Source organism: Melospiza melodia, chromosome 1 (genome assembly GCF_035770615.1).
Source record: "Melospiza melodia melodia isolate bMelMel2 chromosome 1, bMelMel2.pri, whole genome shotgun sequence".
Classification (NCBI taxonomy): Eukaryota; Metazoa; Chordata; class Aves; order Passeriformes; family Passerellidae; genus Melospiza; species Melospiza melodia.
Genome location: NC_086194.1, coordinates 91339942 through 91589418, shown reverse-complemented (window position 1 = coordinate 91589418; position 249477 = coordinate 91339942). Strand labels below are relative to the sequence as shown.

The 249477-nt window shown below is 42.5% G+C and overlaps 6 protein-coding genes and 1 long non-coding RNA gene across 13 annotated transcripts; 3 read left to right on the top strand and 4 right to left on the bottom strand.

Moving 5' to 3' along the window:
- Window positions 1–7663: 7663 nt before the first annotated feature.
- Window positions 7664–28585, bottom strand: LOC134421300 (MARVEL domain-containing protein 3-like). Of its 3 annotated transcripts, none has more exons than XM_063162049.1 (5): window positions 28537–28585; window positions 27257–27412; window positions 23748–23892; window positions 15257–15377; window positions 7664–10194 (listed from the first exon to the last, which is right to left on the bottom strand). In XM_063162049.1, the coding sequence occupies exons 2-5, from the start codon at window positions 27370–27372 to the stop codon at window positions 9494–9496; spliced, it is 1083 nt and encodes a 360-aa protein (XP_063018119.1). In that variant the 5' UTR covers window positions 27373–27412; window positions 28537–28585; the 3' UTR covers window positions 7664–9493. The 3 variants fall into 3 exon arrangements, with proteins under 3 accessions (XP_063018119.1, XP_063018110.1, XP_063018128.1); XM_063162040.1 differs by lacking the exon at window positions 28537–28585 and adding an exon at window positions 27589–27799; XM_063162058.1 differs by lacking the exons at window positions 15257–15377; window positions 28537–28585 and adding an exon at window positions 27589–27796 and having other exon boundaries at window positions 23732–23892.
- A 1311-nt stretch (window positions 28586–29896) lies between these two features.
- LOC134421297 (uncharacterized) lies at window positions 29897–75730 on the top strand. Its single transcript, XR_010028561.1, has 3 exons — window positions 29897–30028; window positions 72156–72255; window positions 75611–75730. It is a non-coding gene; the product is annotated as an uncharacterized LOC134421297 (long non-coding RNA).
- Window positions 49240–145892, bottom strand: BCL2 (BCL2 apoptosis regulator). Its single transcript, XM_063162018.1, has 2 exons — window positions 144096–145892; window positions 49240–53941 (listed from the first exon to the last, which is right to left on the bottom strand). Exons 1-2 carry the CDS (start codon window positions 144678–144680, stop codon window positions 53807–53809), a joined length of 720 nt encoding a protein of 239 aa, XP_063018088.1. The 5' UTR covers window positions 144681–145892; the 3' UTR covers window positions 49240–53806.
- Window positions 145893–153640: 7748 nt separating this feature from the next.
- On the bottom strand, window positions 153641–178258 carry KDSR (3-ketodihydrosphingosine reductase). The gene is made up of 10 exons (XM_063162003.1): window positions 178117–178258; window positions 171075–171164; window positions 169917–169973; window positions 165018–165083; window positions 164776–164871; window positions 163620–163811; window positions 161832–161915; window positions 159409–159492; window positions 157513–157614; window positions 153641–157151 (listed from the first exon to the last, which is right to left on the bottom strand). The coding sequence occupies exons 1-10, from the start codon at window positions 178222–178224 to the stop codon at window positions 157032–157034; spliced, it is 999 nt and encodes a 332-aa protein (XP_063018073.1). The 5' UTR covers window positions 178225–178258; the 3' UTR covers window positions 153641–157031.
- Window positions 178259–189836: 11578 nt separating this feature from the next.
- Window positions 189837–208489, bottom strand: VPS4B (vacuolar protein sorting 4 homolog B). 2 transcript variants are annotated; one of them, XM_063161993.1, is made up of 11 exons: window positions 208379–208489; window positions 205534–205645; window positions 204007–204157; window positions 202669–202736; window positions 200935–201054; window positions 200556–200712; window positions 199193–199341; window positions 198935–199016; window positions 196739–196958; window positions 193947–194084; window positions 189837–192155 (listed from the first exon to the last, which is right to left on the bottom strand). In XM_063161993.1, the coding sequence occupies exons 1-11, from the start codon at window positions 208403–208405 to the stop codon at window positions 192054–192056; spliced, it is 1326 nt and encodes a 441-aa protein (XP_063018063.1). In that variant the 5' UTR covers window positions 208406–208489; the 3' UTR covers window positions 189837–192053. The 2 variants fall into 2 exon arrangements, with proteins under 2 accessions (XP_063018063.1, XP_063018054.1); XM_063161984.1 differs by lacking the exon at window positions 208379–208489 and having other exon boundaries at window positions 205534–205720.
- A 165-nt stretch (window positions 208490–208654) lies between these two features.
- SERPINB5 (serpin family B member 5) lies at window positions 208655–234741 on the top strand. Of its 2 annotated transcripts, none has more exons than XM_063161970.1 (7): window positions 208655–208798; window positions 225150–225324; window positions 227839–227976; window positions 228968–229085; window positions 230354–230496; window positions 231867–232034; window positions 233245–234741. In XM_063161970.1, exons 2-7 carry the CDS (start codon window positions 225151–225153, stop codon window positions 233635–233637), a joined length of 1134 nt encoding a protein of 377 aa, XP_063018040.1. In that variant the 5' UTR covers window positions 208655–208798; window position 225150; the 3' UTR covers window positions 233638–234741. The 2 variants fall into 2 exon arrangements, with proteins under 2 accessions (XP_063018040.1, XP_063018032.1); XM_063161962.1 differs by lacking the exon at window positions 208655–208798 and adding an exon at window positions 219758–219911.
- A 3794-nt stretch (window positions 234742–238535) lies between these two features.
- On the top strand, window positions 238536–248663 carry LOC134421250 (serpin B12-like). Of its 3 annotated transcripts, none has more exons than XM_063161940.1 (9): window positions 238536–238725; window positions 243692–243869; window positions 245259–245372; window positions 245718–245849; window positions 246115–246219; window positions 246717–246834; window positions 247387–247529; window positions 247736–247906; window positions 248030–248663. In XM_063161940.1, the coding sequence occupies exons 2-9, from the start codon at window positions 243699–243701 to the stop codon at window positions 248432–248434; spliced, it is 1359 nt and encodes a 452-aa protein (XP_063018010.1). In that variant the 5' UTR covers window positions 238536–238725; window positions 243692–243698; the 3' UTR covers window positions 248435–248663. The 3 variants fall into 3 exon arrangements, with proteins under 3 accessions (XP_063018010.1, XP_063018002.1, XP_063018019.1); XM_063161932.1 differs by having other exon boundaries at window positions 238554–238725; window positions 243689–243869; XM_063161949.1 differs by lacking the exon at window positions 246115–246219 and having other exon boundaries at window positions 238554–238725; window positions 243689–243869.
- The last annotated feature ends 814 nt before the right edge of the window (window positions 248664–249477 follow it).

The following is a 249477-nucleotide window of genomic DNA, read 5'->3' as shown; positions in this document are numbered from 1 at the left end:
TGGTATCATCACCCCCTTGTTTTTGCTACTCATACAGGTAATTTTCCAGCAAATTGTACCTATTCTATTTTCTTTTTAAGCATAACTTTGCTACTTCAGAAATGTATCTGTGTGGGGCTGGGTGCTAATGAAATGTCACACTTGGCTCTGAAGGTAATTTCTGCATCTCTGCACCAGTCATGGATGGTGCCTCTTGGGTGCAGCCTTGCAGGTCTGGGCTTGCAAATGTGCACTTGAGTGGGTTGGGTGCGATAACCCCGTGAAGGGTGTTCTGGTCTGGGGGGCAGGAGGGCTTCAATCAATTCAAGCAGAGCAGTAGGATTCAAAGAAGTGAACAGGACAGTACCTTCAGCCTGATCTGCCCGATTTCCCTGCACACTGCCAGCCCCTTGGTGGAGAGGTGTGCTTTTCCTAAGAGGAGAAGGCACCCAAGCCAAACAGTTCTCAGCAGTGCTGTAGGGTCAGGTCCCTCAGCGCTTTGGCTGCAGGGGGGAGCTACACGGCCATAAGGTGGTAAAAATATCTTTTGGGCTTGGAACCAGGACAGTCTTAGCTCTTAAATGACTCTATGTTTACTTTTCTCTGTTAACCTGCTTTACTCTGCCCTGCTTTGTTAGTTCAATTGACTTGTTTGGGGCTCACGTGTGCTATTGTTGCCACAATTGCTTTGTCTTACAGATTTGTTACCTGCGTGCTTGCACTGAGGGTTTCACGGGGTGCTGCGTGAACCAGTCTGTTTCCTCTTGATTGCTTGCATTTTGCTGTGCCTTAGACTGATGCTCTAAGTGTTCAAATGCCCTGCCTAACAAGACTGCTGCTTCTATGGAAAGCTGAAAGTTAAAATTTGTCTGCTGCCTGAGAGCAAGTGACTCTGCAGCCATTTCAATCAAAAGGTGGGGGTGGAAAACCCCCAAATATTAAATAGATTAACTGCAGCCCCAGGGCAGAATCAGTATACCATTTATCTGGGACATCAGTGTGGGAAATGGTCCTGGTTTGCTCCAAGTCCTTGGTTTAAATGCTTGGTCCCTGCTTTTATCCAGACCATTTTATTTGTATTTCCATTCCTGTTGAGGTCAACAGTTCATCCTTTAGATCATCCTTTCTCCGGCTGACAAGTTTGGATTCACCTGTGGTTGACTTGGATACCTCATCCTATGTTTTATCTCATGCCATGAGCTAAGCTTGCCCTCTAGGCTGAGGTAGGATCTGAACAAGGCAGACGCTATCTCATCTTTTTCCATATTTTTTTAATATTGTAAGCTAAAGGGAGACACTTAAAACTGCAAGAGCTCATCAGAAGCATGACGGCATGAGGAAGCTGTTGTATAATAAGTGCAGTGTGACAGGGACCTGGGACAGGCAGGACTGGTCTGCTCCCTCATAGGGAGACCCAGGAGCCAGTGATCCCCTGAGGCTTTCTGCTGTAGGATATTCAGGGTGCCTGGTTTACAATCAGGTGTGGATTCCTGCACGTCAGACTTTGGGGGAGAGGATGAAGTATGTAGTCCCAAGGCTGGGAAGTAGTTCCTGCTGGTGGATGAAGTTCAGCTGGCTCTTCTTGCCCTGTTGCCCATTAGGCTCTCAGTGCCAGTGTCCTGCTGCTCATCACAGCCTCTGGTGCATTTGGTGGTTTTGTTTGAGCTTGTTCTTCTGTGTCTCTCATTAAAATTAAGGAAACAGACAGAAAAGGGATCTTTTACCAATGGTTCTGTAGAATTGTCTTTGGAGGTTTGTGTTAAGGGCATGTAGGTAACTTAGGGGCATCCCAGGGGCCATCAATGGGCAGGGATGGGGCGCTGGAGGTCTTCAGGATCTCCCAGTGCCATCAGCCCTGTGATGAGAGCTGGGCACCAGACACAATGCTCTGAGCACAGCAGGCTCTTCTCCCCTTGTCAGATTCAGCACAGCTGCACCAAGAGAAATAAATGTGTTTTAACCATAAAGTTGTCAGTATTGACTCGTGGAACAGATGGGATTGTTTTGCTAATTAAATGTATGCTGTTGAATGCTTTAAAGGAAATTGGGATGCAGAACTATGAAGAGAGACTGGTATAGCAGAAGTCTGTGACTTGTAAAATGCTTTTTCATTTTAATTCCTCTTAAGGAGAGACCAGCATTTTGTGGAAAAAAAATCTTGCAGTAGGTGCACTTGCACTTAGTACTTGGTCCTGAAATTACAGAATGTATAGTGACATACAGTGCACAGAATAGTGCATAGAATGCATAGTGAAGTTCTCTGCTCAAATGTATTTAAAATTGGATGGCAAGGAAGAGCAGATGCTGCTGTGTCTTTTTAAAGTGGCCAAAGCTGTCCTCCTGAAAGGAGCAAATCTCCCTGAAAGAAAGCTTTGCCAGGTCACCTATGGTAGTTTAACAAGGGGTTAAGGGATTTTTAACATTTAACAAGAGGTTAAGGGATTTTTCTGCTCTCTCATTTCAGTTGGGCAAAATTTGACCCTAAATTTTCAGAATTTGTTGCTTTGCTGTTCAGAATCAGCTCAAGTATCAGCAGAGTCATTCCCTGACATTTTTTCAATGCTTAGGAGATAAGAACATGGGAAAGGATGTCCCCAGACCATCCTGCACCTTCAGAAATAGGAATGTCTAGGAAGGGGGATCCATAGCAAGAGACCTTCCCCACGCCCAGTGGCCTGTCGCTTGCACGTGTTTGAACCAGGAGCATGTCGTTGCGAAGATGATCAGAGATGGCTTTCAGGCCTCCTGGCCTTTTCTGACGAGGAGCTGAGCTGTATATTTGGGGTGGGGAAAGGCGTATTCCCGCTGTCCGTGTTACTTGGGAGCTGCAAGGGCTCCCCCTCGTGTTCCCGCGGCACAGGACCAGCGCTGCTGCGTCTCCTCCTCGGCTGCCATGGCACGGCGGCATCCCGGCTCCCACCCATCCTGCGAGCCGTGCAGGAGCACCAGAGGCCCGGAAAAGCCTTTCTTCAGATCAGCAAGGGAGGCAGCAACACAGACATGGCAGGAGTCTGCTTTGCACCGACTGAGGGCTCTCAGAAGCCTCCTAAGTGTTCATTGGCTGTGAATCCAAACGAGGATGTGAGGGCTGAAGGAGCCAGGGAAGCTGCACCTGCAGTTTTGCCAGGTAAAACAGGATCTTAGCAAGATCTCCTGTAGTCTTAGCAAACGATGTGCAATGAGATCTTGATCCCAGCATGTCTTATTTATTTGGACCAATAAACTGCCTAATCTTCACCATCAGAGCCGATTCACAAGTCTAAAAATCTGAATCCCCTTTGAGTTGCACAAGTGCTGAAGCATTCCAGAGAAGGGCAGTGGAGCTGGTGAAGGTCTGGAGCACAAGCCTGATGAGGAGCAGCTGAGGGAGCTTCTTTGTTTAGGTTGTTTAGGAGAAAAGGAGGCTCAGGAGCTGTTTCCACTCTCTGCAACTGCATGAAAGGAGGGTGTAGCCAGGTGGAGGTCAGTCTCTCTTCCTAAGTAACAAAATGAGAGGTAATGGCCTCAGGTTGGACCAAGGGAGGTTTAGAAAAATTTCTTCACCGTTAAGGGTGTTCAGGCATTGAAACAGGCTGCCCAGGGAAGTGGTGGCATCACTGTCCCTGGAAGTTTTCAAAAGATGTGGCTGTGGGCACTTGAGGACATGGTTTAGTGGTGAACACAGCACTGCTGGGTTAACAGCTGGACTTGATGATCTCAGAAGTCTTTCACAACCTTAATGATTCTGTGATAGAGCCACCTTGTTGGGGAATTACTCTTGTACTCTGAAGCAAGGAAAGCAACCTGTTTGCACCTGTGTGCATCTGTCTCATGAGCCTTTCTACATCCTTCTGAAAAACAAATTACCTGTAAAACACATGCAGGCATTTCCCAGACTTGAGCCCTTCAGCAGGGCCTGAGAGTTTTGGGGAGCGCAGTAGCAGGTGCAGGTCTGTGTGTGAAAGGCATGCCTGGAAATCAATAGACCATTTGTAGTAATGAAGGGCATCCTGTGACTTGCCTGTTTTGCACTGTCACACGCCTGAACCAATTACATCAAACCCCTTGACAAGTGGTGGACCTTGCAGGGGTCTCATGTTTTATTTATGACGGGTGATGCTGAGCATCTGTGACAGTTTTTATGCTGTGCTGGCGTTAAGCTGCTGCAATACTCTGAGCGCCACCATTTCCGGGAGATGGATGATTTGAAGGAGAAGAGTAACAACGAATGTCACAGTGTCATAAACACTGCACTTCAGTGGTGCCCTTCAGTAACTTACCTGAGTCTTGAAAAAGAAAAGGAGGTGTCCAAGTTCAAGTGGGATTGAGGGATCTGAGTTACTGAAGGTCTGATGTGTATCTGTAGCTTTGCTCAATTCTATGGTGAATGTAAGCTGTGGTGGAAAACTACCAGAAGAGTAACTTTAATGAAGCCAAGTCTGCACTAGGAGTAAAACACATGGATTATGAAAGAAAAATTCCATTCAAACTGTTCTTTAGTGCTCTAATCCCTGTATGTATTCTCATCAATTTAAAGCACTTTCCCATGTAAATTGAGATGCAAACTTTTCTTAATGCTAAGCCTTGAATTCAGTTTCTGCTGTTGCACAACCTGTTTGTGTCCCTAGTTGCTTCTGCACACTGGATACACTCAAACTCTTCTCTGGAGGACTCATGGAGAAAGCTTAAATTGGGATAAAATCTATTATAGTCTGGGAAAGTTTTAATTTTCTTTTGTCATTAAGAAAATAGGAGAGCTTCTTGTTTCTGGTTACCTGAAAATTTCCTTTCTGTGGATGGGTACAAAGGTCTTTCCCCCTCACAGCTGCTCTGCAGCAGGATGGCAATACCCTAACACATGCAAATCTTCCAGCAGCACCAGATTTCCAATTCCAGATACATGAATTATTTGGGAAATGTAAAGGTTGTATTAAGCTTATTTGAAAGAGTAAACATCCTCTCTCCTCTTTGTCCTCCACCCCCCCAGTTTTGCCTTTCACACTGAAACAAGAGACCTGTGTCCTTGGATGTGATTTGCTCTCTTTTGGACAAGATTTACCCCAGACTAAACAGTTTTATCAATTTGTTTGAATAAAGGACACATCTAGGAAAATGGGTACTCAAAGGTGCACAGCCCAGCATGATGGAATTTTCATGGCAGTCTACTCAGTGTTGGGATGCAGGATCAGGGGAAAGGATTCCCTCCCCTCCTTCCTCCTCTCTACTTTTTTTTTTTTAATCTTTCTGTCCTTCTCAGCATAAATATCTTATGTCCTTTGTTTCCTCCTCAAGATTAGGGCATGGAGAGGCATTTTTTTCAGACAGATTGTTTTTCTCTGAGAATCTTCTGTGGGGAGAGGTGCCTCTGTGGGTAGCTAATGCTGGGGGGCTCAGCTGGAGGCTTTTCTCTCTGACTGACTAAAGCTGTTTGCTCACACATTGAAGCAGAGTGGTGCAAATTGATGGTTTAAGTCCAAAGGGGCTGGCCAGGAGTCTCACAGGTAACTCTGAGATGAATGAGGCGCTCAGCCCAGTTCCCTTCACTGGTGACCTGTCATTTGCAGTGGGGCTTTTCTCCTGCCAGGCAGCTCCAGTTCACCCTGCAACCTGCATCCATTTCCTCATGTCTCTAGGGATAGTTGCCATTTTAATCCTCTCTGTAAAGGTTCAGAAAAGGCTTGGTGTGCCAGAAGGCTTCGTGCTGTACCCAAGGCTTTGAGATTGAGAGATGCTGTGCTGTTTACCCCCAGCCTCTTGGAGAAGGGCAGGTTTGGCCCTTGCTATCCCTGCTTCCTTCACAGCAGGTGAGGAGCTGTGGTGGTCACAGAGGGCAGGCTGGATGCAGCCTGGGGATGCCCCTTACCAAAGAGGGACTGAGGGTGATGGCTGTGGGCATTCCTTTGGATGCAGGTGGATTAGGCTGTCAGGGGCTGTGCCAGAGAAACAGCTGAGCTTGTTTTCAGTGCTGCCCTTGAAGGCTGCAGAAAGGCAATGCAGACACATGTGTGCACAGGGCCAGCAGCAGGGAAAGCTCAAAGGAATGGCAGGGCTGACAGGAGCATTTGCCCTGCCTTTGTTTACTGGTCCAAATGTGGATTATTGTCCCATACTAACTGGCAGTCACTGCTCAGAGGTAATGGTCAGGCACAGCCATCTCCAGCAGAAAGTGGGAAGGCTCATCTGCCCTGGAAGAAGGACCACCTGCAATGGCAGCTGGGGACAGCAGCCTGTTGTGGCCTTAGTCACATGTGTCTGCCAGAAAACCTCTGCTCTTGTATTACACCTTCCCAGCTCACACAGTCGGGACTTTGATGACTTCTAGGGGACATCAAGCATGGTGTTATAGTTGGAAAGCAGGGGGATTTGGATTGTTCTGATGGCATTTGGCTTCTCCTTCACCCCAACAGGTAAGAAAGCTGCTTCTTTCCTGCCTTAGTCCCCTGAGAAGTATTTCTGGGATTTTCCCCTCTCCTCTCCACTTCCTTCAGTGAAGGTGAATGGAGGAAATGACACTGTTTATTACCTCTTCACAATTATTTCTTAACAATCTTTCTTCATGGTATCAAGGAAGGAAACAAATTTGAGGCAGAAAACTTTCAGGAAACTGTCAATCACTGGGTTGTGGCTTTCTTTGGGGTCCCTTTGCTTGCAGTGTTTCAGGACCTCAGTGTGTTTGTTGATGATGTCAGGCTGACAGCTGGAATGGCTGGGGGAAGGGATGCCATCCACAGCCACCTGTCAGGGTCTCCAGGCCTAAGGGCTGGGCCAAAGTGAACCTCACAAAGTTCAAATAAGGCCAAGTGCAAGGTCCTGCACCTGGGCTGGGACAATCACCAGGATCAGTACAGACTGAAGGGATCAAGAGCAGCCCTGTGGAGAAGGACAGGAGGGATAAAAAATAGTGCATAAAAATGGATTTGAACTGGCAGTGTGCATTTGCAGCCTGGAAAGCAAATCATATCCTGGGCTGCACCAAAAGCAGCATGGCCAGCAGGGTGAAGGGGAAGATTCTGTCCCTGGGCTCTGCTGTGGTGAGACCCCATCCAGAGTGCTGCATCCAGCTTGGGGGGTCACCGGCACAGAAGGGACATGGACCTTTTGGGGAGAGTCCATAGGAGGGCCAGGTCAATGATCAGAGGGCTGGCTGTGAAGACAGAGAGAGTTGGGGTAGTTCATCCTGAAGAAAAGAAGGCTCTGGGAAGATCCTTTTGTCTTTCAATATATAAAGGAGGGCTGAAAAATGTGGAGAGAGACTTTTTACTAGAGCCTGTAGTAACAGGGCAAGGGGAAACCATTTTAGATTAAAAGAGAATAGAATTAGTTTTGTTATAAAGAATAAACTTGAGGCTGTAAATGTTAGAAACAAGAGGGGATGATGAGGGTCCCTTCACCCAGGGAAGCAACTGGGTGAGGAGCTGAGAGGATGTGATTGGGACTGACCTGTATTCAGCACCTACTTTTTGACTCTCCATGTAAAACACATTAAAGCTGCTCCTGCTAACAGGAAAGGGACCCAAAATGTTTCGACTGTGAGGGACTCGGGTGTCCAAGGGAGGAACACCACAGAAACAGTCCACAGTGGAGCTCTGCACCATTTTCCAAAGACTGAAATACCTTGCAGCAAATGAGGCCTTTACAACAGACATGGGGAATAAAGAGACAAGCAAAAAAAAAAAAAAAAGAAAATAAAAAAAGAAATCGATGCTACGAAGAAGATTATTGCTTTTACACAGTGATGGCAGGCAAGCATCCCAAAATGAATGGGACAGAATAAGAAGCCCTGAGATTAAAATTCATATTGTGCATGTATTTAAGGACCAATTTAAATTCATGCATTCTTACCTGCAACATTTCCTAAGCTTTTGAATTTGTCACTTCAAGGTGCTGCTTTTGTGTTGTTTGTGTAAGTTAATAACAGTGTGTCATTGTGTAACCAAGCCTGCTTTCAAACTCCGCAAGATGTAGAGGTAGCACAGAACAGGAGTGCAGGCAGAGATGCCCAACAAGTGGTCAGCTGCAGCTTTAGCTGCATGCCAGACATCCCTGGAACAGACTTTGTAGCTGATTACAGCATACCAGAGAAGGTCTGGGCTTTGGCAAAGAGCTAGAAATCAAAGTCCTAATTTCCTGACTCCATGATGACTGTGAGTCATAGCCAGTTTGGAAAAACTCTATTCCTGTCTCTCCATAAGTACAATATTGCTTTGGAGCTTTTTGGTGTTCAAAGTGTTAAAGAGATGTTTCAGGAATTACATAAATGGTACTTATTGGAAAGGCTCATGTAATCACTTCTAATCAGAACCATAACACTTTCTTGTTTGGCCTCAAACATAATCCTTTGAGATCTCTGTGTGTGTGTATACATACGTGTATGTATGAAGTATGCAGTGAACAAGCTCTACTTTGGTTCAGAAAAGTCTCATCTGGGCAATGATTGTGAGCCAGACAAAACTGAAAAGAATGAAAACGGCCAGAGCTTTCCCTCCTCTCAAGCTGACAGATCTTATGCACTTGAAGAACAGCCTTTTCTTTCTCCCACTCCCTCCTCTTTGAGGACCAGTGATCTGTTTCATCTGCCTCAAACAAAGGACTCTTGAAAGATGTTCTCTTAAATTTATTTTCTCAGCCCTGGGGCATACAATTACTGCTGTTCACTCATGCTTTGCCTGTTTAGATATTGGAAGGATACATGTACTTTCTGTCATTGTTACAGCATTCCCAGGACAGGCAGCATGTTCCTGATTCAGGCTCTGCCCACTACTGGCTGTGGAGTCAGCAAGCCAAACCTCGTTTAGGTGCTTACAGAAACAAATGGTGTCTTTACTGAGCTGATACCTGACCAGCGTGATGCCTCTCAGGTTCTGGTCTGTGCTCAGTCAGATGGGAAAACCTAGTAGGAAACTGGATAAGGGCCCTGAATGCTGCCTTTGACATTGCAGCTAGTTCCCCCAGCGGCATTCCTCAGGGAGCACATGATCGGCCTGAGTAAACCCCCGTGACTCCAAAGATAAAACGCTTCACTAGCCCAGGCAAGAAAGGTTACAAGTGTAACTTCGGACAGGATTCAGAGAAGCACTCGGGTGCTCTTTGCTTTGTGAGCACTGTAGGATAAAGGAACAGGACACACAACAGACAGAGGATCTGTTGAAAGCTGCCCATCCTAGCTGTGTGTTCAATTCCCTATGTCAGGGGAGAGGGAAAGAAGTGGTTGTTAGCTCAAGTTTGGCAGCGACGCAGTTGTAACCTGTTAAAAGCCCACTGCTGTTTGGATTTGCTCTGTGCAGGATGAAAACATTACAATGAAAAACATTTTAAATGCAGGAGTCCAGCTTGAGAGACCGGTGCAGAAATCCTTGTTAAAACAGTCACTCAATGTCGATTTTATTACATCGTGTTGTAGCAGTATGGTTGCAATTGGTGATTCAATGCACACTTCAGCACCTTGCAGGAAAATATACTGTGGGCTGGCTGCCTGTTTGTGAGTGTCCATCCTTTGCTGAAGCCTCAGCTCTCTGGCACAGTCCCAGAGCTGATTTCACACTAACGTGGCGAGAGCCTGGACGTTGTGGGAGCTTTCAGAGTTCCTGTGTGCGGTGTGTTGGTTTCTGACGCTTCTGTCTCTAAGGCTGCCCTTGGGGCTGTGCTGAGCCTTGGCCACGTGGCTCCGGAAGGCCCGGACGGTGCGGATAGCGAGGATGCAGAGCACAAAGCTGGCAAAGTACAGGCAGGAAGCCACGACCCCGAAGAGGCCGACGGCCGCGTCGCCGCCCTGCACGTCGCAGTTCATGGAGGTGTAGCCACGGCGCGCGTAGAGCCGCTCGCGCCTCCTGCACACCTCGGTGGCGTTCACCTGCCTGACAAAGTGCAGGTACAGCCCCACGGCCGCCACGTACGCCAGGCCAGCCAGCAGGCTGAAGGCACATTCACCTAGCAGCAGCCCCGTCCGGAGCTGATGGATGGGTTTTGCCCCCACGACGAGGAAGACGAGGGTGAGCGTGGCCGCTGTCAAGCTGAAGGCCACTCCGCCGTACACGCAAGGGGCTCTCATCTGGGTGAACTGCGTGTCCAGCTCCCTCACCTCCCGCAGCTCCGTGCCCTCAAAGGGGCTGTAGGCTGAATTCAGGTTAAAGGATCCAAAACCTCCGAGGGACGTGAAGCCTGCAACGGAGGCTTGGGAAGCGCCCACGCAAATCAGCACCAGGAGGTTAACCGTGATTTCCACGAACTTCAAAATGCCTGGGAGGAGCAGAACGATGGGAATAGGTGTCAAAACCACATCTTGTGCAAACCGTGGGTGACAGAAGTACACCAAAATCATAGACAGAGAGTACTAATACTGAGATATTCCTCTTGGCTACAGCTACAGAAAAGTACTTGGGGAAAAAAAAAAAAGAGAAGCCTGAACTCTCGCGGGTACATTTTGGAGGCTGGGCAAATTACTTTTTTTAATTTGTCAGTGTGCTTGATAGATGGATCTTCATGCAGTGAAAAGAAATCCATAAAAATTTTACAGTGCTTGTGTTACTGCCAAGGCAAGCGCACAGTGATTATATTTTGGCCTGTAACTACTTGGCATAAACACACTGAGCAAGAAATATCCAGTATGAACAAAATGCTGAGGCTGATGCTGACAAAAACCTAGAAGCTTCTAACAGCTTGAAAAATCGTGCATGTTACTTCAGTCCTTCAAAACACATTTACTACTTGAACTTACACCTTTTTTTTTTTTTCTGTGAAGGTATTTGTTAATTTCAACTTACTATCTAACCAGATGCAACTTGCACTCTATCTCCTTAAGAGACAAAAATCACTCGTAACTCTGAAGGCGTTTCTGATTGCACAAAAAAAAAAAAAAGGCAAAAAAGAAGAGTAAGGGTAAGGAAGCAAAACTCACCTTGTATGCAGAAATAAATTAAGTGAATTTGATACTAGGTCATATGCACTCTTTCACACCCTGACCTTCAGAAGAAAGCCTTACAACTTCTGAGTTGGCTTTTCACTTTTTCTTATGTTAGGCTACTAGTAATAGTAACCAAGTATCTTTAAGGGAAAAAATACAAACAAAACTCAGAACTGAAAAGGGGAGAAATTACTTATTTTTGTGGTAGCAGCCTCTCAGGAAGCTGCCTCATGTTTGATAAATCTGATTATTCTGTGACAGCTCACTAGGGGTCAGACTAAGATTAGCAAACATGACGGATGTTGAAGCGTAGCACAGCTAGAGTTGCCTACAGGGGAAATGAAAACCCTTAGCGTGTCAGGCGTGTTGCTCCAAAGTTCTGAAGTTAATTACAGAATTGTAAATCTTATTATTCCATTGCTGTCTGACAGCCAAGTATGTAAGACGCTTGACGCAGTGGTCCTATATTTGTCTTTAAAGCAGAGCAGGATCTGTGGTTTGCACACAGACTTTCATTTTATGCTACTAGTGCTGATCCACATGGCATTTCCCTCTTGAGCAATGGCTCAGTTGTTGTCAAGGCCGTGTGGGCTTGAAAAGGAAGGGCTGAAGCAGGAACACAAGGGAAATAAACAAATTCCTCTCTTGTGTTGCCAGATGCTTCTAACCAAAGCAAGGCAGTGACAGCCAAAATGAAGGATTATCAGATATTCCCATTCTGCCCCTTCTTACTCCCCCCACAGAAGGCTAAGGTAATGAGTCCTTTCCTGCTGCCACTTGCTCTGCACAGGAAGGTAGCGTTAGTTAGAGCAGACAAAAATTTTCCCCTTGTTCAAGAGGAACCAAGTGAGCAGTTCTGTGTATGTGTTCTGTGTTCTTCAGAGGTGATGCTGATTTCTGCATGGCAGCGTGCCTTTTCTTTGACCCTTCTGCACAACCACTTCTGTGAAGCAGGGCAATATCTGTGCTGGTTACCAAATCTCTTCAGGAGGCTTCAAGCATTTTAAAGGACATGTTTGTGGAGCTAAATGCAGAGAGAAATTTAACTTTTGGCCCTGAAGTTAGGATTTGGAACTTGTACCAAATTCAAATAATTCAGCCAAAAGACGCATCATTTTTAATAGGTAAAGAGTCATCACTTTACTAGGACTGTTCATAGTATTTTGAAAGAGTAGTAGCTGTGCAGAACATTAATTGGAACTCAATCAGGTGGGGATTTTTTCTGCCTACTCAGTTGAGTTGTACATTATACCTTCCAAATACACGGAGTCAACTTATATCCTCAAGGCCCTTAGTGTGACAGTGTTGGATACAGGAGGGCACTTCCCTTTCTAAAGGCTGACTATTGATTTCATAGATGTTGCAGCAGGAAACAGTTCTTACAAGTCTACGTGGAGGAAAGACCATTTAATTAAGGGAAACATAAATTTTAAGTATGTTTGGCTACTTGGTATTTGGGAACTCATGATCAGTCAGCTGCTGACTTCAGAATTTCCTTTTCATCTGTGTGTACTGAGGCCCCCTGATCTGCCAAGCATCAACTTTTCCTCCACCTCACCTTGCTGAGCTTTGGAAAAGGCAATTTTCTGTTCTCAAAGTAGTCACCGCCTGCTGCTAACCTCCCCACATTTATAACTGACCCCAATCCTCAGTGATGCTGCTCTAAAACTTTCTGTGTGTTCACACACATTCTGTATGCCACCCCTTAACTTTGCTGAGCTGACTGATAACGGGATGACAAATGTGATCAGTGCAGGTCTACTGTATTTTTGACCACAGCAGTAGATGCTTTAAAGGCATTCCTGAAAAATTTCCTTAGACAGGGCTTTCAGGTTGGACAGGTTTTGTATGTACCCGCACAGTTGTGACACACGCCTGCTGTAGAATTGATTAGAGTGACTAAACAATGGAGAGAGGTTCAGCAGCAGCTGCTTCACCAATCACTTGTATCATCTGGATTAACTTGGATTTTTTTTAAAGAAAGTGCAAGAACAAAGCCTCCTGTATTAAAGACAATTTTAAAATGATAAGCAGTATGTAGAATGAATTACAGGTCTATGATGACAGCCAGCTGGGTTTATAAACGTAGTAGACAATTAGTGGAAATGCCTAAGACGTTGTATAATCACCAGGGCTTTGATGGAAATATTAAGCCTTACAGTATGTTCCAACCCTGTAACCCTAAAAGCCTCTTGCAGCCCTAATCTATGATAGTTACAAGCTCATACAAAATCCTACATTATAACAGGATAGGGTATAGAGAGTATACAGAGTATATATATATATATATATAGAGAGAGAGAGAGAGAGAGTATAGAGTATAACAGGATAGAGACCGATTTGAGAAGTAAGGAATAAAAGGACAGGTAAGTTTTGAATCTTAGCTCTGCCAAGGTATGGTCACACACATCCTAGCAGTGACCTGTGTCAAGCAGTGTGCTGCTGTTGGAAAGGATTGAGTTACTGGCCACGCTTCTGATTCTGCCCTGCCATTTCTGCTTTCACAGGCCAGTTAGCCATGTCGTCTTGGAGTTATATCTGCAGAAATCAAAAGGTCTTCCTTAGGGAAGTTGCTTATCTCTACAGTAATTCCCTAATCCCATGCAACACTGAATGCATTGCAAGATTTAAGTATAAAATAACCAAAGGGCTGAACAGCTCAGAATTCTATTGGTTTAGTTATTTTTTTCCTTTTTCAGGTTCAACATATTTGGATTTACCTAAAATGTTACTCATTAGTATTAAAATCAGCACATTTGTATTTGTATTAAAATCAGCACCATCAACACCTGGCTTTAGGAATGAGCACTCTCCTTACTGAATAAATTACAGGAGTCCTGTTAGGGCTCCTGGATTGCTATTTCCTTTCCAATGCCTCTTTCCTGCACTGTTTTTCAGCACTGAAGGTGAGGAGAAGGGCTGCAATCTAGAAGTGGGTGTTGCTAGAGATTTACAGAGAATTGTTTCATTAGTTCCATAAAATCTACAGTGGATAGTAACTACAATGTATCCTAGTTGTTAATTTTTATTGATTGCAGCTGTCTTTTGCTGTGTGTACACTTCCTGCTATAACCAATGATATGGCCTTCCAATTTATACTATTTATGTACTATTCACTTTTTCTTTCCCTTTATTCTCCTTGCTGGGATATTTCCATGGCATCAACTCATTGAAAAATGGTTTTATCTTCTGTCAAATGTGGGCCTGACCATCCAGCAAAGCTGACACGTGGGCTGGTTAAGGGTACAGACCCACAGGCAGCTGACTTTAACAGCTCCCACTCATGGCTGGGCAGTCACTACTTTTCTCCCTTACCTCCACATTAGGCCCTTCTAAGAGCTGTTCAAATAAATTAAAAATAGCAGGAAACTATTTAACTCTTTTCTTGGTTTTGTTCTGCAGCTTTAGCCTCTTGAGGTGACTCACAGCATATCTGATGAGCAATCGTGTTGGCATGAGTTTAGCAAGGGCAGTAACAGCCAGGACCAGAGAAGGACCAGAGAAGGACCAGAAACTCCCCTTCTCAGGTGAGGTGAACTGTTAAATCCATGTGCTCTGCCTCATAAGACCACACTGTGGCTGAATGTGTGGTACCCAGCAACTCAGCTGTGCACTCAAGTCTCATGTCAGAAGCCCTAAAGAGGAATTTCCACCCAGGCACTGTAGCAGGGCAGCTCTGATGTTCAGGTGAGGGGGTCATGGTGTGTGTACACACGTGTACATAAAGTAGAATGGTCAATTCTTGCTTGTCCCTTTGTTTCTGCAGTTGCCATAAATGAATTTGCAGTACAGACAGCTCTGGCTCTTTCATCTGAACTCCCCTGATCCCATGAGGGCCATACTAATGGAAAAGGCCTTCAAAGTGTCTCCCTCCACTGTACCTGGGACAGAAGTCACCTTCTTCCTCCACTGAATGCACATGGACTCCTCCTCCTCTCTCTTTTTGTATCATTCCCTCCTCTTCAGTGAACATCACTGTGTACTTCCAGAATATTCTATGTCTACCACCCTCCATTTTGGCTTGCCTTCTCCCTCTGCTTCCTTTGCAGACCACATACCACTGGGACCAGCAGGACCCAGGGCAGCCCTGGGGGTGTGTGGCTGCCATCCTTGGACACCTGGATCCCAGTGGCAGGGCTGGTGACACACAGGTCAGAGGTACCCATGTCGCATCCCATTAGGGGTCGCTCCAGGAGAAGGGAAGAGAGGAGTTAGAAGCTACAACACACATGAAAAATCTTTCTCCAAGCCTTTTTCACTGTAAGCTGTATTTTGTTTCTTTCCCCCCACCCCCTGTTTGAGTAAAAGCTTTCTGCTTTTCAGAGGTAATCTTTATGTTTTTTCTTTTACCCCTCAAAAAGGAGAAGACAAGTATTTTGAACATATACAGCAACTTACAAAAGCAGCAGTCACTCCTGAAAAGGATCCCAAAGGGAGAAATCTCTTGCCAGTGCAGCTTTGGCATTCCCCAGAGACTGAAGGCACAGTTCAATGCAGCTTCGGTCACCCCTCTGCTAAACTGAGTCAGTAGAAGGAGGAAAAAGATAAGGAGAAAGGGAAAAAAATTCAAAGTAAAGCAGGGTTTGGTTCTGCTTTTGGAAGGGGACAAAATGTGACAGAAATGGGGAGAAATCAAAACAGAGGAGGAGAACTGAACAAGGAAAAAGAAATGAAGACAAAAGTTGCAAGAGATCAAAAATATAAAATCTGGATGCAAAGATGTTTTAATACCTTTCTTTTAATACCATTATTCCATTTATGTCGAAAGCAAGATCTTACTGACACCAGTAACAAGAATTCAACCAGCTTCACTAAAGCAGAATAAGGGCAATACACAGATTTTTCATAAACAAAGAAATGCCCCCCAAGCCCCCATACCACTATTATTTTTGCAGGTCTCTGTGTTCTTCAGCCAGTGGTGGGAATTAGCTCTCACTTAGTCATGCTAAAATCAAAGGCAGAAAAAAAACAACCCAACCCTAAAACACAAGAATTAGGCAATGTAACACCAACAAAATCTTGGCTTTTCAGAGGACCCAAGGGATGCACATACTCAGAGCCAAATGCATTTAAATTGCATGGATGTGCCCAACACACTTATGCTCATTTGAGATATCCATCTTACTGGAAATCATTGAAAAAATAGTTTAAAACTGGGAAAATTAAATTATTTATGTGCTCTAGAAAAAAAACCTTTATAATAACCTTTTAATAATTTGTGTCTCTTTAGTCAAGATAATCACACTGTTAGGAAATCTCAAAGGATGACCAGCCTTGGTTTTAATGACTCAGAGAAGTCTTGCATTCACTGAGTGCTCAGATCCAAATGTATTATCCTGTTTTTTCTGTGTATCCTCTTCCCTTAAAGAACAACTATCCCACCTGCTCTATTCTTTCTGCTTAATAACTTCCCATCCTCTAAAAGTGCTGTCCAATTTTCACAGGAAAGGGTGGACTTAAATTGTAGAATTACTGCATCATCCTCTATCCCCATATTTTCCCACCACTGTAAGACAGTTTCAATACAACCCAGCCCTTGCCTGGGAAAAACAGCTATGGTTTACTTGTACCCAGTAGTTCTTTAAAGCATCACTTCTAGAATGTTCTTGATTTCTCTCCTGCTAATTGAGCATGAGTCATCTTTCCTAATTTTGGAGAGGGTGGGAAGCAAAAGATCTTGCATTAAACTGTAGTATTTGACACTACTGCTTAAATTTAACCACTGTAAAAGGATGCATTCTATTTGTAGCACTGGTAGGTCCCTGTATGGTCACCTCACAGTCTACATTTCAGGAAATGGCCTTTTTTCCCCTTTTTTTCTTAATGTACCAATAGTTCTTTCAAGTAGTAAACAAGTGTCTTGGTATTGAAACCAGCTTGCAGGAGTTTTTTTAAAAGGAGTTCAGAAAACAATGAAAGGTTCTTGTTCCGTAAGCCAACTTTCCATGGCCACTCCCTCTGTTTGAACTGAAACTGAGCCACCTTTAGAAAGTACAAAGATTGGGGTGTTATTGCTCTTTAAGTAATCATAGCCTGGCTGAAGGTGGGTCAGGTTGGAGGCACCTGTGAACCCGAGCTTCTCATTCACTTCACTAATTGTACGTTGTCACACTTGGTGAGCAACATTCCTGTCTGGGTGGATTTTTCCCCTTTAAGAGAGCTAGGATCACTTGCTCGAGAAATAGAGCTACATTCAATAGATAGTCTGTCTGCTGTATCAATTGGCTTTGTGAGCCACTTTTTAAAGAGAAGAGTTTCCCTTTGTTCCCATAATTTGGGTCAGATGTAGGGAAGACAAACCTGGTTCTCTCACAGGAAAGATGCTGTAACTCTTCTTCTGTAATGGCAGCGAGCAAACCTAACTAAGATTTGCCAGTATGGGAAGCATGGACTGGAGTCTAACACACACCTAACAGCTAACAGCAACTTTGCCAGCATCTTCCCCTGCCAACTCCAGTGAGTCTTCTCAGTTGCAGCTCTCCCTTCTCTAAAAACAACCGTGTACATGTTAGCACAATGCCAAAAGGTGGATGAAAATAATTTCATATGAAAACGTGGGCAGAGTGAAGTCCCGAGTGTTGGCAAGGCAACAGTTTGCTAAAGGTAGGATTTGGCATCTGCAAGTAGTGTAGCTCTCCTGAGTGTTTTTATAGAGCCAACTGCTCAAGGCTGTTTGTATTTCACAGTGAAGAGGACTGAGCTCCAAATGAAATACTTTAACATCAGAACAGGAAGGAAGGTTACCTGCAGCTCTGCTGCTGTATCTTGTTACTCTGCTGCTTTAAGTAAGCATTTTGAATAACTGGGATTATTTTAATCTGCACAGCTCCATCCAATTCCCACTATTAATATCATCTGTCTGCACAATTACAAGATTAAAAAACTTGATGGCAACTTCAGCCTGTTAGTCACACTGTATTTAAAATATACTTTGTAAAAGATAGAAGGGGAAGCTGTCTAATTACAATGAGACTACAGGGGACCTTAGTGCTCCCTTCTTAGGCAGAAATACATGGAAATTAACTGCCACAGGAACAGTGTTCAGCAGCTTTGGGCACAATTTAAAGGAACTAAGCACAGCACACTGCGGGGGCAAAATGTGAAGATGGTGACTACAAAACACAACAGTTTCTAATCCTGTTTGGTGCTCCCACAGGAATACAGGTGTCCTGCATTGCCAAAAGATGCAACGTGCTGCTGAATGTACTTGGCAAATGCTTGTTTTCACACACAGAGTTACCTGCACTATGCACATTTAATGACCCTTCAGTGTTTTTGGATGTGCATCCCTGAGGGTACAGGAGATTTCTTTACTTCAGTCCAATGCCTCTTGCAGACCACTATTCTCCCCCAACATCTCCAGGGCACTGAAAGCGATACGAGTCCTCCACAAAATGTTTTCCCCCTCCTGCTCCCACGTCTGACTCCAGGAGGAACAGTATCACAACATAGCACAAGAAACAACAGCAGCATTATGGCTGAGAACAATGGCATAACTCAAAGCGAGTTTTTATTTGTGTGAACCTTGTGTCTTGGCTAACTTTTCATCTCAGTATTTTTTTCTACTCTATGAGTATTTCCCAGCATGCATAGCTCTAGGGGAAAAAAACTGACTGTTTTGTAAAAACAAAAGCTTATAGATGTTTACATTTGAATTAACGCCGGCTTGTTAGTGCATGAATGTATCCTGGAGAAAGTCATTGTTACTCCCTAATTCTATTTCCTCCTCCAAAGAAATTCAGTTTGATATTTCCTCCTGGCTATGCTTGAAATTGGAGACTTTTCATGTTGTTACAAACCATAATGCTGTCTTTTTCTGAGAGGAAATTGGTCTGAAGGTTTTAACAATTGTGGATGTTAGAATGTAGGCTAAAGGCATGATTGTTTGGAAGTGCCTACAATATGCTTAAGAAATCTAACACTATTCAAGGAGCAAAGCTGTATTCATAGCAGCAAAGAACAGGGATTCAATTATACTTGCTCCCTCACAAACTGTTTCGTAACCTTTTCAGTGTTGTCTCCCTTAAAGGCCAAATGGGTGAAAAAAAAAGAAAAAAAGTTATTTGCTCAGGAATCATGACCAGCACAGTACAATTCTATAGAAAGCAAAAGCACAAGTAATTTTCTGAGTCACATACTGACCAAAGATGGCAGAAACTTAATTTTACGTTCGCTGTTTAAGAAAAACTACAGGAGGCATTATCCAAGAATTGCATTGCTCCACTTCTTTCACACCAATATAATAAATATAATAAAAAGAAAATTAAAAGTTTTGAAGGTCAAGTGACCAAATATCTGAGGCCAATTTATTATCAGCAATTCACTCCTGGGTTCAACTCAGCTTTTCCTTTCCCTGAGGTGAAGGAAGGCAGCCAACCTTGAACACTTTTTTCATTCCATCTGCTAAACAAAAGCACTGAATCTGGTTATATTTTAAGTATATCTAGGGGAGTTATTTGAAAGGCAAAATGGTTACTAATTTAGGTTTTCTACACAGAAGAGAGAACTACATAAATTTTACTTGCACTGTGAAAAGCAAATTGAATGCTTCCTTCTGACAGAATTTCAGCCTTAAGCATCCCCAGGTCAAAAAACTCTTGTTGTTTTTAAGAGGTGCTGCTTTAAATGACATATGTAATATATTGTGTGTAAGCAGTAAGAAATGGCTATTGCAAGCAGCAGTTCTTTACTTAATGAAAGGTTTGTCTTTATCACAGTTTATTTCAAATTCCCAGAAATTATACAGTGCATCTAGGCAGTTTGATAAGTCTATAAGCTGTCCCCTCAATCTGCTTCACTACTGCAGGAACAGAAGGTGGCACACTTCTGTTTCCACAGCCTTTTGATCTGTAACCTGCAGGCCCACAAGTGTAGCTTTTCTATGTAAAATTACCCAACATCTAGAAACTAGACATAAAGACAGCATAGTGGGGAATAGTCAAGAGTTTTACAGGCAAGTCCCTTAAAAGAATCAGCAGATATATGAAGAAATGACACAAGCTTAAAGGACCCAAGCTCCTGTGAGATAAACAATCATTTCACTGGTTAGCAGTGGTTAAAGGATAATAAAAAGGAAGCAGCCAGTTTTCAGGCAACTAGAGTTAAGGGAGAAATCTCTGGCTTGTGCTGCCTATCACCAGTGTGCCCATGTTGGCAGTGCAGTGGGAGGGGATTTGCAGAGTTGCAAATCTTGTTGAAGACACAGGGACTACAGGACAGGCATTTTCTGGGGAGAGAGAAGTATTTCTTTTTGGCTCTACTTTGTTCCAAAGGACAGAGTGCCTGCTAGTAGTTACAGCTCACCTTTCATTTAGTTCTATCCAAAGAAAATACTGTTTGTGCACCCTGGGTCTGCTCTGCAATATGGCCCAAAGATCTGCAAGTGGAAGTTCCAAGCATGTTCAGCTCAAAACTACATACCGAAATACTGTGGTGGATGCACAGACTAATGAACTGAAAAGATTGAAAACTGAGATGGTGAAGTCTGCTTTAATAAAAATAATCATAAAAATTTCTTCATACTTGCCAACAGTAAAATTGGTAGGCTGCTAAGAGCTCAAGCTTTGAATGAGCAATTAATGAAATCAGTGTTTAATAAGCAACCTCCACCTCATGGTTGTACAGAAACACCCACAAACACCAATGCCCCTGTGACAGAGCACACAGATGGGTTCTAAGCAAAGCATTTCCATTTCAGGTAGCTTTCTTTGAAGACATCAGCTCAGTGTTCACTGACAGTCAAACACCACACAAAAGGTAGGAAGCATTAGAATAGGATTACAGAACCAGAGCCTTTAGGCAGATGTCTGATTATTTCTGGAATTTATAGGGAATTTTTACTGCATTTCTGGTCAGCCTATTTCAAAAAGGTGTGGTAGACCTGGAAAAGGTATAAGACTGGAAAACTGACCAAAGCTGGCTATTGTTCAATCTGTGAAGAAGCAATAGGGGCACAGGGAAAAAGGGGAGACTTCATTCTAAAACCATAAATCTCATAGAGAAGCTGAATATATGAGATTATCACTACATATTTAGAATACCATCAGAATCAGAAACACCTTCTTTTAAACATTCTAAGGAATGAAACAGTAGTACTTCAAGTGAAGCTCTGGAACTCCTTATCTTAAGGCAATGTGAAGGTCAAACATTTAAAAAAGAGATTCTGCAGAGAATTAAACCAATTTCATAGGCCTGTAAAGAGGTATTAAACACAACAGATGTGAGTTCAGTCTTCCAGTTCAGGAAATTCCACCAATCCAAAGTCTGGAGTCTGTTCCAGAAGACAGCTTACTCTCTACTGGTCCAAACTTTGATGGTCCTCCTAAGTTTGTACTTTAGTCCATTTTTTGGGGGGAAGAGTGATGAAGTGCCTTGTATGATGCAGCACTGCTATCCCTGTGATCCCACTTGAATGGCTTTGAATAGGTATCCCTCATATAATATTTTAACAGACTTTTTTCTCCTTCTGTTTTCAAGATGGAAGGATTAAAAAAGAGCAGATTGTTTTGAAGTTTCTTAGATGGTATCAAATGTTCCTACCAGCAAAAGGGGTCAGTATCAGTTTTTTCTTCCACTATATTTGGGTTTATTGTCCTAATGTGGTTGTGGGGGGAAAAAAAGGGGACAGGGAATAGGGAGGGACAGGGGTAATAACAAAGGCAGGAGAATGAGGTTCTAAAGCATCCTAAGGTCCTAAGCTGTTTAAAGGATCCCTAAAAAATCCAGCTGCTTATTTCTCAAATTCAGCTTTGAGATTTTGGGATATAGCTGGTAAAACCATGGATGAAGGGGGAACTATCTGGGTGAAGCAAATACTATTCATAACTCTGGTTGTATAGAATTCCTCTCTAGTTTGCCAAACTGCTTTAGCAGTTTGCTGAACTGCTCAAAATGCATAAAGAACATAACCTAGGTGTTTGTCTGCTAGGCAAAAGATAAAAGCCCCAAAGCTCAACTACTTAGTGGACAGTCAAAAACTGAGGTTCACATTTCAGTTGTTGCTTTGGGAAAGACTGTGTTTCATCACTTGATTTCCCAGCCTTGTTTGAGTCTAGTTTATTTTAAAATTATGGTGATTGGGAAGGGGAAATTTCACCAGAGTGCTGATAAATCACTGGCAAAAGAAGGAGATGGTTAATAAGTATTTACAGGAACATTTCATGCTCTAAAGTGTTGCATCTCCAAAGTACTGACTTCTTAGTAAACAATCCATGTTGTTCATTTACAGCATCTACCATAACTGCAGGGAATACAGAATTCTGCAAAACAATTCTAGTAAAGTCTGCTAAATCTTGGTACTTCCAGAAACTAAACAGGAGAGTAACATTCTCACAATCTTATTAACCTTCAATATATTTTATTTTTTGAAATAAGGTTGCTAATAAAAGAGTTTATTTTCTGCATGATCTCTTTTCCCTCCTCCACTGCAAGCTCAGACATGAAATTTTTGGAAAACACTGAGCAATACCTGGGGGAGGGGTGGGAGTAAAATCATCATTATCAACTGATTCATCCAAAAACTAGGACGTTTAAAAAATCTTAATTATGTTTAATGCACTGAAATAATGAAAAGCAAATGCAGGGGGAAAACCCCCCAGATATTGATATTAAGCTATCCATAAGTCCAAGCTATCAGTGAAACTGGAAACTAAAACTAACTTGCCACTCCATTTTTCTAAAGCTCTGATAAAATAGGACATAGAGTTTTATGCAGCTTTTCAGACAAGTTAAAATAATTCAGTTTGTTTAAAGAAGAAAGTGATGATACAATTTTATAATAGATAAAATATCAGTATGGCTCCATGTCATTAAACTTTTACTAATGTTTGCAGTTACATCTGAAAATGAAAACCAAACTGCATACTAATACACATAACATATTTTTAAGACAAAATAGTTCATCTCACTCCTAAAATTATTCACAGATCCACATACAGAGAAATACTAAATTGATTGTGCTACTTAAGTTTCCTACATGGAGTGAAGAAAAAATCTAACATATGTGCTTTAATTTACTTCCAACAGCTAATCTCTTCACTTTTCTCTCTACTGGAGAACACTGAAAGTCTATTTATAGACATCAGCCAAAGATTTTGCACCTAGCTGCAAATTCAACTCAGACTGCAGTGGAGCTTTCCTACAGACAAGGTGAGAATGATCAGTGCCCTGAAAGAGGGAAAACTTTCAAGGGTAATGAATATTTTAACAACTTCTTTTTTTTTAGTTTACAGGAATGAGTTTACTAAGGCTGATTTCCTCCCACATTAAGGGTCATTTCTGTCCTTGTTGCAGTTGCTTTCTTCCTAAGACAAACCCAAGTTATTTCTCCAAAACTGTTTAATTGGATTCATGTCCAGAAAAAAAATTTGTTTCCCGCAATGACGCTTTATAAAGATGTATGAGTGATAACTGGAGTAAATCCAGAATTGATAAAAACTGTGAGAAGAATGATTGGGAAACAAACTATCATCAAACCTTCAAGAGCCATCTCTAAACTGCTCACAGATGTAAATGTCTATTTTATTCCTAAATCCCAAAGGCTAACTCTTGTTGCACAGCCGGCTGATTACACACATGACCTGCCCTGCGGCTCTGGATGCACATCCCAGAGATGTATTTTCAAGTATCTAAATATCTGTATAAATATTGCCTTTAGGTGTCTAAAATGGCATAACCCTCAGTTATGCCATTCATTAACTCTCTCAGTCCTTGTGGCCTTTTTTTTTTTGGTAGCTTTTTTTCCCCCCATTTGTTTTCTTTTGTTATAATATTCCTCTAGCTCTACTTTGGTGTGCTTCTAAACACAGAAACCAAATCCAAGAGAAGTCCTTGGAAGGAGAGGGGTGGATGGCAGGCAATAAGAGTCTCACATACCTCTTGTTGTGCATACCTTTGAACACTTCATTGAGAAGCTCTCCTTGGGAGGATAAAACTCTGGTGGTGGGCCAAAATACTCGTGTGCTGCTCCTGAGGTTTTAGAGTAAGGGTCTGAGCAAACAGGAGAAGTCCTTGAGTGCTGGCCACCTCGGATGTCTCTACAATGGAGTAAACAACTCATGGTTATACTTTAGGTCATAGTCTCTCCTGAACATGAGAAATGAATGTTCTAATGTCCTCCTGAACATTAGAACATGAGAAATTATCAGATGCTCGTCTCAGTGGAAGCAACTAGTTTGCTTCACAGGCCTCTGACCTTTTTTTGCTTGCTTGTTTTGAAAGCAAATATCCCAAAAACTTGCATAAATCCATGTTCACAAGGATATTTGCATTCAATGGTCCTTATTTTGGAAAACGGTGTACTCACTGGGTAGGCTGGCTGAACTGGCAAAAGGTAGAAGGAGGAAATAACAGCTTTTTCACAAAAACCAAACAATTTAGCTAGTCCATAGCAGGCCAGATAATAGAAATGAGAGAGATTTTGGCATAAGACACGTGCAAAGTAGCACAACTGTTTAATGGGTGTTTGTACTTCCAACTAGCGTCTCTCACAAAGATGTCTTTTAAAAGAATAAAAGCTATTAAAATAAACAGATAAAGATTTTAAACTAGGGAAAAAATAGCCTATTCAAATTTTTGAGGTCCTTGAAGATAATTGAAGAAGAATCTAAAATCAACCCTCCTCCCCAAAAAGATCCATTTCTCCTGTCTCCAGTTAGTCTCTTCATTGATACAATGGTCCAGTTTTCTGCAATGACATAAGCTCCATATCTGAAGCCTGATGATTTTTAAAGTTGGTGAGATTTAGGTTATTTTATAGGAAAAGTGCAATTTTCCCCTTAAAGTGAGCTAACACTCAAGTTAAAAGAAACATTGGCTGCAAATTTTTGTGTGGTCTAACAGGAATTTTCTCCCTCATTTGAAGAAGAATTGGAGCTTGCCTTTTTCAAGGTACAGCTGGATGAGTTTGTTATTAAAGGGTATTTTAAGTCTCATTCAGTATTATTAGTTTTAAAAGTCTTCTTTGTATTCCTTTTTATCTTGAATTTCTTATCCACAGATCAGCATTTTCAACTGTAGTTTTGTTTTCTAGTATCACTGCACTTCACTAAGGTTTATCTTCATCCAATTCCAGACCCAATATTATCTCGTTCATCCACATTAAATCATGTTCTTTGTAGTTCTTACATTTTAATTAAGACATTCAATAACAAGACCAATGCTAACGTCTCCGTGTTTAGCTGCCAACGGCTCTATTTGGCTGAAACATTTCTGATTTTTCTGACCTCTGTCCTGTGTCTTGTGCAACTACCAAAGCATCCTGTGCAGCTGTGTCACATAAATTAAATAAGCTGTGTGATTTATAAGACTTCCAGTAACTTGAAAGCAATCCCTTTGGTACTTCTGATGCAGCTGCTTCTCTCTATTGTTTCCTGTTACTTGCCAGAAAACAAAACAAGACAAAAAATCAAACCAACCCCCCCTCCTGCCTCAATGTTCAGCAGCAAAGCACATTTAGGGGGAAAAAAATCTTTTTTTTTAGATGCCTTTTTTTCTCACTATGGCCTGTTCTGGCCACCTTTGCTGTTGTTTTTCTTGAGGATTTTACCATTCTAGGTAATTCTCCTCAGCACTGGGAGGAAGGTTGCTGTAGGAGTTTCAGACAGAAATGCATTTGGAAAGAGAAATACTCTGGCTAGAAAGTCTAGTTCATCAGGGATGAAAGTATTAGGCACCCAAAGTACAGCTTCCACTAAATTCTTCCCATGTATTTCATTACAGGGTCTGCTGGTCTTCTGATCGATCAGCCAAAGTTTTCACCAAAACCCATGAGAACTCCATGAGAACCAAGCAGAGGAAATGCTGTTGGGTTAAGCCAAACTCCTTCAAAACAACTGACAGAAAAGTTTTTCAATCAGTTTTAGTGGGGTCTGATGGCCCCCAGATGCTTGACTTGACTCTAAGAATTATCTTCACGGCTGTTACAGATTTGCAACTGCAGCTTCCCTTCCTCTAATCCCTGGTGGATACAGGGATATCTGTGAACCTTTACAGTCCATCCATCAATTTTCGACGTACAAGTCCAAACACATAAAACTAACAGCAAAACCAAGAAATCCAGAGAAGTGCTTTATTAAAAAGTGGTGGTTTAATTTATTGCTAGCCTCTCACACATTGCTTATATTATGCTACACATGAAAGGGAAAAAAAGCCCACATCAAACCTCCAGCCCTTTTGTTTTTTTCTTTTTCTCTCCATTGTGCTATTAATGTGTTACTGGCATTAGCTACTCTCATTTCTAATATGTTCAAGATAATTCAACTATATTGCTTGCCAATCTCTGCTTTTGCTAAGGACAGGCATTCAGCCTCGGAGGATGATTCTTAGGCTGGTCATTTTTCCCATTTCTCTCCAATTTTCATGATTTAAGAGAGACAGAAAAAAAAATTCATTAGCTACATTCATGATGCAATAGTTTTAGTACTATTCAAGTGTTTTATACTTATCCATAAGTATTACTTGTAGTCCACACAGTGCTCTCCTCCGCTCCTTTTATTGTCATCCTGTTTTCCTTACTAAAATGCATATTATCAGGGAGTACTTCAGTATTTCAGCTTTTCAATAATCTCCATTATATTTATCTCCTCTCCCTGTTTGCCCTTTTCTTAAATTCTCCTACAGTCGTGTCCCCAGACACTAAATGGCAGAGATGAACACTCTGCTGCCATGGCCAATTTGCCAGTGGTGTTTGGATCTACAGAGCTCTCTCCTACAGTGCAGCCACGCACTGGCATGACCTAAAAGGAAAACAGCCTAAGCTCACGTCTAGCGTGCTGCAGCCAGGCCAGGCTGGAAGGAGAAGTGCAATAGCCTAAGAGTTTACTTGGCACTGGAAACTCATTAGTTGATCTGCTCATTGTGCTGGTAGGGGCTGACCCACTCTCAAGTGCCAACAGCCTTAGACACTTCAACAAGCACTCATCTATTGACAGTGACTACTGAAAGTAATTTTATTTCAGATTAACAGGAACGTGTTCACAGCAACTTGAGAGTTCACTAAGTCCCTGTGCTGGTCTCAGTCATGTAACATTCTTATTTAAGCAGTGCATATTTGGCAAGCCACAGCTTGCTGTCACCTGCTGACCAGTGTCTTCAGGAACTGTACAAAGACTCATAGCCACATTTCACCTACTTGTCACCCAACCTGACTGAGATCATCCCAGGAAATTAACATCTCTGCCTGTGTTACACAGCCTTTCTGTCCTGTCTCCAGCTCAAAACAAAGAAAAAAGGTTAAATTTCTAAGTGTAAAATAGCTCCCTTCCAAGTGCAGTATGCTCACGCTTTCACAGCTGAGTAAAAGCTTTCTTTACCATTGTAAATTAAGCCTATTTAGAAGCAGAGAGAAGGCAGACATTATAGACCTGCTGTGATCTATTTCTCTGAGAAGAAAAGACGTACCTTGCATTGTGTGGGTATGGTTTTCTTGCTCTTCTGTCTTCCTTGTATCTGTCAGATCTATGGTTCTCATGGTGCCGGTGTTGCTTATCTTGGTATCGACTCCCAGCATGAGACATCTTGTTTCTCAGATGTATTCTTTCCTTCTAAAATAACTTCCTGAGCCAGAGAAATAAAACCAGTTCATTTTATTGCTCCACTTAAAAGTTATTCATTGACCAGCAGTCACTTCCATTAAATGCTGATTCAAAATTAGTACAGACTTCTTTGGGTGAAGGAAGTAAAACCCTTTAAACTACAAAGTAACTTCATTAAAGCAGGAGTTTTTTCTTTACCTTTTCGTTTTCATCAAGCAAGAGCAATGTTTTTGTACCTGACACTTACTGCACTTAGCTTATTTACTAGGCCTGCTCTTATTCTCCTGCCTTTGCTGCCAGGGCAAAGGATCGTGTCCTCCAAGAACTGAGTCTCGTCATCTGCAATGTTGTGTCTCAGGTAAAGCATTAAGCCCAGCAAGTGCCAGTGCACTGCACGAGTGTGCACACAGCTGCCCCTGGCACAGGGAAGTCTGGAAGAGCAGGCTGTGACCTTTGTCCTGGGAGTTTCTAAGAGGAGGGCACCCGTGGGTGTAAGCAGAGTCACTACCAAACCTTGCCTACGATTTACATAAACATTAGGTACAGGCAAAGCTGTGCTGGGCTGAAAGCAAGCTGGCAAGAAGCTTCACCCTGATAATTCTGTATTAAATACCACCAGTTTGTTATCTGCTGAAAGTGTCTTTATCTTTCCAAGTGCGACACGATTAAGCCCAAACCTGTAAAATAGGGAAACAGACTTCAAACACCTGAGCAATCTTTAGGCTCATTTGCCTTCATCACAGCCCTTCATCATCCCTGCAGAAGTGTCAGCAGTCGGTTTAATTTGCACTGATCAAGGCTTGATAGCCTTCCTTCATCTCCTTTGGGCGCTATAAAGTCAACAAATATAAGCATACAAAAATATGGAATAAATTTGGATAAACATACAAAAATAAATTAATACATTCATTTCTGTTTACATCTAAGAGGGAAAGAGACAGCGCCTTCCCCCGAGGGCAGGAGCCATTCCGCAGGGAAAGGTTCCAGGTGCCGCCGCAGCGACCCGAGACCCCCGTGGGGCCCCGGGGGTGGCCCTGGCGTGGGCGCTGCCCCAGGACACACCGGGACACACACGGGACACACCGGGCACCCCCCGCGGGCACCTTCGCTCCCCCGGGGCCAAGGCCCGCGACCCCCGGCCCTCACCTGAGGGAGCGCCGAGCTCCGTCCCGCCCTCAGCAGCTCCCGCCGCCGCCGGCACCGCCCTCTCGGCCCGGCCGCCTCCCGCCTGCCCTGCCGGGCCCGGCCCCGCCGCTCCTGCCTCGGCAGCCGGGAAAGGTGAGCAGAGTTGCGAAATCACAGGGTCGGTTTGGTTGGAAATGAGCTGGAGATCTCTGCGATCATCACGTCCAGTCTGCGATCCAACACCGCCTTGTCAAGCAGACCATGGCACTGAGTGCCGCGTCCAGGCTTTCCTTAAATACCGCCAGGGATGGTGAGGCTGACATCTCCCTGGGCAGCTCACTCAAATGTCTAATCACTCTTCATGTGAAGAAATTCTTCCTGATGTCCTGAACCTCACCTGGCACGGCCTGAGGCTGTGTCCTTTTGTTCCGTCGCTGGTTCCCTGGGAGAAGAAGCCATCTCCCACCTGGCTACACCCTCCTTCCAGGCAGCTGCAGAGAGCGATAAGATCACCCCCGAGCCTCCTTTTCTCCAGGCTGAACACCCCCAGCTCCTTCAGGCGCTCCTCATGGGATCTGCACTCCAAACCTTTCACCAGCGTCCTTGCCCTTTCCTCCTCCCCAGTGAATAGGAACGAGGGCTCTGGGGATGGGCTGGTCTCTGGGAGCACACCACAACCCGGCCTTTCTTTAATTTAGTAAAATAATGTTCCTGTGCCCTACAGTGCTGAGGAAGAATTTGGTCACCAAGGATATAAAACCTGAGGGTTAATAAAGTTGAAATTCAAGGTCCCCGCAGATTGCCTTGTTGTTTTTCTAAAGTCACCTCCATTGACTGGCAGCGTTCAGGGCAGAAAGCCCACAGAATGGGGGGTTGGTGGGGGTGAAGGGAAGGAGGTAAAAGATGATGGTAAAACTTGTGCCCAGGAGCAGCTGTGTGGGAATGGCCTGTGTTACACTAGACAGGTTGCACAGGGAGGTAAGCAGATAAACTCTCCTCTGGTGCAGAGCCATGTTTTGGATAAACAGCCATTTGAATGCATGCAGTCTCCTTCCCTGGTCTCTGCTGAAAGCCCTCCCTTTGGTGCATCGGCAGGGGCTGTGTCGCCCTGCTGCCAGCCTGTGATGTTTCTCTTACAGAGGAACAATGTGCTGGTGTCCTCAGGATGCCTTCTGTTGGTGTTTATAATCTCTTTTTGGAGAGAGTCTGGACAGGCTCTTGAACCGGAATTGCAGCAAATGGCTTGTTGGTTTTGCAGTCCTGTACACAAAAGCAGCCTGTGCCTGGGAAACAGGACGATGGTGTTAACATGACACCGTGCCCAGCTAATACTGAGCTTTGGAAAGATTCCCTATGCTGTGGCACTGTCCTGCACAAAAGCTGGGAGCAGGAAATCCCTTTCCTTCCAAGGACTTTCACAGCAGCAAGCTCGGGGTACCAGTGCTTTGTGAGTTTGGGCTAAGATATGTAGCCTTTAGTACAGTCCCGTGGCAGAAGTAAATCCAAAATCAAAGTAAGTAACACACAGGTAACGGAGGAGCTGCTGTCCCTGAAATGAGGAGATAGCTACAGATATTGAAGGCTCAAAGTACATGTTTTGAAGTGTGGTAGGAGTGTGATTCCCTGCTCTGGTTGAGCTGTGTTAACAGCTTATTTTGCTGTTTACCATTTTCACCTTGCCTAGACCTCTTCTGCTTTTCCTGCCTTTAGCTGTACACTTCATCTTCTTCTTGCTGTCTTGCACCAACTCTACTGCTTGCTTGATCACATAATAATCCAGTTCTGCTTGCTTTCCAGCCAAAACCAATTTACTTTCTGCTGTTTTAGTGAGTTGAATTTGCTTTGTGCTGCAATCAAATGTGCACTAGAGCAAAGGCTTGGCAGAAGCACATGTCCCACAGGGAAGAAACTGGGGGAGGGATGGGGGAAGAGGGCTACCTCTCTTTGCAGCAGTGAGTGGTGACTGTAACTGAAGCCCTGATGAGAAGCTGCAGTTTGAGACACCACTACCATCAGTTGCTATGCCTTCTCAGTTTGGGGCTGTCATCTGGCTAGCAAAGGCAGCCTAACAGCAGGAGTGTTTTACTGTTTCGTAGCTTTGTTTGTTTCTAATTCCAACTGTTTCTATTTAAAAGTTGTTTAAGCTAGTTTGGCAGATTTTACCCCAAAGATTAGGGTGCCTGCATGAACTCTGTTCTCCTGTCTAGATAAGAAATATTTGGGAAATCGATTCACCATTTACATCCAGCAGAGGATATCTACTCTTGATGGAGAGTATGAAGAATTACATCTCTCTTCTGGTGGGCAGGTTTCATACAAAGTTGAAAAATCACAAGGAGTCATGGCTGGTAATAGATTTTTTTGTAGGGGCTGAAATATAAGAGTATCCTTGACAGCCACTGTTTGCAGTATAACTAGTAGTTCTGTTAAAGCATTTCTCCTTCTGGCCTGAAAGGTTTCAGGTGTGGCCCATTTTGGTTTGGAAGACTGGGTGGAACTGAAGGGATGCTATTATGGACTGGGTAAAATTCAGTGAAGCTGGTGGGCAAAGTAAGTGTTTAGAAGAGCTTAAAGTCATTATGGAACCAGGTAGTTGAAATAACAGGGTCACAACCAACACAGAATTACAAGGTGAGATCTACACTAAAAAACCCCTTAACTCTATGACATAAGAGTTTTTCCCCTGAAGACTCATAAAGAAAATACAAGATAGGTAATGACTGCTAGAGTTGCCTATATATGACATAAGAACCAGTGAAACAAGCCAGAGAAAATCATGCTGACTAGGGAGAAACATCCAAATGTAGGAGCAGGACTGTGTTTCTAAGGAGAAAATCATGAAGGGATTAGATATTGTACTGGCTAAATTTAAATGACAACCACCAAGGAAAAAGATCAGATCATTTGTTTTTACATTATAGCAGGTGAAAGGATGCTGTGTTGTATGTAAGCAGATGGGTGTGTATGAAAGATGCACTCAATTCTGTCATCAATTTCTCTTTGTAATAGAAATAACCTTTGGGACTGAATTTTGGCTAGCTGATGAAGTCCAGAGGGACTGATGTGCAGAAAATGAAGTGTGAACTGTTTTGATATTTTTTTTCCCCCGGTAATTTACTCGAGTAGGTCACATCTGTGTCCTGGATCAATGTAGTCCTGGATACATGCTCCCGCCTAACAAAACAAAACATAATGAAAAAAAAAACAAAACAAAAAACCTAAAACCCAATCTAGGTACAGGGTACAAGGTGCTATAAATAGATCTCCAGGGACAGATTTCTCCAGCCAGGCAGGCAGGGCATCACTGGAGTTTGTTCAGTCTGACAGGAACACTAAGCGCCTGAGATCAGCAGGACTAAAATTAGCTTTGGAACACTATTTTCTACCCTTATGCTGCTGCTTTTATATGAAATCTGTTGTTTATTGTTATAAACAACAAGAAAAGAATTTGGATTGAAGGCTTTTTATTTCCCCTTTCTTAAGGAGATTTTGAAATCCCTGGTCTTTGGAATGGGAGGTAAATTCAGTTTGGGAACGAAGTAATTGGTTATGTGCGGTCAAATTTTTTCTGTGCTAATGGCAAAAAGAATCACAACATAAAAAATTTCTTCAGCAAAAGAAATGTTAACAGTCATGACTGATTTAATATTATATCCTTGGTGTGTGCTGTTACAAATACTTAATTTTAAAAGCAGTGGAACCATGAGCTTCTTTTAGTTTTGTCTTTGGAAATGTGTGAACTGTTTGGTCGGTAGCTGTTTCTCTTACAAGGCTGAGTACTTCCCAGCACCTTCTGAGTAATTGTCTAGCTCTGATTTAGAGATTTTACAACATGGCTTTCTGAAGAGAGGGATTTTGTCTCACTGAATCTAGACCCTGACTGGGGAATAACCAGTTTCTGGGACACATCCAAAACAGGCTGGAGGTAGTGAGGATGTTTCTATTGAAGCCTTGAATCCTAAAAGGCTGTTATCTGTGGGCCCCTTCATATTTACATCAGCTTGAAGTACAGAGCTGTAACACCAGCCTTGGTAATGCTCTGCATCCCCACAGCTGTCAGGTTCATGCTGGCTTTCCTCACCTTCTTCTGTTGCTGGCCACCCAAGATGTATCTGAAACCTTATCATTAATTTTCTTTTTCTCTGTTCCTAATTGGAGATGTAGTAGGCTAAAGCCATTTTCCCCCTTCTTAAATGTTGAGCAAAACAAAAATGGCTTTTGAAATTTGAGAAACTGTTAGCATTAAAATTTCTCCCTCATTTCTTAACAACCCATTCTCACAAATTCCATCTGTGTTTTGCTGAACTTGGGGGAACCCTTGTCTGTGTAAATCTTGGAGACTGTCTGCAACCCCATACTTAGTTTTCTGTAATAATTTACCACTTCAATGTGAAAATACGTCAGGACTGAAATTTGCTTTCAGAGGATTTTTAGACCTTGTGTAGATCTCTGCAATCTGGACTGCTGTAAAATTCACACTGGTGGACCTTTGTGCAGTGCTTTTGTCTTGACCATCCCAGAGGTCTCAGTAGTCGTGGGTTTCTGATTCTGTGTGCCAGTTTGTAAATTGCAAAAAATTGCAGCAAGAGCAGCTATCTGGGAGCTCAGGCCACTTTCCTGTCTCTTGGCATGAACACATTGCATTCCATTTTATATTAGTAAAATATTTATGAAGTTTTATTAACATGGTAGGGGCTCTTGCTCTTTCACAAGAGGTAGCAATTATGAGCAGCCTGCCTTCTCTCTGATTTAATCTACTCTCCCATCTAGTGTTTTTCTTTTCTCATCTGGACACAGATAAAATCCAAAAACAGGGTATTTATTTTGTGGACAAAACCATCAGAGTTTGAGTCAACACTTGGGGCAGTCGTTGGAAAGATTTCTTGTGCATAGAAATTTATGAAGGTACAGAGGTGCTGGGTTCAGTTATCGAGCCTTAAAAGGTATTCAGACATTTGCTCCTGAAGAAAACACTTATTCCTTTGCAGCTCTGAGCTATTTACAGCTGGATGGTCTGTCTGGGGCTCTAAATATCAGCAATTGTATGTGTTAAGAAGGAAAAGAGGTATTAAATTTAGGTGTCATCTTCATGCAAACAATTTGTCATTCTTTCTTTCGACCTCCTGAAAAAGAAATGCAACAGTGGCATCCGGTGGCCCGAGCAGTTCATGGCAGGTGGGTTTGGTTTAGGGCAGAATCTGCCGCCAAGGTCTTTCTTCACTGAGCGGGAAATGGATCGAGTTGTTTCTAAGTTAATTTTCAGAAGAAGCCCACAATATTTCAACACAGTGCACATTTAAAACCTGAAGTAAAAAACTTCTATATGCTTTTCAACCAGGATTTTCCACCACTTTATCTTATTCTGCTTATTTTTCTACCAAACACCTTGGTGTTTGGGACAGAGAGGATGATTTCAGTTACTCACCGAGGAGACAGAACTTCTGCATTGCTGTCTTTCTGCCTGATGAACATTTCCTCCAAAAATAGGAATAGAGGAGAGACTCCTGTTTCTAATTAACCCACGGTTTAGTGCAGCATACTGAGTCTAAAAATGAATGCTTCAGGGAAGCCCAATGAAAACAAGATAAATAAGAGTTGTTTTCCCTTGCACCTACATCATACCCAAGTGCTCACTCCCGCACAGCTTATGTGGGTCACTTGAGTTTTTGGAAGTCCTGGCTTTAACTTGTTTAACTTGGACAGGCTGTGATTTGCTTACCTCTTCACCAGCAGATATTGGCAGCCGTGGCCACCAGGCTCTCTCCAAAAGCCTTCAGGCATGCCAGAAGGCGCCTTAATGAGGAACATACAGACTCACCTGCAGCCATGCGGGCAGCTGGCCAGCAAGCTGCTGATAGCCTCACTTTTGCTTCTTCTCCCCCTGGTTTTATGGTGGCTTCTCTTCTGCAAGAAAGGAGGTGTTAAGGTAGTTTCTTTTAAAGCGTCTTCCTTCCTACTTCTTACCTTTGCACACAGAGGTGTAAGTGCTGTTGAAAGCTCAGCATCAGGAAGGAGTGGGGGGAAAATGAAACAACTTTCTTTGGTTTAGTTTTTCATTTTCTTGTATCCAGGAGGCTCTGCACGTTTTGAGTCATGTGTCTTGAGAACTGGAAAAGCAGAGTAGGAGCAGCTGTCCTCTGCTGCCTGTGCATGGGAAAACCTGTGGACATTCAGTTTTCTGTTGTGCAGGAAGGTCACCATGTGATGGCTGAAACAGGAGGCAAGGGAACAAAACCAGCAGCAGGCAGGGGCTCAATTGTTGCCTTTAATGACGAGTAAGTACTCTGAAGATTTTTGTGGAATTGCCTAACTGAGCTTGCACCACACTTTCTGGACGGTATTAATCCCCGGGCTGCCTCTTAAAACACGGACATGCATGAAAACAAACAAATGTTGAGACTGGCAGTGGTTCCAGAGATGTTAACCCTGCTCCTTTTTGTCAGTTAAACTGACAAGCCAGATAAGAGGAGCCGGTGTTGGTATCGTCTCTTGCATAACAAACCGCTCTCGACAAAAGAAGCAGCCTCCTGTCAAACGAATTTCCTTTACAACTGCCGAGGGGACTATTTTTAGTTTCATCTGCCATTCTTTACTCCTTAATCATCGGCTTCGCTTTTTCTCAGTTTTTCTCCCTTTTCCCCCTGCACAGCTACCTCCGGCACCAGGTGCTGCTGGTAATTGGCAGAGGAGGAGGAGGGCGCTGGGCTCTCGGCTGCTCCCCGTTAATGTGTGTCTGTATGGGATGCTCCTGACCTTGCCATGCGGAGCTCAGCTCCGGGCTTTGTGTTTCCACATTCAGAGAAAGGCAAACAGACCACTCTGGACCTAAATGAGGGATGTCAAAGACCAGCAAGTGAATGGGATCAATTCCAGCCGGGAAAGGGTTGTTTAGCTAAGGCTATGTTCAGAAAACATGTTATAAGTTGCAGGAGTAGAGCTACAAATGTCCAATGTTGAAGTGACATCACAGACACACTGCACCAGGCAGCAAATTCTTCATATAGCATTGGCAAAGCAAAGCAGTGCCTGGCTTTTCCACTGGAGAGAAAATTCAAGTGCTTTGGGAATGATGGTGTTTGTTTTGTGGGTCTTTACTCACTGGTACTGGCTGCTTTTCCTATTGATCTGCTTGAGCCACTACATGTTTGTAGCCTTTTGAGCAGCAGAGTAATTCTTGTCTTCTGGCTGAGATTTAAAACAGCAGTCCTGCCTATCTGTAACCATTAGAGATTTTGTAGTGCTGTTTGCAAGCTTAAGAGCATCTTAAGGCTTTAGTTATTCAGGAAGCAACACTGCTTTGCTCAGTCGAGCATACTAATTCAGCAGGTCCATCATCCTCCCAGCATCTTTCTAAAGCCTAATTCAAGTGGGTTTTTATGCATTCTATACCTTCTTCCTCCACAGTATGCAAAAGCTTCAAGTAATAAGTGGTTTCATGCCCATGGTGTTTCTGTAGAGTACAAGTTTTATACCCATTTTATAGATGGATTTGAGAAACACAAAGTCAAAGTGAATAGTCCAAAGTCAAGAGGGAAATCTCTGGCAGCAGAGGAAATTATGGTTGTGTCACCTGAGGGAACTTAACAGTACTGAAGTTAGTGTACTAGCTAACGTTTTCCAGGGAAGTGCCACAATTCTCATAAACAAGGAATCACTAGAAATGGTCAAACATTTTTATCACCGCTATTTTCTTAACAAATATGAGTTTCCAAATGATACAAGGTGTTTGCAGAAAATATACTTATTTTGAGAAAGTGAAGTAAAATTTATTGGATTAGAACAAAAATGAGCTAGGTTTATAAGGTTTATAATGTAAATGTTCCAACTGGTCTTTTTCCCTAGTGTAAACAAAACAAAAAACCAAAAAAAATCCAAAACAAAACCCAAACCCAACAACAACAAAAACAAAACAAAACAAACAAAAAAAAAAAAACTCCCAACAAAAAAAACAAGCAAACAAAAAAAGCTGGAAAGAAAGCAAGAAAGAGACCTGGTTTCTTCAATGAAATGAGAATACTAATGTATAGTTTATGGAAAAATAAAACTACATTTTTCTTCAGGCTTCCCTCTATTCTTAGTCTTTTCTTTTTGTCCTTTAACTGACTAGTGCAAGTGTGAGCAATCTTCTTAACACTAATAAACATGCACCAGCACTTTGAAAACACTCATTAGTCAAGGAAAATGAGAGGGAGAGAGCTGGGCAGAGGTCTTATGGCTGATGACAGTGGCTGCTTGTGACTTTGGTTGCTTTACTGTCCAGTAGAATAGGGATCTCCTTAGCAATTCCTGCTGGCTCACCTCCTTCCATGGCCTGGCTTCCCATTGCGCAGTAGCCCCCAGATTCATGCACCTGTGCTGGGATCCACCTGGTATAATTTATGTATAGCAGAATTATCTGTGGGCTTCTCAAAGGCTGGTTACCCCTGGCTGGGGCATACACCACTGTGCAGCCTACAGCCCGACATAAAATTGTTCCTGCTTTTCTTTTACCAATATACCAATTAGTTGCAAATAATTGGTTTATTAATTATATTGCTATTATTTATAGATATATAATACAATATATTTGCTTCGGCAGTGTGACTCTTTACTTTCTTTATTGGGACATTTGTGAAAATCTGTTTCTGATTCTGCTCTTTTGAAATCTCTGAATTTGATTTTGGTTTAGGAGCTGGAAGTAGAGAAAACATTAAAGGCAAAATTAGTTTTGTATTTTTGAAGATGCTTGAAAGACTGCCAGAGAGCTGTCAGGTTAGTGATGACTTGTGACATGTAAAAGCAGACAAGCAAAGGTTCATAATAATTCAAGATCTGTTGAAAACCATATTGAAACATGGCTAGCAGTGAGGGGTTTTTTAAGAGAAAATTTCCATTGTGCATATTCAGACTCAGAATTTCAGCCCTTACTGTGGGAGAAAACTTGTGACTTTAGCTTTATGGGCATCCTTTGGATTTTGCCTCTCTTGCTCAGATTTTCAGTGCTTTCATCCCAGTTCATCTGTCACATCTGTCACCTGGCAGGAAGGTAAGAGGTATTCCTGCTTTAGGTGTCTGCACACGTGGAGTCCCCATTTCACTGCTGCCTGGGTATGTGAAGCCTTTCTTTCATGCATTTACCCACTTGTTCAGTAGTTCACTTCCCTGCCTCTCTAGGCTTTTGTTGCTCTACAAAAAGGAGCAGTTAGCTGAAACTTCTCCTGGATCAGTGGTGTGAGAAGTAGCAAGAAACTTCTTGATGAAGAGCCTAGAAAATAATCTTTTCGGTTCCACTGGGTGAAGAGGGCCTGACCTTCAAAATTTCACACAGCGTGTTAAGAGGATTTGGGCAAAGATCTCAGGAAAAATGAGAACTCTGCTTTCAGAATGGCCATGAAATGAGAAAGCCAAATTAAAAAACAAATTTTCCTCTCACGCTGTGTAAAGGGCTCTCTGCTGAACAATCACCAGCTGAATGCATATAAGAAGATGCCAGCAATCATTAAGCTCAATTAACCATATTCTTGTGCCCATGATACATCTGTAGATTATTTAAACAAAGTGATGGTGGGCAAGGAGGAGAGGAAAATGGAAGAAAAGAGATTCTGCTTTGAACACTTGTACCACCATCATCCAGCAATGCTGTAATACAGAAACTGGGTCAGAGACACCCTTCCCCCTCCATGCTGCTGTCAAAGTTATTTGAGTGTCTATTGAAACCCTCACAATAGAAGAGTTTGGCTCCTGCATTTGCTGAGCAAAACTGATTTGTATTTCTTCGTTCAGAAAGAACTGCTGGGTAATTTTCTGAGCAAGTACAATGCGGCGGTTCAGTAGATCCCTGAAAGCTGATTTCTTGGTGATTTGCTTTTTGTTTAATAAGACACCAATGCTTTTATTTAGCATTTCAGAATTGACATGCTGAATCTGTGCTTCAGAGCCTTAAACATCTCTCTTGCCTCTGTTCGTTTTAGGACTGGCACTGGTGGTCTTCCTCCAAAGTCCAAAAGACTGTGGAAAGTCTCTTGAGAAGTTATCTTACTGATGATTTAAATCTAAGTTAATTTCTTTATTTCCTTCTAGGATGATTGAAGTAAAAGATATTCATTTGGAAGTGTGGCTTGGCTAAATTTAAACACAGTGCTCTTCTGGACTCTTCCCGCTCACATTTTTAATCCTGAATTTGAATCTTTCATCCTTGTTTACAGCAGTTCCACTAGCAGTCTCAGCCTTCCAGTGCGCTCTGTCTGCTCTGGGATTTTTCTGTCTTGTTTTTCTGGTTTCTGTCAAGGAGTCCCAGTGGCTCTACCTTGTCCTGAAAAGAAACCAAGCTACATTTCATACTCATAAGGACAGTGTGCACAGATTGTCAATAAGCACGGAACCTGGGTGTTGGCTATAAGTAGTGACATTGTTTGGCAGTGGTTTTTAGCCCTTATTCCAAAAGAGACATGAGTGAAGTAAAATAGCAAGGTCCAGAGTTTGAACCTGTTTCCTGAGTTAATAAATTCTCTAATTTCACTTCCCCTCCGTGCTGCCCTTAGCATGCAGGTAGGAGCATGCACATATGCCCTCTCACACATTATTTCCCTTATATAAAATGTCATTTCTTTCCTGAAAATTGCCCAACTTGATGCACACTCTGGAGCTGGCTGGGGGACTTAATTGGCTGTGGAGCCCCAGAAGGTGTTTGGGCCATGGCTACTGGGAGTTGTACACTCTAAGTAGTTGTTGTACGCTGTAAGTGTTAAGGAGGCATGTTTGGGAGTGGCAAAGGAGGAGAAGATGGAGCATCATTTCCTTGTCTTCTCTGTATCTCAGTCTACTCTCTGAACAAGGTATTTAATTGTTATCAAGCAAAAGTGAGAACCTTTGTGCCCATTCATATCTAGCTTATTTCTGATTCTTCATATTATTGTGTGTTTAAAAGAAAAAGGAAAATAAAGGAAACAACACCCCAGGTCAGGTGTTAGCTCCAACAGTGAGCATCTCTTGAGCTACCTTTCTTAACGGGCACATAGTTACCTATGTCAGCCTCTCTTCCTTGCATCCTATGTGCCAAGAGGAAGAAATTTAAATTCTTGCCATTCCACGCGATTGCCCAAATTTTGGGAGAAACTCAAGAAAAGAAGCTGTTTGCACCCTGAGGTCTGATGGCAAAATGACTTCTCTTTTTATCAAGGCTAATCACTTTCCAGCCCTGTCTCTGGCAAATCCTCTATCTGTAATAATCAAGTCAGTATATATGACATAGTTTTTTGAAAGAACAGTATTTCTTAATAATTTAGTAGCATTGTACACACACAAAAACAGAGTTATAATTAGCTCTCATCCCTAAAGTTGGAAGAGCTTTTCAGTTCATTGGAGGCTGCTGGCCAATTCTCTTATCTAATTGGATGAAGTTCCTACTTTCTCCCATTTGTATAATGTCTGCTTTTACACAAACTCATTAAGTGCAGCTGTACTCCAAGTTTCTAACAACAGCCCCAGTGAAGACGAGGCAGAAGTTTAATAGCTGTTCTGTTCTCTCTTTTTCATCTGATCTTAATCCATTTTGGTGGTTGATGTGTGCCCAAACATCTTTCCCTAGCACCTAATTCTACCCCCTCCAGCTTTTTATTATGAATTATATTAATAATTAGAAACCAGACAAATTGCATAAGATTGATCTGTTTTAAAACTGGAGACTTTACAGCTTGCTTTCAAGGAAGATGGATTTAAAGCAATTATTTGTTTCTGTGAGGCATACAGAAGTGATTTTTTCCCCTTCATTTTGAAGCTGGCATTAAGATGAAATCACATAATCACTACACTATTCTTTAAATCTTCAGAGACATTAAACTGATTATACAGGTAGAATAGCAGCATCATAGTTAACATATTAAGGTTTTTCATTTAGATGGATTTTTTTTGCAAAATAAATACATTTTAAACCAAACAACACCCCCCCACACACTTTTGTCAGTCTGACTGCTTTTTTTCTCATGTTGCTGTAATTTTGAATTTCTACTTAACTGAGTATACAGAGTAATAGAAAGTCTTCATTTGCCAGAATTCAAATTTGTCTTACAGTACTGTCTACATACATTCAAATCACATTTGCAAAGAAATGTTTACCACACACTTCCAGCAATACAGATATGTCATTAGTATATCATTGGTATTAGAGTGATTTTATAACTCCTACAGATGTTTTTTTCCCACTGAAGAACTATTCCAAGGTTTACTGGGGAACTTCCAGCTATATAATTTCCTTTCCTTACTGTGTTCCATTTTCCCACCAAACAAGGGAGGCTGTAGGAGAGAGGGAAACTCAGAGAAGAAGTTTTCTCACAGCGTTGATTGTTTCACAAGGACACGTATCTGTGATGATAAATGCTCCTGCTCAGATGGCTGGTGATAGGGAGACATGGGTGGCAATAAGGATGACATTCTTTGGCACTGGGGTCTGAAGTTACAGATGTGTACGTGCACATGTCTGCAGTGCAAAAGAGGGGAGACAGCAAAGAAGCACAGTGAGACATCAGTGGAGGGACTCAAACTAAGCCCAAATTGAATAAGAAGGGAAATTTCCCTCTGTTGGTGCTCCAGCTCCTAGCATCAATATTCCCTTGGGTGTAGTGCTCTCCTGGCTCTGAAGGTCACCAAAGGCTTGACCCTTACAAGGTTCAGTACACCCTTAGCTCTGTCTAGTATTTAAAGGTGCAAACATCTGGCAAAATCCAAAGGCCAGTATGAATAGGGAGGACCTGCTGAACCCTGCTTCCTCTACCTTAGAGTCTTCCCTCAGTTCAAGTCCTCATAAAGAGGTACCAGAGTTGAACATTTTGTTTCTATTCCTGAGTGTATGAAGACTGAGCAGTGTTGTAACCAAGTCCTAGTCAAAAGACCTTTATGTCAAAGTTGGCAAAATTCAGGAGTGCAGGTTGAATATCAGTCTTCTCAATAATGACACCAAGAAGTAGTTTAATTCTTTGTTATAATATAAAACTAATCTTAGCATGAGTCATGAGTAGGTTTTTGACTTATGTCTCTAATCAAAAACTAAAATCTGTGAACATTTGTTTTCAGATAACTGGCTCCATCTGTAGACATGTTCCATCCTAGTCTCAATCCCTGTGTAGACAAACACAAAATATGGGCATTCTTGTTTAGAATCCCATTTGTTGTCTCCACTGGGCCTGCTACCCTATACATATGTAAGCTAAGCTTGTCTGACATTCAAAAGTCAGAACATTTAGGTCTTTTCTACCCAATAAAGACAATGTATTCTAAGTGTGCAAGCTTCTTTTTAGAGGAAATATTTATGTATTAAAAGGGCTCTTATAATGCTGGAACATTTGTTTTGTTAGCTACAGTCATCATAGGTACATCATTAAATTTACAACAGTAGCTGCTCTCTGCTAATTTTGTAATGTTTTGACAGAACTTAACGCATGAATGTATGTTTGTGCTACTAGTCATCGTTGAATCATACCACTTAACTGGATGGCTCAAGAAGATAAATAGATGTGGTCTTTGGGAAATGAAAATGGCTTCTTTCATTTGTGACTGAGTTTGTTTGTGCACTGCCTTTGTTGGAAGTAGCAATTTTTGATGGGTTTTATGGAAAAAGCGGTGACTTATTTTCCTAACACTTGAGTGAGTGGTGATAGTTGTTGGAGGATGTGATGACAGAAGAAAAGCGGGTTTTAATTGTGGTTTTGAAGTGGGTGGGGGTGGGCAAGTGGATACTCAAGACACATTAATGAAGTTATGTTGACAACTGCTAAGTGTGAAGTCTGTCATGTATTTCATTGCAATGAATGTGTCTTTATAAGCAAACTGCATTGGAGACATCTGTGCAATTGTCAGCTGTAATTAAAGGATGATTCAGCAGTGGACATACAGTTGAAAATGAAGGACAGAATGATTTTTTTTAATGTGGGTGTGTATACTTCTGTTTGCCAAAAGTGACATATCTTTTTGACTAGCTAATTCTTTCCAAGTATCTACTAAAACAAAAAATTATTTAACTTAATTTTTTTAAGTACAATTTCCACAGGAGGAGACAACTTGAATATTTTAAGGCAAGAAAATTGATGCTTTTTGGTCATATCCTTGTTGCTGGCATTCTGGAGATACATAGAGAAATTACTTCCAGGAAGACTTGGGAAAGCATGAGGTAAAACATCACTTGTCAAGCATGCTAAATAAGCAAAGCAAAGGATAGTGCTTAGTGCAGGGCACATCTCTGCTTGCATGTGCCATGCTCACTTGTTACACATGCTGCAGATGTGTCAGCTGTGTGTCATGGTCCATTTTCCTAATACCCTTCTGGCTGTACTATGGATTTTGATGTTGCTTTGAAAGGAGCATGCAAGGGACAGCTGGGGTTTCTCCTCATAAGGGATGAGCAATATTCAGGATGGCTGTCTGATTTTTTCCCCTGACACATAGCTTCCCATCACAATCAACCTGAACTTAAGAAAACTAAAGGTGTTTGAGGAAGGATCCAGGCTTTTCTCAGGGAGCTGAATAGCCTTGTGTATGAGTTAAAGCTGTTCTGAAACTATCAGTACTCCACTTCCAGCGCAAGCACTGAAATTTTCTTCCTAGCTCCAGCTGATATCAATGGGAGTTTCCCAGTAGATGATGATTGGAGTAGTTCTCAAGTGGGTAGCATGCTTTGAAAAGCGTGTGATGTGAAGAGGAGGTTAAGCCTATCTGAACCTTGGATGCTGTCTCATCTCTTCTTGGAGGTAGCTGTATAAATTTTTCTTTTTATGCTTCTTGAATATCTTTTATGACCTCTGGACTGCCCTGCCTTTCCCCCTCCATCTTGGCAGAAATGGAGAAAGCAGCTACAAAGTAACAGCACTGAGGTCTAATTCCAGAACTGGAAGTTGTTATTTGGATGTAACTTGGAAGGCATTGCTATTTGTCCTTGGTTAAAGATTGATTTCGTGTCCCTAATGAAAACACAGGCATAAGGAATCATGCTGATTTAGGTGGTAGGCAGCTGGAGTGAAAGGCTTATTAGGTACCTAGTCTGTGAGGTGAAGGAGTGAGGAGGAGCTGAAAATGAGCATCTTTGTTTAAAATACATCTGTTTCTTTTCCGTGGCCATGCTTTTTAAGTGCAAAAGGTATCAGCTTCTTTTAGAGTTGTGAGTTGGAGGAAGCTATTCCTGCCACTAGCAGTAAATGAGTTACTTAATGGGAAGAATGTTTGCAAAGCCTGGAGAGAAATAACAGCTGCTTTTTTAAGTAAAAAAAAAAAACCAAAACCAAACCAAATCAAACAAAAAAAAACCCATCAAAAGCTCAAAATCCCAACCCTATAACATTTCAAAACTGTAGCATGATCAGGGATTTTTTTTTCTAAAGGCCTGGATGAAAGGAAATTAGTAATGTGTAGGGGGTGCTGAGTGGCCCAGGCACCTCACCTGTTTTATTCCTAGCTGCAGAGGGAATTCAAAGTTTGACACCAGATGTAAAGCAAACCCAGAGCCACATGAACTACTAGCCAGCTTCCTTCAGCAACATTAATTTACAGTCTCATGAGAGAGCACTTTGGCTTGCTGCCAGTTTTGACTTCAAGCAGCGCTGTCGGAGGACAGAGCAGCGCAGGCAGTGGTCCCTTTCAGGCCACGGCATCTGGGCACTGGAGCAGACAGCCCCGGCTCCTGGCCGGGCTCCGGTGCAAACATTACAGAGCACGTCTGTGCCCCAGCTCCCCGCTGAAAGGCAGCATTAATTATCCTGCAGTAATGATCCTGCAGCTCCGTGGCTCTGCGCCGCCTGCCCGGTGCATTGCAGGCTGCTGGCATCCTTACGCCGCGGAAGGGGGCTTGCCAAAACTCCTGTCTGAGGTTGGCTGATGTGTTTGGCACTGCTGGGCCCTGCCAGTGGGTTCCTCCGCTGTTTGCTGGGAAAAGGGCAGTGCAGGCCGGGAAGAGGAGCTGTTTAGCCAAAGTCTCTTTGGTTTGCCATTGGCAGTGCTGTGGGATGACACAGTAAGAGGGAAGGAGGTGTGATGCCTCTCAGCTTTTTCCAGCGATCCTGTCTTTAAAGAAGTACATTTCCAAAGTTCCTTGATGCCTGCTAGGGTGTTTTATGTGACCCATGGATTCACTTTCCAATCTTTTGCTGTTTTCTTTTGCTTTCTTTTCAAACTATCCATCATATACGGATATCCCATCCCTTGAGGCCAGAGTCCATGTGAAATCTCATCTAGTGAATGGTGTCCCTGCCCGTGACAAGGGGATGGACTAGATGATCTTTGGTGATTCTGTGAAAGGCTGTGCACTTTGAATGCTAAACATTCATGCTCGGGCAACTGGAGGTATGTGTTGCCACTCTAGTGACTGGAGGGTTGAACCCAGAAGAGAGCAAGAGGCTTTTTGACAAGTGACTTGTTTTGAGGGGTTTTTTGAGTAAAATTTAAGTAAATCAGGGGTGATTACTTCCTCTGCAGCAGTATTGTCCAGTCTATTTTTTTTGACTGTTTTTTTTTCTGAACACAGCATTTTCTCCTTTCACAATTTCTGATGCAGTTGCCCCAACAAAGACAAAGGGTGTATCAAAGTTGTTGCCATGCTAATATGTAGACTGCATTCATTGACTTTTTACGTGTTTGCATCTGATATGCTCATCAGTTCATAAGATTATTGTGGGTCAGTGAAACAATAAATCCAATTTTGGGATTCATGATAATTGACTAAAAGTGTGTTTTTTGAAAGACTATGTAGTAGTTCTATGGCACGCATTCGTGTAATTTCATTACACAAAGTGCTTCTCCAGTGTAAGCTTTCCCCTGCAGGGTCAAGTTGACTAAACGTTTTCTCCACTACTGTAAGTAAACTTTCTGCAACAGGGCTTTTTGGGGAATGGATATGGTGGATTGACCCTGGCTGGATGCCAGGTGCCCACCAAAGCCAATCTACCACTCTCCTCAGCTAGGTGGCAGAGAGAAAATATCATGAAAGGTTCCTGGCTCGAGATTAAGGGCAGGTAGAGATCACTTACCAATTACCATCATGCAAAACAGACCTGACTTGGGGAAATTAGTTTAATTTATTGCCAATCAACTCCCATTAGTATAATGAGTAATAAAACCAAACCTTAAAAACATTTTCCCCCCAACCCCTCCCTTCTTCTTGGGCTCAACTTCATTCCTGATTTTCTCTACCTTCTTCTCCCTGAGCAGTGTAAAGGAACTGCTGTTAGGAGTTGTAGTCAATTCATCACGTGTTGTCTCTTTCACTTGCTGCTCCTCAGGTGGAGCTGTCCTCCCACTCTTCCCCTGCTCCAGTGTGGGGTCCCTCCAACAGGGGACAGTCCTCCACAAACTTCTGCAATGTGGGTTCCTTCCCAAGGGCTGGAGTTTTTCACAAACTTCCATGGGGTGCAGTCCTTCAGGAACAGGCTGCTCTAGCATGAGTTCTCCCAAAGGGTCACAAGTCTTTCCAGCAAACCTCATGGGCTCCTCTCTCCATGAGTCTGCAGGTTCTGCCAGGAGCCTGCTTCCCATGGGCTCACTGACTCCTTTGTGCATCCATCAGACCATCTGCTCTGACGGTCTATGGGTGAATCTCTTCTCCACCATGGACCTCCATGGGTTGGAGGGGCACATCAGCTTCACCATGGTCTGCACCACAGGCTGCAGGGATGCCTGGAGCAGCCCCTTCCCTTCATTCTTCATAGACCTTGGTGTCTACAGGGCTGTTTATCTCACATATTCTCACTTCTCTCTCCAGCTGCAATTGTGTGGTTTTCCTCCCTCACCTTCTTAAGTAAGTTATCCCATGGGTGGTGCCATCGTTGCTGATGGGCTCAGCCTTGGCCAGCAGTGGGTCCATCCTGGAGCCAGTGACATTGGCTGTAATGGACATGGGGGAAGCTTCTGGCACCCCTGTAGCCCCACAGCTACCAAAACCTTGCCATGCAAACATGATACAATGGGATAAAGCTGTGCTATTCTAACTAGATGGTGTTGGATCAGGTGTCATTCATCCCCCCCACTGCCCCTTAGCATGGTCTGTGGCTGCTTTGACAGAACTGTGCCTCTCCATGCTGGTGGTCTGCCAGTGCAGAGACCTCCATGGTGCTCATGCTCACTGTAGCACAGCCTGAAACACGCACTTTGGGCATTTTTGTTAATAATCCATGAGCAGCGTCATCCACATATATTGCACCCTACCTCTCAAAGGGTCTTTGTGTTGCCAGAGGGGTAAGAAGAGTAATAATCTAGAAGTCAAAGGTAGGAAAGGGAAAAGTTTGCTTACCGGGTACATAAAGGATCAGCAGATTTTTTGGAGTGCGAGCGTACAGGTGGGGAGAAATTTAAACAGGCACAAAACTCAAGAGTATGATTAACTAGGGCGTTGGACAGCGTCTCTGACCACATAGGCAGAGAAATGCCTGCAGCTTATCAGGAGGACAAAGAAAGGGAAGGAGGCTCTTTTTCCATCTCATCCCCAAATAAACAGATTTGGCTGACTTCTGTCTCTGTCACCTGTGGCTTTATAAAGGTTTGCATCAGTACTGTCTGCTCCATATGGACACATTCAGCTGTATGACCAGGGCCTTTTCTGAGTCCGAATTTTCACCACAACCAAGGCATTGAATCCTCACTATTGTGATTGTGCTTTTAGAAAGAGTTCTGGAGGACACATACAGAGGAGGGCAGGCTGATGTGTTTCTCCAGGATATCCAAGAGGCAATTCAGTACATTTAATATGAGTTGCATAGGTCAGTACCAGAATAGGTACTCCCATTGGAGAAGAAGAGGCAACTTCCAGGTGAACTAATCCAGAAACACTCTTCAGTGTTCTTGTTGCTTCAGGATAGCAAGGAGCGTGTCTGCACTACCTTTTAGAAGTGTTAAAAAATTAGATACACATGTTTTTAACTGACATGTATTTATCCCCATAAGATTTTAAAGATCCATTCTGGATATTTTCAGTACTTGTGCTCAATTGTAGTGGGGAGCAGTGAACTACAGCCTATGATGGGATGCTTCAAGAGCTGCCTTGTTGTTTGCCCATCTGAGCAAATCAGTTTCTTGCAGTGCACAAATCTTGACTCCATTGTCTTTTGCACAGGGTAACGTGTCCTCAGAGGAAGATCTGGATAGCAAAAAGTTAGTTCCAAGTAGAAAGCCAAGGTCAGTAGTTACGTGAAACTTAACATGCTCCTCCTCAGGTCAGTTGTTATGTGAAATTTAAATGCCATGCAGCTGGTACCCAGCCATTCATAGTGGAATGAACTTCACTTTCTACCACTTGTAGACTCCCATTAAATATTTAACAATTGAGGAGGACATAAGCAGGGGCTATAGGTATTATGGGATGGAGAGCCTGCTGCTGCAGAGGGACAACTGCACATTGCTGCTTGTGCAGCTTCAGTAGAGACTTACAGTGCTTGAAACCACTTGGGAATGTTTTGAGGAGGGAGCTTTCTGGTTCTGGCCCAGCAAAAATTTTTTTAGGGTGCTCCTACCTAATTTTCAGACAGCCAAAACCCACCTTAGTTATCAGGTCTAAGGGCTCATTTTGTCTTTATCTGGACCTCTTCTGTTCTCCCCATCTGCTCACAGTGCTTGGTCCCAGTGGTAAGGTAAGTATTTAATCCCAGGTGCTGATTTGTTAGCTTTTAAGAAAAATGTTATGCCCTGACTGGGCATAAAGAGAAGAATCCCTGAACTAATTTACCTGGTTTTGCTGAACTCCCTGTAGAAAGTTAATCCCATCTTCCTTTGTAAGGTTTTACCTAGAAAAAATGCAGTTCTGGGGCTGCTCTCCTCCAAGACCTTGTCTTCTTATTTCACAAAATAATGGCAGAGAGAAATGGTAGTACTTGTCCTACTGCCATGTGTTTTACCTTCTACCTTGCAAAGATTTACTAACCCAGCTCTCTGCTGGACAGTTAAATCCCAGAGCCCAGAGGACAGAGTCCAGCATTGCATTCTGTTGTGTTGCCTCTTCTTTCAGTTTCAGGCTGACTTCCTTCACCTTCTCTGTCTTCGTGGATGCAGACAGAGGATAGATGTTTTGCACAAGTGCCTGAGTTGTGCTTGAAAAGCATTAAATTATGAACTTCAGGCACTCATAAAAAGTTCATCCATGACGTCACAGTGCACACATTTGGGGCTGCAAAACCCACTCAAGAAGCTGGGTAAATTCTTAAAGAAGTTAAATACTCATTACATGAACACATTTAGCTATGTTCTACCTGAGTTATAGCCACAGAAGGTAAGAGGCAACCCCTGTGAATCAAGGGCCACTTAACAGGAGCCTGTAAGGAGCAAAATACCTAAACACTTTTTGGAAACACTTTTTGGTCATAACTGTAGGAAACCTTCAGCAGTAACAAAAATATTTCTCTTGCTCCTGTTGAAACTTGCTATGTGCCTTTCCAGCTTGTGGTTGCAAGAATGAAAACCAGTTTTAGCAAATCAACAGAAGAGCCATGCTGCATTTTCTGCAAGGCATCAAATGAATGGGAGGGCAGAAAGGGTGACACTGTCCTTGGGTCCCAAGCACAGACTGCACCTGGGGGCTGCATTTCACACAGCAGCAGCTGCTCAAACCTGGGACACTGCATCTTTGTGAGCAAGGCAAGCAAGTACTGGCCACTGCTGAGCAGAACAGGTGAACAGAACCATCAGGAAGGAAACATTATGTGTCATTTATGGGATTACACCCAAAATGTTTGAGTGGCTTTCTATCGACAAATTCTAAAAAATGCAAATGCAAAACAAGAATCTCACAGTGTGCTTTTATTATTTTTTCACAATATAAACTAGACAGACATGGAAAGTTTAATGGCAGCATGTTCTTATAACATTTTAAAGACAAAGAACAACATAATCATATTAAATGATGATAAACTGACAAACTACATTACCATACATACATCATCCAAAGGTACTGGATAAACAATATCTGCTTATGTACATTTATGCTGGTGATAATTAAAATTCAAATATTCAGAAGAAAAGGAAAAAAATTGCTATTTAAATTATAAAAATATATAGTTTTTGTGTGGAACTCTTAATGCTGTATTACTTTTTGAAGATAATTTCTTTGTGTGATGAAGCTGCATTAACTTAGTATAGAAGTGTAATTTAAACCAAATACAGATTAAATTAGCTCTTTTGTCTACCTTGCATTTAGCCTTATTGGAAAAAGAGATAGGAATGAAAAATAAAGCTGGACTTTTGCCATGAGAAAGAATTTTTATACCCATAAATTAAAATATGTATAATTTTTCATATAGTACTGAGCCATAACCTTGTAATAGAAATGAATCGTTTTGCTAGTTTGTTCAGAGATAGAGAAAGGAAAAAGAAGAAAGGCTTTAAACATGCTACTTCACGATACTTTAATCAATAGGTTTGTGAAGTGCAGGCGCACAGCTGAGCAGTGTCATGCTCCAGGGTCAAAGCATGCAGTCCAGACTCCTGCTGCCTCAGCTGGGGAGACTGTGTGGACTGGGGGGACTGGGACCGTGTTCTCTGAACTGCATCACCTTCATGTTACCTTTGCACATCTGGTTTCAGACTTCTTTTTTCATAATTGCTCCTTCTTAGTGCAAAACTACTCAGGCTATATAATCCCCAATCGTAACAGCAAACCGATGAACTTTTGAAGACTAGACAATTTTACAATAATTTATTGTAATTTTGTAATCGCAGATTTTTAGTAATCATAGCCATGTAGTGCACATATAGCTGCTTTTAGTTAACAGTTATTTTCAGACCATCTTGAGTGAACTCCTGCAACATGTGAAACTGAAGATTTTCTTACATACCAATGTCATTCTCCACATCTTCCAGCTCCCTTTCTCATCTCTCTATATATTTCCCTGTTACCTCAACAGCCCCATTAGTCCTTTGGTGGATCCAGTGCTTGTTCCATTCAGAAATGTTCTCTGTATCACCTCTAATTTCAGAATACTTTTACACAGTTTTTTCATCTGTTCCTAAGTAACTGATTTATGACAGATCTCAGGTGATCCTACAGATTATTTTTTCAGAAGCAAAATACTTTTCTTCATTATTTTCTTAAAAAATAGAGTGAAAAAGAATTAAGGACACCTAAGCTGAATATAGCAAAACCCAGTACTTCTCTTTGATGCCTACGCATTTGCTGTTTTTAAAAGGTATTAACAAAGTTCTATAGAGAAAAATAATTGTGGGGTCTCTGCAAGCTTTTTCTCTGCCCTTATATCATCCTTTTTCAATGGAAAGGATGAAAGATAAACAAATTCCAAGTAGCACTCATCTTTAACCAGGGAGATGGTTCAGTGATCTCTCTATTTCCCTCCACTTCTGACCTCTTCCTTCTTTCTGATCTCTGGTTCTCTACACCTAAACACTCCAGAAGTGTCCCTCTTTTTAATTGTTTTTCCCCCTTTCACAATTTGGATACGGTGGGAGTGGTCAGATGTCTGTGCATACACAGTGACAGAGGATGGGTTTTCACTGAAGCATAGTCTTTGAGCGTGGAAGTCTGTGAGGCATTTTGTGGAGGAAAAAAATCTTACATGGAAGTGTAATGAAGAGTAGGAAAGACAGGAATTATTGCAAAAGAAATACAGGAGTGAGAAGAGAGGATTTTATTTAAGAAGTTCAAGCTTTTATATACATTCAATGTTTCTAAATGTTTTCTTAATAAATGTATTATCAACTATCATTATACCTAATGCAGCCACAATACTGTACTATTCTGCAGTCAGGATGGGAAAACTCCATCAGCTCTTTAATAAAATAAAATCATCAACAGTCATCATGACTCTTCTCTTTGCCTGGTACTAAGAAATACACTGGGAAGTCCAGTGAGTAGACACAACAGAACACAAAATCTTCAGTATTCATTTAATTGTGTATCATGTGTCGTCTTCATATTATTTCTAAAGCAGCTTAAAAAAACTTTAGCCATTGGAAGGTATTAAAAACCAAAACCCCATTCAAATTATCCTGGTATTATAGCAGCACTGGAATTGATATTTTTTACTACTTTTGACAATGTAAACCTTTAATAAAACAATGTTGAAACAATTTGAGGTCTAATAGTTCATAAACTTTAATGGGCATATGGGCACAAATCGAAACGAAGACTAGATTGTGAAATGAAACATAAGCTTAATAGCAGCCAATTCCAGTTGTGCAATTGGCTGCAAACAAATTCAGTTTGTAAGCTGAGATAAAAAACAAAGCCCACACTCAATCCACAATACTCCTCAGTTCCTCTGATTTGAAATATTTTTCATAAAACCCCTACATGACCATGCCCACTTTTTAGAGAAGCACTCTGAAAGCACTGCAGGTACTAATAGTCTGATGATGGGATTTTTCCTTTTCCTTTAATCAAGCATAGTTCACATTTTTGTTCTCTTAGAAATATCTCCTTTCTACGTTCCTATAAGAAAGTAATTTCAAATCTGAAATGTAAGCTTGCCCCATCTTTGCTCATACAAAGTGTAGGTGCCACAACTAAATAGCAGTAAAAATGCTGAGATGTACAACTCTTAAAAAAAAACAACCAAACATAAAAGCAGCTTTGAAGACACAATATCAACTACAGCCTTAACATTGAACATATTACATTCCCGAGTTACTGGAGATATTTTGCATATAATGCCACAAAGTTATTCAGCTGAAATCTTGAGGTTGGAGCTACAGTTTATTCACTGTGTGTTTTTCACCCTTTGAGCACTTATGTATTGTACGGTACATTTTATCCACAGCTTTGCAAACTTTCCTTTTATATCTGGACATCCATTTACCCACAAATCCCACATTTCAAAAGTTTCATAGAAAAAATAGAAGCGCAGGATTTAAAACATTTGAAGCTGGACATTTCCACGCCTCAGAGCAGCCCCTGGGACTCGATGCTTCAGAGTCTTCGGTTTCCAGGGGACTCCTGGCCCCCATCGAGCTCAGGGCAAGCCGTGCTTTGAACACAGGTCTGTTTATAAAACTGTGTTATGTACTCTGTGTTAATTTCACATGCCTTGTGTTTTGTAACAGGAGCAGATGACTTCACGCCTCCCCCTCCCCCTTTTCCTTCACCCTATTTTCACTTGAGATGACAGTAGGCACCTGCACAAGAGAGGTGTCAAAGAGTCTCTGTCCAGAGAGAGGATTTTGAATTTCTTCATCGGCTTTTCTTCTGTAGAAAGTCTTAGGAGACTATTCGCATGAAAATATTTTGAGGGCGAGGGGCAGGATGATAAATCTCACTTTCCTTTCCTGTTATGAATATGAACTAGATTTTGGTGTCCAGTTTGATAAACAAGGATAGTCAGAGCTAATCTGTAACTTAGCTGAGGTCTGCTTTTTGCCAAATAAAATTAAGATCTTTTTCAACTTTCAGGGATTTAGAGACCACATCTAATTGGTTTCAAACCCCTGGAGGAACTCTGTAAGTAAGCAGGATTAGTTGCAGATATGAGCCCACTAAAGTGGGACACAGGTCAGGTCTTCAGACTCCAGCTCTGCTCTGTTGAAGCAGGCACTTAAGGTCTCCTGATGTTTCTGTGTCAGTAGCCACAAAAAACATTTTGCTGCTGAGAAAATCATTGGAACAGCAATTTCCTGCGAGCCCCAAAGATTTAACTTCACACTTCTATTAAAAAAAAAAGTTGACGTGTTATGTGGGTATTGTGATTATGATGTGATGGCACAGCTGGTAACTTGAAAACACGTGTTTAAAAGGCATAGGCAACCATATTTCCAACTGTTCTCCTGTAGGGATAGCAGAGTGTCCTTGAAGAAGTTTCTGTCTTGACTCCACATATGTACCATGTTGAATTGTTTACTACATCAGTTCTTGCCAGCAGGACAGGGTGAGAACTTTGTTCATGCTGACCTTGTCTCTCAGATCCCTCCCAGAAAATGCTAGGAAATTCAACACAATTTGGCAGCTTTTAGCAGCTCAAGTAACTGCCCTTGTAAGTGTAAGCAGGTAGGTCTTTGTCAGTATATTCGCTCTTCAGAGATAAAATAATCCAGCCAGCGGCATTAATTAAAAAAAAAAAGAACGTAAAATACTCTGGGGCTCATTAAAGTTAAGAATAACAACATGATGTGATGACAGATACAACTTGCTGAGGTTCTGAAAATAGCAGGTTAAAATGTAAATATCTTTTAATAAATAATTTTCCGGCAATGTAAAAATAAATGATATTTCCTTTGGCAGTAATAGCTGATTTAATCTTTCGCTGGGAAGTTGCTTTGCTCATAAAATATCATTGTGCTACAGAAAAAAAAAATATTATTTTGTTGTTTTGAAAGACTTTTGTAATCCACAATAAACTGGGTGACTCTACTTATGTCCGAGATAAGCGCCAAGAGTGATGCAAGCTCCCACCAGAACCAGACTCAGGATAGTCTTCAGAGAGATCCAGGAGAAATCGAACAAAGGCCTCATGCCGTTGCCATACAACTCCACAAAGGCATCCTAGAAGGGGAAATAGTGAGAAAGGGAATATCAGAATTGCAGTTACTGTTTTTTTGGGGAGACAAGGGGAATGGGGAAAGGGAGGCAACTTCTTCACCCTCAGGGGTGACCCAACAATCCCGCTGGCACAAGAAGACCACACAAACCTATTAAAATAGTGATTTGGGAGGAGTGATTTCTCTTTTGTGGGTTTAAAAAAAAGTTCTCCTGCCTATTTCTTTATAAATATTACTGAAATTACTTATGGTTGCGACTTCTGCTTTAGGCATGCCCAGTCTAATAGAAAAGACAGAACGAGCATTTTAAAATATAAGTTACCACTATTTTGGGTCCTAAATGTTGTCTATACAAACACACACAAATTAAGTAGATGAACCTTCATTCTCCAAATCTTTAATTTCCACTGGGTAAGGAGCATCTATATTGCAGGTCAGATTCATTGAAAATAAGGCAGTATTTGGTTCCCTGGGGATGGGCTCAGAAAACTTTGTGTAGTAGCCACAGATGTTTCTTGCATATGAACTGAAGGTGTTAGGGTTGTGTTATACCTATGATAATCTTTCACAACTGTCACCAAAGAGGGTGATGCCGTGGTCCAGTGCTGCAGGAAAATCTGGTCGTGCACGTAGGCACCAAATGGAAATGCTGTTCAAGAAGCACAGATAAAGTTTTTGTGACTCATAAATACAGTGGGATTTGACTGGGCAAATGACTGGATTGGTGATACTCTGCACGTAATGCCTTTCTTTCAGGCTGCAATTCCTAAGGAGCATGACGCTTGGGGGCATTTCTCAGAGACAGATAAATCATCCTGTACGGCACGAAAGCAGTAAATAGCCAAGCTGAATGACTTTAAAAATGTGACAAAACTGATAACATCATTTATGGCAACTCTTTTACTGTGCTGCCAATTAAGGTCTGCTCCCAAGCTATTGCAATAAGCCCATGAAACAGCTATCTAACGTGACAGTTTCTATCGCTACTTTTAATACCCCAGACTTCCCATTTTTGGTAGATCACATTCTCTATTAAAGTTATAGTGTCTTTAGCTGTTTTGCAATGTTATTATGCTAGGAGTTGACCGGTCTTCTAATAATGCATATCTGTCTTCTAATAATGCATATATTGTTATGGTTTACAGCAGAAACTGAGGAGAGAAAGGTGTCCATTATTAATGTAAACCTTCCAACTGAGTTAATGACAATCAAATCCTGTAGTAAAATTAGCTTCCTTCATCAGGCATCTCCAGCTATCGTCAGAAGAGGCACGTCTGTGGTTTTACCAGGAGAGGGCGTGTAAGGATTTTTAATTCTGACTTCTATTCACTAGACGCTGAGTGAGATTGAAATAAATAATAGATATTTGCTTCCAAAATGTGTTATTGCATTAAGTAATATTGGTGCATGTTGTAGGTCAGAGTGGATGTAAGTAGGTAAGACTTGATAGCAGAACAGCCACAGGCTCTGGCCAAGCGAGTGACGTGAAAACACATCTGCCTCTTGCTATTTCTCAATGCTTGTTCCTCTAGGCAATAATTTTCCAACTTGGGTTTCCAAAGGTATATTCTCAAGTGAAAACAGCTTAACCTTTTGTAGGGAGGATAGTATGTTTTAATGCAAACTCTTCATTTCAGAGAGAAATTGGCAACTTTTGCTTAGCTGCCTGTTTTTTGACATAGACATTTGCAAACTCTGGCCTTAATATTCTGCTGTGCTGTTGCAGAGCTGAAAAAGCACACTCAGTTTGCTGTGCAGCTCTTTGGAAAGCTGCTTTTATTTCTCCTTAAGGCTATGAAGTAACACAATATCCTAAAATGTTACAGACTGGGCTAAATCCTGTTGTCGCCAGTCCAGACTCAGTGACTTCCACGGGAGCCTTCTCTGTATAGGGAGTTCAAGATCGGCCTTATAAAAATACAACAAGGGTAAAGTTCAACACTTGGTGATATTATTATGGGTCAAAAAGAGAGGAAATGAAAAAAAAAAAAACTCATGGAAACACAAGTCATGTGAAAACATTTAAATGTTAAGGTTTTCATGGTTTCTTTCTGTGGGGAAGGTCTCACTTCTGTATATTCATGACAGTGTATGCACATACAGTATCAATATCAAAATGAGTGCATTTTGTGTTTCCCTTCTATCCCAGTTCAGGAACATTCCTCCCAGTTTTTCTGTGAGACCATTTCCAATGATTCCACAGAGCTTTCTGGTACTGGGTATGGAGATGGACGGAGGAGAACAGTAAAACTTGGACACCAGACAAAAATATGGCATAACCTATGGCTCAAAAGAGGAATGTTAACAAAAAATGTGCAGCATGCAGTACTTTTTTGTCTGAGATTATTACAACAATAACATGAACCCAACCTAATGGTGTCTGCACTATATATTACAAGTAGCTCTTTATGATCGTTCCCCCTCCCCTTCTCAAACATTCTGATTAGGCCTATTTCCGAAGCTTGTTTGAACAGCCTGTCACTATTTGTTTAAGTTTCAAACCTGTTTTAAATAAACACATGTCCATTTTATGTACTAAAACAAGGGGGGTGGGAGGAGGGAAGTATGACCCGTTGCTGAAAACTATTTTAGCACAAAGAGAACCCTAAACAGAATTTTAACCTTTCATAAGGTTTTGTCTTCTGTAAACCCATGTATTTGTCACTGGATTTTTGTCACCTAAACTGCTCTGTTTAAAATAAAAGAATCTCAGCTAAAATAAATAAGATTAAGAAAATTGTTTGAAACACTTGATGTCCTTTGAAAAGCACTCTTTATAATGCAAGCAAGGGTCCCCTTGGCAAATAGACCGAGGCAAGTTCTGGCTTGGTCAACCTTTCTGGAAGTCTTACACAATTGGAAAGAAAATCATTGCAGACCTTGCTTTTAAGATCATCAAAATTTAATGGGAACTTATATCCTGGATGTAAAATTATATCAGGGCTGTTAAAAATTATATGGAAAAGAACTCTTCATTCAGTTCTGTAACTTTTTAAAAAGCCATTTCTTAAGAAGCTTTTATTAAGTCAAATCAGTCTGTTGCTGGTTTACTGTGCAAATTTGTGTTGACTGTTTCTGTGAAGCAAGAAAGGTGGTGGTGGAGAAGGGGAAGATGCTCTGCCTGAGCTCCTCTTAGGCACCAAAGCCCCTGAGATGCCTGCTTCACCTTTGATTGGAAGCCATGAGGATTGCCCCAAGGGCACCCCTCACTGCCTTCTTGCCCATTGGACTATATGTAGGGAGGACAGAGCATGTTCCTGGCCAGAGTTCCAGGGATTTGCAGGGAGCCCGGGACAGAAGTAAAGTTCGTCACTCTGGGAGGATTAGGAGGTGTAATAGTGCATTGAGTCAGGGCAGTCTCCAAACAAAAGAGATCACACTATCCCACTCTTCTGCTGGCCCAAATTCGGCAGCTCTAATCCAAGAAACAAATGTCATTAATTACACGGGCATTCTTTGCTTGTGGAATGAGCCAATTTTGTTCAGCCTCGGTCCTTCCGCAGCTCAGCTTGCACCCCAGCCCGAGAGGCAAGGCTCAGCTCCTCGGCCACAGAGGAGGACGTGCTGCCCACAGGCTCAGTCCAGAGCAGCATTATGGATCTGACAGCTCCTCACCAAAAATGTGGAGGGAGAAGGCAATTTCTGCATTTCTGCATTTCTGCCTGGCATTTCTGCCCGAGGGGGCAGCAGGGAGAGCGAACATGAGGAAGTAAACGCTTCCTTTTTCTACCTGAATCAAACAGCTGGTGAGGAAGTGACTTTATTTCCCTCGTTATCATTGGTTTGGCAGGATATCCTCTTGAGCCACATTGTATTGAATGAAGAGCCAGAGAGACTTCCATTTTACTGTACGGGAATTGCCTCACAGCTATTTTACACTGCCCTCTCTGTGACTCCAAAATAAACAAACAAACAAACAAACACTCACTAGCCCCCAGATCTTGAAGAAACTTGCACAGGTCTGAACAAGGCCAGTTTGCCATCCACTACGGGGCAGGAGAGGGAATAGCACACACTCTGATGCCAAAGTTTGGCAGCTGAATGACTTTTACCTCACCCCTGCCTCCACACGAATGACATAAATTCTCATAAAAGCTTTTGTTCCCGCATGGTAACTCATTTCAGAAAGAGTTTGGGGAGGGAGGGAGGGAGGGAGGGAGGGAGGGGGTGGACAGAGCTGGTTAAATCGTCCCATGTTTTCTATGCCATGAAACCTCATTAAAATGTCATCTTGCAGCTAACAAGAAAAGTTCTTGGAACACAAATAGTAGACAAATGTGTGACTGTTCTTTTCCCAAAGAGTTTATGAGTCTTTCATGCAAGCCTAAGTAGTGAGTACAAATAAGGGCAGCTCAGCCCCTGGCTGTGCTGCACTGTGCTGAGGTGTGGTATTTCACAAGGCCCGTATCTTTAGAGAGGCCGATATCCTTTTACACCTGGGAGTGCCGAAATGCTGGTAGTCCTGCCAGGTGCACATTAACAAATTATAATGGGAAGGAAAAGAAGGTGTCACCACACAAACCCTGCTGATCATGGAAAAAGAACCTGCCTGGGGAGTGGCTTTGGCATGTGAACCCCTGAACCGATTTCCATCTGGGTTTTTTTTCTTTCACCTTTGCTCGTGGTAGGAATTGGGTCTATTTTGGAGACATGGTTCAGCGGTGAACAGAGCAGTGCTAGATTAATGGTTGGACTTGATGATGTTAGAGGTCTTGTCCAACCTACTATGATTCTATGATTCTGTTTTGAATTCTCTGTTCCTGCAAGACCTGACACAGTCTTAGGTCTGCAGCTGATGTATTAGATGCTGGCTGCACACAATTTTTTATTTTGTTTCTCCAGTGTCGTCTGAGGTTTCTGACTTTGAACAAAACTAGTTTTCATCACAGTAGTCTTGCCTAACTTTGTTCCTTGTCCTTACTATCTATTTGTATAAATTCCTGCATCAGTGAGCCTGTGATTTTGGGGCTCTCACTGTACGGCTCTGTCAGCTGGCATTAGTGGAAATAATGCATGACTGACTAAACATGTCGGTCAAATGGAGACATCTAAGGAGCAAGGACTGACTGTGGTTAGGTTTGCTCATGAAAAGTGAAGCATAGGCTTAGAAATATATAAATGTGACTAGTTACAGTAATGGTGATGACTAGTCCTCCTGTCTGTGCTCCTAAAGAGTGACCCTGCTGGCAGGTAGGTTTCCTCCAGACGCCTGTGGCATGAAGGGTAAATCCAGGCTTTGAGAAATAGTCAGGCCACATCTTTAAACACAGGATTTGTAAGGTGTTGATCATTCAGCTTGGATGGAAATCCATCTGGTGTTCAGACTAGGCCACATTCTTGTCAAACCAAGTCAGCATGAGAACTGTTTCAGTAATTTAGTCTTGGCATCTCTATTTAATTCATTTAGACGTGGTTCTGCAATATGCAAAAGCCCAGACCTAATGGAGGCTGCCTCGTTCTCTTATTCCTGGAAAGGCCCACACTATAAAATGAGGTATTTCTGGCATTAGGAAAACAGCTGTAATGTCAGTGCAGCAGCTAGCTGGTGGTATTTGATGGGTGCCACCTCTGAGGGAGCACTATTAGCAATTATGAGAAAAAGAAGGCAAAAAGGCCTTCTGGACAAAATAGTGTGTTCAAACAACACAGTCAAAGCTGCTCTATTTGATACTTCACAATTTTGAGATCTTTTGTAGGTTGATAGTCCTGCTCAAATAATTTGCTGCTTTATTTGATTTTATGAAGGTATCTTACTTAGAGTGCTAGAGATTGTTCTACTGAGAAAACAAATGTGTCCCCACACATGAATCTCAGTTGCACTAAAACCGAGTCATTAGTGGGCCATATTCTTCCCCAAATTATCAAACTCATTCTAAAGAGTTTACATTCCCATGCAATAGTAAATTTAGTGACATCCATTTGTGGATTTGTGAATCCCTCTGAAGGAGAGAGCAAGTGCCACAGAGCTGCTGGGGAGACTTATCTCATGCTGTAACGTCGCTCTTATACCTGCATCCTCTGAAAAGAGGCTGGATGCATTAAGACCCTTGTCAAATCTTCAAGAATGGCTTCAAAAAAAATAATGACAAAATGGACTTGAATGTCAATGCAGGCCTGTTTTTCCCTAAATCTTACTTAAATTCTCTGTTTTGTTTGTAACTGGCTTTTGATATGAGTGCCCTTATCCTGCAAATAGCCCAGCTAATTTAAAAGCGCAGCTCTGAAGATTTGTCTACTGTGGGTGCTGCACTGACAGCAGAGGGAAATGTGAACACATCCCCCAATACATTCCCTGCCTGCTCCAGCTGCCTGGGCTGATCTTGAGCACAGAAGAGTTAAATCACATAACTGCCTGGGAAATGGGAAATGAAAGTAGCTGCTGTACAAGTGCTCAGGGGGCTGTGGCACAGTGTCTGTCCTTCAGGCCACCAAGGCTTTCATTTAACCAGCACATCCAGCGGTGCCGGGCTCAAGGCACAGCTATGAGCAGAGGCAGAGAGAGGACAGCAAGGTGGCAAAGCTGTCAGCCTGGGGAGGGACCTGGCTCAGGGTGGCCTTGGCCAGAAAAGGCTGAGTGCACGTGTGAACCAGACGGGTGAAATCCAACTGGTCTGAGCAGGTTGTCCCATTGACTGCACCACGAGGGACCAGTCATGCATTTTTCTGCTGCCTGTTTTAACATCCCTCAGGGATATGCTCCATCTCATGTTTGTTGTTTCAACACTCAGTTCTGATCCAAACTCCTTCTGCTTGACAAACTCATGCTCAGCATTGAGCAAGAGTAGCACAGAGCTGGAGTGGTGGCCTGGCTCTTCCACGGGGCTCCCTGGTGCTCCAGCAGCAAGAGGCCATGCAGAAGCGCCACCCAATCCTCGTGTGACTTGAGGCAGGCACTTGTTTTTTTCATAAATCCTGTGACAAGCAACTGATTTACAGGGCCTGTGAGACAACACAGCTAACATTACGCTAAAGTAACCTCACGATAAATCCATAATTTAATGAGTAAGTGCAAAAAAAGGCCATGCTGCAGACTTCAATGGACAGTTACATTTCTACCACCAGCCACCTGGAAAATACGAATTTGCCCATGTGTTTTCTTTGGCAGCCTACACCTCATTAGCGGCTCAGACCATTTCTGCTCACCTGAAAAAGCCTTATTTGAGGCGGAGAAGAGGCAGCATTTTTTTGGTCATTTCTGTCTTTTGCCATTTCCTAAGTCAGGCCTCCCACCAGGAGCTGTGGGAGGCAGACAGGTCCTGGCAGTCTGATGGAACACTGAAAATCCTCCCCTTCCAATGTGGTGCATGTGAGAATGGGGCCTCTTGGTGTCTCGCTCCATGTGCTCATCAATTCACAGCTAAGTGATAATGGGAAATTAAAATAAGGGGAAGGTCTCTGCTCAGAAGAGATTGTTTTTAAATGGGTGCCTTCCCCCATCCCACTTTTCGTCCTTTCTGTCTTTTTCACCACTTGCACAAAAATGTTTCTCTGGTAGAGAAACTAAGGGTGAAGGAACAGGGAAAGGAATGAGCAGAGTCTGCATAGACTGAGGCAATTAGAAATTGGAACAAAATGAACTAAGGGGGACAGGTGAAAACTGTTGTCAAAAAAGCTGAAATTTTAAGCCAAGAAAGCTTTATGTGTTGCTTGCCTTATAGATGGGGGGGCCATAGGTTAAAGTGGGCTGGTAAATCTTCCATTTTTGGGTTCATCCAGAAAGTCCTTTGGTAAATGTTATCAGGTAAGAGCTAACAAGGACCACTTGAAAAAAAAGGACCAGTAAGAGTGTAAGAATACAAGCCAAGTCACAGAGTAAAGGGCTTTGTTTTGCTATTCAAAACAGCTCAAATTCATTTGCATACACAGTTGTAATTCATTAACTATGACCAATAGATTTATTTAAATGCCACCCAACAAAACCAAAATATGAAGACCTAATAAAAGGCAAGCCTCTCGACCTCCAAAACCAACACCAAAACATACAACAGGCATCCTGCAGGAGAACTGGGATCTTCTCCTATTCAAAGTACCTCCAGGATGTTGGAAGGCAACACGCCTCCTATCCATATCTATACTTTAATTCTTTTGTAACAAGAAATAATGTCTTGATGATATAAGAAAGGGCACAAATTCTGCATATTTCCTTTTAGCAAAAAGCTCTAAAACTGAAAAATATTGGATACCAGTAGCAGGAGAAAAAATGCTATTCTTTAAGTATTCCAGGGGCTTTGCTGGTGTCACTGTTCTGGCCATATTCCTTGATGGAAACATGGCTTATACCAGCTGCAGCAGTCTGCCAGCATGGTGGAAGTACCTCCCAAACAATGTGAGTTACACTGGCAGAAGGACTCCTCTCTGGTCTAAGTCTACGTAAGTCTACATAGTCGGGAAGGGAATCATGCCAAAATAGCTATCTTTGTAGGCTAGGGATGTGATTTTTTCCCCATGAGATAGTTGTGCTGGCCAGACTTTGTCATGTAGACCCTAGGAATTTTTATTTGCAAAATAAGACTGTAATTTATTTTAACCAGATGTTCAGCACTGATCTGTGTCTGTGCATTCACAGCACACTCCAAGTAATTTTTACTGTGAAAGACATATACCTTGGACACTGGTAAGATTTTAAAAACATAATGCTGAAGCTTTAAGACTGTGGTGGGCTTTCCTCTCTTTTTGTTGGTAATGGGTAGCTCCCAATGAAGTAAGCCGGTGTTCTGGGTGTTGAGTTTTGCTCCTATCAATCAGATTCCCCACAGGCCTTGTATGGCAACAGTCTCAGCTCTCCCAGGTATCAGAAATTCACATCAAATGCTGGAGGAAGTCATGCAGTTCCTTACAACCTAATGGCTGCTGGGAGAATAGAGTGAGAGCTGAAATGACCTAGGATCTCTCTTTTCTCAGTAAAAAGCAGGAGGTACAAGTGCCAGTCCTCTGAATAAACAGATCCCTCTTTGTTTTCTTTCATGCCTGGTGTTCTTGAGGGGAGGCAGGGGCTGGTTCTGCTACAGGACAGTGATCATCGGAGTGGTCACGTAGCTGTCACTGGAGCCTGATGTACCAACCACTATCAACAAGTTACACATACACATCCTTGGGAACAGCTGAAATACAGCTTAGCCTGCATTCCTATGGCCAGTCATTCAAAACAGAAACTAAAGGATTTAGCTAACTGCTGCTTTTTTTTTTCATAAGCCTGCATGTCCTTGCAGATCATTCACAAAGGGCTGCACATTTATATTTCCTGTTGACATCCTTTGAAAGGGAGAATGCCAATGGAAATTTGATCTTTTAATCAACAATTTTTGTGGACAGCAAGTCAGATGAAAATTCATGAAGGATTAAATTCTATCATTGTGACCTTGAACTAAGAGCACAAGGAAGGAGAATGCTGTTAACTTAGGCAGGAAAGATTGGTAATTACTCCATGTGTTGGCGTTTGCAAGTCAGTAGAAATTTCATGCAAAATTTCAGATACTCAAAGGAAAGAATATTAAACAAAATCAAGACTGTCAGCCAAGGAAACAAAAAAGAATCACCTAAGAAATCGGCCTTGAAAGCTTTCCCAATTTCTAAAATAAATAAGACCCCACAGATCAGAAATCACAGATTAAATTTGATATAAAGTCCTTCATAAATGTAATAATTTATTTTTTTAATACTTCTAAGAGCAGGTGGGAGCACACAGCAGAGCACAGTTCTACCGAGGGGAAAGAGGGAGCTCACCTTGCACTCATCGAGCTATCTCAGGGTCAGGGATAGGGGTGCAAACACTGAGGGTACATTAGAATAGCACTCCAGGCAGACTGAATATTCCTGCTGTGAAACTAGCACAACCACTGCTCAGAGGCAGCTCCAGAATCCCTGTGCAGCGCTGCCCTGTAGATGTGCCCCGAGGCACTGCCGGATTAAAAATGACGGATCCTGCTCCTGCTTAGGGCATTGCCTTCCCCGTAGAGCAGCGTGAGCTGTGACTCCTGTGCCAGCAGCTGCTGCTGAAAGCCTCGCCTCTCCTGCCCAGTCACTTCAACGTAGCCTCAAGAATTTCATTAACACATTAATCTGCAATTAAAGAGCTGCCCTTGCTTAAGAGCCAGAGGAAGTGATTACATGAGCAATTCATGTGTGGTGGAAGGAGAGGCACTAGATCTGGAAGGAGGTGCAGCAATCATCTAGAGGATGACCACAAGTAACTCCTGTGTGCAACCACCTCCCGCTTCTGTCCCTCTAAGGGTGATGTCCCTTGCACATCTCAATGCTCTTTTCCTTGGAGTTCTGCCGTTGCTGCCAAAAGGCTTCTTCTCCCCCTAGATCTTCCATCACCAGTATCTCCTGCTCCTAGCCTGAAGTGGGAAGGCCCAAAGATGGTTTCCATCAGTTTCACATCAACAGGGGCTTCCTGCCACAGTGGTAACTCTCAGCTGGCTCTTTATGGCTAGAATCCAATGTATAAGTGTCATAAACCCACCCAGAAGCTGCCTTCATAGCCTCCCCTATAATTAACTGTTGCTGCTATAAGTTTAGACAAACCCAGGAAATCACATGTAAAATTCTGTCTGATTTGCTATCTAATCATCTTCTATCTAGGTTCTTATACCACACACATTGCTGTGGTATCTGAGCATCTTGATGCCTGGATGCAAGTCAGATAAACCCTTTTCAAGCTAGCTAAAGCTACAGTCCTGACACTTCTACACTCTTTTTCAGCCCACACTTTTGCTACAAGCAAACTGCAAAGAAGCTTCTTCAAAGATTTGCTGAACGTACCAGCTTCTCCTGTCTTCCTTTCCCAGATAATGTAAGGTTGGGAAATTTGCCAAGCATCATGCTAAACTGAAAGAGACATTCAAATTGCAGTGAGTGCATGAGCCAAGGGAGCCCAGCCTGCCAGAATGTTATTGTAGTGCTCTCAAGAAGTTCTCAGCATTAAGACTTCATTTTGTTGTGTGCCTGTCTGTCTGGTTAGGAGATGCTCCACTGGAGAGCAGAAAGCCATTGCTTCCTCAATATTAAATACTAGTGTCTCAGCCAGCTACAAAACATTTGTTAGCTTCAAACTTTTGAGTCAGTTTTGTTTCTTTTTCTTTTAAGACTGGAAGTGTTTGATCCTGCGGTTACCATCACTTGAAACAAAACTTCTGCTTTCAAGAAGATTTTAGATATACCCTTTTCTGATGACCATAGGATCGAAGCAAGAACACAGACAGGGACCAGCAGTCATGAAAAAAAAGTGTATTTTTTCTGGATGAGAAATAATAGAGATGGGTTTGATTGATTTAAGAACAAGTAAGGGAAAAGTTCAGAACTTATCTATACTTTTAACAGTAAAGAAGCAATCCTCCCCCCAGGAGGAACCATTTACACTGATATCAAAGTGTATTCTGACTCATTAACTGAAATATGTTGTGCTGGTGGGACACAGTTGTATCAGCAAGATTTTGTCTGCAGAAGGGTTCACACCAGTGTAACTTATATCCCTAAAAAAGTCAGATACATCAGCAACAGGGGCACACAGTAGAGTGCAAACCAGGCATGAAACATAGGGAAAAACATGCAGATCAATGTTTTGGGCTATTTTTCGTATCTGTGTTGTAAAAGTTCCTGTATGTCCATAGTGAGAGCAGTTAAAATACAAAGACCCTCAACCTCCATCTATAAAAACACAAGCATAAAGAAACCAAAAGAAAAACAAAGCACCTTCCTTTTCTAGGCTATTTACTCCCACAGCTTTAGCCATAGAGTTGGGGGGATGGGGGTGAGGGAAAGAAGCTGAACTGAGCTGGTAATCACAGCATTAAGTTGATTTGACTATTAGAAAACTTTAATTTCAATGTTCCCCATGGCATTTCTGGTATTTATTTCCTTATTTACTTCTTGAGCCTATTTAACACTTTGACCTGAAGGAAGAAGAATTTGTACAAGCAAGAAGATTAAAGGTTTGAATTAGTTAAAGATGAAACAAATCTATTGATTCATTACAGGCCACTGTTCTCACTGTCACCAGTGATACTGTCATGTACTAATGACATAATGTACTGTCATGTACAATGCTTGAAGAAAAACGACATTTTCAAGAACAGGTTATAGATGACTTTTGATTGGAAAAAAATACACTGCTGCTTTGCATTCTTTTTGTCCTATCCAAATGGCCCTTCTACACATGTAAGAACCATGAAAGGGTCAGTGATTCTCTTCTCACACCGACCTGACCTTGTATGATGGTCTCAGTCTAATTTTGCCATCTGTATTCACTCCAAAATTGCACCTCTGAATTTGCATTCCTTTCACACATTTGAGGGCTTTTCATTTGCTTTGTGCATGTAGTCGCTTTCCTTATGGTGCATGTTTCTTCTGCCATTTCTTGTGTGATTCCTTCTTCCTCTGGCTGTTTAACCTTACTTCCTTCATCACTTCTCTTTTCACTATTCAAATTCAGGCATTCGGTGCTGCCTCACAGAATTTCCACAAAGCATTTGTCCATACCCAACTTATGCCTCTCCTTGATGGTATATTGCTTATTCCTGTCTATGGAGCCCAAGCTAGTGGAGACAAATACATGATTGTCATTGTGCCAGCTAATCGTGCTTGAGCCATGGTCCCAGCAGGTTTTAACTGCAGCTGGCTGCTACAATGCTGAGCGCAGCCTAGGTGGATGTAATAGCCAAGTCACCGCAGGCACTGTGCCAAAGGGACTCTTCAAGGTTGTGCTGTGACACAGCGTAGCCTGCAGTGAGACTGGCCCTGACTAGTACTCAATGATAGCTCAAAACCCAGCTTGTGACTCAAAGAAACCCAAGCTGAGGTGGTGTTCCTCTAGAAGCAACCAGGGGTTGGGTAGGAATGCTTAAAATAAGGCTTAGTCCAACACCAGTATGCCAGGTTTGCTGTGAAGCCAACACAAAACCATGCTCAGAAAGCAGGGATACCTGGGCACTGTATGGCTGGAGAGCTACATGCAAAAACCTCCTGTGAGGAAGGCATGGCACACCTGTATGATCTATCAAGGAGCTGGTAGGAGCTGAGCCATGTGAGAAGTTCTCTGAAGGCTTTCACACTCCTGGGAGGAGGAGCATCTCATAAAGCTGTGTTTATTACTTCCCCTCTGGTCAATTTTTAAGGGTAGATTTAGGAGCAGGAAGATGAAGGTGCTCTTTGCTGAATTTTTACATGTTAAAATACATCTTTATGTCACAGAGGTTAAAGAAAACAAAAAGAGCATCACCTCAAAGAGGTGAAAGTTCAGTCCCTGAACTGCCAGACCGAATTAGGTTTCAGGTACACCTAAGTGTTAGTACTCACTGAGTTAGCTACAATCAGTTTATGATTAATACCCAGGTTAAGAGTAGTTTCTTCCTTCTGTCTCTCACTTTTTCAAGATAGTGTTGTGTCAAGTGTTAAGAAAATTGCTCTTCTAATTTGTGTGCCTCCTGATTTATTTGGCCAGGCTTAGGGGAGTAGCACAAGTCCCCATTACCACAAATCTGTTAACAATTCTTTTGAGTTCAACAATGCTCATTCTGTTTCCTTTTCTTAAGCTGGATATTAGCAACAAAGACCTGCTAATGTCTTTACTTTTCAAAAGTTGTAAAAATGCTTTGGAATTTCTACTTTAGCATTTATTTATTTGTCTTCAGAGATTCAGTTGCACAGCCCTTCCCACTTACAGTTCAGCTAAATAATGTTCGTGTTATCCTTCTATACAGGAGTATTTCCTCTGCCTCCATGGCCCAGTCTTTCTTTCCTGAACAGTTTGTAGGTAGGTAATTATGTTTTTCCACTACATTTCCCTACCACCCATGGCTATTAAAATCATTCTCCATGGCAAAATACTCTGATTGTTCTTTTGCTTTTAAGCTTGTTACATTTGTCTAAATAGTTACGCTATTCAACTCCTTCTTCTGATACCTTCCCAGTTTTCCTGAATTCCCTTTTATACATTTACCAAAATTACGACTCTCCAATGGTCGTAATTGGCATCACGTTCTCTGAATTCACAAGACGCTGCCATATATACAGATGTCTTTAATAGACATATCTGACTAATATGTTCCCCAGACGCTCATAACTTCTGGCTTATTTGCAGGATCTACTTCTGTTCTGGTCCTCTCCATTTTCTAGGCCCTCCTTCACTCAGTTACTGTACTCTCTATCTAACAAACCAGAACATCTTGCACAGCCTGTTTGGCCACACTAAGAACTGGCACAGATCTCACTGCTTCATCAGACTTGCATATGGAACTGGGAACAGCTGAGTCAAAGCCATTTGCCCTTCTTGGACCAGAGTTTTCTGTCTAGCCAAATGATGTTACTTCCCAGACGATTTCTCTTACTTACTGGTAAGAAAAGTTCATCCACTGCCTCATGATATCCATTGTTTTGGCCGAAATTAAGAAGCTTGCTGAGCTTATGTTCGTCACGACCGTGTTCCTGAGGACAACTGGGGGCGCTTGCCTCACCAGTCTCATTCTGAGCAGTGGCAAAAGCCAGCTTTAGCTGCCAAGAGTCACGCTGTCTGCCAGAGAAGGATGATCTGACCCTCCACTCTGCAGCCATAGAGGGACTGGCTTCCTGAACAAAGCCTTGGCCAGCTCGTGCCTGAGAGCCACCCTTCCCCTTCCAAATGACCTTTCAGCTTCTGAGCTTCCTCAATTTGTCACAGACATTTGTGGGACTTCAGAACATTTGAAAGTAAAGAAGCAGAAGCTGTGTCAAATCAAGGGTTCTTAAGGTAAGATATTTTAACCAGCTCCATAGCCAAAATAAGAGTTACAGTCTTTTTATCTACTTGCTTGCAGTAATAAAATGTTTGGCTTTTGGCTGGGCAAACAGCTGTCAGTACTGTATAGCCCATGAGAGTCCCTTCTCCTTGTCACTGGAATGTATCCCACTCACCTAAATATTCAAAAAATATGCTTTCAAGTTAGATTCCTAAACACAGGAGAAGACACCTGAGTAGACTGAGCTTTGCAGTGGGCACCTCCTGCCTTGGTGGCCTGAAGTTAGGCACATGACAAGCACTGGAAGTTTTGGGCAGAGAAATGCACTACAAAGCTACAGTCTAGATGGGGATGGAGGAAATCAGTTAAATTCCTGATCCTATTTCTAAAACCTTAATAATATGCATTAATGATCATTGCACTGATAATAATTTATTAAAGCTGTTGGGATTTAAGAAATCTATTCTGAAGATGGTGTTTGAATTTTCTGCACTCTTTATTTGACAGGGATCAGAGTAGAGCAATAAGACTATAAGAACACAAAAAACTTTTTCATAGGGAGAGCACTGGAACAAGCCATTTGGGAATGTAGCCATCTAACTGAACAAGGAGTCAATGAATAACAGGGAGAGAGAATGTGCAGATGGAGATTCAGCACTCCCGGTCTTCATCATGCAAGCAAGAAATAGAGGGATTTCAATAACATAAGGAAGGACAGGAAATTCAAAGCTGGTAAGACAGCATACTTTTGCATGCCATCCTCAATTAGACCATCTTATTATATAAAGTATTTAAATTAGATAATTGCTACAGAATGCTGAGATGAGAGTTTAGTGATCTTCAAAGAATAAGTAAATATTTCTATAGTAAACAAAAGCCATTAACAGTCCAAAATAATAGGGATAGTAGTAGTAATAATAATGGTGGCAATAGCAATAATAGTAATAATAGTTGTTATTATTATAATAATTATAATGAAAGGCTTTTGTTTGAAGGATTAAATAAATCTCTGATTTTTGGGATTAGTGTGAAATCTTCAAAAGGACTATACAAGACAGTGGGAAGGGTGGGAGATGACATTATCCTAAATCCACCTCTTGGGGCATTTTTTTGCCTTCATTTGAAGCAGGTGGTGCCCAGTACAGGCACAGACACAGTCTGTGCTAGATTGAAAATAATTCCAATAAAGATGGACAATTTAAAATAATAATGTATTAGCTGAGCAGGGAATTTTTGTGTCCTTTTGTGTTGATAAAGACATCCTTCTAGCTTTTTTCACATTCATCAAACAAAAAGACTTTGATTGAGACAAAATCCATGGATTCCTAAAGTAAGAATTGTATAGAAATTTGAAAAAATTCTATACAAGCAACATAGTACCTTTAACTTAAGAAAAAAATGCCATAATATTTTTTATCTGCAAAACGAATGGTATTATTTAATATTTAAAAAATGCTGTAAGTTAAATGAAAGGCAAAATGAAGGATTGAGAAAAGAAGTTCAAATCCAAGTTTTAGAATGGGCAAATTCTTTAATCTTAGAAGGAACATTTTCATAAACTATTTAATGAAAACTAAAAAGCAAACAGAACAAAATTTAGATTTTGTTCACGTGCTTTATCCAAATGGAAGGAATAATAATTCAATATATAATGACTGCATCATAAATGGAAGGGGCTGTATTAAAAAAAAAAAAAAAAAGAAAAAAAAAAGATAATTCTGTCCTTACTTAGCTGAAAATAAAGCAAAAAAACCTGGTAACAATACAGAATTTAACCATGTGCCAGGGTATAAAATGCTACTGTTTATGTAGGGCTGCCTTCACTCCTTTGTCCAGCCACAGGCACTGTGACGGGTCAGTCATGGGTTTTTAACTGAATTAATCACAGCAGGGGAGGACGCTCTTCCCGGTTGCTCTGAGGACCACCCCTGCATTCCTGCTCTGTTTGAGGCTGGAGTGAATGCTGGAAGAGGCCACAGAAGTGTGGCTGATGGTGCTGGGGCAGAAAAGGATGCACCGTGCCATAGATGGGCAACTGGATGCTGTGGCTGGAGCCAGGGGCAGAGGGGCAGGCTGAGCACAGGTGTCCTCATGGAAGGTCACCCGTAGGAGCAGGGACACAGACTGTCTCCCTTCACATGGTGGTGCTACAGAAGACAGCAAAATCACATCAGTCTGCAGGAGTTTATCAGTCTTTGCTTCTTCTCTACTCTCCCTAGAGGACTCCTCAGTTTATTTTTATTTTTCAGCCTTCCTTGAATCTCTTTCATTTCCTCCCCTGCTTAATTATGCAGCACTACATTATATAATTTAGACAGAAGTATGTGACCATTTTTAATGACATCAAGTCTTTCAAAACTGCTTCACGGAGGAAAATACAGCTTGTACATCTGTAGTGTGCCATGGGGTAACACAGTAGTGTCGTTCCCACCACCAGCCCTCCCCCAAGTACTTTCACTCACCCCTTTTCAGACCACTAAGCAACCACTGCCAATCACCCTTCACGCCCCATCCCACCACTTTCGCTCTCAGTCATTTGCCCACTGCCTGTGAATCTGTCAGGACTTCACCAAACCATTACAGACACCCACCCCTTCTTAATCACCTCCTGAACCCTTTCATGCGGGCAGGGATATTCATCAGTTGCTCAGCTACAGCTCTCAGTACTGTGACCTATGCAATAAATTCAGAGAGAGAGAGAGAGAGAGAGAGAGAGAGGAAAGGACCAAGTGATATTGGCACCAAGTGGGAAACTCCTCAGTCAGAAGTTTAAGCAGGTATGAGTCTCTTGAAACAGTTGGGGAGTGCAGGAAACTCATCTGCTTGAAGCACTTCTGTAATGCAACAACTACACCCAGAGGCAGATCTCCTTAGGTTCAGTAATTACAGTGATTGAGAAAGAAACTCTTCCAGGTGATTCAGAGAAGCAGCCCTTCTGAATAACCAGGTGTGGCTATTCCCACACTGCCCTCCCATGAAACCTCTCTTCCCATCTATCAAGCATACAGGGGAAAGTCCTTGCCTACCTACCCGAACCAGAATCCCTCATTTAGTCCTCGTGTCTCAGTGCATCGTCTGTGGGTGGTGGTAACAAAGTGCTTGTCTGGGGCCCTTGGAGAAGTGTTCCTGGAAGGTGATTGCTATTGCAGCTGTGGAGTATCACCCACAGTGGGAAATGACAAGTGCCTCTGCATGTGGGCAGAGCTGGGAAGTCCCCACAAATGGGGTGTCCATGCCTGCTGAGATCAAGCAGAGACACTCGACACTCCTCTCTGTTTCTCTTGTAAAAAGGGTCATGGTATTTCCCTTTGGGAATTCTGTATTGTGGCAAGTCAATTTCTAGCTGTGTTTATCTTAAGTGGTTTTATATTCCCACATGAGTTTGCTATAGCAAAAGCAACTTCCGTGTGCATATCTCCTCAGTTTTTGAGCAGAAAATGACAACAAGAAGAAGAAATTTCTCAACAACCCTTCAACTTGAACACTGCTTATCTTTCCTTTCAGCCTACTGTTGAATGAAGTACCCTTTCGAGCTAAGGGAGGCACTATTTGACAGAACAAAAGGTATCTCTCCATTCCTGTCAAGCTCAAGGATATCTGGAAGGTACTATATTCAGATTTACTACCTTACAGAAGTATTATGCAGAATCCAAAGATATTTTTGCCTGTAAATAAATCTAATGCCTAAATACCGGAGATATACATATATGCATATACATATGCATATTATACATATGTGTATATATATGCACAACAATACATGTGTGTGTATGTACAGTGCTGAACAGTCTGAAGAACTAAGTGAAAAAACCAAGACTCATGCAAGGAAATTAAATCCAGTATTCTGTTACTGTTTTCCCAGCTAACAACCATCCTCTAAAATACTCTGGTTCATTAGTAGAGTCCACCACTGAGCGGTTACCAATGCAAAACATCCATCTTACACGTTGTAAAGGCTCAGTGCCAGAGCCTGCACTTCCTGTAAGCACCTGCTTCATCCACAGCCCCGAGGTCAACAGAAAGAGTTCCCATGCTTTCATTTGACTTTGATCAGGTCCTCAACATCCTAAAGTGAACCTTCCCACCGTTCAAAGAAAGAACCTCCCAGCTGTGAAAAGGACCCCAGAGCTCAGCTTGTGTTACCAGGGGTGTGGGGGCAGTATCTGCACAGAGACCTGGCAGACCCTGGAAGAGAACGGTCTGGACTGTGCGCTGAGGGTTTCAATTACAAGGTTCATTTAACCCAGAAAGCCTCCTGCTGCAGAAGGCCACAGATGTTTCGTTACTCCCCCTTGGTTCTTCCTATCTTGACAGACATCACAGAGACACCGTGCATAATAAGGGTTTATTCGAGTTTTCCGCTCGGGACTGTGCCCTGACCCCAGACCACTGAAGAGCCGATCTCATCTCAGCTACCAGATGCCTGGATGAGATCTTAGAGTTCTTGTCCTTCACAAACACTTCTTAGTCCCATCTATTGCCAATTAAATCTCCCTATTGTGATACAAAGAATGATAGCAGCATTTTCTATGTCCACACACTGCCTAAACCGATAAAACGCTCAGTATATGTTAAGAATATAAGTGTGCTCAGTCCATTCACAACACACAATAAGTGCACAATTCAATTAACTAATGCAATTCATATTTCATTAGGACAGAAGCTGTTTGTGACCTCAAACGGACAACAATTTCATGACGGCACTGCAGAATTTTAATTAGATAGGAAAATAACAAAGACAAATGAAACAGAGGGAAAACGCGCTGCCTGGCAGAATTGTTCCGAAGAACTTATAAACAAAAGATGCAGTTGTTCTGCTAAGTTCTTCTCCTCCTTCCCCCTTACTAATGATGCAGAGAACAAAACATTATCGCCTTTCTTTGCCTTTTGTTTGTAGAGAAGGCTGTCCCAGCATTGGTGGTATGAACCTGGTACGGTACCGAAAGGCACAGGCAAGAGAAGTCCAAGGGCCTGGTTTAGCTTTTGTTCATGGGTACCTAAGGGAAGGGCAGCTCCTCTAAGAATACTAATTTTTGTATCAGTTTTTCAGAAAAGGCCTAAATATTGGGGCCTAAAATGATTTGTGAAGGAAAGTGGTAAACCAAACAACAACAGATATGATTAATAAAATTGTTAGTAATATTAGGACAAAATAACACACACAATCACAGTATATAAAGGACTCTGATTAAAGCAGAGAAGGATTCAAACATTAAGCTGTGATTGCTGAAATATTTCTTTTTGATCTATTCTTAAGAAAATGAGAAAAGATTAACAAGGTTAGTTATTACAGTCCAGTAGTAATTTCATACTTAATCCAAAGTATTACCATATATGCTGACCCTTATGTGAAAAAAATGGCTCCCTACAGTCTGTAATTCGGTTTCATTATTTTACTGTGCATTACCAAAACTGTATCTCATCTTACAGAAACATAAAAGGATGACATCCTTCAGTTTTAGATACTACAGTTAACGAGATGACAGAAGGACAAAACTATAGATCAGAGTTCATGTTCTGCAAAACAGGCTCCCCTTTCCCCCTCCTTCCCAGACTATGATTTATGTTTTAAAGATAAAAACAGTAAATACATTTTGTACAAAGCTGGTCAGATTTTGTGTTAAAGGCAAGATGCTGAATAGGAAGCAGTTGGATGTGTAGCAAGATGTGTCTGTTTAATCAGGATATTTGTTGATCTGGGTCAGTAACAGGATGGTTGTTTGTCCCTGGCCAGTGGGTGGCAATGGCAGCAAATGGCTTATAGTAGACCAGGATTGATTTTGATAAACATGTCCAGATGGGTATGATTTAAATCAGTAAATATATTGCTTCATATAAAGAGATATTCTCAAATTAATTTTAAACCACTGTTTGCATCTATGAGTCAGTAGATCCTACATATACACTCTTAAAATAGTATTTGAACCAGGGGAATATCAGTAAAGAAAAAGGAAAATAGCTATGCCTTCCCCAATTGTAACACCTTCGATGCTTTATTTTTTCACTATATATTAGATCAAAGCCCTATTGTCTGTATATTAATATTATTTAGTAGTTATTTTCTCAAACTTATTGTGATCTGAAGCTAGTTTTACTGGAAGAGATGAAGTTAATTTATCGTCAGTCTTGTAAAGTAAGTTTTTAATGCAATGAAAGTACCATAACAGCTGCTAAATGAGAGAGACCATAAAAAGGGAGTTTCCAGAACTCACTGATATTAGCTGCTCACCCATACATTCCCTTCCTCTCAAGTTTCAAGATGAGATTATTACAAAAAACAGGCTGATTTGTTACCAAAAAAAAAAAAAGAAAAAAAAAGAAAAAAAAAAAAAAACTGTCTGTACAAATCTGCAAATAAACCAGCTTGGGGGAATTCCCATGTCTGTGTCTGACCTCCATGATCAAAATAAGGCATTCTCAACCCAATAGAAAATTCTGCTATTTTTTAGTACTCAACTCTTCACCTGAGGGGGTGTCTGAGCATCACAGCTCATGCTCCAGGAAAGCTGTGCTCTAACAGTGGTGGGCCCAGCCTGTGCCAGACCCTCAGGCTGGAGGGGTGGCTGCTCAGGGATGAGCACTGGGAAGCAGGGTGGTGGCCAGCGCCGGTCACGGTGGCAGTGTCTCGCCCAGCCCCTGAGCACCATGCTGAGTCCCCACACCATGGAGAAGCTGGGCCCAGGCTATTTATCTGTGATAAGTGCAGCCAGTTGTGCAGCCAAATTGCTCTGTATGGCTTCCTTTTTATTTTTTTCCTGTTAAGTTTTTGGCTTGGCTGATGGAGGACGGAGAGGAAATGCATCCCAGCAAAACTGCCTCTCTCAGATTTGCGGGGACCTTGTTCCAGTCTGCTTGCTGGCCTTGGGCTCACTATGAGCTGCAATTGTTTTAATTTTTTTTAGCCTTTTCTACACTTCAATTTACAAATCTGATGCCAGATTTTTTTCTTTTCCTTACAGTACTGCAAAACGGGATTAACTCTGCAGCCATTCTGGGATCTGCTCTGCACAGCCAGAGATGCCACTGACAGCTTTTGGATAGGAGGAAGCTGAGGCTAAAGAGCAGGAATATTTCTTGCCCTACATTGTTCTTGAAGACTATTTCTGGCACACAGGAAGGTCTCACAAAATTACCATCAAACTTATTTTAGCTAATTCCATACGTGACTTGAAGTACCCCAGAGGTGTGTGTCAAGCCTTGGAGAACTGATGGCAAGTTGCACTCCCTGATTAGACATAGAAATAAATGTATGACACTCTTGGGGTTGCCTGGAAATGCCTTTCTTATAAACAGAGGGGAAAACAGCCTTCAAATGATACACAAAGAAAATTAATAGGAGTGAGTCCAAATATTGTACTCTAAAATGAACACTTTAATAATCATAACAATGTGGTTTGAAAAGCATCACTTTTAAAGGTCAGCTATACCACCCTCTGCACATTGAAAGCATAGCGGATATATTGAGTCATACGTATTGTTCATTGTCATTTGCATTTGGTGAAATCCCTGCATTTTACCCAATTTAGTAAGCAAGCACCGCCTCGGACTCCCTTGGCAATACCTCTAAATGCAGTTACTGTTTGTTGGGCTAAAACAACATCTTGTCCCATCCTGCACCAGTAAATCACTCTTCGGTCTTTTGATCAATGCTTGCCTTTTCAAGCCTGTGAGTCATTTTGCATTAATGGAAAGAGAGGGAGTGACACACAAGAGCAATGTGGGTATTTTGAGCTGCACCTCTGGGATACTTTTGTGCACGTTGCTCTGAACAAAACGACCATCTGTATCAGTTTGCTGACAGCCACTAGTGCATCAAAAGATCTAACTTCCTATCTTTGTGGATAAAGACTGGCTTAATTCTACAAACACCACACAGAGTCATCAGGGGACATGTCATGGAAAGGCCCTACTGAAAACAAGCACACTTTTTGCAACCCAGCTTTTTTTTCAAAGTTGTCCTCAGCATTTGCCCTCATGGCCTTTTCCATATTCTCCTGCACATCAACCATCAATGTACAACTTCCCAATAGTCATGTCAGCGATGTTTCCAACCAGAATACGGCGGAAGCTGTCCTCACCCTTCCGGGGGCTACACCTGAAGAGTAAGCAAATTTTGTGGGTGTTTAGGCCTTTTAAAATTTTCTATGAGCAATATAAAAATGACTCATTCCTGCTTTGGCTGGAATATATAATTGATAAACATCGGTGGGAAGCAATCATATTTCTAAATTTGTAAATATAAACAGTGCATCGTGCACCAACTCTTTGGTCCTGTGTTTTTTGTGGGAAGGGCAGGGCAGGGGCTCAGCCTCACAGCTGGGCAGGTTTGGTAGCTACAGTCAACAGCAACTGAGGGGGGAACCAAGAACTGTCCAGCAAGAAGGAGACTAGGAGGAGGTCGAGGAAAAGAACAGAGGGACCTTCCCATCATAGCACTGATTGAGGCTTTAAAACCATTTAAAAATAAACAAAACCCACTCACAAAGATGCATGGATACACAAAGCACCCTGGAGCTTAATCCAAAGATCACCACAGGCAAAGGAAGATCCAGGAAAGAAAAGTCATGGATGTTCTGGATTGAGTTCTGCAGGGAGGACAGTCAGAACACACAGACTACTTTAAAACTAGTTAGTTTGCTGACTGAAGGAGAATTTAGGCTGATTGTGTAAAAGCACATATATAACATGCACAAACTCATCAGGAAAGAAGTCACCTTAAAATGCATTTATAAAACCTTACACTTTTACAGTGCCTTCAAAATCATAATGTTGCTAATAAGGATTTTTGTTAGTATTCAATAATTTGAATACTAACAATGATGAATTTGTTAGCATTCCATCCAAGAAGGTATGCAAGTCATATGCCTTTCCTTGTCCCTGTTATGGACAAAAGACCAGAGCTAACAGGGTTTCATTTGGACCCCTAACCCAACCTGCACAAGCAATTCTGATGGAAAATCTGGAATGGGAACCCAGTGACTTGCTCCCTTCTCTCCATCAACCACCAGAAGGAGCACAGAGGCTGCTGAGGGTCACCTGTGTGTGTCCTCCCCTTCTGCCGGACTGGGGTGCTGGGCTGCCATGCCCAGCACTCTGGTCCCCACAGTTACTCACTGACTTCCCAGTCCCAGCTGAGGATTCATCTCACACAGCATTGCTCCCCTGCTGCTGGGCCACAGAGTTTCTTTGAGACTCTGCACATCCCTCCAGTGACGCCTGTTCGGAGTTACCCGCTGATGAGTAATAGCGTGTAAAAGTCAATTACACTCATATTCATAGAGCTGCTACTTAAAATGTTAACGATGAGGAAACTTGCCCTACAGGAATGAGGATGGGGGCAAACTTTTATTAGCCCCACATGAGCTTTTATCTGTTTTAAATGTTACATTGTCCCAGGGAAAGAAGTGCCATTGTTAACAGCATTGGAGGCAGTCAGCTGCACTCAATTTAAAATTAAAAGGGGAAGAAAAAATAAATGAAAAGGGAAAAAAACCAAGGGTCTGCCTGACGCACTGTAGTATGGCAGGCTATGGTAACTTGCCCCAGAAACTTTTTATTGAATCCAGCCTTTCACTACAAAAGAATTCATTAACTGCTTCATGATGCAAAGTCTGCTAAAGATATTACCCTCAGTGGCCATTACAGGGTTGTTCCCATACACTGTGAGCACTGCTTTCACTGATCACTGCTGAGTCCAAGGTCACATCTATGAGTCACTGTTATCCAGTCCTGGGCACCAGCAGGATGTCCATGCTTCCAACTCGAGATGGCTCCACATCTCTGCCCACTGTAGCCCTGTCCAAGTCAGGTCTGGAGAGCTCAGCTCAGGAGAAGTGCGAAGGTGGTGTTTAAATCAGCTGGTATTGAGTCTCTTGTGGGCTGAACTTCCTCCCCTCTCTGCACAAAGACTACCAGGGGTGCACAAAACTCTTCTCCTGCCTTCACCAGCAAATTACCTGTGCCGCACACATGTTGCACAAATGGCACAAAAACCACTGCGCCAACCACGAGCTCAATTCTGTATGGTTTGATATACCCACCCTTGGGGCAGTGCAGCATCTACTCTAATGAAGTTATCCCAGTGTAAAAACTCCACAAACAATAATGCTACATGAATGTAGCCTCTGTTACTGGGGAGCCGCACCTTCGAAAATGTTATTTTTAAGGGCTGTAAAAAAGGCTGGGGCAAGAGGAGCCAGCCTGACTCTGGGAACTGCTAGAATCTTCCCATCAGTTTATGATTTCCATTCACTATCAGTCAGTTTGCACTCCACTGGTGCATGCGGTGCTGAAAGAGATGCACTAGTGGATGTTTGTTATATTTATGAACCAGGTGGCCCTAACTGCCCCAATTACACTCGCTGCCTTCCATTCATCACGCCGCCTTAATGAACAGAGAGGCTGGCGGATGTCAAACAAGCAGCCAGAAGAAACAAAAGAGAAGCCAGGCACAGTGTCACCCGGCTTGAACCAGCCCACCGGTCCCTCTCACGTGGCTGTATCCATTCAGCTCCCCTGCAAATCCCAGCGTGAATGAACCACAGCCACTGCAGAGCAAACAGATAAGAGTCCGGAGGAAGTGATCGATATATTTAGATAACGTGTAACAAGAACACGAAGCAACCTGCCTCCTTTTCCATGCTTGGATAAAGAGGAGAGGAAAATAAAAATCTCAGTATTGGCTGCTTCAGGCTGAGTCATTCTTTGACACTACGGTTAATCGACACCACTGTAACCATGGAGTTAGCCTATGTTCAGGATAACACGGAGGCCTTATTAAGAAACTCAAGCACAGAAATACAGTTGGAAAGTCCTAGTTCTTCTCAGCAAATGAATCTTTTGAACTCAGCTCAGCCACCTGCACCTTCGCGTTCACTGTTTTTACAGAGCAGATGCTGGAGGTGTAAAAATAATTCAAAATATGTTAGTCATGCTTGAAATGGTCAAATGAAGATTAGAGAAAAACCCAACAGTTTAAGAGAATGTGAAGGGACATTAAAAGGTATGTAAATATTTATCCATAATTTTAGAGTGGTATGCTAAATACTGTACTTTTTTTTTGCTCACACACTGATTCCACTGCTCATTAATTGGAATTTCTTCTACTCTGAAAAGGACCTTTATGGGATTGAGAAAAGAAAAACTAGGACAGCACTGAATACGAACTAGCTTTTGAGACAAGAGCCACTTACGTGACCAAGGCTGTGCTCAATTGCCTTTGCTGTTTTCTTGCAGAGAAGCAGCTGAGCAGTTTTAAATAATAGAAGAAAAGAGTCTGTTTATAGAATAAGCTGGAAATGAGACTCTACCTGCAGAGGCTGAGCACACAGCCAGCCTTCCTCTGAGTTTAGTTTAGTTTGAGTTTATTACAAAGCTAAGTTCTCAAGCTGAAAATAATGTTTTTCAAGCTGAGAGTTGGTCTTTGCTAACTAGGGTATAGTTCAGCAAAGAGGGTACAGTTCATCTTTTTCATCTCTAAATGGCATATATATATAAAGACACTTGTAGGGACACACAGGACAGAAAGAGTAAGTCTGTCTGTATAAAAACCATTCTATCTTTAGCTGAAAAATTTTCTGCCGTGTCAGATTCATAATACAGTGCAAAACCAAAATCTAGAGAGGAGTATTTTGAGACCTATTTAGTTTTCTGGGGACTTTTTTCCTTATAGATAAAATAGACTGTGAGCTCACCTGTGTCTTGTGTAAGAATCTCTTACCTTTCTGTGACTACATGTTTGTAAGACAAGGTGTTTGGCATGGGAAATGCACCAGTTACACAGACCTTTGTTCATCAAATCTTACAGAAAAATATAGGAAATTGCTTATGGGAAGAAAACCCCATCCCATGAACATTGTAGCATCCATGTTTGTTCAAATGTATTTTTTGTAAGCACACACTGTATTACCCACCAGAAAAAAACCTCAACCAAGCTGCATCCCAACACTGAAGTGCAAGGCGTGTACACGGGTCTCTCCCTCTGCTCTGTTCCTTTAAAAACAATTTCTCTTCAGCTCACTCAGGTACTTTATTTATAGCCTGGCCCAACATTTCAGCTGTGGTTTTAGCTTCAGTTTTCGTCCACTAATTCCAGTAGATTTCAAGTGCTGTTTTGGCCTGTGAGGTGTCCATCGTCCATCCCTTGGGCAGATTTACCTCTTGACAGCTGGCAGCAAGGAGCCCTTCAATGCCAGCAGCATACAGCAGGCCCACAAAGTGATTCATACCTTAGTTGTCATCTTACCCACGCCAGCCCCAAATTTAGGCAACCCCTCTCAGTCACCATGAGCATTAATGTAATATTTTTTAGGTCTCTAGGTGTTGGCTGCCTATGTGGCTTTGCTCTGGCTTGATCTGGTATGCATCTACACAGATCACTCAAGATCAGGCCTTCCAAAAAAAAACCCCCAAACTTGTGGAATCCTTATGCTGCTACTCCCAAGAATCAAGGTCTGCTCTCTCCCTTGATCACTACAAGGAGTACAACATGACTGGCAACACTGCTCTATAAAAGAGCATCTATTTTCAAGCTCATCTTTTTTCTATTGAAGGTCTTCCATTTTGTTTTAAGTATTTTAAATTAGTCCCTAGAAGATGATGAATCCCACATCTTACATCTGGACCAGCATGAGCCTGCAGAGTCAATCTGCAATGTGTCTAATACAGTTATTGCAGGGAAAATGAAACAGTATGGAGAGGAGATTACATAGATGTGGGCTTGCTGCATAATTCAGGGCCATGGGAAGATTCCTCAGTGATGGCCACTGCAGCCCTCAACAATTTCTTTGTGAAGACCAGACCAATGCATGTTGCTTGTGCTTCCAGATTGCAGGATGCAACATTCACAGTAATTATAACCCTAGTATTTGGATTTGTATCAGAAAAAAGCAGCTCGTTGCCAAGTGCAATTGTAAATACCACTTACATTTTTGCAAAACCTAAGCCAACAGATAGATCCCTACAATCCAGAAAATGCTGAGCTACAATGTTCCTCATGAGCCTGCTAGAGCCAGGGATGCCGTAATACCCTGATGCTGAACTGCAATCACGCACTTTTCCCCCTGAACATTCACTTTAATGAATCCTAAATTATCTGCAGGCACAGTAATGATACCAACTGTCATTTTGATCACCTAGGACAGGCACATTATAACCTGTCTGAGCTAACAGTGTGCACAGGGCCGGGGTTTTTTCCCCAGCTCAAAAATAAAGTCTAGCAGAAAGTACTGCAGAATGACCAACAGCTGTGACAGACTCTAGCTAGCAAAAACTAACTCAGCTTGAGAAGCACTATTTTCAGCTTGAGAAGCACTGTTTCCAGTCAGGTGGGGATTTGTGGGGCAATTCCCTCACTGACTGAGACACTGGCTCCTTAGAAAGGAAGAAGTAGTATCACACTAGTGAGACATCAGAGGCCTGTAAGAGAAGGTCTTTTAGAAGGGACAAAGTCATCCCCCCTGCCTCCAAGCCACCTGCAATCCTGAGAACATCCCCCAACACCACTTTCACAGGACAAAGATATGAGGAAAAAATAAACCAAACAAAAGCACGAGGAACAACTTTAACTGCACCTCGAGAGAGGCAGAGGGGCATATTGTACAAAGAGACCCTGAGAACAGCTTGCCTTGTGCAGGTGCAAAATTGCCTTCTCCCCTGCCCATGCTGGGAGTCATTTCCAGGGGTCTGCCCAGGTGGTTATGTGCTGCTACCTGCAGATAAAGAAACCCCTGCTGAAGTGAATCTTAACTGTACAGCCCAACGCTCTGCATCTGTTCAGCTTGGATGGGTTCAGTGGTTCAGTTAATGTAAGCTCAGGCTAGTCTGAGCCTGTTAAGTGCTCAATTAAGCCTGATCCACTGCACCTCTTTATTTCCTGCGTAGCTGGATTCTGTTTTTTCCGTGACACAAGCATTTGCCTAACCTTTTGGAAAAGGCATTTAGCTGAAAAGCACGGAGTAGTAGGAAGTTGTTTGCTCTTGGTATGCTGTGCCGGAAATAAAGTCAACATGATAGATTAGTACTGAGTGAGTGGAAGTTGTTTTTCCCAAAATGTCACACTTGTGTTTCAGAAATGATTGATCTTGAGCATCAAATAAAGCACCGGCAAACCCACCAAAATATACATCATGTATAGCAAAACAAATGCCATAAAGAAATGTGCTATAAGCTCTTGCTGAGGCCTGCAAAGCCCAATAAACATTTGCTTGTCACAGTGCCGAGCAATGGCTACAGCATGCAGAGGAAATTATGTCTCCACCACAAGAACATGTGTCTGGACTTAAAACTAGGTGAATGGATCAGATCTTCATCTGGTGTAAGTCAGAAAAGCTACAGACATTTCAGTCATGTTTTAGATGATTACTCCTAATGAGCTCTTGTTCCATGATGTCTGCAGAGACGCTTGGTTTACAAGGCCACGGCTTTGAAAATTCATAATCTTCCTTTTAGGCTTCTCCATCAGGAATTCCTTATACAGATTTGTTGTTTGATCCTCCACAGGAGGAAAAAGCCTGAATAACTCTTTTCTCATTTGACTACAGCTGACAAATTGACACAGGCACCGAAATTAAAACTCTGTTCCGTTCAATTTGGGAATGAAAGAAGAACCTGCTTAGGGGTTGGGGAGGTGGGGTTAAAAATAAAGCCCACACAGCAGATTGCCTCCAGCAGCTCTCACAGGTCCTTCGAGCTCCTGTGACACAGACAAACTGCATCTCCCGAAGCAGGGATGACGGGGAGCTTCCCTTGAGAGCTGTAGCTGTAGTTTATGAACGTGCAACTTCATTAGCAGCCGGTGACCCCATTAGACAGGGCTCTTAATTTCTTGGCTTGGACAAAACTCTCCAGGGATTATCACAGCTGTGTGCCGCGCACAGAGAGAGATCTCATTGCTGGGGCAAGGAAGATGGCTTTCAAAGTCACCTTGAGAAAAGCTCAGCGATTCAAAGATCATCCTGTGGATTCACATAAAATAAAGTGTTTAATTTCAGATTTTGCTGAATGAAATTGCTGTAACTTGTAGGAAACCCACTCGAACTCCCAGGTGAGGAGCTGACACAGAAAATCACATGTAGCCCAACAAGGCTCCTCTTTCTATTATTAGGGGAGGAGGATGAGACTATTTATTTCTAACATGACTTCATACTGTGGGGCTTTTTGAGAAAAAAAATTAGAAACAGAAGGAAAGCTCATAAGCAGCCGATGACCTGCTCCATGAAGAACAGTTACAGAGGAGCAACTGTGCTCTTCACAAAGGACTTTTGATGTAGGCAGCAGGCCGTGATTTAAGATGGGCTGGGTTTGTGGGGTGGTAATGGCAGGCCCAAACTCTTTTGTCAGTTATGTCAAACCACAGCAGACCTCAGAGCTCTGTTCTCTGGGAATGAGGGTGTTTGGGAGGCCCGCGGCGGTGTCTGGATAGCTGGGGGATGCTGCCGAGACCCGGGGCTGTCTTATCATCCCTTTACAAAAGAGAGAAGAGGGAATAAGTGACCTGGCAACTAGAGGTCCTAGTGGGATGGATGGATGGATGGATGGATGGATGGATGGATGGATGGATGGATGGATGGATGGATGGATGGATGGATGGATGGATGGATGGACGAATGGAGCAAACTCAGCGTATCAGGCATGAAGGCTAGGAAGATAGCAGAGATTCAAGTATCTACTGAGAAGAAAGGAGCTGTGAGAACAGTGCGGAAGGAAAGGTCATTCTGATGTCATGTTTTTCAGTATTCAAATCTGTCGGGTCACAGGGGCTTTCAAGCAGCCTGTAATGCTTTAAGTTGGATCGCTCAATTAAGAACTGTTTACAGCTTTGACCCAAGTTTAAATTTTGTCTGGAGGGAGAAGCAACAGTAGTGGGGTTCAGCAAAAGCCTGCAGTGGTAGGAAGAAGTGTTGAATGCTGTACTAATGGAGTTTAAACAGTGTGCTCTGGCTGCAAGGCTCTCACATCTATTTTGGACAGAAAGGGGATATATATGTTGTCATTAGTGCATGCCATATTAACTGCTATTCCTAATGCGTTCATCTGGCATGATTTTCTGTTCCTTTCCTTAAAATCTCCTTTTATGGCTGCCATGCAGTAGATCTGTTATTTTTAAACTACTAGCATTTTTTTTCCTTCTAATACTCATCTGATTGTTCAAAGCCTGACCATGGACTCTCAAAATACACATCTGCATTTTTCCACAGCTTCATGCTGAGTTCAATCTAGATTTTTATCAGCAGAAGGATTTCAGCCTGGGAGGTTTCATGGCTTCAGCCCCAGTGGCTACAGGTGGGAAGCATTGATTCATGAGCAAGCAAGTTCGAAGGCTGAAAAACAACCGAGGCTGAACAATGAGCTATCTGATGTACTGGAGTTTCCAGTGAAAGGCATTTTTCAAGATGTATCAGCAGTCTTGAACTGCTGGTATGAGCAAAGGCTAGTTTTTTCAACTGCCCCAAACTCTACCTTTGTCCCACTTTTGTGCTCTTGTTCTACTTGGGAAACTTTTTTCTGTAGTCGGTTTCTTAATGCCGACGCTTTCGTTTAAGAGAGCTGCCCTTCAAGGCAGCACCGTGGCTGATGCGGAGTGGTTCAGCTCCACTGGCTTTTCACTGGAGTTGCGCCAGCTTGCACCACCTGAGACAGAGCCCTCCCTGCATTTTCAGAATCAGATCTGCTGTATTTAGAAGCAAAAATCAATTTCAACAGTTTCTTAATCTCGTTAGCTCTATAAAATCATGCAGCAGGGCAGGGAATGGCAGCTGGCAGGCATCTGCTACAGAACAAATTTTACCAGTGAATGGAACATCTCCTCAACCATCTGTTTGTAATGTGTAGAGAGAGGAATTACCATCATTGGTGACTTCAGCCTCAGAGATATTTGCTGGAGATCTCATGTGGTGTGGTCATTCAAAAAATACCTTAGACGGTCATGCACCCAGCACACTTGAGCTGAGTACTGACCTCATTCAGATAGACAAAAAGTAAAAAAAGTTTACAGACTGAAGAATTAGCAGGTGGCTGGGCATAATGATGACCATATTAGGATCAAGTAGAATCAAACATCAACCCCAAAAATGTATGAAATAAATTTAAATGCGTCAGCATCCCCAAACTTGACGTATTAGTGTAACTGAGGGGCAACAAAAATTAACAACATAAATAATTGACAAAAAGATGGGTTTATATAAAGACAGCCACAATTCCACAGGCAAATTCATGCCAAAAAAAGCTTTAAAATACTAGTCCAGATAGAAAGGCATTTATACTAAAGAACATACAGAAGCAGTGTTAACACAAGTATAAAACACGGAGGAAAACCAAAAAGACATATCCAGTTAGCAAGGGATTTAGAAATCATCACAGGAGCCTAGTGTGAAAAGATGAATGCCTTTTTCCATGGTCCCAAGCCTCTGAAGGGTGCATGAAAGGCTTACCCATGGGGAAAGCACCACATTTGGGAGCCATGCATGAGACTGCTGGGGTAACACAGCACAGCACAATGTTGTGTTTGTCTGTCCTGACCTATTCCTGTATTTCCAGGCCCATAGGTAGCATGGAATCTGCACATCACAGGAGACAAGCCTATCACAATGATCCATCACCTGTATTGATCATCTGGAGTCTATTTCTGGGCCCATCTGGGGATGCTTCATTTTTCCCTCCCTTTTTGGCTTCAAACACCGCAATATAAAATCTTTCAGGCTTAGCAAATGAACAAGTGGGTGAAACTTACACACGACACACAGGCAAGTAGGCCAGGTGGGTTAATAGCCACCATGTCCCTAACCTCTGCAGATCTAAGGAGACTCTCACTCTTTCCCAGAGATCAGAAACAAGTTTAACTACTCTCTAGCAAGCTCATTTCCCAGCCAGGTTGCAGGTGGCAATGTAAGACCTGCTCTTCATCTCAAGGCAGAAAGGCATGCAAAGCTGCACTGGGGCTGGTCTGGCGGCTGAGGAACTGTGCCAGCCCTAACAAATGCAAGCTGCAAAGTATTTAGATACAACTGTAGGTATCACATCATAAACAGATAACTTTTACTTGACTGTTTTGCAAAAACAAAGTCCAGTATTTACAAAGCTCTTTGTGAAGGCACATGAGCACTCCAAGGAACTTTGCTGACTCACTGAGCCTTTGCAGTGAAAGGAGACCACAAGTTGTTAAGAAGCAGCGTACGTGTGGCAGGAGAGCTCTTGGGTCAGCAGATGAGGATGTTTATGGCCACCAGAGTGTCATCATCAGACCTGAGCCCCTTTCCAAAGGGAAAAAATCAAAGGCAAGGGCAAGAGAGTTCAGCCATAGACTGTAAATAGTGACAGCACTGCAAGGAGGGAGAGCCTGGTGGGTGTTACAGGAGGAAGGGCTAGGCTGCTGCAATCTTAGGGTGGGCAGAGGGAAAGAGTCATGTATTTTAGAGTCTGAAGGCTGGAAGGTTTTGCAATGAACTTCAGGGCTCATCAGCTGTAGATAAGGCATGGGTTGCACTGGGCCTGCAGCTAGTAAAACAAAATGCTGTGGCATGGAGATCCTGAGAAGGATTTCTTTCAGCTGAGGACATCTTCACATTTCTAAGCATGGGGTGCCAAATCCACAGGCTTTCTAATCAGCCCCTGGCACTACACATGCCTACCCACCTTGCCTTGGGAGAACCTTATTCGTGACAGCCTCAAGCCAGCAAGCATCTGGCCAAAGCCGTGTGTGGGGCTGGGGTTTCTCTGCTTGGAGCAGAGGGAATTTTAAACATTTAGGAAAAGACTTAGTGGAAATCAGCTGGCTAAGCGATGAGCTAAACCAGAGAAAATGTGGGAGACAAACCATGCCCTCACCCCAAGGCCAAAGTGTGGGGTTAACTCAGGATTGCAGAGCGATGCCTCTGTCCTCAGGGAGTTCAGACACTTACATTTGGAAGCACTTACTTTCCTTCAAAGGAAAAAATATAACCCAGAGGCCTGTGCTTTCCTCTTCTTTCCAAAACTACTACTCTCTGATCTAATCCAGGGGGTCTGGGCTCACCCCACTCTGCAGAGATATGGAAGGACTGGAGATCATTCCTCTCCCAGCCCACAGGGATTGCAGCCCACTCTTTCATTTCATTTCAAACTCAGCACTGTGGGTTTGAATATCCTGAGGAGAAAATGCAGCAAGCCCCACCTGCTGTAGTGCTTTCACATCTCACAGCTAATTTGTTGAGACAGAGGGAGGAACAATCCCTATGATGGAGCAGCAGATGCCCTCACTGCGAGATCCAGCACGAATGGCAACAAAGAATGGCTGCCCAAACGTGCATCCGTTCCCCACCACCATCCACTGGGGCAGGAATCTTATAAAGATACCACTGCTGCCTACAAACGCTACCTGTCCCACTTTCCATCACTGGGGTAGCAGCAAACTGCACATCCCCACACTCCCTGTGTGGTGCCTCAGCCCACAGAAATGCTGCATAATCCCTGGAGCAGTCCCTTTACAGGTGTGCACACTGTGCTTTCTTTCCTTTGTTCAAAAACAAGCCAGAGCATTTAAAGGAAAATAATTTCTTTATCCTTTGTTTCTGCAAGTAGGATTTACCTTGTGTATCTAAAATGTCCTGTAGAACAGCAAGAAGGGAATGTAAAAGAACCTCTTGCAAAAATTATTTATTTTCATATGTCTTTGAGAAAGACAATTTTATATGTTTGTTACTTCATGTAATCACAAATATGTTACAAGCCATTAGATACAAGCAACAGAGTTTACTTAATATAGGGGGTTTTTTTTTAATCTTCTACATTTTTCAGGTTTTATACCTCTACACCTTTTATCACTTCACTTGGATTAAAATTGGAACTGTTGCTCTTTGACCTAGGACTGATTTGTTTTTCTAGACTTTTGGCCTAGTTGTTCGTAATACAACAACCCAGGTTATCCAATATCTAATTAAACACAGGTGGAGCTTGAATTTCTCACAGGAAGGCAGCAGAATCCATTTTGAGCAGTCTGAAAGGGAAAGGACTGTGTTGGCAGGGAAGAGAAGATGGTGAGGAAAAGAGATCACCTTGATTAACTTTGTCTGCTACTAGCAAATGTATTCCTAAATAACCAATATGAGTTAGATTTTGGGGGGGGGGGGGGTTGCATCAATCAACTGATCAATCAATTGACTAATCAATCAATTAATGCAACATATTAATCAATCTGTTCATTCTGGGTGAACAGGTTTATCTGTAACCTTGAAGCATCCCACAGCACTCATTTAGAAGATGTAGCCAGTTCATCCTTACCCACACCTGCTTTTTCTTTGTGTCTTGAATGTATTTCATGTTAGGTTACTGTTCCCTCTAAAAGGCACTGAGCTTCTCACCCTCTCCTGCCTGCAACTTCACCAATGACAAACAAAATTTTTAGGCTTAGGGTACAGAAAATAGAAGAGAAATGAGTTCTTTGAGTTCCACTTATATATGAAGCTACTTCTAAATAAGAAGAGCTCTATTAACAACCCTGTCCCATATGAACCATACTCAGGTTCCAAAAGTGACAGAAGCTTTGTCATTGCAACCTTGTCTCAGAAAGATGCACTCCAAAAAAGATCTCAAACTTTGCACCAGATTACTGCCTTGGGGCTCAGTTCTGCCCTCAGCTCTTATAATTTTGCATCTTTTACATATGGAACCACAGAAGCATGGAATGGTTTGGGCTGGAAGAGACCTTAAAGATCACCCAGTTACAACCCCCTGCCATGAGTAAGAACACCTTCCACTATACCAGATTGTTCAAAGCTGCATCCAGCCTGGCACTGAACAATTCTGGGGATGGAACCACTGCCTCACCACCCTAACAGTAAAGAATTTCTTCCTCATATCTATCGATCACCTTTGTCCTATCCCTGCATGTGCTTGTAAAAAGTCTCTCTCCAGTTTTCTTGCAGGCCCTTTTAGGTAGTGGAAGGCTGCTGTAAGGTCAACCCAGAGCCTTCTCAGTTCTAGATGGAACAACCCCAGCTGTCTCAGCCTGTCTTCATAGAAGAGGAACACAGATGTAACAGCCTTAAAGACAATTGATTAAAGAGGTGACACTTTCCCTGACACAATAGTATGGAGCTGGACACCAAATAGGCAATTCCAGAACCATGTTATGATCCATCCTCCCTGCTTCCTCATCCAAACAGTACTGGGGTGTTGGATTTATACAGAGATTACCATCACAGGTAAGCCAGGCAGGTGAACACCCCTGTCTGTTGGCTGCCAGTGGGTGCCTGATACACCTTAAGTCCCTTGACAGTGTTACATCAGTTAAAGGCACACGTTTGCTGGTGCTACAATACTGAAACCCCTTTGTGCCATCTTGTCTTGGACTGCCTCCTCAGAATTCTCCTTCTGAGTGCAACAAAACAGCAATGGGAAGAAGGGCCATGGAGCCAGATGGGTGAAGGCACTACTGGTGGTGTGTCTTTAGCCAGCTGATGACTGTGAGGGCGATGTGTGACGTGAGCTGGGGATACAGAGCTCACTGCCTCACTGCCAAGTGCCTCGAGCACAGCTGGACCCAGGACACCAGCCAGACAATTCCCCCAAGACCAGAGTGATACCAGCCTTCCTATGGCAGCAGAATGCTGGTATTTGAGCTTCTCTCTATAGGATCTTTGCAATTTGCTATTGCATTAGCAACACAGAAACCACTGGTGATGACAGTCTGTGCTTCTGTAAGGAGGCAGTCGTTCAACACTCATGGGCACGGGTATAAGCACCAAGTATGGACACAAACCTTGCCCACGTTACCCTGCCAGTGGCCCCAAGACATGAAGTTCCCATGAAAAAATGTCACCGCAGTTCCAGCCATCAATCCTTTGGGACCTCCCCCGTGCTGAGGGCTGGCCAAAACACAGGGATGCCTGCCTGGCTGCCAGGGTACCACCAGCAGCACCGCCCCCGCTCAGGGCGCAGCGGCGAGGACGCAGCTCTCCTGCAGTCGGGGGCAAGGCCACGGGCTGTGCAGAGGTTCTTCCTTCCCTCCACGATCTCCTGCCGGGTGTGCAGGAAGCCTGTGCGATGCGCCGGGGCGATGCGGCGCGGCGGGGCCCGCGCCTCCCCCACTTCTGAGAAGGCCGGCTTTCACCACTACCGGCTTTCCGTGAGGCCCGGGCCGCAGCCGGCACAGCGAGCACCGCACGGCACCCGCCTGCTCTTTTCACTGGAATCCCCTGCTTTGGGCTATTTACATCCTTTTCTTAGAGAGAGACAGGAAGCCAAATGAATCAGAGCCATCTATGGTTACCTCGCCCCAGCCCGTACCAGGCACGGCTCTCGGCGGTCCCCGTGCCTTGATGGAGATGCCTCTGTTTGGGTTCGTGCTCAGCCCACCGCTGAGATGGGACAGGAGGGGACCAGAAGGAACCGTGTCATCCCTCCTGGGGCAGTGGGTAGGGACCAGGATTCACACTGGCCCCGGGGAAACAGAGGGAAGCAGGCAGAGGCACCCCATGCCCTGCTAGCTCCAATAGCCCAGTATTTCCCACAGGAGGCAAAAATTGGGTTCTCGTACAGAAAGCAGGAGACAGGACAAGTCCCAGAGCAAGCCTGCAGCATTCCCGCTGCTGCAGCCAAAGTCATAATCCTGAGTTTGCAGGGGTGTACCGCACAGGAAGAGAGGAAGGATGTAAGTGAAACATTTCACGGTAAAAGCTGTTCCTCTGAATGAGCACAAAGTATATGAAAACACCCCACCAGAGGAACTAAAGTATATCTTCTGCTCTTCTCTTGCAATACCTGACTGACACACAGGTTAAACTCCAGTGAGCTCTGCTGTGCATCTTCTGTGGAGAGGTTTTCTTCCCTCTGAAACTTCGAACAACAGGCAAAGTGCAAAGCAGCAGTATAACCAGATGCCTCTGATCAAGGAAATAAACCCCATGAGTGAGGATGGGGCCCTTTCCTCCAGTAAGTGAATCGCAGTTACAATCTTTTGCCCATCAGATGTAGGAGGCTGCCTCTGAACTCCAGTGATGCATCCGTGCACTCACAATTGCTCTGTTTTAAATGCTTCAGGGAATCATTTCAATTGCCAGAAAAAAAAACTGCAAGGAGAAAATGAACATAACATTTGGGCTACCTTTGTCCAACCCTCTTGTATTAGGCCTTATTAGCTGAGGGTCAGTGCTGCAGAGGAGCTCAACCCCCACTACCCTGAGCACAGCTGTGCTCAGCTGCTCGGATCCTTACAGACCTCCTGGGACCCCCCAAAGTTACCAGGATTTCTGGATGCAAGGCAGGTTTCCCACCAACTCATGAAGGCAGCTCTCTGCTGCACCAAACTCACTCGTGACATATGCATGGGGTCTGGGACACTAAATCAGAGCCAGCCATCTTCCTGACAGCTTTAGAGCCAGGCTCGCAGCACCATGCCTAGTGCTGCAGCACCTGAGGTGAGGCAGGTGGCTTGCTGGGGACCCACAGAGCACAGCAGGGAAAGTCAGATGCCTGCAAATGGCACTTGCAGAGCCTTGCAAGTAACTCCTATAGAGATCTATCCAATTGCCTAGTGGGCAGCAATGCTCAGGGGACAGAGCAAGCGATGCTGGGAAGCTCCCCTGCCACCCCAAAAAATTCTCTGTCCCGCAGACTGCCGGCACATGCTCACTCTGCCAACCTCAGCTCCCAGACTTTGTTCTGGCTCACACTGCAGGCCCCAGCTCTCGTATGGGAAACCAGAAGTGTTCAGGACTTCTGAGGTCCAGGCCCTTTTTGCCAATATAAAAAATTTACCAGCACGCTGGGAAGGTCGGAACAACACACCCTTTGTGTCTCAGCTGAATCTGCAAAACAAAGCGTATGTCTTCTCTTTTCCTCTTCTTTTCATTAAGGGAAAAAATTATCCGTAACTTACAACAACCGGACATCCAAAAAAACCCTCTCCAACCAAATGAAGCCTAAACTTGCAAAGGCAAGTATTTAAAAGTTCAGAGATGCCAGAACTGAGACTGCCTGCTCAACAGCAGAAGCAGCGAGCGACTGAAATGAAGGACATTGGTCCTGCCTCTCTCTCTCAGAGGGAAGACTGCGTTCCCTGGCCACGTCGCACTGCCATAAAGTACCTGGAGAGAACAAATGGAAATATTTTCTTAAGCGGCAGGGGAATGCCGGGGAGAGGTGAAGCCAAGCAGCTCAGAGCCAGGCAGCTCCAGCCTGGATACATTCCCTCCTGCACCCACTGCCCGACCCAGCAGAGACAAAACCAAGTTCTGAGTCTGATTCAATCCTGCCTTGCTCCAGTTTTCCACCAGTTCAACATCCATTACTTGAAAACAAGCAAGCCCTAAGCTATAAATGTCAGATTGCTTTTCTTTTTAAGGTAGGGACGGAGGAAAGAAAAGAGAATAAAGGACCCTCTGCCAATAATCCATTATATGGAAGCATTTCATGGGAGCTGCATTGCATAACAAAGCAGTGGTTTTGGTCTTTCCTGAACAGATAGACTAGACGATGCTTTTTATCAGCATCATAAATATCAAGTTGTACTTTTTGGAACTCGCACTTCAATATATTTCTGCACTGTGGTGTAGTCATAACAGCTTGGGCTGTCAACTACTCAGGTCTTGTACTAATTCTGAAACTAAATATCCGTGCTTACAAACAAGCACCACAAAATACTCTGGCAGCTCAAAGTCACACAGCTATAGAGAGTGCACCCGCCTCCCAGTGATTATGTCACTGAAAAGGCACCTTTTTTTGGAAATTCAGGATTCATACATGTGCAACAGGAAAGGGTTTGTTTCAAAGTTTCATTTGCTCCGTGGTTCCAGTCATTTGGTTTATCAGAGGGTGTGATTTATTAGAAAAATACAAACAGTGAATGGAAATTAAAAATGCAGTGACCTTTCGCTGTAAGGAACACCAGTATCACAATACATTCCTGATTAGGAGACAACTTCAAACTGCCCACATGCTGGTAGCTGAGCAAATGCAAAGCTGGCTTTTTGCTATCTACAAAATCATGGGATTTTTCAATTTTTTCTTTAAAAAACATAAACAGTCTGTGTTCATGTTCCCAAGTGGAAAAAGTGTCTGAGGACCTTATTTACAGACTTGGAAGGACAGCCTAATCCCTTGTCCTTGCAGCCAGTTTTAGGAACTTACAGGTTTTTCTTGGCAAATACTCAAATGCAACACTGCTGTCTTGCTCAGACTAGCTTTAGTCAATATGATTTCTGTTAAACTCACCTGCAGCGTGAATCGGGCAATTGTTTGGCCTTATTGCTACCAAACATTGCTATTTTAAAGAGCAATCCTTACAGTTTACGAAATGACAGCGGAGGCCTTGGCTTAGATATGCACCAGGAAGAGAGCATTTTCTTAGAAAAGCATAGTTCTCAGTAAATGATAAACCACAGAGCTACTGCTGTGCACATTAAACCACAGAGCTATATTTATATAGAATTAAGGGGCTGAAATCCCACCTCCACCTCCACTCCCCAGCTTCTGCCATCCAAAAGCAAGGATTTTGAGATGCACATCTGGCATTTGGACTCCTAACACAATCTCCTGACCCACCTATAAGGCATACACATTATAGCCATGGGGAACACAAACTCTTTTTCCACATGACTGTTTGATTTAAGGCATCTGAAATGTCTTCACTATTTATTATTATTGATCTTCTGGGCTATGGTGATGCCAAGAAGCCTTACTGTGTCAGCTTCTCAGCAAACTAAGAGTCCCTTCCTCACGGAGCTGCAGTCCATAGAGACCACAGAGGCATCAGGAGTCAGAGGAAACAAGTGCTCTGATCCCAAACACGTACAGGAGGAAATAAATCAGTCTCCAAAACAAGCAAGCATCCCGATTCAGAAAACACTTTAAAAATGCCCACACTTAACCCTTGGCAGGGACCTGTGGGACTAGTGAACTCCACAAGCTACTGCTTGTCTGGGCTTCATTATATGTCTCAGGCACCACCAGCACTGCCAGGTTGGCAGGGACACTTCAGGCTCACTTCATTTTTCCAGTGGAGAAGCATGAATAACCCTTACAGAGTGTTGGTATCCAAAGCTGGTATCCATAGCTGTGCAGCTGTAAAAAAGTATTTGGCGAAGCAGCTTCTGTCCTGAGGGAGAGAAAGGCAAGGCTCATGGAACGGGACAGCAAAACAGACCATGGAGATGTTTTCCTATGACTGATCATAGAGCAGATTCTCCTGGAAACTAGACTGAGGCACATGGAAAATAAAGAGGTAGTTGGTAACAGCCAACGTGGCTTTACAAAGGGAAATCATGCCTGACAAATTTGGTGATCTCCTGTTATGGGGCTACAGTGTTGGTGGATGAGACAGAGGAACTGAAGTTGTCTATCTGGACTTATGAAAAGTGTGTGACACTGTCCTGCATGGTATCCTCGTCTCCAAGTTGGAGGCATGGATTTGGTGGATCGACCACGTGGGGATAAAGAATGGCTGGATGGCTGCACACAAAGAGTTGTGGTCATTGGCTCCTTGTCCACAGGGAGACCAGTGGTGTCCCTCAGGGGTCGGTCCTGGGGCTGATCCTGTTCAGGATCCTGTTGGTGACAGGGACAGTGGGACCGAGGGCACCCTCAGCAAGTTCAGTGAGACACCGACACCGACACCGAGCTGTGTGGGGCGGCCCCCGGGCTGGAGGGAGGGGATGGCATCCAGAGGGACTGCACAGGCCGGAGAGCTGGGACTGTGCAAACCTCCTGAGGCTCAACAAAGCCAAGTGCAGGGTCCTGCACAGGGTCAGGGCGATCCCAGGAACACCCACAGGTTGGGCAGGGAGGTGATTGGGAGCAGCCCTGAGGAGAAGGACCTGGGGGCGATGGCTGATGAAAAACTCAACGTGAGCCAGCAGCGTGTGCTCCCAGCCCAGACAGCCCATGGAACCCTGGGCTGCATCCAAAGGAGCGTGGCCAGCAGGTCAAAGGAGGGGATTCTCCCCCTCTGCTCCCTCTGCTCTGGTGAGACCCCACCTGGAGGGCTGCACCCAGCTCTGGGGTCCCCAGCACAAAAGGACATGGAACTTTGGGAGGGACACAAAGCTGGTAAGAGGCCTGGAGCCCCTCCCCTATGGAGACAGTCTGAGTTGGGGCTGCTCAGCCTGGAGAAGAGAAGGTTGCTTGGAGATCTCATAGCAAACTTCCAGTACATGAAGAGGAACTACAGGGAAGCTGGAGAGAGACCCTTCATCAGGAACTGTAGTGCTAGGACAAGGAGTAATGGGCACAAATTGAAGGAGGGGAAATTTAGGTTAGATAAAGAAAGCAAATAGCTGGAGAGGGACCCTTCATCAGGAACTGTAGTGCTAGGACAAGGAGTAATGGGCACAAATTGAAGGAGGGGAAATTTAGGTTAAATATCAGGAAGAAATGCTTGGCTGTGAGGGTGGTGAGACACTGGAACAGGTTGCCCAGGAGGCTGTGGATTCCCTAACCCTGGCAGTGTTAAAATCCAGGCTGGACAAGGTCTTGAGCAACCTGGTCTGGTGGGGGTGGGTGTCCCTGCCCATGGCAGCAAGGTTGGGACTAGATGATTTTTAAGGTTCATTCTAACCCATTAACATTCAATGATTCTATTATTCTATGTGATAAACTGCCGGCAACATTACTTCTGAGGGAATTTTTTCACAATTTCAGATAGACAAGAAGAAATATGAGTTAACAGTGCTGCACCTGCACGATACAATCCAAATCTGCATTCTAGAAACACAGACCCTCCTCAAGAGAGACTTGTGGGGCACATCCTGCATTTCTCCAGGTTTACATGTGTCTGACCCTTTCTGAAGAAACCAGGGGAGGAGGCAAAGGGCACACAAGTCTTGTCCCAGTACAGCCTTCTTGAAGGCATCTGCTTGAAGGAGGGAATCAGAAGGCAGAGAGACTCAGCTGAGGCTCTGTTGGCACACTCTAACACTTTAAGAGCAACACAGAGCTTTCTAGATGACTGGAAAGACTTCTATTCAGTCCAGGTTTAATCCTGCTATCCCATATCTGAAGGCAAAGAGCAGCTTCAGTGAAGCACTTAGGGGCAGCACTTCTCAAGAGTCAGGGGGCTGTGTGTTACCATGAGCAAGCCCCACACTCAATCCCACCTTGCAAGGACTCTGCTCTGCAGCTGACAAAGGGAAGTCAAATAAACCTTGTCTGTCAGAAGAGGCTTCAGATGACCACAGCTAGACAGCTTCTGGCCTCCATTGTTAGGTGAGTGCCAGGATTCAGCAATAAATCCAGCAGAATTGAAAACAGTCTCAATACTTCAAAAGTAATAAGTAAGATACTCTTTGCAGAGTAAGGTGGCCACTGGCTGTACCAAAGCCTCAGAGCAATTGCTGATATTTTCCTTGAATTTATTTGCAATTTTGGGCAGTATTAGCTGTAAAATGACAACTGCCTACATCTTAGTGGTACAGAGTTGTGCAGGGTATGCAAATACCAGTGAGGCAAGGCCTGTGATAAGCAGTGAGTAACAGAAAAATCAGTTTCCCAGCTCCCTGAGCCCTCAAGAGAGTTAACAGAGCTATGATCACAGAAGACAGAAACCAAAACACAGTTATAGGCAGGACAGGGGCTGTGTAAAAGCAGGATGTGCAAGCTCAGCCTGGCAATGCTTGCCCATGGCCCAGGGCAGAGCTGGCTCAAGGAACAGCCCTGAGGAGCTATTCAGTAGTTTGTGCCATGATCTAAATAGGCTCTGGGCACCACTGAACTGCATAGTTACTAATTACTACCCTCATTGGCTTCAGTTGGGCAAAGATTTCATGTGCTCCTCTCTGACCCCACAATGCTGACAGCTCTGGGAAGAAAGTGGAAAGACTCCAGCAATGACTAGGAAAAAACCAAAACCATTGGGTGACTCACTTTTCCATATCAAACATGATTATTTTGTATCTATAAAGATATTCAATCCCACAGAGACTCCTACATCAAGTTCACTCACTTCACAAAGCAAATAATAATTTTCCCTTCTCAAGAAATCTGATTTGGGGGGCACCTGTTATCAAAGCACATAGGGCTGGAATGAAGGTGCAATTGCTTGTTTGACCTAGGCTCACCAAGCCAAAACATTACACACTACAATTTTCAGGCTGCTGAGGAATCAGGCAAACATGGGTTAAAAGCACTCAACTGACCCAGTGTGGAAACAGAAGTATAATTCTGGTACCAATGAATTCTGTATTAACAACATATTCACTGGCGGGAGGAGAGGAACATTTCTGTCACATCTCAAAGGCAAGTGGGAAAGCAGCCTTATGCTGGAAATATAAATACTGCTTCAATAACCCTTCCTGTATCTGAAGGGGTTTCTGTTTGGGGATAATTATCTTTCTTTCCCTCCAGGCACTGCCTTAAGTAAGTGCTTTGAGTAACAAGGAAAACAATGACTAAAATAGTCACTGTGCTCTCTGTAAGCTCACAGTGCTCCATAAGCTCCCAATGGGAGACACTTTGGACAAGTTTTATTCCCCAAGCCGCACCACCTGAAGTCAGTGAGTGCTCTGTTTCTGCTCCTCCAAGAAGAATTTCACCCATAATATTTAACTACAATGAGCAAATCCATCTTATAAGATATTGGTGGACTGGAAAAATGCCCTAGGTATTTTCAAACGGCAACCTGGAGGACACTCCAGATCCCAGGGTTTACCGTGGCTAAGCTCTAATTTATGAAGCAAGAGTTTGGCAAGAAGAACAAAAGCATGTGGACACAGCTATTGCACATCTCATGATCAGTTCTTAAATGGAAAAATGGATGAGATACCTGAGCTTGGAATAAAATTATTCCAGCCAAAGGAATACACAAACTGAGTGGGTCTTGAAAAATTGCAAGGCATCAAGAAAACATGAGGATACCAGTCTAATGCTACATCACTATATATTACACAATTATTATCATAAGAAGGGGTTTACTAAACAAGGGAATACTTGTTTCTTTTATTCATAAAAAATCAGAGTGGAATAAAAAACCACCTAACAGACGAGCAGCTAAAAGATGAGGAGAGGATTAACCAAATCTTCTGCTCATGGACCCGAAATTATGAGTTGGATAGAGCAAGCCACAGAACCAGTTTCAGATGAGGAACCAAACAGTTCATGCTTGCCACTCAGATTAGCCAGCACTTAACATGAAAGCTTAAATGCTGCATAAAATTAATGGGGGTGTTGGTGTTGGTGGTGCTCTAGTTTATGTCTCTAAACCAACTGATGATATGCTCTTGGCATTTCTATAACCTCAGAAACTTGCAGATATAAATTTAAAAGAGTTGCTTAGATACGTAGAAACTTTAAAATATAAGTGCCTGGGGAAGTGAGGAATCCCTTTTTTAAAGGAATGGGATTACGCAGAAGAAATGTGAAGAGCTGTAAAAGGCAAAATATCAATGGAAGAGTAGCAAACGCCTTCTTGATAAGTTTAGCTATAGAAGGAGTAAAAACACTATCACTGGATACATATAAAACTTTACTAGGCTGTCATAGATGTCTTGCATGCTCACTCACAACCTTTTCTGGTTAGAGTTTCCTTTGTAACAGATGGATAGGCACGAATGAGCAAAATGTTTTCCAAACGCTTCTCTTACCAAAAAACCTTAAGGCATAAGACAGCAGAAAAATTTTTCACTCTCGAAAGAAATAAGCTGAACAAAATCCACACCACCACATGATTTTTCAGCAAACCCTACCAATTTTGCACAGAGCAGAAGAGGTAACTTTACCTCTTTGTTCAGGTAGTAACAGATGGGAAAGCTGGGAGAAGAAAAGCTACCCAGCTGTCTCTGGAAATTTTAGTGGCATCAACAAACTCTTAGCTTGATTCGCCCCCATATCACCAGCTCCAAATAATCCTTCCTTTACTGTGGCACTGGAGGATCGAAGAAAATCTCACCTCTGTACAACTGTGGCAATTGGGAGGACCTTATTTGGATTCCTCCCCCCAGCTCCACTTTGCGCTGAGAATACATGGCTTCAAGAGCATTCACGAAGGGATTTTTTTCCTCCTCTGGCTTAAACAGTGAATGGCAGAGCTCCGAGTCTGAATAAACAGTGTGGGTGGTGACTGCTCTGTGAGGCCCATGTAAAGGATGCAATCATTTTCTGACTCTGTTCAGCATTAAATCATGTGAAACTAGCTTGATTACCACACATAACATCGACTCTGTTACAGACTATAACGTACCGTGTATCCTTCCCTAACTTTGCAGGGGAAAAAAATAACAATTAATTCTCCTAGCTTCAAGTGTTTAATTGTGTATAAAGTTCATTGACCTCACTAGTTGCTGTCAGATGATCTTGCTAAGGCCTGTGAAAAACATCCCAGGAATGCAGTGATGTGGGCAGAAACAAAGTGAGTTCATGCCACAAAATGCTTTAAATGGAACAAAATCAGCAACCATCCGGAGAGCCTGCACTGAAAACAGGACTTCGGAATAATCGTTGATTTAACCTCACCTAAGCACAGCTAGTCCTTGAAAAGGGGCTATTATAAATCATAGCCTTTAAAAAAATAAATCCTTTAGGGATCCTGCATGTGACTACATGAAGTAACTTTGTTTACTGGGAAATCTCTGCAGCTGACTGGGAGGCAATGTTTTGGAATGACTGGAGAAACTGGGGCACTCAGGAGATAAGCTGGGAAGTGGGGAACGTGCTTTTGTGCCCTGTCCAGTTCCCATTAAGGGCAATTGCGGATAAGACGTTTTGCCTCCGTGGAACTCAATTTCTTCCTCAATAAAAATGGAAATAGGTCTGCTTATCTACATGAAGACATGCTATGCTTTTTTCTGTGCAGGGAAGCCACTGTTAATGGGAGGTATTATCATGTATTTGACACATACGTGAGCATCCTTCGTGGTTTCTGACATCTCTCTGAAATGTAGCTTCTGAGCTGTGTTTTAAGAAATCTTTCCCTCAATGACCCCAAAGAAGTGTGTTGTGTTACTCATTTCATACACCATTTCCAAATGAATAATTCAGCATGAATTCTGCTGGTAGTGCCCATTTAAATGTAAACTGCTCCTCTTACCTACTTTTCACAACTGACCTATGCGATTTCAGAGGGATGTCACAGACCAGTTTTCTAGGGAAGCAGTGCAAGAACCACTGATTAGATGGCAGCTTTCGTTAACCTGTAAATCCTAGCACAACTTAAAAGCACATCTGCCAGATCTCTGTCCTACTGCAAGGCCTTTGGGATGGAAACCACAGGTACCGATGGGCATGGATGGCATTTCTGCCATCCCCACTTTCATCCCAGGGTGATGCAGCCAGATGAGCCCCATACCTCACCAGGGCTGGAAACTGAGTTCTCCCCTGCTTCTAGTGTTTTCTTGGGAGCCTCCAGCAGAACCTGACTGTTCAGTAACAAGTTCTTTAAGTGTGACCAGGCAAACATCACTGCATGGCACTTTTTCATTGCTTTCATTTCACATCCCCTCCCGTACTGCTCTCACCATTCCTTCCCCCCTCCTCTCCAAAGGCTGATGTACATGATGAGGGAAAGTATGGCTCATAGACAGTAGAAAGGGAATTGAAAAGCTGGTCTGCAGTGATGATCATGCTTTCATCTTATCCAGAATGCTGCTTAACAGCAGCTGCCTCTTTGCTTGGTGGGGGGCACCATTGGCCGAATCCTTTCCCATATACTCCTGATATTTTGCATATCTTATGGTGGCTACAGAAGATAAGCTCCTGAACAAGTAATTCTGGTGAGACCATTTTGCATTTGGTTATTTGGTTCATTTTGGTGATCATAACAGGCTTGGATTATAACTTCTACCATCTGGAATTTAATCTTCTTCACAGACAGTTAAAACCAGATAATAGCCATATTAAATTGTGGATTATGATTTCTCCTGGTATTAAGTTCTAAAGTCTTGCCCCAGAAGGGTATGGGATTAAGACAACCTCTACTATTAAGTGCACTGGAAAATATGTAGTTCATAATTTCTCATATCTATTTTATCTGCTCATTATCAATGACAACAGTGGCCTTAAAAGATAAGAAAATGCTCCAATCAAGCTCTGTAACCCAAACAAAGTGTCTGTGGGAGAAGGGAGTTTAATTAAGTTTTTCTTTCCATTGCCCCATTGCAAGTGTTTGGATGGGAGGGGAGGGGGATGGAGAAGGAAAAAACAGAAAGTGTGATGCAACTTCATGTTTATGGGAAAAATATTTGGAGGACAAGATATCTATGAAATCAATGGGTTCCAGGCCTCAGCCAGCATTTCATGCTTTTCCCAGATGGTGACATATTGGAATGTTTTCCCAAACAGCAAGAAGCCAAACTGGGGTTTTTGCAGCTGCAAATAGGTAAGAAAACTTTAACCCAGTTCCTCAAAAAGCTGCAAAATATCAAACAATTTCAAGGTATGTGTGAAAGACAACTGTAATATACAATGACATACCATTCCTCTGGATTCTATTTTTACTAATAGCAGAGCAGACTACCTAAGTAGTAATAATAAGAAATAGGCTTCTGAGCAACACCCACACATTTAAAAGCAATGCTAAGACTTGGGTTTAGCTCAACCATTTCCAGAGTTCAAGATAAATAATCTTGAACAAAGGACTTAATGTAAGTGCAACCCTATTTTATTACCCAGAAAACTACACTCCACTAGAATAAACCAAAGAGAAGTTATGGAGTTTGCAGCTTGTCAAAAATGGAGAAGACATTAAACTTGCCTTAGGGGAAATACACACATGTGTATATTATACACTGTTCAATCCTTGGCCATTAAGATTTCCTCTTACCTGAAAATGCCATTCCCTCTTGTTAGGAAATGAAAAATACAACACTAGTAATCCAAGAACAGCTGGTGAAAACCAAACAAACCTAGGAAACCATCTGCATATCAATTCAGAAATTCTTACCACATCATTCCCTTCCTTCAGTTTCATTTCAGGGAACCTAACACATCCTGCAAGCAGGAATTTTACCTGAGAAAATCAGGTACTTTGGTTTCGTTTGATCCTAAATAGTACCTTGAATCCTCTCCCTCTATCTCCTCCCTGCTGTTTAAATCCAAAATTATTTTATCAGACCAGTAGCTAAAATTTCCTTGAACTAGCAACCCCTGCTTTGCAGATTCCAAATTCTGAGTTTCTGAACTGTGTGAAGAAGGGGGTTGCTATGTCTGATAGTTCCTGACACAATTGACAGCAAAAGCATGCTGAAATTTGAATTAAGATGACAAGTATTATCTATATATACATGAATAAAGACTTTTATTTATATAAGGTTAGTATCCTCAGATAGTATGGAGCTAGAACATTGTTTGGATAGTGGTACAACAATATAATCCCAGCGTTCCTGTGGGATCCAGCATGTGTTTCTATCCCTGGTGATTTATGAACTATTGGACCTTAAAACTCTTGCTGCTTCTTTCCTTTAGCAACCTTTCACTGGCACAGGTCCAACTCTGAATACAACCAGTCCACAGCCTTTGACTATAAAGTATTTGGTGCCTGTTCGTGTCGAGGTGAGGGTCTGCACAACCCACCCTGCAAGGCCAATGCTGCTCTCACTGAAACAACCCCACCATGTTCAGCAGTGATTTACAACCTTTCAATATCTTATCCACAATCCCACAGCAATCCATTAAAGAAACACTGAAAAATATAAGAACAAACAAACAAATCAACCCTGCATTCCCATTAAGATAAAAATGTGAAATGAACATAAAATGAAGGGAGATACTGCTGTCACTTCAAGGACTGAGGATTAAAGGACTCCAGCCTCATCAGATAAGACTCTGGATTTTCTTGTCTAGCACTCTTGTTTTAATCCATTTTCCAGTTCTATATGAAATGAATTATAGCTAGATCTGCATAGCGTTTAAGGACATAAATCTATCCTACAGTGTATTTGAATTTAAAATACACACAGCCTAATATCTTTCATTCCTGAAAAAAATGGACGTGAAATCTCAAGGGGAACAGAGCAATTACCTATTTCAGTCAACGTGTGAAGAACAGTCAAATAAATGGGCTAACAGGCCCACCAGCTGGAAAAATTAAACTGAAAGCCTGCTTCTGAATATATGCATTATACCACCCTTAGCCAGATTGGCTTTAATTATTCTTAAATATAGCAGTGGAATGAGAAATAGGAAAATCTTACAGCCCTTTTCTCCCACAATGGAGAAAGAGATGAAAATTGCCATCATTATAATTTTTGTTGCCATTAGATAAATGGGTAGTCTTCCAGGTCATGGTAATCCTCCTTAGCTTTTTATATTATCTATTTAGCCCCAGGATCCAAAGATATTTTTTTGAGTGCTTGTGGATTCTGTCACTCATACGTCATCTGCTGGTTATGGAAACAGAATTGGGCTCATTTTGCAGGCAGAGACAAACACAGCTCTGCCAGTGACAAAGCGTGAGCCTGGCTGTGTCTGTGCAGTCAGGTCTCTGCTTGGACCGTGAAGCCTCTCAGAGAAGTCAGGAAAAGGAGGGTGGGATGTATTTTACCTAGCTTGAGCTGCCTTAAAACTGCAAGTCGAAACAAAGTGTTCATGTAGATTTGCTCCCTGGGTGATTCATCTCATTTCTCACCACCAATCTTAGGACCAGATGAATCACCTTTTGAAAGTGTCTGTCTGTTGGATGTCTAACTTTTAGATACTCAAATCCATCCTATGCAGAAAAGCATCATCATCTCCACTAAATACTTGATAAACTCTAAAATGCATCTCTCAAAGGCTAGTAACAGGAGAGTTTTATCTAGTATTTTTGACAGGAATTACAAAAATACTGAATGCTTAATTTTCATAATCTCAACAGTTTCTCCTGACAGAAAACAAACAAAAGAGCCACTATGTTTTAACAGAAAATGCTTCAAGAAGAAACTACTACTTTCTCAGGCACACCACACAATTGAAATCAAGTCTTTCCACTGAGAAGGCGAGGCAGACAATGCAAACACATAAACAAACTTTGCAGCCAGCACACCTTTTTCTGTAGTTCTAGCTTTGTACATATGTCTTAGGAGGGGCTGAAGTTACATTTGTGTTTTCTAGCCAGTCGTATGCCAGATGGGTTCCTTCTCAAATGTGTGCTGTTTTAAGACCCAGTCTTGCCTGAAACAACATACAGCTCCTAGGCCAAGCCCACTTTGATGTTACAGCTGGACACAAATCTCTGCTGCTTCTGTCTCTGTTGTTCACTTTACTTTTAATGTCCAATTCCAAAGAAGATGGTGGAGATCAGTACAGACCTAGCTGCAGGAATTATTTGCAGAGATGACAGAGTTTCCCCTCTCAGGGAGACTCCCCAGTGATTCCCATGTGACCAAACCCCTTCCAAGCCATCAACTTAAAAATATCATGTTGGGTTTTGGAAAAAATGTAATTCCAGGGGGTTTGTGGAGTCTCTGGTTTTGACTTTTTTGGGCTGCACTGGTGTTGAGTTTTCAGAAGACTCCTCCACAACCGAGAAACTTCTCAGCAGCCAGCCCCAGAAGCAAAAGTACTAAGGACATGGGTCAGGATGAGACTCAGCCCTTGTAAGGAAGGCTTGGCAATGCTGCCAACATACGTGGCAGCCCAAAAGGCCTCTGAAACCCAAGAGGCCTATCTGAGCAGACCTAGAGACAGATAAAAAGCATTTTTCCTCCCACAGCAACAAGTGCCTCAGGCAAGCCAACAGATAGGCTGCCTCAAATTCAAACTGTTGAGTTTCTATTTCATGACTGATTTCACTCTTATGGGCAATCCCCAAGGTAAAAAATTCTCCTTGTTTTATGCCAAACTGCTACCAACAGGTTTTAGGGAGGTTCTGCACAGCTTGGGGATTTTTATTCAAATGTTTTAAAGCCTACATGATGAAAACCACAGTGACTAAAACTAAAAGCCTGGGCATTCTGCACCATATGTTACTGCTTCGCCATAGAAAACTTCAGGGTTTTAAGGTTGGCAACTGGAAATGATGACCTCCTGCCTGTGAAGTTGCAAGTAATTAGTGCACTTGCACAACTGCACCGTTCATTCTTTGATTTCATAGGCAGGAGGAACAGAGGTGGGTTGTTAAATCTGTTTCTCTAAAAAACATATTTTAAAACCTCTGAGCAAAAATTGACTTAGTGGATGTGCAGAGGTAACAGATGGACTTCTTCCCTTTGCCCCAAAGTGCAGTTTCCTTGCTTTAAGCAGTCAGGTCTTACATTGTTCAGTTGCAAAGCAAAGCTTCTGGATGTGACCTGATGTGACACGTACAGTCAAAAAAAGATCAAAGCTCTGGGAACTGCTCTTGTTGAGTTGTATGGACAACTTTATTGATAACAGCTTCAAATTACTGCATTGCTGATAATAATAACTGAACAACTCCCTCGCCAGGTGTACGGGCAGGGCCAGTAGCCATGGGTGAACCTGAATATAGCTATGCATCTTTCCACCAACTCCTAACCTTATAATATCTTCTCTATATAAACAGCTGACAAAAAATATAGAGGCCCTTGAATCTTCCTCTGCTTAAGTTCTGAAATCTAGAAAAGAGATTATATTACATTTTACCTTACAATGAATTAACTCCTTCTAAGCACATCTGTTCCAATGCCAGGTTTGTGAACTATGCCATGACAGAAAAACTGCCAGTAGGTGCTAATGTAGTGCTAAGGAAGACACTTCTCTAAAAACGTGGCAAAGAGAGGGTGATAAACCCCAAAACATTGTAACACAAGTTTTACTGAAGTATGTAGGTAAGTAAAAAGTGAATAAAGGGTGATAAAAATGAAGGCACTTTCCTATTCTGGGCGACAAGATTATTTGGGATTAACTTCTGTATTGGATGGATGACTCTGAGTACACTGTGGGTAAGAAGGAAATAATACACATTCTTGTGGCTACAAACACTAAACCGAAAAACTAAACTGTCTGGCTTTATATTGCTAAAACACTGAGTTGAGGAAACATTGCTAAAGTTTTGTTGGTACAGACCATGGAACTAATCTTGTCTCTTTCTCAGTGTATTTGTCTCATGCTTTATCTTCACTTTCTACTTTCTCCCCCTTTTCCTTTTCTTCCACCCCTCTCTCCCCACTCAGCATTCAGTTTCTTTGTGTCTCAGGTACAGCAAGGCACGTTAGCAAGGAAATCCTGATGCAATCGTGATGCTTTCCTGTCACCCTTCATTAGTCATTAATGTTATAAAACCATAATGAATGATATGGTTAATATTAAATAAATTCTGCACAGATTAGATTTCAATAGCTCAATCTTCTCCTTTTGTTTCATTCTTTAAGAAAAAACATTTCCTTTTTCAGTACAGTCCAAGGAAGGCAGAAGAACATCTACAGATTATCTCTGAACACAGTCTTTTTTTTTTTCTTTTTGCACTGCCCAGGCTGCAGTGGTGACAGCCCACGAGTCCACCTTGGTGGCACAGGATGCTCCTGGGATACACCTGTGGGGCAGTCCACCCTCCCTCTGACCCAGTGGCATTGTCCCTGCTGGTGGGACACTGAGGTGGGCAGCTGCTTCCTGAAGGCTCCTGAGATAATGGACTGCATCCCTCTGCCTGCCCGTATCCACAGGGAGAGTGGGAAGCACAGGTTTGCTGCCAGCACCCAGTTCAACAGGAGGGCAGTGATGTCCCCACCCCAGGATGCAGACAGAGACGGGGTCACCACATTTCCCTGAGGTATCTGGCAAATGACCCAGAACTTAGAAGGAGCCATAAGTGGAGAGGATTTGAAACTCAATCCAAGGCTTGAAAAAGCAGGCCCTAATATCTCCTCTTCATTTTCATCCAGTGTAAAGCTCTAAGCACACTAAGGCTGGCGAGATAAAAGAAGAGAGGCTAACATACTGTGTCTACTGCTTCCCCTTTAGCACCCTCCTACCGATTCCATACTCATTTCCATCTGTGCAAAGTGCATGTAAAACAACTTCACCCCTTGCCAGCTAGACATTGAACTGTGGGATTTGAATCCTTCTGGGTTCCTGGGCCTCCTTAGGTACATAAAAGCCGCGTCTGCGCCTCGGGAGGCGGCTGAATCGCAGCCTTTGTGTGCCGGGCACAGGGGAAACCGAGCCTGGCCGTGGGCATGTGCCAGCCCCTGCCGGGTAGGAGCTGGCACTGTCTGCCCAGCACAGCCTCGGCATTCCACCAACCACGCGGAGTAAATTCTCAATGGCAGAAACAGGCCGCACACAGCAAAATGTACAAATCCTAATTTCCTAAAGGCAGGAAGGTCTGTGATCAAAACACACCACAGAAAGACCTGGGTTTCCTAGCCTGGTGCATAGAGCAGAGAGAGCAGCAGCACATTTGGAGCATCCTCAAACGCTGAGTTTTAGAGCATCCTCAGCTGCAGCAACCCATGCCAAAGAAAAGGGCCAAAAGATGCTTAGCATTGCATCACCTATGGGTGCTCAAGGGGGATGTGCCAGCAGGACAGTTTTGAATGAAGCAGTTCTAGGCAAAACAGCCTTTGCTGTGTCCTGTTCCCCTGGAGAGAGGCAGCTCCCATCACAGAGTAGTGAGGGGCACCAACCGTACTTGATACAGCGAAACAGAAGCAGAGAAGCATTATGGCACACCAACAGTTCCAGGCTATATCTTCCAAAGTAATAAGAAAGAATAACTTGCAGTCTGCTACATGAAAAAGTCTCAGCAAAGTTTTTCCAGCTACAGTGAGATACATATAGCTACATATTTACAGTTAAGACAGCAGGGAGATAATCTATGTACATATAATTCCAAAGTAGCTTTGGACAAGAACTGGAATTTTCCTCTGCAAGTAGCGTAACAACTAAATATTTAAATGGTTAGAAGGCCAAGCAATTGCAAACAAGTCAGTAACAACCATATTTCTCTCAGTTCCTGACATCACCCACTAAAGACAGCTGTAAGACAAGACCTGAGTAAGCCCCAAGTTATTCCTTTAAACTGAACATCCTCCCCCTTCTGCTAATAATAATAATAATAATGATGATGATGATGATGATGATGATGATGTTCAACCAAGCAACCGCTATATGAAGTAGAAATATGTATGCCTCCCTCAGAAAATCTACAAAAAGCCAGGGCTTCAGAGAGCTGACCATTTTTTCATGTAGCAATCAATAAACACTTCTCTGATAAATTGTTATGCAAACTGATTCTTGATAGAGTTTGGACTAACTAAATAGTCTTGTGTCAGAGTCAGACTCATAGAAGAGCCTTATATGGGTACCCAGCATCTCAGCAAACGCTCCCAGTGCTGTCTGCTCCACTGGTGCTGTGCCCGGCAGACAATCTGTGACCGCTGGCACCCTCACAAGCCCACACGTGGTGAGCAGTGGCCGGGCAGGCCATCAGAAGCAGCCAGAGAAGTTTTGGGGTGCGAGGCTGCTGCCCTCCCCAGCCAGGGAGGGAGATGGGTGCAGGGCACGGGGAACGGCATCACGTGAAGGAAGGAGCGAGGCACTACAGATGTCCCGCCGGGACAACGCCACAGTGTTCCTGCTACATCCCCAGCGCAAACGTGGTCTGTGTGCATTCAATGAAATTGTTTTTGTATACAAAGAGGATTTCAGCTGCTGTGAGGCAGATGGAAGGCGCTTTTGGCCACGCTGAAATGTCTGGTACTGCCTGCGTTCGGAAGCATACACGGGGCAAGAACAAAATACACTACTGTGCAATGTAAGTTGTCTGGTAAAAAATTAATTCAGCACAGAGCGATCTGAACTACAGGAAAACAAGGAGGAGTGGATGGCTTGCCCTGCCACTCTGCCCGCTCCTTTCTCTTAGAAGAAAGAAAGCTGCTCACACTGCTGATCGTGAACCCGGGCAACTCAAAGAAAGATGAGGGGGTGGCAAGTGTCAGAGGGCAGCAGCAACCACAAGAAACTTCATTTAGTTGAGTTAAACTTGGAGTTAGAGAGCAGAGCAGAGCGAGCAGGGAGCAGGCACAAACAGGGAGCCTTAACCTTGGGCAGAGCACCGCTCACCTCCTGTAGTCGCTGGCAGCAGCTCTTCACCCTGGGCTGGGGGAGGCACCTCCAGCCAGCGACTACAGCTCCCCCTCCCTCTGCTCTCCTTTCCCCCAGGAGCTGAACTGCTTCTGCACGCCTTTCAGGGTGGCACAAAAACAGGTGAGACAAAAGGCAGTCCTACTTTCAGAAAGTTTGAGAAACTCTTTACTAGACCAGCTAGTTCATCCTACTAGGGTGATTGCATCACTTAAATATCTGGTTTGCTAAACTCTTTTTAATTGGGAAAGTGTTTTTCTATTAAAATTTGCAGGTCTCCATAGATCATTTACCTTCCAGTACCCCATGCCTGTTAAAAATCTTTCTCCCAGCCCGGTTTTGTATGGTGCTAATGTCAATCCACATCAAAGTCCACAGGAATTCTACACATGTGAATCCAAGTTTAAGCAAGAAAAAAAAAAAGGGGGCTCAGATTTTTATTACGTGAATTTTATTGGAACATTCCCTTCATGTCCCTACATACAGAAGAGCGTCTGGATTGAGTTACAGCTGCATTTACTCCCACACATCTGCTCCCTTATTGTTATAGTTACCTTTTCTCAGGGGATTTAAGAAACTACCCCCCCGAAAAACAGCCCTTCACCTTTAGGTCCATGATGACAAAGATCAAAAAGCCTTCAGCATTCCTGCACCATGACATGAATTATGCTCTGCAGCAGTTTAAAAATTGCTTTTCTAATTCGAATGCTGCTGCCTTGACCGCTGGGTTTCCAACAGCGGCACGCAGCAGGGCCGGTGCCCCGGCTCTCTGTGGAGGTGTGCAGCTTTGCTTTATAACCCACAGCACGTCTGTGACTGGTGCTACACTGGGAGGGGTGTGAGGCAAGGTATAGCAAATCTCCCTAGCAACAAAAATGGAAACAGAAAAATAAACTTTGGATGCACAACACCCAATTGATTTCACAAGTTGCTGGGCTGGCTGTGTGATGGAAAGCAATCGGAGGACAGCCGAGCCCGCCAAGAGGGGATGCCAGCCAGATTAAAGGTACCCAGCACTTAGAAACATAAGGGCCCAATTGTGTCAAAAAAATCTTATTTTAATAGAATAATACAGTGTGAAGCAAGATATTTCCCTACTTTCCAATTGCTCTATTGTGCAGACCCTCAGGAGAGCTTTGAAGACCAGATTTTATCTTGGTCTCACTGCAAAGTCGAATCCCATCCCAGTTGAAGGCAGGAGGAAAGTCCTGGTTTATTTCAGGGCTAATGAGGGTGGGCATTAAATGTATATGTTGATGGACCTGTGCAGGAAGGCAGACAAGGATGCCAGGGACAGCAGGAACGAAGCCCTGCAGCAGCACACCTAAACACACACCCTGGCAATGGGGGCTTGGGCAACGGGGGAGAAACCACTGCTCCACTGCAGCAATTACAAATGACAAGGCTATTACTGACATGAACAAAAACACATTGATTGCTTTCAATAGATGGTTATGGCCAGCAAGTGCATATTTAGGGCTGGAACTTGAACTGGTTCAAAGACAGACACTGACTGCATTTTCTGTCCAGAAAAACACAAAGCAGGTCCCAGAAGTAATCATCTTCCAGGGAGACAGTTCAGAATTACTTGGTGTTAAGTATGGATGGACATGATTTCGAAGAACCAAACTCATATATCAAGAAACTTGTGCACGGCAGGGATAAAGGCTAAGACCAAGGGAGGCACAGCTTATCTGAACTATCTCCTGATAACCTCGCTAGTCAGCTAACATTACTGGGAGCAGAAATGACATGGGCAAATGGGGTGCAGGCTGCAGGACTGCCTTGGTGACTGCCCAGCGTGAGGACTGCCCTGGGAAGATGCTACTTAGTCTCAACAGCAATGTGCACATTACCCTCCCAACCATACAGTAGCAGTCCTATCTGAGACCTGTAAGTAAGGAGAAACAGCGTATTCCTCAGCTTGTAAATTAATTTAATTCCTGGAGTGCACTTATAGAGTAATGCCTGAGGCTTACGAAGGCAAAATGGAGCTAGAGACAGCACATTAGTCTCTGGAGAGACATACCAGCTGTTTCGTGTCCTGATGGGGGTAGGGTGGAAAACAGTTGTATACAGTCTACACCATCCACTTAAAATCAGAGTGTTTTCCCCTTACTTTCCCACACTATTAAAAATCATATACCTGAATAAATACAGGGAATTGGCAATTCACAGAGATGCGTTAAGTCCAAATCCTGCACCTCCGAGGTGCAATGCTAAAATAGAAACAGCAGCCTTCTCCTCCTACAGAGTATTATCAAGAAATAATGATTATGTCTGATGAAGAAACAGATTAAGAGGGAAATTAAAGTGCAGATTTAATTTCAACAGTAGTGCACCCAAGTCAGCCTGTAAATAAGCCAATCTCACCACCTAAATTAGGCATCAATAGAGAATTAATGCCGGCCTTAGGAAAACTTTAAGCCTTAAGAAAAGGAAAGGGTGGATGAGTGCACCCTTTTCAAACATAAATCTATAATCAACTCTCTCAAAACCAGATAGGGGCTGATGGCAGGCAAATTTCATTTTAGAAGCATTGGAAGAGTTTTCATCTTACTGAAGGGGGAGGGTTGGCCTTAAAGCTGGGATCCTATTGCTCCTAAACTTTGTGGAAGCCAAAATTTATATCCAGACGTTATGACTAGCCTATAATAAGCTATATCAAGAGCCTGCTTTCAGATACCTGATCAAGTTGAAACACCTCAGATGCAAAGCTTATCTATGGATCCCAAGGCTTGATTTCCATAAAAAATCCCCTTCCAAAAGGTTATAGTACCTGCTAGGAGGTTCTGCTTTGGTGTCCTCATTTCTGCCTCCCAATGAGTGGTGGTTGGTACAGTACTGAGTCAGAATACGATGTCTCCAGCTCAGCTTGAATCAGCCAGGTAAGGCACAATGCAGCTGATCGCTGAGAGCACATAATTATAGCATCCATGAGCTGCTCGGAGGATGCTGGCACTGACAAAGTAGGAAAGGCTAAAAGCATCATATTAAAATGTCATAAAACATTCATTTTACATGATTAGAGAAACTGGTAATTAGCATTTTTCTTTTAGTGCTTGACTTTTTATTCCAGCTGCTCTAATCCAGCTTCTTTCCATGGCAATTATTGCCAGGAAAGCTGAATTTGGCATTCTTTTCATGTCCACTTTAAAACCTGCTCTGTAATCCGTCAGCTAGGCAGGTCTCACATGCAGTATTTAAAGGTAAGTGAGGGGGGTTTTTGCCCTATAGTCAAATTACATTTAGAGCAAGCTTTAATTGTTGGAATATGTTCATACACTATTAAACAAATCATATCAATATGTTTATTCTCTGTTAGTCTAGATTTATCTTGCCCAGGCTGAAGCTTTGTGTAAAAGGACTGACCCCAGGAGTGCATATGTCAAGCTGAATTAAGGAAGAGAAAAAAAAAATAGAGCCATATCTAAACTTCCTTAGAATAATAGGATGTTGATTAAATTGTTAGAAAGTTAAATAAACAAGCGATTTTTTTGTAATTGTCCTTTGAATGCCTCAGACTTCCACTCTGCCTTAGCTGTCTCTGAAGGTGAGGAGGAGAAATGGCCCATTGCTGGAGGGCACGTAGATTTCAGGAGGCAGCCGCCCTGCCAAAGCTTTCTGAGTGACATTGGGTAAGTCGCTAAAGCCTGGGGCATTTTGACATCTCATTTCCATCAAACTAATTGAGTTGTTGTAGGAGTAAATTGAGAGCAGAGCCCGGGACTTCTGCAGCAGAAGGGCAGGCTAAGGTCTGCTTCAATGGGCAGGGCAAGCAGCCACGTTTCTCCAGCCAAGAGCCCTGCTGGGGCCCTGGGCTGGACTCCTGGAGAGCAGGCACCAGCACCATCCTGCCAGGAGCACGGACAGCAAACCTGGATCAGGAAGCTCTGAGAAACAAGCCATCACATGGCTTTGGCTGGGCGCTGTTTCGAGAGAAAAGGACAAAAGCCATCAAGTAATCCCCAAATCTTCTGACCAAGAAAGGGTCAGGTGCTATTCAGACTGGGGTAACACGGCCAGGTCTGTGCCACACACACAGAACCACTGCTGTGTGGGGAAGAGAGAGTGTCCTTCAGAGGCTTAAGCCATCATCCATCCCTTTTTGGGGTCATCACTTCTTGGTCTGGCTTTAAAAGAGCAATCTACATTCATAATGTGCAAACTGCTTGCCACCTTTCACTTCCCTGAGGAGGCAACACTAAACCCTCAAAGCCCTTAATGTAGCAAGGTACTTAAGCTAAATTTTGGCTTTTTCAATGTAATTTCTGCCCCTGCTGTGCTCCGACTGTCAGACCTCATTATGTGAGTTGTGCTAACCAAGAGTCAGTGGCTCCAGCCACCCATGGTTGAACTGCCTCCACACCACTGGAAAGCCACGCAGCCACCTTTGTGTGGCACCATGCTCCAGCTACTGCCTCCACTCCCCAGCAAGTGTGTTACCTTGGGGACAGCCCAACAATCACCCAGAGACACGGATTTTGGTCTGGAATTGACTCAACCTTCAAGCTGCCCTTAGTGGGTAGGTAGCCCTGGTCAAGTGTAGGGTTGTCTGCATCCCCTCCCCATGAGCCACAGCCACTTAGAAAAACAACAGGCATCTTTCCTCATACATGTCCTTTTTAGCACTCCCCCACTAACCTGCTTTTGTTCTTTCCCGAACCCCTTCAGAGCTATCAATCTCTCTCTGACAAAAAGTGTCAATTTTTCCAACTGCAGCAAAGTCATACAGAAATGCAATAGCATTTCTTGGCTCATTAATAATTCCAGAGAGGTAGCGACATTTTTCCTCCTTTGTATGACTGACAAGCTGGTTTTTCATTTTATATTAAGTACCATAGGTAGACATTAACTAGCTAAACAAAGATACTCTTATTTCCCTAAAATGACTCTTTAAATATTTCAAGTTCCAATCACATTTCTGGTGCAACATGAATTCCTAGTAAAACCATTAACTAATAAATGCTCCTCTCTGATATGTTAGTAAGAAGCCTCAATATGTCCATGTGTTGCCATAAAGCTCTAGAGAAACTTAGAAAGATGCTTGCATTATTTACTCTTAAAAGGATCTCGCCAGTATTTGAGGAAGAAAAACATGGAAATCAATATCAAGGAACATAAACACAAACAAGGAAGATATTAAATTAAGCCACAGTTGAAAAGTTCCTTCTCCAATGAGTACATGGTGTGCAGCCAAAAGCCTATTTTTATACTACAGAAAGTATTTAAGTGAGCACATCTGCAATAGGCTTCTGTGGGAACATATACAGGGAATCTCGCTCGCACAACGCACTCAGGTGGATTCCCATTCAGGCAGCAGACTTCCAGAGCACTGCAAGAGGCTTCTGCCCACCCCCCCTGCCACACACCACTACAGAAAGCTGGCTCAGCCCGGCTTCCCAGCGTTTTCAAGATCTCTACACATCTGGCTGTGCCTTTTCCTGTTGCCTCTCTGGTTTTGCTGAAAGGCAGCGGTGACTTCCTACACATCAGCTTTGCTCCACTACTTCCCTGTGGCAAGCAGGCAAAGGTACATATTTTTTTTGCCAAATCTTGAACCTGATGAATGCACCTGAGGAGGGTGCCTGCCTTGCTCTCCTCCAGCACATCCTCTCCTTTTGGGAGCCCCTGGCTCTCCCAGACCTAACCCAGCATTCTGGATCAATATGAAGGGCCCCTGCACTACAAGCAGCTCCTCAGCAGCTGAAATTGTTCCAGAGGAGCCAATTGCAATGCAATGCCCAGGGGAAATGGCAATTCCTGACAGATACCATCTCCTGCCTTCAGATACAATGTCAGCAGTGCACTTCGCTTATCTTAGTGACTGATAAGAGGAAGTGGCAAGGTAATGTTGGACCTCACAGGAAAAACCTGAAGAGTAAAACTTTCACAGCTGAGCAAAACCAGTCCCTTTTAGTCCTTCTTCTCTTTAGCTTGCAGAAATGGCGAGCTCTGTAAATGTTTTCAATAGACTGCAATTCCTTTTTGTGCAATTATAAATATTTTAACATATGACATCAGTACAATATGTTTTCATTGTGTTTAGATCTCTTTAATTAGGATGGGGCCTGAGTTCTCCTTGCTGCCTTTGGTACTTGGACTTGGCAACCAAATTTGTTTTGTCTCAACTTACTGTTCTTTCTTTCAGTGCAGAAGGAGCAACACGCACTTTTTTATTTATTGTTCTTGATAATTGGCTTCATTTTCAGTCAGAACTGATCTGATCATCATGGAAAAAGAAATAAAACACATAAAAAAACCATTAAGGGATATTTATCTCCAAGTTAGAAGGGTAGTGAAAATATCCAGAAGGATGAGATAAGTGGTATTTCTAATCTAACGGATAAAATCCCCACTTAAACATCTACAGACGACGACACAGCTTTCAAATGCAACTATTTATGTCCTTTTATTTCTGGACTTTGCACTTAATACGGCGGTTAATTTATAGCAAGCAAAGGCAGAATTTACAGGACTGCAATAAACCAGGAGCCCATTCCTGACATAAAAGAAGTCACTGACACACCGTCCATTCCCTCTCCACCACACGGGCCACAGCTGCACGCTGGGTCACACCTGGACAGTGTCACCAGTGCAGCGCTGGGCCACCCCAGGTACCCACCACCCCTTCCCCCTTGGGTGAGCACAAGAAGTGTGTTCCACCCACCCAGTTGCTCCAAAAAGCCCTCAATTCCCTCCCAGTGACAAGTCTCCCACCATCCTGAAGCTACACTGGGAAACTTTGGGATTGTTCATCCCGTAGCTGGAGCCCCTGTGTGCTGCTTAGTAATGTGAGAAGTGCCAGCAAAGGGGACTTTCCACGGCTTGTTTAATGTTTCCTGGTAATGGCTTAGGTGACAAGTAGCCCCAGAGGCTGGGCAGAGGGGACTGCTTCACTGGGGCTTACATGAATATGGGCAGGAAACTTCTGTTTGGGTATGTCTGACTACCAGAATTAGTCTAAAACTTTTGCTTGCTTATTTGTGGTCATCGAAATTGAGCTGCTGCACCGCATTATTAGTCAAGGCTGATACTAAAACAACTGAATCTCTAGAACATGGAAACAAGCTAGTTAGAATGAAAGATTACAAATTAGTAAAGTACATGGAGTAAGAATGCAACTCCCTTTGCCAGCCAGTACAGCAAGGACAACTGTTTTCTCCCCCATAAGCAAGCTGATCAGGAATGCTAAGAAGGGCTCCATTTGCTCTTGAGAGAGAGAGGCTTTTAAAGTAGATTTAAATGTATTAACTAGCATACCAAGATGCTTTATGAGAAATCCTGGCAATAGAATTACTGAGGCTGACAGCACATTCGAAGTGAGAAATTAAATCATAAATGGGGTTCCCTTGTCTAATCCCATTCATTTCAATCAGTACAAGAGCAAAACTTGTCATAGAAAGAAAAAGAACTAAACTATCATGATGCTTGGGGACTCTCTGGTCCTTTTCTTGATGTCTTCTAGAGGCATCAAGAGGAAGTTTTATCCTGTGACTCAGCCAACTGGCCAAAGACTGGGCCTGATTCTCTGGTCCCTGCCTTACTTCAGGCACATCAACTCATGGTCTGATCCAGAAACAGCAATCGCAAGCATTTAAGCAGGACATGGGCTCTTCGTGCCTCTGTAAGACCCACAGTGAGAACCAGAGAGCCCAGCTGGGCACCACTTAGCCCTGGAGCTAGGGAAGTTGCTGGGTCACCACAACTTCACTTTTCAAAGCAGCCCAGCCCAAGGTAGGACCTATTAGCTATGGAGGCAAAGCAGCAGAGCATCCCTTCCCATGCACAAGACCAGCTCCTCCCACCTCACACAGCTCCCTTCTTTCTCTAAGCACAGAGCAGTGGCCATCTCCAGGCCAGCAGTTAACTGCCACCGAGGGAGTGGCTCTCTCTGCCTCCAGTCTCATGGAATTCAAGGTGTCCACCGCCATGGAAAGCAGCCTAACCATCTGAACCAGGGTGGGGAAAAGAGCTCAAATTTGGGGAAAAGGAGATAGCACATTACAAGCGCCGATGAACACCAAGAGCTGAACTCAGTACTCTGTACAAGGTGCCTGGGAAATCAAAGCTTTCAGCGTGTTCTCCTGGAGAAAGAACAGTGCTGTGAATGTAACAAAAATACAAGCTCTGGGTCTCTTTGAATTAAAAGAAAGGATTTCACTATACATTAAATACAAAAATATGACATGTGAAAGTACTGAAGTAATAACATGAAAGAGACGGATATTTACATTTTTAAATCTCCAACTGTTACACAACTTAGTTTTTTTCTCTTTAAGAACACAAAATTTGCATACAGAAGAGGGGAAATGTTTGGGGGATGAAAATAAGGAGGAGTAACATGATCCTCAGTTCAGATCTTCCACAAAGTATTGAAAGAAACCAGAAGGAAAGCAGAGGCAAAGCTTCCAACAATACTCTAAGTTACTCAGTAAAAGTCTTCAGGAGCACATGTCTTTGAAGTACCACGGGGAAGGCTCAATCCTATTACAGCCCTCCTGAGGAAGTGTTAATCTTTTAGACAAAGAAACCAAGGCTCACTTTTTATGAACTCCCATGTACTTTTGATTGCTTCTGGCTTGGTTTATTTGTTTCTTTAAGGCTCATCAAACCTGATTTTCTTCCTGAACCACTAAACCTACAGTTCAACTCAAAGGCAAATGGAAGCTGCTATGAAAAATCAGGCCACTTTATTTTGGGAAGGGTGAATTTACGGACCTGTATTCTACTGTTATTGATGAAATGCCAGCATTGTGGAAATCAATAAAACAGCCTATCACCAAAAATGGCACTAGCACTAGGACTGTATTCTTGATTTAGAAATTGCTGGCTATGATTAAAAAAAAAAAAAAAAAGCAGAAAAGAAGACAAAATGCATCAAAATGCATGTTTTGTGGGTTCATAAAAAAGGCAGAATGCTAGAAGATAAGCTATATTGATAAAATGTAATCCTTTTATGCTGGAATTATAAAGGATTCAAGGTTTATATTTCTGGTGCTTTAGACTGCATTTATCATAAATAAACCAAAGTTAGTATAACATCATGGCACTGTCTGTTGGTGAAAATTTATACATCTGCCCATTTATTAGGATTACTGTTACTACTTTAGGGGGAGGGCAATCAAATCCAAACTCAGGGCTTTTTTTTTTTTTATCTTCCAGAGACAGATGAACAGCTTTTGGTTCAGGATTTTTTTTTTTTTTTTGGTATGAAAACCAATTACTGGTCTTGACTGAAGCTGAATTCAATTCTTTTTTTGATGTTCTGCAGTGCACTTCTGAGCAGCTTTTGCAAGCTATGACTAAAGTAGAGCATTTCCAGTCCCTCCAACAAAACAGGAAAAGTATTTGTAAGCTCATTACTACCAGAATAACAGCACAAATACGACTCACACAGTTTGTTCTTGCAGCAATGATGAAGAAAACTCACAGTATGAGCAAGGGGGAAACCACAGTGAACAATTTCTGATTTATACAATCAGTTTACGGGGGTTTTTTAGTTTAGGTGTGGATACATTGCATCAGATGTTTTTCAACATCTCCGCTTTCTTGCAGAAAGGTTGGCAAATCCAAAAGGCAAACTGTCCCAGAGGGCAGCATGAATCTCATAAAAACCTGTACCCCTGCTCAGGTGGTCTTCAAAATGGGATTAAAGAATTGAAAGGCATTTTGCATTTCTTCCTCTTTGCAAGGATCAGTGGTGCCATCGTCCCCCTTGCTCTCAGTGACCAGGGGTCGGCTGCCTGTGGTTTGCCCACTGTTTCCCCCAGAGGCCAGTCCTGCTCCCAGGAACATCATCCTGCCTCCCAGCCAACCAGAAATGCTGCACGCAGCCAAACCATGGAGGAGAAGGATTTGTGACTTCAATGTGGACTCTACCTGGTATCCAGTACTAGGGCCAAGACTCAAAACCCAGTAACTGCATTTGCTGTGCCACTGCTGCTGTTCTGCATGCACCCCGCAAGCTGCTCCAGAGTAAGTAGAGAAAAAATGCACTATGGAATGTAATTATTACATTAATTTGATTTTGTTCAACAGCAAAGGGGAATAAAAAAGGCAAACAAGAGCAGCTTCAGACATAAACAAGGAGCGTATCCCATTTTGGAGCGGCTCACGTGCTGTGTATGGCACAACATGTAGTTTTCTTCTTTTTGTTTGTTGTTTTCAGTTTAGGTTTTATCCAATTATATATCTATTGTGTGACAGGCCTGGCATGAGAGATCCCATTTACAGGAAATATTTCTGAGATCACAGGCCCTGCAGGCTAAATGCAAACACTGGAGCAGATGGTAACTGATCCAGTAGAGCTGTACCTAGGGGTGCTGGAAGGGGGAAAAGACTTGGAAAGTAAAGCCGCTAACAAAATAACCTCGCATTATTAAAAACTACAACCCAAATCAGCCCAGTGAGCAGCTAGGGACCTCATTAAGGGTGCCTCTGACCACTGCTGCTGACCTGATCGTGGCAAGGGGCCGAGGGTGGGAGGGAGGGCAGGCAGAAGAGGTTGCTTGCTTGTGGAATTACTTGCTACCTGCCCAAGAGCAGAGCGAAGGGAGTGCTCTGCCCCTCGAGTAATCACCACTGAACACAGGTGAAAGTCACAGAGGAGAAAGAGGACAGCTAAATGTCCATCCCCTCTTTAACACAGTCGTTCCCAGGCTCTCCCTCTGGCATGGCTGCAGACCAGCCCGGTGAGAGGAATTCCCTCCCCTCCCTAACACAGTGTCTGTGTCCTGCCAGCCCGCTGATGCTCTGTTTCAAGCAGGTGCCCTCTAGACTGCAAAGCCTCTTGGGTTCACAAAGCTGTGCTGAGGCTGGGGCAGCAGGAGCAAGAGCCGACCAGGTTAACAGGCAGCTGCATTGCACAGGTGAGCTCAGGTGGTGAGTGGAACTGGGGAACAGTGCAGATTAAGGAACAAAGCTTGCATCAATACGCTCCCTTTCTTGCAGCATAAAAAAACCCTTTTGATGATACATCTGCATTTATACTAGGGTTGTAGAAATGCTATGACCAGAAATCACAGCCCTAATGAATCGTACTGTAGCAGGAAAACAATTCACCTACAGACCTGCAGACACAGGTAACTTTGTCTCCCCATATATTTAAGCAGCATCTATCACAGTGCATTTCCAACCTCATTCATACTCTAACAGTATCTCAGTATACTGACATTAACCCGGTTTTGAACACATGAGGGGAAACTCAGAGAGACTGGATGATAAAAGTGAGATTCCAGACCAGTAAATGGGAACAGCTGACCAAAGCCCTTGAGAAACACTGACTCATTCACAATCAGTATTTCAAAGATTGTTAAAAGTTACATCATTTCATAAGGCAGAGTGCAAAATATCAGCTTAAGTACTTCACCTACTTTATTTTCTGGAAAAGGACTAATTATACCCACTTAAAACACATCAATTGCACTGTTCCATCTTTACTAAGCTGGGTTTCATTAAGCTAGCAGTGATCCCTCACCTATGTGTTTTTTGTCACTTTGTTCCTGTCCTTTTTGCTCTCTGTCTGCTTCTCACTCATTTGAGGACTTATCCTTCCATTCTTTAGCCTTCTGCACTTTCTCACAGAGCAAACAAGCAGGTTTGCTCTGACTTTCCTTGCAGATGATGCTCCCCAAGCCATGGGGGAGTCCCCAAGACTCCCTCTCACAGTGGTCAGCTGCTTTTTTGTTCGAAGCAGGGCACAGCTTCCAGCTGAGACTTCCCCAGCGTGGAGTCGCTCTATAAAGGTTTCTTCACACGTCTTGCATCTCACTCCCCTCATGTGACTTTTTCACCCTTTGGAATGTAAAAATAAGCCTTGATTTACATGAGCAGTCCAATTTTACCAGGATCCTCTAAAACAAACCTCCCTGCTGCTGCTGAGCGCTGTTTAAATCAAGAGGCCTTCACATGGGTGAGGATGTCTTAAAGAAAGATCGGGATGTAACTCTGTCACAATTATTATGATTTGGTAACATTTAGCAGCTGTGTTTTTTTGCTGCAGACATCAGTTTTATAGCTGAAACTGTTCCTTTAATTTTTTTGCAACAGTGTTTCACTATTTTTTTGTCATTGTTGTTTCCTGGACTCCTAAATATAGCCAAGTGGAATAACTAGCACCTCTGTAAACTGTTGGTTAAATGCCACACTGAGTTTCATTTTGCTCTCTAAAAGGCCATTTAAAACACATCAGACTTGTAGAGCTCAAAATTTAGGAAATTATTTACATTCTGGGAATAACTCCTAACCATTTCCGCAGGCTTTTCTGCCTTTAGTACACATTAATGCTATTCCCACCAAACAAAAGCGTGGCCTGAAAAATACCAGGTATCAAAATAAATGGCACTTCAAAGTTTAAGAAACGCAGTTGAGAAACAAAAAACTGTAAAGGTTGTTCTGCCGTCCTGAGGTGTTTTATCACCAGGGTGTTAAACAGCGAGTAGTCTGCTTTAGGCTTCAGGGGACATTTCAGGCAAACTCACTGGTGGCAAATGAAGTCACTGCTGCTCTTAACCCTATGGAGCTGAGCTTATTTATGTCATTATTTAGTATAAAGATGCACTACTTCAAAACTAAAAATGCCACAGAACTGGGTGCCACATTCCCAGCAGAAAGGGAAGTAAGACGTCCCTCTTGTGTTTATGTGCCACAAGGTGTTACATAGTGAATTACACTGCTGGTGGACACAAGGCCAGGAGTTATGGAATCACAGGTTGAAAAACAGCCCCAGGATCACCCAGCCCAACCACCACAAATCCCTCACTCCATCCTGAAACAGAACCACACACACAAACCAGAAAGCTGAGGCATGGAGATCAGTATTGAAAAACACAGTAAGTCCTCAGAGATCCAGATGCCTGTGCTACATCCCTTTACTCCAAAGTCATTTGAAATAATGGAAGCTCTGAAGTCCCCCTGAGAATAAGACTGCCTGACCCACAGAGAGTAGAACATGCTTATTTACTCAACTTTCTGTCAACATTTAAAAGGAATTATCATTCCCATTTTGCAGCAACTAAGCTGTTTGCCTAAGGTCAGAGAGTGAATTAACGTTAAACTAGATTACACAGTATCGTAGTTCCCATTCCTGTGGTCAACCAGCTACCATCTGATTAGGTCACCTCAGCACATTTAATTTAAAAAGAATGTTGAATCTAACACTTTGCCGAAGAAGTGCTTGGGTCTTCAAGAAAAAGTCATGTGAAAAAGAGAGAGAGGGAACAATAAACAAGAAAGCTTCCTACGTCTCAGTAACTTGCAAGTCCAAAGAGACAAAGAGTAATTCAAAGTCCTGAAATACCATAATTTGCTGCAGAAAAAGTCACATAAAAACTCTTGGCTTTTGGGGCGGAACTGCAGCCCACAAGGCCTGATCATTGCTGCAGCTCGGGGCCAGGGCAAGCAGCTTTGGGGAGGCTGAGCTTAGGGGTGGCTCAGCAGTTACTCTCCCATAGCCCCAGTCCTCCATGCAAAGGCACTGCAGCCTGCCCAGAGGCAAGATGTTATGAAAATTAGGTAGAATGAATACCACTCAAAATGACTTCTTGTATTTTTCAGCTTTAAAACAAGCAAAAGGGCTGCAAAACCCCTCCAGACATTCACATGAAGAGAGCCTCTCAGAAACACCAACCATCCTGTGCTGGAAGGGAGACTGGAAAGGTTTTAAATTATGAACTGCATTCCTCTTCCAGGTGCTGATGAAACCCATAACACCAAAACAATTAAGATGTTTTCTATTTTTTTTATATTTGCTGAAAGAGCTGGAGCTTCTCAAAAGAAGAGAAACATATGTTTTTGCAAGGCCCAGCTATTCCTTCTGTTACCACTGGCAAAGCAGCAAATAGCTGCCTGCCCAAACAAAACTAAGGCACCTCACAAACGAGCACTGTTACCCATGCATTTTCAATATTCTCAAAGCATCCTGATCTCTGAATGTGTACTTTGAAGCACTAGGAAACATATTATGATTTTGCTGAAAATTCAGTGTCATTTGCTGACAATTCCAAACATCAACTAGCCTTCTGCACCTGTGTGGTTATTTAAACAGAGCTTGTTCAGCCTGCCTGCCAAGCTAAATGCTTCTGAAGTCACCATTCAGATGACCACTATGTAACATAAACTGTGACAACAGGTTTTCAGCAGGCCCAAACCAAGCCCTGCAGCAGAGTTCAGCTTCATGTGGGATTGCTGAAGAGCAGCTATTTATGAATTAAAAAAACTTCCACAAGTTGCCACTTTTTGCTCAGCAATAGGAGTGCTCTGTTCCTCTTCAGCCAATACCAGAGCTGCAATACCCGAAACTCTGTTGAGGAGCAATGTGGCCTCTTTCCAAAAGAAAAAAACTACTGGTTCATGGACTTGTTCTGGAGCAACTGCTCTTCCATACCTATTTCTGAATAACATGAGTAGAGAAATGATGGGATATCTATGTCATCAAAAATGTCAAGCTATACTCTAGTGAGATATGTTAGTCACCTGTGCACAGGTCACTACAAATATGAACAATGCAGGTTAACTAACACTCCAGGATGAGCTGCATAAAAGGCTGTTAAGAAATTGGAACAGTCACTACAAAACCTTTAAGATCAGAGTCTCTGCTGGCAGAACCACCACATGTTTCCCAAAGGAGATCTCCCTATGGTATCACCTTCCATCTGTGGTGGTGTGTTTATATATATATATACAGGGTTGCATTTCAATCAAAGAAATGATAATTATGTAAAGAAACTTTTCTTAATGGGCAGGCAGCAAAAAAAAAAAAAAAAAAAAGAATGTATTCATCCATCTATGCAATGTGGTCTCTGCCCATAAAAATCAGAAGCTTCACAGTTGCATGAGGAGGATGTGGGATGCCTTTCCTCTTGTCCACTTCCCTTGGCTTCTGTACTCTAAAAAGGCTTAAAAAGCTCTACAAGCTCTACAGCTCTGGTGGTAATTTGGCCAACCAGTTTTATTGAGGCTCTCCCCCAAACTCCCACACACCAGAAGTATCCAGCCTGCATCCGCATCTTGTGTGCTAGCATGGAAGAGAGCTTGAGAGCTACTGCTACACCCACAGCTGTTTTCCGTGAATCTGAAGAACACAATCAGCTTAAATGTTTCTTTGAAGACAGACCATCCTTTTCCTGTGGCCTAATTTAGACTCAACATTAAAAGCATATAAAGCTAAAACTGGAAAATCAGTCATAATTAAACTTGTAAAATATAGAATCTATTTTTCATGAAACAATCTCATATTCTACTTTATCCCCCCCTGATTCAGACAGTTTCCTACTTCAAATGGAAAACATTATAGCAATGACCTACTCAGTTATGAACTCCAGCATTTCTGATCTGTAGCAAGTAGGACACCACCCGGGGTGAAAAAAGATGGCTTCGAATCTGACTCAAATTGTACCAAGGTCAAGTGAGAGCCTGCTAGGACTGGGATGATGCCCACAAGGACTGCAGGTCTTCTGAGACAAGAGCACAAGTGCATAAGAGTGCAGAGGCAATAGCAGGAGAACAATAACCATTGGCCTTTCGATGAAAACAAGCAGCTGTTGGGTGTTAGGACAAGCTGCTAAATAACACTGTTTACCGCCAGTGAGTAAGCACTTTCAGGGCGTGCATGGTAGAGAAGTGTCATAGTGTCATAGTGGCAACATGCACAGTTTTGAAACATGCGACATCTTTGATGCAGCAGGAGAAACCAAGGTTGTGATATACTCAAAAACCAGTTAGGCTCAGAGCTCAGGGCCCAGGCTGAGCCCAGCTGACAATACCGCCTCCACACAAAGGCCAGTGTGCAAGGAGCTCCCAAAATGCCACAAGACAAGAAGTCTTAACGGGTCGTTGCAAAACCTGGGAAGGGTGCTATCCATTCTTCAGCACCATCTGCTGGTACCGTGCCTGGCATCGAACGGGTTATCTGCCTGCAGGCCACAGCTGGCGCCCACTTGCCCATTCCTCCAAGACAACCATGGACCCCACTAGGTCCAGGGTCCCTCTGGCGCTAACAACAAGGTGGATATATCCCAATGACACTGCTGGAACTTACCAAACTCCTTCCCAGGCTGAGACATCTAAAGCTTAGACTTGAACCATCTTATGTGATACCAGGGGCCTGGATAAAGGCTGTTCTGGCTCAAGAAGTGACATGATGTATTCCCATGATCAAGGAGTTCCTGACCATACGTGTGACACTGACCTATAAATATCCTTGGCTCTGCTGACCAGAGTGCTATTTGACAAGTGCTATCTCTCTTCCCTTCACACCTTTATCACCTTTTGGCCTTCTGTCACATCTAAGTGGCATGATCACACTGGAGTGACTTGGATGCCACCGCTTGACTCATTCTAGAGTGGCTTCAGCAAGACAAGAGTCCAAGTACAAGGCACAGCAGCATCCCCAAGGAGGGTGCCCATGCTAATCACATGCAAACAGACTGGACTTGCATGGAGGAATTGCAGACCACCCCAGCTGAGCCTCTCCTGGTTGGAAAGGTTTGTGTCTCACCATGCAAGCTCTGAGCAGCACTCAGGAAAACAGCCCCCAGCAAATACTGCAAGTGCGGGTCACAGCTGGTTAGGCTGCTTCTAGAAAGCAAAGCAGTTAAAGGAAATATTCCCATTAATAGAAAGAGGCTTTCTGGGGCCACGTGGACAGTTCTGGAGACCGGAAAGCCTGTGCATTGTACAGGCTCTCATCTCCGCTTCAGTGTCCCCATGCTCTGCTGTTTCATTGCTGTTTCATTGCTTTAGCTAATGTTGGGAAAGTGCTGACAGGGATTTCAAAGGGAAGTTTCTGGTCTAAACACATTGTTGAATCCAGGCCCTTGGTAGTTGTTTTGTTGCACAAGAGAAAGGAGGGAAAACACTGAATAAAAAACCCACTGCAAGCACTTTCCCAGGGCATGGGCGCAGTCACGGTCAGGGCTGTGCCCTTTCCACCCCAGGCACCAACTCCTGCCCAGCACCCCGACACCCCTGCTGCACCCTGCCCAGCACCCAGCTCCTAGAGGGGACACTTCCCAGCAATGGTTACTGCGGCACTCGGTAGAGCACAGTCTGAAGAGAGGATGAAAACTACCGCTGGCAAAAATAATTCCAACTGGGATTTTTCAGCCTGTTTCGGGAAGACACAAAACATGTAAAGACCAAAAGAAAAGAATCATCTTTCTTATCTTACTGCCTAAGAAAGCACCTTTGAAGAACTAGAACAAACAAAGTTTATCCACAAGGGGAATAAAGGAGGACTCAAATAAAGATGATAACTGCTGACATTCTACTTTAAGCCAAGTTTTTAGATCTGAACATGGAGTTTAAATATACCATACATAATTCTAGGAGAAGTAAATTTCAACCTCTGTTATCCATGTTTTTTTCCTGTTTGGTTCAGTCATTTAAAGGAACAACTTTCCCCTTGAACTCTAATAATTTTTGAATGAATTATTAAACAGCCTGACTTTACAAGCAGATTTCCTTTTATATACAACAGCGCACAAATAAAAGAGGAAACTGATTAAACAGGGAACATGACAGTATTCACTTGACAGCATACTTTGTAAAAACCAAATTGGGCATATGTGGTGCATGTGTGCACAACTGCTGGCAAGGAGGGGTGGTTTCTTTTTCCAGTCTTCCTTCTCATTTAGAATAACTGTGTGCTGTTCTGGCACTTTTAATTTTAACATTATGATCCAGCTAATTATGATAATTTTTAAAGTGGGCAGTGCCTCTCTAAAGAGATAAAATATTTTAGCTTGCAATTATGTTTATTTCTATAGATTTACTTTTAACTAATGGAGCTTAAGTTGCATTCCTGAATGGCTTCCATTTTATCTAAAAAAACCACTTTAACAGAATATACAACTTATTCCTTCTCTTTGCAAACAGATTCCATATATTATATCTATAATAAAAACCAAGAGGTGCTGCCAGCTCTCTTTTGAAAACTTGTGGCAATAGGAAGTCTATGTTCTGCAACTCCATGTACTTACTCTTGACTGATAAAAGACTCTTTTTGAAGTCAATCATAAGAGTGCAGTACCTTGAAGGGACTAAAATGGAGTAAAATATCTAAATATGACTTATTTTTGTGTGAAAGCAACCACTCTTATAACAGCAAGGACATAGCATAAATGGGAAGAGTTTTCCCCTATCTCCCCACCTTAAAGCAAAGCTGCTCTCAGAGTGGGTGGGCACATGGGACCAACCACGGTTTCATGTCTGCCTACACTGAGGCTCCTCATTGATGGCTAAGGAGCCACAACCATCCACCCCCCTGTACTCTTCATTTGGCATTTCTCACCTCTATTACCTTTGCTACAAAGACTTTGCCTTCCAAGAACAATTCAATCTAAAATACAATAGGCAGAGTTCCCTTAGCTCTGCGCTTCCTCTGTAACACATTTTATTTTCATATCCTTTCTGTCCATTTCTGCAGAGGGCATACGCATCCAGTACCTTACATGTTCGTCTGTATCAGATACTTTTAGCTTCTCACATGACTTCCATTAAAAAGAAAAGAGTTTTAAAAAAAGATTTATGAGCAGCATGAACATACCAGCCAGCTTGCTTTCAGAAAATTACAAATCTATGCAAGAACATGATGACAGGATGATTTTGAATGAAAATAACACCAGCATAATCCAAGCCTGGGAAATTCCTCTGAAACTATGTTCACAAAACCCCAAGGCTGATGTTTTTTGGGTGCAAATTGGACTGTGAATCTCAAGCTACATGGCTACTCAGAGTAACCTTGGTTACCTCTGAGTAAAACTCTGCTGCTCCCAGAGGAGCAGCACGAGTGTGCCCAGCCCCAAGTGCCAGCTGAGGCTCACTGGGAGCAGCGCCGTGATGCCGATGCCTCGCCCTGAGCCCCAGCACCGGGGTGAGCTGTGCCCACAGCGAGGAGGGGACCTGTTGCCAGGCCCTACACCCGACACTGGGCAGCCAGGTCACATTCCCTGCCACGGCACGGAGCACGGGACACGGATCCTCTCCGCGTGCGAGCCTGAAACCGCGGCTGACGCGGATGTCCAAGGACTGCCTGCCAAGATACTGACTGCTGCACTGGGCCCTGGGGTCATACATCAAATGTTCACATGCACTGACAGATGTTTATGTTGGTCATCCTGATTTAACTCCCATTACATCATTTACCAAGCTACTGATGTTATCATAAACGATTAAACAAGTTGCCGGCAAAGGCGACTCAAATACAAAGCTGATTCCCTCATGGTATGAGGGCATTACCACTCCAGACTGTGTCTTGCTCTTATATCAAATTGAATCAAACTTCACAGATTCTTTAATTAATTCAAATTCTGTATGGAAAAGTGCATTTTTTTTTTCCAGAAGACTGATTTCATTCATAATTTGACCATCACAGGATGAATGAAAGGTATTAAAAGGTAAAGGGGGGGGAGGGGGTCAGACTTGGAATCACAAATTATTAGTGTAAAACTAAAACCAGTTTTGTACTTTAATTAAGGAGCTGCTCGGGCTGGGATTCATTTAAACTACTTTAGTTCTTCAAAGTCTGCTGCATTATTTAGTGCTTCCAGTCACTTCTGGTTTGTGTCTGGACTATTTTAACATACTGAAAATAACCGAAAGTTCTGAGGGAGCAAAATTAATAAGCAGAGGAAGTCCTCAATCTAGTGTGTACATAACATGCTTGCTGCCTGCCACTGAAATACAGCATTATCAAATACAAGGGGTTAAATTTAAACTCTGACCACCTCCCTGCTTGCTTGGTTGTCATTAAGTGTGGGGAGGGAATAGGAAACACTTCACACATCTTGTTTTCCGCTTCTAATATATTTTTGAGTTTTCTAGTGCAAGCATTGCTTGGATGTGTAATCACTGTGGAATGGCTACTATACTCTTGCTTCACTGCATAATACTTTCCCTTCCTCCTTCTGTAGGATTCCTCATGAAAATAGGCACTTTGTATTTTTGGCCCTAAGGACAGAACATAATGTACTGTCTCTAGGAAAAAATTAAAAAAAGAAAAAAATCATTAAAACATTTTCCACTACTTAAAAAAACCTCAACACACGAAGTACTACTGAATTTCATGTTACACACATGACCTCATAGATAGATGTGTGCATCCACACACACAAATGCATTCAATTTTCAATTTAGCTATTTATAGAACTCTATAATTTTTCCTGGCTCAAGTTTTAGTAAGTCTTCCCCGATGGGGTTCAGTTCACATGGTTTCACAGACCTTCATTTTGCTTCAAGTTCATATCCATGGAATGCCCCTCCCCAATCCTGCCTCCTCCTAGAACCCCATTTAATGTTTTGCTGATTAAATTGGCCCTTGGCTTTACTGAAATCATCACAAAAACCAGCAGGTTTTTTATTTCCTAAGGAGCTCTGTGTGTCTTGACAATTTTTCTTGCAATCTCCTAACAGCAAAGCTCAGAGATCCAGTTGCTTCTGTTCACAACCACTCCTTTCTTGCTGATGAAACATGCAAAGCACACCTAGGAGGTCTTGGCAGAGAGGCACATAAAGGTCTTCCAGCCATGCTGCTGCTCCCTTAAGTAGGAATGATGGAGATTTGGGGAGTGTTTGAGAATCATGGAGCCTTTGTCCAAGCTGGCAGCAGGGCAGAAGTTCTGGAAGAGAGGCATTTATATGATGATGCTCCACTTTGCTTGCTCCACTTTCAGCGAGATGGGAAAAAAGAATGAAGTGTTCAGAGACCTCAAGGCAGCAGAACCTTTTCTTCCCGTCTTCAGTCCCCTCATACTTGAAAAAACTGTCCTGTCTACAGGGTAAGGATGCCCCTAGCTGATTTAGGATAGATGGATCTGATGGTACTTCCATCTCTTCCCATTCTCCATCCTCTTTCCAGCTTGCCAGGTGGGAAGTCAAGGCTGAACTGCACTGCAGCCCAGCAGCTGTGTGAATGCTCACTGAGAGCTAAATGCCCATTTATGTAACTTCCAGCTAAGCTCTGCTTTCTTTTGGTAAGAAAAGCCATTCTGCCATGTCAAGGTGCAGTGCTGGAATGCACAACAGCGACAGGAGGGAATTGCTCCCTCTCCCACTCCCCAAAGCTCAGCTTACTTGGGCTGGGGGCATACAGTCTGCATAAAGGACAGAGAGGCAGTGCTCAGAAAGTAAAAAGTCATTAAAGTGAAAACCCATGAGGCAGATAACAGCTTGCTGCCAGACTTCTCAAAATTTAAGTGTTGATTGTTCAGAATTTATGTCTAGATTTTTCTTAAGAATGCAATTTCCTGGCACATGGTACAAGTCACTCTAGACCTGCATGTCAGCACAGCAGGCATCCTGTTGCAAAGGTTATTATGGAACTATTGAATGTTTTCATGCCAAATTTGTCCAAATTAAGCCGAGGGGAATGGAAATACTTTCCCTGGATAGGTGGTGGTTGCATTAGGTGGGTTTGTTTATAAGGAGAATAAAAGTTACAGCTAAATATAAAAGCAGATATATCATAATATTGTCTCAGAACTTGAATAACATGTCATTCAGCCTGTGTGCTGTGGAAAGAACACGAAGGTCAAGTCTAAAATAAGATCAGTGACTGTTTGACAATAGAAACATGTAGGAGGTAGAGCAGGAGAATTTTCCACATTTTTTTCAAATGGCATTTTTCTTTCAAAAAATATCCCTCTCTACCTTGCAATGAGCCTGATGCAAAAAAACTGTTGAACTTCATGCAAAACATACAGCTGAATTCAGTGTGTTTTTGATCAGCCCCCTGGCAAACCTGTATTAGTAATTTGTGCCAACTGTTTACTTTTTTGCATTATGCTTAGTTGGGAAAATGAAAGAAAGCTGCTCTGTCGCATTTGTGTTTTTAAAGAGTTTCACTTTCTGCTTGAGCCCTCTCATTCTGCTTCCCTGGAAGTCAGAGACTTCAGAGAGTCTATTGCTACCTTTTAAAGGTAAGCACACCTGAATTCCCAGCAGTGGGGAGCACACAGAATCCTTGCCAAAGTCAAAAAGAGAGAGAAGGGGGGAAAAAAAACCCAGTCAAACTACTACTTGGAAGTATTTTATAAAATCTAATGCATTCTTTTTTTATTTTGTTCATCCACCAAAACCTAGGGTGAAGACATGGTGTCAAGGTCTTGCCATTTGCCAAAGTGCAATGGAGCTGGGGACTTCAGCCTCTGCCCTGCAGCAGGCACAACCATCCTTCAGCAAGTCTTGCAGGAGAAAAGGAACTTGCAATCCCAGTCGTGACAGACATCCAAGTCCCCCTCCTTTTACTTCAGTCAGTGATGTCAGACATACTTTTCATTTGTCCCCTACATTCACTTTCAAATACAGTTACAACCACTTCCCTGTAAAATGTGTTACAAAAGGAGCCTTGCAAATGCCCTAATCCCCCTGCAAACAGTTCCAATGGCAAAATCCCATGACTTTAAAGCAAAGGCAAGAGACAGAGCCCAGCTCAAGGCTAAGGCCTGAAGGCAGCTGCCCTTCCTTTCCCTCTGAGCTGTGGTACACAGTCCATGTAGTTTCCAAAGCCAATGCTGAAAGATTAATTGCCAAGTTGTTCCTCCAGAGGAGAACTCTCAGGATTCCTGGGAGGAAGGGCCTGGCAGAGGAAGGAAATGTGGGGGTAGAGCATCCTCTCCTCAGCTCCCCCAACCTGTCCCTGTCCTCTGGAGACTGCACCAAAGCTCAGGGGTGCAGGGTCCCTGTGCAGGGGAGGACTTGTCCCTTCTGAGGATCCCTCAGTGAGGCTGCAGGAGAGCGGGAGGAAGGAGCCAGTGCCTTGTGGCACACCAGCCTTACTGGGGGTCAGAAGAAGGCACAGGCTGGCCAGAGCCCACTGCAGGGACAGGTCCTGCTTAGGTTTGTGCTCAGCAGCCCCCTTCCGCTTGACCTCCAAACCCTGGGGCAGACACGGCCAAAATTAGTGTCACACTGAGGGCTGGCACACGGTGGCTTAGACCCTAATGATCCCGCTGGGAATGCAGTATTGTTCTGGCCCTATTAACTATAATTTGCATGTTGTCTAATGGCCCTGGGAGGAAAAAAATAAAAATAAAAAGGGTGGCAGGCCCTGAGGGAAGAGAAGAGGAAATAAGGAAACGGGACTGCTGCCATTTTCTTCTGAGACCTGGCAAAGTAAGAAGGCTGACTTTCTTAAGGAGCCAGAGGTAAAACCATTCATTGCAAAATTATTTAATCTCTAACTTAATCATTCAGCCTTCATTGCTTCAAGGCAGGGTTTTGAGAACCCAAGCCATTTAACTCCTCTGAAGAGCTCCTGTCAAACCAGCCTGATGGGGACCTTGATCATAGGAAACTGATTTTAGCGGGACTCTGGGTCCCTCCCAAGGCACTGGTGACGGTGATTTTTCAGGATGAGGTGGTGCTCTCAGCAGAAAGGTCTGAAGTACAGAGCCAAGGGACATCTGCACACAGTGCTTCCCCATGGAACTTGGAGCCTTACAAATAAAGAGCAGTCAGGAACACTGAGCTGCCACAGTTCCAGTCATTATTTCCTTTTGTTAAGAGGAGTTTCTTTAGGGATCAAAGTCTCCTGAAAACCAAACAAGCTGCCTGTCCATCCCTTCCAAAAGAACAGGTAGTTTATTCCAGCTGTCAGCAACTGCAAACCAAACAGCTCCTCTCCCACTGTCAGTTTTTGCTCTAGGCCAGTTATTAAAGTTAAACAGTTGCGTTTGCAAGAATGATGTATCGTGTCTGCAGGGGGGAAGAGAAGGGAGTAGAGAGACGGGGGAAAAAAAAGCAAGCAAGTTTTCTAAAACAAACCCTAGGCCAGTTTGCATAGTCTAACAGTGTGCCAGTGCTGCCTCTTCCTTCAGCCCATTGAACTCCCACGGAAGTCCCAGCCTGCAGGATGTACTACCATGTCACAAGCATCCTTCTCACTGTGTTGGGGAAAAGAATTGGTTTTTTAAACAAAACAGGAAAAAACCAGTTGCGTGTAAAATAAATATACTATTCCCTTGTGAAAGAATCCACTTCAATAGGTATGAAAAAAGGTACAGGTTTCCCCACAACCTGTGCCACCCAGACTGAGAACAGAGTGGAAAGGCTCCTTCTCAAGCTCCTAGAGCACCAGGGAGGCTCCCCAGCTTGCCCCTGGGGCTGAGGAACAGCTTCACTGGCCAAGCTGAGCAGGACCAATTTCTAGAGTTGTGGTCCTGGGTGCACTACTACCCCTGTTCTGCACAGGCACAGTCAGAAGGATGTGTGTGGCATCCTGGGCTCCCCTCACAGTGAGGATGCCTGGGGAGGCTGAAGAGCACTCTCAAGGAAAAGGCAGAGGCAGCCTTGCTCCAGTTTTCCACCACTGCACTGCTGAGCCCAACCATCCACTGTAGCCAGGGCTCTGCGCAAGACCTCACTGATCCCTTTCTGGGTCTGCCCACATGCTCACTGCTGTGTGAGGCTGGACACCACCCGTTCTAGCACCCACACTGAACAAAAATTGCTATCGACTCCAAACAGGCAAGGATTCCACACATTCAATCCAGAGCCAAATACATGGATTTTCTACTGCAGGGATTTTTTTTTCAGACAGCCATGAGCTACTGCAGAAGCCTGAACAGACTCCAGGCCGGCTCATTTACTTGCAGCCTTGATTGCCACCTGACATTTCAAGAGATTGGTTTATTTTCTCCCTTGTCAGGGCGCCCTGCTGCGGCACTCCGGCCCCGTGAGGAGCAAAGCCTTTCCCTCAGCCAAGCTCCACAGCAGTGCTGCTAATTACTGCAGATCTGGAAAACAGAGAAAGGAACAGGTCTAGCTGGAATCTGGAAATAACACAGGCATTCGGATTCCTTCTCAGTTATATCTGGGACCTTGCACATCCAGCAGCAGACAGAGGATTAGATATTTGGAGAGTGTGATTTAATGTGATGTGCCAGATCACTTCAGGAGAGGGGCTTTGGATATGTCTGACTTGAGCAAAAGATTTGCAGACACTTGGAGCACAATGTAGAATTTGCTTCAGTTATGAACCAGGGAGTCATTACTACAGTTTTTTAGCGTCTCTTTTTTTACTTAAGCTGTGAGCTCATTCTTGAGAATGAAACCTCAACAGGGTTTATCTATCCACAGCACTGACCACCTTATTCTGCTAATGGAAATGCCAACTCATTTACTAGAGTATTTATCTTTGATTTATTTCTAACTTTTTTTCTCTAATAAAAATAAGATATTAGAAATAGGATCCTCTACTACATCTTATAACAAGTCTGAACATGTGAAGAATATTCTTAAGAAAGGAGCTCATTCTGTTAGAGAAAAGCCTGCAATAGTTACTCCATCATGAAAACAGGCTACAGGACTGTCCCATAGATTTCACTGGCCTGCTGTCTGTGGTCTTATTTCATCTTTCTAGTGATTCATGCAAGTCTCTCCAAGGCACATAACAAAAATTTTGTCTCCTAAGCCTCAGTTCAGCAGGATATTTAAGAGTAACTTCAAGCTCATGATTATGCCAAAAGGTTTGATTACTACTCACTTTAAAAAAAATTATTTTAAATTGCTTTTGCTGCTTGCATCTGAACATTTAATGAATCTTGTGAATGGAAACACAAGAATACAAGTGTATAAAGATACCTCCTACAGGTGCATATGATATACCTATGCTACTCCTGAAGTGCCACAGACAGGAGTGACAGCTTTTTCATGCAGTGGGAATAGAAAAGGAAAGACAAATTCCTTCTTGAAACACCAAATGAACTGTGCTGATACTTAAAGGAAAATACTAATACTATCACTTGCCATTTCTCACTGCTCACCCTTCCCCTACATAAAAACTAGAAATCAACACCTGAAACCCATCTTTTTAATCTGCTTCCATCACAAGGATTGCCAAACATCCAAACAGGGGAACTGAAAAAGTTTAAGCCTAATTTCCATTTAACTTTTTTTTTCCTTCTTTTATCTCCTCTCCACTCAAATCTCACCCAAGATACAATCTGACTCACTTTGCTCTTTCCCAGGCTAGCAAGCTCCAGCAATGACAAAATGTAATGCTACAGATTTGAGCTTTATTCTAAACTCCAAATTACTAAACTGGACATTTTGCTCAAAATTGTACCTTGTATCACTCTTTTTTTTTTTAAATTATAGATCATCAGCTCAGTTCATGATAGCATGATGGGCAACAACAAATTTCCCATACCTTGTGTGCTGTATAGCAAGAATACCTACTTCATATATGGGTTAACTGAAAAAGAGAGATATTAGTGATTTGCCCCATTTCCTATCGTGTACTCAGTACTAGAGCAAGAAGAGGAAGTTAAGTTTTGACTCTTAGTTACTTTCTCAAACTGTGTGATGGCCTCTTTCAGTCACTATGCGGGGTAAAATGAGGCCTTTCCTTTTTTATTGTACCTGGCCCACATTCTTAAATTACTCACAAAATTGTCCTGAAACCCACTGAGCTGCCTTTTCAATCAACAAAGCAGAATCATTCTTTTCATGCTTCCTAATATAAATAGCAATAAAATTATGTATGCACTGAAGGATGCAGACTATTTCTTTCAAAATCATAGAATCACAGAATCATTTAGGTTGGAAAAGACCTCTAAGATCATCGAGTCAAACCACAGTCAAATCCAGCACCTGGTTCTTTTTGCAGAACTTCGATGACAAATACAAGGAGGACTGGCTTGCAACTTTAAATGAGAAACGGCAATGCACAACAGAACCCCAGTTTCAGCACAAACACATAAATTCTAAGATGTAGGTGCAGAAACACATCAAGTGCATTTGAAATTACCTTAACAAAACACATGCAGGAGTAAGTTTTCCCTGGATGGATGAGCCAGCAGCACATCCATCCCAGTATCCCCAGTCACCAACCAACACCAGGTGCTCTGGGGGAGAAGTAATGGAGTTGATAATTTTGAAATAGCATTACCTGGAGAAAGCTCTACACTCAGCACCTGGTGATCTGATTTCAGCAGCTGATGTTACATTTACCCCAAGCTGTATGACTGCCCTTTCAAGCAATTTCACTCAAACAGCAGTACAGATGTTTTCCTTACTCTTATAAATACATATCTAAACCTTTCCTGGATGCAACTCAGTACTTTCACTCACAGCTTTCCCATGAAAACAACTTCCAAAGGTTAATCATGTGTTGCAGAAAAGGCTGGTTCTCTCTATTAGCTGAAAACCTGTGGCTTTTTCATTTGATCTTATTTTTCTTGCCGTATATACAAAGTAAACACAACTACAATTGTCCAATTAAGTGCCTCTTCCTGTTCCTATTGAAGTCAATGGCAACACTTTCTAACATCAGATTTGTTTTCTTACTCATTAACTGTAAAATCCAGAAACTGGCAAGGAACTTTCCAGCAAGGGGGAATTTTGCAAAGTCTATCAATATACAATAATTATGACAGCAAGCTAACATTAAGATAAAATAACAGAAAATAAATTCCAGACTTTCAGATGCATTTGGAAAAGTTATCTGGTTTCATAGTCTTTTGGGAGCCAAAAGGAAAAAAATAAAGGCAAAAAAAAAGCCATCAGATTGTTAATGAGACTGAAAGCCAGAGTAAAATAAAAATCCCTCAAATCTGTCATCAGCATTCATGTTTGCCAAGGCCTGGATGTTATCCTGCTGGGGAAGAGAAGATTTATAGCATAGCACACCTTCATCCATCCTATTATTATATATGAAATGGAAAATAAAACAGGTCGGTACTGCCCTTAGAAATAATCAGTATTTTGCTGCCACTGAGTAACAAATGTTGTTATTATTATTACTAAATCAGCAGGAGGGCAGCCACGAGGTGCTCATAAATAAATTATTTTTAAAAAACCAACAAACCAAACAGGGCTGGGCTCCACCCTCCCAAGGGTGTGAAGGAAAATAAAACAAGGATGGAGGTGGGCAGGGCAAGGCCAGAGCTGGCACACATAGTTCCCGAGGGCCGGGAGGCAGCGCCCAGCGCCCTGCCCAGCACCCAGTGCCCAGGGCCAGCAGCAGGGATGGAAGGGGCAGCCAGGAAGCTGAGGACTGCTGCTCCACCTTGAAGCAGAAAGTAAAAACAGGCAGAGAACCAGAACGTCTCACCATAACCCTGATCACCCAAAGGGATGGAAATTAATCAGGCAAGAAGCAAAAACCCTCTTTGCTAACAGGACAGTCATCATTCAGTCAGATCTTTTACACTGTTGTTTAGCTCCATGACTGCCCAGGCTGCTGACCCAGTTTGGGGCTACCCAGACCTCAGGTCAGAAGCCAGTGGCCGCTGCCTTGCCAGAGCCCTGGGGCAGGACCGTGGTGATAAAAGGCTTTGGGCTGGTTCAGCGAGGGGGCTGCAGAGCAAGGTGCGAGACAAGGACACAGCACAACTGCTGGCATCCTGCACCAGCAAGCAGAGAGCCACCACTTCAGCCAGCCTTGGCCCAATCCCCAGCCCAGCACTCCTTGGTGGTGATGGCAGAGCCTGGCTGGCTTTCTGTGCACCAGGCACAAACCACCACACGAGACCAAAACCACAGCAGAGGTTTCAGAGCGACACATGAGCGCCACTCCCGTTTCTGCATCCACCTCTCCACCATGCCAGGCCCAACCTGCTGAGAGATGACCCTCTCTCTCTCATCAAGGACACCTGTATTGAGCACCAGGGCTCCATGTTTGCTGGCCACGCAGTACAAAGCTCCCAGACTGCCTTAGGAAGCCCGGGCCCTGGGATCTGGCCGCTGGGAAAATGCTTCTGCTCCACATGCAATTTCACACATCACTGCATAGGTCTTGTGATTCTCCCGCTAGAGCCGAGCTTTGCCATCAGAGGAGCGCTTGTGCCTCGGCAGAAAAATTCAACTGGATTTTCTCCATGGATTACCGACTCTGAATTTCAAGCTACATACTCAAAAAACTAAGCTCCTTACTGTCCAGCAGAGCGAACACAGCAGCTTGGGAGATGCCTGTGTTAGTGCAGACACCGAATAAACTTATTTCTTGATATTGAAAGTAAAGTAAAACTTTTTAATAGTATTGCTGTTTGAACTTTATAGTTATTTGCAAGATCAAGGCAAATGACATCATCTCCAGAAGTGAGACCCCTGGTTCTGAAATTTTAAAGGTCACAGTCAATACATTTTCTTTGTTTTTTTAGAAAAAAAACAGACTTCTGAGAAAATATGCAGCCCACTGTTTTTGCAAGTTACAGAGAAAGCCATTATAAATGAAAGGGACTAGAGAACCACAATAGTTTTCTCTTTCTGCCCTAGCTCTTCTCCTTGCTTCGGCACAGATGCTCCGCAGAACAAATTTCTTTCTCTTCAGCAACAGCAAAAAGAAAAATATTTTGATAATATTTTGAGAATTTGATTATAAACCCACAAAGCCACAAAAACTGGCAAAGGACCTAGAAGGTGCAACACTTGAAACTGCCAATTCACTTATCTAAGTGAGTGGATTTCAGATAGTTTCCTTTACCAGTCAAACAGTGACTTGGGGTTAGCCCCACTGGGGACTCAGTCCCGCGTCGCCGCTGAAGAAAGCCAAAGCTCCTCTGCTCCATGCTCTCCTTGGCAAAGCACCTGGCATCCCTCTGCAAGCCAGGTGAAGTCCTGTGCTGAAAGAGCAAGAGGCTTTTGCTTGAGACTTGCACAAGCAGCAGCCTGGCAGAGCAGCCCAAATCCAGAGCCCAGAAGGGATGGGATTGTGGCCAGTGCCCCATGCATGAGGGCACTGGAAGGGCCCTGTGCCACACTGATCCATGATCTCTAGCTCTGTCCTGGAGGCTGACGCCTCTGCCATCCCTCACCTTCATGACACAGCCATGGACCACTGCAGGGCACAGAGATCCTCCCAGCTTCCTTTCCAAGGTGTGCCACCAAGCAAAGAAATTTAATTATTTAATAGGCACAAAATAAAAGAGTAAAAATAGTAATAAATCATCAGAGATTAGGACAGTCAGCTCAGGAGAAGAGAAAGTTGGGGGCTTGTTTCTCATCTAAGAAGCATTTACTCATTTGGCTGTGGACAGCCACCTGAGAAAACACATCAGACTGCAGGAATTAGACACCCTAGTTCTTCCTCCTCCACCAAATGAAATCTCACCCCTGCAGAATTAGAAGGAGACCTGTTGCCAGAGGGGAAGACACCGCAGCAAAATCAGCAGCCACCTGGAAGGTAAACCTCCAGAGATGTTGGAGATGTGATGCCCCACGGCCAGGCTGGAGAAAGAAAGTCTCATTGCCAAAGCTCAAGAAAGGCCTAAACCAAGGAGCTGCCAGGAAAAGTGGAGACTTCTCCTCAGATGCTTTTGCTGGTGAGGATGGCACCTAAGGGACAGCAGCTGGGCCAAAGGGCGTCTGCCAGCTTTGGGACATGGAGATTCTTGGGAATGGTGTCCCACACAGCCCCGAAGTCCCTCCCTTCTCTCAAGGCAGAACCAGCTCCTGACTAGCTCGGGTGAGGAACAGTGAGAAGCCAGGGACTTCCATCACCACTCTGGCTGGGCAGGCACTTGGAGGATGCAAGTGCTTATGTTCCATCTAAGGTCCTCTTCAGACATCTAAATCCTTCCCCGTATGTGGCCTTAACTCTCGAGCAGAATATAAAGAACCACAATAAAGGAACAGAATCACATGAAAGTACATGGCCATTGCATTCCTGGTTCAAATGTAAATACAGTAATTTAAAATTAAGTGTTCTTGGCTGAATCTTCTCTCTGGTTCTCTCACCTGGGCTTCTTCTCATACTTTATATCAAAATGTACATGTCTATGTAAATATGATGGTGCCTGTGTCTCCTTCTGTAGTGCTCATGCTCTTGTTTTTTTCTTGAACAGCTTGGGGAGAAAGCCATATGCTGGACTAGAAGTGCCCAGAGCCAAGCATGGCTCCCACGTCTGTTAGGTTGTGTGCCCAAAGAGGGAACCCATCACTGCAAGACAAACACAGTTGTTTCTCCCACACCAACTGCATCCCTTCAGTGTTCCCCACGTCAACGTCAAAAAAAGTTGCCAAGTGCGACAGGCCACTGCCAAGCCAGTCCTTCTGTAGCTCTGGAAATTAAAATGAAGCCATTAAGTTTTTAATCAGAAAGCATATATTATACCAAGTACCACAAAATTGCAGAGATGAGCTAGTTCTCCTCTTTTTTTCTTTTTTAATACAATTAAGATGTTATCAGGCCAAAGTACAATATTGCGGTATCCTGGCCAAAGTGAAAATCTTTGAAAGCAGCATTTATTTGCCACCAGAACCACAAGCTAATAATGCAGATTACGTGCCGTCCCCATCTGTTGCTTTTTCTAAGTTTTGAACAAACCCATGAGGCCGTGTATTGTAAGGGCATTAACAGCCCCAGACACCATTATCAGCAATGTCTAGTGCCTAAAATTTATACTCCACCAGCTATATCCCCCTCCCACCCTGCCCTTCAATATGCTTTCCTTCTTTGTTTCTCTTGTAATATAAAGAATTCACATCCTGAAAACACATTGCCAACTTATAGAATGGATTCAGACCAAACAGACAAAAAAGAAAAACACCTCAACCAAATTTCAGACCTGAGTATAAGACACAGGCCCATTCATGAGACACAAGGCTCATGTTGCCCAAATTACCTGCTGTGTAAAACATGCTCTCATGACTAACTGTGACACTCTCTTCTCTGGAACTGTGCAGCCTCTAATAAACTTACCACTCCACAAACTACCAGGGAGCCAAAATATAAAGGAGGAGAAGGCTACAGCAGCCAGGGCTTCTGCCTGTCGTAGCACCCTGCATGACAGGGAGATCTTGCAAGAGGCTGTCCTGAAGTCCTACCAAGCATGACCACATACAAAGTCACTCTGGAAGAGCCATTTATGAATAAGGTTCATACATGGGGTATGGTGCAAGAAGCAAGTTGAAGACCGAGCACATGTATTAAAGCATCCTTTTACACTGACAGATCCTGAAATCTAGAAAAAGAAAAGAAAAAGAAAAGGAAAATCCACTGCCCCACGCCCTCCTTGATTTCTTCTGCCTGAAGAGAGGATCCCAAAAGCTGTGTTTGCAACTTCAGGTTAGTCTTTTGTTCTTTGTAACCAGCTATAAGGTTTTGCCTGTGTTTAATAATGCTAGGGCTCAAAGGTACCAGCCATATATCAGAGAGACAAGCAAAAGCCACCTTCAGGTAGTATTTTGCACATCTTCCATGTGTACGTTACAAATAACAAGAGACAGTAAACAGCATCACGTGCATCCAAATTCTGGAGCTTTTGTTGACAGGAAACCTCAATAAACAATTAAATGGCTACTGATAAGAAGAATCCTTTCCTTTTGAAGGCAGTGATTGCTTACAGTCCAAGTTTCTTGTACTTCTAACTATCGAGCAACAGCTCCAGCACTCGCCTCCTCTGGCCAATCACGCCTGGTCACACCTGTCTTTTCACATTCTCGGTTTTATTCATTATTTATGTTTCTCTTTACACAATACACCCACAGGACAATACATCTCCAGCATGCTCACGATTTGATCCAAAGCTCACTGGAGTCAACAGAATGACTTCACTGGCTCTGGAGCGAACCGAGGGCCCCAGCTCCGCAGACGGGCTTCCAGCCTGAGGAGGGACTTACGCACAAGTCAGGCATCCCAGCCCAGAAGTGCAATTCCAAAATCCCTAACCCTTTAGCTGCTCGTCTCTGAACAAGCCAAGCTCTCCAAAACCCTGAACCATTCAGGTTTTTTTTCCCTCCAGTTACCTGTTTTGTGAAAAAAGACCCCCACAGCACTAACAAACCCTCTGTAGTGATCCATGCACTAGGGGGTCAGGGGATAGACCTGCCTCTCCCAAGTGTGGTCCCAAGTGCTGGAGCCATGCTGTATGTATGTGTGTATATACATAAGTGTGTGTCTGTGTATGTGTGCCTATTTGTATATAATACACAGACACACAGACACACAGACACACACACACACATTTTTTGCTCCCCCTTCTGGCCCCATGAATCTTGATTTTTTTTTTCTTCTTGATGGAAGCAGAGGAGAGCAGGAGAATAATCCTGCCTCCAGTGTGACTTGTAGGCAGGGATCAGCAGCACTCCTCTGGGAGGTGCGCAGTGTGGATTCCTGCTGAGAAAAGGGCCCCAAAGCCTTGCTCCCTCTGTTACAGCAGCAGGAGATGTCCTCTGCATCCCTGGACACGAATCCCCTTTAGTCAGGCAGGTTCAGCAGCAGGGAAGGCAACACCTTCATTTTTTAACAGAGATGGTCAATGCAGGCAGCACATTATTTAGCCTAACACTGATTTACCAAGAGACCCAGTGCTAACAAACACCAAGCTTGAAAAACATGTTAACTGGGAAACATACATGTAATTTACATTTTTCTACACACACCTCTTAAAGGTGTGCTGTGTAATTGAGTCAGCTTTCTGTATTTCACAGGAGACCGAACCTGAAATTGCCAGCGTCCTACCTAGCTGACCTCCATTTCTAGGTGAGTTATGCCAGCTCTCAACACAGGTTTCTTCTTCAGTATAACTTTAGCCATTTCTCCCTCCAAAACAGTAATATCATAAGCTCTACACATACAACAACAGGTTTGGTTTGTGGGAGAGCAGCTGGGACCACATTTTGTTTCAGTACATCAACTAATAAAGGAAAAAAGGAAACAAATACTCTTCTAATTCAAGGCAGTTACTTATTCTGGAAAGAGAGGGAGAGAGGAAAAGGAAAAGCTTTTAACTGACTACAAGTGAAAAAGCTCTCCATTTTCCACAGTGGAAAGCTTCTCTTTCTAGTTGATGCTGAAGCCTGCCCCAGACAGAGGTGATCTCTACCCTAGAAACACAGCCACTCATCAGATCACAACAAATACTCATTTTCCAGAACAATCCCACAGACACGTCTCCCAGCACCTTTGTTTCATCTCAAGACAAAGGTTTTTCACTCTAGACTTATTTCATCCCATAAAACCCCACTCCAGTGACAACCTCAGATGCAGGCACTGTCACTGATGGCCACCTGCTTGTTGGCAACACCAGGATCCCATGTTTGCTGCACACCAGTCTGGTACATCACCCCTCACAGGTAAGGACACTGCAGGCACACACACACAGGTGGCCCCTGCTGTCCCGACACTGCCTGGGACATGCCAAAATGTGTGTGTGTGCCTCTTCTGCCTGGCAGCTGGATGGGCATCTGTGCTGCCCCCTCCCACCCCACTGCACGACCCTGCCTTGGCTAGGAACCTGCCTTGGCTAGGAACCTGCCTCCGTTCGGCCAGCAGGTGAGGGTGTACGGGAGAACTGGAGACCACAGGAAAGTGCAGAGCGCTGATGAAGACAGAGCCTTGCTCACCCCTTTTGCTCACCCCTTTTGCTCACAAGCTGTAGTTGTTCTCCTCACCTCAAACCACTCCACCCTACCCTGCATGGAGGTGAAACCTGACAACTGGCAAAAGGCCTGCACTGCTTTGGCACATCTCACTGCAGACACCCCCTGGGCAAACCTTTTGCTGTCACGAGTGCGATGCCGGGCACTGCCCAGCCTGGGGTCCCACCAGCCACGGGAAAGGAACCGAGCAGTCGGGGCACTTACCCAGCCTCCGTTGTCCTGGATCCAGTTGTGCAGCTGCCGGTTCAGGTACTCGGTCATCCAGGCGGCGATGCTGTCCACGAGGTGAGACATCTCCCGGTTGACGCTCTCCACGCACATCACACCGCCAAACTCGAAGAAGGCCACAATCCTGCCCCAGTTAACCCCATCTCGGAAGAGCTCCTCCACCACTGCCACGAAGCGGCTCCTGGCCGTGAGGGGCGTCAGGTGCAGCTGGCCGGACATCTGGGCAAAGTCCCTCTGGTAGCGTCGGGAGAACTCGTCCCCCGCCTGGCGCAGGACGAGGTGCACGACCTGGGGTGCGGGGCGCAGCCCCTCGGCCGGGGGCGCGTGGCTAGCAGCAGCCGAGCCGGGGGGCTCGGGGTGCGGAGACACCGGCCCAGTGTGATCAGAGGAAGTCCCAGCAGCAGCAACCGCAGCAGCAGCAGCAGGAGCAGAGAGACCTGGAGGCAGGGATGCCCTGTCCTCGCTGGCAGGCCAGTCGTATCCCCTCTGAGAGAGTTTATAATGGATGTACTTCAGCACTATCTCCCGGTTATCGTAGCCTCTTCTCCCCGGATGAGCCATAATTCCCACGAGGAAGCAGCAAGAGGAAGGGAGAGAGGAAGAAGAGGAGCAGGATGAACCCAAAAAAGTAAAGCAGCCAATAATAATAAAATTAATAACACCAAAAATTATAATCCAGTTATTGTATTGGACACGGTTTCATTCATGCTGGTGTGGGGGAGCTCTCGGGGTCTCGGAGGTACTTTTGTCTTCTCAGTGTTTCCTCCTTGGTTTGAGATGCACGGCATAAATAGGGATTAGAATGCTGTAAATACTTTACTTCCAGGTGCACATTTATTACTTATTATAAATTTACTTTAGGACCATTTCCTCCTCGGTGTTGAAATACATCTTAAAAAATATTATACCAACTCAAAATCAGGTGCATTTTCCCCTAGGTGCTGGACTACCACGGACACGAAGGAGCGGACGAACACACACTGTAAAAACTGCAATTCAACACAATTTGCTAAAGCAGCCTTGGATGGACGTTAATCCAATGCACTTTATGCTAGAAACCTCAACATTAGGTTTTGGGTTTTTTTGTTACACAAACTAAATTTCCTCTGTAAAGTACTTACTTGGACTATAAATATGTTCCTCTGTCAAGTTTCCTCTAAAAGAAAAATAGCAACAATAAAATCCAAACATCACAAGTCTTCAGAAGCATGAAGTTCTGGTTGCTTTGATGCTTCAAGTCAACAAGGGGATGGGAAAGGGGCAAAAAAAAAAAATTCTACGATTTCAAATGTTTTTTCCCAGACTCCTGTTTAACAGACATCTCCAAAGATGTGTCAAAGCTCAGAAAATCCCGCCTCGCAGACCGGGAAGGCGAACAACCCCAAAGAGACGGAAAATCCTGGAGACCAGATGAACCACATTTGAATCCAAGCTCTCGCAGAAGTGCTCTGTTTTTCCCTCCAGTGCAACGTACAGACATATGCATTTACGTAGTTTCATTCAGACACCGATCGCAGGAACCCGGTGCTTCCACACACACGCACGCACACACCCAAAAAATTTAAAAATTTAAAAAAAAAAATTGTATGTATTTAGGAAATTAATTCTTTCTCACAGGAAAGAGCGCAAAAAATTAATTAAAAAACGAAAATAAAGAAGGAAAATTGCTTTTGACTGCTGCCATTTCCCGAGCAGCTTTGTATCGGCGGAGGAAGAGCCCCCGGCGCTGCCGAAGAGGGGCGCGGACGGGGCGTGTGTGCGGTGTGACTGGTGCCGATGGGGACCGCGGCCGCGGCGCCGCTGCCCGCCCGCCCGCCCGCCCGCGCAGCCCCGCGCACCCCGCCGGCCGGGGGCGGCTCCTCCGGGCGCTCCGCGCTGCTGCTGCCGGCGGCGGCTCCGGACGGCGGCGGCGGCTCCGAGCGGCGGCGGGCGCGGGCGGGGAGCTCTCCCGGCGGCGGCGGCGGCGGCGGCAGCGGCGGGGGGAGCGGAGCGGAGCGGCGGGGGCGGGGAGAGGCGGGGAGGAGCGGAGCCCGAGGGGTGGCTCCGGCCCCGCGCGGCGTAGCCGGGCGCGGTGGTTTCCTAGAGCTCCGCCTCACGCTTCATTCAAGAAAAGGGGGAAATGGGGAGGGGGGGTGCTTAAAAGAAAAAAAAAGAAGAGAAAAAAAAAATAGGCGGCGGCGGGGGGAGGAGAGCAGCCCCCCGCGGTCCGGGCCCGCCCTCCATCGCGGCGCGGGCCTGGGGCCGGCGGCGGGGCGGCGGAGGAGGCGCGGAGCGCGGCGGAGCGGCGGGCGCGGAGGGGCGGCGGGCTCCGGGGCCGTGGGAGGTGCTGCTGCCGGCCCCGCCGCCGCCACCGCCCGTGCGGAGCAAGCGGCGGCGGGCCCGGGGCTGCCGGCTCTCCGCGGCGGAGCGCGTCCCACTCAGCGCCGCCGCCGCCCCGCGCGGATTCTTTTTTTTTTTTTTTTTTTTTTTTTTTTTTTTTTTTAATAAATGAAACGGGGAGGGAGATATAAAAAAAAAAAAAAAAAAAAAAAAAAAAAAAAAAAAAAAAAGAAGCCCGAATGCACCTTTTTAAAAAGCAAAGTGGCCCGCTGCAGGCGTGCGGGGCTCCGTGCATTTTGGTCCGAGGCTGTGCGCGGCCGCGGAGCGGTGCGCTGCCGATGCCGCCGGCCCGGCCGTGCGGGTGCCCCCCTCCATGGGGCCGTGCGGGGTCCCGCACACCTGCTCCGCACAGGCCGCCCTCCGGCCCGTGTTCAGGGACAGGCAGGGAGTTGGGTTTTAGGACTTTTTGTAGAAACGGAGCTCAGGTTTGTCCCTGTGCCTCGGCCTGAAGAAATTTTTTACATTGAGGAGCTGCTTGAAGATGAGGTCAATCTGGAGTTGACCAAAGAAGCAGAGTTAACCTTTAAAGCAGATTAAACCCACAGAGCTGGGAAATAGCGATGGCTCAGCCCCCTTGCCATCCCGAGCCGCGACACTGGGGGCCAGGGATGTGTAATGCTGGGACTGCCCCCGCTGAAATGGGGGAATACCGGGGAAATGCCAAGCCGAACGGGAGAAGGACATTCCCGGCGCCTTTCTCTGCTCAATACAGGAGAGGAAAAGAGCTGTTTGTTAAATTCTTCCAGTTTTTGTCGATATAAGGATGATTAGGGTGATAATCTCATCTGTAAACTACCCCGAAACTAAAAGGAATAAAATGCATAAACAAAGCTGTGACCAAGAGTTCTCTTGGACAGGGGGCACTGGGAATGAACGCACCCTGCCCTCCCAGTCTTTTAGAGATGGTTCCTTCAGGCACGGAGCGGTCACACGTGGTTCACAGGGTGGCTGCTCCTCTGAGGAAACGGCACTGGTGTGGCAAGGGTGAGCAGCTGTCCCTCCAGCAGAGGCAGGGGAACTCTCCGCGTCCAAACGAGAAGGATTCCCCTAAACGGAGCTCACCTGTGCCCTGGGTGATCCAGGGTTTTGTTTCGAGGCCGCACCGAGGAATTGGTTGCTGCCATGTACGAAACAGCGCCTTTTCAGGTGCCTGAGGAGGCCTTCAGGGTGTTTGACCCTTCTGGCGTCTGTTTTTAGGGGGGCACGGGGAGACACTCGGGACCATACTTAGCGCCAGCATCCTCCCCTCTCTCCCTCTCTTCCTGTCTCCTCTTCCTCTCCCTGCTCTCTCTCCTCTCCGGCGGGCGGCTGTTGCCACCCAGCGGCCGCCGCTCGCCTCGGGCTTGGCCCCGACAGCCCCGGGACCCCGCTCCGTCCTGAGGGAGCTCGGAGCTCGGCCTCGACAGCCCCGGGACCCCGCTCCGTCCTGAGGGAGCTCGGAGCTCGGCCCCGACAGCCCCGGGACTCGCTCCGTTCTCAGGGAGCTCGGAGCTCGGCCCCGACAGCCCCGGGACCCCACTCCGTCTTGAGAGAGCTTGGAGCTCGGCCCCGATAGCCCCGGGACCCCGCTCCGTCCTGAGGGAGCTTGGAGCTCAGCCACGACAGCCCCGGGACCCCACTCCGTCCTGAGGGAGCTCGGAGCTCGCTCGCCACATACCCGCCCGGGAAACTGCGGGGGCGAGGCGGTGCCCTCTCATCCGTCCTGTGTGAAACGGGGCTGGCTGTGGGTGGTTGAGTTCTTGGGGGTTAAGAGGGACAGAGATTGCAGGACAGCGAAAGAAAGTGGGTGGTTGAGTTCTTGGGGGTTAAGAGGGACAGAGATTGCAGGACAGCAAAAGAAATGAGTTCAGATAAGACTGATGATGCTCTGTGAAATCGTGGACTAAGGGCTGTACCTGACCAGGGTGAGTGTGTAACTCACAGCATGGTTTAATGATAGACCACAAGCTCATCTCATCTCCATGCATAGTGAAGTGCTTGCGATGAGCTGAGGGATGGCTTCTGATGGCAGAAATGCAGACAAGGGATCTGTCGACCAAGTAACATCATCACCTTCATATTATTTCACCGAAAGAGAACAAAGAACAACAGGTCTCTCAAAACTGAAAGTAACCTGACATTTCCATGTAGCCACTTCCATGGTTTAAATGGAACAAGTGATACAGGAAACCAGAACTGCCAAAACCAACCTGGATGCTCATTCAGTCTGTCACTGTGCTGGTGATTGAATCTAATGCAATTGGTCCTGCAGCTGAAAATGCATCAGACAGAGATCTTGAGTAACATAGAAACCCTCTCTAGGTCCACAATGAAGTCCTAGCATGATCAGTTTTAAAACCCAAAGAGTAAATCAGTGTGGGACGGATACAAAAGGTTCATATAAAATCAATGGGATTTTGTGAGGAGGAATTGAAAATATCACTGATTTTATGGTATGTAAAGGTATTTTGCATGTTGAAATGCAAGTGAGAGCAGCTAAATGAACAGAGTGTACTGAGGACACAGTCAGTAAAATAAGACTTTCATAATTTATAACTGATTCCTGATGGAAACAGGTACAGCAAAGTTTTATGAGATACCCTGTCTGAAAGGGATTTAGTGATGATGCTTTTTCCTCATCAGCTCCACATTCAGCACTTTGTTATGGGAATGATAGCTCCCAGCTTTTAAAAGAAGTTTAATAGGAAAATAGTGGTTATGGTTCACCAGAAAGCTTGCTAACACCAAACACAGCTGAGACCGTACCAAAAAATATAAAAAACACAAGGGAAAGATCCCAGGAAGTGTTTGCTTTAAGCAAGGGTATTAGCATTGAGTCACGGGAAACAAAAACTGTGCCTTGAAGAACGACAAATTGGGACTCTGTAAAAAAGCAAAACAAAATTATGCACACTTGAAGCCTTGTTCTTAACATTAAGCATCAAAAGCATTGCATCTGACCTGTATGGCTCTAATTGAAGGGAGCGGCATCTTAAAAGCAATTATGCTACCTGAATGGGTGATAAACATCTATTACAGTGTCACGAGTTTGCATCACAGCACTGCTTTTCACCTTGCTTGTTTGTCTGAGCTCAGCAGGATAAAACAACAGTTAAGAAGACATTCAAAACAAAGGCAATATGGTTTTGGAGGCAGATGGAAGAAATGGCAAGAGAAGCTCAGGATTTATTAAGGAACATGCAATCAGTGCATAAAGTCATGGGGCCTTTAGGTAGCAGAGTAAGATGCTGACTGCTCAAGATCTGATCCTGCAAGTCCTTCCACACACATTTACCTTTATGTGAGCCAGCCCACCAAAGTTAATCAGACTTAGAAGAATTAGCTGCATGAAGAATTGGAACTTGATTAGGAATACAAGCAGCAGCTCACCTGCAGAAAGCTCTTTTGACACTAAAGGGAGGTGAAAGCATTGCCATTCAGGCATCAGTCAGGTCTGGTAGCATGAGGGACAGATTATTTTCTTGAGATGGCTTTCTTATCCATGCTTGGGCAACTGACCAGACAGGATCCTGGAAAGCTTGCTCTTTCTTCAGTGGCCTCCCAGATGCCCCCTGCGACATCATTATTAACAAATGATGTAGAAAAGTTTATAATGTCTGGCAACTCCAAACTTCCCAACAACCTGAAAGCAGACACCTTTTCCCTGTACCTTTGTGTTAACATCAACAGGCTTTCAGCAGCAATCCTGGTTCCTGGTGACCTGCCACCCTTTCATTTTCTTGGCTCATGTGCAGGGAAGATAAGAGAGAAGCAAATGATTGTTTAAAGCCCTGCCTGAGCAGGCACAAAACAAGCAGGATGTGTGTCTGCACTCACAGTGAGCAACGACATTGCCACATTTTATTCTGAAAATCTGCATGGGTTTTCTATTCTGGAAAAAAAATCAAAACCACCATCACCACCAACCAAAAAGCCCAACAACAGTAAACTAAATTTGAGTGATCTGAAAGAAGCATTTAGAGAAATATAGGTAAATACACCTATGACATCAGAAGAGGTCCATTGCCTTATGGTGTTGTAGCACAACTTAAATACTGGCTTTACTGAAAGAGTCCACTAAGATCATGCCCACAGGTGGGGAATTTGCACATATGCAAATCACCAAGCCGCTCCTCACACAGCCAATGGCTCTGTAAATGCTTTTTGGTGCCGTGTCCAGTGAGGTATTTGTCTGTCTGTGCCACCCACTATGGCCCTGCTTCCCTCAGTTCCAGGCATTCAGTGCTGCTCCCTCCCATGCCAGCATTTACTCTGCATGCCTTTGTTCCTGCAAGAGCTTTCTAACTCACCCTGAGTAAAACTAACCACCAACCACATGACCTTTCATGTTTGTTTCTGTCCATGAGACCACAGTACCCATGGATCTATGGTATCTCTGCCAAGCTGGATGAAATGTCTTGAAAGCCATATTCTTGTAGAGACTTGCATGGATGCACATAACTCTCTGCTATCAAGTGCCACCATTTATTGCTTAGACTCTCTCAGCTGGTTTGCTCAACGTGTGACCCAGCATTGCTGCCTAGGAAGCAGCTGATGTATAAAATGCTTTAAAAATCAGTTCTCTGCATGAAAAAAAGCATAGGAAAAGGTACTACCCATGAAGCCTGGATGCATATTTTCCTCATTCTTAACCAGGATGGTGGCAGGCTAACCCGAACAAACTTCCTCACTTCTTCAGAGTGCATTCCTGAAATGGGAGATTGCCTTTCATCCTGCTGGTGTTGCAAATGCTGCAGGTGTGGAGTGGATCCTTTTTGGCTGGAAGCGCTTACAGAGCAGATAATGCTACTGTAAAACACTTAAAGCACTCCCAACCTGCAATTATGGTTTATTTCATGGGGTTTAATTGCGCTCATCAGGAAAGGCAGTTGGATGAGATACTTGGATAATATCCTTAGGGTCCAACATAGCAAACAGCTCCTGGCTTTCAGATGCCTTTTACTGTACTCATCCCTCAACCATCTTCACTTCTTGTCAGGATCCATAGGCCCCACGGTTTGGACTGGAAGGAGGCAAACAGCCCTGGATATCTCTTTCTTTGACATCTCTTGTGGCAGTACTCTTGCACTTCTCTATGTGGCAATAGGGTCTTGCCTTCACAAGAGCTGAGCTGTCTCGTCACCTTTCGCAAGACACCAACCTGTGCTTGTGACTGAGGCAGTGCCGCCCATGCCCTGTCTTTGTGCTCTGTGCAAAAGGATTGGACACCAGCTTCCCAGATGAAACTGCAGAGGAGCAAAGCAGGCGGGTTCTGCACGAAGGAATAAGCAATTGAAACAGTCTTCTAGACAAACAGGAACATCCATCTCTGATTCATAAACTTTTATTACACCTGTTAAAATTTCTTTAAGTAAAAAGGGGGGAAAACATTTTTGAGTAAATGCTTTGAAATAAAGACCAACACGCTTCATTTTAACAACTTTGAAGCACCTGTTAGCTTTGGAAAGGCTGTTCCCTTCAGCTGCAAGTAGCCCACGTCACTAAAAATTTAATTTTAGACTTAATTTTGTATACATTATTTATAGTTGCTGTCTGTAAATAGATTACAGATATAGATATAGATTTAACACCTTTTTTGGTCAAGGGAGTTGATTCTTGGTGCTTGGTAGCATGATTGTGTTAATTATGCATGTTTTGCTCTTGCCCCTTATGTTTATTTACGTTGCTCTAGCAGCACAACTACAGAATCAACTTCAGAGTTAGAACTGAAAAGGTTTAAAATTAACATGGGGATTCCCCTCCAAGCTGAAAACAAACTTGTTTTCAACTTAAATAAAGAAAATTTCAGACTGGATTGGTGGTATTCTACCACAGAGGAGACTTAGTATTATATTCATCAAGGTTTCCCCAAACAGCAAGCCTTCCTAATCGAGTCTATGAAACGAATCTCCCACATCAAATTAGATTCTGCCCCACCCCCCCTCCAAAAATTAGATACGCATCTTTCTGTTTAAAAAAAAAAAATTTCACTTTTTACTTCCGTCAGTTCGAGTTTCATCCAAAATCTTACCAGCATTATTTCCTTCCACCGAGACCATCACCCACAGTCAACCTTTCCCACCAATTTAGAGCAACTTAGGTTGAAAGTAATGAAAGAGAGGATGAGAGGCATGGCAAGACAGACACCTTTTGAAGTCTCCCTCCAATGACAGAGGAAAGGAAATTACTTCATGAGGTTTTTACTACCAGCTTTTGACAGACAATCATGCACACACCTACTCTACAGCATGCCTGGTACTGGCTGGGCAGGAAAAAACCCAATTAAATGGAACTACAAGACAATCTTATTTCACTTCCAAGGCTAAATTATGAAAAAGATTGAGGAGAAATCTAGTTTGGCCTGCTACTTGTACTGAAGCGGAAAAAAACAGGAGCTCCAGTTGCAAAATGGCCTTCTCACATTTAAAACCTTAGAATGTTGGGGAATTAAAAGATTAACACCAGGAACGCATTTTAGACAGCATATGCTTTCTTCAATCCATCTTTGATTCTGTCTCTGTGATAATTTAATACAAATGTCTCTTTAAAAGATTGAGCATTTGCGATTTTGAATTTGAGAATAAGTATCTTGGCACTATTTTTCCTCACTATTATGCTGGGGGCAAGCTACACACTCAAGCCTGTGGTTCCTACCACAGAACTCCAGTATAATCCAGTGATTTTCTACACAGCTGCGTGCTCAGTGCTGGTACAGAGAGACATCTGTCCTAACCATTACTTCTATTGTTTTCCACTAGGAAGAATGAGCATTGCTTGGCTCCTCAGGACTCTCAAAAGCACTTCCAGAGAGCACAAGCACTGGTTACATACTGGCAGTCCCTCCAGCAACAAAGGCAGGTTTTGTCAACTCAATTTCACTTTCATTATAGTTTGAGGACACTGGGTCTGCTGACAATGCTCAAATTTTTTACATCCTTTTTTACCTCTGCCCTAAGCTGCTAAAATGGAAGGACATGTTGCCTCCTCTGCTGTCCTAAAAATTAAGAGACTCCTGGTGAGCTAATCTCAGGTTCAAAAAAAGAAAAACCCAAACTAAAAAAAAGTTTAAAAAAAAGTAAAAGTAAAACCCCACCACACCAAAGCCCTGCAAACAAATTTATCCATTACTCTTTATCCTCTCAAAGAAGTTAAAAGTTACAAGCTTTGTTGATTCTCCATTTATTTTGAGAAATATAAAATATGAAAACTAGTTTACAGTTCTGGCACAAAAAATGATGTCGCAATAAGCACAAAGTTTCTTTTTACAAATAACGCTATATATCTTTACCATTTAAAAGTGCCTAGAGTTTTTCACAGCAAATAAACTTTATTCACCTATATATTTTTCCTTATTAAAATATTAAATCTATTTAAATTGCACGTGAACACCTTGGTGAAGTAAACTAGAAGGAAAATTATAATAAATCTGTATATAAAGCAAACAGTCATTAGAAACTACATGGAATGGAAAAGACTATCGAAGCCTAAATTGAATCTTAAAGGGTGACCAAGAAAACAAGAGACAAGACAGCAAATGATATGGCACAAGTGATTAAATTATTGACAATTAGACAGTAAGTAGAAAGTAAAGCCTATGTGAAGATTTTCACAGGTCTAATACACTGCTAAAACATTTCGATGCAGAGGTTTTGTAACATTTAAACTGGCAAGTTTTTCAACTGCTAAACATTTTTCCACAAGATTACAAGGCATCTCCTTCACTTTATATTGGACCTTAAAATGAGTACATTGGTAGATAGAGAATGTGCATAAGAAAACAAAATTTATACCAAAGGTTGCTGTAGTTGACAATTTACCTTGTTTTGACAGTAAAACAGTGGAGAAGTTTATCAGCTAAAATTAACATCACTAACTTGCAACTGCAGAAACTGGAACAATGAAAAAGATTATTCTTCTTGCTTTAAAAAACATACCTTGTTCCAACCTCCACAGCTGCTGAGGGTTCAACCTACAGTTTCACTGTCATGACAACCACTTACACTATGCAAAATCAGGTCTGCAAAACTGAGGTGTCTGGAGATCAGGGCCATAACTTTCACCTGGTAGCCTTACTCATCCAGATACTTGCACTGAATTCTATCAGTCATGACTGGGAGGTGAGTGGCAACCCAAGATGTCCAACCTGAAAGCTTTAGAGGCCCAGCTGCCATAGTGTGTGCTCTGACCTTCTGGGTCGTGTTTCTTAAATGCAAACCCTTAAACATTCCAAGTCGAAGATCCAAAAATTCAAGTATCCAAAGGCTTACTGGTTTTAAGTCCTGACTTTCAAGCTTGTGCTGGTATCAAGTCACAAGAACAAGCATTTCTTTCAAACTACAACACAACCCATTCACCCTTTTTGGTATCTTTTCCAGGTGGTCAAAAGAATATTTGATCTGCATCAAAACCAGAATAATATAGATCATAGGGTCTGAAGAAGTGTTCCAAGGCCAGGCTGGATGGAGCTTTGAGCAATCTGGTTTAGTAGAAGGTGTCCCTGCTGATGGCAGGGGGGTTGGAATGAGATGATCTTTAAGGTCTCTTCCAACCCAGACCATTCCATGATTCTGTGAATAGCATTGTTATGTTGCTTTAAGAAACACAGCAATGTTGACAATGGATGTATGATAAATGCTCCTTTATGTCACTCACATTAAGCAGCACAGGAAATACAAATGCACACTGGATTTCTTTGCACTGAAGCCAAGCTGTTTAAAAATGCAGGAATACACTATACTCTCAAAATTAGTATTATATTATAGGCATGCACAACTTCACATATCTAAACAAAATCAGGAGGCAGGACCTAAAACACAGAATTGGTGAAGAATTCAACAGCGCCTCAACATTTGCAATCTAATGAATTTTCACCACTTAAAATGAGAGCACCAGTGTGATCCTCTCCAAAAAATGTTTATAACCAGGTATTAAAGCAAGTTTAGTCTATGTGAAGGAAATTTGAAAAGTGATCAACCTAATTCAGAGAGGGAAAAAAACCAGCCTCAATAAATTACATTCTAAGGTTTTCCAGTTAACCACGTATTAATTTTTATCTCAGTTTAACTGAATACATCTCCTTAAATAGATATAGAGAATCTCTTAACAGAAGCAATCAATTTTGCCTATTTTGGTTGCTAAACATTACTGTCGTAGAAGTGAAAGTGCCCGGTTTTACACATAATTTTAGATTCAGAGTACTGAATGAAAATGGAAATATGGCATTGAAAACACAGCAGTGCTAACAAATACAAAATATGCAGCTTTTGAAAAAAAAAGCAGCTCACAAGGCACTTATACTATAGTGGTCCATTAAACAAACTGTATACATAGTGCACCCTTAAAACATCATTGTTATGCATCAAGCTTTTTCAGTGTTAAACGAGATTTATTAGAAACAACCACTGGGTTCTGTATATTCTGAAGCAGTTATTGAGCAGCCTTGTTTCAGATAATGTAAATGAGACAAATTAGAAGTGGGTCATATAAGGAGAGTATTTTATGTAATTTCTCATGTGAAAGCTTTTCCGTGCAGTGATAAAATGCAGTGTGGAAGGCCATTCTGACACACACCTCTCCCCCCTGCTGACCCCTCTGCCCTGAAAAGCTACATTCCTGCTACTGGAAGAGCCCGGCATTTTAATTACAATTGATTCCATCATCAACCACTGGTTTGGCTCATCCTTTGCAGCTTTGAAATTAATGTGCATAACAGTAGCGTTAAGCCACTTCCCTTTCCAGAGCAAAAACTGGCAGATTAGGTCTCTGTAAAAATTCTACATTGTTTCAATGGCTTAAAATGCTGAGTTATAACTGACACACTTGATACTGGTTTGATTTTTTTGTTGTTGTTGTTCACAACAAACTTCAAAGGCCAGAAGAGCTACAGACCCGACCACATTTCCTAGCATTTCTCTGTGGGAACGGGTTCTTCATCTCCCTTTAGAAAGTATGCACATATTAAACCATACTTTTTAATTACTCCCACACTGAGAAAGCTTGGATCATACAAATGTATTTGTGATCTTCAGGTTTCCAGTTGTATGTTGGACAGAATAAGGAAAGCTGTCATTGACAGAAGGATCTGTAGATTGGCCAAAGGAAAAGTTAACATTCTAAATCAAAAGCAGTCCCAAAACGTTAGCAAAAGGTACCAGCTTGTTCAGGGGACCTCAATCTACTTCAGCCCAGTCTGTCATGGTACTTATTTCATCCATAAGCACCAAAGTGAGAAAACTTAAGTATTTGTCCAGAATTACCGCACATTGTCCATTCTCAAATTCTACCCTGCAGATGACTTACGAGCTCTCCAAATTCTTTCCAACTCAAATCACCAAAAAAAAAAAAAAAGATACCTAATCCTCATTCACACTTTTGCATAGTTTGGCATTTTCTGGATTTGTACTTTTGTTTTTTCTTTCATAGCTTTTGAGGGGACTCCTCTGTCACACATGCAAGTACTTCCAGCCTATATCCTTCAGGAGCAAAACTGAGTCCCACTTAAGCAGCAAGCTGTCCAGGACCGCTTGACATTCTTCTTTCCACTCACAGTAAAGATTACTCAGTTTTATCTGCACTTTCAGATTTTTCCCTTTGCATCATGCAGCGACGAACTATGCTGTCAAAACTTCCTAGGTAAAATAGGCCAATGATGCGAAAAATGCCCATGCAAACAACCTGGAAACAGAGAGAAACAGCTTTCAATTCATTTTGGATCCCAGATTGCACCTCATTATTGAATCATAATTTTTTTTTTAAACCAAGTTCTATGCAGGCATGTTATATAATCTCAGAAAACAAACCTACCAAAAAAAGCTAACTATGTAACAGTTCAGGACTGAGCAGCAGTGTATACTCTCAACTCAGTCACCAACTTGCTGCTTTAGCTTGGAAATACTACTGCAGTTTCCCAAACCCAATTGCCACAGTATTAACAGCCATTTGATGGAAAGATAATCCATTTCTGCATCATGTTCTACATTCTGAAATTATTTTGAACGATGAGAAACTATGACAACAGGTACTTCCCAAATCCTACCTGCTGAAGACCTTCAGTAATAGAAGTGACTGGTGACATCCCACTTGTCAATATTGACAGCATGTAACCATCTGATCCAACTGAGCTGTTGAAGTTCCCTTGCTGGATGGAAGGATTAAGAAAACAAAAAGTAATTTTCCCAGTTGTGGCCAATCATGATGTGTCTTATTTCAACAGCTACTCTTGATGGACACAGATAACTGATATCACTAACATCAAATATTTTATTGTAAAAAAATATTGCCACAATTAAGAAGCAAAATACTCCAAAATATTTTGGGCTATACAGCAACATTCCAAAAGGCATTAATTTAAAAATGGAAAGGAAGCTAACTCCTCTTCAGAGAGAGTGTGCTAAATTACTGCAGATTTTTACAAGATATAAAGGCTGTAAATTTCTTCTTGAGGCATGCTTACTTCTGTGGAAAATACATGACAGTCTTCACAGGTATAAGCATATTTCAGAAACCAAATGATAGCCTAACTCTATCAGATCACCAACCACTACTGTAATTGTATGACAAATACAGCTTGCCTTTTGTTAAAATTAGCTTGCTTATCACATGAGATTTGCAAGGGGGTGTATTTCAAACACTTGGTAGCAGGTTCTCTTTCACCTACATCAAGGATTTTTAACTGCAAGACGCAGCTTGCTAAGCAATTCAGAGGAGAGAAAAGGGGGGGAAAGATACCAGGAAGAAACCCCAAACACAACCAAACAACTTTAATTACTTTACAGTAAAATTGCAGTTCTACAGCTCTCACTCCCAGGCTTCTCTCATTTGTTTTCATTTGACTTTATGCCAGACAGACTTTCTCAAACATTGTGGGACTAAGTCTGTGGAATGTGGAAGTGAAAGGAAAAGGTGGAGTTCCTGATTCAGGGTTAGGGGTAAATCTATGCAAAGTAGTAGAGGTTATTAGATCTCATTATTTCCCAACACACACCTGAGAGTACACAAACACCTTCTTGCTTCTATTTCAGTCTCTCTGCTGATGGCCAGAGTGCATAAAGACCATGTCTGAACTAATATATGATCCAAAGTGTAGAAAGTATGGTATAAATATATCAGATGCTTAAGATGAGAGAGGAGATTAATTTTCCTCAATCACCAGAGAAGAATACTCTGTTGAGATAGTACTTGCTTTAAAAACAAAATCAGACATAATTTTGTGTTTATGTGCTGTATCTGTGAAAACATTGTAAAAACCTCACAACTGAACACCTGCTGTAGATGTAAACCATGTTGAAGATCAAGAGTATTTGGAACTGCAAAGTAATTGCAGATTTTAGGATTCAATGGGTGTGTTTTATGATCATGAAATTTCATGTTTGCTTCTATTCTGAGATGCTTTATTAAGCATGCAGCCATTCCCTACCACAAAACATTGAAAAAAAATCCTCAGAAAGGCAATACACTAAGAACAGCATTTAATGTATTTTAATCACTCAAATCACATACTTCAGATATTAAAAACCAAAAAAGGTCAACTGCCTTCCTTTATTGTAAAATTACTTTTATATGAGCTCATCTTCAAGAAAAATAAGAGTGCAACAAGCTTTTGAGGTTAGACAAATGGTATTTGATATATAAAAAGTCAATAGTTTAGTGCTTTCAAGTCAGTCATAATCCATCTTTGAGACATTGCATCATAGTGATGCATCATTTTAATCTGTCTGTGTACAATTTCAGAAACCTTTTACTTCTGAGAGACTATAAAATCGTTTGTAGGCACAGTGGCAAAAGAAGGAATAAAGAAAACAGCTCTTGTTCAAACTACCCTAAGAGAACTGTTTTGTGTTAATTGCTTTTGCATTTAGCTTAGCCATTATCTTACAGTCTCAGTCCCAGTCTCCTCACCACAGAACATGCTCAAAAAACACAATTTACTTACTATGGCATCTTTCACTATAACTCTGGCAACTTGCTCTGCTTGGCAAACAGATGAAGTTTCAGAAATCAGCTTCGTCTCTAAGGGCTTTAATAGAAAAACACCAGTTTAAGTTTGACTTAGCACACACAGGAGAGAAAAACATGAAGGTCAAATTTTGACTCTTCTGTCACAGATGACATCGCTGCTAGCAAGTGTCACCTAAAACACCCATTTAATCACAGGTATAAGCATGTTCATAAATAATAGTCCAATTTTACAAAGGGAAATGACAACTTTTCCTTGAGTAGTACTTTTTTGTATATACTTTATTACTACCATGAAAATGAGTTTTTTTTCCCCCCAAGTATTTTATTTTCAGTAGAAGCTATCAAAACGCTTTAACTAGTTTTCCTCAATACTTACACTTGTTCATTAACGTTTTTTGCCAGAAATTATGCATAAGGTGGGCCTGAATTATTTTAAGATCCTATAAAACAGCTTGCTTTTTTTTTCAGGCCTACTGTAATATTTGGATTAGTTTAATTCTGGGATTATTATTTTTTTTAAAAGCACTTCTAGGGAAAAGTTGAGCAACTACAGCTTTCTTATCATCAATTCAAAGTACTACAGTAATTAAATTTCATAGAAAGGGCCTATTTCCCAATATTTGTAGAATAATGAGTTTTGATTTCATCAACCAAGCTCACTGAATTTTATTTTTTTTACTATGTGTATTTTAAGGGTGGCCGGGGCACATCAGTGCCTTTGCCAGCACAAGTCACATACAAAAACTTTTTACATGCATTCCTACAGTGATATGGCTCGTGTCATCAGATCTCCATTTCACAGCCCCTTATTTACTTTTGAGCTGATTGGCCAGTATCAAACGAATCTGAATGAGCTACAGGGATATCAACAGTAATTCAAATACTCTAGATCTGGGGAAAAAATAGCAGCTGTTCAGGAGTGACAGCTAAAGTTAATGACATGTTGGGAAGAAGGCAAGCAGAAATCAGCCATTAAATGCTTGATCTGGCTACTCAGCTGGCCAAGGCATGGCTGTCATTTGTGAGGCAGCTACCTCAAAAAAAAAAAAAGCTTACTGAATAAACACAGGAAAGCAGAATCCTAACTCCTGACATTTTCTTTCACTACATTCAATAATTACAGAGAAAAATAAGGAGATGCAAGATACAGGGATATGACCTAATTAGTATTAAATATTAATATTATTTCAGTAGTATTAAATAAATGCAACAATAAATGAGTATCTGAAATGTCAGAACAATGCAATATTGCAGAGATTTAAGGTACACTATCATGCTAAGAGCAAGTCATCCAAAGAGGTCATGTAGGCTAAAACAAAGCATAATTCTCTCCTAAAAGACAAAACAGACTTTTTTGACAAATAAGATAAATCTCTCTCAATCTCTTTCAAAGAGAAATCTTAGATGAACAGTACATTCTCCTGGTGCCTGCTGGTGCCCTGAAATAGGCTAAAAATCCTAGAGAATATGCAAGCTATACAAGTATCTGCAGATGTCTAATTCTGGCACTTTATGCGGATGTGTGGGAGTGCACATTTAATACAGAATATCTGTATCAAGAAATGATGAAGTAAGAATTGTGTTATACAATCCCTGCTGATTCCTATTCAAAGAGTGAAAGACAAAATGGAATTCAAACTCAATTTCCAATTGTACGTGATGCTGCATGTTGAAAAGATGATAGCCTTAGATAGCAGATTTCTAGTTCACAGTATGCAAATAAAAAATAAAGAGATTTTTTTCCTGGTTACCTGATGCTGTAGTCTGAACAGGGGGCCTGAATGTGATTTTTGGAATTATACTTCACATGTACAGACATGGCAAATGACAAGAAGAGACTAAAGGTCAAAACTTTCACTTTTAAGGTAAGCCAAATGAAAAAGGCCTCCTGCTGCTGACACATCCTTCTGAAAAGCAATACTGTCATTTCCACTATGAACACAGTGCCAGAGAATTTCCTTTCTACTGCAATACTAGAGAACAGCCATTGCTGAACTGGGTCATTACATACATTCATACAATTTGATCTGGTTGCAGGCTCCACTGAAGGAACTGAGGATTGCTCCCATCTGTCACATCTATCACAACAGCCACACATTATCGAAGATGCAAAACAGCAATTTTATTTTTGGCTAATTAAGCTTTAATATCAAAACAAACAGTGATTTTAGCGTTTACCACCCCACAGCAATATTCTGATTGCATGCAGGAATACTCTGCAATGTTTCAGATCTTAAAGGCAAGTATTAATGCCTCAGAACAAGAAACTATACAAAATTATCCTGCAACCTATATAACTCTGCATAGTAAATACTGGTAAAATTGAAGTGTTTAAGAGTACTTAAAATCTTATTATGATTTAAAAACACTGATTTCAAAAATTGAAGGACAATTTACCTTTGTTTTACTTTCTTCTGCAAAGCCAGGAGTATCAGTATCTGGAGGATAGGCCACCGTTACGTAGACATTGTATGGTTTTACCTGTGTTTTACAGAAGCATTAGGTGTTACCTTAATTCTGACAGCTTTTACATGTCCCTTATAATTTCATCAATTTCTCTTGCAATTAATAAGTTCAGCAAGCAACAATTCAGATTGCTTCCAGGGTTAAGTACTCAGCAATTTCAAGACCTGCAGCTTTGTCAACTGAGAAGCAAAACAGCAAAGATTTTAAAAAGGTGATTGTGGTGCTTTTTCTAATAAAATTCCCTAAAAAACTTTGCAAATTATTTGATGAATCTTGGTGGTTTTCAAGACACCTAGGAAGAATATTAAAGTAGTTTAGGTCTATAATTTTACCAATTTCAATTTCTAAAAGAAGACTAAACCACTGTCAAACACCAGTACCCAATATTTATAAACACAAGGCCAAAAAGGCTTTCACTGAGGAAAAAAAACAACAAAAAAGTAAAATTCAAATTTGTTATCTTTAAGAGGTATACTCAAGTCTCAAGGCTTTCCAACCCACGGTATAAACTTGCAAGAGGTCAAAGTCTAAGGAGACAAAAAATAATTGGAAAATGTGAGGGAAAATGGAAGGTCTTAGATCAAGGATTGCATTTATTTATGTATTTGTATGTATGTGTCACAGAATTACATTACTTAGTGCAATCCTATTCAAACTGCTACAATGCAAATCTGTACCACAATACAACTAAAATAAAAAACTAATGAAAATATTCAGAGGGCTACGATAAAGCAAAATGTTGTAAAGCACCGAGCATTTTTATTTCTATTATGAAACATTCTATATTGAACACACTTCCTGAAATACCACACCACACGCCCATAAACACCCTATTTTTAGTCTTGAATAATTCAGTCTCCAGGATAGTATCTGCCACCAGTCTGAAGAGAGACCCTGGATTCACACTGTTCTATCTGGCAGACCAGAAGTGATTAGAGGCAGTTTTACCCCACATTCTTATCCTGATCAAGGCATATGACAGGGACTATGTAAGGGTCTGGAACCAAACAAAGGCATTTCATACATAAACACATAATTACTCAAATACACATTCCTGACAGGAAAATGACAAAATTAATTTTCAAATCAGTTTTATCTCTCTTACTACAATGTATTTACCCACCTTGTTCCACTGAACAATGAAAATAATGTTTGGTTTTGGTCTTTAAACATAAGCTTAGATCACTGCAGGATAAAAAGCTCATATATATGAAAATACTGAAGGGCGAGTAACCGCAAACCCAATTTTTGTTTTGGTGGACAATCCTCAAATTCTAGCTTAGGAGTTTTACAGTTTCATATACCACTTACCATGGACACTCAAACAAACTGGCAATCTCATGCATCCATGTGGTATCTTCAATACCATTTTGCACTTAGAACCATGAAGAAGGCTTTTAATCAAGAGTCTTAAAAATCTAGTCCTTTTAATTAAAATAAAAGATGAAAAAAATGTCTGCACATGTGGTCATACTCAGTTTTAGGAACAGATTCAATCTATTCCCTCTTATGCAACTGAAATCAGGTTAGTTTCTACAACCCATGCAGAGCAGTAAGGCTGTACTGCTGCCAAATGAGGGCAAATAACACACAGATATTAGCAATGCTGCACAATACAAACCCCCCCAGTCCGTTTGAATGAAAATGTCCTGTGCTAAACAGGACAGTTACAACAAAATTGTTTATAACCAAAATTATTTAAAACCATTGCACACATACCTCCATTTGCAGGGCTTCAGCCAACCCTCGAAGAGCAAACTTGGTGGGAGAATAAGCTGTGTATCCAAACAGGCCCAGCTGGCCAGCCTGAGACGACACAAAGACAATCCTTCCCATTCTGCGCTCCTTCATGGTAGCGATTACTGCTCGGCTTGGGTAAACACTGCCCAGGTAATTCACTGCCATTAATCTCTGTACAAACAACACCAACATTGGAGCATTTGAGCCTCAGAGCCAGAATTCTTTAGCCAGCTGTTTGGTCTTATTTATGGAAAACACCCTACTTCAGTCTGCTTTAACAATCAAGTTCACCAGATCTGTTCTGGCAAAAGAAACAACTGTTTTCTATTCTACAGCTTCATAAACTGTTTTATAGCTAAAAATCTCACTCCAAGCCAAAAGAAATCCCGTAAGTCTTAATAGCATCCAGGATACTGATAATACTGTGTACCATATGGCCTTGAAGGAGAAAGAATAATATTTCAGGGAAAATCTAACCTGAACAGCCTCCAGGAAGCAATCCATTTATGCATGATGCATGAAAACGTACTGAAAGTTTAAAGAGCTTTCTAAAACAGGAAACAGGAAAAATGCTATGTATCTACATGTTTCAGAGATTTTATTCTTTGCCAGGATAGAGGGAAGTCTTTAATTTCATTCTCTACAAGACATAAAACACAACTGATAGCCTATACAAGCAATAAAATGGATGATTCAAATTTTTTGTAAAATTATGCCCATTTAGAATTTTCAGATGATTCAGCATTGTCTGTAGATGAATGGAGGCCTGAGGGCTGTGGGCAAAAAGTAGCCAAAATACAGGTGTTTTAGGGTGGCTTTTTTGTCTTTTCATCAGAGCAGCAGCTTCTCAAGCTGAAACAATATGTGCATCTCAGAACTGAACACTGATAACAGCTGCATTTTTCTTAAACAGGTTAAAAATATTTTTGAAAAATCTTCAAGAGAAAAAAATGAAACTATATTAAATCATTAGGAGAGAAATTAGAGGCAACCTTTGCAAATCTGAAGAGATTCTGACAGCTAGCACAAGTCAAGTACAGCACTGGTCAAGTCTGCAGACACAGGAATACAATCTAATTGTTAGAATGGTTAAATAAGAAATCATCTTATGATAAAATAAAGTATGCTAACTCACTTCAAAAGAATTCACTTCAATATCCTCAAATTTGCCTGTAACTGATGTTCCTGCACAGTTTACGAGCATGTCAACTGGCCCCAACTTCTCCTGAGCCTGGAAGAGAGGACAGAGGTTAAGATATTCTTCATGAGGAAAAACCTTCCTATATCACCGTACAAATAAGAGACTATTTCCAACAGAAATACAACACACAGAGATAAGCTTCTCAAGTCACGTAGGTGAATCAGTTATTTTCTCACCTGTTTTAGAACATTTTCCACTTGTTCATAGTCTTTAGACACATCAACAGAAATACAGAGTACAACCTAGAAAAGAAAAGTGAAAGCACATTTTCACAACACACTAAGTCTAGTAATTGTTGACTTAGAGCTTTTCAAAATGAAACAAGCCCAATGCCATATCTTTGCCACAAAAAAAGTCTTTTTGACAAGATATTCTGCACTTCTTACACACTGGAGAAAGCAGTTTCTGCTACCTCCAAGCTCCTCCCCCTCACACACAGGTTCTAGTATAATAAAGATTACATTAAGAACAAATAAGCACTTCACGATCTTCAAAGCAGTGACTCATGTGCAAAGTACAATTTCTAATTTACTGTACTAAGAAACACTACTGACAGAGTTATTTACATGAAGTTTAGTAAAAGCTATTTTAACTAAGACAATCAAAATTCCCCAGCAATATGTTTAACTTTCATCAGCTAAACATAACACAAACCATCTGTATGGCTTAGGCTCATCTTTATAGAAAAAATTGGTTTTTTCCACCACATAGCAAAGCATTGTTGCAGCGTTACCCTGAAATGGTAGCACCAGCAGTGCAAAAAAAAATCTTTTCCAAAAGTTAGGAAGCAAGTGTTAAAAACCCTCTAATTTTAGTACTTGCAATGCACACTCCTTCCTTATTTCATGACTTTTTTTTTAAGAATAGTAGTAAACCTAGTTGCATAATATTTAATTGGGACATCTCAAGGACAAAATGAAAATAAAAATTCTAGGAGAAACTGACTCATTGCACAGTGTCATAAATATCTAAAAAAGTGAAGGCATGTGTACATATTTACATCTTGTCTGAAAATCAGACATTAAGGGGTTTAGTTTTAAAGATATAGAAAAATTAAAATAACCAGGGAAGAAAAAAGCAGAAGGGAGGGGTGGGCAGGCAGGAGGAAGGAAAAGAAGTGATAGTGATATGGGTTTTTTGCAGCTAAAAGTTAGGCCCTGTTTTCCTTGAAAGTTACTGACTACTTTCAGCAAGATGGTCTCAGAACCTAGGTTTCCAAACACCTTCAAATGAACTTCTGGCCAAAGAAAGCACTGCTTCTCTTGGGTTACCACTTCCAAACTGTGACTGCTGCAAACACCATGTACTGACAAATAAGCTCTACTCTCTCTGCTAAGCCATCAACAGAGCTCTGGGGCAATTCCTCATCTTGAACTGAAAAGCCATCTCCTATTGCAATAATAGGAGGGACTCCTGTATTCTTGTTCCAGCTTCTATCCTGTTACTTTGGTCAAATTAATTTAAAGGTCAGAGATAAAATAAAACAAAGTCATCAGTAGTTTGTAAAAAGTATGCTCATGACCAATTATCATGGAGCATGTGGGCAAACACACACACACACAAAAAGGCTCACCACAGTGTAACTAACTGCTTTGGCAGCCAGTCATTCGTCAGTCCTGCCCCTGGTCAGACTGTGACACTTCTTAGCTGCATAAACAGCATCTGCCTGCCATTCCTGTACAGCAGGTTGGCTATTCCTGCCTCCCAGCACCGTGTGTAGTTGGACAGCAGAGTAAACTTGTGGCACAAGTTATTGGCAGGAATCCCCTTAAGGCATTTATTGCATTTTGGAAACATTTATCCTTTTCATAAGTTTAAGAACAAAACAGCAGCTGAATGCAAGCAACACTGAATTATCATTTGGATGTCTTTGCCAAGATCAGTGAGGGGATGAAGTAAATCATAGTTCTCTACAAAAATTGGAGCAATTTGTTTATTTTACAGATTGCATAGATTAGTTACACTGTAAACAACACACTTGGGAACTTGGGAACACAGTTTTTACTGACTACTATCATGTTTTACAATTCACCTCTTGGCTTCTATTATTATACATTCTTTCTGCTGCCATATACTAATTACTTTTACTCCAAAATATGGACCATAGATCCACATCTAGGACACCAGAAGCAGTCTTATGCCCAGCCCTGCTCATCACATTTTGTTCTAAATATTGCATGATGTTGGATCATTAATAATGCCTTTCCCAATAGAAGATCAACTCAATCCCCAGTAAAGTAACAGAAAATATTATCGATTAGAAAAAGGATTTTAAAAATACTGGAAAAAAACTCTAAGGGTAAGGATTTTGCTGCAGTACACACCTATATCCAGAGAGGCTGCACCATCAGCACTCTAAATCACAGGCAAACGTGACACATTAAAGGTACATACTGGCCAGACTCTGGTTGTCAATGCAGCTTGGTTTCAAGTATGTCTCCAAGAGCAGAACAGTGACAGTACATGCTCAAAAAATAGTAATCTTTTCTGAGAATCCCTGCCTCTTGACATGGGACCACTCAGTGTTTCAAGGACACAGACAATGAGATCTGCAGGAAGCTTGCAGGTGACTCCAAGCTTGGTGATGCAACTGACACACACAAAGGACAGGATGCCATCCAGAGGAACCTGGACAAGCTTGAGAAGTGGGCTCTTGGGAATTTCATAAAGTTCAACAAGACCAGGTACAGGTATTGCATCTGGACTGGGGCAATCCTCCCCCTCCATTGATGCAGGCTGGGAGAGAAACTGAGAGCAGCCCTGGGGAGAGGAACTTGGGGGTGCTGGTGGGTGAGGGGCTGGACATGACCCTGCCATGGGCACTCACAGCCCAGAAAGCCAAATGTGTCCTGGGCTGCATCCAAAGCAGCGTGGGCAGCAGGGCCAGGGAGGGGATTCTGCCCCTCTGCTCTGGTGACACCCCACCTGGAACCCTGCATCCAGCTCTGAGGCCCCAGGAAGCACATGGACCTGTTGGAGGCCACAGAAATGACCAGAGGGCTGGAGCACCCCTCTTATGAAGACAGGCTGAGAGAGGGGTGGTGCAGCACGGAAAAGGCTTCAGGCAAACCTTACAGCTGCCTTTCAGTATGTAAAGAGGGCCTACAAGAAAGCAGAAGAGGGGCATGTAATGAGAGGACAAGGGGAAATGGCTTTAAACTGAAAGACAGTAGGTTTAGATTAGATACTAGGTAGGAATTCTTTACTGGGAGGCACTGGCACAGGTTGCCTAGAGAAGCTGTGATTCCTCATCCCTGGAAGTGTTCAAGACCAGGTTGGATAGGGCTCTGAGCAATTTGGTCTGATGGAAAGTGTCCCTGCCAAGAGCAGGAGAACTGGAACTAGACAATCTTTAGGGTGCCTTCCAGCCCAAACCATTCCACGATTCTGTGATCTACTAAAGGTTACAGTCAGTGTATGTTACTTACACCAGGCATCACCTTTCTCTACAGCCTTTCAGTAATCCTTTTGTACAGCTCCTCTGTTCATGTACTGTCACTTTACAGCTTTTGATCTGTTGCTCCAGTGCCAGCTCTGCCCCAGACTCCCTGCCTTCTCCAGTTCTGTTCTTTCCATTCAGATCAGTCAGGCTTCCCTGAGACCACATCCAGAACCCAGAGCTACAGAGGAGCCAGCCTGCCCACCACCTCTGCTGCCAAATGCTTAACCTGGCTGCAAGCCTGAAACTGCTTCTGCAAAAAAAGCCCTAGTCACTCCACACTGGAGCTTGCTCAGCCTTGAAGGTGCTTTTGGAGATTTTCACTGAAACTCCTAGGTACATGCACCAAATAACAGTCTTTTTAGAAGTCAGCATCTATCAAGCTAGGACAGATTTTAACAAGAACATCCTGACGCAGTGTTTGACAAGGGATTATCTGTAATGCTAAGCTTGGGAAACTGCTAGAGCAGCTAAAAGAGAATGGTTATCAGGATTTTTTTTTTAATGGGCAAAATGCAGCTTCTCCTCACCTCAAATAGCTTAGATTTTCAAACAAAGTTGCTCTGAGTAAGGCAGCATGCACAGAAAAAAAAAAAACAAACCAGCTTGAGCCATTTGATAAAAATATAAGGAAGCATCTATCTTATCTTATAAATGGAGGTATTAAAAAATTTTGTGTAATTTTCAGCGACTATACTAGTATTTGTGCCAGCAAATGTGCAGCTTTTTTCATTGCTTCTTTTCAACAGAATATCTAGTTTATCAATTCAATTCTTTAAAGTAAGTTCTCAAGTATAAGTAAATTATCATATCAGCTGGGACTGAGGGCCCATAAAAATTATGGACAACTGAATTGCATTTATTTGTGATCACCAAAGGATCTTAGTTACTAAGTTACTTTTATGATAACAAAGTTCTGGAACACAAGAAATCAAAGATGTTAACAGTTTCAGTACTATTTCCCCTCTCCCCTTCATTATTAGTAGTAAGAAAAAATTATTTTACTATTTCACCTCAAGTTTGCATGTTTTGAACACAGCAAGCTTAGCAATTCCAAGTTAGTACTTCTGCAAGCTCTAAACTATTGCCCTCGTGCACAAGGGCATTATCTATGCAGCAAAGCAGCTTCTATGTTTAGAAGTCTCTGAACTTCACAAATTTAACTTGTGTAACTGGTATAGGAATCAGTCAGGAAAAGGAACAAAAGTATGACCTAGTGAAATAAACCTGGGAACAAGCAACTAAACTTCTTTCCCAAGACACATGCTGAATTTATGAACCATGTAAAAAACATGGTATTTGAGGAAAAAAAAAATATTGGTTCTTCCAGTTCATTTGAAAGAATAAAATGCTTATCAAGTGACAGTAAATTGCAGCTCTCCAAAAAAGCATCCTACACCTACAGATGAAGACATCTTTTTCTAAGAAAAGCAGGCTAATGCACTAACTAGGCGACATCAAATATAGCAAAAGCTCAAAACATCTCATGTAAACAGACTGGTATTCCTGAATCCAAAGACTGAGCCCTCACTCAGTTTTGTCAAACAGCTTTGTTTTAAATACAGGACCAGTGAACTGTGTTGTAGTCACTGTCTTAAACAAAACACACAACAGCCCCTCTTGGCAGTGACCTTACCTGCTTGTCATTAACAGAGTACTTTTCTATTTCCTTCTTCGTCTGCAACAGCTTGTTCTGAAATGGACACAGAGACTACTGAAACATAGTTCTGAGAGCAGCCCTCAGTACTTCAATATGGCTTAAGCCCTAAAGCCCCCCAAAGTTATCCTCAAATAGTTGAGAACATTTTACTGTCATTTTGAAGACCTACAAAGACCTGAAAACATGACATTTATCAAGAACTCACTACTCTGTTTTTCACTTTGTGTTCTAAAGCCAGTAATGACTTCCATAGATTTAACGCTTTTGTTTCATGCTACAGAGAGCACCTGAAACTGAAGGTATTGATTCTTCTCCTTTATTTTGGCCCGATTTTAATTTTATGTGATATTACATAAACATTCCTGCAGAATAATCACTGGCATGAAATAATCAAATCCCAAAAATCTGGTAATTTCAAAGTGTAATAATCCTTTCAAGAAAAATTCTCTTAACTCTGACTACATTCAAGGTTATGTAAAGTAAGTTCTCAAGTGTAAGTAAATTATCAAATCAGCTGGAATTGAGGGCCCCCCGAAAAATAAATGCTTTTATTTCCAGAATAATTAGGTTTTTTGCAACAAATAAAACAACAGCCTGTTATGAAAACAGAGTGTTTCCAATTAAATTCTGAATACCTCTGAGTTAAAAAACAACAACAACAACAACAAAAAAAACCAACAAAGCAATGCTTTTCCTTCCAAAGCTGATGAAGAGGTTTTCACTAGTAAAAAATATGATGCTATGCTGATTAGACACCAGTACATTCTGTGAATTTTAGAGACGATTAAACTCCCACATGTCACTTACTGTAGGGAAATTCCACAGTTTTAACCAGTATAGGGGTTTTCCTGATTTTGTGCTCTGGCACAAATCTAGACAATGATATAACAAATACCAATAACAAAAGCAACAGTACTGGTGAAGTTTTAAATCATGCTAATCACAAATTCCATGTTGGGCTATGCTTCTTAAAAAGGCAGCCACCTCTGCTATTCAAATGCATTAATTTGGAATGCTTAGGGTCCCCTTAAAATACACACCAAAGTAGTATGAATAATCATCTATTCCAAAATTATTCCCCACCTATACAGATTTTGTGAACAGTTTAGCCAGTAAAATTACACATGCACTTACCTCATCCCTTGCAATCAGTGTTATGAAAGCACCTTGCTTATAGCATTCAATAGCAATGCATTTTCCAATTCCACTGGAGCCTCCAGTTACCTAAAAGTTGTTTGAAAATATGAGTGTTAGTCCACTATTCTCATCTCTTCTCACATATGTATGAGTCAAATCACATGAAAATTCCAAAAACAAACTGAGGTTAAAATATCACCCAATGAGACAGAAATACAGGAGACACACCAAAGTTAGCTTACTTATGGAGTATGAATGAAACGTAAGATCTGAACAGATCAATGAGCCTTTGTTTCCACCTGAAAACCAGTTTTACCTCAGTTTTTGTTCATTTCTGTTGTCAGGCACACTTAGACCACTCCCACATGTTCCATAGGCTACCTCTAAAAGCATCTTGTTAGAAGTCTGAAATCGCTATGAATGCCATGACACTGCCATTACATACTGCCCCCTCAGACCTGGCCACAGTAGAAATTACTTGTAAAATCAGCTATTGCAGATTGTTTTCTGAAGATGTCATCATGCAAACATAAACAAAACCCACTTTCTTTCTTATTAAGGGAAAAATCCCATTAATTCAACAATTTGCCCCTTGTAGTGTATTTTTCAGTCCCCCAGTCAGAAACTTGAACTGTCCCCATTCCATCCTGCTATTTCAGTTTACTGGGGATGCCAACACCTAAATTTTGATAACTTTTTCTTCTTCCTCCAAGCTGTACCATCTGGATAGTCTTATATGCAAACAGGAAGTTAATATTTCATTAATATTAGACAAACACAAGTTGATGGCTACAGTCCTGCATCGTATGCTGCAGGAGCGTACCCTGACAAATCATACCAACATACAGCTGAAAGTCACCTTACCACCTCTCTCACTACCCTCAATAAACCTCTTTATGAACTGCCTGTGAAACAAGATGTAGATGACAATCCTGACCTCTCTTTTTGACTAAAATAAAAATGTCTGCCTGATCTTTAGGTGACCTGGATCAGTCTCAGTCTGCATATGCAGCTGGTTCTAGGACACTGGTATCTTCCTTATATACTCAAGTTATTAGAATTTTCCTTAAACAGCATATTAAAACTCATGCTGAGAAAATATTGTAACAAAATACCTAGAAGCAGTTATTTTAAAGAAAAACACATTGATGAAATGAGTTCGGAAGAATTGGAAGAAGATGAAATTCAGATTTCTTTGGAAATCATCATCTTTTGCTCTTAATCAAAACCTTTCCAAAGACTCCAGTGAAAGGCTACCTCCTCCATTTTAAAAAAATGGAGGCATTGAGCTAATTAGTGTACCAGCAATGATCCCAATCTCTAACTACACATCCTATCAAAAGCCTTGTGTTGTCTCCTCATTAGGTAATGTCTCAGTTTTGTTTTCAGAAATGCATTATCCTCAAAATTCTTTCCACTCCTGGAGGCAGTAAAGTCAGAAGAGTCAGAAGTACATTCCCATGAGTCACTAAACTCTTCTTTCATTTGAGTATTTTACCACTAGCCTTCAAAAACAGCTTAGTGCAAATAAAATAATCCCAGCAAAGATTTTCGACACAATCCACAGTTTCTGACTGGCTCATCTTGAGCCAAAAATGGGCCAAGAATGGGCGTAGGACTCACAAAGACTAATTTCGGCACTTTAGGCTTCCTCTGTTACTAGAGAGAACTGCTTCAGATTAACTTCTGACTGACTCTGCAAGATCAGCTTCTCAGTACCCAAACCTTTGAGGGTAACTCCAAGAAATACAAAACCCTATCTGCAGTATTACGAAACAACAACGACAGCTTTCAGAGTAAATAAGTCCGTAAGAGCGCAAGTGTCAATTATTGATTTGTCACTTCAGCAGAACCACAGAATTAATTTAATGATTCATTAGGGACAGAAGCAACAAATACACTGAAATTCTTAAAATAGATTGCAATATTTCAATACATAGCTGAAAAGGTTAAAATAGTTTGATACATTCAGGCAGACCTCAGATCCACAGTACGTGAGATGCTTCCACAGATCAGCAGCAGGTACACCAGCACTTATCAATGGGTATGGAAGACTGCTCCAATTCCAATGTTTGGTGAGACAGCTGACTACTACCAGCACAAACTGGTGGCTATCAGAAATGGGTCAACTACACCAGTGCTTGAGGAATTCTCTGCAGGTGAAGGTACTGGCACCAAGCCTCCAGCTTGTCAAACAGCGCTAACGTTCACTTCAGAAAGATAATGTCTGAAGTCATGCAAGGAACAGAAAAAGGAAGTTTTTACTTACAGTCACACCCAAGAACAGAGCTCATATCAGATTGGTTGATGATAAAGTGCAATATCAATTAGCTGGGAACTTTAGCATTTAGGTGGGAGGCTGCTACAAGCACGTGGGAGGTTGTTACTAATACATCTTTAAAGGAGCATTCACCATGAGTGCTACTGTAATAGCAAAAAATAAAATCTCCAACACCAGTGAAAAGTTTGCTTAGTGCTATAATGAAGTTAACCTAAGCAAATCTATGAGGTCTGTTAGGTATGTAAGCTCCTAACATGCTCAGAACTAACAGAAGAGCACATACCTACTCTGCTAAAGACAACATTATTACAATTACTTACCCTTGTGGCTAATGGTTCTACACTGTTACTGCATTTCATGAATTCTGGACATTTGAATTGCCACCGATCCCATTTTTATATTTTACTGTAACCCAGCCTCAGAGGAGTGACCAAAAATAAAAATCTGGCCACTGCAACTCAAATCACAGATTAGTATTTTGACAAGAAGGCACAATTAAACCTTAGCATTAACTCAGATACTCAGAATGCAACACTTGAGCAGTGTTACTGAGCTGTTTCCATGCTTAAAAAGAAGAGGTACCAAACTATGTATGCCAAAAAGTACTTGGCTACAACTTGTTGAGCTATGATCCCTGATAACAGAGTTCAATTTTTAAGTGTCACAGGATTTATTTCCCCCTTATAAGTGGAAACAGTGGTGTGAGGTACAGAGAATTGATTTATTAGAGCTTCAAATTTGAGATACTGGAAATTCATTTCATTTGATGAGACAGTCCAAATCCAAATTAACTGAACTGTCATCAGGAATGATCAAGACTTGATATGGCATCTCCAATAGAACTTAGTAACTTTCACTGAGAACTGGATGCAAGCTGGCTTCATGCTTTGAGACAGTGCTCTGATAGAAGGTTCTACAGAAGTGGAACGTGCCTTTGAGGGGCTCTAAGTGGTTAGCAGGTCTGACTAGGCTCGAAATGACCTCTTGCCGAAGCACTCGGATGTGTCCAAACCACAGATCTTATCACTCCCAGCACAGGAACGACAGACACCAAGATGGGCCTTCCTGACAGCTGACCACAGTCACCAGGCTGGGTTCTGCACAGAAGTGGGGAAATTACTGGACTAGAGACGACCCACCTGCAGGAGAGTTTGGCACCATCATCCTGAACTGCACCTACATTAAAAACGGCCCTTGTCAAACTGAATGGGAGACAGTCCCAAGCAGGTCCTGCCATTGCTATTCCAAACTTGGATAACTGCATTCATAACACTGAATGCAAACTCAGGGGTCTGGGTTCTTCTCAGAATTTAATTTGGTTTTAGAAAGATTAAGGCTGAAACAAGGGGAGAAGATCAGCGTTCATATTTCAGCACGGAGTTTTTAAACATCACTCAAGAACTTTTGTAGAGGAACTGAAGAGAGAACATGTGTAGAGAGCAGGTGTAACACCCCTGACAAAGGGCAATTAAATGTCGTCTGAGTGAGCTCAATGCAAATGCAGCAGTGGTGACTGCCTTAGCCTATTTTCATACTCCTGTCTACTGTTACAGCCAGCTACCAAAATACTAGCTTATTCTCACAGAATCCGTGACATGTACTAGATTTTAGCCTGAGACCAAAGGAGACATAAAGCCAATGGCAAGATAAGAAATGTATTAAACTGCCTTCTGAATCCCAAAGCACAAAGAAGTTCAGCACATGAAGCCGCATCTCTACAGCACAAAAATAACTTTTACGCCCTTTCTTTGAGAATGCTTCCCTAGTCACGCAAGAAGTTAAAAAGTATTAAGCATCTAAGAAGCATTTTATTTAAAATAAGTTAAACCTAATGCCTGAGCCAATTTAAGGGCAGAGAAAGCCCTTATCATTTAGTGGTGCTAGCCGGGGTAAAGAAAATACATAGCAGATAAGGATGGGGGTGGCGGGGGGACAGGGGGTGAGGAACCCACAAGATTAGACGATGAGTAATTTGGAGTTCTCTAGACTCACTCTGAATAGCACTCCTTTTCTAAGAAAAAAGGGCTCTTATAATTCTATGATTTTTCCAGAAACCACATCTTGCCTAACACAGCAAGGGCTTCTGTCACGCAAACGCGCAAATGACTGTGGGAGAGGACAAAGGAAAAAAGCTCAAGTTTTCTGCTTCAAATTCCTATCCCAAATGGCAGCCAGAGTAAGTTATTCAGCCATAACTCAGACATCTCCTAACCAGAACTGCTAGGAGTAAAGAGAAATAATTTTTCTGAAGTATTAAAAGTGAAAAGAATGCTGACTTAAGTTGAAAATTCAATAACTGGTATGTAATAGCCTCTGAAATTGCCTAATGACCTTCCTTCAGAAATGCAACAGATTTCATTACACTTTGAACAGATCCATAGAAAGAAATGTTTCTAGAGAAGACTGTCTTTTTCTGCTTCAGTAAAGCAATTTATTCAAGCATATTTTGAAAAATTATAGTGTGCAATGACAATCACTCACCCTGTTGAAAGGGCTCAGCCAGCTATATACACAATTTGCAGGTCATTCTTTTATTTATTTCAACAGTGCGTTTAACTGAGGCCTGATACTTAAACAGATTTTGATCTTTTTCAGTGAGAAGACTTCAAAGAAACCCTTACATATTGTTATGGTCCTTAAATATTTTCATGAAGCGTCTCAGTCATTTCAGTAGCAGAGACTGCTCACTCCCACCATGCGATTAAAGAATTCACTTTACACACACAACATGGGAAGTCTTCTTGAATAGTATTTCTGATTTACATTACCATCATCCCATACTTTTCCTTACACGTGACATTAGGGAATCTGAAATCCACAAATACAAGTGTGCAGCATTATTAACAGCATCTACACATCTAAGAACTAGTGACCTTCAATCCAGCTGTTCCATATTTCATTAGTTTGCATAAGCACTTTAGGAGCATAACTGAAGTAAAAATAAAGCAAGCAGGTCTACAAGTGCCGACATCAATAAAACTGTTTGCCTGCAGATTTGTATTTGTATCATCAAGTTGGATATATCTTACAGCCTTTTTGTAAGATTTTTCATCATCAATACATTCATATAGTTAGTTTTCCAGTTTAACTAATTTTACAGGACTTGCAGGAATACTGTTTTTCCGACTTCTACTAGTACCAAATTGAGCATTAACTGCTAATTAGCAGCAATGGTTACAGGAAGGCTTCTCCAACAAGAACAGTCTCATCATTTTTAATGTGAATTTGTTTTAATGAACTCTTCTGATTGGAAGAGCCATCACAGTAGCTTTTAGAGTTTAATCACTACACAGAACCAACAAAACTCCATGTAATCATTGCATATATAAATAAACAAAACCAACCAAGCAAAATCCATTTCACTTTTTGTTTGCTATTCTATTTCTTCACAAAAGTCACAAAAGTGTGTAAGTCTCCTTCACCTTTGCCTTAATAATCATTACTCCTACGGGGAAAGAACCATAACCCAAGAACCTTAATGCAACCTTGAACACACCTCGCACAGAATGATGCTGTAAAGCCAGTTACAGCACCCAAGTTAACACCTACTGCAAAAAGCAACTGTGGAGCACTGTTGCAACTTGGAAACATCTTAATCATTGTGGGGACAGCTCCATCCTCCAAAGAGGAGCTCCAAAGGTAATAATGAAAAAAACCAAAACAAAACTACTCACAGTAAATTTAAACAAACGGTAAACTGCAGCTTCTCTGCACAAAACATACCCTGGAGATTTGGAGATAAACTAAGAAAGCTGATTCAAGGACCCTGAATCTTTTGAACCGCTTAACTCATTCGCTGTCATGTGCCCAAATTCACTATTTTGCGATGCCTCCAAAAGCAAACGGGTAGTATTCCCCTTTCTTCCGTCCCCCTCTTCCCAAGCCACATATTCATATAACTTCCAGCGATGTACTACTTATGGACTCTTTCAACAGTATGCTCTTCCAAAGACTTCTTCCTACCATCTTGTCAAAATATTGCTCAAAGACATCCATATCAATGTGCTTAAAGATGAAAGGGCGCCCAAGTGTCATATGACCACTTCCTTTGTATTGGTTTTTCCATTTCCTCATACCTGACTTGGTTTTTTAGACCAAGGAGATCATAGATTTGGCCTTTGGTTTATGCGTGTGTACACACACCACGTCATTACCCTGGGAGATGCTAAAAGAAAAGAAAACTCGAGGTAACCGGTGGCTTTGGAGAATACAAAGGGAATGTCTCAAAAAGCCAGCGCTGAGATTGGAAGATGGTGACTCAGACCATCGCCTTAAGCCAACGGGGACACGCAGCGGTTGTCAGAGCCATCGGGACAGGTCATTTCCTTATCACCCGGGACTTGTGGCTCCCGGTGTTTTGGTAGCTCGGGGTGCCACCGCCAGCTTTCCACGCTTCCTCTCGGAGCCGCGGGCACCCAAGGCTGGCGCTGCCCGGCCGCCAGCCCCGCTCCGGGCGTCCCCAAACCTCCCTTCCCCGCCGAGCGCCTTCCCCGCTCCTGCCGCGGGATTCCCGTGCCCAGAGCCCCGGCTGCCAGCGGGGCACTGACCCCATCCTGCGCCCCCACCTCGGAGACAGCGGCTTCCTTCCCTCGTTCCTTTCCTTTCCCGGCGCAGGGCGGGCGGCTCGGGAGCCATCCCGCCGCCTCCCCCGGCGCCCAGGCCGAGCGGCAGCGCCCGCCCGCTGCCTCCTCCCGCGGCGGAGCGGGACGGCGACCGCGGACCCCCGCCCGTGCCCTTCCCGAGGGGCGCCGCACTCACCACGACGTGCGCGCCGGGCAGCTTCAGCGACTTGGGGCTGATAAGCGGCGACACCATGTAGAGGAGGAGGACGAAGGCCACGATGAAGGCGGCGGCCAGGAGCAGCATGGCTTGGGCTGCGCCGGCGGAGGAGGGGCAGCGGGCGGGCGGGCGGGGGGCAGAGCCCCTCGGGCGGGCGCTGCGGCGCGGGGGTCTCGGGGCCGCCCGTCCGCTGCCCGTGCCGCGGCGGGACCGGCGGGGACGGCGCTGCCGCGGCGGGAGCGGGAGCGAGCGCGGAGCGGAGGAGGCGGCCGCGGGAGGAGGGGCCGGGCCGGGCCGCTCCGCCGCCCCATTGGCTGCCGGGGCGGGGCGCGGGCCCGCGCCGCCATTGGCCGGCGGGCGGGGGGCGGGCGCGCGCGGGTTGGCGGCGCGGCGGGGCCGGGCCCGAGGATTGGGGCCCGCGGCGCTGCCGGGGTCAGGGACGGAGCCAAAGGGCGGCGGGAAGCGGGAGCCCCTCCCGGCGCGGCGGAGCGCTCCCTACGGGACGTTTGCGGCGCTGCGCGGCCGCCCCCTCGGTCCCTGCCCGTAGCGGCCTCTCCCGGGGGCACCGAGGAGCGGCCCCGATCAGGAGAGCCCGGCCTTGGCGGCGGTACCAGCGGCAGGGCAGCGTGAGGGCGGGCCCGGCCCGTGGGCTCGCCGCTGCCGCCCGCCCCGAGATGGGCGGTGCGCGCCGGCTCGCCGCGGAGGCGTGGGCTCGGAGCTCGCCCCGAGTGCCCTGTCCGTGAGGAGGGAACTGCCGGCCTGGGGACGGAAAGGGGAAAAAGCCCCTGACGTTGGTTAACCATAGAATCGTAGAATGGTTTGGGTTCCAAGGGACCCTAAAGATCACCTCGACAGAGCCTCCTGCCGTGGGCAGGAACACCTTCCGCTAGAACGGGTCGCTCAAAGCCCCGTCCAGCCTGAATGCTGCCGGTCATGGGCCATCCACAGCTGCTCTGGGCAGCCTGTTCCGGTGCCTCAGCAGCCCCGCAGTAACGCAGTTCTTTATACCCAACCTAAATTTCCCCTCTTTCAGTTTGTACCCATTCCCCTTTGTCCTGTCACTACAGCTCTTGTGAAGAATCCCTCTCTGTCTTTCCTGCGGGTTCCCTTCAGATACTGGGAGGTTGCTCCGAGGTCTTTACACAGACTTCTCATACAGAGAATGAAGCACCTGTTTCGTACACCAACTTGTTAATGCATTGCCTGAGGTTACCAATTGACATGATGAAAATTGTGGAGTTGTGTCGGAACGTTCCCGCAACGTGCACTCGGAATGGGATGAGGGCAGAGAGCTCTCCCTTCTACGGGAAATATCGTGTGTCAGAGAGGTAGAAAACATAAACCCTTTATGCAAGATGATTGACTGACTTTATCACAGTGTGTTTTAAAGCCTCTTTTACATCATCGCTCCAGTAAAAACAGATGCAGGTTCTGTGGGACTTGGTTTGCACAGTGGTTGAGCTCCCCTGGGTTCTTCTGCTGGCTGCACTTGAAGCTCATGCTGCTCTCTTCTTCTAAATCCAAAATTTTTTTCAGCATTGTGTTCCCTGCTGAGTGAATCTACAGGTTTTTCATGTTATTCACATTAAAAGAAGATGAAAGCACAGTTTTCAGCTTTGAGGCAGAATATTGGAACAAATATTCAAACAAACAAACAAAAAACCCAGAGCAGTCTGAATAAAATAATTCCGTATGTTTGACTTAGACGTTTTGATATTTATTTACGATATTTTCATTTAAGTTATAATTATTTGTAACTTAAAAACTCAGATTACTTTTTCCTAGTAGTTAATATGCAGTTATTAGCTTGTACAAAATAGTTCCCCCTCCCCCCAAAAAAACCCCAAAACCAAAATAAAACAAAGGAAAGCCTAAAATCCCCTAGGCAAGAGGGTGTGCAGAAGGGCGTTGAAAGTAATATTGAAGAGGAGGAGATTAGAAGGAGTGAGTAGGTGGAAATGGAAACAGAGTTGTGGGCAGGGATTATGCAGTTTTTAGGGTGAGAACAAAGGACCCGAATTTGATGCACTAAAAGGATGAGAAAACCATGGATTAGTCTTGAAATGGGATTGATCTGGAATATGTCTTTGGTGGCATTTTGGATCCAGTGCTTCAGAGGTGGAGGCACAAGGAAACGAGAGGAAGATACTGTGAATAATAAAAAAAAATGCTAGCTGCTAGGGTGACATCCATGGCAGCTGATTAGTGAGCCATCTAAGAAAAGCATGTCAATTATGTTGTTAGCAGGAGTCAAAATAGGATGTGGACAGGAAAAAGCAGCAACCAAATATGTTCATTTCCTCTTTTACATATGGGTCAGTCCCTGTGTGCTGTCTTTCCAACAACATCAAATTGACACAAAAGAGGAGATTAGTCAGATAATAACTATAGACTGTTTCTAGACCACCCCCACAAGAGACATGGAGGCTTTCAAAGCTCAAATGTCAGCAGTATAGAGATAGAGCAAAGCAGACAGAAGTAAATCTGTATTTCACCATATAACTCTCGAGATCAAGGTGAGGTGAGGACATGAGTGCAAAAATCATCTGCACTAAGCTCGCAGTAAAATGAAGGTTAAACATTGGTAGGGGAACCTTTAGAATGCTTGAATTTGTGATATTGCCCTGGTCAGTCACAGTTAAATGTTCACAGCTTATTAATGGGGAATTTCTCTTGTAGTAGATTTCTTGGAAAATAACATCCTGCTTTTTCCTTCTGGCTAAGAGGCCATTTTAGCAACCTTGGGAGTGACAGTGCAGCTGTGATAATGTTTGCTCTTGTTTTGCTCTCTGCATTGTAAAGTGGTGTTGACTTCTGTGAGAGAAAGGCATTCAAAGGGGAAGACCTTATGAACTCCGTACAAGTTACCAATGAATTCCCCAGCAAACTTTTTGATTATTTTAAATAATGCCAATGGAAACTGAAGTCTGCCCTCCCCGAGTTACCTGGTTTGTATCCATCTCACATGACCTCATTCACGGAGGAAATGCATTCCTGGCACAAGGGAATTGTTTACCATAGAACTGTTTTCTCAATGACTGTGGAGCTGGAAATTGAATGCTAACATAAACATCATAACACCACTCCAAACTGCAGTTATACATAAAGCAATACTTAATTAATCTGACCTTCATAAATAACAGCACAAAGTGTATAATTTTCAAGAGTGAGCCGGCCAATGTCTGTATATACCCTGAGGATGGGGAGGGAGGAGGAATGGATAAAACATACTCATTACTTTACTAATTAATCTGCAGAAGAAGCTTCAATACAACAGCTATGTGTTTAGAGAAGGACAGAGAATACAATATAAGTAGATGAAAGCAAAGTATAAGAGCTGTTGCAACTGTGGTTTTCTGCTTCCTCAGATTTTTTTTAATTTAAGTCTTTCAACAGAGTTTTGCAGTGACAATTTTGTGGGACGAGATATTCAATAGGAACCAAAGTGTGGCAACTGTAGAATCCAAGGTATCATTTAAATGTGGAAACAAGTTTTTGAATTGATAATACTGCAGGACAAATGGCTGATATTAGAAATATCCTTTTGCTCTTAAAAGATACCTGCTCCCAAAACACATCAACATGTAAAAGACACATGTTATGCTTCCAGAGGCTTTGAGGAGAAGGGATGAAGTTTTGGAAGAGCAGGTAGCATGGCTGCAGCCTCCAGCATCTGGAATCGCTTTTGCCTGACTATTCATCTACTGAATTTTCTGGTTTTGTTTTCTGCCTACTGGGAAGGGCAGGGGAAGGTTAGGATCCCATAGGCTACACTGTGAAAAAGCTGGAGATGCCTTGGTGAGATTTCCATCCAAACTCTCCTACTGCATTTAGAAAAAGAAATAGCAGTGAAAGAGTAATTTCCATGGCCAAGGAAAATAACTTTTTCTTTCTCTTTCCAAAATAACTTGCTTTCTTTTCTAGTCTCCCCTGACTTTTTTTTTTTTGTTTTTCTTGTAGCAAGCATAGATGTGGCATCGAACAGCCCTCTTAGGAAATTAGCATTAATGGTTACACGACATAAGAGCCATGAATTCTGGGATTCCTGGGAAACTCAAGATTTTAGAATAATGGCAGTGCAAATAGGTGGTTCCTGTCAACCAGCTTTCATGATCCCTTATCGCTTGAAGAAGAATAGTTAATACGAACTCAAGAGCTGCTTATTCCATCGGAAAAAGATCTAACATACTGTCCCTGTCCATTATCCCATACACCCTGTCCATTATCTATAGAGGATGCTTGGGAAGGAGGAGTGAAATTATGGCCAGTATATGTGGGTGACAAATGCAGGATGTCTGAAATGTGTATCACCCCCAATTGTCTGCCTGGCTGCACTTTTCCAGACAAAAACCCGGCCCCGCTGTAGCTGTACAACAACTCGTGTGCTGGTGGTCGTGCTGGCAGAGATCATGGAATTGTCTTTGTCTTGCAGGGCCACACAGCTCCCAAAGCAGTGCTCAGGCCACAGCACCTGCTCCAGGTGCCCTCTCTGCTGGAAAAACGTCAGCCTAATCCTACAAGTCTCTCTGGAAGGAAATGTCCTGTGCTGCTGCTCTCTGTGTATCTCGCAGGAGGCGCTTGTTTGTCCCAGTGCTCTCACAGCCACCAGTGAGCACGGGCAGGGCTGGTGGCCCAGGGGCTGCTGCAGAACCGCTCCCCAGGCCGTGTGCACACCCACAGGTGGTGCCTGTAGGCAGCCCGGGCTCAGGGCGAAGAGGGGCTGCCTGCTGGGAGCAGAGGAGGTGTCGGTGCCGGATCATGTGCTGCAGTAGCAGGTGACATGCACAGATATAGCCCAGGCACCAGCCTGCTTCCCCAGGGCTGCTGCAGCTGCTTTGGGAGGAGTGCTCTGGAAACAAAAGTGCTCAAAGCACTGTTTGAGTCAGAACTTTGCCTTCAGACTGTACTTCAAAACTTATTTAACTACCTAACATCTTTGGCATAGGCGTTAGAAAGAAAAAAAAAGGAAAACAATATTTTGAATTAACTACTTCTATATGATGAACCATTATATGTTATAATTTTTACTTTATGCTGAAGAAGTAACTGTACTGATATTTGCATGCTGAGCACTAGATCTATTGAAATAGAATTAGTGACAACCCATCAGTAAAGGCAAGTAATTTGAAAAGACATAAATTAAACTTGGGACCAAGATGATCTTGAACTTCATTTAGTATGTTTTTCTTTTTGTTTGGTACACCTACTTATACCAGACCTCACATGGGAACAATTTGCTGTTCACACTTGGACATGAGACTCCTTTAGCTTGCTAAATATTCCTAGGGATGCTGTGGATTGTGGGTTGGAAGAGAAGGCTGAGCAGCCTACCTTCTCCTCAGGTGGCATGGAAAAGTACTGCTGAAAGTGAGCAGGCACAGGAGGGAAGAGGCTGTGGCTGGTCCCTGCACTGAAAGGTTCAGAGCTAAAACATACTTAATATGTGCAAGAAGTGAATGCAGGCCTTTTGCACAGAGACATCCACCTTGTCTCTTGACATGAGCACCCTCTCTCAACTGGTCTTTTCACCTCAAAAATTATATTTAAGCAAATTATTACAATGCAAGTTCATGTTACAAGATAGCACAGCTGATATTACAGATAACAGCAGTTGTCTGACTAGATAAAGCTCCAGAGACACCAACTGTTTGTTCACCTGACACCGTAACAATACCCCCAGTGCCTCACTGCCCCTCCCACCTTATTGCACTTATACTCTGGGAACACTCTGCTGGGCCACAATCATTGAACATGTACAGGAAAATGCACCATAGGATTAGAAGTGATACACTGGGGAGTTTGAAAATGCAGTTCTACCAAAATCACCTTCCTTTCAGGTGTAGTATGATTTTCTCCACACTTATTATACCCTGAGTGCTGGGTAAGGGGGTTCTTTTATTCCTAATGAAAGGCAGTCCTTTTTCTAATATGCAGACATGCCATAGTCTTATTGGAGGAAGCTTGTGTTTTGAAGGTCTTCATCATAAAATCAAATGTAGAGCCACTCTTACAACCAGCAGTATTTCAAGATGTGACGCGTGTCAGCCTTTTCTGGAGTTGCTCTGGCTTTCCACACCTTCCCCCTGCAGCCTTCCACTTGTCAGCACTGCCATCCAGCCTTTCCTCCTTGGCCAGCAAAATCAGTTGCAACTCCTATCCCGCCTCACAGTTCTCCAGCTGGTGGCAGCTGCCCCCTTTCCCCAGTGTCCTAAGGAAGAGCTGAATGGCTGAGTGCACAAACCAAGGATCAAAAATATGCATTGCATGGGAATCTGTGCTTCAGGGGGTGGAAGAGGAGGAGATGCCAGTGCTGTGCTTACTGTGGGGTGACACACACCTCCTGCTGAAAACTGGATAATGAGAGAAAAAGAAGAGGTTCACAGTCTTGAGAGCCCCCCTTCCCCTTTGTTTAATAAAGGCAGATAAGAGTAATGTGAGGATTGCCATGGCTTCACCTTCCCTTGGCCCCAGCTGCCTAGAAAATCCACAAGCTGCTTTAATGATTTCTAAGCTCCTATTATGATACTGTGACAGGGAGAACTTTAATACAGAAGTTCATCTATGGGGAAATTAGTTCCTTGGCCACTATAGTTTTCCAGGTTTTCAGGTAGAAACTGTAGGTGGACAGCTAAAGGACGGATCCTTTTCTGGTTTTTAAAAAAAAACAGCCAGAAAAGGCATAGGAATTACCATTGAAGCTACTGCATTGCTTGCTCAATGTCTGTATCATGTTTTGCATTCCCTTAGACACAGTCTTTACCTATTACTGTCATAATTACCTTCCCGGATATGTATTTTCATGAATGCTAACACTTTTTAGCCAGATAGGGAACATTTTTGTAGTTAAACTTGCAGCAACTTCTGGCCTATGTCTACTCAGTAACCTGGTGATTAAGTTGCTCCGCCCAAGCTGCTAGTGTGTTTTTCAAAAATAGGAATAATTTTCTGCTTTGTATCGTGCTTTTGGAAACACCTCCACGTAGTGTTTAAAGATTGACAGGTCCTACACATTTGTGAGTCTTCTCTGCTTCAAAACTAAGCTACCAGTTATACCACTCTAGTTAAGCCATGTCTATTATGCTCATGTTGGTGTGACTTGATCTTGTTACAAAAGGCCAAATTAATGATTTGTAGGCCTGGTAGGCCTCTGGTTATCTCAAGAACTTACCTTTTGTAGGTGATCTTAGGTAGCTGCTATGCTTGCAAACCACAACATTGCTCCCCAGGTCTTATTTGTGCCTCTCACTGACATCTCTTGTTTCTAGAGCTGCTTGCCCTACCCCACGTTGCTGCGTGGGACAGCATTGTAGGCTCCCATTGCTCTTTGCTTTATAGCTGCACTCTTAAAAATACCAGAGGAACTGAAATTACCTCCTCCAGGTTCATGCCAGGTTCTCTGTCAAAGTCATTCAGACAACTTTGTTTGCTCAATCTTTTAACATGAATTAAGTCTGTTTCCAGTTCCAGGTAACACACAGGATATTGACTGGCAAGAGGCACTGGCAAGAGGCTGGTGTTTATTTCTTGAATGAAATTACACAACCTCTGCCCTTGCCATCAGTCCCTGCTAATTTATCTTTGGCACACACTGCAGAGAAGCTGCTGCTACGCAATAGAAATTTAGATGTCTTGTACATAGCTCTGTTTTCCCCCTCTAACCCAAGAAACAGGCCCAAAACAGGTTGCTGAACACAAGCAATTCAACCATTCGTCCCCCTTGCACTGCTACCAAGTACATCAGAGTTGCTTGTGCTGCTCCAAGTCTGTCTCCATCCTCTAACAGCAGCACAGCCCACTGCCTTCCTGCTGTCAGCCCGGGAAAGGACAGCGTGTACAGATGGGCCTGTCGCTTTGAAGGGAAAAACAGAAATCAGAGACACTCTGTCAGCTTCTGCTTTGTTGGATGTAAACTTGCTTTGCTATAAACACTGGAAAAATATTGGGACATAAAGAGCTTTGAAATAGGATTTAAAAAGAAATCAGTGCTTTATCTTCTTTTTGAGAAAGGAAAAAAAATGGTGTGAAGGACAGAGGGTAAGGCAAACAAAAAAAGAAAGAAACCGAAATTTAAAAAAAAAGAAAAAAACCCAGAAAATTAGTCAAAAGCAACAGGAGAGGCAGGCAAAAATTGCCAATTAACATTCACATCAAAGGAAAATTCTCATCAAAACCTTTTTCTTCTTATAAGAAGCATCATGCATTTCCAGTCTGTACTGCAGTGAAGCGAGCACACTTTACACAAAAAAAGGCCCAAGAGAATAAGCCAAATAGCCTCAAAGCTTGCGGAAACCATTTTACACAGCTGACAACTAGGACAAAACCCCATAGGAGCCCTGAGTGTCAGCATCGCTGCCCTTGTTCACCAGTCAACTTCCAGCCTGTGCCAGCTCCAGGGGGTCTGAAGCACAAACCCTACACGTGTTTCTATGGATTGATTTATCCCATGTAGAGCCACAGGCTGCTCAGGCTGAACATCAACACCATGTCCCACTGCCCCACAGAAACCCCATAAATGCTCCAGCACATTTGTTCCCTGCTGGACTGAGCCCACCTAAACCTGGAATGGGCAGGAACCTCACAGCACTCCAGGTGCAGGATGGAGGTAACTTTGCAGCCCCTCCCTGGTGTGCACTGGGTGGGTGCTCACACAGGACCCTGCGTGTTTGTGAGGTGTTTGTCACCAGTGTTCCCACGTACAGGTGTGCCCTCTGTATGAGTCTGGGCCATGGCAGTGTCTTTACAGGGGCACTCCTTCTGCCTTGAAGCTGTGAAGGGGCAGTGAAGACACAGGGGGGACAGAAAGGGTTGGGCTCTGTCGGCAGGTCCTGTGGCTGCTGTGGGAACCTGGGCTGTGCTGCAGCTAAACCAGCTTTGCTGTCAGGCAGGCACTGTGCCCTGCTTGCTCCCACACTGAGAGGGGACACGTGCATCGTGGGCATGAGCTTTCTGGGCAGGTAACAAAAACAACAACAAAAAAGAAAACATTTTAAAATTATAGTGATAGGGCAAGGCAGGACACAAACATACCAGTCCACAGCAAAACAAGAGCAGATATAAAGATTAAAACAGTAATAATTTCTTTGCTATTCAGATGTCTATGGAACAACTAATAGCTGTGATTAATTAATTAAAACATCATTAAAACTTCAAGTGAGCTCATGCTCAAGTCACTCACGAGCATGAGCGTTTCAACTGGCAACTTAAATAGGACATTTGAAAACAGTAATTTCCAGATTTTCTAAAATCTTGCATAAAGCAAAAGTCTTGCTAGGTCAGAGCCTTCCTGCTAGAGCCCATGCTCCAGCCTTCAAGGAGAAGAGGAAGAAGTGATAATTTGCATTCATATGGTTTTCACATTTTCCTAACTTTCTACTGGGCAAACAGTTCACCTGGCTCTGGCAGAGCCTAAGGCACAGCTGCAAATAACAGTCCCCACTTGCTGCTGCATTTCCTGAAGGAGATGGTGATATTTATAGCCACTTTGGTGATATTTATAGCCACTTTCCCAGCCCCTCGCCCAGCGACTCGCTACTGCTGAGACATGGACGGAGAAGTAGCAGAAGGCAACTACTCCAGCTGAGATTTTTGTAACAAATTACCTGTGGATGGCCATCAGGCCAACAACAGGGTGAGTCAGAGGAAATTACTGTTTATAGTTGACAGAATGCATGTGACACTGAGCATGTTTGAAAGCAAAGTCCCTGCCTTGAATAGCTTGGATTTAAATGAGTTGAGGCAGCAGAGGAGGAGCGAGGGCAAGCAAAAGCAAGTCCTGCCAATTCATGTTACAGTGCCTGATAATAGGTCACCAAGCAGGAAAGAAAACTCTGGCTGCATTATCAACACCAGGCCTGTGTCATGTGTCAGTGACTTATTTCCTGGAGATGTCTCAAAACACAACCAAAGCCTTTTTAGAAGGGAACCTTGCTCCTGCTATGATGCAGATAGGACATTCTATTGTGTTTCCATGAGTAATGGTTGAGAAGTTCAGCTGAATGAGTCCAAAAATGTCAATTATTTCTGCAAAAGACTGGCAGATTGTACATGTGGCAGGTACCATGCACAGGTGGCATGGATGGATGGAAATCCAGTGTCCCTGAACTCAGGATATGACAAAGGAAAGAAGTATCCTTGAGTGTTTATTCAAGTTGGAGCCTCTCAGGTAGGAAGGCCGCAAAGGCGAGTAAACAGAAAATGTCACAAACCAGCAGCCTAATAGAAAAGCTCCCATCAGAAGGGTGTGTGTGCATGTAGAAGTAGGGAGGGAGAGGAAGAATTCTAATTAGGTCACAGGGACCAAAAGATAAAAACAGGACAATCTTATCTAATACCTGGGCTGTCACTACAAATGCCAGGACAGAGGATGAACGACCAATTAAAAGAGTTTTTATGCAGCTAATTATGACAACAGGGGATCTGTGGAATAAAATCCCTAGATTAGTACGTTAATAAAAACCTAAAGAAAAATTGAAGGGGTAAGCACTGAAGCTATGCCACATGAGCTACAACAAAAGCTGACTGCTCAAGAATAAAAGAAACGATGTTTTGATAAGAATTAATTATCTGCTGGAATAGCAGCACAGTGTGAAACAAACAGTCCACTGAGTTCTTGCAATAGTTTACGTAAGTTACAGGAATGGCTTTAAGTCAACCATGATTACTAGGGTGAATCTGGTTAAGACCAAAAACATGTATGGAAGCCAATCTTGAAACCAGCTTGTCATTCTGGAGGAAGGGAAGAGTAAACAGCAAAATGAAGATGTTCCTGCATATTTCAACATATTCAGAACTATTAAATAGCTTCCTGTCAAGATAATCCTCTGAAGGCCAACAAAAAAATGTGGAATATTCTTATTAAAACCCTTAAGTAGATCAAAACATCTGACCAGAGGATATTCAGCAGCCTCTTTGCTTCAGTTGACAAAAAGAGCAAATTCTGACAGGCAGGAACACGAAAAAAGCCAATTCCAGAGTATCTCCCTCAGCTACACTTGTTCTGCTCCACTAGTTAAAACAAAAGCATATGAGTATATTCAAAGACCAGTAGACTTGAAAGACAAACCAAATGAAAAACTGAAGAGATTTATGGAAGACTGAAAAGACTTGTATGCTTTTGTTATGCTAGACAAGAACAAAAAGGCAACACGTAAATCAAACTACTCTGGAACTTGACGTCACTCAGGGAATACAGGAAAAAATATAAGTTGATTTACTGAGCTATTCTAACCCTGTAAGTATGTACATCAAGAGACAGACCACAAATGGTAGGATATCCAAAACTTAATGTCACTGTGAAGAAACCATCTGTGAAGGACATAAGCACATACAGAAGTGATTTAACTGAAAAATTATTTTACACACAGGAAGGAAAATCACATTTTTTCATATTGCAGTCAGAGTAAGCAGTAACACCAGAAGGTACGAAAACAATTTGTAAGCTAACCAGCCAAAGATCAGACCACGTTAAAAATGTACAACTAATTTGTCCAGTATTTAAAGAGGTTTTGATTATTCAAAGCAAATACAGTCTTTCATGAATTCTTTGATTTAGACTATTTTCAATTAACACTGCAAACTAAAAAGTGATTTTGCATGCTCCCTCATTAGGCTATCATCAGCTATGGATAACTTGGCTAAGAATCTTGGTGATAGATATATATTAATTTATCATAATTTCACAAAGACAGCAAACCAAAAAGTTGCCCTTGTAGCTGCAATTCTAAGCAGCAAAGTTTATTTGGAATATATTTCTAAAAACAACTTTCAACATCAAATAGTAAAGGTTCTGTTACAGATGTCATCTGAGCAAGCAGCAAGATGTAAATTTAAAACATACAGTATACTTTTCTTTTGCATTAAAGATACGAGATTATACAGTTAAGCATATGGAAGCCCATAAGACAAATCAGCTTACCACAAAAAGGAAAACATAAACCAAAAACCAAAATATTCCTGAGAATTTTAAGATTGCAGGGTTGCAGTAAGGACTCTCATTTTTCAAAAGGTCAAGAGATAATTACTTCAGACAGTGGCTTCAAACCTCTGAAGGACAGCCACGCTAGTGTGTGGCTCACTTCTGAAGTGTTCACAAGGGAAAACTACAAACAAGATCCTGTTGCAATAAGGATTAAGTTTACTAACCATAGTTGCTGTACCTATGCTGGAATTCCTGCCCTCACCCAGTCCCACTCCTGCCATCCCCCCAAAAGCTGTCAGAAAGATTTGCAGCCCACTGATTCACATTTACACATTCTGATGTAACACAAAGGTAAAGCTGTGTAACTGAAGGATTTTGGAAAAAACGCTTCATCATGTTAGTAAAAAAAAGCTCAGCACCTTGCAGATCAAAGAATATTTAACTATTTTGTTTGGCTATTAAACACAGAAACAAAAGTCTAAGGAGACAATAAAGCAGTAAAAACTTGAACATAACATTGAAAAAATACTCAACATAGCTGATGTTGTACTACAACATTTTACTTCATTAAAGTACAGAAAATGTCACCCATCCTATGATTTATAAAGTAGACAAAATATGTACATAGAAGAAACCAAACCCCATCAAAAGATGATCATATTTGTGCATATGTACATAAAACATACACACCTAAAATGTGCAAATTTCTTTTAATACAAGTTAAACAAAACATTTGCAGGATAGAGTTGGACAATGATAATGGAAGATAGAGTATTCTAGATATTCTAATGATGTTTCATATCTACAGCCAGTGCAAACTTACAAGGCACAAACTCAATGCTGATGCTGTAGTGTTTTAAGTTACATTCAGGCACATCTCCATTTGCAGTTCTGCAGAAAAAGAGCAATGGAAGTGCTACTTCTGTACTAAACTGCCAGCCTTCTCTCCCAGTTCAAGCACTAAATTGATGTAACCTATATGCTACAGTTACCAGTGGGGTTCTGGGTTAATTTATCACTGAAAAGGCTGTGGCTAAAACATCTGTTCTAATCTCCTTGCATGTGAAGTATGCTATTTCCCAAATACCTCCCAGACATTCTCCAAAGACTACATATACCTTGCCAGCCTCAACACGTGGGATCTCAGAGGACATTTCTAAAGCTTTTTTCTAACTTCAGTCAAAACTTCACCAGGAAGAGAATCCAGATTTTAAAAACCAAAAAAACCAAATAAAGTAAATCCAAACAACCCCCCAAGAAGAGCCAGCAAAACACCTTCCGAGTTACTTGCATTTAACAAACTTGTGTTAAATTGCATAGTGACAGTGTGTACCAGCTAGTAAAGAGTTAAAAACAAAAGCCTGCTGTTGAAGGCAAAATTTTAACATAGCATAGCAGAAAAAAAAGCCAAATAACAGGTCCACCAATATTTAATCAAAGTACTGGCCCATGTAGTCTTATCCTCACAGTGTTTTCTTTCTTACTTTAACAGCAAACCCACACTCGCAGTATGCTGGATTAGAAAATTTTGTTGCCATTTTCCTAAATGAAATGAGAGCAATTAATACATATGCTGATTGACTGAAAACACCTGACAAATATGTTCTCTCCCACTCCTTAAAAAGGTTTTTGACCTTACTGGGAGGTAAGGTCAAAAACTAGAATTCACTGGTATCCAGGTCTAATATACTACCTAATATGGAACTAGTAATTTAAAGCTTTCTAGTATTTATTAGACATTACCACATCACTTTGCTGTCTCACCCTAAAATTGCATTTTTGTATTATTTTTCAATAGAAGACATTTAATAGACATCTGAGGAAAACAATACAATACAAAAGCTTAAGGGTCTTTGCAAAGGTATCTTCTATTCCTTCTGCAAAGTAAGAAAGGGGTGATTTTATTGGCATTTATTTGAAGTGCCATCAATAAAGACACAAGAATACTTTAAAAAAAAAAAAAAAAAAAAGGTTCTAATGCTTCACACATATCTTTGGTTTAGCCTTCCTGACCAAAGTCTTCTGTAAACTTCCTTAACTTCTCCAAGTCCTGTTCATTAACTGTTGGTTTTGTGCTAGCAAGCGACCTGAGCATATCGGCCTGTCAGAAATAAAACAAACATGTTTTCAGAAACAAGTATAGTACCACTGCTAGCAATTTTTTTGCCAGGACAAATATGCATTAAAAAATCCATTAAAAAGTTCCCATTAGCACAAAACTTTAAGTAAGCCTGAACACTTCTGCACAGAGGCAGCCTTTTTAACCCTTTGAATACAGACAACAGTCAATGAGTTTTCCAGTAACAAAATCACAACCTAAGGTTTAGGTTTAAGCCACTCATCCATTCAAGTTTTATTCATCTCTTGTTTTGAAAGAGCTGAATTTTTTTTTTTTTTGGTTAGTTGCTATTTTCAAACCATTATTAACTACAGCAGATTAAGTGGAAAATACTGAGATGTTCCCATGTACTCTTCACAGTCCAGCAATGTAGAACAGCAATTTGTGATTCATCTCTAGCAAAGTTTTACTGCTCCTGACTGGTAATTTCTGACTCTTCAACTCAGTAAATTTCCTAGATAAATATTTAGATGCTAGGAAATGGAGTTTAGAAAAAAATTTCATCGGTCTCGAGCAGCAGTTAAAATACATTATGAATAAAAAAGGGTAAAGAAAACAAATAAATTCCCAAACAAGGGCAACTGAAAAAAGTAGATGCCCAACACCTCATATTGCTATAAATGATGGGTAAAATAAAAAAATTAGTATAATGGTTTTCCACACATGATATTTGTCTCATCAGACCATAGGCACTCTGCTCAAAAAGAATTAAAGCCTTATCTTTTAAGGACAAGAATGGATTTTGGACACTGAAACATCTGCCTGTAGTGCATCAGAGCCCAGGTACCATTAGGAGCACACAAGGAACTGCTGTCTTTAATTCCAGGAAGGACTGATTAAAAATCCAATTATAGATCATGCAGAGAGAAATTTTAGGGCAGGCTTGCACCTGCATAAATCCTCTTCTGCTTCCTCAGTATGCAAATTCACACAGGAAATTATTTTCTGAAATACAGTGATGGTTCTATTTTCAAAGCATTGCCTGCGATTCCCCATGAAATGCATTGATTTCTTTCATTCCTTACAAGACTGTTTGCACACAGGAAACTACAGCAACACAGATTTGTTATTAAGTGCTTCCCACAAACTTTGTACTTAAATACAAAATTTTCTTCTGCTGCTCTTGGGCGAAAATACAGAATGAGTGTCCAGCAATTATTTTTTTAAAGTAGTGATCTAAAACTGAAAACTGTCTTACATATTTTATTCCCTAGGCCAAAGCAAGTATTTCCATATGCACAAAGAAAACAGCAGAAAAAACTGCTTTATTACCTGTAATAAATTTAAACCTAAAATACCTTTATATCCAAAATCTTCTTACATTTTGGTTTTATACTTGTATTTATTTCATGGGCAATATTTTCCTACAGAACATCACTTCCTAATTTACAGTGAATGTAATTTTCCATTTCCCAGTATTAATGCCACAATGATGAGAAGAAAGTGTATCATGGTGCAGGAACCCTAAAGGTTTTGAATAAATAAAAGCCAAGTGAATGAACAGTGCAAGAGGCAGATACTGTCTATGGATGAAAGGATGGCAGCTGCATGCCAGCAGACAAGAATAAGAAATGCTTATCAGGGATAGACAGCTGTCTTTTTTATAGCATGCCATACTGTAGTGATTTATGTTGAGAATTCAAAATGTTATCTGGTATGCCCAGCATTTCTGAAAACAAACGTCTCATCCCATTGTCCTGAAAAAGACTCTTTATCTTAAAGTCTTTTCAGAGTTCTGCAAGATAAGAAAGAAATGCTACAAGCAATACCTACCATGGTAACTCTAGGCTCCAGTAATTTATCACTTGGGACCTCCATCCATGTCATTTCTGAGGCTTCAGGATCACCTGGAGAGCAAGGGGTGTATAAATCTACCATCATATTTGGATTAGACACTGATGGTCCTTTTACCTAAAAATAAGAAAACACTCAGTTTATGGGAGTTACTGTTTTGAAGACAGAAACCAGAAGCTGAACAGCACCCCAAGCAAAAACCATTCCTTGATTTTATGCAGATGCCCTACCCATTGGGAACACACGTCCTGTGGAAGAGAAATTGTGCAAGTGTACTGGTATTATTCACCTTGAAAACATGCAGCTGTAGCCAGATACTTAAATTCACATCAGGTCAAATCCCAGAAGCCACATCCTCTTAAGTCTGAGGATTTCTGCGGAAAACTGACGTGCCAGGAAATCTGCTTGGTGAAGACCACCCTTCCTGCTCCCTGGTCACTTGAGGAGCTCATTCATCGCTGGTTAACAGCTCTCTGGTTAAAAGCTTCCCAGCGCTCTTCCCTCTGACATCCCGCCTTCCCAAGCTCCCAGCACCTTTCCCGGCACCACCTGGGCAGCGCTGCGTAGGAAACAGCGCCACCTAGCGGGAGAACAAAGCAGCTGCCTTCCCGCCCGCCCCCGGACGGACAGACGGACAGAGCAAAGAAAAGACGCGCCGTGCATCTGTTCCCTTTGTGCAGCACACTGTCCGGTACCAAGGATTTTGCCTTCCCTGGCTGTTACCTGCAGCACCACACAGCCACGGGAACTCGGAGCATACACAAAGGTTCAAGGAAAACACGCTAACTGACTATGGACAGAACTGCATCTGCTGCTCCAAGCTGAATTTAGAGCAAGAAGCAGGGCAGCAGATTGTAATATTCAAAATGCACTCTGGCAAACCTGCATTATCACACATGGCAAGGAAAGGTTTACAGTTAATTACTGACAACTGAGGAAAGCTCTGTCTGTTACAAATAATAACGCTAAGATTTTGCTCAGAAAAACACAAAATCACATCCAATTAAAGCATTAACAATATAAGTGGAATCAACTTGGCTCATGTCAGAGTGTTCAGAGTGTTGCAGTTGTGGGGTTTTTCCTTCCTTTTTTTTATTTTCTTAAGCAAAAATAGTTAAGATGCAAGAAGCGCTTTTGAAGTCGTTCCACAAACTGTGACAACTGAGGTTATTTCAGTGCTCCATGGCGAGCTCAAACATGCCTCAGATTGTTCCAAATTTGAACTAAACACTAAAAGCTGAGAGCCCTTTAGCCAGAAATGCCATTGTCATGTAAAGTTAACAACAGATAAATACTTCAGACATGACTGCTTAAGGGAAGGATGCATCTAGAAAATCCTTGATATATCAAAGTCACTGTTTATTTATCAACAAATACCGCTTACATCACATTGTTACTGTGAGTTGTCCGCAGAAGTCAAATTTCATGCCCTCTCATATTCTGGACCATACTGGATTTAAGTGTGTCTTTCACTTTGAATCTTAAGCTGAATGAGTTCATTGGATAAAACCACATGGAAAAAAAGGAGCCTATCTTCAAAGTGAGTGTAGCTGTTCCGTTCAGAGGCCTTAACCCTTTTAAGTCAGGTTGAGTTACTGGTAAAAAAACTGTAATTGTAACTGAGATGACAAAGAACTGCTGCCAACACAACATACACGGTACTTGACACCTTAGGATCTCGAGTTTTTCCTACCACACCTGCTCTTTGAAGAAGCAACAAATTAAAGCTTCCTTTTACAGCAATTAGCACCTCTGCAGAATATCCTGACCCACCTTCACCCAACAACCATGAATTTCTGTCAAAATCAAACTTTGCACTAAAAATATTAACAAAAAGTACCTTTAGTCTGGGTCTACTTCAAAATATGGTATACAGCAAAATAAAATTTTATTCAACTGATATACATTGTATATATTTTAACCTCTGTTTATAACCATTCATACTATCACTCCTTTTTCTCCATTTAAGAGTTTAATAGTTCTCAGGGAGCAATAAATTTGACTGAACAAGGCCCATCTGTGCAAATTCCCCAGGGGAAAGACATTCCCAGATGTAATGGATTTAGACTGGTGGTAAAGAATGCCAATTGGTTCTTGTACAGATGAAGTTTCTGAGATTCAAATATTGTGAAGAAATGTTACTTAAGTCAATACATAGTATATAGAGGTAACTGGAAGATAAGCCAAACAATATAGTTTGAATAGGCTCTTTGGTGTGTACCTATGTAAAAGTAAACTGGTTTTCACATTACAGCAGTGTAAATGAAACACAGACCTTGCTCAGTTGTGTTGCATCTTTACTACTGTAATTGATTCAATGTTTCTACCAGAACTCTACAAAAACCTTAATTTTTCAGTTTGAAAAATACGCCAAGTAAACAGAAAGTGCTTAAGTACAATCCATCTGTTCTCAAATGGATGAGGGATACTTTTTTTTTTTTTCCCCAGCATGTTAAGAACCACTTAACTTGAAATAGAAAAAAAGCACTTCTGTAACATTGCCATTTAAATGGCAAACTGAATGCTTTTAACACTCTCGAGAGACATTAAGAGTCAGAGCATGAATATTCAGAAATGAGCTCCACCAGACTTATGGCAGGACTAGGGGGGTACATGGAAAGGAAGAACAGTTCTTCTCCCCAGTCAATAAAAGGGACATTCATAACCATGCAGTATTACCTAAAACCAAATTCAGTTTATTTGTAAGGAATTTTCAAACTAAGACTGCTCTCATAGATGAAATAACTTGAAAAATGTTGATTCCTACTTACTTTTTTAAAGTGAGTTGCTGATTGCACTTTTCTAACAGGCTGCATCAGTGCATCACGGACAATGATGCTTATATCTGCACCAGAATAGCCATCAGTTCTCTTCCCAAGCTCTCGATAATCTGAGTCTTTTAGGTCATTTGGAGTTGACCCAAGGTGAAGTTTGAACATTGCAGCCCTGGCGTGGTCTTCAGGTAAAGGAATATAAATACGCTTCTCAAACCTGGTGTAAAAAAGACAAAACCAAAGCGTTCCCAAGATGCCAACTCATGCAGGTGCACAATGGAAAGAGCTCATGCAAATGAGCTTGCTTCTAGCAATATTAAAAAGCAGTTTCAGTACAACAGACCTTTAAAAAAAAATCTGATGCAAATATTCAGCAACCTGTTCTCATAAATAGTACTTTAGTTAGCATAAGCTAATATCCAGAATATAAAAACTGCTTCCTTTCCATTACAAAATCCTTCTCTCCAGACTGACATTTTTCTAGCAGAGTTTGAGTGCTAAAAGAAAAAGACTTCTTCCCCTCAGTTTTAAGTGTTAAAGTCTATTTGAACAGATTTCACACTCAAAGAAAGAACTGCCTGATAAGTTTATGCAACAACTTTCTACAGTCTCCAACTAAATTAAGAAAACACCATAGATGGAAGTAAATCTGAAGTAATTCTCAAGAAAATATTGGTAACAGCATTTCCTTCTTTGAAGCAGCATCTGTTCTCAGAGCGGAGATTACCTCTTACCAACAAAGAGCAACTCCAAATCCGGCTGAACACAATAACCTGATATACATGACAAAGTGGCTCAAATCCATGAAAAATTAATTTTATTATAGCCATTGTTGTACAAGTTCCTTTAAGTCTTGTGGGCTAGAGCTACGGAATTTCTCTTTCATGTTGCTGAGAATGAGAAAATGGTTTGGGTTGAGGGAGACCTTGAAGATTGTCTAGTTTCAACCCCCCTGCCACAGGCAGGGAGACCTTCCCCTAAACCAGCTTACTCAAAACCCCATCCCACCTGGCCTTGAACACTTCCCATGATCCAGAGCTTCTCTTGGGCAACACATGCCAGTGTCTCACCACCGTCATCATAAAAAACTTCCTCCTTGTGCCCAATCTAAGCCCATCCTCGTTCAGTTTGAACAACTACCTCTTGTCCTGGCATTACACGCCTGGGAAAAAAACCAAGGAACATCTCTCCACCCTTCTACTAAGTTCCCTTTATATACTGAAAGGTCACAATAAGGTCTCTGTATCCTTCTCTTCTCCAGGCTGAACAGCCCCACTCTTGTAACCTGCCTTCAGAAGAAAGGTGTCCAGATCATTTTCATGGCCCCTTCTGAACACACTCTATCAGGTCCATGTATGTCTTTTACTGTGGATCCCAACCAAAGCTGGAATTTCAAGAATGACTTGAAATTCTCAACAATACCTTCATTTTTAAATCTGGCTCATACAAATCTAGAGTCATGCAGATGAGAAGTGACATCTGGAGGTGACCTGGTCCAACCCCAAATCAAACTGAAGTATGGCCAGCTTGAATTCGGTATATAAATAAAAGTCAGTGTCAGTCACTAAAAAAAAAGATCAGTGATTCTTTAGTCAAGAAAAATGGCCATTATCCAAGCTGTAATCCACAACATAATCCTATTTGTCACATAATTGTATCTGTCCTCTGCTTGCTCTGCAGCTCAGAGAGAGATCCAAATAATCAGGTACAGGCAGTCCTGTATCTGCAAAAGTCCTTTATCTGCCAAACAGCAGTTACAAATCACAAGTTATGCCTGACTAGTAGAAAAATACGGCATTTCTCCATAAGGTTACACTTCCATAAAATACGCAAGCTATTCACCGGTTTGTTAATAGCTGAAAAGGAAAGTCCCACCCTCTCTTGCCCTTCTGAGGTGTGTACTTTCTACCTTGTCCCCTAAGCCCCCCAGAAAACCAAAAAGCAAGCAAGAAACTCCTGTTTCTTCAAGCATAATCATCTAACCAAGAAATCAGATAAACTACAGGACTGATCAACCTACCTTTCTCTAAAGGGGCAAGTGACTATCAGTGTAGCTAAGTCTACTTCATGGAATTGAGTTGCAGAACATTAACCATGTCTGCAAACATGAGCTGCATGAACACCTTAAGCACTCTCTGGCTAAAAGCTCACACCAGTTGTGAATCGCACACCATGAAAAAAGTGCCATCATACCTTCTCCTGATAGCAGAATCCAAAACCCAGGGTATGTTTGTTGCTCCTAACACCAAGATTCCTTCATTGTCAACACCAACCCCTGTATCAAGGCAGAAATAATTTCACAGTTTAGATGATAAACAAGAGATTGCTTTAAAAAGCCATCAAAATTTAATGGGGTGGAACTGCAGACATTTTTAGTATTCTAATGAAAGTTACACTTAAAAATACATGTCTTAATCTCTCTGTCTGATTTTGAAGACCAAATAAACTTACCTTGCATCTGGACTAGAAATTCTGTTTTTATCCGTCTAGCAGCCTCGCTTTCATTTTCACTTCTTGACCCACAGAGGGAATCTATCTCATCAATGAAGATGATAGAAGGTTTGTTTTCTCTGGCAAGCTGGAACAAGTTTTTCACTAATCTTAAAGAAGGAAACAGCTTCAGCTATATTAATAATTACAACAGCAGAAACACATAACTTCAGAACATGATATAGTCATTTCCTTTAGGGAAAGCAAGGGGAAAAAAGCATTAACACACAGCTACTCAAAGAAACAACATTCTTCCAGCTCCATGACTCAGAATTACACTGAATGAGAGAGCCTAGCATAACAAAAAGAAAATAAATTAGAGTGCTCCAGGCATGATTTTGCAAAATAAAGCCCTTTTTCAGTTTACACTTCTACATGACAGTCTGGACTATACAAAAGCACCAATTTAGAAAGATTCAAAAGAAAAAAGCTTTCTCTAAACATTTCTAACTGAAAATAACTAGAGATTTTGTAAGAAATAACATGTATCTTTACTTTCTACAACTTTACTTACTAAATCATTTTTGTATGACATGCAATATTGGTTTCAAATCAAATAAACAAAACAACCTATAACAAACCCCATATATTCCTAGCCATCTCTCATGAACACACTTTACTAGTTTGAAAAAGAAAAATAGGAACATGCTGGGAAATTCTTCATAATACAGTACTAAATCTCAGGCAACAGTCTCAAATGAAGTCAAGCATAATATCTAATGCCAAGCTAGTCTCCAGTTCTGTATTCCTTCTGCAACAGAAGAAAAGCAGCTTAAGGTTTCCAGCTTTCTGGGGAAAAAAATAACTCACTTCAAACACTTTATCTAATGGCCTTTCTTTCTCATTCTATCAGCTTTAAACAGTGTTGCTCAGTTGCCCCACATCTCAAACCATTAAATCATGGTTATGACAAGTATGCTTATCATTATATGAAAATCCTTTCCCTGTAAACCCAGAGCTTTTTATTAATTCAAGAAATCTCTTTTGGAAGACTATATGGACAAATTCCTGGACTTCTAGACTGCAGCCATGTTACTCATGGTCCTTTGCCTTCCTGGTCTTCTTCATACATCACACAGTAACAAATGAAGAGTTAGCATGAGCTCTGTGGTGCTCCCAAAATTTTTCTGAGCACTGAAAAGAGTTTCTCAAAATGCAGCATGTAATGGTATCTTTACATGGCACTGCAGCACGAAGCATAGAAACACCTATAGGTGGTTTTTAAAAAGACAACACCGTTTTCTTAAATTCTCTACGGCACCGTATCTCTATAATAACTTCCTCTCAACAACATTTTCCTGGACCTCTGGAAACTCCAACTTACTTTTCACTTTCACCTAACCATTTTGAGACAAGGTCAGATGAAGATACTGAGAAGAAGGTAGAGTTGTTTGCTTCTGTTGCTACAGCTTTTGCTAAGTAAGACTTTCCTGTTCCTGGTGGTCCAAATAGAAGAATCCCTCTCCAGGGCGTTCTCTTGCCTGCAAGAGAGAAACCAGCAGTTTTCAAAATGCTACTTTCTGATTATCCTCCTCTAGGCTGCTCAGAGGTTTTCTGCATCTACCCATGAAACTTCTGTCAGATGGATCAAAATCTCTTTGTCAGAGATCAGCTTGAGTCTATGATACATTGGCACAACACACTTCACAGGCCCTAGTGCCAGGCCTGACTGGCCAATAGTAAACAAATGCTGTAATCCTGACCTGTAAACAGGTGTGGAAATTTAATGGGAAGGATGACTGCTTCTTTAAGTGCCTCTTTGGCACCTTCGAGGCCAGCAACATCACTCCATTTGACATTTGGTCGCTCCATAACAATTGCTCCTGTAAAAGACAGTCTAAGTTAGAGACATATATATATCTTTTCACAATTACAATAAATTCCAATTGGTGAAAAAAGAAATCTATGCCCATGTCTATACTGAATAAAAACAAGGCATTTCTAATATGATAGAATTACATTACTCAAATGAATGTTATTTTTACAGAAATTTGACACACTTTTTTATCAAAATAAACCATGGATAACCAGAACATTTGTGAGTTAGTAGAAGTCCTGGCACCAACTCATAACTAAATCACCACTGCACTCCCTAAAAACTTTGAAAATCCATTTTAAACAATGCGGCTGCACTAGCTCAGGATTTTTTAAGATTCTCCAGCAGATGAAGTAACTTGCTGCTATCTCCAGACATGCAGCAAACAAATGGATCATCTAATGGAAAAGAGGTTTGAGAGCTAGGGCTAAAAGCATCAGAAAGGTTATATGGATCCTGCTTAGCTGTAGAAGTATTTTCTTAGTCAAGGCACATTTAAAGTTTTGCACCAAGTCTCATCTTCCTCAGTCAGTGAGTTCATCGAACTGAGCTGTAATTCAGCTTTCTCTTCAGACTGGTTAGTCTGGCATGCTAAAAATTTTATCTCAACTACTTCTAGAAGGGCAAACTTGGAACTCAGGTAGTAATAGGTTATTAAACCTATAATATTAGATCTTGTAATCGTAGCCACTACTTCCACTATCTGAAGTCAGATTCATGTGGGAAGAAACCAAGTCGGTATAGTGAGAGACAGGATAGGAGTTCAATGCTCATCAATTTTCTGTCACTTTTAAAAAAACAAGAAACTGTCTCTTATAACTGTGCATAGGATTAAATAATGTGCAGAGAAGTAGAAAAAGCACAGCACAGTTTCCAATGGTGATACAACAGCTCCTGAAATTACACAGGCAAAAGATCTGGTAAAGGCATTTCATCTTTGTTACAGTCAAAAACAAGAAAACAATGAGGTTTCTTCAGATCCATAAGCACTTTCTGGTAGGGAAGTTCTGAACAGTTCTTCATTATTAAAGGGAAATAAATATCAAAAAGCCTCTTTTTTACTGCACACCAAAGTGCTGGTAGCTGCTATACATTGCTTCACTGACTATGTTCTGTTTTTGAGTTCAAAAACGCAAACTATGCTACTGAACTGGGACAGCATCATCACTGCATATTATTATAAATGGGCAAGAATCCATGTTTCTTACTCCTAAATATGAATTCCAGTCTTTTTGTGAAAACAGTTCTGCTTACACTATGTATTTGTATCATCATTTCCTTAGCCTCTAGGCAACAGGCTAGTGCACTTCAGAGTAAAAAACCACTAAATCAGTTTAGCCACCAGCTAGTTGGGATTTTGCAACTTCCTATCTTGATAGGTGATACAATTTTAACATGAAGTACAGGGTGCAGGAGATACATTTCAATGTAGTCACTGTATAAGTTCATGGCACACAAATCCTTTTACTTCCATAAAGACTGTGCTTTTGCACATCAAGATTACATACTAGCTGAGCTACTAACAGACATTAAGTTAATCCATACAATTTAGATGGCAAAAATACAGGAACTTGCTTAACTGAAGTAATCCCTATTTAAAGAAAAGGATGCTCCAAATTACCTTGAAGTTGATTCTGTAGCTTCTTTTTTTCTGGGTCCTCTGATTCCCCTTCCCCATCACTGTCATTCCTGATTTGGAAACGAAATGTTGAAATACAGTAAGAGAGACTTCTGTCTTAGGATAAAAATCAGAATGCAAAAAGCAGAAAACTCATCAGGCTGAGGAACTAAAGAAACACGGAGATGCTTTCAGACCTCTAGAGGTTTACATGACTGTAAAAATGCAGAAGGAGACTTTTCTCTAATTTCTTTCCCATTCACCCTCCTTTGCCATTTCAACTTCCTCTTATGGGTCTGAGCCCTCTTAAGACACTTCTGTGTGTTCTGAGCCAGCTTTTAGAAACACAATCCCTTATATATAGCAACACAGAAGTGCTGGAATGGTTTGTTTGTAGACATTGGCACTTCTCCTCTATCTGGACATGCAACAGGACCTGGCCAATTATATCTAGTACTATGAAACTCTCATCAGAGCAAAGGAGACTGGAAATTAAAGCAAAAGAGACTAGAGAGGGAACAATTGGAGTGGAGGTCATGAAAATACATGTAGCCTTTGTGGTATTACCATTTCCTTCTAATATAAATTAAGCCAAAGATGGTACACCTCAAAAAATAAGGCTGATGAAATGAGCAGACATTTAAAAAGACTGAAAATCAGGTGAAGTTTTAAGAGACAACTGAGCAACTTTAGCTGTTCAGGACTCCTAGAAAGGGCAGTCCCACCAGAAGGTATAATCCTGAATTCTTCCTCTCTCCTACCCCCATAAAGGGAGTAGCAAAGGCAAAAGAGGCTGGGCTTGTTTGGGAGGCTCTGCTTGTTCAACTCTCTGATATGCAAAGTGAGAAACAAATCTAAGAGAAGGGAAGCAGTGGAGAGACCAGGCAGCAGCAACACATTGGAAGGATTCAGTCCACCTTACAGAACTTTACCCTACACAGGGCTTTTCATCTCTTCTCAAGTATGAGACAGATCAAACTCAGTAACCCCAGTAATCACCAGTCTGAAATTATTTTCTAGTTACTAAGTATTTAAAAGCAAAAAGCCTTGAAAGGTCATCAAGCTCCTTGCCATTAAATCAAATAATCATTGGATTCAGCTGTTAGTCTGAAGGAGATTTTATTCTTCAGTGAATTTCCTATGCAAATGTTCATATTTTAGTAAACAAGCACAGAAATGCTTGTGATTGTAACTCAAGTTATTTTTATTAGCCCACTGTACTTCAGCATTAGTAGTCATCTGAAGCATTTCAGAAACAAATTAAAATGATCTTTGAAGAGTAGAAGTTTAGAATAAGTTGAGTTCAGGAAGTATTTTGCTTTACCTTCTCCAAAAACATACCCTTTTCCTTCAGCAGGACCAGACTCTTTAACTGGTTTTGGTGCAGTTTTTCCTCTCTTTTTCAGATATTCTTTCAGCTTTTCTGCTCGATCCAAGTATTCAGTACATTTTGCTCTAATGCTTTGTTTTGCTTTATCACCCTGTGCTTCATCTGAGAGTTTGAAGATAAACAATTCTTTGTTAACAGCAAACACATGTGTATCAATCAAAAAACAAGACTAAAGATCTGTCTTCTTTATCTCTTATGAATGTACCTCTCTCAGGGCTCATGACATAACCAAACATCTCAACTACTTATTTTTCCACTGTACCTTGGAAAGAACTGACCAGAAGGATGTCATATCAAATATTCACCTGAACATTGCCTTGGCTTAAAATTTTACTCTAAAGGATTAAGGACATTAGCACTGGAAGCTTTTCTGTCAGCCTTTCAAGCTGCTAGACATTGCCTTAATAACTGCTTTTCTAAAATAGCTAATCAAGAAGCTGCTTGTGCTAGGCAATTTTTATTTAGAACCATACTTGATTCTTCCATAGCCTGCTAATTTTAAAAGATAAAGAAACATTACATAAAACATCTGAAAGAACTAAATGTGTTTCAACAGCCACACTGTTCTCATAATCACTATTACAGCATTTCAAACCAATGATCAAAATTTAACATGTCGGGTTTTTGAGCTAAGTTTCCAAAAGTCCATCAATATCGTTAAAAGCATAGAAAGTGATATTCTGAGAAAGTCTGTAATATTTAAATGGACAGGAAGTTATAAACATAGATTATCCTAATAATAAAGGACTATAAAGAAAACTATTTTTTTCAAATCATGAAGATTTGTAAGTGTGCTTTTGTCAGGCAAGCAACCTTAGCCCACTTAGATTAGGGCTGTACCCACATTAAGAAAGTCAATTCCTTGCATACAAACACTGAATGTGGCACAAAAGGAACACAGAAGTGTGAAAAGGCATAAAGTAACGAGAACATGGAAACTAAAGAAAAATTGCTACATACAAGTCCATCTCATACATTTCCTCGGCCAAGATAAACAGCAAGACTATGACATTAAGGAGCAAAAAATGTCAGCAGAGAGGCTTTAGAAGGGCAAGCAGCATGAATTAAAGGTGCAAAAAGCACTCTGCAGATACAGCAGACTTCATGTGTAACATGGTTTTCAGCACAACAGAAATACAGGGATCCCTGTACTTATGGTCATATTTCCTCGTGCAGTGGCCAGCTTGAAACACTGCTACAAAAGTCCAGAGGAGAGACAGCAAACACCTGCCTCCTGTCTTAAAAAAACCTAAAACAAAACACAAGTAAAAAATAATCTAATTTCTTACAAGAATGGAGCAAGCACACAACACAGTAAAGGTAAAAGCTGCAAAATATCTGACCTCAGTCAAACTACAACTAGCAAGTATCAACTGTTGATGAGAGCAAAAATTTAAATACTGATGTCAACATAAGAGATTGCTCTTGTGCAATCTGACGACTAAACTCTACTGAATCATCCAACACATCACACTTACATTTAACAACATGGAGAAAATACTGCACGGCGTGTTGGTACAAGCGGAAGGCTTCCTCATAGTTTCCTGCTTTATCTTCTTGTGCTGCCTTGCTAGCAAGGTCTATTGCTTTCTGTAACACAAACAAATAATTAACTGCTGTACAAGAGCATTTTCCGTGATCAGAGACCATTTAAGCTCTTACTGTTCTTTGAGGGACAGTTTTTCAGCTCCTTCACATTTGTCTCCTCAAAGTTGTATTTCCATCCTTCCATGAACAGCAGGATTTACAAACTGCTGAAATTTACTAGCACACAGAAAAGTGCAAGTGAGAAGGACAAGTTTCTGTGTACTAAGCTGGGACTACTATTTTGTCTATGTAGTCTGCCCTACCAATCTCTTACATTTCTTATGGAAAGATTTGGAAATCCATTATAAGGCTTGGGTTTTTTTTTATCACAGACATATAAACTTTGAACTATGATACAGTTATGCTGTTTAAGGTGTGCTTTAGGGGTGCACTTGACAGTGCTGGGTTAATGGCTGGACTCAAACTTTTCCAGCCTAAACAATTCTAAGATTCTATGACCAATGACATCAGTAAACCCTGTAAACAGCAAAGTCAATATAGGAAGTACTTGATAACAATCACTGAAACTAGCACTATCACTCTTCAAACATTATGCTGGAAGACATCTTCAAAGACCAGCAAAAGTTGCTTAGTTTCTCTAGGAGGATTTAGATTCTCAATATCCTAGTGAGAAATTTCAATTATCACTCCAGTGGAAGAGGAGAAAAAAACCAAACCCAAACAGATAGAGAACATACCCAAATCTTAAGGACCAAAGAGTTCTATGAGAAGTTAAGAATGGATTTTTACTTTATTTGTTCAGCTAGTTTCAAATAAATCTGACTGAGATCTAAGCCACTGTATTGCACACACTGCTCTATGGATTTATTGTACCACCTCTATTCCATTGCTTGCTTGTTAGTGCTTATTACTTTTCATTACACTTTCCTTCTTGGAATGCCCATACCACTTCCAGACAATTAAAACTGTCATTTTGACCACTGGTAAGTTGAAAGTTGAAAATAAGCACTCAGCCAGAATTAACCAACACCACCTAAATATTCTATAGTCCTTCACCTATTTTTTCCCATGTGGTTCCCTTTCCTAAGCATTGTGAGTATGCTCAGGATGATTATGTAATGTCAGGGAGCAAGGCTGAGAGTTTGAACTGCAGCAAGGAGTTTCCATTAGACACTCCAGTACAGATACTCTTGCCACTACCTACACTCTGATGTGTTTCAGGCAGAAAAAAGCTAGTAAACAACAGCCATGAAAGAAACTGCAAAATATAGCATTCTACTGCTTTGTGTTGCTGTCTTGGAAGCAAAGATCATCTCAACAGATCTATCTGAAATCAAAGGTATGTAAAAACAATGAAGCAATCAAACAGACCGTGGCTCTGTTGTGGCAAGTGCTGGAGCACTGTGAGCATCTGTTTCTTTGGAACAGAACCAAAGTCTTTCCTTTTTGGAGAGGCTGGGAGCTCAGGAGCAGTTTCCCAGGTATGAATGGACAGCTGCCTCCTGCTGCCCATTTTATGGTGACTCCCTTATGCACCTCTGTGCACCATTCAAATCTAGCAACAGAGCAAAAGTTAACCCCCCAAACAGTTATTTTCATATCAAAGTTCTTAAGTCCCGTCAGTGACTTTAATTATCACATGACATAGTAACTGTATTATTGCCCAATACCCAGGGCAACCCCCTGCACCCAGTACAACAAAGACAGTGATACACGTGACATTAATTCCAAAGAATAAATGGCAAAGATCACCTGCTAAAACAGAACTGTGAGAAAAAAGGGCATGTCACAGACCTGCTCTTCTGAAATGGGCAGAAGTCTGCATCACGTATTGCCTGGTTTTGCTATACTCTCTTTTTGTAAACAGCCGAAGACTATTACCTGGCTATTAGATTCTCAGCTCTAACACTTCATTACATCAGCTGCATCTTAGCCTGTTACTGTGAAGAACACCACTGTTATCAAACAGAAAACATTATTAGAAACTTGTATGAACTAGGGCATAGATGGCCAGCTCTGAGGCACAAACTGCTTTATCAGGCCATGGATTTATAGTTTGATGAACATCACCCAAGCAAAGAATGTCATCTTAAAGAGGTGTCATTCTTCTCCTGGTTATTATAAACCCTATAACGTCTCCTCTAGCTTTGTCAATGCAAACAACACACTGCCAGTGTAAACACTGCACACAAAAATGATCACGGTTCAAAACAGCCGGAGAGAAAGAGAAAGCAGGGCTGTTTGGACCGCACTTATTTCACTTCGGGGTTTGTTTTGCCGGCCAGCCGCAGCACCGATGACACCGCCGGAGCCAAGGGTTAACACAAGCGGAACAGCAGAGCAGGCAAAGGCTTCCCACAGCCAGCAGGAGCCTTGCGGCAACACAAGCCAAACCACGCGTCCGGAGCAGAAGCGGCAGCAGCGCTTCCCGGCCGGGCGCTAGGCCCCGCCGCCCGCGTCCCGCAGGGTTGGTGCCCCCGGGCCCCCCTTCCCGGGCCCCTCCGCAGGGTCTCAGGCCCGGGGCGATGAGGGCTGACCCGCGGGCTCTGACACCCCGGGCCAAGCCGAGTTCCCCTCGGCTGCGGTGCCCCCGGCCCGCTGAGCAGGGGCGTTCGCGCTCGCTGTGCCCCCGCTCCGCCCGCAGCCCCGGCCCAGGACACCCCCGGCCCGGGACGCTGCCGGCCCCGCTCCTTCCTGGCGCCGCCCCCCGCCCGCCGCCGCTTGCCGGGTCCGCCCCGCGCCGGGCAGGGCAGGGTAGGGCCGGCGTGGCTGTACCTGCAGGTTGCCGGTGTTGGCCGCCATGGCGAAGCGCCGAGGGGAGGGGAGACAGCGGCAGGAGAGTGGCGCGGGGAGCGGGCCCGGCCGCCGGTGGCGCAGCGCCCCTGCCCCGCCGCCCGCGGAACCCGAACCGCGGCCTCCGCTGCCGCTTCCGCGCCGAGCGCCGAGCGCCGCTTCCGCCTCCGCTTCCGGGCACGCCCCGAGCGCCCGGCCCGCCCCGGCCGCGGGTGCGCCCCGGGCCGCGCTCGCCCGCGGGGTGTTGGGGCTCGGGGGGGACTCTGGGGAGCATCCAGACCGATCCCACCTGGAGCGGGTGACACAGGAACGCACCTAGGCGGGGTTTGGAATCTCTCCACAGGGCAGCCCACGGCCTCCCTGGGCAGCCGCTGCCAGTGCTCTGCCGCCCTCCACGTTCAGGTGGGGCTACTTATGCTTCAGTTTATGGCCACTGCTCTCAGTCCTGTGGCTGGGCACCACCAAAAGCTGTCTGGCACCGTCCTCTTGGCACCTGCCTTGGGGATATTAATATGCATTCAATAAGATCCCCTCCCAGTCCTCTTTTCTCCGATTTAAACAGGTCCAGTCCTGTTTAATCAATCACGACAGAGTCATGGGCGGGTGTCACTCACCCGTGGGTTAGTGACGAAGGTCAGGTGACGGCGATGCTTACGGAGTGGGGAGGAGGAAGTGACTCAACACACCAGCAATTACAAACCAGTTCTGAAAGCCAACTTGCTGTGTGGATATAAGGACATCTGCTAAATAAGTGCCATATCTTCCCCTCTGGTTCATTAATTCCTTTAGGGCAAAAAATACATCTTTTAAACTATAATAAACCCCATTCTTCCAAGTACCTCCAAGTTACCACAGTGCAGCTTTGACTTAATAATTCCAGTGTAACTGTTTTGATTTTATTTTGTTATAAAAGGCCTCTGAACTTTTTGATACAGTAATCTGTGTAGTCTGTGCACAAGGGAAAAGGCACATCCACAGTTCCCCCTGTACCAGGGAAGGTCGTGGTGAATCTCTTCTTTAAGTCACCTGGTTGGCAGTTTATTTTGGTAAGTGTCCTCACGAGTTGGGGATGCTTTGGTTGATTTTTACACATGGTCAATAACAGGTGTTCGCCTTGGATCGACTGCAGATGTGTGAAGACGTGGTGTAGGAAAGACGAAGTCATGCAATCAGGCTTTGAGAAATGAGAGGGTAAAGAGAATTTACTACTAAAGACAACTAAAATTGGCCAAAGTGAAAGGAGAGATGGTAATTTCTAAAGGAACCTTAGAGCAGTGTGGTCATCAGGATTCAAGCATAGCATCAGTGGAGGGAGGGGCTCAAGAAAACTGGGTTAAATATTGTATTTCCATTTCTTTCTTATTCCATCTTCAAAGGATGAGGCAAAACCATGCCTTTCACTCATTCATGGTTGATTATGCCATCATGAAGCCTTTGGGGTACTTTTAACCTCCTTTTTATTTAAAACAGGCTACTTCCTTGGGGCATAATTTCCTTTTTGGCTTTACCTTCTCATTCTGCTTAGTGAAACTTAGTGAAGACTATTCTCAGATTCATTCCTGTTACTAGTAATTCTGTGTCATCTGTACCTATGATTTTTAATTCTTTAATGTTATATTTAGGTCTTAGACCAAGTTCTAAAACAATACATACCTCACAAGAGTGTAAGTATGCCTCCCCAGTCATACTGAACTGGCTTCCAGAAGAAACTGGAAAAAATTACTGGTTTCTGCAAATGTGATTAAAGAAAGTAAATCAGAAAAGGCACCTCTGTCATTTACAGATAACAGGCTAAATCTTGCACTCCTTACTTAAGTCTTACTCATACAATATTCCTGCTATAATTTGACTTTTTTGCCTGAGGAAAGACTAGATGAATGCTGAGTAATGACATCAAGATTATTTCTTGAGAAGCTAATGAAGTGTCATGTTAGGGGCATTACTTCCATTTGAGGGACAAGTAGAGTCACATTTTATCTAATACTTCCCAGTGCTGAAGTTCCTGTGTTACCATGTTCTAAGAACGATTGTGTACAACCAAATGTAATGAAAATAAAACATATTAAAGGTGTTAATATGGGTACCTACTGGCCTCAGCTAAGGCCATCCCATAACTGCCTGGGGCATTATTGCTCACATTGGTGTGGCATTACATGGCACAGGCGCTGATGATCTGTGTTTCCTAAGGCTGAGTCAGCTGTTGTGGAGAATGCTTCCTGCTGCCATGCCTTGGTTCGGAGGGAAGGGGCCCACACTGCTTGTTGCCTGGACACCTTGGGCCAAGAGCAGATGGATACATCAATAAAACAAGTCGTGCCTGCAGCACAGCCAGGTGTCGTGTCTATGATTCTCCTCGGCTGTGGCACCTGAGGGTTGGCTGGAGATGACTAATGTTACCTTCAGAGGGAGATTGGCATCAGCTAAATGATGTGAGAGCCATGCAGGTGAGGGCAGTCACTGCCTTAGAGACTTTACAGTGCAGACAGACAAGGCAGAGAAGGCAGGAAAATATAGCCTCAGTTTCCTGTATTTCTCTAGCTGAATGATGAAATCTTCCAGCATCATTTCATCTAGAAATTCTTCTAGATGAAATGATGCCGAGTCTGGTCAGATCAATCTGACCTGGGTAACAAAGGCTGTTCAGTAGCAACACTAGCAAGTAAAATTCAGGTTGTCCCAATTCCATTGCAGCACCTCGATCCAGTTTGGTGTACACATGGTGAGCTCATGCACTTGGGACAGGACCTGCAATGCGCTCGTGGTGCAGCTGGGTCCCTTCTTTGAACCACGCTGGGCTGAAAAGCAGGAGCACTTCAAGCCACCAGCTGTCTTTGGGAGCCTTTCTACCTGTTCCATAGTGCCTGGCCTGTGGGAGTCCTGCTGCTGTGGTATTCCCAGGTGGATGGCTGCCATACATAACCCCTCTAACAGCACTGAAACCACAGCAGCCTTGAGGAGGAGAGCTGTGTCCTAAGAGCTCTTATTCCTGAAGCACTCGGTGCTCTGGGTGCAGAGAAGGTGTTGTGCAGCTATGGAGCCTAGGAGGAAAAGAAATAAAGCTGTATCCACGATAAGAAGGACTGACACCAAAAAAAGCCATGTTACATTTATGGCATTAAAGACAAGAATGAGCTTTGGGGCAAGACTTGAAGCATTGGGTTTTGAGGATTTCATGGTCCTCCAACTCTACCTAGTCTGAGGTGGATGGTGACATTTCCTGCCATAGTACAATAACGGGTGTGGTTGTGCCTACCTGGAAAAGAAAACTTAAATTTGTCACTTTTGAGCTAAACTCTTCATATTTCTTAGTTATGGTAATTTTCACTCTACTTCTGGTTCAGTTTTTAAACTTGGAAATTCAAAATATGTAAATGCTTGAAGGCACACTGATTTCAAATCAGGTGTGCATATATACAAAATGTTGTTTTCTGGACTAAGTTAGTTTATTCCAGGCAATGGAATGACTTAGGATGTATATTCCTGTAGTTCTTATTGAGATTAATACAGCACACCATAGAAAATAGTCTATGACAATGATTGTAGGTATAACTCAGGGCATATTTTGAAGCTGTTCATTTAATCTTTTGACAGAGCATTTCTATTTCTAGAAATAGAAATGTTGCTCATTTCCTTAAGTTGTGAAATATACATTCCACTGCTCCTACTATGTTTTATGAATGACATTTAGCATAGTGAATTTCAGGACTTTTTTCCCTACTGTTACATGAGTACCAGCAGAAATTGTCATGAATAAAAATGAAATCTGAAACAGTATTTTTCTTAACTTTGCATATGTTATCTTCAAGGGCAATATTGCCCTCTATGAGCATAAGTCTGGAGATTTCTGAGGTTTTTCTTATCTTGAACTCAGCAAATAGGGACTCTCATGGGCATTCTATATAAGGACCAAGGGCAAACATTTCACCTAGGTCTTTTCTGCATAGCATTCTATTTGTTAGGTTTTGATAACTTGTTGAGATTGAATAGAATAAAATCTCTTTGATGATGGCTTTTTGTACAGTTGAGCAGATGTGGCCTCAGGGCTGTATTGGTTGACTCATTTTCATTTAAAATACACAATTTTGCCAGCTGGAAATTGCCAGCTCTTTTACACATATATGAGTTCAGGGATTTTGTGCTATGCATTATTGAGTTTGGTGCAGCAGCATTTCTTTTTGAAACGTTTTCATAGTCACAGGACTTAACAGCCTTATATAGCCCTATTCACCTCAGAGATTTTATTGTTAAAAGTTTAAAAAGTGCTCCCCAGCCAACGTTTCTTTGAGTTTAGAAATGTTCAGGTTTGGACTGTGCACTTTAGATTGCTTCATACTGCCTTCATTTAAAATTTTGATGACCTGTAGAATCATTGGAACAACTCCTTAGGATATTCTAGATGCTCTCATCAGCTGGGGGTTTGTTTTCATCACTGCCAGATTTTTCAAAAATATAAGCTGTAACCCAAAGAGAAATCATGGGTCTCATAAAATTGGTAGATCAGGTTCTACAACTGTGTTATGAAAGGGTTTGAGCCAGCTGGTTGTCACAGCATGTGTCTCACTGTCTTAAAAAAGACACAAATCTGTGAGTTGACCCAGATTTTCTTTCCCTGAGTGTCCTATGCAATAGAAAGTCTGTAGTGTTTACTGTTGCCAGAGTACCAGAAATCTGAATTTTGTTAGGCGGGGAGAAGCATAAAAGCAGTTCTGCTCCAGTAGGACCTTTTTAAAGTATTACCAGACTCCTCTAACAGATGACAGGGGAATAACTTTTGCCATTCCAATATACAGCAGAATAACTGAACCTGGCTGTTGCAAAACAGAGATTCATCTGCATGAGTAAGTTTTAAGACTGATGGGCTGCCTCTGATGCTTCCAGACTTAATTTTCATGCTGAATGGCTTTTCAAAGTGGCTTTTGCCTGTGTGACTGTAGAGAGCAGTGTTTCCAACATAACTGAATGGCTTGTGGCCTGAATGATTAAGGTGATGAAGGGAAGGAGAGGGGGTCTGGGACTAGACTAGCTGTGAGCTACTGCAGTGTAGTCTGCACTAGATTCCTGGGCTAGGATTTCCCTACTGGGTCCCTGTTTATTAATCCCTAAGCCTTTTAATTAGATATGGAAAAGGAGGAAAAAACTGGATAGAGAGGTCATTTAACTTTCTCTTGATCCAAGCCACTCTTAGCAGAATAATTTTCATTTTAAGCAGGAAGCTCTTGAAACCAGGCTATTATTCTACCATAACCTGTCTATAGTGCTTCCACATGTACAGTGCTTCCACACCTTTCAATACAATTGTCTCTAGGAAGTCCTGTTTTTACCCAAAACCCACTGAAGTCAGAAGCCACATTTGCAGTGGACTTTGAATGCTGGCCTCAGACAAATAGGGAAGTATTTGCATTACCGCAAGTAATTACATCTTTCCTCATTACATTTTTGTGTTATTACATTCAATGCCCTACTCTTCTTATATAAATGTTAATGTTATTGTGCTAGTAAGTTTATTAGCTTGTAATATACATGCAGTATCCTCTGAAGTTTTTCCATAGAGCTTAATGGGACCATTAGATCTTAGAAGGACTGAGGAAAATTACTTTTCAGTGGACTTCCTATTCCCTGGGTAAATGTAAGTGGGAAAGTAAGAAGGAAGAACTCTATTATCAAGTCCTAGAACTTTCTTTTGTAAAATATATAACTGAGTCTCACAGTTTACAGCATTTTTATACTTTCCCTATCGTGGGCTAATAAAATATTATTTTCTGCATGTTTTGTGGTGCAAGTCTTGCAGTCCTGGGTCAATGGTCATAGGAGCTGAATCAACTGACTATGGGAATAGCTGCCTCACTTTCATGGGCACTAGGTTTGCATTTTGCATTAGCTGGAGTCTTGAACTATTATTTGTAAATTTTAAAACCAGGAGCCAAGATGGGTTTGCAGGTATAACTTCTGTAGTTTACTGATTGCACAGACAACGTGCAGGGTGTGTTTCTCCAAGTTGTGCATAAGAATCCGCACGGTGTTTTGGTTGCCTTTCACCTGGAGAAGCAAGAATTAGCATGTTCTCCCCTTGTCTCAGCTGCATGCAGGGAAAAACAAAGACCTTCGTGCTACCCTGAAAACACACAAGAGGAGTAAATTCAGCCTGTGAAGTCACACCCATTTCCAGTGAAATATTCAGCAAATATTTATTCTAACCTTTTATTTTCCTTTAATGTGCATAAATTCAGACAGTGAACCTGCACTAAGCAAGCCTGGGAAAATATGTGTCTTCATCAAGATTATTCACCCAGAGTTAACTACTTGGATTACAGAAGAAAGTGACTCATCTACAGATGACAATGGATAATAAAAACAGGGGGGAAAATTCCCTAAGTCTCATTCCCCCTTCCTCTATACTGATAAGGAGGCACCTAAGGGAGTTGTACAAAAAAAACAGAGCTGGAAGAGAAGCTGTGTGTCAGTCCAGGTCTGCTTGGTGAGCAATGAAGGTCATGTAATTCCTTCCAGAATCTGCTGAATCTTGAGTTAAAGCTGGTTTGGTGTGTGAGGGAGGGAGCTGCTTGGTCCCTTTATTTCCTTTGGGAAAGATACTTCAGGTAATTTACCTTATGTCAGTGTGATCTCCTCCCTCTCTAGAGTTTCCACATTGACAAGAACAATCTTATCCACATACAAGTTTTATTTTGCTATTTGAAGGCAGATAATTCTAAAATTCATCATATGCTCCATTTGGAATTTACTAATGGATTATTATGCTGCCAATAATTCACTAGTGAGGTCTTCCACAAATCTATAATCAAGCACAAAAAATTGTGGATATGTAAGGAAAGCATTCCTAATAGCAGCACTCTTGTGGTTAAGTGATTTCAACTAAACACTTCAAACATTTGAAAATATCACTAAATAGACAAAAATACTGAGAAAACATAACAAATGTGAGTGTGTTTGCATTTTTTCTGGGACAGAAATAGGGCAGGTGATTTGAACCAGAGATTCAGCCTGGTGAAGGAAGCTGATGCAGTAACAATGGGCACTGGTGACAAAGAAAGAAGACTATTATGTTTGTCCCCATGAGATGGCACCCTGAACCAGCAGTGCATGCAGGGATGGGTTCAAAGTTGGGTTTTTTCATGTAAGGAATGGAACACAGGTGTTTTGGTGAGAAGTTATTAATCCAAAACATTGTCTCTCTGCTTTTGTTTCATGGAAGTTGATCTTTCTACAGTTCCAGAGTAATGTGTCAGAGTTTTTAAACTGGTTTACATATATTAATTTCCCCTTGTGTTTCAAGTTCCTAGTTATATTGCGAGGCTATTCCAAGTAGTCAGTCAAATCTGTGTTTTTATTAAGTTGATTTACACTAAGCATAATGCCAGGTGCTAAGTGCTGGGAGCAACACCTTTAGGGAAAGTAGTCAAATCTTCAACAACCTTATCTCAGCACACAGCATCATTAATTTCCTACTGAGCAAATTAAAGGCCTTGTTCTCACTGAAATCTGTCAGCTGTTTGGTTGCCTATTTAATTTTTTTCCTGATGAAACATTTTTTCCAATGAAACTTGCTCAGAAGAGTTCAGAAGAGCCTCACCAAAAAAAAAAGAAAAAACAAAAAAACCCAACACAAAAGTGAAAGCATTGAAGTATGAGCAATTAATTTCCTGTCTGTTACTATTAGAAGTATTAATTTCCTGTCTCTTACTATTAGAAGTGGCTACTATTAGAAGTAACCACTGGTGAGTAATACTTCTACATCATCAGAGATGTCTGAAGAAAACTATTCTGCTACCATACGTGTTGGTTTGTTGTGTTGCTATGTGACACCATCCTTTACACATATTGGTGAAGATGCCTCGGGAGGGAAAAAAAATAGGCTGTTTGTTGCTGTTCAGTTTATGTCTCTCTCAGTGGAAGCATGGTGTTATGCTTTGTTATTGTTGTGTTATTTTAATTTCAAATTAACTTGTGGTCGATGTGATATTTTACTCACATTTCTTATGAAATGAAAAGTACTTTGGCTATGGCTTATTCATGTTATTAAATAGTAATATAGACCCATGCTATGTGAAAAATATTAAAAGCTCTGCTGTGTATACTTGTTTACAGACACTGCAGTCTTTCTTACCCTTTGAATATTTCTAATTGTATTAAAGCTGTAGGCCGCTAAATCAAAACAAAAGTGTACAAATAACCTCCTACCACTGGTTTCCTTGCAAGATCCAAAGCTTATAGTGAAAGCTGTAACTCGATTAGAAGATCTTTCATGACTGAAGGCATAGAAAGAGTGCACCAGTTTTAGTCTATTCATTATTCAGTCCCACTTGTAGATGATTCCCCATGTGGTCTTCTAAGTATGTGGGCATTAATTGCAATCAGACATGCACTAACAGTTAGTGATTAGGGGGAAGGAAAAATAAGGACTACAGTGGATGCTTTGAACCTCTGAAACAATTGAAATAGTTCTTCATGCTGTATTGAACAGCAAGAGTATTCCCTCCCTGCAGCAAGAGTGGGGAGAAGGCAGCTGGTGTTTTTTCCTTTCCAGCAGCATGTAGGAACAGTGTTCCTAGGAGGGAGTGGCAGGGAGAGCCAGGAGAGAGAGGACTGAGAGCAGGCTGAGTAACAGGAGAGTCACCCGGTGGGTCGCATCCCTTCTGCAATGGAGTGTGTCAGTTCAGAGATGCAGGCACACAAATGTAACTGCTGGATCCTAGCATCCAGCAACATCTTTGGGTTTTTCCTTGAGACCTGGAAGAGTGAGGACAGTAGCTCATTTATTACTCTGCCAGTACACTGTAACTTGGCTGTGTTAAAGGCTTCACACTAAGATTCCGTGTTCCATGTCACATCCCCATTGTTTCTACCTTATTCTTTTTACCTATTTTTTGATAGGAGATGTCCAATTCACAGGGGACTTAAAAATAATTTTTATTTTTTCATAAGGAGAAATCCTGTTATTGGTTCTATTTTTTTTATTTTGGTGGTAGAAAAATAGGTCATAATAGGTGTGAGTTGAAAATACTTTGAGATTAAACTGAATACAACTGATTTAGTGAAAAGTAAATGAAGGACGTGGGGATGCTGATACAAGTAGTTGTTATTCAGTCAGACTGAGGAAGAGTGTTCGTGGACACACAAAGCTTTGCTTCTTGTGCTGTGCAGACTTCAACTACCTGAGATTCAGCATCTTCTTACTCTTCAAGTAAGTATTTTCTACTTTCACACATCTTCCTTGTTGGTCTGTAAGTAACAACCATAAATTCCTATAAATCTGAATAAGTAGCTAGCAGGAAGTCACTATAGTAATTTTAACACTGCTTTCAAGAGCAAGTGAGCCCAAACTGTCCATTCTTGGGGGAAGCAAAACTGCCTCATGAGTCACTCAGTTACCAAAGCCAGTGTACTTCTTCACTTGAAGCATAACAATTGCAGCAGTAATTACTAGTTTCATGGCACCATGATCAGAATTAATTAATTTCTCAGCACTAACTAGGTCAGACTGAAGGATTCTGTACTGCTACATGGTGCCAGATCTCAGCCATGGCTGAGCAGTTTCCCAGTGAGGTGTACCCCGTGATGTTTACACACCTCCATCTTGGCAATGCAGAGCCCTTTCCCTTTTCCACTGACCAGCCCTTTGAGGCACATACCTATATCTGTATTTCTTGCCTGTCAGTAAGAAGGAAATGGATCTGGTGAGTTGTGCTGTCTCTGTGAAGGCAGTCTGCCTGTTGTCCACCTCCCCACAGCTTATCCAGAAGCTCCCGAGCCACTTCACAGCGACTGTACTTGTTAGACCTGGGTCTTAAAAAAGGTTTGCTTCTGCAGAGATGGCAACACTTGGCTTTAGATTACCTGCAGACATCTGAGAAGAGTCTGGCAGCCAAAATTATTGTGTATTTTCATAAACATTTCCCTTACAGAAAGCTTAATTAGATACACAACAATGATGTTCCAGATGGCACAGTTTAGCCAGCTGGCCTGTATCTTATTTTAATTGCCTAAACATATCCACACCCTGTCTTTGTTATGAATTCAGTTATGGAAAAGGACATGAATTTTAAATTTGCTGTCTGGCAGTGACGGAAGGTGAACTCCATCTGCATCACAGAAAAAAAAAAAAAAATCATTTGGGTAATAAGAGCTTAGAAGTGTCTTGGAAGGAAACATGGGTAGGACCCAATCAGGATGCTGTGGTGTGGTCTGATTTATGCTCAAAGCAACACAGAAACATGTCATTCCAGAAGGAGATACCATCTCCCCAATTCCCACTGTCACCAAGGGAGTACCATGCTGGTGAAAATGCATCCTTTGGTGTCCTACCCCTTTCATTTGGGCAGCTGGGCACACCAGCACTTCAAACCTGAAAGCAGATTCAATTATCTTGCTTGTGCTTTTTGTAGTCTAAAAATATGCAGGGGCACCTGGGGTTACTGAGGTGTGAACTCGAGCTGTGCCTGTGGTGTGGGGCCATTTCCTCACGGGGACTGAGGGGCAGCCGTGGCCTGCCAGGGGTACTGGCACATCAGTCTGATGTCTCCGCTTTCCACTGTGGAGAGCTCAGCTGCCCAGCCAGGGAATTGTGTGGAGCAGGGGCAGGGCTTGGTAAGGGCAGCATATGTCTTTCAAATGATAGAAAATAGACCTGGTGGGCTGCACTGGCACCTCTCCCTGTCCCTTTCTTTTCCCACCCTGTCATGTTCATTGGTACTAAGGTGGGCTGTATTTACATGAACCCAGTGGTGCCCAATCTGGAAGTGAAGGGGTGGGATTTTCTGTTCCCTGCCACCTCTGGGCACAGCTGGCAGCAGGGAAGGCTGCTCCCTTGCAGAGGACCTGGCTGCTTATGGGAGGGAGCTTTGCTTTGCAGCAAGAAGATGTTTTCCTTTGAGCATTAACTCCAGTTTGACCTTGAGCTTTTTAGGCAGCCAAACACACACATATGCCTCGTGGGCAGAGTTAAGATACTGCCTTAACGCATATACAGATGCAAAGTGCCCAGCCACACACTTCTATGTGTTTTGGTTTTCTTCTGTGTCTCTTTTTCACAATTACAATTTTTCTGCAAATAGCAGTAATCCCAGTTGGAGTTTCTTGGAGAGCTGGTTTTGCTGAGAAGATCTTTATGTTGCTCATCAACTCCTGCATTCGCTTCTTCGTTCGTTCTTGTCTGCTGCCTTATGTACTGCACTTGCTGAAGGCAACACACAGGGCTGCTCTTTCCTGCCAGAGCTTGTTGTTGTCTTCAGTGGCTGGGCAGGCAAAGACAACTCTGGTGTGAATCATTTTGCTCCTCCAATGTAGGAGTTGCCATGAAGAATGATTAAGGGAGGGGGAAAAAAAGCGAGAGTGAGAGGGAGTGTGTGTGTGCACAAATTGAGGCTGGGAAAGTGGGAGTGGCGTCCATGAGTAGGCAAGTAACAGAGTCTTCTGCTCAGCAAGGTTTCTGCACGGGCAGCTGGTTCTTCGTGCTGTGCTCACTTCATTGATTCGTTTACCAGGATTATAGCCTTGCAAAGTAAGTACAGCTCTTTTCTTTCTCTGATACTTTAATTTATGCTGAGCTAATAGTTAACAAATCTTGGCTGTGAAGCATAATTGCATGGAGGGAGTGGGATAAGGAAATTTGTGCCAAAAATGTACATGTGGAATCAAAGAAGCTTTTTTGCCTTCCCAAACAACACTGTTTTGGTTTCATTTCAAAACTGCTGCAATTGCTATGCTAGGTTTCTTTCTTTTTGGAAAGATTCATTGGAAGAATGAATAAGATCCGGCAAGTGAGACAGAAAGGGCATTAGGAATTATTAAAATATGGTGGTTTATTGCAAATGGCTATTCCCATATTAGAAAAAGCGGGTTGTGTATGATGCCATGAAAATCCTTCATATGCCAAAGTATGATTTAGGTTGGTTTGTAAGCCCCCGCTAGAAAGGAATATTCCTCTCGTTTTCTGAAGAGGTGTGTACGCTCTGCTCTGTTTGCTCCGAGTTATTAACCAAGTGACTAATCCACACTTGTTTAAAGTGAAGGACAGGAGCTTAGGCCTAGTAATTACACATTTATTTTCAGTGTGACCATTGAGTTTGAACAGTTCATTGGCTATTGAAGTACAACAAAGCATGTTGCAGTGGCTTGTTTCTCTTTCTTTCCTGGAGTGACTTTCCGCGCTCTGTTGCTGACAGTGCTTTTTCCTCAACCGTATGAGATGCTCTGGTCCCACATCAGTCTGGTGTCTTGCACTCCTCAATGTCTGTTCAGACAAAATTTAGTCCTTGGTTTTTATCCAGGTAATTTGCCAGGTGGAGAGTTGTCATTTATGTAGAAGAAGGAAAGGCTCGGATAAATCTTTTATTTCCTTTGTATAGTATATGCTGAGTAAGAGCTTAAGTAGGGTAATGTTAAACTCTTGATCTAGTTTCAATATTAATGCCTCACTTGTGAAATTTGCATGTGGGTTATTTTATATAATTCATTCTCTTGGAATTGTGTTTGGACTGGAGAGACTGCAGCACTGGCACTCACAGCTCCTGAGATATAAACCAAATATATCCCCCAGGATTGGATAGCCAGCAATGTCTCTGCTTTATCTGCCACAGATGTCTTCTCCTGGAAAGACTGCTTAACCAAGAGAAGAATAAAATAAATATTTGGTTCTGCTTTATTGGATTATTCCTGCCATACAACTAACTTGACTTGTCAGACATTTGCACACAGATGTTGCTGTTCTTGTGATTATATTTTTGAATGGAAGTTATATTTAGATTTTCCCTTAGTAAGCAGATAGTAAAAAAAGCCTCCCTGTTGGTTTGGTTTGTTTTCTGGGGAGAGGGTATTTTGTAGTTGTTGTTGAATCCAAGAGTGACTAAGCAAAAATGGTGTCTTATACCAATAAACAAGTTTAAGTTGGATTTTTCTGAACTGGTTCTGTAGTCTTTCAGCTCCCTCCTGTATCTGAAAATGTTTCTTTCACACTGTGAGAGTTGCAGTTTTAAATAAAGTTGGGTGGATCGCAAGCTCCAAGTGCTTAGAAGATGCCCCAGTGCTGCAGGCCTTTCTGGAAATGCTGATAGTTTGCTTTCCTGGGAAAGGAGGCACCCAATGAGAATCCTTGCAGCAGGCCTTTTTAAAATTTCATTTTCAGTTTTTTGACTCCTCCCTGTTTGAGGGTTCCCTGTGATTACTGGCTCAGGAGCTATGTCTGATTTCTGAGACTGCTAATGGGCAGCTAATGGGCTTTCCTCTCACCGGGAGCCTCAGCCCTTCTCACCTGGCTGGAACTGGCTTTACTGGACTTGCAAGGCTTGGGGTGCTCAAGGCTTTAAAGAGATTTAAGATTTTTTAATTTTAATACTGTAAATTCTTTTCAGTAATATGAATCTTGTAAGGTCTTAAACATAATATAATAAATATAACATAATGTAATAGTTATTAATAAATGGAGAATAAAAAACAGACTGACCAGTTGAAAAAGATGGTGGAATAGAGATTATTCTTTGCTGCCCAGCCAATAATTCAAGGTCAAGGGTGCAACTGAGCTTTTTTCCCCAACAAAATGCCCCGATTGATCCTTATTTCAATGTTAGCATTGAAAAGAAGAAATTAGAATAGAGAGCTTTGCCACTACCAAACAATTTCCCTCTCCTCCAAAGAAGCTTTGAGAGAATCAGCAGTTACTGGATGAACAAAGGTACATAAAAGGTTCACAAAAAGGTTCCTGTTTTTCTCACTGAAAAGAAACATCGAAACTTTATAAAAAACCATCCAATGAATAAGTATAAGAGTTACTCATGAGGCCAGAGGAGTTTTTAAGCCATGGTACAGCTTTTAACTGGCATAAGGAAGAATAAATTAATTCAATTATGTAAAATTTCCTATTTTATTGTCTTACTCTGGATGTCTTGCAACCCAAGGAAGTGAAACACAAGTAGTGCATCTACATCTCAAAGTCAACATTAAGCCAGAAAGGAACAAGGGATACCTTTAATTAGGTATGATTTCATATTGATTTTTACCCTGTAAGGAATATCCAGAGGCCTGAATAGAATAATATCATGCCAGCTAATACTAAATAGTATACTCCATTAAAATTAAATTAAACTCCAAATTAAATGTTTTTTGGGTGTAGTGCATGACTCATGAGTTTTTTTGTATTATTTGTCTTTTTGAGGGTGGTTGATATTTACTGAATGACGCATTCTTGGTTCCCTAGGTAATTTTCCAGTTAGAAATACCTGTGAAGTTAGTACTTGCCCCAAATCTTCAATTTTGGGGGGTGGAGTGGGGTGGGGCAGAGAGAGAGAGAGACTGAGAATCAGACAGAGTATAGCAGTGTATTGTCTGTTCCTGTGAGAATGGTTGAGGTAATGGCAAAGATAAGGCAGGTAGCCTATGCAGGGGAATTTATTTGAGACATGCATGGGCACAAAATAGCACATTTGTGATGAGCAATTGCAAGGAGGCATTTAAAGGAATGATTTTATGTTTGCTTCTTTGCCCCGTTTTTCCAAGTTAGTCCCTGATCAGCATTCTCAGTCCTTCAGACTTGTTCTGTCTTTGGCCACTGTCCTGCCTAAAGCTCTCCTCCCTTAAGGTGTGTGCTGAGCCCATGGTTGCTGGCAAGCTCGACTTTTCTGCTAATTAGTTGCTCTCATGGCTGAGAAATGGTGTCTGCGTAAGCGAGGCGGGTGGTTGCGGTGCTGGGCTGGCACTGGGTCCTCTCCTACACCCATAAGATCTCTGAGATGTTTCCTGAACCCCGATGTGACATCAGCCCGATGCCTGCTGATGCTGTGAAATGGAATCTCCCATGGAAAATTCCTCTTTACCAAGCAGCTGCCAGAGCACTGGAAGGGAGACAAGTCCAGCCAGACCCATTCTGAATTCTGAGTCTGACAAAACCTCAGGATGTTGCAAACTCCTCTGAATTTTCATGTGGGGATAAGGTTCTCCAGTGAAATATATTCAGTGTTTGCTATCTTCAAGACAGATTCTTTTTCTTGTTTGATTTTTTTTTTTTTTTTTGTTGCCCCCAGTGGGAGTGGATTTGTTAGCAAACAGTTTGTTGCTAATACCAACAGTCAGAACATTTTGCAGGAGTGCAGGGCTGGTTAGGGGAGCTTTTCAAACTTGGACTTAAAAAGCCTTGGTTTAATGCCACTGTATCTTTTATTAAACTTGATTAAATGCAGTGCATTTCACTAACCTTTTATGCTGCATGTTTTAGCCCAAAACAAACTAGTTGTCAAGTAAAACAATTGCCCTACCTAACAGATCCAAGAACATGTATAAGTTAATTAAAATAAAAATAAAGACATTTATTTTGTAAAAGGCTTCTGTAGTCAAACAGGTCTTACGAGTAAATCAAAGTTCTTTCTCTATTGTGTCGCAGGCAAATTACGTGCCCATTCTGTTACTCCCACAAAAAATAGTTATAAAATTTATAACTACTGCAATTTATTTGGAAGTCATTACTACTGTCAAGTACCACAGCTGCTCTGAAGTGTCTCTGTACAATGGTGTCAGATGTTCAGCTTCATTTGGGCAGCATAACACATGCAAAAATTTCCATTTCCTTTCTGTCCCTGTCAATAGCTTTGATGGAGCCATTTAGCACTAGTTTTAACAGTTTCCTTTTTTTTAGGGATACATGGTACTGGGGGCATGGTACTGCCAAATTCACTATACCAAAGGGGTCATCTTCTGTGTGACTGCTGGTCTAAAGCCAGACTTGTGCTATTGACTGAAATTCTGGGGCTCATCCTTCTTGGCTTGAATCTACACAAATGTGCTCATACGAAAGTGCAACTTTGGGTATGTGAAAGCAGCCTGGAAGATGGGAATAGTCTCTGGCTTTCCCAGAGCATGGACAGTAGCAATTGTGCCTTGCCTTTCCTGACTGCACAGGTCATGTAACACCCCTGTGGTAACTGCAGTTACTGAGAGTGGTTAGGAAAATCTTTGAGTTAAAATGGTGCCAGTGATGGGTGGGCACACGGCAGAATTTTTTAGAAGGCCTCCTTTAAGTTTCTAAAATAATCTCAACATACAGGACCAGACAGTTTTCTGGAGACTTCTGGCAAGGCCGGGGATAATCAACCCCAAGAGGAGGGACGTGTACCAAAGCTAAAGGTTTAATGGACAATTAGCCATGAAGCAAGATGGAGAAGTTATGAGACCATTAAAGACCTGTCTGAGAGCCAGGAGATCCCAGAGCATAGGTGAATTACCTTCTGAGTCGGCACTTTTTAAGAGTATCAATTAAAAACAAATTAAATTCATATATGATCCAGTTTGACTCAGTGTGTGTGGGTCAGATTTTCTCAAGTGCTTCTGATAATACTGGCTCTTCATAACACATGGCATTGCCTGCTGTCACTTGAAGATGATGGCTATTACTGAACCTCTCCTCTCCTCTCCTCTCCTCTCCTCTCCTCTCCTCTCCTCTCCTCTCCTCTCCTCTCCTCTCCTCTCCTCTCCTCTCCTCTCCTCTCCTCTCCTCTCCTCTCCTCTCCTCTCCTCTCCTCTCCTCTCCTCTCCTCTCCTCTCCTCTCCTCTCCTCTCCTCTCCTCTCCTCTCCTCTCCTCTCCTCTCCTCTCCTCTCCTCTCCTCTCCTCTCCTCTCCTCTTCCATCCTGAAAGTCCAAGATGCCCAGACCAGATCCTGGTGCCAGCCTCTTTCAGTGCTCTGACCCAGCCCCACCACAGCAGGAACTGGAATTACAGACTGAGTCATCTCTCCTTTCTCTTTTCCATTTCAGGATGACAATGGATGCTCTGCAACTAGCAAACACGGCCTTTGCAGTTGATATGTTCAAAAAGCTATGTGAGAAGGACAAAACAGCCAACGTTATTTTTTCCCCACTATGCACCTCAACGTCTCTGGCTCTGGCATACAAAGCTACAAAAGGTGATACTGCAGAGCAGATGAAACAGGTAAGCTGTCAGCAGCCTGTTCTGTGGCTGCAAAGTTATATGGCTGTTGTAGGGCTCTTATTAACTCCTGTTAACGTTCTCCTGGATGTCTGGTTGCCTTGTAAGAAAGACTTCAAATCATCCATCTGAATTTCTTGAATAGTTCCACACTCCATGGCCCTGCACAACAAAAGGGTGAAACTCTGTCTTAGATCACTGCATGGATCTCTGTCCAGATCACTACATTTTCTAGATACCTGTTTTTTCATTATTCAAAAACGCTTAAGCTTTATATAATTGAAAATGATTTTGCCACTGCTGTCAGCAGCAAGTATTTGTAGCAGCCCTGTCACTGACTTTTCCCCTTTCTCCCACAATACTGTAAAGAGCAGATGGATAGAGTAGAAGGGGCACAATTTAGTCCATGTTTCTCCTTTCAAGCAGCTCATGGTGTTCAAGGGGTTTCCAGCATCGTGATCCAGCATGGCAGTCATGATTCAATCAGTTTATGTGGTGCAGGGAGTGAGCCCTCCAGCCTTGTCTGCTGCCTCTGTGTAAGCAGAGATTGAGCTGGATCCTTTTAATCCCAGTGAGGGTCCCCACAGTTTCTGCAGTTACCTAAAGGTTCATGAAATGCAAATTAATTATACATTTGTATGCTGATTATCACCTGGCTCTGAAAGACTCTCTGTATATTTGAATGTATTTTCCCTCCTTTGGAAATTCCTCTGTGTAGTTTCTCATTCACTGAAAGTACCCCTGAGCACAGTCTTCTGTGCTCCTACTTATGCCACAGATTACAGGAGTCTTGTGCTGTTCACAGAGCTGCACAGCAATATGTCCATGAAAGTCATAGAATCATGGAATTATTTCTGTGGGAAGGGATCTTAAATCTTCATGCTCCAGGCAGGAACATCTTCCACTAGAGCAGATTGCTCCAACCTGGCATTGCAGACTTTTGGGGATGGATCCTGTAAGCTCTGCACATTTTTCCAAACAGTATTAAAAAAAAAATTAAATTTAAATTTAAATGGTACCCTGAAGCTCCCTTACCATTTCAAAATTCAAGTGTTGTCTTTCTGGTGGGAAAGTTAAAAATATTACCCTGCCCTTATTTTGCTTTCACTTGTGTCTGCAATTTGCTTTGAACCATTCCATAATAACAAGTTAACCTGCACCTCCTCAAGTGGAGCTCTGTTACACAAGCGCACTTGTGTTTCATATTTCTCTAGTGGTATTTAAAAAGTGCTGACTACAGATGCTAAGGAGAGCTTGGTATGCTTTTAAGTGTAATATCTCCTATTTTCCATGTCTCCTGTAGCTTCTGCTTTCCCCTGAGTTTGTGCTTGGGTTTTAAATACTAGGTACAAAAGGAGCCAGATTGGCAGCTGTACTCTGGAACATTGGTTAACAAACTTGTGCCAAAAATTCTTTCAGGTAGAGAAGCTGCAGTAGCTTTCTCCTCCAACCTAGTTCCCAGGCACAGAAGCTTCCTGCACCTAACATGCAAAGAGATAAAACTGTTGGAGAAGTTGAGAAAGTTGTTTCTAAGGAGATGGAGTTGGCTATGACAGCTGTGCTGCTGCTGTAATGGGAGTTTATTTCCTTCTGCTCCCACTCACCAAGGAGAGGGGAGGTTATGGAAGGGTGATTATGGCAGAGCAGCAATTTTGTCTGTGAAGATGTGATGGGTTCTGGGAGAAAGAGCAGTAGTGATGTACAAAAGGAAAAGAAGGTCACAAGTGCCTGCTGTGCTTCATAAGGCAATTTGAGGCAGTGAGGAGGGTGGACAGGCTTCCTTTAATGAAACAGCCACCATCAAAGAGCCTGTAATAAGTAGGCATCAAAAGTTGAATTCATATTTATAGGGTTATTTTCAAACAAAGGCATCATTATCCCAGTGTTTCGTAGAACTGGACTTGTTGTTCCCAGGAGTTGGGAGGTAGCCATGTGTGGGTCAGCAGCCCTGCCCATGCTTGGACTCTGCCTACAAAACCAAACACAGTTATCTTTATCTGATCAGTTTTTGCTGAAATGTCATGTGATGTCACGTATTAGTCACAGCAGTCAGAAAACTTGATGATCTGTCAAGAATTTTTAAAGGTATAGCCCAGTTCTGGAAAGGAGATTATCTGGCACCCTCTCACAAGCTCTGTCCTAAAAGCTTCAGGATTTTGGGTGGGAATGTAAGTTTGACAAAAGCATTATGACTCCATACTGTGGAGTTTTAGTTCAATAAGTTATATCAGCAGCATGAACAGCTCTATTGGTTTCTTTGGATTGCTCATAGGAAAGAAATGCATTTGGTGAAAGTTCTGGTAGGATCAGGTTTTTAGATTTATGTGAGCATGTCAAATACAGAAATGATTTTTGAGTAACAAAAGTGAGAGGCTCTGTCATTAGCTTAAATACAAAAAGCAACAGCTCTGGTCACAAACTAACATTTTTTGCTTAGCTGTTAGGAATGTTTAGAAAATAATAATAATAATAATAATAATAATAGATGCTTAGTGTTTTATCATTTTAACTTAACAGGTGCTCCATTTACAAGATGTCAAAGATGTTTCTTTTGGGTTTCAAACAATAACTTCAGATGTTTCCAAACTCAGCTCTTTCTTTGCACTGAAAATGGTTAAACGGCTCTTTGTAGACAAGTCTCTCAATCCTACCACGGTAAGTACTGCAGGAAAACCCTGGTGTTATGAATTACTTGGCCATCATGTGGATGGATTATGGTGTCAGACTGCAATGTTATTTAAAATTAATTCTTGTACTTTTGGTTGTTGGTTGACTGGACTCAAATGATAAACAGCATAATGTTGCCTGCTGCCATAAAGGTTTGTGGGAGGATAGATGAGTCTGCTGCTTGACCCCAAGCTGTGCAACTCTTACAACACTTTTAATTCTTTCATTACCATGCTCTAGGTCAGTAGCAAGTTTGGTTTTGAATGCAACATAACTTCTATGCCACATCAAAGTCTTTGCATTGCAAGTATGAGTGAAAATGAGTATAAAAAAACAATGGTGGTGCAAGTGTATGTCCAGTGCACACACCCAAGTGATTATTGCAAAAGCTTCAGTGAAGCTTTGAGAAGGCAGAAGCCTGACTATTGAAGCAACAGAAGTGAAGAAGGTGGTGTTTGGCCTTTTAACTTATGAACTTTGCAAAAAACTGACAAGATACTCTGTGTGTTGGGTTTCCCCCTCCCCAAAATTGTCTCTGAGTAGAGTGCCAAGCAAGGACAACATCAGCCTGAGAGAGGTGTTTCAGAAAACTCAACAAGCTGCAGTGGTGCTGTGATCAGATCACCTGCAGTTCAGCCTGTGCTGCAGCAAGCCAGGACCCCGGGCAATGAGTGTCTTCCCTGGTGAGGACAGATGTGATGGGAGCAGACTGTGGCCTCTGTCTCAGTCTTGCTCAGGCCTGGACTGAAGGTTGTTCTATGCTGTAAACTGGCAACATGGTCACTGCTGCAATATCAAAGTTGCTGTACTGCTGATGTAGCACCGCTGGGCTGAAAACTTTGGGAGGGATGCACTGGATGCATCACTGTCTGTCCTTCTTGTCTCTTGCAGTTATTTAATACCTTTCCTCAAACAAAAATGAACTCCTGAACTACCCAATGGAACTTAACTAAGGTAACTGGTTACTTGTGTCTTTCAGGACTTTGTCAACTCCACAAAGAGACCTTTTCCTTCTGAACTGGAATTAGTGGAGTTCAAAGAAAAAACTGAGGAAACCCGAGAAAAGATCAACAAATCCCTTTCAGAGCTGACTGATGGTGGGTACAGCTTAACCTTGGGAATGCTGTTTGCCTCTTTGGAGAAAGATCTTTATCCTTGTGACACCTCTTTAGGAGTAAATACATAGTGAAAGAAGACTAGGCCTACTATTTGGATTCATGAGGATTAGCAGCACTGACTTCATTTCTGCAGCGCTTCTGAAGGTGGAAGTGTGAGATTGACCTTGAATTAGCCTTGGGGAAAGCTGCTCACATTTGACTGCAGCAGGATGGGCTGGGAGAATGACAGGTCCTGGCTGTGGAGCATCACAACATGAAAAACCAAAACATCTAACCCTCTAATTCCTTTAAAACCTTCATTGTAATGGGAAGTACTCGTTGGACTCTGAGTTTCAGGCTGTTAATTACTGTCTCAGCTGCTTTTGCCAGCAAGGGTGCCACAAGCAGGTGTGGGTGTCTCATTTGCCACCTTGTGGAAGCCCTGGCAGAGGTGGCCCTGGGGTTGGTTGCCACCTGTTGCCCTCGTGTGGTGCAAATATGGAAAGCCAACAAATTCTCTGGTGGTAGCTCAATGCATCACTTCCATGCAAGCTTACAAACTTTCCTCTGCCACCATCTTATCTGTGAATATGGAAACACCACGCACGAGTCTGCTCCTTCCCAGGCTGGCACAGGTGCCCATGGGGGAGTACCTGGCCTTGCCTGGGCAGCTCCAACACAGGACTTGCCTTCCCAGTGCTCTCAATTCAGGGTCATTTATGGCAGTGCTTGAACCAGTCTAAAACAGAGAGAATGGGTCATGGAATTTATATCCTCTTTTGAACTTTGTAGTGGTATTTGGATATTAACTGTAATCAAAGCAGCATATTTTTTTTGTTATTCTGGTTATTTTATTCTTGTGTATCAGTCTAGAAAAGAGTAGCTGCTAATTTGAAGCTGCCCTTCAAGTCTTGCTCTCCAAATGAGAAAGTATTTTTTCCACTTAAACCTGTTGAATTTCACTGAAAACTCAGCACCTTCTTTAAGGTACTGAACAAAAGCAGGAGATGTAGTTTTTATTACATCTAATATAAACCAACAAAGCATGTCATTTAGATCTGCCTTGAACCCAAGCCCCACATCAAAAATTAAGCTGCAATTTTAAGTAAGTTCTCCTTTTTGTAATTTTCCATTAGAAAGAAAATCTTTTATCTGTGAGATGCAGGACACAAATGTGCTTAGTTCAGTGAAATGTTACCATATTCACTTAAAGCAATTGATATATTGCTAATGTATTGTATTAACAATCATCTTAAATCTGTTCACAGGAAAAATGGAGAATGTTTTGAATGAGGATAATGTAAGTGACCAGACCCAGATCCTTTTAGTTAATGCTGCTTACTTTGTCACAAACTGGATGAAGAAGTTCCCAGAGGCAGAGATCAAAGAATGTCCTTTTAAAGTCAACAAGGTAAGTTCTGGGAAAAAAAAAAAAAAAAAGTAAAAAAAAAAGTACTGTTTTCTCTCACGAAAATGCAAACTTTGAGCTAAGGAAGTCCCAATAAGAGGAAATGAGAAATATGTATTGTTATGGCATTCTTAGACTCTATCTAATCTTACCCAGTGTTTCAAGGGTCCCAGATTGTCCTGGGAGTATGTTAAGACAACATGAGCTGAGTACAAGTGGTCAGAAGCAGCTGTTGCCTGCAAGGAGATGCAAATTCTCTTTTTCCAAGAGATTGGAAGGTTGCAGATACCAGAGGCTGCATCCAAAATCCAGCAGAGGTGAAGCACATTGCATTTCTTGAGCTGGTGAAATGTGTACAGTTGTGTCACCTCTTTGATTACATCCCTTAGGTGCCTGGCCCTGTGTTTTCCTCTTCAGAGATGTCATCCCATCATTCTCCCTCTTTCCAGTCAGGCTCAGGGCTGCAGCTCCCTGCATGTCAGTCCTGCTGGGCCATGAGGTCCATGTGGGAGCAGCACCTGTGGCTGGTGCATTCAGGACTCTGTGACCAGTGATGAATATTGTAGTCAGAAAACTTACAAGACATAAAACTGCACAACGTTTGTGAGATAAAGAGATTTTATTCCAAATATACACTGACACACACATAGAGATGCATAAGCAAAGTTGGACTTTCAGGTTCTCTGAAAATATTCATAAATTACCTCATCAGCCAATAGTTCCAGGTAAAAAGTTTTTTCAATCACACAATCAACACTAAAATTTTTAAGTGAAACATCTCAAGATTTTTTTCCCTAAAGTAACATTTTTCTGCTGAATTTGAATTTGAACACTTTCATGTGGACGGAACTGTTTTAAAGTCTTCCCTAGAAAATAAAGTGTTTTGTTTTGTTCTGTTTGATTTCATTCAAAAGCAAAGACTTAGAGATTTAGGTAAGCCTGAAATTTCTTCTGATGCTGTTTCTACTCCTGAACCAAAATGTCAATTATTGGAATGAACAGCTTGACCTTCACTATTGAGCAGTGCTCAGTGCTTGACACTTGCTAGCATTGCAACACCCTGTAGAGAGTGTAGTTGGTTTTACTCAGTGAAAAGGCATGAAGGGCTACCAATATTAGATAAATTTCTCTTTTAAGGCACATCCCCCATATATTGCTATTGTATTAAGTAGAATTCTGTTCCACTTTTCTTTGGAAAGCTGCCTACTGTAAAAAGCCAACTCTAGCTGCTGCTTTCATTACCTGTGAAAGCCAACAAATTCTCTGGTGGTAACTCAATGTATCCCTTCCATGCAAGCTTACAAACTTTTCTCTGTCACTGTCTTATCTCTGAATTAAAACTAATGATAGATTGTTTCCTCTGTGTTTTGCAGACTGAAACTAAGCCAGTGCAGATGATGAATCTGGAAGCTACTTTTTGCCTGGGCTATGTAAAAGATTTAAATGTTGCCATCCTTGAGCTCCCATGCCTTAACAAACATATAAGCATGCTCATTCTCCTGCCCAAAGAGATTGAGGATGAGACCACTGGCTTGGAGAAGGTGAGAGAAAAAAATAGAATTGCTGTGATACTTACCTTGGAAACAGCCCATATAATGCCATAGGTTTATGGAAGGTTTTTGTTATTTAGAAGCAATGCATGAGGAAGCACAAATTAACTTTCCTGTGAATTTACCATCTCATTCTGCTTCTCTGTTCCTCCTTTCATATTTGTGGCATCATCATTTTCACTGTGTCCAGTGGGAGGTAGTATGTGAGGTTTTGCTTGAGATAGGGAATGCACAGAAAACAGTGTTAAGTGCAGAAGGTGCCTTTTTTTCTGGTATCTTTATTGTTTTTCATGTGTACATGATTTATTTTACTAAGGTCTTATACTTCTCCAAGTTTTAATTTTGAGCAGAGATGCCTGCAAATGAGCCATTTGTAATTACCAATTGCACATGAATATGAAAATGAATACGGCATTTCTTAAAGATCAACAATTTCTTATGTCATTTCTCTATGAAAATTTTATGACACGTTTTCACCCCTATTCAAAGTTTATTAAGGACTAAGTAATTAATAATATTAATTAATAGTAAAGTTATTTAAGGATTAAAAGACTGATGATCACTTAAGTCTCCTTTGTAATTTGCTGCAACTGGCCACAAATTTTAAAGGCAGGAAGCATCTGTCTTTGCAGCTGTAAGATGCTTTTATATGTTGGAGTAAATTACAGAACACACCTATCATAAAATGCAAGTGAGGCCTTTCGTGATACCAATTTGTTGTGGGCCCACATTCTGCCTCCTCCCTTTCCAGTTTAAAAAATTTTGCTTGAACAGCTGCATGTTTGATTGAGATCAGACTCTGGGTTTGGATTTTGTATCCCAAATACCAGCAATTTCAGTACTCCTTAGAGTCAGGAATAAAGACTTTTGGATCTCTGCCAGTTGGCCAGGTGTAACCTGGGTAGGGACTGTCTTCCTCAGGTTCCTTCATATGGCTGCTGAGGTGATTGCTTATCAAAAGCTTGCCAGAGCATGCACATGCAGAAGAATTGCTCCAGAGGCCTGTCCTATGGATTAAATCATACTTGAATCAATATAACTGGGAGTATGCTATGGTTGTGAATTCGAAAACAAAAATTGTCTTTGGACTTTATTTTTTGGAGGTTTGATAGGAGTGAGAAGTTCAGGAATGGTCTTTTTTTTTTCTTCTTTACTTTCCTCAGGCTGCTCACTAATTTCCTTTGTTCATTCATGTTTTCAGCTGGAAAATGCACTGACCCCTGAGACATTATTACAGTGGACGAATCCCAGCATGATGGCCAACACCAAAGTGAATGTATTTCTTCCAAAGTTTAATGTGGAAGGTGACTATGACCTGAAGCCCCTTCTGGAAAGCCTGGGAATGACAAATATCTTCAATGAAAGCGCATCAGATTTCTCTGAGATGTGTGAGACAAAAGGTGTGGTTGTGTCAAAGGTCATCCATAAAGTCTCCTTGGAAGTCAACGAACAAGGTGGTGACTCCCGAGAGGTACCTGGATATCGGATTCTGCAGCACAAAGATGAATTTAAAGCTGACCATCCATTTATCTTTTTGTTTAGACACAACAAAACTCGCAACGTGATTCTTTCAGGCCGATTCTGTTCTCCTTAAGCGGGGTGTGTTCATTACAAAAAAAGCACAATTATATTTGTGGTGGTGCACACTCCTGTAAAGCTTTTCTTCCTGACTATCACCTTTGAAAGGAAATCTAAGAGGTTCATATATTGGCTGAATAATACAATGTACTCTACATATGCAGCAGAAGTAGTTTCTCTCCTTTTGTTTCCTCCCCTTTAGCGGAATAATTTCCACTGTGAAGAACACACCATATTTTATTGAGAAGTATCCCAGCTTCAGCAACAAGAACATTTTGTTCCTCTGTGACACTTCTTTCCCCAAATGAAGTGAGAGCCTGATTTAAGATAGCTCAGGAGCTGGAAGGGGCTCTAGGAGGAAGAGCTGCGTTCCTACTCCCTGGTGAAACCTCTCTCGCTTGTGACTCACACTCTCTGGATTCCTAATACCTAAAAGGGGAAATATGGACGTGTGGTATGATCTCCCTCTGTACCTGGCCACACTCTGGTGGTCCAAGGTGCCTTACCAGACCCTGCCAGCACCCACTGAAGAAGTGGACAAGTTCTGCAGCATAGCTACAACAGTTCAGGCTGGCATCGGGATTTGCATCTGTGAAACAGCAGCCACACTGAGGCCTATGGACACCAGAGGCAAAAGCCATGGGGACAGTATGTGTCCCCAGAAGACTCTTCAGCATGAAGCTCCCAGACTGGGGAGGTTGAACTCTGCTGTGTGGCCTTTTTTGATTCATTCCCTTCAGACATGGAAGTTGGGACAAGAGGAATCTTGTTGTATATATCCTCAGGAAAAGAACATTATGCAAATCAAGGATAGAACACACTTGGATTAATACTGGAAGTGCCACACTTCTCATGCACAGATTATCTGCCATTTCTAGCTCTGGATTCAGCATTAAGGAAATTCCTTACAGTTATTCAATGTCTAAGGCATGAGAAAGAAATAAGGACTTCAACTTGACTGAAATTAACATTGTAATTACTAGTCTTAAAATTCCACAAGAGATTATGGTAATCAGATTTCATTTCTATCCAAAGACTGCCTGCTGCATATGTTCAGTACTTGTTTGCCTAAATACTGTTCAGAATAAAGCACTATAAAACCTGTGTCAAATGTACAATACCTCCAGTGTCAGTCTGTGTGCTCATTGACAATATCAGTGTTCACGCCTGACTTCCAATAAATTACAGGAATGGATATAAGCAGATTCACTTAGGCCACAAAGTCAAAATAACAAAAAAAGCAACTAAGTGAATGTCTGGATTGCCCTTCTGATACACATGATGATAGTTCCCAATCAGGACTTGTTACTAGGTGGTAAGGATACATGCAGAATTCAATTATGTATCCTCAAAAGAAGGAAGGATTCTAGTTGAGAAATCCTCTTGGTGCCTCAGGTCTGAAGGAAACTGGAAAGAGATCTCTAAATGAGAACACACAACAACTCCTAATATGCATACTTTCAATATCAGAGCACTGTTTATTGTGAATTTAGAGACAGGAGATCTGTTTTGATTCTTGAACTTAACAACCCATGAGTGTCACTCGTGTGCCAGGGTTGGGGCAGGAACAGCGAGAGGCAGGATTGTAGCAAAGGCCAAGAAGGCTTCATTCTAAAGAACCACACAGTTTTTATAGAGTGGTACAATCGATTCTATTCTATTGGCTAACTAACAGAAGCATCTTTCTCACACGCTGTCTTTGAGAGGAACAGAAAAATAAAGTAGAAAAACACTGCCTGTTTATTGTTTATAGTCAACAAGTTATCACATCTTTCCAGCTCCCTAAAATTTCTCACAAGCCGCCTTGAGAAACGCTTGCTGTTTCTCTCTCTCTGTCCCATGGCATCCACACATGAGAAGCCTTTAGTCACAATAATTCAGTAGTTTTCTCAGAGGACCTTTAATGGTTTCTAAGACATTTTAGTGCCAGAGGGTTAACTGGGGTCTTTGGCCCATATCTTTGAGGGTACTGAGGAGACTAACTTGGATCAAAAACAATGGGAGGTGAGACCCTGTGGATCTCTGGGGGTCTTTGTTGATATGCATCAGATGTTTAGACACAAGGATAGGGGTCAGAAAAATAAACAATACAATTTATGTGAGCCCATCCTGTCTGACAAGGACTTAGCTGCAAAATCTTTACTGGCTCAATTTCAGTGATACCTGAAAGACTGGTAATGATTGATACACCCCAGCATTGTCTGATCTGCTCTGGAGGCTGGGATTAGGTGTATCCAGGGCTATTGTCACTGTGGCTTCTACTGGTTCTCCTGTAGGAGGTGGATCAGGACATTTTGCACGGGGTTGGTGACTAAGCAGCTGCACAGGCAGTCCATGCATAGCGGAGAGGGACTGTACACTTTGTGCTTGGGCACTGACTCTTTGTCAGGGGGTTCCAGTTGCCCAGCAGGCCATTTCACACTTGCTGCTACAGCTCTGCTGCTCTGCTAGACTGATGAAAACCTCTGGCAGATTGTCCCAACCTTCTTTTCCTTCCTGGATGAGATTTCCTAAAGGAGAAAAACTCAGACATTGCTTTCTCATTTTTTTTAGGTTCTGAAAACATTCCAGTTCAGGAGCAAGTCTTAATTTAATGTAAGCTGTAGTCTGTTTAAATGCTGATCCGAGGATTTGGCGTATCCCCACAAATTTATGACACCATTCTTCTCCTTGTGATAGCTTGGCCAGGAACGGTTATCCCATGAAAGCAGAGAGGAACACTGCTTCAGGGTGGGGCCCATCTTTCTCCATTTGCTGACTAATTCCAAGGTATCCCAGCCTGTGCAAGGCAAGCAGATGTTGGAGATACAAAGCTGTCTTGGCCCACACAAAGCAAACTCAATTATTGGTTATTTGTGAAGAGGGTGGCTTGCTCATGAAAACCTCAGGTTCATTTTTCGCTTCTGCCTCTTCTCGCTGCCAGTCCCAATGTGAAGCTTTTCCACCTTGCAGCATGAGAGGGAGAAGTATCCCTGAAGTTCCCCCTGCTGTGAGAAACCATGTTACAGTCTACTATTTTCATTCTACCCATGCAGTCCTCTGGGTCTTGGGCAAGACCTTGCCTGGGAGGACGTGGGAAAGCATGTGTGGGAGTTTGTGTGCAGGAGCTGTGACGTGCTGGGAGGTGTTGGTCACAATGGAGGGAGTGAGCGTAGCTGAGGGCTTGCTCAGAGTGACAGGGTGCTCCACCTCACCTTGCAGCACGGCATTGCTATCCAGTGATGGATGGTGCCCAAAGCCAGCAAGCTGTGGCTGGCTTTGGCAGCAACACGAAGATGAATTTAATGCAAACTGCAGGGCTGTGTGCCCGCTCACCTCATCCCTTGCCCACCTGCACAGGCACTGCCTGCTCCTTACTCCCAGCATTTGATAGAGAAGGGACACATCCCAATGTCTTGTGGTAGCAAAAGTGGTTTGTGGGGAAGTTCTGAACCTTGACAAATGCAACTTAGGGCCAATTGGCCCCACTGGAAAAGCAGTACATTTTGGTGAATATGCTGTCCTAAGGGTTTAAAAAAGAGAGAATTTGCACCTACATTGACATTTGCACCTACATTGACATTTCCTGAGGCAAAGCTGTTGAGCAGATGCCAGGGAAGCTCTGAGGGAATATATAAGAGTGCAAGCAAAATAAATCAGTGGAGGAATGATGTCAATATAGAAGGAAGGGAGAAAACAGAAATTGGAAGAAGGAAAATCTTGCAAGATACTCAAAATACTTAGGTTGTCACTGGAAAGATGCATGGACTAGAAAAGCATCAGAAGATACATGGTAAGGCAATGTTCATAAATAAATAAATTTTTAAAATAAAGAAAGAACTGAGAACGAAGACTAAGGAGCTCTATAGAAACATGCAGGAAGAAAAAAAACCAGAAACAAGGAAGTGAATGGCAAATGGAAGCAAAAAAGGAAGGAAAAGAACTGAGGTAATGAGAATGGTAATTTTATCCTCATATCTTCCATTGCTTATGGGTTCCTGTTTTCAGATGAGTACTGGAGCACTGGAGCTTGGCCAGCAGGGCTGAGACCTTGGCAGAGGAGTGGGGAACAGCAAAGCTGGATGTGCTGTGCCTAAAGAAGAGGATGGTCCAGCTTCTGCACTGGAAGGGAAATGTGGGCAGGCAAGATGGTGCTGAGGGCCTTTTTCCTCTTTCCTGTTCACTATGTTTGATCTTATAAATATGCTATGAATCCAAAGCCAGTTTTATGCTTTGTAGGAAGAAAGAAGAGGTGAGAGAGAAAAGACATAAAATTTTTGGTGTTTCAAAGCCACATACAACCCTAGTTTAGCTCTGATCTCTGAGTCCAGCCGCCATAACCCAGTGTTGCGGCTGAGTTCACTGGTAATGATCAGAGATCAAACAATGTGCTACTGCAGCTCTGTGCTTCCCATCTCTTTTCTTCCTTCTCACTTCATGCTGAAGATTTAACCTCAGTGATCAACCACTCCTGGCCTTCTTTTATTCTTGACTGCAGTGATTTAAGATTTAAAAGAATACCCCCTGGCTGGGGATTCCTGTTACAGTTCAAGGAAATATTTCTTGCCTTCTCTAATTAAGCTCCTTCCACGCACATAAAGACAGCTCCTTACCTGAGAGGGAGAGATGGCTGTAGGCAACATAAAGCTCATGCATTTCCCATTCATTTGCTCTATCTCTGCAAGCAAGCTCAGCTCCAAACAATCTTGGCATGAACCCTGCACACACCTTTGTCCAGGCCAGACCCCATCAAAATTTGAAAGGGACTAAGCACAGCAGTGCAGTCATGGGTCTTCTTAGGGTTAATGACCAGCTTTCCAGCTGAGAGTGGCTTGGCATTGTGATCAGGAGATGCTGCCAGCAGATATTGCCTGCCAGACTTGTTGGGCAGCTTGAGAGAAATTTTAATAGCATATTGCTAGATACAGGTTTCCCATTCTTCTGTGGGGAAACTTCATGGTAATGGCATTTGCATTAAGCAGCAAGATGCTGCTATCAGCAATTATTGGTAGAGGCTGAACTTTCCCACAAGAGAGTGGGAGATTTTTTTTTAATACATTATTCACAGGAACGTGCTCCAGAACTCAGCTGTTGTCTTCTTCATTTAACCTCTTCAGGCAAGAAGGTAAAAATTCTATGTTGTTTTATTGTTTTCTTCTTTTTTTTTTCCAAAATAACTGTGATTTTTGTTTTCTTTTTATTTTTTTTTTCCCTGATCCAAAGTACTCTACAGGCTAGTAAAGTAAACATAATTCTTACATATTGGGCAGAAAGAGAGATACCTTTACAAGCTGCAGACAGCAAAACACACTGCTAAAATTCAGGTGGCTCAAGAGTTCACACAAAGGGAGCTGGTCTTCAGTGGGACATGAATGAGGATTTTAGGGACACATCTAAAGCTTCTTGCCTAAATTTCACAAGCTTCTGAATCTGAAATTTCCCCAAAACCTCTCTGTCCACCTAGTAAAGTCTAATTGCCACAAAACTGATGGGTTCAGTGGGCTGTATGAGAAAGTAGATGCTTTTCTGCCTATCTCTTCAGAAGGGTTGAAGTTCAGGCACTTTCAGAGCACCTCTACTCACTCTGGTAGAAACAGGCTTCATATAAAGTGATGGTGCTGGTGACCTAGGCAACCTGACCCACTGCATGAGAAATGCAGGTTAATTTTCCTTCTTTACTCACATTTCCATGGCACAAGAAAAAGCCTTGAAATGTTCTCTGGAAGAGAGAGAGGGCAAGGCAATCCTTTGGCTGGATTCTAAGGCATTTCCCCTTTACACTGATCCCCACTACCAGGGAAGTTGTTTATGTTCTTAAACAATGACGCTATAAAAGAGAAAGGGTGGAGTGGCGTTCAGATTTTGTTTTGCTAGTGGGGGTGCAAGTCTTTGCTATTAAAATATGAGCTCCCGGGTTTGGCAATGCTGTTTAAAAGCTTGCAGAGAAGCCTGCACACAGGCACAGCAAATGACTTGCCACCTTACAGCCTGCAACAGGCCAATGCACATTCGTGCCTGTTTATGCAGAAATAACTGGCCTAGAAAGAGGTGTAGAAGATACCAGAGGGGCTGATGCAAACTAATAAAAGCAGTCAGGAAAAAGCTTTCTGGCATAAAAGTAGCATACTGAGAGGCTAGGTTGTTTGGAAAATGAACTTGGCACCATTTCACTTGAAAAACTGCTTTGTACTGAAATGTATTGGTTTTTAATTTAAAGTGTGTGCTGTACCATTTAGGGATGATCAGAATTGCTGTGTTATAGGAAATTTAAATTTTCTTATGTGCTGTTTGTCCATTTTATTCCAAATCAGCACAGAAACTCTTGGAAACTTATTTTTGTATATTATTTTGTTTGGTCATGAAAAATAAAAAAGTCACTACCACCAATTTTCATGTGAGGGGACAGCACTATCTGTCACATTGTCTTTTTCTGGGATAGAAAATTTCTGCCAATTCTATTTCCCTCTGTGTATGAGAAATGAATGTATTTTAAGACACCTTTATGGGACACAGATTGAATAAGTCAAACATGCAATGGGAATTATCATGTAGCATCAGGCAAAACAGGTTCCTTCTTACTTAACTTGTATGAAATACAGAATTACCTTAACAGCAAGGCTACAGGTCTCTTACCTTCTCCACCCTATTTACTGCCTCCTCCTCTTGACTGAATAATATAATCTAATACTGCCATTAATTATGACAGCTTTCAAGAAGCACAGGCTTCTTTATTATTTGATAGTTTTTATTTTGATTTCATCTAACTTTAGCCAAAAACAATCTATAAAGAGAGAACAGATCATGAATAGTTATAGAAAAGGAGTTCATCATTTCACATAGCCATGGAGGAAGTTTGTAATTTTTCAAAGTCTGTGGTAGGCAGTGGTTCCTTCTGAAGGAAGCTATTTTCCTGGGTAGCTTCTTGCTCACATATTGCAGTGTCAGTAATTCCATTTGCCAGACCATGTTAAAAGCTGCTGAACCATCATGCAAAGGATCTCCTGTCATCAGGGGCTCTGCACTACTAATACTGCTCAGCACAGGTGCTTTGGCTAGTGTGGATCAGCATCTAGGAACTTCCTGGAACACTCCTTTTGATCCTGTATCACCCCTCCTTACCACTCCAAGATTATTTAAAAGTGACATTACCATTTGCTGTCCACCATGTAGATGTTCTCCAAACGCTGTGGTCCTTGCAGTAGCTCCAAAAGTCTGATTGAATTATTGCACAGATTACACAGAAGGCTTTGTGGTGTGGAATCATTCATACACTTATTCCCACCCCATTTTAGCTTAGGAAAGTTCACTAAATTGTTTCATTGTGCAGTAAGAGAGTTCCTTCACTAGCCTATGCCTGCCCTCCCTTCCTCTGGATTTCTAGGGCAGCTCTCTAAGTAGTTCCTACTCACAAGCCATGGAGTTGGCTGTAGTGTTTGCACCTGGATGTCTCCCTGGTGACAGCCTGCTGCTTTTGCTGAAGGAGTGGCCACATCAGTGTGCCAGACACTCACTTTAAAACCTGTTCCCATATCCTGGGCTCTCCCTCCATTCTTGGCACTCAGCCTTTCCCTGCAGGGTGGGGTGGAGCTGCCTTTTTCCTACTGCGTAAGATTATTAACTCTTTTTTTTTTCTCCTTGTCTTGGTCTGGAGGTGGGACACACCTACAAAGTGCCTCATGCCTCGCATTCACTGTGTCTGATTTCACAACTCCATTTCAGATCTTTCAAGAGATGTGGAAGTATAGCACTACAAACTTCAGTACTGAAGATGCACTGTTTTGTTTTCAGAAGGTTGTGGATAGTAGGCTATGAAAGTGGAAAAAAAGAGAAATTGTTTAGTGTACTGTCTTCTTGTAAGATTACTGCGTTATCAAAAGGAAAATTAAAATCATATTACATAAAAATATTCTAACAGAAGAGCTAAACCAGCTGTGTTCAGAATAAATGAGATAAAACTCATCCTTAGTTTGTCTGTGCAAAGAACCCTTTGGTATTTCTCATCTGTTTTGTCCATTTGCATTAGGTCCACTTCTGGACTCCAGAGCAAAACAAAAGTCTCAGTATGAAACATCTATGAAGTTTTCTTGCAGCATCACAGGTTCTTTCCACAGAGCATCACTCAGAAACAGGATGAAGCATTGATTGAAGCTTTTGTTAGTCAAATGGAAAGAAATGTCTGCATTTGCTAAATGTTTTACCTTTATACATTCAGAAACTTTAGTTTCTCATCTCTCCCAAGCCTCTGCACCAGTTTGTTTTAGGCTCAGTCTGTTTTCCTGTGGGCTGAGTTCATTCCCATTGTCTGGCACTTGCTGCAGGTGAAGATGGTTTCACAGACAAATATTGTACCTTGGCTGAGCCATATCAACTCCCAATGCCCTGGTAACTTCTGGCACCTGAGTCCCAGCTTTCCATGCAAAGTCATGCCTGGCTCATGGCTGGGCTGGAGATAGTGTGCATGCAGCATCTTGAGTACAGTGCAAGGCATTTTGAGCAGCTCTTTGCATAAAGGGAACTCTGTGAAGGTCAAACTCTCTGTGAAGGGAGGGAGCTGTGGCTGTGGTAGAAGAACTGGGGCCTCAGTGGGAGGCTGACAGGAGAGTTTTGGCTGGAGGCAACCCCTTCCCCAGAGGGCTCAAGACAAGTCTCAAAGGAGCACCAACAGCCCAGGGCAGGCTGTACAAGTGTCCTGCTGATAAAAGATCCTGAAGTTCAGCTTTGCACCACCTTTAACCTCTGGTGACACAGACTGGAGCCCCTCATTTAACGTCCCCTTGCAGGCTACAGCTTCAGGGCAGACAGGGCTGAGGAAGAGTGCCTGCTGTGCTGTGGCCATCTGTGGGCACTGGGGAGAACCACTTAGGTAGGCACTCACTCCTTTTTCCAAAAGAGTGGAACTCTGGTGGCTTTCTCTGGACCTGACCCATGCTGGTCCCAGTGCAGGCTGAAAGGTAGAGACAGCCAGATCTGTGCCACGGGAGACATGAAGGACTTGTCTCCATACTATGGCTCTGTATTTTCCCCTAAATAAATAATCTCTCTGGCACTCGACCAGTGCTATTTGTCCAAAATGCTTGTTTGATACTGAAAGTGATGTGGTTTTTGGTTTCTTGTTGTTTGTGGGTTTGGGGTTTTTTTTTTTTTTTTTTTTTTTTTTTTTTTTTTTTTTTTGTATAATGGTTCCAGAAAATTTTATGTGATCCCATTGATATCTACACAACACCTTCACAATTCTCCTAAGATTCAGCAGAGGATTTTCTAATTGCCTGTTTTTTAGATGGCTTCCTCCTTGCAAGGACCAAGCTGAACTTGGTCCCAACTTTTTCTTAGCAGACTGGATTGAACGTAAATGGTTTGTGGGAGAGGTATCAGACTGAAATGTTTCTAGTACAAAAGTAGAGAGTGACACATATCTTGTCACATCACTAAGCAGGAATTTACAGACTTCTCTTCAGGGCTATTACTTCGTTTGGAATTTTAAATTGTGGATCCTGCCTCAATCTGTGACCCCTGGAAAACTTATTAGAAGTTAAAAGTGTATTTCAAACTGTTAGTGTTTCCATATGTAGCTGTCTCCATAGCTGTTAATGAGCCTTTTTCATGTATGAAGGCATTTAATTAATAGTGATTTTATTTTTAGAAACCTGTTGTTTGGAATCCCCTTGCTACAGCTCTGGTTACCACAGATGGTTATATGCAGGCTTAGTTTCTGTCACCAGGTCTCTATCATTAATGTATGTTGTTAAGAGGAAAGAGTTGATGCAGGTGTATGCATCAAGTCAGTGTGGAGAAGGAAAATTCTAATCCATACCTGTCTAATTTCAATACCATAAATTGAAATAAGGGTCCTTTCTGAGGAATGTACATATGTTGTGAGCACGGGTCCCTTTTGCAGACCCTCTGTGCCTTTGCTCCTGCTGCGCATCATAGACTCATCTGTGCAAGGCTGATTAAAACTTTCAGGATTTAGAAAATGTCTATTATGTTCAACAACCAGCTATGGGACAATCTCAGGGCAGACAGATGCTTCACAGTGTGGTCTAGCTAGGCCAGCTGCACTAAAGTTTTTCCTTTGTGCTCCCACTCAGCAGCCACTTCATGATGGATTCCATGTCTAGACCCATCACTGAGTTTTGCCTCGATCTCTACAAAAAGCTCAACAGAAATGCAGAGGATACAAATATTGTCTTCTCTCCTATGAGCGTCTCTGTTGCCCTGGCCCTGATCCATCTTGGTGCAAAAAACAACACTGCTGCTCAGATAGAGAAAGTGAGTATGGATGAACCACGGTGAGGTGCTGCCACACCGCTCCCTGTTCCCTCAAAGGAAATGCTGGGCATCCCAGCACAGCACACGTGTGAGTGCCTCACAGGAAACCTGCACCAGGGCAGGCACAGGTGCTGCCTTCGCAGCTGCGCTTGGAACGCCGTGATCCCTGCCCTCTGCTGGTGTGAGTCTCACCCTATCCCCTGCGAGGGCTGGCTGAGGGGAGATGATACAGCACAGTGGGGTGCTCTGGCTCTCCCCAAGCCTGTGGCAGAATGTCACGCTTTATTTCAGAATTATGGACAGGCGTTTCCTCTTGTGGTTGCTACAAAATTCCTGAGAGTGGGAGTCTGGGTGGGCAGTGGGGGGAGCTGCAGACACCTGAAGGAAGGGATTGCACCTGGGTGGCTGAAAGCATTAGCTCAATTGTCCCTTAGGATATTCAAGAGTCAAAATGTCTCACCCCACAGAGACTGAGGTGGGCAAGGAGGAGGTGAAGAAGACCACCCCTCCAGTCACTGTGCCTTTACTTCCTGCCGTGCTAGTTCTGATTTCTACAATCTTTTGTTTTCTGTTTTTATTCTCTCTTTCTTCTTCTCTACCATGAGTGGTAGAAGACCAATAATCCTAACGCAGCACTTCTCATGAGGGTGTGGTGGGTTCACCTTTGCTGTGGCTGCCAGGTGCCCACCCAGACACTCTGAGTCTGCTCTCTTTGCACAGAGACCACCCCTACAGCCCCCTGGCTACCATAGCCCTGCCACATCACTACTTTAGACAGGAACTCCTGCTTATTTTAGGAAAGCAATGGGAATTGCTCAATATCAATATCCTCTAAAAAATAAGAGTAAGTCTATGTATGATGCAACATTATTATAATAGAAAAACTGCTGAAAATTTTTCAGTGATGTATTTGCACAGTAGAAACAAGGACTGGTTTCCATTAAGAGCACTGTGGTTTTGATCTATTTCTTAAGTGGATGCTAATGTTAAGAACAATGCAAGAAGCCAGTTTTGGTGTTTTTAAAGAAAATTAAGTTTCCTTACTTGGGGCAACTTTTTGTTTGAAATTTAAAATAACTGTAGCAATGAAAACACAAATCAAATATAGCAATGAAAACACAAATCAAATAGAAACATTTTGAGGTAGTGAAGAGAAACATTTTGAGGGATTAAGTGCAAGTTCTTCTTGGTTTGTTAATAGAGAAAAGTGAGTCTGAACATGAACGTGTGAACAAGTTCAAGTCTGTCATTTCAGCTGATGAGTGAAGCTGCTAAAACATCTCTTGTGAATCTACACCACTTATCCAATAGGGGACAGCAAAGCATTTAAACAAGGAATTTGGTTTTATCCCAGTTACAACTGACATAACTTGACATCTTCACCTCCAGGTGCTCCATGTCAGGAAAGCTGCAGGAAGAATGAGTCTTGGATCTGATCACGAGAGTGCAGCCCCAGAAATGGAGCCAGAAGGAAGCCTGGAGAGTCAGTCTTCCTCCTCAGAGGTGTGTCCTGGGTGGGGGAGCCCTGCCTTCACTGGGTGGTAGGTTAGTGCAGGTAAAACTCTAGGGTTTGCCACTGGAGGGAGTCAAGATCCCATGCTCAGAGTCTGCCTAATCCTCTAGGAAATGACTGATACAAGGTTTTATTTTATTAGGGGCCAGTAAGTCAATACCAAAGCCTTCAGTGATCTCATCTGTAGGAGGATCAGGCTACAAAGCTTGGACTAGCTGGATTTAAATTCAGTACAGCAGGAATTAGCCTTATAGTGTTATCTAATTAAGATGCAAATTAGCCACCAAAGCTGTACAGAGCAATCATTTTAATTGTTGTGTTTGTGTTACTCCCAGTGTAACAAGGAAGGAGACCTTAACCATAAAGTGTTCCAGGAGCTGCTTTTGCAACTACAAAATCTTGGTGAAAAGTACATTTTAACCTTGGCCAACAATCTCTTTATGCAACAAGGATTTGAGCTCCGTCAGGTAAGTCACCTGCTAATTGCTGTGGCCATGACCTCAAGCTTCCCTGGAACTGTGAGCCTCACTGTTCCCCCCTCTTGTGTGTGTTTTGGAGCGCATGATGTGCTACATGGAGCTATAGCTCTTGAGGCTGTCAACTTTCCATACTTTTTAATAAAAGAACACAAAAAGTAAAAAAACCCAAACAGAAACAAACCACCCTGTGGATATCAAAGGCTATAGAGCAAAAATAAAGCAGGAATCTGATAAATTTTGGCACATTTTTCAGATGTGTGCACTCGGCCAGAGGAGAACCTACAGCCAAAACCGGCCTATTCAATCTGTCTGTAAACTGCCTACTCCAGGTCTTGCAAGTGGGACAGCTGAGGCAGCAGTAAGCTTGGGGAGGGTGTATCTCCAGGGAGGTTGTACAGATTCATGCACAGGACAGCTCTGCTGAGCTTCTTGCTCCTTTCCTACTGAAAGGCTGAGTGGTCTTGAGACTACTTGGTATGGCTAACTTGTTTGTCACATCTTTGCTTTTCTGTCAATTATTTCGATACCTAAGCACCGAACAACTCATCTTGATTTTTTTTTCTGTTTCTTTAATTTTTTTATCCCAACCTCAGTTATGCAGTTCTCCATAACAAGACTCATTCTTCTGGTTTTCTTTTTACTTATTTACATTGTTGACCTATGCATTAGAGTCTCTTTTTCAAAGATCTTCTGAATAAACTTCAGATACTTAACATTTCCAAAATGAAATTTTGCCTTATAGATTCAACAGGTCCCTCACCATTTCTAAAATACTATCAAGAGACTGATTTCTTTCAAAAGGCAGTAAGTGCTTGATAGATTTGACCAATTCATAATCTTTGTTTTGCTTTACAGCAATTTCTAATGTGTAGCAAGGAACTGTATGGAGCAGTGCTGCAAACAGTGGACTTTCATGGTGCTGTTGAAGCTGCCAGAAGAAAAATTAATGCTTGGGTTGAAAGTGAGACACAAGGTAAAACAAAGCAAAACTATAGCCATTCTATCCCTGCCTTGCTACATGGGTTCAACAAATGAAATTCCAGGGTAGGAAACACAAAGACCTGTTCACATTTCTGTGTGTTCACTCTTATGCAGTTTAAGGGTAGTTTGTCTTCCCATCTGCTCTTGAAATATTACACTAAGTTACTGGCTAAATTATTTATGAGTTAAAGATATGCTTGCTGTCAAATATTTTTTATTCCCACCCTTATGCCTGGCCTGATAATTGCAGTAATAACTACAAGTCTTGACTAGACAAACTGCTTCTGCAAACACCCATAAATGCAGATTCAGAACACCAGGGGAAAATCTGGTGACCCCCATCCTCCCTGGCTGGCTACAGGGCAGAGGAATCTACCATTTGTTTACCTACATTGTTTTTGTTCTTTGAATAAATCAAGAACTGTGTTTCTAAGTTTTTCCAAAACTAAGTTCACAGACCAATAGAGTCAGTGAACCACAGAGTCTCAGTCCAGAGTCTTAACCACAGCTAACAAATACTTCTGTGTGTCAAAATTCCCTTTAGGTAAAATCAAGGAACTCTTTGCACCTGGTGTGATTGATGGACATGCATTGCTGGTGCTTGTGAATGTAATCTACTTTAAAGCATCCTGGGAACACAAATTTGAGGAAGAAAAAACAGTTCAGAGGGATTTTAAACTGAATCAGGTACCCCTGCATTCTGTAAATCTTAACATTACTCACCTTAGATAGTGTGAGCATTGCAGCAAGCATAACAATGTCCAGGGCTGAGCTGCCCTGTGTGTAAGCTGTGGGAGTGTTGGGAACTTAACTTGCCTCCCCTGTTGTGTTGAGATGTTGGTAAGAGCAACAGCCTAACTGCCTAACTGACTGTGTAATTTTCTTTTTAATAGAATAGAAAGAAACCTGTGCAGATGATGTATCAGAAAGGCAAATTTAAACTGGGCTACATTGAGGAGGTGGGTGCTCAGATCCTTGAACTCCCTTATGCTCAGCAGTCACTGAGCATGATCATCCTGCTGCCAGGGGATGTGGCTGATGGATCTGTCAGTGGGCTGGAGCAGGTAAGGCAGTACATGTCACAAACTAGGGTTGGATGTCAGTTGTCTGAATTAACACTGGGTAAAGATCTTGATTTTTCAAAGCTTCTCACCTATTTTAATCTCCTTTTCCTCCCCATCTTATAGATTGAAAGCACAATCACCTATGAAAATTTAATGATGTGGGCCTCCTCAGAGGCCATGTTTGAGACAACAGTCGAGGTTTACCTGCCCCGATTCAAGCTGGAAGGCACCTTTAACCTCAACCAGGTTCTACAGGAGATGGGGATGACTGACATTTTCACTGAATCAAAAGTTGACCTTTCTGCAATGACATTTGCAAAGTCTCTGGTGCTGTCAAACGTTGTCCACAAGGCCTATGTGGAAGTCAATGAGGAAGGCACGGTGGCGGCGGCTGGCACAGGAGCTTCCATTGCCAGGAGGTCTCTGCCTCTCACAGAGGTGTTCATGGCTAATCACCCTTTCCTATTCTTTATTAGACACAATCCTACCAATACTATCACTTTCTTTGGCAAACTCTGCTCACCTTAAAATCAGGGCTGTTTTCTAACACTGTGAGATGTACCTGGATGAAAAGCAGAAATTGTATTTTTCTCCCAAATGCTTTCTTAATCCTTTGATAGCTTGCTTGTACTTCAAAATAATCACTGCAGCCAGTTTTGTTTAGAACCTATGAATCAAATGGTCTGCCACTAGGCTCCTTGAATTGTAAATATTGATCTGGATCCAGAATATGAGTAAATTTAACCTTAAGCTTGCTGGATATGGATAACACTTTGTTTCCTTGATGTGCACATGGGCTCATGGTGACAATAGGGTTGAGGTGGGAAGGAACCCCTGGAGGTCCTCTGGTCCACCTCCCCTGCATGAGCAGGGCCATCTACAGCTGGTCTGCCCAAGAGCAAGTCCAGATTCCTTTTGGATATCTCCAAAGATGGAGACTCCACCACTTGTCTGGACTCTCCTAAGTCTCTATTGTCAAATTGAGAATTTTGTATGCGTTGTGTCTGCGGGAACAGGATACAAACCCATGTATTTCTAAAGATGGTTAATTAATTCATAGTATAGAAGGCTGTCTTTTATATGGGGATGAATCAAACTATTTATCCTAATGTTTCAAAGAACAGGAAGAAAATGGTCCAAAACATCCCACTGAAGTTACCAATGTGGAACACTGTAGCAATGAATTTCCAAGAAATCTGTTTTCCTTTTCCCATGTTGTTGACTGGTGAATTTAGAAGTTCTGAGATGCAAATCTGAGAGTCAGAGCTCTCTCCATGCTTTGAAGAATGAGGAAAGGTTTTTTAAAGTGCAATATAAATAATGGAAATTACAGTTAAACATTATCTGGGAATGCTTGTGGGAAAAAAATTAAACTTCTTTCCAGCTGATAGGGAGACATCACTGATAACTTCCTGGTTTAACATAAGTGATGTCTTCCTCAGAGGGAAATTAACATTTGTAATGTGCTTTTGAAATTTATATATAATGGAGAATCAGTGAAGAACATGTTTAATGCACAGAATTATATATGGCTTCAGAAAGAAGAAGACACACTACAAAATGATATGTCT

What these genes read in the sequence shown, in the direction of transcription:
- KDSR (XM_063162003.1), bottom strand. Translation starts at nt 178,224, where the DNA reads ATGCTGCTCCTGGCCGCCGCCTTCATCGTGGCCTTCGTCCTCCTCCTC. An exon ending in ACTCTGTTAATGACAAGCAG is followed by an intron (nt 165,084 to 169,916) that starts GTAAGGTCACTG and finishes TTTCTTTTCTAG; the next exon opens with GTTGTACTCTGTATTTCTGT. An exon ending in TTGAAGTGAATTCTTTTGAA is followed by an intron (nt 163,812 to 164,775) that starts GTGAGTTAGCAT and finishes TTGTTTGTACAG; the next exon opens with AGATTAATGGCAGTGAATTA.
- SERPINB5 (XM_063161970.1), top strand. Translation starts at nt 225,151, where the DNA reads ATGACAATGGATGCTCTGCAACTAGCAAACACGGCCTTTGCAGTTGAT. An exon ending in AGTCTCTCAATCCTACCACG is followed by an intron (nt 227,977 to 228,967) that starts GTAAGTACTGCA and finishes TGTGTCTTTCAG; the next exon opens with GACTTTGTCAACTCCACAAA. An exon ending in CCTTTCAGAGCTGACTGATG is followed by an intron (nt 229,086 to 230,353) that starts GTGGGTACAGCT and finishes ATCTGTTCACAG; the next exon opens with GAAAAATGGAGAATGTTTTG.
- LOC134421250 (XM_063161940.1), top strand. Translation starts at nt 243,699, where the DNA reads ATGATGGATTCCATGTCTAGACCCATCACTGAGTTTTGCCTCGATCTC. An exon ending in AAGGATTTGAGCTCCGTCAG is followed by an intron (nt 245,850 to 246,114) that starts GTAAGTCACCTG and finishes CACATTTTTCAG; the next exon opens with ATGTGTGCACTCGGCCAGAG. An exon ending in GTGGGACAGCTGAGGCAGCA is followed by an intron (nt 246,220 to 246,716) that starts GTAAGCTTGGGG and finishes TTTGCTTTACAG; the next exon opens with CAATTTCTAATGTGTAGCAA.
- VPS4B (XM_063161984.1), bottom strand. Translation starts at nt 205,705, where the DNA reads ATGGTCTCTGATCACGGAAAATGCTCTTGTACAGCAGTTAATTATTTG. An exon ending in CAGCAACTCACTTTAAAAAA is followed by an intron (nt 194,085 to 196,738) that starts GTAAGTAGGAAT and finishes TCTTATTTTTAG; the next exon opens with GTAAAAGGACCATCAGTGTC. An exon ending in TGGAGCCTAGAGTTACCATG is followed by an intron (nt 192,156 to 193,946) that starts GTAGGTATTGCT and finishes TATTTCTGACAG; the next exon opens with GCCGATATGCTCAGGTCGCT.
- LOC134421300 (XM_063162049.1), bottom strand. Translation starts at nt 27,372, where the DNA reads ATGTCTCATGCTGGGAGTCGATACCAAGATAAGCAACACCGGCACCAT. An exon ending in TCTCAATGAAGTGTTCAAAG is followed by an intron (nt 15,378 to 23,747) that starts GTATGCACAACA and finishes CTACTGACTCAG; the next exon opens with TTTAGCAGAGGGGTGACCGA. An exon ending in CAGGAGTGACTGCTGCTTTT is followed by an intron (nt 10,195 to 15,256) that starts GTAAGTTGCTGT and finishes TGCTCCTCCCAG; the next exon opens with GCATTTTGAAGTTCGTGGAA.
- BCL2 (XM_063162018.1), bottom strand. Translation starts at nt 144,680, where the DNA reads ATGGCTCATCCGGGGAGAAGAGGCTACGATAACCGGGAGATAGTGCTG. An exon ending in TCCAGGACAACGGAGGCTGG is followed by an intron (nt 53,942 to 144,095) that starts GTAAGTGCCCCG and finishes TTCCCCTTCTAG; the next exon opens with GATGCCTTTGTGGAGTTGTA.